This window comes from Colias croceus, chromosome 19, assembly GCF_905220415.1.
Source record: "Colias croceus chromosome 19, ilColCroc2.1".
In the NCBI taxonomy this organism is placed as follows: Eukaryota; Metazoa; Arthropoda; class Insecta; order Lepidoptera; family Pieridae; genus Colias; species Colias croceus.
The window spans coordinates 7,193,779-7,437,571 of NC_059555.1; the positions used below are offsets into that span (position 1 = coordinate 7,193,779).

Consider the following 243,793-nt stretch of genomic DNA (forward strand, 5'->3'; position numbering starts at 1 on the left):
CCCCTTACAGAAAAATCTGCTGAAAATCCTTATGATTTTGAAAAGGACGTAGATTTCATAAATCTGATGAAATCATTCAAATAGGTGCGATACTGATTATAACAAATTTTCTGAACATACTACTTACCTAAATAATCTTTATTTTCATCTCCAAAATACACCATCTTCAAACACGTACATAAGACATGGTTAGTATAAAATGGAAAAACAAGCCAAATAATTTAACATTAAATACTTATTACTAATAATTAGTAATTAATAAGTATTTAATGTTAAATCGCTGCCTTAATTACGTACCCACATGGAAATTTACACATACAATTACGTACGTTGTATGGTTTCACCGTTAAGGCCGTGTACGCGGTCCGTGCGCTGTTTGGCTCAAATATGTGATTTTTCAAACCAGATTGTCCATCAACCACTTATCTTACAAACATATGAATTACTAATAATTTTAGGAAACTTTATCGTCTATATAGTTAGTTAAGAGTTTTTTTTCAATTAATACAGTATTTGTGAATACCATCAAGATAACTGAGCCGATTATTACTTGATTTCACTTTTAGTGTCAACTTCGAAGTTAAAAATATCTGAAATTGCTGACAGATCTAACACACAATTTTTTTTAACTAACTGCAAAAATCCTTATTAAAATAGTTAGTTAAAAGATTTTTTTATTTTGGACTCCTAACTTACGAAATTAAAATCCGAACAATGTGAATTTTTTTAGAAATTATAGTCGACAAAATGATTATTTTTACCAAGATATTTGACTTAGTTTAATATAATTTATACATATTGCAATAAAAGAACGTCTTACTTATAAGATAACATTTAAAAAATCAACTAAGGTACCTCTATTATTTTTCTACAATTTTTTTTAAAGTACTATAAAACACTGCGCGCGACCCGATTAAAATCAGTCGGCAGCGAGCCTTTGCAGAGAGAGGACATGTTGCTCGGCGCTCTCCTGTGGACTTATGCTGTTCATAGTAAAATGATAGCGCAAGCCGCGATCTATCGTAATAGATCGCGGAGATTTTGACTTGCGTTAGATTGAATAAGCACTCTTAACTCATTGGGCCATTTACACAATGGGCAGCGTTGGCCCAACAAATAATCGTCGATATTTGCCGCCATTACAGGGTTTATAAATAAACATTTGCAACGTAGCGCCGGCCTATCTACATTATAAGTCGTAGAATCCCTACGTGAGATATGAGCATCTCATTGTTTTATATTTGTTAAGAGCAGCTACGGAATACTGAAAAAGTTCTGAAATATTGTATTCATTCTTTCTGTAAGTTGAATGTTGTATAATAAAAGGCTACCTTTATGCAATTATGTAGGTACCTACAAAAAAGTTGTCTTCTTTCTACAGACAGTTATATGTGGTTATATTTTCTATATGAAACATTTTTGCATAGTAGGTACTTGTAGTAGAATCGGGCATATTGTGATATATGTGTAACTTTATATAGCCTATATAGCTATATTACATAGCCTATAGTCTATACCTATAGTTTTCCACTCGCAGCTTCGCCCGCGCAGTCAAAGAAAAACCCGCATAGTTCCCGTTCCCATGGGATTTTCGGGATAAAACCTTTCCCTGGGTAAGAAGTAGCTTATGTCCTTTCTCGGGTATCAAAATATCTCTATACCATATGCAATTATGCAGTTACATAAAAGTTGTCTTCTTTCTAAATATCGTTGACAGTTATATCCATTATCCATACTATACTATAATATTATAAATGCGAAAGTAACTCTGTCTGTCTGTCTGTTACTCAATCACGCCTAAACTAAAGAACCAATTTTCATGAAATTTGGTTTGGAGATATTTTGATACCCGAGAAAGGACATAGGCTACTTTTTATCCCGGGAAAATGACGCAATCCCGGAAATCCCATGGAAACGGGAACTATGCGGCTTTTTCTTTGACTGCGCGGGCGAAGCCGCGGGCGAAAACCTAGTTTTCTATATGAAACATTTTTGTATAGTACTTGTAAGTTGTAGAAGAATGGTAGAGTATCGGGCATAATGTGATATTGTGTATTACGATGTGTATGGGCAATTAAGCTGTCAATAGTTATTGATGAGGTTTTAAATAACGAGAAAACTATATACATAAGCAACAAAGAATAATGAAGTAAATTTATTTTTGTAAAGGAAATACATCTACTTACATTTTCTGATTTCTCAGCGATTTTTTACCAAGCTCACAAAATATAATTTAAATATTTTGGTTCACAAGGATAACATAATATGCATATTAAAAATGTGAGATAGTGGGCTATGAATAGCTTTTTAATTAAAATATATTATGGCTTTTTATGAAACAAAAATGCAATAAAATTATGCTTATTACTTATTCATAAATAAACAGACATTGTTAACTAATATAATATTATGAAATACAGAACAATAAGAATTAGCATATTTCCTTCTAGAAGCATCTAAAAGGAAAAAACATGAAATTCGACTACATCGTAATGCTGATGATACATTAAAATTTATACAGGATGTCCCACTATTTTGCATAGACTGATCACGTAAAAAATACTTAAACAACAAAATTACTAAATTTTTCCTGAAAATCTTCTTTAGCTTCGCGCAGCCGGCATATACCGCTTCGCTAATGTGAGCATTTCGTCTATGAAAACATAATCTTAAACGATAGGTCGTAAATCGTAGGATGATTCCTGTGATGGAGGTCGTCGTAGGTAGGATTGCTGGTAGCAAAGCTGGGATTGCTTGTTATGGTTGTACACATAGAGTTTTAAGAATTCATCTATTTGAAAAAAAAAACTGCGTCTGGAATTTTATAAGTATTTTTTACGTACTCAGCGTATGGAAAACTATAACCTCTTTTGATCTTAGTATACCAACAGTGGGACACCCTGTATAATTGATTTTATAATATGCATTATTCGTGTTTGCTTTCTTTAGCGGAATGAGCGGCCGTGTAAGGACTAATCGCACGTGATAGACCGCATGAAAGAGGCGCGTGTTGGAGTGTGTGCAATGCACACGGTTTTATCGACAACCGCGGGAGATAGAAGTGAAAAAATGGAGACAAGATATCGGGTGGCGCAAGTTATCATGTTTGCTGGTTTAATTGAACTCAAAAAGAAAAAGAAACGTTCAGTGTGGGTTAAAAAATATAGACAGCAATATTGTGACGTGCCTTTGATTAAAGAATTAAGAGAAAACTATCCAGACGATTTCAAGAATTATTTGCGTATGAATAATGAGTTATTTAATATACTGTTAAATAAAATCAAATTTAAAATAATCAAACAAGATACAGTTACGAGAGAAAAAATAAATGCAGAAGCACGTTTAGCCGCAACCCTTCGATATCTAGCAACAGGACGTTCATTTGAAGACTTAAAATTCAGTATCGGTATATCTGCTCCATCTCTTTCTAAAATAATACCAGAAGCGTGTCAAGCTATTTGTGAAAGTTTAAAGCTGGAATATGTAAAGGTAAACAAAAGTCTATTGCAAAGTTTGTTAATATTTATTATCAACATAAATTGCATATTAAAAATCAACATAAAGGAGATTGCCCAAGTGACTATGGCACTTGGTATCGCAATCAAACTTATAGATTATATACTAGCTCTTAAAGCTTGATGTACTTTTAGAAACGATTAAAGATTTTATGTAATTAAGCCGCAGTTCGCGGAAATAAAAATGAAACAATAGTGTTATTTAACACTTTAAAAACTTACTTTATTGAGTTTAAACTACCGATGAACGTTAAGTTTTACGTTTATTACATAGTAATATTTTAATTTACACGACAAATGTGAAAAGTAAATCGTAATAAACATTATTTCAAGTGAAAAAGTTGTTAATACAAAAGTTGTAGATCTTTTTGTTCATAAAATTTTATTAATTAAGCTAAATTTATATTTTCTTCTGTGTCCCTTGTTTCACTAGAGGTAGAAGGAAGGTACTGAGTTACCAAGGATGGTGATTCATAAGAACTTCTCGAGTGTGAGGATGTTGCAGTTGCAGTTGCTCTTTGAATATTCTTGTTACAAAAATTGTCACATATATCAGTATCATCTGTTAGTTTTTTTAATAACCCTCTGCGTAAAACATTATTTATTATAGATTCCGCATAAATGGCCTGTAACGGATTCATTTTGGCTAATTTTTTGGCCATATTTATTCCAGCAACATCAAACTCCGAAAGTTCCTTGTAACTGGATTTAATTGTATGAGAGCAGACTTTATGGAACTCTGCCTGGTAGTTGGTTGTAGCCTTCCTTTTATTTCTTTGAGGTTTCGCCGCTTCAATCGGAGTAGCTTCAGCCTAAAAAAATATAAAATTTAATTGTTTCACTTTTTAGATGCCGTCTACCAAGGAAGAATGGATTAAAGTAGCAAAGGAATTTGAAACGAAATGGCAATTTATCAATTGCGGGGGAGCCATGGATGGCAAACACATACGCATTGTGCCGTTACCGAAATCCGGAGCCGTTTACTAGAATTAGTAATTACAAAAACTTTTATAGCATCGTATTGCTGGCCTTAGTTGGTCGTAATTATGAGTTCATTTATGACGATGTGGGTAAAAATGGAAGAAAATCCGATTTTGGGGGTATTAGAGTGTACAGATTTTTATCGTAAATTGAAATCAGGTGAACTTAATTTTCCAGAAAATAATGAAACTATTAACAACTTAAACTTCGTCGTTTTGGGCGATGAAGCGTTTGTAATAGAATCAAATTTTCACCATATTCCCAGAGAACTTGATTACGAAAAAAGGATTTATAATTACAGACTATTAAGAGCTCGTAATGTAGTTGAAAATGCCTGCGATTATTTCAGCAAAGTTTAGATTATTACAAACGGCTATCGCTATAAATATAAAAAGCCACAACAATATATGTTATGTCGTCCTTGCTATTTGCACTTTACATAATTATTTGTGCAAACACAGTAACTCATATTCAATTTCTAGCCTCACAATGGACGATGCTATAACAGACACAATTCAACATGGCGAGACAGTTGAAAATTCTACTTCATTAATTAATCTTCAAACACGTTCCAACGAGTGATATAGTTTAGAAGCCAAACGAACAGAGATCAATACAAAACTTATTTTAATACAGATGGAAGTGTTGAGTGGCAAGATCGTATGGTCTCAAATGGAAGAGCTTAAGAGTATCTAGATTAAAAAATACAAAACTGTAATAATAAAACTAAATTAGGTAAGTTGTTTCCCTGCTTCGATGGGACTGAATATATCTTTAGCAATACGCGGGTGTACCTATTATTATTACACCTCTGCCCACTCCTGCGGGCTATAACGGGCGTGGTGATAAAAAAAGTAAGATGTTTGACTTGTAATGTTACTAGACTGTACTATACATACTTTACTATAAAAAATATAATAAAGTTCACTTACGATTTTATTTTGTTGCTCATTTCCGCCAACAGTATTTTCTTCTTCCTGAGGCGAAAGAACATCGTGATGAAGATGTTCGTTACTTATAATCTCATTCTTTAGATCTTCATCAATATTTGATATGCTATTGGTAGGTATTTCTTGGTCCTTAGTAAAAAGCATATAGTCAAAGTACCAGAGGGAAGATTTGTATAAGCCCTCTGTTCCTCTTCCACTACGCTGGCTGTCTATAACTTTTTTCAATTCCTTTCGGAACGAGCCCCTTAAACTTTGCATTTTTTTTTACAACAAAATCACGATTGGCGTCAATAAAACCTTTTTCTTTACAAAACTCGACAAGTTTTTTATATGCTTGGTCTTCTAAATTCTTGTTTTTGTACTCCACCGATTTAATTTTCCAGAGACATGGGAAAGATCTGTATAAAGTAATAAGCTCCAATACTAATTCCTTGCTCCACGTGCGTATGTCCGCCATCTTATTCGTGCGCGAAAGAATTTATGTGTAAAGGCAACCACAGTACAACCGTGAGTGCGATTGCGCGCACGACTGACGAGCGCGGCATGTGGTCTATCCTTCTCTTTATACGCGCGCTCTTTCACGCACGATTGCTGATTCATGCGCGATAGAGTGTGCGTATAAAGGCCGCTATTGCCACGGTACCAGCCACTCTACTCTACTAAATTTTAGTACTCTACTCTAACAATGGTGTCTACAGTAAGTAGGATAGTTAGTAGGTACTCTATCGCTCTACTCTACCGTTTACTCTACCTGTGTACAGCGGCCATAAGAAACAGGGGCAAGGGGTTAAAATTCAATTTGATTTCGTTATTAATTATAATTTTTGTGTGTGTATATAGATTATGTATTTGCTATAAAATTTTACTTCCTTAAATAGTGTTTTACGTTCTCAATTAATTAAAATTTATTATATAACTAATGTTTGATTCGTTTATAGGTAGGTATCTTAATACTAGCTGTGCCCCGCGGTTTCACCCGCATTGCTCCGCTCCTGTTGGTCTTAGCGTGATATTTATTTATTTTTTATTTTATTTATTTTATTTATTTATATATTTTATTTATATAGCCTATATAGCCTTCCTCGATAAATGGGCTATCTAACACCGAAATCCTTTTTCAAATCGGACCAGTAGTTCCCGAGATTAGCGCGTTCAAACAAATAAACAAACAAACTCTTCAGCTTTATAATATTAGTATAGATTATAATTTATAAATGCTAAAGTTTGATGATAGAGGTATGTATGTTTGCTACTCTATCACGGGAAAACTACTGAACCGATTTTGAAAATATTTGGCAATGACGTAGTTTATGTATCAGAATAACACATGAGGTATAGAAATATTAGATTTTTCACGCGGGTTCGTTGGCACAGTAGTAATAATAACTTTCTAAGAAAAAAATTGTTATTTCTTGCTTAAAGTTCAATAACCTCTTATTTAATTACGTTGAATTTACATTGTGCAAAGAAACTCCGTAAATTGTGTTGACTTTGTAGAATTTCAGATTTACCTATCCTGAATACCAAACATCTCGATTATTCGATGGAAGGAACTTTTATATTAGCATCAAAAATAAAAATTTAATGATCGTTATAACATCAAAAATAACAAAATATACAATTGATACAGATAAAGCTTTACATCAAAGTATTTTTTTATTCAAATCGTCTTTCTTTGAAGCTACTTTAAACCATGCAAACATGACAGCTTTACTAGCCACTTAATATATTAAATAATTGATATATTATTATGTTTTATATAGCCACTGTCTATATTTTTAACTAATTAGTCTGAAGTATAAAATATATATTCTACTAGCTTTCCGCCCGAGGCTTCGCCCTCTTTGTATAAAACATATAATAAATTATATACTAAAACCTTCCCCTTGAATCACTCTATCTATTAAAAAAAACCGCATCAAATCCGTTGGGTGCAGGTTTTAAAGATTTAAGCATACAAAGGGACATAGATAGGGACAGAGAAAGCGACTTTGTTTTTTACTATGTAGTGATGTTGTTACTTACTATAGAGATACTATGTATTAGAATATGGAATGATATAATGGTCCATTGCCAGCGTTAGATGACAGTATTATAGTTTATTGAATACACAAATACATTAAACACACTGGTTTATATGAATTTCAAAACATGTCTTTCATTTTCACACAGAAACTGTTTAATTATTCGCAAAACAAATTGTTTTTCATTACTTATTATACTCATTTGTCCATATTTCTTTTTAAGGTTAAAAGTTATTACAGTCTTATTATAGTGCATATAATTTAGCATATTTTCATTGTTGTTTTGGAAGATGACAAAGCAGTAATTTTCAATAAGGATATTAGTAACAGCGACCAGCAAAAACTTAATAACATGCATAAAGTTAAACATAGGTACCTACTTTTTGTAAGTTCATTAGTCAATCATATTTTTTTTATTAAGGTACCTACGTGTCTGGCTTAATTCAAAATTAATTTAAATAGACATTAGTAAAATACAAGTCTTATTGACTTGCTTTGCGCCCATGGCTTCACTCACGTCAGGGGACTACAAAATTTCGGACGAAGATTTTTGAATCTGGGGCAGTATTAGTTTTGAATTTTGATACGACTGCGTATATCTCGTCAGCTGTTTGTTTAAATAAAAAATTATTTTATACATTTATTAGGTAATTATTACTTTTATTATTAACTATCTACACTAATATTATAAAGAGGAAAACTTTGTTTGTTTGTTTGATTGTAATGAATAGGCTCATAAACTACTGGGCCGATTTTAAAAATTCTTTCACCATTCGAAAACTACATTATCAACGAGTAACATAGGCTAGGTTATATCCCGGAAATCCCACGGGAACGGGAACTATGCGGGTTTTTCTTGGAAAACGCGGGCGAAGCCGCAGGCGGAATGCTAGTTTCTTATATTTAAAAGATAGACGTAGTGGTAAACACTTAAATACTAAGCTTAAATATCAAAACTAGGCATTATTGTTATAATTGACGTATATATATTTCTATTTGAATGGCTTTATTTTATATTATTAAAATTTTGTCTAATTATAATTTGAATCTGACACCTGACATTACGCGCTTACTTTTGGAGCGTTTAGCTTCTATTATGTATTCTGTGCTTTTGGTTCTTATTATCATAAAACGTGTTATTTGACTCTTAACATAATATTTTATGAATAATGTTTAGAATCTTATTGCAATTTATTTTAACTTAAATGCTATTGAAATAATTTTCTAAATTCTGCATTTATCTCCAAGGTTTCTGCAGGGAGACATTAATCATCAAAATAAACTGTCATAGATTATAATTCAACAGACGTGACTAACTATTACTAACTACTATTACGAACTATTATTAATATAGTATTTTTTTAATCCTTCCTAATACTTAATAACATTCAAAATAAATTGCATTGATTTTTAAATGACTTTCAAAAAGAAATTGGTAATTTTGTAGTTTGTTATTATTTATTAAGTGAAAATGATAGATGATTAGGCTATACGGCCTAAATATTTTTGTGAGAAGTAAATTCGTAAGTAGTTGCTTTTATTTCTCGAATTTTTTTATAGAGGCATTATCCGCGACCCCGCCATTGATTGCAGCTCTACCGAACATAGTAGAGTTTAGTGAGTAGTCATTATCAATGAGAGAATGACTGTATGATATCAGCCATCCTATTCAGGGAACATAGACTTCCTCGAAACCACCTCGAAACATATAGTCTACAATTATTATAGCACCTTATTTGAAATTTTCTATTCGAACAAATGATTTCTTTGATTAGCTCATTCAAATAATCCATAATCAAAGAAATGCTCTTCAGTTTGACAATCTTAGTTCAGATGATTATTTCTCCATAAATTGCATTTTTAATATGGACAACAACCTTGGTCGATATATTTTTTAGACTGCTTGAAATAAAGCCTCCACGTTTGATCGTAAGATAACAATTTAACGAGAATACAATACTCGCACACGAAAATAGACAGTAAAAAATATACGAATTGACAGATAGAATGTGAAAGTTTATTATATTATCTATATGTTATCTATAAATAGGCGGGAATCAGCTGTCACTTGTCAATTTGTCAATAGCACAGATAAAACAGACGCGCGTTTAGCATAGTCTGTGCTCGCCACACCCACCTGTGACTCACAATGTCAGTGACCTTAGTATTTACGATTTTTCCAAATGACCCACTCGCTCTGATTCTTAATTGTTAGTGAAACCTAATGAGGGTTTGGGGTAATAATAGGCCTTTGTTATGGGGGCTAGTATATTTCCTTATTATGAACTAGCTTCCGCCCGCGACTCCGTCCGCGCGGATGTCGGTCTTCGCGTGGATGGTTTATTTCTCCATTTTGAGTAGGTACTGACAATAAAATCATATAAATATCTATTGGACCCAATTCCCAAATACGGCTAGGCCTATAATAATACGCAACGTGTGTTCGCGGTTCTACGGAACAACGTCTATGGATAAAACTGAAAAATTAAGATTAATTTTTTTCTACGTATTTTTCCAGGATAAAAAGTATCCTATTTTACGCCCAGGATAATAAGGTATATGGTATACCTATACCAAGTTTCATCGAAATCGAACCGCTAGTTTTCACGTGATGCCTTCACAGTTCACATACAGACAGACAGACAGACAGACAAAATTTTTTTTAATCACATAAGTATTTGGGTTTGGTATCGATCCAGTAACACCCCCTGCTATTTATTTTTTCAATATTTTCAATGTACAGAATTGACCCTTCTACAGATTTATTATATGTATAGATATGATAATGTATTGTTAGAAGGGGCTTTCAATTATTTATTATGAATAGGTTTTCCGGGCTGAAGGATATTATTTACCAGTAAATAATAAGCATTTATGTTCGTTTAAGTTTTTGGTGTAGATTTTGAAGGGATTTTTCAATGCCACTTTTTGTTATTGGTTTAATTAATAAGAGCTATTTTGTTTAAAGGTACAACGACTAATTTCATCGTAGATGATAACTATATCTAATATCACTACTATACCTATTTATTGTATTTCATTTAAAAAAGTGCATTTTTTCCTCAAATCAGTATTATGTAGAGGCCATTGTTATTTTAATAATACATCGTTTTAATAAAACACAAATTTATTATTATCTAGTAATGAATAACAATTTTATATATTGTACGATTCTAGTACATATCTAGTAAATAGTAAGGGTTTATAGATATGTAGATACAAAATCACATCTATACATATAATAAATCTGTAGAAGGGTCAATTCTGTACATTGAAAATATTGAAAAAATAAATAGCAGGGGGTGTTACTGGATCGATACCAAGCCCAAATATGTGATTAAAAAAATTTTTGTCTGTCTGTCTGTCTGTCTGTCTGTATGTTCAGACATCACGTGAAAACTAATGGTTCGATTTCGATGAAACTTGGTATAATTATACCTTATTATCCTAGGCGTAAAATAGGATACTTTTTATCCCGGAAAAATACGTAGAACAAAAATAAATCTTAATTTTTCCGCGCGGACGGAGTCGCGGGCGGAAGCTAGTTCTAAATATAAATTAATTTAATATTAAAAAAGTATAGATCAAAGTACAATTCCTAATTAATGCAATAAGCTAAAAACTATTGTATGTAAAAATATATACGGAAATAAAGTGTTATAATGTTATGTATGTCCGGTGCATTAGTTGACCTCATTGCATAGTTCTTAGACTATTCATTAGCTATTATTATCACTATTACAAATAAACTTTTTTAAAGTTGTTAATCGTATGTACATTACTAGCATACAATTTATTATGAGCAAGAGCAGTGGCTCAGTAGACAAATTCTACGAGTTCTATATCATAAATACTGTGCTACGAGACTAGAAAAAAAAAATATTTTATACAATATTTCACATAATCTGTACCTTATTGATATCACCAATCGGAAAAACATAGGGAATAATATTTTCTTGCATTGTGCGTTATACTAAGAAAGACTTCTTAACGGATTCTGAACGCGATTCATTCATTGTATTCGAAGACTTTACAGCGAGCCTAGTTAGGGAGACTTTAATTTCTAATCGTGAGGGATTTTGGAGTACTTACATCATCAATCTGCTACATAGTGGCCCGTAGAGAGTAGCATAGTAGTGTCCTATCTATACTTAATCTATAGGTACTAATATTAAAAGCTGAAGCTAATAACTCAGCGAATTCAAAATCCTGTATTTATGAAGCCTTGTGCGCGGTTCTTTGCACTCAATTTGTTGGAATAGGTATAAATTATTATGCATCATTTCGCAGTATCACAATATGTTTTCGCTTATGAATACTAGGAATATTCCGATCTCAAACCACGTCTCAGTTGATAAACCTCATTAATGCTAACTTCGATAAACAACTTGACATTCTGTTAGTAATTTGATTTTAAACATTTTACGATGTAAAGCTATTAATTTATGGTTTTATTGTTTATTGAGGTTGTTTTTTATTGTTCCCGTTCTATTCCATCCATACTAATATTATAAATGCGAAAGTAACTCTGTCTGTCTGTCTGTTACTCAATCACGCCTAAACTACTGAACCAATTTTCATGAGATTTGGTATGAATATATTTTGATACCCGAGAAAGGACGCTTTTATCCCGGGAAAATGACGCAATCCCGGAAATCCCACGGGAACGGGAACTATGCGGGTTTTTCTGTGACTGCGTGGACGAAGCCGCGGGCGGAAACCTAGTTATTTATAATTCAATCATAAACTAAATTATTGAGTCATTACTCAATTAGAATGGACAATCTGTCTATGCATCTATTTGAAGGACTACATTATTTGCACTATTTACCTAAAGCGTAGAAAAATATTTTCATGATATAAATCAACTAGACACTAGAAAATATTAAACACAATATTCTTCCTTATCTGGAGACCGTACCACCCTCCGACCCAAATTATAATTCACACCTACATCTGTTTTGCCATTATAATTCACATAGTAATAATACAACATATTACATATAAGTTATAAAGACCCGTTTTTAGCGTATGAACTTATTATTACGTTCTTTGACCGATCATAAACAATAAAATACATAAAGTGTAAACATGCATGCATACGTTTACATATTGTCAATGAAATGACGCGGGACCGCGCCTCCGGTTATCGCAAGCAATGTAGGTCTGAGATAAGTGCTACCATGTGCTTAGTGTTAAAAATACATTTATCAAAACGTATAATTATAAACAATTTAATTGAGAATAATAATTGTGATTGTGTGCTCTTATCGGAATTTTAAAGACGCGTCATACTTACTTGCTTGTGCGGAAAGTTCCTTGCGAATTGATTTAAACGCAGATTTTTATGTTTACGTTATGTTTCGATGACCGTTTTATACTATTTAGTATCTTATTTATTTACTATTAGTTATTTATGTTAAGGAATCAACGTCTTTATGTATATTTTTTTCTTAATTATAATTTTTTAAGCAAGGAACTATATTATTCTTATCATTAAAATTCCCGTGTCACAATGTTAATTACCATACTCCTCCCAAACGGCTGGATCGATTCCCATGAAATTTTCTGTGCATATCGGGTAGGTTTGAAAATCAGCCAACATTTATTTTTCATACCCCTAAGTGATAAGAGTAAGGCAACGTTTGCCGCGACAGCTAGTCATAATATAAAACTAAAGTTTTTATAAAAGTTTATTTTGTTAAACCAAACAATGTTCATTTTATTTTAGGATGTAGTTAAATAATCTTATGAAGCAAATACGATTACGATAAAGAAACTTCAAAAATAAGACATACAGCATACAGTTGCTCAAGAAAGGGATCAGTTAGGTCAATGTCGTAAAGGTGAAGCCCCGGGCACCGTAGTTCAAATGGTTTAACTATTTGTGTTTATTTATTTTTTCCCTTATATTACAGCATGCAGTTTGTAATACCCATAGTAACCGTTAAGTAGTGTTATTGTAATAAATAATGTGACAAATGTGTTATAATAAGAATCAGTCAATTTAATTTTTGAGTTTGAGTTTAAGGGAAAGTACTGTCTTCTGAGTAGGTACACCTAGTTCAGAAGGATAGAGATACAGAAAATAGAAAATTCAGAAAAAAAAACTCGCTAGCTTGTATATATTTTTTTAATGTAATTTTCCTCCCTCCTGGATTCTCGATGTTTGCTGAATCTTCTTCATGAGTCCTGATGTATACGATATCATTTTGAAATCTTGTCCAACGTCAAATACCTAGAGCTTCCGATGTCGTGCTCTGAAACATAAAAATAACAAAACACTTTCATTCGGCTTCTATAATTTTTCTGTGCTGTATTTAAATTTCTCCAAACGAACTTGTGTGACCGAGCGTGGTGGAAAACCCTGAGGAAGGCCTTTCTCTAGGAGTGGACGTCCCACGGCTGATACGAGAAACGAACTTTTAATATCACAGAAACAGAAATATTACAATGTAATGTAATACCTAGATATTTATTGGGTCCATGGTAATACTCTTAATTGACGTTATAATATGACTCATTCAAACAAAGCCTCCATTAAAGTAAGGTGTTTATTTATATCATTTTCCCATAATTATTACAGTTATTATGCGGGAAAAACCTCAGTGTTCAGATTAAAACTCAATAGTAGAGATGGTGATAATCCTTAGTTTAAACAATCTAAGGCCCATTTTTCTTCGCACATAATGCGTGGAAAAAATATTTAAAGATCTAACGAATATTATAATGATTGTTAATTTTACCTCATATATTGTTCTACCTTGATTCAAAGTTATCAAAGATTGCTCTATTGTAAAAAAAGCTTATTATCACTGTTTTAGGACGTGGAATTTACGCTTATTCTGTAAACTACATAGGATTATCCTACGAATATTATAAATGCGAAAGTTTGTATGGATGTATGGATGTTTGTTACTCTTTCACGTAAAAACTACTGAACCGATTGCAATGAAATTTAGCACACATATAGAGGGTAACTTGGATTAACACATAGGATAGTTTTTATCCCGGAAATCCCAAGGGAACGGGAACTATGCGGGTTTTCCTTTGCAAACGCAGGCGAAGCCGCGGGCGGAAATCTCGTAATTTATAATGTAGACTCTACGTTATAATTGTAAATTGTGTGATAAGGATCTTTGTATTAAGTACTGGCGGTCCGCCCCGGCTTTACCCTGACGTGGTTTTGTGGTACATGTCTACGTTTTCTCTTCATAAGAACCGTCCTGGTACTTTAATCAATATAATAAAAAAAGAATTAACGAATACGGTTCAGCCGTTCTCGAGTTTTGCGCATACCAACACATTTGGTGATTCATTTTTATTATATAAGATAATGGAATTGACAAAGTAAAAGATCGTTGTATGTATGTGACCCCTATTCATGTAAAATTATGTCAATCCGTGCATGCGTGCACGATTGTTAAAGACTCCCACGTAAAGTTGACAAAACTATTGTACCTCTATTACATCCCACTGAACCGATTTGGATGAAATTTGGTACAGAGATAACTTGAGAACTGAGAAACGACGTAGGATAAGTTAGTCGCGGAAATGTCACGGGAACGGGGGATTTTGCAGGCCTTTCTTTGTATGGCAAAGCCATTGTAAGTTATAAGTTAAAATATTGTAGCACGATTTTTTGTACTAAAAACGAACATATCTGGACAATACTCATTGTTTATCTTATTTTGACTGTAAAGTAAGTAACGTCTTTTTAAAATTTACAGCTGAAAAATGCATGACAATTAAATTTTAATTGAATCACGTAATGTATTAATTGATAAGATAAGCTATTTTTATGTGAATAACGCCCACGCTTTATCAATAAAAACATAATATTATGAAAGGTCTGTGTGAGTTCATTGAACTTTCAGGTAAGTTAATATGAACTTCGTATATATCAAAACATTTTCCCAAAACAAGATAATCAGTGAAGCCTTAAGACAAATACAGATTATTTGCTTAAACTATTTACCAACTACCTCTATTTATAACCATACTAGCTTTCCGCCTGCGGCTTTGCCTGTGAAGTCAAAGAAAAACCGGCATTGTTCCCGTTCCAGTGAGATTTACGGGATAAAATCTATCCTGTGTCCTTCCTCAGGTCTCAAGCTATCTCTGTACCAAATTTAAAGTAAATTTATGCAGTACTTTTTGAGATTAGCCCGGACATACATACAGGCAGACAGACAAACATACAACAATAATTATTCTAATAACTATATTTTTGGCTGCGGTATCTTTGTACATAACGCCCCAAGTATTCTTTAAAAAAATATTAGCAGTTTTGACCTTCCTACGATTTTATTATATATGTATAAATGTATAAATATGGTATAAATAGATAAACTTACGCAATGATAATTAATTTTAAACGTCCTACTATTCATGGCGCCCTGATAACTTATAGCTCCTGTTTAATTTATCTGTCCCATTTATTAATACCGATGTAGGAATTTTTCCGTTTAAAGAAGTTATTTACAGATAGAAATTATCTGTTTGTCTGTAGCTTTCATACGCATGTTATTTATAGCCTATACGACTAGAAGTTAGGCTTAGAAATAGCTTAATATCTAGATTACTAGCTTTTTTTTAATCATTATCATTTTTTTTGTCGAGCGAAGGGCCTATCAAGATACCACTGATACGTAATAAGGAAATAATTTAGGACGATAAATTTAGCTTGTAACTTAGTACAAGTTTTGACAACAAGTTTGGTCAATAATGTTATTTCTATTTTGTATAGTTTTCTTGCCAATAAAATCTATACTAATATTATAAAGCTGAAGAGTGTGTTTGTTTGTTTGAACGCACTAATCTCGGGAACTACTGGTCCGATTTGAAAAATTTTTTCGGTGTTAGATAGCTCATTTATCGAGGAAGGCTATAGGTTATATATCATCACGCTACGACCTACAGAAGTGGAGCCACGGGGGTGAAACCGCGCGGAGCAGCTAGTTAAAAATATAAAGAAATAGCTCTACCATGCATAACCTATTGTGAGAGTCTTATTATTTGTCATCATACAATACAAATTCAACGGGTTCTCGATTCAATAGGTAACTAAGTATTTGATCTATAATATAAAAATGAATCCCAAAATGTGTTGGTAAGCGCATAACTTAAGAACGGCTTAACCGATTTCGTTAATTCTTTTTTTATAATATTCCTTGAAGTTCGAGGATGGTTGTTATGTAGAGAAAACGTGAATATGTCCACGGGCGAAGCCGGGGCGCACCGCTAGTTGTAAATAAATACAATAGAAAAATTATATTATTTGCATTGTAATAATTGACCTCCTCATAACATATTATGAACTTAGATTATGAACTGTATATTTGATGCGATTGAACGTTTACTATTAAAGTTATCACAACGCATTATTTACAGTTAATAGTAAAATATAATAAACATTTAGAATTAAGACGTATATTGATTAAATATATATTGCATTAAAGTTATTATTAGCTTCATTCCATACATATTCAAGCACCTATTTTATTTCCTTGTCTTTTTAATTAATTTTGGTTCAGTCGCCTGGAAATCGTCATTCATAGAAATGAACCTCTTGCACTTTCTTTATTTAATTCTATATCACTTTATTTAATAATCTTATTAATTCTAATACAAACTTTAGTGGTAAAACTAAATTTGGGACACCTTTTTAAACCAGACTAAGACTCTACGTTATCTATAAAAATGTTTTCGCCTATTCATGTATACTTTTATATTAGAAAAAATATCTATAAAGGTCCAATTTCAAGTTGTACTCAAGGCAATATTGCTGTATCATTTTCCCGCCAATGCAAAGTGATAAAAGAAAAACATTCACGATTCACGATTCACGCCACAATTGCAAAAAATATTCTTGATTTATTCAATGATGATATTTTCAAGGAGTTTTCATACATATTGTAATGCAAAAATATGACATAAAATAATATGGTGTTCATTTCTATTACTGAATGTTACCATGCAATAATTATGTTTCAAATTAAATGAAGATGAAATTTGATATCAAAGGGTTCTTTCCTTTCATTTCGTAACACGGCTTACAGTATCGTTCTACTTTCTTGGTATTATTATAATAAAACACAGCCAACTGATAAGTTCCTACCAACACTAGGTTATTCACTGTATTGACATAATATTTAAACCAAGCTTTATTAAAAAACAGGTTTTATACGTGTGTAAAATTACTAATTAGATGTTTGTTAATTACAATCACAATTTACTAAACTTAAGGCGGATACAGTCAACTTTTTTGAACGTGTTCTTTAGATAATAATATTTAACCGGTCCTTAAAAATCACGTTATTTGTGAAAAACCTTATTTTACATACCTATTAAAAACAATAACTAATGACTCGTTTTATAAGATGGTACCTAAAAGGTATTTGATAGATAATTAACTAACAAATAAAGTTGCCAGTATTTTACGCGGAAACAAAACTTGATCATGATAAATCAAAATGTTTAAAATAAATAATTATATATTTGTTATCACTACCGCATACTAGAATAAATCTTTGATAACTCTTCTTCTTATAAAAGAGTAATTAAACGAAATCTAGTTGACTATCTGATTTAAATCAAAATAAATAAGCAATGAGGATGGGAAATATACCTTAGATAGTATGTACTATGTAATGTACTTGTAGTTGTACACATACCTACAAATGAATAAATGCGTGTTTGCAATGTCAAAGTAAATGTTTTTTTAATATGAATGTTTTCACTCTATTCATACTAAATTTGTTCAACTGTTTTATTCGTTTCCATTGAACGACGAAAACGATGCACCTATTTTACACAAGCAATCGTGTAGGTAAGTTTCACCAAAATCAGTCAGTCATTATAATTTTTTATAATTGCTTTGTAATATATAAATTCCCAGGAGCTAGAGCCATTGTTATTTTACTTATGTATTTGTTTGTTTTCTTACACCACTAAATAATATTAAATGTATGTAAACACGGAACCTGGATAGCAAATGCTCAAAATTTCTTATTCACACCAGTCAGATAGTGTCGTAAGCGCCACAATAAGTCCCATAATAATTATAATGTGATTAGTTATTATATTCGCGTGCACCATTAATAATATTTTCGCACGCATCCAATCCAAGCGTATTACCGTGAGTGTGGCCAACAACAATGAGCATTGTTCTTCGTTTTGAGTCCGATGTTTACATAATACCACGAAAGTGTTCTAATTGTATAATTGAGCGTCTCGTAATCATATACATTTGTATATGGTGTGTAAAAACCGCCCTAACTGCCTTCTGTTTCTGAAGCAAATTAAAAACCAGATTATACAGATCTGCCTTTGTTAGATAGTGCAGACGCAGCAAAGACCAAGATGTATAGAATAAAAAATGTTGGTAGATATCGTCATCTTTAATTCTTTAATTCTTTAATTCTTTATTTTTCAACACAAGTAATTTACAGGTATGTATACCCAAAACATTACAAGGCAGTTACTTAACTAGAATTACATCATTTTTTATGACTAAGAAAGAACAAAATAATATTTTTAAATTTATATAAACTTAAATAAAATAAATCGCATTCATTGCTGTGAGCGAGCATGTCATTGAGCAGCTTTATTCCTCGTATAAGGGGAGCATTCCTACCACTCTTCGTTCGCCCTCCCGACTGGACGGTGAACAAATCGCGAAGGCGTCGCAGGCCCACGTCCAGAGGACCCGCCACGCTGTACATGATCTTAGGCGGAACGTTTAAACAGATCTGCTCTAGTGCGTCTGGGTTGTCCACGCCCCCGTGTAACAGTTGGTACATATGTATTAGCATATAATATTTGCGTCGCGACTCCAGTGACATAAAGCCTGTCATGCCATAAACAAATAAGGAGGGATAAATGTATGGATAGTATCCGTACATCTTTTTATAAATAAATCTGCAAAATTTCTTTTGTACTTTTTCGAGCTTTAAAATATATTTATGTTCATAGGGGTCCCATATAGTACAATTATACTCGAGGCTGCTTCTTACATATGCGGTATAAAGAGAGATGGCACATTTTATATTATCAAAATTATGACTAGTACGGATTATAAATCCTAGCGTTTTTAGGGATTTGTTACACAAGTTAATTATATGCTCTTTAAAATCTAAACGAGATGTAAAGGTGACACCTAAATCTTTTATATTTGAAACGCGCTGCAAATTTAAATTATTTAGTTTGTAATTGAAGTTTTGTTGCACTAGAGAGCGCGAAAAGCTCATTATTTTGCACTTTTCAGTGTTGAAAAGCAAACTATTTTCTACACCCCACCGGGCAACAGAATTTATATCGTTTTGAAGCAACTGGTGATCAGTAAAGTTATTAACTGTCAAGTACAACTTGAGGTCATCAGCAAACATCAGACATCTAGCGGTGCTGACTACATTTGGCAAATCGTTTATTAAAATTAAAAACTGGGTTGGCCCTAAATTCGAGCCTTGACTTATACCCGATCTCGTGTAATACATATATGATTTATAATTTCCTAACTGTACATACTGTTTCCTATCTTTTAGGTAATTAGCGAAAAATTGTAAAAGCTTCGGATTGAAGCCAAATAGAGCAAATTTATGTAATAGTATGTCGTTGTCTATTTTATCAAAAGCTTTTTGATAATCAAAATAGGCGACGTCAACTTGTTTCTTTTCATCCATACGTGCGTTTACATAGCTTACAAAATTTGTGAGATTAGTTGTTGTCGATCGCTTGGATCTAAACCCATGTTGACAATCACTCAAATGAGGTTCAATTTGTCGTTTAATTCGATTATTAAGTAGCATCTCAAATAACTTACCAAATGTCGACAACACGGCTATGGGTCTATAGTTAGTTATATCACAGTTATCACTATTTTTTTGTATGGGAGTCACACGGGAAATTTTCCATACAGCGGGGTATAATGACTGCTCTATGGATAAATTATATATGTGTAACAAGGGACTCAGAAAAACCGATATACAATCCTTAACTACGAAGGGCGGGATACCGTCCGGTCCGGCGGCAGAATGCGACTTTAATTTTTTACTGACCTGTTTTAACTCAGAAGGTTTAAATTTATCAATTTGTACATATAAAGAATCATTAAAGTTTGAATCAGAAATTTGTAAAGCTTCTTCGACGTTTAAGCGGGGAGAATTTTGCAAAAATACAGAACTAAAATATTCAGCGAACGAATTTACAGCATCTTGTCCAACTAAGGTTTTATTGTTATAATTATATGAACCCGTAGCGCATCTGCTTTTACGAAGTTCCTTGACAAATTTCCAAAAATTTGCAGGATTATTACAAATCTCACTACCAATCCTATTAGTGTAATCTTGGTACGCTTTGTTAATCAATTTCTTGACTAAGGCACGATAATATTTAAAAAGTTCAAAGTTAACTAAATTACCACTTGTTTTGTATGTTTTGTGGTGATAATATTTATTTTTAATATTATAAATAATCTCCGCCGTATACCAAGTAGGATAAATGTAACGACTAGCAGGCTTGTTAACATTTTTTAAAGGTACGCAATAGCTTAAACTTTTGCAAATTTTAGAATAAAGAAAGTCGACGGCTTCATTTGCATCTTTTATAGCATAAAGATCAGACCAATCTATATTCTCAAAAATAGAATATAACAAACTAAAATCAGCTTTCCGAAAATTCCAGTCACAAAAATATTGATAAGATTTATTTATAGATTCCTGGGATGAAGGGGGTTCCTCATCCTTACTAACGAGGGCTGTACCTCGCCTACACTTTATTGTTATTTCGAGTGGTGGATGGTGTGCATCCATGGGTACGAGAGGTGGTATATCACCGCTCACAGATACGCATTGCAATGACATGCTGCTCAAAACAAGATCTAACATTCTATCCGATTTATTTAGAACAGTATTACGTTGATTTAGTTTGCAAAAGGCTGTAAAACAATTAAATATCTCGTTTGAGTGCCTGCTCATGGAATACAAATTAAAATCTCCTAAAATGAGTACATCTATAGGTGAAAATTTACATACTGCATTTTCTAACACATATAAAATATTGGAAAATTGGTTATCATTATAACTCGGGGGAATATACACAACAGCACACAAATACCTAATATTTTTATATGATAACAAAGCGAGGATTATTTCTTTATCATTTGAAAGACCATCTACATCGTATATACGTTTCACTGAATACTCACTGCGTACCGCTAATAAAACACCACCATAACCCGTGTCATTTGCACGATCCTTCCTTATAACTGTATAATTATTGGGAAATAACTCCGAATCACACATAGAATCGTTCAAAAATGTTTCTGTCAATGCGAAGATATGTGATGAAGAATTTAACACCGACTTTCTAAACTCCGTTGTTTTACTGCGTAAACCTCTGCAATTTTGATAGGTAATAGTCAGATAACAAAACTTATTGATCACTACTTTGTTTACGAAAGTTATTGCGCCACGGCTTTATACAAACATCCTCCGGCCAATTGTTGACATCCATAATCAGCTGAGATACTTTTGCAAGTACGCCAATCTTAAACGACGAATAATTACCTCGCGATTTTAATACTTCAACGGTGCAGTTATCGATTTTACAAGTTTTCATTATATGTTCAGTAATTTTTTCGGCAGCGGTTCCCGCCTTTACGTAAAACAAATGATAGTATTTCCATCTTTCAGAAGCTTCGATCATAGAATTGCCGGGGGCTGCACTCCCGCGCATTACATTTTTTGGTCGTTTATGTTTAGCTTGAATCCAGTTATTATTGTCCGTTGATTGTACGGCGTTTGCGTCGATGACAGTGTTCGCGTTCTGCATAGGTGCAAGGGAGTTAGCACAGTCGTCCTCGCTCGCACTCATCGCGGAAGCGGCGTCGCTCGCTGACGCAGCGCCCTGCAGCACATCACGTTTCTTGCGCACGTCGTTGGCGACCAATGGTACACGAAGTCTAGCGGCTCGGATTGGTCTATTTCTTAATGACACCTCATTGTTTTCTTGCAACTTGGAGGTACTTGAATCCGTTGCTTGCTGCTTTGTTAACTTCGATATTGAATCCGCCTGAGATTTAATTAAAGTATTTTGCTCGTTTATTATAGTTTCCAACGATTCCACCTTTTTCGTGAGCTCGACGATGGATTTGTGCAGCTCAGAAACCACTTTTTCGAGCTTAGACTGCGACATTTTGCGAAAATTGGATTAAAATTTACGGAGCGCAATGACTCGCGTTCAACAGACTTGACAGAACCCAAAACCCACCCAACATCTAGTGTTAAAAATATTAAATATGTATTTTTCTTATTTTATATTCTGAATGCGAAAGTCCGTAGGTATGTTTGTTTGTCTTTCTTTCACATGACAACGGAGTGATGCTATGAAGTGATTTTTGGATGTGGACATATTTAGGAGGCTAAAGAATGACAAAGGCTATTTACTGTGTTGAAACTTGAAACATGTCATTCCAATGGGAATTTCCCTTACCGTCTAGGGTAAAGGCGCGGGTAGAAAGCTTCTATGAAACGTCTATAATACATTATAATATTTCCTCACTTTTATTTAAACTATAATTTTACTGGGAATAGAACCCTCTGAAGCAAACCATGTTCAGTTCCACTCCGCCAATCGGGGCAATGTTGACATTAACCTGACATTTAAATGATGTTATTATAATTCGTCCCGTTTTGCTTAAATCTTTTATGTATTAAAAACATCAAAACAGGATATATCAGTCCCATGAATTATTCAATATTTTCAAAATCGAGCAGTCTGGCAAACGCTTTTTGTTTTATTTTACTTTTTATAGAGTTGGGAAAATACAATAATATAGGTACCTATTTTGTTCTATAAATCTATATTATATAATTGAATAAATTAAAGTTGATTCTCAAACTAAATGTACATTTTTGAGCAACTAGAATATGATAGATGAGATATTAATAAATTTTGTTCTACACATAGTTCTCAAAGAAATACATCCTTAATCTATATATGTTTATGAAATGTTTAAATCCATAATATCTATTGTCGAAAATATCCACAGACAAGTGATAACTGCGTTAAAAACAACCGACTTCAAACTTGCAACATTTACAAATACTGTCTGTATTTGTAAAATGCTCATAAAATAAAAACTATTGGGCCTATCCGAATAAAATTTTTATGGGACCAATTCGACACCATCCCGCATCGAACAAAAAAAGAATCACGTAAATCGGTTCAGAAACCTCGGAGTAATCGGTGTACATACATAAAAAAAATAAAAAAAAACATACCGGCCGAATTGATAACCTCCTCCTTTTTTTGAAGTCGGTTAAAAATATCATACAAAGAACTACATTTAAATATTGTGAACGATAAAGTAATCGATATTTTCTACTATTTAAATTTTGTAAACGATAAAGTAATCGATATTTTCTACTATTTAAAGATTGTAAACGATAAAGTAATCGATATTTACTACAATGTTTCGATCAACTGAAAATAATCGATTTTATGTTCCTTGTTATCAGTTGCGTAACAGCTTACATAACATCTGATAATCTTCACAAAATTGTATAAATTATGAATGGACACGTTCGTTTTGTAATTACAGCTTCCTTGTGTAAATAATTGATAAAATATATATTGTTTGTTTTATTGTCAAATCATTTTGTAATATTTTATGTAACTGTTTTTTTATTGTTTAGGTATGTTAATATTTTTATTACATTGTTACTTCAGGAAGCGTGACATTCTTTTACAATTAATTTTTTTATATTAGACATAAAAGAGGTTTGTTCTAGTTTCACCCAGTTTGACAGCAAGAAAAAATAATAAATAATAATAGTCCTTCTTAGTCAGTAAAGATTCAGCTTTCTAGTGCTAATCATTTTGCAAGTAGTCGATTATTTTTAAGATCTATCCAACCAACAAAATACCTATTGATATAAATAAAAATCATAATTCTTCTTCTTCATTAGTTTTTCTTTTTAAGGGGGGTTAGGCGGTCAGCGAAAATTCAGCTATTCGGGCCTGAGGTAAGCGGTGAGGGGGTCCGCGTTTAGTATGGAATCAACGTGCTCGAAACTAAAAATCGTAAGCGCCATTCACATTTTTATCAAAAAGTGAATGAAAATATTTAGTATTTTCAAAATCTAAAACAGTCACGAAATCGACAAGGTAAATACCTATATATTTGTGATTTTATACGAATTATTATCGTAAAATACGGTTGTAATGAGCATTTATATGATATTTTAGAGATAACTTCAGGAATTTTTTTATCGAGCAAAATTTTTCCAATCGTGTTTTGGAAACAGTCATCCCATCACACATACGTTCTGTAATACATATTAGAAATTCCAGTGCGAAAAAACTTCAATATTTTCAATTATAGCTCATAGAAAACAGTCCATTTTGCCGTGTTCACCTACTAAGGGCCCTTAACCCTTAAATTGTCACCCCTAGATAACTTGTGTTTATAATGTCCAAATTTGGAGGATGTATTGGAATTAGGATAGAAAAGAGGAAAATGAAAAAAAAATTAAAAATTTTAATTTTTTTCTATTTTTTTCGCTATGTCACATAAAACGGACATTGCCAATTATATGTACATGTTCGAACCGTCACATATAACGGACATTGCACATTATTCCTGCAACCGTGGTACATGAATACAATGGACATTTTCAACTCTGTAATTCAAAATTATTATCAAATTATAATTATGGACGATCTAGAATAAGCTTTTCAAACATCTGTCTTAAAATGTTGCTTAAAACTTTAACGATATCGTTAAAAATAATGGATTTTAAAAAACGACACTACCAAAAATCACAGCCTAAGAATATGCTAAGAATTAGAATAGAAATAGTATTACATATCCTGCGAACTCATCTAATACACCAAGATAGCCCTCTTCCCATTTCTTATATTGTACAGATTGAAATGTGTTTGCTTCATCGTATGCAAAGGAGTGGTATACCATGCCTGAAGTACCAAAACGAACAGGAAATTTAAATCACTTTTTTTGGATTCTTTGGCATATAATATATCCATTTTCTGCCAGTTTTTTTTTAATTTGTAAGGTGTTATTATTTAAATTTTCAAACATTGGGTGGTATTTCTGGTAAGTAACATGATGCTGTGACTGAAGAACTACTGAGAAGTAGGGAAGATTCATCTCGCACCTCATGTTAGGCTGTAATTCTGCAGCAATAATATTTTGTTGGTGGTAAAAATTCTGACTTTTTGGGTCTTCATTGTGTCTCAAATCAATATGTCGTATAATTCCGAAGGTATGTTGCTGGGGGTAAATGATTGACACTATTATCATATCCTGTAGGTCTACATTTCCTTCGAAATCGACATCTCAACTCAACGCCAGACTCTTCAACTTCCGCCAGATGTAGTTAGGGGATTTTTTATTGATTGCCAAGTCATGCTCCTGTAAAATATAATAAAAATAGAGAAAAATATATCAAAATGATTCCGTTGCAAATGGAGGGCCTTATTGGCAACGTCCGTTACATAGGACATGTGAAGAATACCCTAGTATATACTCCAAGTTGTCAACGTCCGTTTTATGGGACATCGTATATAAACTAATATTTTTATACCAAATATTGTAAAATATGTAAAAATTATGTCAAAATACTGTACTTACAATCGTATTCTAACTAATAATATAACATTATAAGCAAAATAGCCAAAATACTTACAGTTATTATCAATTTTATCAGAAGAGTCAAGAGATCCGTTTTTTGCAATTTTCAAATGGTCACCATCCGCGACTGTACATGGTTTTGGTAAAAAAACCTGCATGTACGCGAAGGACATAGCTAGTCCCTTCCCAATATACCAATTAGCGAAGCTTAGGTCTGCCATAACAGCGCCAGCATGTGTGTAAATACTATGTCCTTTAAAACGGACGAAATCAATTTAAGGGTTAAGTAGGTAAGTAACCATGCGATCATGTGATTCTTGCTGTGTTGATATGTAAATCTTTAATTATATTGTTTCTCCTCGATATAACTGCAACATCCTTCCACAATTTGTTACAAAATGTTCGCTAGTACTTCTTACTGTTGTGAAATGGAAATCTATACTAATATTATAAAGCTGAAGAGTTTGTTTGTTTGTTTGAACGCGCTAATCTCGGGAACTACTTATCCGATTTGAAAAATTCTTTCGGTGTTAGATAGCCCATTTATCGAGGAAGGCTATAGGCTATATTATATGATCACGCTAAGACCAACAGGAGCGGAGCAATGCATGTGAAACCGCGGGGAGCAGCTAGTAAAGTATAATACACAAGATTCAGCCAGCTTCAATCGCGTCACGCGTGATACCCAGACCACATCCAGACTGAGTAAGCCTAATTATACGCTAATCCAGACTTTAATCTATCTAAGCATTGATAAAATATTAATTAATGTATCTTTGAGTTATTAGTATCTACCTAGGTGTTTAAGTTACAGAAATATAGAGTTAGCCTTATTTTGAAAAATTTACAGAAATACTGCTGAAATTTATAATGTAGAATGTAGGTATCTTATCTATATGTATAGAAACCCGTTTCGCGTTGTCACGGCATCACGACGTGTGAACGGCTGAACCGATTTCGAAAATTCTTTTTTTATTATATTACTTGAAGTACGAGGATGGTTCTTATGTAGAGAAAACGTAAATATGTACCAAGGGCGAAGCCGGGGCTGACAGCTAGTTATATATGAATGCGTTTTTTAATTGCATGTTTGTTCTTAGTATTATTTCAGGTTCATAACTTAGAGTGAAAATGAAGTAAAGTTCCAATAACACTTCCATTGTAAAAAAGCAGACATAAAAACAATGAATTTAACCTATAAGTCCTCTAAGCAACTGGCTTTAATGTATTTAATGTATTATTCAATACACAATACAATTCTGAAAATTTTCCTTCAATTATGTAATCGATTAAGACATAAAATATCTGATATGGATATCAAGCTCACGATCATCATGACCAGACTCAAGTAACGTCAAATATCTTAGTTATGTTGAATACCTAGGTACTATGTACTATTTATCATTATTATAAAATTATAGTAAGGCTTATAATAATTTGTGATTAATACACATAGAGATTACTATATATTAAGATAATTTAATTACTATAGATTTGTATACTCTACTACTATTCTGGAATTATTCTTTATATGTACTTATGACTGAAAAGCTTTGACATAAAAAATACTAGCTTTAAACCAAGACTTCACTTGAAAGTCATTCTCTATATTTTTATTTCATTTCATAATTTTTACCTCTTCTTAGAGATGAGCAGAAATCGGTTTAGGAGTTTCAGACACATTTTATATTTATATTATATCCTTAAGTTTGATTTTAAATTTAAATACTAATATTTATGTAATATGTATAGCAAAATATCTTAATTTGCTATCATGATTATAGTTCATATTATATCATTATGGTTGTGTCTGTGTATTATTAGTTAGGATTAGTACTCTATTATAATAGGTGGGTAATATGTATTTTGTGTCATTACTGTAAATGCTATAACGAGTATTGAATAAAATAACTAAATTTCTACCATTAAAACATTGTGTTGCTTTAGTCTGGCATTATTGAAACTCAGATTATGTAGTAGAGCGATAAGAGCTGCGTAAGATGCATACATTAAACTATCAGGTGGCAAGTATTTAACTGGATTATATAATATTGATATATATACAAACTTGAGCGCAATCCAGTAACATTAGGAAAACTGTGTGCAACAAACGTGAAATAGCAATTTTCGCAACACAATGTTTTACTGACAACCTTCACTATTTCTGGTTTATGAATATATGTAATTTTGCGGTTATACGCAGTGTACTGGGTTGGTGAAATCAAACAGGGCATCATTTCAAATCGAATTTAATATTTTCTATTACATTTATCAGTATCAGGTAGAAATGCTCCGCTCAGCGGAAAGGTACATGGACACATTAATAAATTAACTTATACTAAATCAGTCTAACGGTCGCGCCGAGCGCGGGGCGTCTTAACCTAGTATCACAGATGAGTAGAGCGGTGGGGCGCAAAGAGAAGCGGACCCGCGGGGCGCGCGGGTCGGGGGGCGGCGGTCACTCGTCCGACGCCGACGACAGCTGCGTGCTGCCGCCGGAGCTGAAGGAGCTGCGGCACGCGCCAGCCTCCGAGCCGTTTCCCGAAACCGACGTGCGGTTCTCTCCATTGTCTCTCCCGTCGCTGCTCGGGGTCAGCGTCCGCAGCAGCTCGAGAGCGGCCCGCGCCCGCTGGCCGTCCGCCGCCGCCGCCGAGGCAGCCCCAGACGCTCTATCCCACGCGCTCTTCTCGGGAAGCAAAAGCCGCCGCGCTTCACGCTGCACACGGCGCGATCGCAACGCAAATAGGAATGGCGATAACGCTGAAGCTAGTAACAGTAACGCTAACGCAGGAGTCCGTACACAAGCTGCGAGGCCCGGCGCGGCGGCCGATACGACCGCAGCCGCCGCGTGCGGCACATGCAACATCACTAATGCACCCGTTAATAGTCCAACTCGGGCTGCACGAGATTCTTCTCTATATCTAAACAAAGAAGCGTTCGATATTCGACACCGGATAGACGTTATTCTCGATCCATTGTTAGAAGGAGCGGGCATCCGCGGTTGCACAGACAATAGAGGTGCGGCAAGAGATGGCGCCGAGCTAACCGCAGGCAAGCCTTTCCTTAAATCTTCATTCGATTTTCCCTCTCTTCGCGCGTTTCTGAGACTCGCGACAGAAGGGCAGCGGACGGGCCGCTCCGGCGGTAATAGGAACGGACCGAACTTGCGATCGGTCTCTCCATTTTCTGGCACATCAATTTTCAAAGTTAATCCTTCACCTTCTTCGATCAAGTCTGGCAAGTTGATTTGAGGTTCATGCAACTGCAGAGCGCTGGCTCCGTGAGCGCGCGCTCGGAGACCGGACGATCTCGCCGCGCGGTATATTCTCGCATACATGATGCAGACCACGGCTACCGGAACGACGACTCCAGCTATTAAGTACACGACGTAATACGCTAGCTCGACTGCCTGAACGGCCGGTTTGAGGGGGTAGTAGTGTCTGAAGACGGCGATGGCTGCACGAGTGGAGGCCGCTCCGGCTGCGATGAGCCACGTGGCCGCACAGAGGGCGGCAGGGCGGCGCTGGAGGAGCCTTGTGTGACAACGGAGCGGGTCGGTGACTGCGTGGTGCTGGTCCACGGCGATGAGCATAACGGCTAGCAATGCCGCCAAGCTGCACGCCGAGGCGGCGGCGTCTCCTGCCTCCACCCAACCCGCTGCCTCCCTCGCCGAGTGCTCGCCGAACAGCGCGGGCGCGAGCAGGGAGGTAGTCACCAGATTCGTCGCCAGAAGATTGATGACAAATCTGTAACAATAAGAGACCTCATTGAGCACATGATTCATATACAACAGTTTGAAAACAATGGAATAAAGAACACGCATGTTTTCATTTGTTTGACGCAAACCAAAACTATTCGTGTTTAAAAACATGTCCCTACATCATATGGCAATATACCGAAATAGAGTGTGAGCACGTAGAACAGACCAGAATGCACTTGTCCTTCCACAATTGCGGGCCTGAGGTTTTTACCGAGATTAAGATCTAGTTACGTAAGCGTTTTCATTGTCCTGTTGATACGTTTCGAAACAACAAATGTATCTACTTGACGCTAGAACCGAGTACTATTTCGTAAAGCGTCTAACGTGATTTAATCTGTTGCACGTTGTTATGATTGAATTAGTCATTAAAACGTATTAATTTCGATAGCTATTAGACTTTAGAGGCTTAGGTAATGACCGTACTCATTTTGTAAGCTTGAGATATAAAACATAGTCGTTGTTAATTATACAACGTCCATATTTATGTTTTAGCATACCTATTTGGTTTTTAAGAATTAACATTTAGCGTAAATTCAAGGGCGTGTGTAAAATATTTGACAATATTGCGACACGTTTGTAAATAAGATAAACCTGTTCACATAAATAATTAAAATTTTATCGTGATTTGTGCGATATACGTATAACAACGTCTATTAAATAACATTTATTTGATAAACCTGAGCGTTTATTTTTGTTGACTTTCTATAACACGCTCCAAGGAAAGGTTGTTTCTCGAATTAAATAACCTTAGGAGATGTAGATAGACACATAACATGTGAATAAAGTTATTTAGACAAGCAATTTATTGTTTTATTTTAATTTAGATAACATTTCAACAAATTTAAAATATTTTAACGTTTAAGATGTTCTTGAAATAAGAAATTATGAATCATAAAGTTTTATTACCTGCTTTTTATTTTAATTAATGGTATATATTCAATTTAAAGGGTTCTTAAAACTTCGAAGACGATTTTTTATCCAGATTCATAATCTTTAATGTTGATCAATGCAATTAGTAATAATATTATTATTCTCAGTCAAGGTGACTATTAAGTGACTTAACAAAATTAAAAAATATATACGTAATTAGGTAAGTATACAATAATGCTAGTTCTTTTAGGTGGATTTGTAGATTATTAAAGTATGTTTTTATACAAACACGTAATATTATATTAAGATAAATAGGTACATAGTATTAAATAATAATATAAGTACAAACAAATATAATTGCAAAACATATTATTTTACCGCGATTGTTTCTTCAGTCGTTCCCATTAGAAGTTGAATTACCATAGACACAAGCCACATGGCAACATAATAATGTTAATAAACATCCAGAAAGTTCCTTATTACATATGCAGGAGTGCCCTTGCTGCAATGACATTGGGCCCTGGACCTTCTACCATGGTTTATTTGAAAAACAAATGTATGCATTATGAATATATCAGGGATGTAGGCGGAATCATTTTTTAGAATTAATGTATCTGGCATCACTGACTGGACATGAACCAATATTGTTTATGCCCATTGAGCAGTCGATGGTTTTAGAATGACCTTTTATAAAATTATTGTGTGAATTAATCACGTTAAAAGCTTGTCGAGTCACAGGTCGAGTTTAGACAAATGTATCGTCGATAAGAATCGTTTTAAAAATAAAACTAACAATGTGGAATTAATGTTACAATATTTTTCTAAATTAATTGTCAGACATTATAGAAAAAAACATAACTCACAAAATAAGAGTTGATGAACTTCCTACGTTTAAGCAACATAAATAGATTTATAAAAATTTAGTATTTTAGTATTTAATTAACTAGGAGAATAGCCAAAAGTTAATCAAACAAGGCCATCACACCAGTCATACATCAGATGATAATATTTTCCTGAGCTGATATAATTATTAAAATAGAAATCACTTATCTCTATCTGAACTTGTCATATATTTTATATAACACACTAGGTAGCTGCACCCTGCGGTTTAACCCGCATTGCTCCGCTCCTCTAGGTCTTGACGTGATAATATACAAGCCTATAGTCTTCCTCGATAAAATTGGCTATCTAACACCGAAAGAATTTTTCAAATCGGACCAGTAGTTTCTAAGATTAGCGCGTTCAAATAAACAAACAAACTCAGCATTATAATATTAACATTAAAATACTTCTAAAAGTAAAAACTATTCGGTTTTGCGTAATTGTTAAAATAATATATATTACCTATTAGACATAGAAATAAAGGAAATGGTACGATTCATATTGCAAGACGGTAAATTATGCCGAGGTCGGCAAATACGTGATTTTATATACAGTATTATATTATGTTTTGTTTTACGTGATATTAACAAAATTAATAATGGACAAGTTAATGCTAGAGTTGGATATTTAATATTATCATGTCAAGGTACAGAAACTAGACACAATGAGTTAAGTAAGGAATTTATTAATTATACTATGTAACAATCCATACAAATATTATAAAGCTGAAGAGTTTGTTTGTTTGAACGCGCTAATCTCAAGAACTACTAGTGCGATTTGAAAAATTATTTCGGTGTTGGATAGCCTATTTATCGAGGAAGTCTATATATTATCACGCTAAGACCAACAGAAGCAGAGCCACGCGGGTGAAACCACGTAGCGCAGCTAGTAAATGATAATTTAATAATTTTTATATTGGAATCTTTAAAATTGTTCCTTGCCACTAGTTTTTTGAATCAGTGATAATACAATCAGTGACAATATATGCGTTTCTTTTCTAAAGAGACTGCATTTTAAACCGACAGTTAATTGTTACATAACAACGATTTAAAAGCTCATCTAAAAGCTTTTATGGGAAAAGTTTATAGCAGTCATTAAAACTGTAATCCCTGAAGAAAACATTTTCTTCTATCTCTACGTAAATATGTGTTTTGTTGTGGAAGAGAAACATACCTTCCTATATAATATAAATTCTAAGAAAAACTTCTGAAGGAAAAAAAAATATTTTTTCATGTTTACAACTAGAGGTAATTTATAAAGTGTGTCAAAAAATCATCATTTGATCGAGTCGTTCCGCTTCTTAGCAATAAATTTCTTTTACGATCGCCAAAATCATCAAAATATTCCACCAATGCCAAATTAATTGCAGTTTTAATATAAATAAAACTGTGACGTCTGTTTTTTCAAGTTTTTTAGTTTATTTTTTGATACGATTATAGCCACAGAACAGTGAGATTATAGACTATTGAATAAAAAATCTCTTTGAATGAAACTTACGTTAATGACAGATAAGAATAATAGAAACAAATTTATTGTTATTTCTTAACCTAACCATATATTAAATTTAGAGACGTCTTTGAATTTTGGCATTGAGATCGCTTATACGATTAATAGCATATAATATTTACTATATACGTATACATTTTAAAAAGTAGAGAACGGGGACAAATCTCGAAAAAATAAATCAACGAGCCAATATAATAAAATTTACTTAAATGCAACTACAAATCAAAGTAATAAATAACACAGAAGTAAGATCAAACTTGTAAACAACATTTTTAAAAATAATCAAGAGATTTTTATCGCATTCGCTAAAAACAGATTATATTAAATCGAGTTTATTTAAGTGTTACAAGGCCGGGGAAACCCTGGCGCGAATACATCTAAAAACGTATGTTTGTATTGGGTTAACATTTTGAAAATGGTCTCTAAAGTTCATTATGCCTATTGCGTTGGTCCGATTTAAGGCAATATTTAAATATGTTTTAATATTTAATACTGATTGATGTTCTAATTTTATCATTTGAGTTATTTGTTATTTATTCATATTGTATTAACGTTTTGAGTACTACCGATTGACGAATCATACTATTTTTCTGCTTGAACATATATTTAGAAGAGAATACGAGCTACATGGATATAATAAAATATCGCATTTTTTCGTTATTTCTTTCGTATAAATTACAAAATATGTTTTCTAATAATAATTTGTTTCAACCTGACTTCGCTCCTGTATTAATATATCATAATTATGTCGTTTGTTATTTCCTGACCTCCTATGCAAAAACTTACCTACGTCAATCGGTCTCTGACGTGATAAACAGACAAACCCACTTTCATATTATATTAGAGATTTATAACATATAAAAATTCTAATGAATTAAACTAATATGTATTTAATGACCAGGATGTGGAAAATCCGTTTTTATCTAGAAGTTACTCCTAATTAATTCAATTGTTATAGATATTATCACTTAATATAACACGCAATGAATAAATACCGTAATATAAATCCAAGTAACTAGTGTACATTATAATATATAATTACTAAGACTACGTTATGTTACTACGTAAGTATAAGTATAATTAAAAGTTTTAGCAATTTCTAAGGTCCATACATAATACATTACACCCTTTTCCTTCCCTTGTTTTATGGAGTAGGTAACTCCAAACATTCTTTTTTATGTGAAAATTTTATACAAAATCGTAGCCTCTCGCACTACATTGATAAGAAACATAAATATGTACTAGCAAAACTAATTATAATCAACAATAAGCATATCGAATTGAATATTTCCCATTTTTATCGATACGCTATAAGTTTTTACTGTAGTTTTCTATACATTACGATTACATTAATAAAATAAATAACATTTTATGTGGATTGATTTTAGAACTCTTCCATAAAAATAAACACTAATATACAAACCACACAGATAACAAATATCATTACACGAATTGCATTTTAAAAGCATTAAAATGGACAAAACCATAATGTTTAGTAACACGATGCATCGTAAAAATTCTTTGTCGATAACGAATAAGCTGTAATTTTGTATGTACATTAGTATGTAATATAAATAAATCTATACTATTATACAGCTGAAGTGTTTGTGTGTTTGAACGCGCTAATCTCGGAAACTGGTCCGATTTGAAAAATTCTTTGGTGTTAGATAGCCCATTTATAGAGTAAGACTATAGGCTATACCTATATCATCTTGCTAAGACTAACAGGAGCGGAGCACTGCAAGTAATACCGCGGAGCACAGCTAGTTTAGAATATTATATGAATGTTGCCATAGATAACTTCCTTTGCCATCAAGGCGAAAACATAACCTCTAAAAAATTAGTGGCCATGACCAAAGTGTCCAAATTTGCGCGGAGATGGATGTCCGTTAATATCCTCTGGTTAAGGCACTAATGACTCATTTAATAATACTTTGTGAATTTGGGCCGTGGAAATGAGAGGCCATTGTTTCGTTATAATCTAAACTCTTGACAGCTAATAAGTGTTGCCAGTGTTAACTAACTTTTTGTTGAGTTATACAGTATTATATATTATTATCTGTGCTTGTAAATAGAATAAAAATATAATGCAGCTATTCACGTGCTGTACGGATGGCATGAAAATATTTTCGTTTATAATTAATACGTTTTAAACCATAGCAGAAATTCCTTATCGATAATAGCGATGTCGCCTGATAACTTCTTTTTGTTTTCCTTGTCTTAGACAATAGTTTATATTCCGATATTATTTCTCTATTTATTTGATTGAACATGCATGTTACTTTCGCTTAGTATTACGATTACCAACTATTTGCCAAACGTTTGGTCCATGTTGGAGGCAAATAGTAAAAGTTATCAAACCAGTTCTAATCCTAAAACGAGAAAGGACGTACTCTCTATGTTTGCCAGTTCCCTGTAAGGATATATTTACTATTACTTACACGAGTGTTTGTAAATATTTATTTGATGTATAAAAAAGGGTTAAGGCGATTTCTAGAGCCTAAATAATATGTTTGTTGATTTTTTATGCCCATAGCGCGTAGTTTCGTTTAGGATCGAACCAGCTGGCGTTGTATGGACCGAGAATTTTTACGTATCAATTTTATATAAAAAAAATTATAGTAGAATGTAAGTCAATAACATGCAAGGGATTTTCCAGAGGTTAAAAGGCTTTAAAAGCGAAAAATGCAGCATATTTATTATTTAATATAGCGAAAACGATAAACTTGAATTTATTATAAATATCCTAAGATCATACTCCGCTGCTTATAATACAATATTTAACATTTGTTTGCACAGGTGAAAGGTGACGAGCAAAATTTACGATTTTTTGTAAACATCGTTTGATCATAGTTTAATATAAACTACGTTTTCAGTGTTAAGAGCATATTATTTAGAATTGATGAAGTATCGTTTATTTTTAAAATTACAAATATAAGAAACAATGTAGAGATAAAGAAACGTAAAAACTGCGAAAATGGAATATTATATTTTACTTATCAATAACATTTCTAACTTGTGTATGCCTTCAATCTATCCTTTTTTCTATTAAGATATACAAATACCTACTGAAATATCATGGACATGTTCTTCATTTCAATTAATGGATACCTACAGATTGACAAACATACAAAACTATAGGACGCTATCTATCAAATGAAAAACAATGGCGGTAATAAATTTGACAGGAACTGACGTAAATAAAAGGTTAAGGCAATATTGGGAAAGGCTTGTAGGAAGTGCAATGACAAAAGACTGTGTGAGTGATTATTTCTTCGTTGTTTCCGGATGAATTTCCGCGTGAATGTCTAGCTTTTTGTGTTAGTATCTGTCATGTTTACATTTACATGTCAATGCGTTATCTGTATTACGATTCTCTTTTTAATCTATGGTAGCATAATTTAGAAGAATAAAGAAAATATATAGATTCTTAAGTCTCTCAAAAAATTATTGTAAGCATTTATAAAGGTTATTTTAAAAGAAAATTAGACCAATATGTTTAAAATGAAAAGATAAGAAAAAATTTTCCAATAATAAGGTTCTTTCTTCACATTTTCATTGTAGATAAATTCTTATAATATTTTTGTTTAAATACGTCCATTATATACTACTTAGGTACATAATATTATAACGTAATTATATTCATGCAATTTTAAAGGAAATTAACATCCTTCTTACTATTTGTAACCAAGCAGTTTGTTTTTAACGCAAAATATTGAGTCACCTCGAATTCGCAAAAAACATAACATAATATTTTGCTAGATGTAAAAATAAATATTATTTAATCATTTTTATAGTTACCTAACCTACCTGTGAATTCTTTTATTAGTGGTATTTGTTTAGTTTCTTGCTTATCTGTTTGTATTTCAAACATTATTTAAGTACTACTGAACTATGTTTTACAGACAATAATATATTATCTAATGGTTTTTTCTATCAATGAGATTTAAGTATGCGAAAACTTTGTACTGATTAACAATATTTATTTCCAAGAAACATGAGCCGCCTTAATTATTATTATGCTAAACTGTTACTTGTTAAAATAACGTATCAAATATCAAGTAACGGTTATCAATAAAAAATTGTTTGATGTTACATATTCTACATGACTATATTCTCTACGTCTACGGTACCGTTTCCATTGTTAGCCATGATTTCCTAACCCAATTTGCCGCCTAAAAATATGAAAAAGTTCCTCTATTTTTAGAAAAGTATTGACGCAAGTCAACGAACTTAAACATCGAGATCGTAAAAACAAAATCGTATTTCATAAAAGCTTCAAGGATCTAAACTATGTAATGAGTCCTTTCACCTTTGCCCCAATGTAAGTTCTCCTAATTAACATTTTCTTCTCTTTCATTTATAAGCGAATAAATAAAGACAGACTGTTTACGAAATCTTAAAATTAATCTAACTCTAATTATAATTACGTTTCGTGTCATACCGTTATTAATAACTGTTGTGAACTTATCCAAAACGCCATTTAAGTTCTTTTGTCCGTTTCATATAAGGAATCTATTTAGAATACAAAACCATCGCATACGAAGCGACGGCCTTCCTCGATGATGATTGTTGAATAATGTATCGAATGCAACCCGGCTGGTTTCAATGTCCACTTATTTACAATCCAGCCCTTGTTTAAAACGAATATTAATTTTTATTGTGTTACACATCTACGGGAGACCCCGAACCAAAATGAACCCAACATCACACACCTGTATAATTAAATAATAATAAACAGTACAATATATCCTTGGGCTATCAAATGACAAGTTTATGGACTCGTAAAATTTAACGAATGTGATTCACACACACCTATCGTATTTTTGACAATCACGTTTTGCCGTGTGACCATTACGAAATTTAGAATCTGTATCGTATCGTACATGTTATTATTATTAAAACCTTAGTGGAAAAACAAGATAGTGTTTATACGAGTACATTGCATTGTTACCAATGCTATTGTCTTTCTGGTAGACAGTGGATACTAGGATCGGATGAAACAAAAGAGGTTTAAACTATAGTTTATGTATATGTGACGGACTCGACTGGGAATCCATGTTCCACACATATAAAGCACATAAGTCATAACCGCACACATGGACTACCACACTCCTAAGAAACACGTATTCAAGGTTTTACCGTGTTAGAATATTCCATCCATATTAAGCGTTATGAGAAATGTTTCTCAGTTCCTAAAATGAACAGCTCTAGAAGCTTCTCGGGCAATAATTAATATCAATACAAATACATTGTCCAAATTAAACAAATGACATTGGGCAAAAGCTACTTAGCCAAAAGTTTAGTCTTACGTCAATGGCAGGCAATTAGTAACAAGCGATGGCTGCCCGCCAATAATGATCCTCAATCGATTTGCAACTGTTTTTATGAATAATAATTCAATGTCTAGTGGGCAAAACGAACAAAACGTTTTTAATACAAACATTAATCAGTGTTTGTTCCATTCATGTATCATAAAAGAATATTTAAGTATAAATTATAGATATGGGAATCGCTGAAAACCATGAGACAGATAATAAATTTCAGAAAAACCGCGCAATATTTTTCCGCAAAAAAAAAGCGAGCAACGTTTCGTCGAAATGATCAATGGTTACAATTTATTTAGCCAATTAACAGCACGATAATGAATGAACATTTCACGGCCAAGGTTTGAAAACTGTGAAATGAAGATTTATAGCGTTCAACACCATTACTCTCAATTATTTACGTCAAGATTAACATTAACAATGAAATAGCGCGCGAATTTCGAATTTAGAATCGATAAACGTTTAGTGACGTCATCACAATTAATTGTATGCTGAAAAAAGATGTAGATAAAAAAATAAAATAATTTAGCTTGCAGCGGCCTTAGGGCTACCTTCACACAGTAAATCCAATGTGAGACAGATTATATTTGAATAGTTAACTTCCAATTTGCAGTTAATTGCTGTTTTAAAGCATGGGCGGCCATGAAGTGTTATTACTGCTAGGAAGTAGTGGAGCAATTATTGCAAAAGTAATATGATATTGCATGTTCGGCTTATGGCAACAAATGCAATCTTTGTGAAAAGCAATGCCCGATTATTAGGTATCTATGGTCAAAATTCAATGTGATAAGATATAAAATAATTATTATCTATTTGCGTCAAACGCAGACTTAAATATTTAGTGTGCAATAAAATTCGATTGTTTTTACAGATGTCAGACGTAAAGGCTTAAACTACAGAAGAACAATAAGTCATAATATTGGTGCATTAATTTATGCTAAATATTCAACCGCGTAAATTAAATACAAAACAATTATATTGCTATGGTGATTATAATTGTATCCATAATGCACATAGTATATAATTATACAGTTTACCTACATATTAAAATTTACAATCAAAGAGTGTAAATAATTAGTTTGGTCTCAATTTGAAATGAGAACACATTTTTTATCTGTATAACACTAATCAAAATTTAGAAAGACATTTTAAACACAGATTTTAAATTATTTCAAAGAAATAGTTGAAAATTTATTGGCAACATCGTGAATACTGGTAAAAAACATTTGTCAATCAACAAATTAACTTTTTTATATGAATGTCATATTAATCATAATTTATGAAGCAAATATAAAAGCTACGTTGCTGTTAAGTGTTTATACATCTATAAATACCACTAAGAAAACATCAAATCAAGAATATTTTAAATTATCTATTAATTCTTGTCTTATGGATAATATCTGTGTATTATATATTATTGTTATCCATCTTGTAATCCATATTATTATAATCCACGTTAGATATTACAATTATAATTTTTTGTTACGATCGTTCATCCAAAACTGTCTAACAGTTTTTATTAATTTTATCAATTAAACAATTTAATCTTCTCAAAGTTTATCTTTAATCTTATAATAATTATATAATGTAACAACTACAGATCATTCTATTTTTATATTATTTCAATGTTTTGTTGTGCGCGCTTTAAATGGATGTTGAATAAATTAAATATGGTCGATTCATTATTGATTGGACCAGTTTCCTATTTAGATAATGACTCACTCTCAAAATAATATTGTTGCTAACCAAATCCTTATTATATCGAGAATAATAACATATTATTTTTTGCATTGACTAAGGCTGCCAGCATTGTAACTAATTAGGAATAATTTGAAAAACAAAACTATTAAGTGTCAAAAAGAAAAGTGTAGGTAGTGAATTGAAGTGAACAGGTACATTCTAGGGAAGCGCGCTCCATCTTAGGCCACATCTCAGCTAACCATCAGGCGAGATTGTGGCGCTCCCCTATATTAAAATAAAAAAAAAATGTTATACCTAATGTATAACATGTAGTTACCTAGTCTGCAAAATACATATGCTAAATAAGTCTAAAATATGAAAGCTGACAACCCTAGCCATGGAAAATATAATGAGAATATCCATTGATAAGTTATCTATAAAATTATTTTCTAAAGGTTGTAAAACTTCTGTCTACCATTCATGAGTAGGTTAGTTTTAAGGTGACGGCGTATTATCATTGAAAATGAAAAGTTACATCATGTTCTAACATTGTACTCATACAAGTTACTTATTTTAATTTCCTTTTTAACCCATTGAGCCCCAAGCGGCCCGATCGGTCCACGACACAATAGATTTTCTATTGTGTCTGTGGTTCCGGGGCCTGCGTTATTAAATTATCTGAACAATGTTAATAAATTTTTTTCAAAGTTTTCTTCGCCATGCCAATGTTTGACCTTGGATTGAAGATTATTGATATTTGGCAGTTCGTTGTTACTTGATCCTTTTTGTTCCTCAATGCTAAAGAACTCACCAATCGGGCGCATGATTCGACATACTACGGTGTTCAATGGAACATCGTCTAACCAGTTTCCGGTGACATTCATGTGCAAATTAGCCAAAAATACCCGCCAAAACTGTCGGGAACAGATAACCTTCGCGAACTCGATGAGACAATTTCTGTCACAGATTACATATACGGAGAACATGCTTATTGCATATGCATGGCATAATACTTTCTGCGATTTATTCTACAAAATAAATATAATAATACTGAATAAAATGGAGCGTTAAATAAAAATATAATTAGAATTTTAGCGCATTAAAATTTATTATCTCCCACGTTTCTGTCATGAGCTCCACGCGTGAATATCTATGACACGCATAAGACATGGCTTAACTTTAAAATTATACAGCGATCGCCTAAATCTCGTTTTTTTGCGAATAATTAATGCCCTGTAACTTTAGAAGTTGGTTTTGTGCCTTATTTTCGTTAGTACGTGTACGTTATTCTGCGCTCCGTTGCGGTGGTAAATAGTACAACTATGTTATGACGGTTCAAAAGTGCTTCTAGAAGTATAAATAAATTGAATAAATAAATGTTTGATTTAGAGCTGTTTTAGGTATTTAAAAACGATTGGTTGTTATTTAACGATTGTATTTGAGGCGCTTCGAAAGTTGTAGCGTTCGATTCATAAAGAAAGTTATATCAGTCATTTGTCAAACTGTGAGCTGAATACAACCGGATCCGTCCGAGTTAAATATTTTAGTTTTCCATCGATATTTTACTATGATATTTACAGAACTAATATTCTGATATTTTACGTGTTCATTAAAGCTCTGATAGAGCAATTAAAAATGTTTTATTCCTCTCTTTTCATCGCAGTCATCTAAAAAACCAACTGAATAATAAACGTTTTAATACTTAGAAAAACCTATTCAAATTTTGAGTCGTAGCCAGTATAAATTACAATAACTTTAACCCGGATCGAAAAATCTATCCATTGAAAAAGAACAATAGTACAGTAAATTTTGTAACAAGGAACATAATGTTACGTGATTTTATATTCTTATTCAATCACCATTGTTTACGAAATCGCTACAATTATTACAAGGTATTGATTGTTTAGAAGACCTTGTTACCTTTGACAACTACGGAATTACATTCCTATCAAGGTACCTCTCATACATTGTTGGTATTGCAACTTTTTTTAATATTGAAATACCAGAAAACAAACTTTGTTAGATACAAAATACGATAATGACCTAAAACGTTTAATTATTTTGCAATAAAAATATTAAGTCCTTACTCTACGGTGTAAATATCTTTATTTTTTAACGTTATCTAGTACATATTTTTACTTACTTTTTATCTGTTTGGTATTATAATAAATGTCTTCAATATTTATGAATACACACTTAATGTTAGAAAATAAATTTAACGATCATGTATGGGTGTAACATCCGCACTACGTACAACAATTGACGTGTGTAATCAGCTGCTTTCATAATTTTACATTGTATTCTTTATCTTGCCACTGCTCTTTACTTTCAATGCCGTTATTTTATCCAACACTATAAAGGAAACAAGGAATATCTTAATGTCACTGAACACCAACAATTAATGCAAGCCGACTGTAGTTGTTCCAATTTTCACGGTTGATTTAACATTTGCGCCTAAACACGGTCTGTGAAAATGGTACACTGGCTTTTAAAAACGAATTCGAAATTTCTTTTTGACTTTCCCGCGAGATTCTGTGTTGCCATTAAAAAAAAGTAAAATAAAATGCTTTTTAATTGTAAATACATTAGGGTAATTGAATAATAATCATCTAGTTACTACAGAAATGCTCTTAGAAAGTCAAATTGGTAAGTTGATACCATCATTAGCACGGGCACTTAATGTTCTCGGCATTTGTTGGCATTTAACATGGATTCAATTATTTGTGGAAAATTCCATAGACAATCAGCTTTTGATTAGCGTACAAATACACAAACATGATTAATAATAGATTGTTTAAAGTACAAGTGAGAGTTTCGGGTTTATTGTCCCAATCATTGATACGTATCCAGTTAGGTGTACAAAGAAAAAAAACGAGTAGGTGCGTCAGGTCCAAGCGATGACGTTATAATCGTGCTAAATTATTGTTTACAGCGAAGTGTCCCTTTAACAAACGATGATCTTTAAAATCACGCTATACGTCATTAGTCAGTACTGACGCTCGTGATTCCTTTTCGCCATTTGTTTCAATGTATTTAAATTAACATACAATACATTAGAAGCTCGAGCTTATAAAATTTATTGAATTATCATTGCTTGCACGCGTGCTTTGCACCAAAACACGTCAAAACAGCATTATGTAACTTTGAAATAACAATACAACATAGTAGATATTTGGAGGCGAAAATAACTAAAAGTTAAAACCGACAGCGAAAGTAATTATAGTGAATCTAGTTTCAAGTGTTCTAGCCCCGAGTTAATTCAGTTCTTGACACACTTCAAATCAATGGGCAAGTTGAGTCGATCGTCTGTACAATGTCTCTGTCAAGGAGTTTAAAAATTATCTTTATTTATACTCTGTTATGATTGCTGTATAATCTGTTGACCCAATTTCGACGCGACCTTTAGTTGCAACCAAAACATTGAATGTTTTCGATTTACTACATTGAGTAGGTATTTACTATCGGTATGAATATTTGTGTTAAATTTTTAGGGATATAAATTTATTTATTCTGTATTTTACAAGGCGATTCTGTGTTCGCGGATGTTTAGATACCAAAACCAATAAACGAATAATTTCATTCCATTTATTGAATGAGGTCGCTTTATATGTAGTAAAGATAATTCCTATAACTGGTCGTTTTAATTTATAATGGATTAGAATTTAGACCCGTAGAGTTAATATTAGTAAGGATAACTATATTCTCGGAATATTCTAGGCTTAATGAATAATCAAAGAATCATACGTGTCTCGTAAATCTCAACTTATCTACCTGGGATAAGCTTTACCAAGAAACAATGACGGAATGATACTCCGGTTTATTCCATGACAGACACTGGTTAATCGTGACAATTTTTGTAAATTTTATTTACAAACATCAATTATTGGTTAATGTTACTTTTATTATTATTTGAAAAGTTGTTCTTCTATTAAAGGTATTAATTTACTATAAACATATTATATGTAGTATCTTCTAATTGAATAGGCTCGTAGCCTTTGTGCAAAGCATTTGTCGCCTTTGAATTCTAATTTTTATGAACATAGTGTATTATCTTTAGTCTCTTTATTCATAAATAATGAAGCAACCCATAATCAATAATGAAGTCCATATATTACCGACTTCCGTGCAAATACTTGCAACTGTTCATAAAGTTAAGGACTGTTGTTTTCCACGCCACAGATTAGATATTCCAAATGACATGTTAGGTATAAGAGAATTAATCGTAAGAAAATACCGCGAACTCTGACGTCACGTTTAGATAATTATAATGATACAATCAGTATTAAAAACAAAAGCGTATTTTTAATTTGTGTGGTTTGGTAATTATTGAAACTGTATTGATTGTTTTTGGAACCGTTTACATTAGTACAGTCGAGCTATTTCATTACATTTTCAACTTTCATTGCATTAATCTTATGCATTCCGTTAATTTCATCATATTATATTGGTTAATGGCCGGGTACTAGAGTAACCTATTTCAAAATCGATATTAATTAATTCGATAGAACCTAATCGATTTGTTGCTTCATTAGAAATGTATTCGAGTGACTTGGACATGTTAGTGTTAGTTACTGAACTAAATGTTGCGTGTAATTAAAAACCTTAGCCTTGGCCTTTTGTAAATTATTTTATTGTAATTAATGAAGGCAAGATCTGATTACAATGTTTGATGAGATAGAAAATGTCAATAGGAAGCGGGATTCCCTTGTGAGTGAGGAGAGACGCACATTATTTTGTTGATTAATTAGTTTAAGATACGTAGTATATTATTATTAGTCTGTGGTTTAAGTTTGATTTAAATATTACATTGAAGTTGTTATCTGTATAGGTCAACTTTTATGCTTTATCTAGGAAAAAAATACATTTACTATGGGAAATAAACAAGAAGTTTCAAAGTTAAAGGTAGCATGCATACAAACTTTTTTAGGTTAAACGGTTACATTAAATTCATCTTTTATAGAAGATACGCGTCATTGTATCAAATCGACGATCATTTTTATGTGGAATATATTACTTCCACTAAAAATTAACGCTAAGATGAATCTGGGAGGAAATACATCCATTTAGTGATACTAAGCAGACTTCTAAGGTCATTTCATGAATTTATGTCCAATTTGTTTTAAAAATACTTAATATACGCAATAGTGACGTCAAGCTGGATGTGTATCAATGAATTGATAAGTCGTGACTTTACAATAAGTGACGAACGAAATTTCGCACTTTGCCGAAAATTGGATTATGATTGACTGTTTATTATGGTATAAATAGATTTCTTAAGAACTAACTGTGCTTCAAGGTTTACATTATTTATTGCGCTTTATTATTTGGCGCTATCGTAGCACTCTCTCCATTTAACTATCAATAAAATAAACGTTTAAGATATGTCGAAAGTAAAATTAAATTTAAATTATTGCGCTGTAACCGCAAAATTATCCAACAAGGCATTAACACACTTAGCAAAGAGAAGTAGACAGATAATATTCAACCTTACTTCAATTTCAAAGACGCGTTCATTACGAACACTTCATGATCTAGTTTGACGGATATTTATCGGTATTAAATACATTATTAAAGTAAAATGGTGTAGGAATTTAGCTCTCCGGGATAACGACGAAATGTTGCTAATTGGCCACAATTTACATAAGTTGTCTCTTTACTTTGACATCTAATCGTGTGCGTTTTTCAAACATCGAACGCTGTTTTGGTAACCTATATGTACATATTTTTACTTTTTATATAATAATTATTGTATTGGTTTTATATTTATTGCCTAAACAGCGGATGCTAGCTGACTAGCTGAATCCGAACCCACAACAATTGAGCTACAATTACTCCTATCTTGGGGTCAGAACATGACTCAATACCATGTGGAGCTTTATCAAAGTTCAAAGACCGGATAGAAAGCGTGTAAATACAAACATTTATTTATATTACGATAATTATTATGTCACTGGAGCCGGTATTGAGGACGTTTGTTTCTTTATCAAACGTGTCAAGCATATTTTCTGGTTGTGGTCGCTACGTAATTTTCCACTGCCTTTCGGTATCAGGGTTGCCAGTTTTGTTGCTATACGCATCCCGGAATTTCTGGAGATTTTTTAAAGTACTGCAGATTTAGGTTTATTTGCTGACGATATTTTTTTTCATATAGGTATATAGATAGTTTTGAAGAGTTGTTTTCGGAGAATTGAAATAATCAAATGTTGTTTATTTGTGAATATAAAGAATTTGCAATTCTTTCAGTAAAATTCTACAATAAAATAGCAATGAAATACTTATGATTTGAACACTATGTCTCATAACGACGGCTCGTATTCGCCAACCCTAAATGTATATCTTAATGTTAAAAGCATTTAATGTTCTGCATCATTTCTCATTTGCTCAATAGATTTGCAATAGGCATTACGATGTAGATAACGAGGTATTGACTTAAGTGTAAACAGTTTAGCAACACTCGAAACAATTGCTTGATAGTCGTCTCAATTTTAACGACCGAGAAACTTTGTTTGCTCGTAATGTTGGTGGATTATAAGATTTTTATACCTTTTTGGCTATTTTCTATGATCTTCACCGGCAAATACGTCAAAACAGAAATACGTAAGTGTGTGAGCGTCGGTCAATGTTTTCGCACTCATTCTCATCAAGCAATTAGGTTAATTTATGGGTAAATATTTTAAGTCTTTGATATTCGCGTACTCATAGGGAACGCGCGTCGAAAACTTTATTCGCGCTAACCACGGTTTATCTCTTTGAAAGATTGGCTTGAATTAATTATAGATTGAACGAATGGAATATTCTGATATTGGTATGTACCTATTAAACGATGGAATAAAATTATTGTTCCGGAGCGTCTACGTGATAGAATTTTATATTCTCGAATATCAAAATCGCATTAATATCAGTGAAATGCTATAGATTTCACAAGTGAAGAAACTTTATTATTACCTAATAAGTATTTTGCGTGTTTTAGCGGAATAGTTTCAAGTGCAATAACTTCGCTTTGTTATTAATAACTATCTCACACAATGCACGTTATAAATAAGAGTTTAATGATTTATCTGATTTCTTTATTCCAAGAGGCATTAGACGTTAATGACTTGCGGTTTTGAAATAAATAACTGGTCACATCGCAGTTACTGTTACTAATTTTTTATTTTCAACGATGATACGCGACCTTCTCAGCTCTGATGAAATACATTGCAGATACCTTTGTACATACTCTTTTATGTTCCTCACTTACTCAAATTACTAACACTGGCTTTGTTATCGATAGCGAGCCTCAGGTAGACGACGACCGGTACTAATGATCTAATAATAATATGGGGCTTGGCAAAGCCCCAACTACTATGGTTCGGCTTGACAAAAAATCCAAAATTCAAAATAGATTTACATTAATCAAGTTTTGTAAACGTTCATGTTCTGTGAGGACATTGATTTGTTTTATTTTGTAACATTTACTGCCACATCTACCTGTTGAAAGTTACTTTTAAAGTCGTTTTTAAGTTATAGTTATGTAGAGCTTAATGTCATTGAACGTTGCAAGTTGCGACTCTACATTTGTAGAGTTTAACTTATAGCTAACAAGTGAGACCTACTTAAGTAATACAGTCCGTTCTAATCTACGTGGGTAAAGCGTGGAGGATCTTAAAATTTCGCATTGAATTTTAGAAACCAGTCAGCCTTGATTCTCGATTGTATTACGTCCTGTGAACCTACTTTTAAAAGTTTTTCAGAAATCGTGGAAAAAAAGTTGTGACTGGAAACTTACCGATTTGAAATCGTCCTCAATCCAGGTCGTCGACAGAAGACCAACAGGGCCAACGAGTTGCCCGCGGTCGAGACCAGAAACAGAGCAAGGAGCAGCACCTCCTCGACGAGCCGGTCTTTCGTTTCCATCCCCTCAGTCAACGCTCGTCCAAAAGACAAGTCAGTTGATCGTTCCATGCAAAAGTCATCACTACCACTAGCACTGCACGCAACACTCTCAGTTCGTTCAAGTCACTGCAGTAATCGCGTTAAGTTTTGGAGAACACGCTGTACGTTGGCAGCGTCTTTCTCGCGTGGCTGTCGGCTGACAACTGATCGCGGGCCACGGTACGGCTCTGAGTGGTCGGCACTCGGCACTCGCCACTTGCTCGCTCGCGTCCCGCGCCTCGCACCGCTTGTAGAATTTTAACATGCATTCCATGATGCACATGGTCTCTGTCGGCCGTTAAATTTTAAATTGAGCGTTTTACAAAAACTCTACAACTGCCTTATAATTGTTATGTAGAGTTCGGAATGTAGAGTTTGGACTCTACCGTATTCAATTTGCTATTATATTGCATTACATTGCGAGATATTAAATAGTTAAATAGATAAGGCATCTTTGCTCAAGTCTCTTTAAAAAAATCTAATAAGAATAATTTCTATAAAATATTTTATAAATAAAAACTTCCGTCGTTTTGTGAGTCCTATATTTAATAACAGCTGCCTGACAACTGGCAAATAACTATTATGTAGAGTTCTATATTATGTAGAGTTTGGGCTCTACTCTACCATTTCAACTTATTATCCTTATGGATAACAGTGCAGGATATTGTGTATTTGTGTAGTTAGGTATAGGATAGGTCTTTACGCATGTCCAATCTTTGTTGAAATCTCTATTAAAAGTGGTTTCTATTAAATAATTACCTAACCTATAATAGAACTTTGTTTAATAATGAAATATTTTAGCAACGAATAATTAGGTAAATAATTTTAAGCTGATAGATTTGAGAGAATGTCATAAAGATTTTTTTCCGGCTCTATGATAATAAATGAAAAACTAGTGTGTTCTTTGTTTCCATATAGCGTCGTCAAGTGATTGTACAATTAAACAATTTTATCTCAAATTCCTGTTAAATGGTGTTTTATTGTTTTGCAGATCTAATCGTATTGACATTAATTATAATCGTTATTAAGATTATCTTGTTGTGTTGGTATGTTGTTTGTAAATAGAGTACCTAAGTAAGTACATATTATTTCTAGATAGACATATTTAAGAAATAAAATATCTATTCCCTTAACTAGGTATTTAGTATTTATATTATAAAGTTATATTTTTAATCTTTCGCAAATTCTAGTTTTTTCTAAAGTAATTTGATAACAATACCTAAATAAAAATGTATGGAACGTGCTGATTGTCCGTAGTAAATAAACATTATGCTATCCGGGAACATACAAAAGTTCGTTTAAAAATAATAAATATCGTACATATAATTAAAGTTTTAGGAAGAAAAACAATTAAAGAAAGAACTTTCCGAACGATAATCTAGCGAATTCTATTGAATCGATACCCGTTTCCATAATTCCCTAGCAACGCCCTTCGACTTTCTATGCGATACATATTCGTAATTACAATATATATTAGTAGATAGATATTATTATTTACTCCAGTGATGTTAACTTTTTAATTAAATAGACTTAAAATTATAAGACATTTCAAACTTGCTATACTTACACAATACTGAAGAATTTTGTATTATTATTTTAAATGTAAAACCGCATAAAGTATATAATATAAAAGTAACAAATATAAAGTACCTAATGTTAAAGTGAAACTTCTTTAGGCGAGTTGAGAGTAAAATTTCAAGGTCGCGTCATGGCAATACCGACACATCATCGAGTAAGGCGACGACTTTGGTATCTTTGAATCTTGCCAAAAAAGTCTCACTTCTGACACGTGTGCTCGGCACACATGCTTTTTTTATGTACAAAAGAACCTTTCGAGCTGTATCCTTGTAGCACTCTAGCGTATTAACTCTATTGGATTAATTCAGATATTTTATCAGAATAGAGAATCTATTACCGCAACCCTGTAGAAAATAATTGGCGACAGAATGGAGTTACATCGTGGGAAATTAAATAATTACAATGACCGTGTTTAATTGCTTTTAACAAATAAAAATTTTAATTGATTTCTCTTTCCTTTTCCTTGATCACAAGGATACAAATTCATTGAGAAAGTAAAATGAATTATTTATCAATGGATTTTCTTTAGTGTTAAGACAGTAATTAAGACCGGCTACTCACGTACTTGCCGCAGAGGCAATATTGGAACAATCACGCGCGGCGGTCGGAGCAATTTCAGCTGTTCTCTAAATTGCCCCTGCTTGCCTAAACACATCACAATTAAGGAGCCAATTAAGAGTGCAATTCCAATATTGCCCCTGCTGCAGGTACATGAGTAGCCGGCTTGACTCAGTCGGCATTTGATAACAAATGTGTAATCCGTGAGTAATGTCTATAGGTTGTTTGTTCAAAATCACAAAATTTTCCTTCAGTCAGGCTTGAAGTTGCGTTACCGCAGGATTCAGATTTGATATATGGGGAATTTCCTTTGCCCTTGATGAGATAAGATAAATTAATAAATACGTAGGAATTTACTATTTGCAATAATATTTAATACCCAATGAATTCATAAAAAAAGAACTGGAAATCATCAGACAATGTTAAACCAAAGTGAAACTTTAGTCGATCTACTACTTCTACGATTTAATGAATATGAATTTAAATATATTTAAGTTCTTCTGAGTCATAAATTCACCCTCGACCAATACTTCGAATATAATTTGGATCATCAAGGTGCAGTTCAAGATAAGCAGCATCTTATATTGCCAATATCTATTTACATTTACCGGCCAAGTGCGAGTCGGTATTATACGAACGATTTTAACTTATTATATTGTTCCGTTCTGGTATGGCTCACAGCTCAGTTGAGCTCACCCAAAATCATTTTTTTTTTCAATTTACATTTTTTAACAAATGTTTTTAAAGAAATCAACTTTCACCAGTGCTGATTACGATTCTTATCATTCTATCAAACTAAGAGCCTAAAACACTTTCCTTTTAATTACACCAAGCTAGAGTAAATACTAACTTTCATTATACAAAGGTATAAGTAAAGACTTAGACGAATAAAAGATCACTAGCAATTTTAAAGGTAATTTCAGGGAGAAAGAAATACAGATTGGGCATACCCTAGAGCCCATTTAGGGACTTGGCAATGACCCAGGATTTCGGTCATTACACTATGCGAGTGATTATTTTGCAAGCCAAATTTGAATGGGCAAAAATACAGATGGTACATGACTAACAACCTCAGGCATGGCATATGCAATACAAATACAAAGCCAACTTGTTGAATAAGTTTTTATTTTCGTTAAGGTGAATGCTTGAAACCAGAGACTGATGATGTATAGACGAAACGTCACAAGTCAGTGATGTTTCGGCAAAGTTTAATGGCTCTGACGTTTGAACTCAATAATCTACACTTTAAGGGAGATTGAAATATCACCCTTTCACAGCTCAACCCTTTGAAAGGGTTATGTAGGCTATTTTATATCGTGATATGACTAGAGGCGATAAAAATATAGTAAGAAACAATCTTCTTATCCTTTGAAGTGCGGATGAGTCAAACTACGGGATTAGTGTACAAGTAGATTGTGTTAAGAAAAAAGTATGCATCATATTTTACAATCTTATACTATAATACTACCTAGCATAATTATAATGGTTCCGGTAAGATCAAACGTCCAGATGGCCGTTTTCTAAAACAGTCGCGAATCAAAATATAGTACAAAATAGATGACACTATAAAGCTGAAGTGTTTGTTTGTTTGCTTGAACGCGCTAATCTCAGGATCCACTACTGGTCAGATTTGAAAAATTATTTCGGTGTTAGATAGCCTATTTATCGAGGAAAGCTATATTATATCATCACGCTGATACCAATAGGAGCGGAGCAATGCGGGTGAAACCGCGGGGCACAGCTAGTTTAAAATAGCTATCAAATTTTTGATGCCTGAAATATCGTTTAAGTTCAAATAAATAAGGCTATAATTTATTTATGATACTGCATTACACACAAACAATGGACATTCTATCCTTTTCAAGACGGTACATTATTTGTGTGACATCCAATAGTCATTGATTTACGAACTGAATAGAAAGCTTACGTATTCCCTACAATTTGCTATTATTACGACTTCTATAAATAACTGATGACTTTACGGCCATAGTGGTCGACTTACATACCCACTCGATAGACTATTTAAGTCGCCTTGTGGATATAAATCTTCTATTGTGACAGAACCACCTCCTTGTTATGTGCATATAAAGTATGAAAATACCATTGAGATATACATATGGAGACGACACCGCCTACATCACTTATGTTCCGCTCACCTTAAGCCATATGGCTTAACTGCACGCTCATTTTTTATTTGTTTAAAGGTACAAGTCCGAGACGGGCCGCAGACCGCAAACTGCAACAGCAAACTGCAAGCGACAGCACTTGTTTCTATGAACATCTATGAATCGCTGCGCGTTGCGTCTGCAGGCAGCAGTGTCGCCGCGCTTCACTCTACGAATACGAACACAACACTACGAATCAATTTCATAGATGTTCATAGAAACAAGTGGTGTCGCTTGCAGTTTGCTGTTGCAGTGTGCGGTCTGCGGCCCGTCTCGGACTTGTACCTTTAAAGTGAAACACATCAAATATGCCTTCGTGTGTGTTACGATATTGCACAAATAATACGGAAAAGTGCAAAGGAATAACTTTCATCGGTAAATACCTAACTAGATAATAATTTTTAAAACTTAGTTAGAGCAAAAAAATGGCGCACAGAATTTGTTCGTGGTGTCTTCTCCATACGTAGTAATATTATTATCTCAATGGAAAATACCGAAGTTTCGCTTTGCATCTTAGTGAAAACATATAATAAATCTCAATCTAGAAGGACGCATAAGATTGCTCGTTTTGATCGATCCGAAATTGATTAAATAATCAAAAATACAGATACTTATTATGATAAGTTTTCTCTATATTATGTTCCACAGTAATAAAAATACTTAGACTTATAAGTAGAAAAGAAATAAACGGTAACAACAATAATATGGTGGATTTCGCAGAAAGTTTTTAATAGATTGTTAACTTTTATTTAATTCGACGCTTCGTTCAAAGCTTCAACAATATTTATGCACAGGCACTATTCTCTTTGCATAAATAATCCTTTATATTAAGACGCGCATCTACAATATTAGCTACAATACACTGTTTTAAGACAAAGGAACTACTTAAGTATATAAAATTGAAAGTAAACGGTGAAAATCGACTAAAAATTATCATACCCTCGAACGAGAATATTCCTTGCAAGAAGCTTATTAAATATAACCTTTATTTATCTTCTAAAAAATATGATAGGTTTACTTTTAAGGTGAAGAAACGACCTTTCCAGCAACCCAAATATACACCTATTTTTAAGTTTTTTTCCATAGGTACCTACGTGTTTGCTGAAGAAAAGCCGAAGCTCAGTGGGAGTAACTGCGACAGCTATTGACCTGCTTTTAGGCCACGTACTACTATGATTAATTGCTGTAAATTTACACAGAGTAACAAACTATAATAGAAAAACACTTTAAAGACTTCTTGTTTAAAATTTCCTTACGTTTTTATTTTTTTATACTCATCATTACTACAGATAATATAATGCCATTACTATAAACTTATTAACGCAAATTTAAATTGATACGATAAAATGTAAAAGTTTCATAAATAAATAAAAATTATGCATACAGTTTAAAAGTTTCCTTATTTATAATATTATTGAAGGAAAAACTGCAATCGTAATTCGTAACAACCTTAAACAAAACTTGATTTAATTTCTACACGTTTTTCCGCCTCTATCGTGATGTCCCATCTTATCCCATAGGTCAACGAACCCACACCTAGAAGATCTGTATCGACGGTGTATTCAACAAGTGGTTTTTTTGAATCCCCTTGAACTGTATGGAGAAAAATGTAGAGATTTAAAATTTACCACTGTGCAAGACAGTGTATGAACGATAAATAGCGACTTTTAAAGTCCTCGAAATAATTATATTAAAAATTACGCTTTAACAAAATAAACACATGAAATTATTATATTGTCACCGAGATAATAAGTGTACAATTTTATTCAAATCTGTCTAAAATGAGTCAAAATCGAGTCTGAAGGAGTTGGCTGCAATCATACAAGCTTACAAACATAGAGGTGAAACTAATAAAGGCGTGATAAAAAGAGCATTGGCTTGATAATTGCATATCCTTAATAAATAAAGACAACCAAAACAAATTGAATTTACCTGCAGTTTACAATCCGTTCTTGTTAGTTGTTAGTAAGAACGGCCGTGTGACGGTTGCCAAGAAGTAACGTCTCATTCATATCATATTATGTAATTTCACGCAAACATGTTCAATGCAATATTTTCATTCATGTTTTTGTGGGATAAATTTAATTCACACTACCAACTGATTGTGAATTTTGCGTGTTTGAGTTGATAATATGATGTTATTTGTGAAATGTTTTATAAAAATAACACCGGCCAAGTGCGAGTCGGGCTCGCGCACAAAGGGTTCCGTAGCAGCAAATATAATAAATTACAGTTAAATCAACCTATCTCAAAAACTATAAGAGATACTTTGATCAAACCAAAAATCGTTGAAAGAGTTAATTAGCATGCATCACCTCTATTTTTTTTAGAATTTTATACCCCGTAGTTATAAAAATAGAGGGGGGGGGACATACTTTTTACGACTTTGAGAGCTGATATCTCAAAAACCGTTCACTTTAAGAAAAATGTTTTTTAGAAAACTTTATATCATTTTAAAAGACCTTTCCATTGATACCCCACACGGGTATGTACATCGAAAAAAAAAATTTCATCCCTCAGTTACATGTATGGGGGGCCCCACCCCCAATTCTTTTTTTTACTATTTAGTGTCATATTTTTGTAGCGGTTCATACAACACATATTCCCATCAAATTTCATCACTGTAGTACTTATAGTTTCCGAGTAAATCGGCTGTGACAGACGGACAGACGGACAGACGGACAGACGGACATGACGAAACTATAAGGGTTCCGTTTTTGCCATTTTGGCTACGGAACCCTAAAAATATTATTAAAATTATTTGCAGTATATGCTATAGTGTTTTAAGTGAATTTTCCTGGCATTTTGGATCTTAAGACTAGTGTAATTTATGTCTAACTTAATTTTAAACTGTAATTACACTATTTATTTCCATTGTCAAATAATTTTAATATGATTCTTACCGTTTCTATTTATTTATTATGCTCATAATTTATAAAATCCACATGCGTAGTATGTCACTCATAGTTTGGTTGAGACCTAACTCTATCTATACAAAAACTATACTTCCTTACCTACAAGAAATTAAAACTATATTATAAAGGGAAACAACTAATAACCGACCTCAACGTAATCATAGATTTACATTTAATACCGGTTATAGTAATCTCATGGACGTGTCCACTTCTGACGTTGTACTAGATTAGATAAGTAAGAATTCTCAACTAATCTTGCCTTATTCGCGCTTCTGGTTCATTATAACCACAGATTATAACCTAATAATAAATAAATAAACCTACATACGGAAATCTTAAATACCAGGGTACGTTCGTCATAAAGATGATATATATTCGTCATAAAGATCGCTGACCTCGCTCTGCTTCGGAGGAAAAGCTTCAGATGAAAAGTGGCTTGTATTTTTAACTGGATTAGGAGGATCTCCTTCAAACACTTTTCTTCGTTATAAAGTATGGATTGACATAAAGGTTATGTGTTTCATTTTGAATGAGAAATTTATTGGCTTGACCAAAAAAATAAATTAAACAAAGATAGGCTGTGTGCTGTATGAGCCAGTTATATAATATCATAACTCATAAGTGATAACTAATATGTAACTACATCACGTTTTTTTTATTTCAAAATTAATGAAAAAATCTACAAAAATATATTTGGTCGCAAAAACTGATAAACTCATGAATACTCGAAACCCTTTGAACGTCGCAACTTTCGTCTAAAAATAACCAAGTAACGCCTTTATAATAAGAATTCAGAAAAACATGCGAAAACGATGTCTTTGAAAGGATTATTGAAACTTATTATCATTATTGATTTCCTATAAAAAAGACATAAGCTATTATAATAAGAAAACTTTTATTTTCTTAGCATAAGCGAAAATAACTCGGTAATCTTCCTAAAAATATTATATTAATGGAAAAGTTTATGTTATAAAGTGAATAATAAATTCACATATAGACAATTTATTTTGCTGTTCCTTCAAACAAAAAGCTGCTGAAGTCTGGAATGCAGATAGATCATACTTAAAATATCATGTAAAATAATCCAGAGTCTAATAAACATTTCATGAGTATTCTTTTTCTTTTAGGAGGATAACAAATGTTTACAACTAGCTTTTCGCCCTTGTAGTTCCCGTTCTCGTCGTCTTTCTCATGTCTCAAACTATCGCACCAAATTTCATCTAAATCAGTTCAGATATTTAGGTGTGAAAAAGACAGATAGACAGAAAAAAATGTTATGTGGTTTTATGAAACCACGGTAAAAGTGAAACTTTTTTTCACACAATTATCGTATTTGTACGATAATTATCGTACGTATCGTGCGTCACGCGACATGCGCTACACAGACCAAAAAGTTTGAGACGATGTAATAAAAGTTTCACTTTAAAAACCGACAGTAAAAAAAAATTAGATTAAGTAAAAATAACAGACAATTTTCCCAAACCTGTAGAAAAAGACCTAAAACTACAATATTACTGTGGCTTATCTTGTAATATTATAGTGAGATGTTGGATGTTGCAATCCTGTATATCGTATAACCAAACCACAATCTTAAAACAATAAAACAAATAAAGTAAGGTCACGAAACGAGTTTTGAATTTCTAGAATGTGCAATATCAATTTCCAAATGCAGACAATATATGAATATATTATTTAAATGCATAAGAATGTTATACATTCAATACTGAAAGCGCAGTTCGAGGATTTTCACTAGCGCTTTTAAAATTCAGAATTCTTTAACAAAAAAAAATATTTAATAGAATTATAAGTATGCAGGGAATATTTAAAAGCTTATAAAAAGGGAAGTTATTAAAAAAGAGTCAACTTATACAATTACTTATTGAAGTGAAAACTTCTTTAGCGGCGTTGGGTATAAAATCTTGAACTCACGTAAGGACACGTGGCCTGATCGAAAAAGCGTAAGACGGATTTTTTTTTTAGCCCTTATATTCCATGCGTAAGACGGATACCATTCCAAAATATCAAACATGCTGAACGTTAATAATCAAGTTTTCACTTCTGCCGGCACTCCCGGAGTGCAACCCGTCTTTTTTTAAAATATATAAAACGTTTATGATAATTAACATCACCTTGTTTCCAAACCAATATCTTTAAAACATTTGTCTATAGTATATACATATTTTGTAGTAAAACAAAACAAAGGTGGGTCATTAATGTTCCTATATTTGATTTTATACAAGTATTATATTAGACATTAAAAGTTAAAGACTGGGCAGTCTGCCCGTTGCGTTGGTAAAGGTTAGTAATGTCTTTACGAGTAGAAACGACGATTCGGATTATAATGAATTAATCATGCATTCATTTCTTGCATCGACATGATTTCTTGACTGTATTAAATTTCCTAATTTATATATTACTAGCTTTCCCCGCGTGGTTTCGGCTGCTTTGTAGTAAACTAAACAAAACATAATATACTAAAGAACCTTTTACAAGAACCACTCTTATTATAATAAAAATCGCATCAAAATCCGTTGCGTAATTTTAAAGCATACATAAGGACGGACAGACAGCGACTTCGTTTTATACTAGGTATGTAGAGATGAAATAATCATTCTTCATATTCATTAGCTGCATTTCCTAATTTATATAACTATTATACAAAATTAATGGGATTTTATGTCTGTGTATATAAAACGTATAGTGAGTGATAAGGTTTAATTTAGCTCACACAGTAGCAAATAATCTGAAGAACACACAATTAAAATACCGCACGTTTCTTTTCCTACTTCATAAAATAATCTTCATATCTCAGCAGTGTAATTGTAGTAATAATGGTATATTGCGCAAGAAATCACGAGATTCTAACATAATTATTATTTACACGTGTTAAAGGAATGCAGCCATCTTAGCCATCTTGTATCATTTAATTTTGATTGATTAGCATTTTTTTGATTAGCATAAAAAATAGACAGATAGGTAGTAAGAATAAATAAAATGTAATCGCTTGGCATTGTGAATTTTGTACTAATTAATTCATTTTCTTATTTATACTATTTTATTCGGCATATAAATTATATAATCCAAGGAATTTCACTGTTTTTATCTTCTTTTGTGTCTTTGAAAATAATACTTACTTTAATTATAAACACTATAACCTACTACGAATCCTACTACCAAATCTAAACTATTATTATAAAGCTGAAGAGTTTACATAATATAATAACAAAAAATAAACAATAAAATTATACAAGACAGCTATATTCCGATAACACGTGTAAATAATACACTCTCGTGATTTCTTGCGCAATAGAACGTGGAATTACCATAAGATTAGCATAATTACTTAATAATTAGACTCTACGAAGAAAACTATAAACTCTAACGAGCGACTTTACCACAATGTCTGTGGACTTTACACACGTAGTTTAACAGAACTTTCGGCTGGATGGAAATTGTGGTCGTAGTCGTAGTCGTCGTTGGTAGTGTGACCAAACCATTACCAAAATGTCATGAGCATCCATACTAATATTATAAATGCGAAAGTAACTCTGTCTGTCTGTCTGTTACTCAATCAGGCCTAAACTACTGAACCAATTTTCATGAAATTTGGTATGGAGATATTTTGATACCCGAGAAAGGACATAGAAGAAATCCCACGGGAACGGGAACTATGTGGGTTTTTCTTTGACTGCGCGGGCGAAGCCGCGAGCGGAAACCTAGTATTTCAATAATTGGCGATAGCAGTTTCTATTCCTTGGCTATTCTGAGGCCGAGTAGACAATAATTAATTGACGTGAAATTAGTAGCATACGAATGCTTACGTGGTGTGTATGTGAACTGGAGGCCCGTATCCCTTCCGTCGTCGTCAATCCTTTTTCATATTACCTACGTATTTTCAGAGGCCATAAGTGATAAGTCCTTAGCAGTGCAAATTTTTCGGTAGCCTAACAAAAAAAAATTTGATTGAAATTAGAACAATCATACTGTTCAACATATACATATTATAGGCTAACATAAAGAAAAGCAAGCACACTAAAATTAAATTTAACTCAGTGTAAGACTAGCCCAATGTAAACTTATGCTGTGTACATAACGGTATCTCTCATGTTCCGTTTAACCATTATCATAATATATTGTCATAATATTATTACATAATTTATGTAAAGCTTATACAATAACCGTAATAATTACGGTTATGTCATTACAATTACATACATCGATTCCATAAATACACAACATATTGAAATCGACATAATATTATTATAGACTTAATTGAATTCCATAAATGCTTTAAAAATTAACTTGATAACATTAATTAAAATATAGCTATATGTATCGTCTTCTCTTTTTCCTCTGATTTATAAAAATGTCAACAATAACATTCACAATCTCAAGTTCATTGAATTGAGGACTTCTAAATTCCTGAATATAGGTACAAAAATCCCAAATTTACAAAACTTTTAAAAGGACACAACTAAAAACTACATAACCGCAATATAAATAAAATAAGGCCTAGAATTTGAAAATAGCATAAATAAAAAACTAGAACTATCCGGTAAATAAACATCAATTGAACCTTTAGAATATAGCCTTAGACCTTAGACTCTAGACCTAGAGGCATCGATGAACATAGTCAATAGTCATGTAAGTGTAACGTATCATAATATGATATAGACCATAAGCAAAACCTACCTTGAACCTTGGTCATATAATCACAACAATCGCTCGATAAACATATGTACATAATAGGCATTATTTATTCTGAAGCAATACCATGAAACACGATCAAGTTTCCAATTACCTTTTTAAATAATGGAAAAATAAATATTTAACAAAAGCACAGATCATATTATAATACTATACTTATACTATACAAAAGGAAGTTTTTCCGAATATTAAGAATGTGGAAAGATGGATATAACACCTCACAATATTATAGCCTTATTCCACCTTAAAGCCGGCAATACGTTCGCAGTGTTCCCTAGTGCTGTGAATTGTCATGGACGGCGACCATCATCTACCATCAAGTGGGTCGCCTCACGCCTGCTCCATGATTGTCGGAGTTGTTATAAAAAAAATGTTTATCCAACAAATGAACTCAATATACAGTCATACAGATTGTGATTATCTGCCAAACTACATAATACATCTGCCTGTCTGGACGCGATAACCCCGAAAACTGAAACAAAGATTAAAGAGAAACTTAAACAATGGAAATGGAAATTTATCATCGAAATATTTTCTTAAGTGTTTCCTACCTGTGTTTCCTACCAACCGCACTTTATTAAACAAGTAACCCTTTCGTGCCGTTCTTGTCTGCCTAAAACTGTCTGTATGACAGAAAAAAATGGAATAGAAAAGTTCCTCCAATTCAAATTAACCATAGACGTTGAATCAATTGGCTGAAATATCAGCAAGCTTATAAACAGTATTCAATACTAATACAGGTACTGAACAAATAAATTGTTTATCAAAATCAAGTGCGTAGATAACAGGTATTTGGCTTCGACACGCGGTGTTGATTTTGATCGAATTAGATACTCACAGTTATCAGGGAAACCACCGTTCTTTGTTAATGCTATCTATAATCTAGTATCATTGGCATTCCAGTCCAAACTGATAAGGAATAACCGTTAGATTGATATTGGGTTTTCAGTCATTTTCTTTACTATGAACTATCTAAATGAGATTATGACGCGGCCCAGTTTCACCAAGCTCTGTTAGTTAGTTTAACACGTTGTTAACTCTTTTAACGGGACATCAATGTAAGAGAGTGTCCCACCATGACCTAATCGAGGTTTAGTTTCCTTAACACGGCATCATATTTAATTACTGGCATAGAGGCTCTTTAAATTTTTAACAAGCGATTAGAAAAAATGATTTGATGTTTTCTTGCTGTCAAGATGGACTCTGCATACTATTTTATTTTTGAAAATGAAGATGTGTTGGATGATTTGTATAATTTGGATTATATAGTACGCGACGGCCCAGAATTTATAAAGAGGTCGTCATTGTTTCGTAGAATATGATGATGTTGATTTTAGTACAAGATTTCGTTTATCAAAACAATCGGTTTTGGAAGTATTGCAATTAATTGAAGATAAACTCGAATAACCGTCGGATCTGTAAGTAAAACTATCTCGTGAGGTAATATTTATATTTATGTGCATAAAAGGTTCCTTCATGTTTCGGTTTAATTGAAAATAATACAGTATGTATACTGTATTATTTTCAATTAAACCATAATAATCCTGTGAGTCATGTCAAATCTAGTATTGAATTCAATATAGGTACTTCAAATGTAAACTTCACCACTACTCAGGTAAGGCTCAGGCCTCCTCATGATTATGAAATGTACCTACTTAATATCTTAATTTTAAATTCTGTTTTAGGAATCAATCAGTTTCACCTACAGACCAACTGCTTATTGCAGTGCAGTGCAGTGATGGCTCAGTGGTGAAAAACATTGTGAGGAAACCGACATATCATAAGATAGCGTGGTGGATAATGACCTGATCCCTTACCGTGTTTAAGTTTAAGTTAGCACTACCAATCCCATGTAAGTAGTGCAGTGAGAACGTATATGGGCTGACGATGATGATGATCCTAATTTAATTTAAATGTGACATTGTTATAGAAATATGTAATTTTTCATGTTAGTTACCTAAATAAATAAAACTTGTGTTTTTATAAAACATTTTTATTGTACCCTTAGATTGTACCTATCAACATCATTCAATAAATTGGTTATAACAAGTACAACTAGATACTAGGTTATTACGAACAAGAATTTACTATTAATTTACTGCTTTCTTTTATCTTTGTCTTTATTTTTCTTGTTAATTGCTCTTCTAGTATGAGATATCTCTCCACTTTCCTTCGGACTCCGAATTTTTTTTCGTAATTTCAACCAGATCCAGTTTACCTTCTACCAAGTGAAATTGAACCGCGATTTTTCTTCAACATTATTGTATTTATTCAACTCAAAATAAAATTAAAATAACACAAGAAAAATCACAACAAAACAATCTCCAAATAACATCAAACATTTGTAACCATGGTAACGACCAAATCGTTTGACATATAAACCAGTAAACGTAAAAGTTACTACATGATTATTAAATTTTATACTGTATCAGAACATCTCGATTTAGTCGAATTATCAAACATGACAGTTATTATACAACTAGAACAAATAGCCCTAATGTGCGAAACTATGGCATTGTCAACTATGACATTTTGTTTCGGGCGGTTTAAAATACGAATGAATGATTCGTGAGTCGCTCAGGTAAAGGTCGATTTGATAAACGGCTGTTAGATTTCCTTCTTGGGACCTGAAGAGTTGACAACGATGTTAAAATACATGTTTATTTTGAAGCTCGATTAATAAATCTCTGATTTAGAAAATATTGGTGAAATCGGGTCTTATTATTCACGCGTATTTGGTGTTCACTGAGAAGTTAAAAGTTTTTCACACAATTGTAGCGTGACTCGTGATCAAGCACGCTGTAAGTGTTCGAAACGACCGAATGTAATATATTATTATGAATAATTCACCTTGAAAATTTGTTAAAAATGTTTTATTTGTTAAAGTATACGACTCATGTAAATCATAGGTATATTTTAAACTGATCAATAATTTTCTTTATTGCCAACTGAGACACGCGTTGACCACCATTCGATAGAGACGTTTACATGTTATGTAAACAATAAACATAATTATTACACTGAAATTCTTTACAACACAATTTTTAATCAAATTATCCGGTCTGATCCCGGTTTTAAATGCAGATTTTATCATACATTTAGTGCAAATTTACGATTATTATCCTATAAGGTACCTATAAGGTAGGGTAATTACCGGAATTTGCAACTGATGAATGTTTGTAGCGATATAATTAAAGGGATTAATTATATTTTAAGATACGAAAAATATGTCGACAGTAATTAGAGTTATAGGATTATAAAATAAACTTATGGATTACACATGTACATAATAATATTCTTTTAATAGTTACCTTTACTAAGTTCATGATATGAGATGCTATTTTAGAAATCTATACTAGCAAATGTCAATAAGTTCAAGTTAATATTAAAACCAATCCTATATATAAAAATGAATCGCAAAATGTGTTGGTAAGCGCATAACTCGAGAACGGCTGAACCGATTTCGATAATTCTTTTTTTATTATATTCCTTGAAGTACGAGGATAGATCTTATGGAGAGAAAACGTAAACATGTACCACGGGCGAAGCCGGGGCGGACCGCTAGTAAAGTATAAAAATGCCAATTATTTGCTCAACATAATATTAAAGCGTCTAAAATCCCTTGGCATCACTCGCATCTCCCTATAAACTAATAATATCAATGTGCTAATCTATCTCTCCTTCCAAATATTCAGTTTTAATCAGGTTTCCGGTTAAAAATCCTCACAAACTTTCTCATATATTATAAAATGTAGGTATATATTTTTTGTTTCTGATTTTAATAGTGCTCTTTCTATGGCATATGGCCTCGAGAGTATACAAACGGGGATCCATTGACAAACAAATATTTTCAATAAAAATCAACGCAATACAGTCACGAACATGATGACTCACATGCAATTCAAATAAATTTCATAAACGAGATAATATTGAACAAGTCGTAAGTCATTACCGTTATTTACAGTAAGTCTGGTTTTATTGCTTACGTAACTTTACAATAGGCGCCAATAAATAATTAATTATTGATTTATGTAAGGTTTAGGGTTCTGGGCAATATTTGTGTGGAAATTTTCTACAATACAACTAGGTATTTGCTGAACAAATATAATATGATTGCAATTTATTTACTGCTGGGTGATGTAGAAATCATTCCTTGATAAATGGACCATCCAACACAACAAGACGTTCCCGAGATTAGCGCATTCAAACAAACAAACAAACTTATTTACCGTTTCCAAGCAGATAAAAATACAGACGCACCAGTAAGTCACTGACATGAATGCCAGTCGGGTCAATTTATCTGCAAACCAGCTAATCCTTTACTAATGCAGTACAAGAGTGACTGATATCATGAGTCAGTATTGCATACTAGCTTTCCAACCAGGCTTTACACGGTTCTGTTTAATTTGTTGCGATCATCAATAATCACAATACAACAACCATAAATTGTTATATTCGTCAAGTTTTCAGAGTACTTATTTTGGAATTTTATGACAAACTACATAATTGAAATTGTGCAGTATATAGGGAAATTTATCTGAAAACCTACAAGTTATGAACCTCAAATTTATATTCTAGGTACTGATTGAAACTGAAAAAAAAATGTGTGCGTGTACTGCCTACGTAGTTACACACGTAAGAAGTGAAACTTCTTTATGACCTTATTTTTCAAAAGAATAATTTACTATATATGCAACTTAACAGAAATACATGGAATCACGCGTGGTAGGGATAAGAAAAAGATGGCGCGTAACGGAAAAATGTTACACAAAATTTTTTTCCAACCCCCATAAAGAAGTTTCACTTCAAAAACAACAATATTTTCAGTAGCTTTTAGATAAGTGTTAGGTTTATTGCAAACAAACAGACAGATAAATCGGTTAGGGCTTTTACAATATGTCCAGATTCGTTTAAACCACTATCTTAAAAATCTTGTGCCAATAATTTACTCCTAAACAATTTACTATTAACCACAAACATCCTCCCGCGTATTCTATTAAGTAATAAATAAGCCAATTATGGAATACTTTATAAATAGCATATGTTTAGTCACGGGCGAGTTTGTATAATGTGCTAATAACTATTATTACAGGCTTTACAATCTGCATAGCCGCGGTTTGTAAAAGACGGATGATTCACGAATTCCTAAAAGATTACTCTTAGGCTGAATACACACTATCGAGATTTTTTTGGAGTTTTTATTCATGGGGTTATCCTGCTATGACATAACCTCGCTCGAGTGAACAACGTGCCGTTAATAACACCGCTCTCTATTTTAAACAAGTGATGACTGCGTTAAAAACAACCGACTTCAAACTTGCACTTGCAACATTTACAAATAAATACATACAAAAATGCTCATAAAATTAAAACTACTGTCTATCCGAATAACATTTTTATGGGACCAATTCGACACCATCCCGCATCGAACAAAAAAAGAATCATGTAAATCGGTTCAGAAACCTCGGAGTAATCGGTGTACATACATAAAAAAAACATACCGGCCGAATTGATAACCTCCTCCTTTTTTTGAAGTCGGTTAAAAATAATGTTATTCAAATGTCTTCATATAATAACTTACATAATTATTACAGCAGCAAATATAGTTGTAACATGTATATTTGTATAATACTAAAATACAAAAATTATCAAGTTGAATGAATACTTGAAACTAAAAGAAAACGTTGAATTAAAAATACACTTTTATAGGCTGTTATATAAGTATAACATACCTAAGTACGTATATCAACTTGCAAATTAATTCTTTCACCAGCATGTGGTATGCGATAATTTATTTGCCAGTTACATTACAATTATTCCACACCATTATAAGTGAAATATAGTAGTTTTAAAACGGTGAAGATAAACCTACCATTAATCACTATGACTTATTTATAGTACACAAACGATCTCTTTCTTAAAAATCCATTTTATTATTATTCAACAGTACATTAATCATATTACTGTGCATTCCATGTTGCCACAATCATACCAAGGTCAGAACACTCGCAAATTTTCAGCAATTTATGCCATGACATCTACATCTTGTGGTCTATAAAAATTTCATCTTCTATTGCTATAAACATATCTATTATTTTTAAATATCTCAATCATTTTCTCTACATATTCCAATGTCTATTTCCAATAATAATTCATTGAATACCATCATCTGTTTTAACCAAACAATTGTTTAAAAATGAATGATATCTAGGCTACTTGAAATAAACTTTAAAACCATCATTTAACATAGAAATGATTTCCTTCTCTGCGAAAGCACTATTATGCACCTTATGCTGCTCTTGCAGATAATTACATATAATTACTTACCTTATAACTATTGGAGAACTTAAGAAAAACTAAACCGCTACACAAAATCCATACAATTTTGTTACACCGGGGTCTTACCGTCCAGTAATCAAGTATACTGGTCGAATATCTTCAATTTATTAGTTAGAAGTATACCGTCTTCCTTACGGCCGCAATATCCAAGTTAAAGATTAAGATAGAGTATATATAGATTAATAAATAAAACATTGTACAGCTCTATAATTGTCGTATTACTTCCTCATTAGGATTCCCTTTATTTTGGACGGCAAACCTATAAAATATCCATCAAGATATTATGTGCATGATGATTGTTCCTTTAACTCCTCGAGGAGCATAGGGCCTCAGTAAACTTTCTCCAGTCACGTCGATTTTGGGCTTTTGCTTTGGCCTCTTGCCACGACAGGCCGGTTTTATTTAGTTCAGCAACCACGGATCTCTTCCACGTTGCAGGGGGACGACCTTTTCTTCTACGACCATTCGGGGGCGTCCAGTCTTAAGCTGTTTTATATAATTTCTTATATCTATGTGCATAGATATAAGAAATTATATTTAAGAACCCATAATATAATCCCTCGTCTGAATGGAGCCTACAATGCAGTGATTATTAAGATAATTTTTACTTCTAACACATGATAAATATTGACTGTGATATTTTTCAGAAGTACGAATGTACCTACTGCCATGCGCAGTGCTGTTTATCCTTTAATTCATAAGAGTACAAATATTTTCTACTTTGAAACATCTGTACCTATGTTTACTTATTCAGACATATTATGATTACTATAATCAGATCTTCAAAGGAGTTTGGTAACAATGGATTGCTTTTAATAATTTCAATTAATTTTACATAATTAAATTTATATTCTAATTTATATTGTATATAATTTTAAATACTTGTGGCTTTTCTTATCTTACTTTTCTGATTGTGTTTAAGCCTTTTATTAATAAAAATATTTAAGTAATACATTTTATTTATTTAGCTAAAAAAAAGTTCAAATAAACTACAAAGATGCAGATAAAAGTGATAAATTTAGTTCAATAATTAATTATAGTGCCTATTGTTCTTTACCTCATAAATTATTTGTTGTAGAATCAAACTGAAACTCATCCAGTAGCCAATATACATGATAAACTATAAAATACCAACTCTTTTCAATCATCGTACCCTGATACATTGTTATGAATTTCAGGCTTGTTTATAAACAATCTTTCCAAAGGCCACGCCCACATCGTACATCTCTCTCAGTGAAATCATCCCTTTCAGCACACAAGCAAAGCTGTTTAAACGCACACAGTTACAAAACCACCCCTGCGAGAATTTCGCAACTCTCCTATAGTCATGTTATCCTGGTACCGAATGTTTTGGTTTAGCAGATCATCCCTATTCAGAAAATGATACCCTTGCAATATACAAGATAATCCTTACTTTTAGACAGCCAAAAGATACCTATTCAAATTAGAAGGTTTAATCCATACTAATATTATAAATGCGAAAGTAACTCTGTCTGTCTGTCTGTTACTCATTCACGCCTAAACTACTGAACCAATTGGCATGAAATTTAGTATGGAGATATTTTGATACCCTTTTATTGCGAAATATGTACCACGGGCGAAGCCGGGGTGGACCTCTAGTTTTTAATAAAATGTAATATAATATAAATAACCGAATTTACTTTATTTTTATAGAAAAAAATTGATGGCAATAAAATGGATAAGACATACCAGTTGGTTAGTATGAAAAATATTCATCGAGTGCTCGTTTGAAAGAGGCATGGGTTCATTCCTTCAATAAAAAAACTACTCAAGTCATGCTAAGTTATTTTCGTAGTAAAATGACAATTATGAAGCTTATTCATGTCCTAATGATTATTTAATTTCAAAGCAGCATTCAAGCTTGGAATTTAGTCAATTTTTTTATAGAATTGCATTTAAAAATTTCCAAATATCATTGATTACGATTATCGGTTAGGTACTTAAATCAATGAAATTAAAACACACGATGCACGAATAATTATCAAATACAATGTAAATTCCACGTGTAACCTTAGCTGTAGTTGTTAAAAACCGAATTAAATATAAATAAGCCACAAACAAAGAAGATCGTGACGTGCATTGAATGTTTTAATAACTTATTAACTCTTTATGGAAGGGCGTTGCTATGTGTAAGGTATGTAACATAATAAATAGGTTTACCATATTTATATTTAATTTACCTTTATTATATAGTTTTATTATGCATGTGTCGCAATAAAATGCATGTTAGTAGTACAGGGTATATAATATAATATACTGATGTAAGTAGTACTTAATTTGTTCAAACTCTTCTATGTGAGAAACTTCAGAATAGATTTGGAAAACTAATAAGTACCTGAAACAGCCATGAACTACATTTTTGCGTATCCGTGTAGAATCAATTTCAATCAATTTAATCTGTTGAATTTAAAGCACAAGTGAATATTGATTTACTTTCGTAGGTAATAAAATACATATTATACTTAACTGTTTGCTTGTAGCGCCATCTGTATGTAAACTGTAACACTACAGATGAAAAACATAACTTACCTGTTACATAAAATATATTATGTACCTACTACGTTTTAAACACCATTCATGCGTATCATTTACATTTCATAAACCGTCAAAGGGTTTACGTGCATGGCTCCTGACACCCATTTTTCATAATAAAACATACCAAGATAGTTTACATAAAAGCACAATTGTTAGGTAATAATTATATTATTTGTCGCAGATAACAAGGGTTATTATTATTATTTATTATCTCATTTTCGAATAACTCCGTATTAGGAAAATGCGGAACATCGTTGTGATTGGTTCGTAACGCGACATGATTCACAGTATGGCTAACAATATTATTATGTACTTTATACATATTTGGCATTAGTATGTATTGGATAACCGTCTTATATACGTAGACAGTATAAATATTTATTAAAACAGTTAGGTATTTCATTTAATAAATAGTTATTAAATTAATAGTAGAAACTAATAAAGATGGTTTTACATGAGTATGTATTTTAAGCTATTGCATAGCTTCTATCGCGGGCCTTGAGCGCGGGGACCGAATCCAGAAATTCCGTAACGAAAAAACCTCACGCTCCCCACTCCGACGGGCACGGAGGTGTGGCTTGAAGGCATGCTATGCAATAGCTTCACCGAGGCAGTCCCCGAGTGCCATACGTCTTTTTTTTTTGAGATTGAGTATTATGTAAAGTTTAAATCTTTAATTAAGAATAAATACAACACTAACGTTAATTTACCTAATTTCCCTTCTCTTATACGTTAACAGTTAACACAAATCATGACATGCCAAAAGATTTATAATACCTATACGTACAAAAACGGGTAATAAAAAAAAATAATATATTTTATATCTACAGGGTTTCTAGACGAACAAAATTAATAAATTAGCCTCTTATAAAACACTACGTATGACCCGCGGTCTTACCCGCATTCCTATTGTTTTTATTTTTTTTAAATACCCTATAGCCTCGTCGATAAAGACTATATAATTCTGACATTGAAATAATTTTCCAAATCGGAAAAGTAGTTCCTGAGATTAGCAAGTTGAAGCAAACAAACAAACAAGCTTAATATATTAGTGAAGATTAGTATGACATTGTACTCGTGAATCTATATGATTAAAGGGACAGATTATGTAGATATGTCGCGGAAATAATGTTTAAACTATAACTCTAAGACTCTAGAATATGCAATTTATTTAATTGATGGGTCCTCAACTAAGGCAGTGTTGGTCCAACAAATGATCGTCGAAGTTTGCCACCATTACAGCGTTTCTTCATCTACGATGACGCCCGATGTGCATTTAGGATCATATTTTTACCACTATCTTGATTGCCTCTACCCGCCCAACGCTGCCCATTGTGAAGAGGGCCCATAGACTACTTTAAAAATCTAGAATATGCTATGAAAGTCATTTGAATGAAATAACTTGTCTTTTTAATTTCCATTTCACGTATAACCTACTGGTATATATGATATTCTAATATATTATTATTAATTATATTATCTGTGACGTGAGTGTCAGAAGTTTAATTTTTTTAGAGCTGAATATCTTTTTTATAATTACCTACTATCTATTTAAAATGTGCCAATTATTTTTCCTCACACAATAGCATTGCCCAATAAACGCAAAAACGCGTGTAGATCACGTTTTTTATAGTTTATTGCAATTTGCAATTTTTCACATAATATATTAAAGGTGTGTGTGTTTTATCATGATCCTAAATGCAATATTAGGTTATTTAAACTTTATTTTTATACGATTTATTAATACTTTTTTGTAAATATTTTATTTATTGCACTAAATCTGTGTAATCTTCAATCTTCTAAATGAATATTTATTTTAATTAATTTAAATAGATTTACGCAAACGACTTGGTAGATATTAAATGGTTCATTATACTTATTGGTAACGCCAATATAATTAAAATAGTAAATGTAGAAATTAAATGTTTATTATTTGTGGTGTACTCCTTCATCCTTCCCTACATACGAGCACAACCAATCACCGCGCGCTATTTAGCGCTCGTCACGTGACCTACCTATGTCACGAACGACAGCCAGTAGTTCTCTCCGATCTTTAGCGAGGATCGGGACTCACCGCCGGAGAGCTTCCACGAGGCTCTCTAGATCATCAGGCATTGTGCTTTTGTAACACCACCGGGGTATCCTGTGCCCCGGCCCTTGGTCGCGCTCACCGCCGCGTGTGTGTTTGTGTGGAGTGTTGGACTGGACCCGTTCTTGCCCGCCGCGAGCTGGAGGACCCTGACCGCGTGGCAGCGGCGCGTGTTCTGGACGCTACTCCCTCCGACGAGGTATGTGCCGTGTGTTCCCGTCTTTCTCCTCTTTGCTAACACCACGTTGATCAAAATACAGTCCACTTTATATCGAGAATATATTTACTTATATTTTTTATATTGGCGCGACCATTGATTGGTCCTTCGAGCCGGATAGTAACCAGAGTGGTCCATTACGAACCGGATAAAACCTGATGATTCCACCGCCCTTATTAGGATACTCATTGTGTAGGCCCTAATAAGCGTATTAGTAGTATCTTCAATGCGAAATACTATTTAATTTACCGCGTAGAACGACAATGCGTCTTCTACTATTCATATAAAATATATTTTAAACCCGCCCTTATTAGGATACTCATTGTAGGCCCTAATAAGTGATTTGATAGTACATTCATTGTGAAATAACTATAACCGCATAGATCGACATTGCGTCATCTATTATTTTCCGCTTAAAATATATTTTATTCCGCCCGTGACATTAAGTTACGCGTATATTATTATTGAAATAGTTAATTAAAACTATATTCATATCGTTTATCCGCAGTTATAACGCTAAAATCATTATAAATCGAACATATTACATCATATTTATCTACGGTCTACCCGCACTCGAAATTTATCGAGTACCTACATTCCGCGATCCGCTGTTATAATCCGACCATATTGTAATTGCATAGGCATACTCGGTTCTTATTACGCTTGCGTCACTGACCTACTTTATTTGGTCGTATTACTTGTTATTGTAACATTCTCTGTTTGAATATTTACTTTTGTTATTAAAAATGCCGCCTAAGAAAATGACTAAGTTACCTGATAGTGACGCTTCGGATGTTAATGATTCGGAAGATATAAATGATTCGCAGTTATCCATGTTATTAGCTAAACGCGAAGTTATATTCGAAATGGTGCAACAAATGTATGATTTGTCTTTAAACGTTCATAACAACGCCTCGCTTATGGAAAGTTTCCTTGAAGAGTGCGCGCAGATAGAATCACTACCCTACACCTATTTATATTATACCGCATCACGCTGTTCTGCGCGAGGATAAATCGTCGACTAAGCTGCGCATGGTTTTAGATGCTAGCATGCCAACTTCTGGAAGCCAGCGTTCATTGAATGACCTTCTGCATGTTGGGCCGAATTTACAAGGCAATTTGTTTACAATAATTTTAGGTTTTCGTCTCCACGCGATTGCCATGACCGCCGATTGCCGCCAACAATTTCTGCAGATTTTCGTGCGTGAGTTTGATCGTCGTTTTCAATGTTTTTTATATCGTTTCAGCCCGCAGGATCCGCTGCTTCTTTATCAATTTAATCGAGTTTGCTTTGGCATCAAGTCTAGTCCTTATCATGCACTGCGCACGGTAAGACAGCTCGTAGAAGATGACGGCGCGAAATATCCGCTCGCGAGTAGCATTGCGTCTTCCTCGTTGTATATGGATGATATCGCCTTCTCTATTCCCACGGAATGTGAAGCAGTTTCCGCGTCGCAGCAGCTCATCGATTTGTTTAAGGGAGCTCAGTGGGATCTAGTTAAATGGAATAGTAATAGTAAAAATGTGTTAGATAATCTTCCCGCTTCGCACAAACTTTTACCCTCCGCGGTGGAGTTTGATAAGACCGTGCAACATAAATTACTTGGTCTGCATTGGTCTTCTGTTGATGATTGTTTTTATTTTAAAATTACTGCACCCGCTGATGTGACGTGCATTAAGCGCTCCATCTTGTCAACTGCCGCCCGTCTGTGGGACATGATGGGCTTCGTTGCTCCCACAGTCGTGTATAACATCCCATCAGATAATTACTACCATGTTTCTGGTATTGAAAATCCCGCTGACGTACTTTCGCGTGGCATTACGCCACAAAATCTCGTCTCGCACCCTCTGTGGTTCCAAGGACCCCAGTGGGCTTGTAACACCACCGGGGTATCCTGTGCCCCGGCCCTTGGTCGCGCTCACCGCCGCGTGTGTGTTTGTGTGGAGTGTTGGACTGGACCCGTTCTTGCCCGCCGCGAGCTGGAGGACCCTGACCGCGTGGCAGCGGCGCGTGTTCTGGACGCTACTCCCTCCGACGAGGTATGTGCCGTGTGTTCCCGTCTTTCCCCTCTTTGCTAACACCACGTTGATCAAAATACAGTCCACTTTATATCGAGAATATATTTACTTATATTTTTTATATTGGCGCGACCACTTATGATATATTATTATTACCTAATATATCGTCACAACCGCGAAGGTATTGGATTGATTCATTATTGTAAGAAATTATGAATGATATAATCAAAACATAATTAAGATCATGCAAAACACAATCGGCTAATACTTCTAGAAAACATCAGGAAAAATCTGATATAGCAACTACAAAGAAAAAGATAAAGCTGCCAGTAATCCTACTAATATTATTAACTAGCTTACCGCCCGCGGCTTCGTCCGCTTTGTCTAAAACCTATATACTAAAACCTTCCTCTTCAATCACTCTACCTATTAAAAAAAACCGCATCAAAATCCGTTGCGTAGTTTTAAAGATTTAAGCATACAAAGGGACATAGGGACAGAGAAAGCTACTTTGTTTTATACTATGTAGTGATAGTGATGTCAAAGTTTGTGAGGATGTGTGTGTGTGTGTTTGTTACTCTTTCACGCAAATACTACAGAACCGATTATAATGAAATTTAGCACACATATAGAGGGTAACTTGGATTAACACATAGGATAGTTTTTATCCCGGAAATCCCACGGGAACGGGAACTATGCGGGTTTTCCTTTGCAAACGCGGGCGAAGCCGCGGGAGGAAATCTAGTATAATATAATTAGTAAATCGATATTAAATGTCTTAAAAATCTACATAATTACGAATTGAGAAATCCAGTTTTCAGTTTGCAAAAATAGTTTACAATAATTGGAGATTTAGAAAAATAAAGATAAGATACTACATATAAAACTCCGAAATGAATCATCTTGTCATATGTTAATAATAATACATTACTCATGAGGGTTTATTTAATCTTGTTTTTTTAAACTGCACTATACTCATACAGAATTTCGATCACTTGATACGTTGATAAGCTTTTATCGTGAATTCATTGAAATTTTTTGGTCTGGTCCGGATGACTTATATTCATAACAATAACAAACAGTCACGTTACTTTAAAAAGGTTGGTACCATAAATCATTGATATTAATAAGCACTCAGATTAGGTAAGAATAGTAAAGGCTTCGCAAGTAAGAGTATTATATTTTTATTTGTAAAGTATGAAATTAAATATGTAATAAATATTTATTAACTCATTTCACATAATTATACTCCTTTCGTCAATTTTGGGGATTTTTACATCTTCGTAATTCTTTGTATAAGTCACTACTAGTTGTTTAAAAATCGGACTGACGTCACACTAAAAAAGAACAAAGTTTTGTACAAATTGTACATGATACACGCACCGCAACCCGTATAACATATCCATACAAATCACCCAAATCCGCAGATATTTAATCGAGATTAACATTAGGAAATAACGCGTTATCAGTAAAAAAACCCGACACCACAAACATCAACAAACAACGCATTTATCAATGGGGCGTCTCTTGAAACAGAATCAGAAAATTTAAAAATATTATCGTGACGTCATACACGCGTCATTCGGATGACCATACGAGAACCACTTTGAAGTTCACGACCACATTAATTGATGCTACAATACACCTTAATACGTAACGATAGAGTTTATTTTTAATGTTATTCAATAAAACAAAAGATTTACAGTGCACAGTTATAATAAATAGTTGACCGTATACAATTAACGCTCGAGAAATTAATTTTGATGACAGCTCATCATTTAGTGATGGAGGAACAAGGAAGAACACGGCAATTACTTCTTTACAAGTTGTTATCGTGATGTACGATGTTATGGAATTATCTTAAGAGAATAATTAAATGCTTTCTACTTTATGATGATGTGGAGATCATTTTTTACCATGTTCCTCATAGCACTTTATAAATAAATAAATAAAATTGTTTTATTTCAGGACATATTGTGTTCCCATGTGGAAGTTACAATAATAACTAACTATTAAATAACTTTATACTACAGACAAAAAATAAGTTGAGAAACAGTGATGAAGTTTTGTTTTTGAATGCATTTGTCTTGAGTAGTAACTACTTGTTTTCCATCCTTTTTAAGGTATAACTATAACACAATATAAATGTAAAATAAATTTTAAAAGAAAATTAATACTATATTAATTATAGTTTATAGTAAATATCTGCTTGTATAGAGTTCAAATTACCGTTTCAACTTACCGTCTCTATGAATTTTCTTCCACAATTTTTGTCAAAATCGTAAAAAGAATATTGGAAAATTTGAACATCCTATTTATCCAATGTATTTGTATTATTTTCATGAGAATTAGGAGTTCATATATTATGTCTTCTATGTAGGACGGGAAAATACATAACCTCATAATCATAACCGCACATCTCACACACAACCGTCAAATCTACGAACAAATATAGAAAAATCACATTACGTGTATCAATCTTAGCTTTGCAATTTTTCATTGAAAGTAATGCTATAAAATATGTGCTTGTTTACATTTTGAACATTCGAACAAAATCTTACACAATTCTTTAATTTGAATACACAAATTTCGTCTATTTTATTATATTTAATTATGAGCATTATGAAAACTACAGAATTGTTTATTAAAATACCATAAAAAAATTAAAGTCATCATGAAAAGCCTTCCAACCTAGTTTTAATATATCAAGTATGTTTATTGCAAAAGTTAAATTATTTTTTATCAAGCCTGTATATATCACAGAAAATTTATTTTAATTACCTTTAGGTACTGTAACCATAGATAAACATAATTAACTGTCACGGATGTACAAGATATATATGTAATAGCATAAAAGCTTAAAAAATATGAGCCTTCTTTAAATGACTATCGTAAAAAAAAGAAAAAATAACTATCGCATGAAATGATATAAATCTCAACTTTACTTATCGACGAATATTTTTACAAGAAATGCAATTTAAAAGTTGAAAATATCGTCAATATATTGCTGTTTACACAAGCTAACATTTACTGACTGACTGACTGAACTGTAACCATAAATGGGCGTATATGAATATATTACAATAAATAATAATATACGTATGATTAACATCAATACAAATATTTTTAATAATGTTATTGTTATGCTAATTTAAGAGTAATAAACTAATAACCTAAATTATAAATAAGTAGGTAAGTCAATCTAATTGTATGTTTCCTCTCATTAAAAATTAGTATATATTTTACTGAATTTTTTAATACATTTTAGGTAAAAATGGGTAAATTAAATATTTTTTGAATAACGATGCTAAATATCAATAATTATAAATAGATATATGTATTATATTTTGAAACTACACTTTCCAAGTAACTATTGCCCGGTTCCTATATTTGAAAAACGATCCGTTTTAGTTACGAATAGTAGTATAATTAACCAAGCGTAAGCGAAAATCGTTCCTATAAAAAACGTCTCGTCAAGCAACTTACCGACGGCTTCCTACTGACGGATGGGAGGGTTACTATTAACGAACGGTAAGCATATTGTATGAAGAAGACAGTTTATCGCGTTCCTATAAATATTTTTAATGTCATTATGCTGTCAAAGTTACTATTCGTATAGCATTTTGTTTACCCGTCGATTTCGGGCGGTTAAATTCTTACTATTTCATTGTTTCCGCTTCAATATCGAAATGTGGAGTTCAGATAGTGATAGAGAAGTGTTTAATATTATATCGAATTTCGGAAGAAGATAGTGGGCATGAAAGAGTATATATTATAGAGAAGGAGTGGATTTTTTTGCGACCCTGGATTCTCACGAATTTCAATTGAGATTTCGACTTGATAAAGAATCTGTTGAACAATTACTTCTTGAAATTTATCCAGACGTACGAATAAAAGGAGCCAGGTTAGTTTAATGGAGGCATTAATATTATACCAAACAACTGTCTAACCTTATTACATACCTAATTTATGTTGTCATTTCAGGAATCATGGGGTATCTCCATAACATCAATTACTGTTGACGCTGAGGTTCTATGCTTTAGGCACAATATCGATATCAGTGGCAGACCTATTTCCCTTGGTCACGGCATCACGCGTGAACGGGTGGACCGATTTCGATAATTTTTTTTTTATAATGTTCCTTGAACTACGAGGATGGTTATTATGGAAAGAAAACATAAACATGTACCAAGGGCGAAGCCGGGGCGGACCACTAGTATATATATGTGTCTATGTTTGCAATGTAGAAATCAATTTTTTAAACATTGTATTGTAAATAATAAAAAATAAATAAAAGTACATAATAAAATGGAATAAAAGTTTTATTTCTTTATAACTATGTTTAATTTTACATAGTAATATGTAACTACATAATATATGCCAAAGAACTGTCCTGTGATTCTTACGCGACAACCCTCCATCGATTATCATCTTCTATATTATATTCCTTAACGCTGTAATAGGCTCTCTGAACTAAATACATTTTTTACATAAGATTTACATTTAGCACTACCTAACAAATTCTTTTTCTACCGTGTGTCTAGATATATTGCTTAATAATATACAAAAATTAATTAGTTATTGTGTGTTCAGTATTTCAAGGGCGAAGCCGGGGCGGACCACTAGTATATTTATATGTATGTCTATGTTTGCAATGTAGAAATCAATTTTTTAAACATTGTATTGTAAATAATAAAAAATAAATAAAAGTACATAATAAAATGGAATAAAAGTTTTATTTCTTTATTACAGTTTAATTTTACATAGTAATATGTAACTACATAATATATGCCAAAGAACTGTCCTGTGATTCTTACGCGACAACCCTCCATCGATTATCATCTTCTATATTATATTCCTTAACGCTGTAATAGGCTCTCTGAACTAAATACATTTTTTACATAAGATTTACATTTAGCACTACCTAACAAATTCTTTTTCTACCGTGTGTCTAGATATATTGCTTAATAATATACAAAAATTAATTAGTTATTGTGTGTTCAGTATTTCAAGGGCGAAGCCGGGGCGGACCACTAGTATATTTATATGTATGTCTATGTTTGCAATGTAGAAATCAATTTTTTAAACATTGTATTGTAAATAATAAAAAATAAATAAAAGTACATAATAAAATGGAATAAAAGTTTTATTTCTTTATTACAGTTTAATTTTACATAGTAATATGTAACTACATAATATATGCCAAAGAACTGTCCTGTGATTCTTACACGACAACCCTCCATCGATTATCATCTTCTATATTATATTCCTTAACGCTGTAATAGGCTCTCTGAACTAAATACATTTTTTACATAAAATTAATTAGTTATTGTGTGTTCAGTATTTCAATTATTTCTTCATAATATTTGTCCATCATCCTTGTTATGGTTGAATTTTTTGGCTGAAAATAAAAAGTTTTCCTGGTAGGTATTTGACCAATTTTTGCATTAAATGTGTTGGTCAACGAAGTCCAACATTCATCCTTTAATTTATTCGTAGAAGCATTAGTCTCCTTACTGGTTATAATAATTGAGCAATCTCGTCTTTACTCATAGCCTTCTTCGATTTCTGTAACAGAAATATATGTTTGACTTTAAAAGTGTCCGAAGCAAAAAGTAAGCGCCAGACGATTTTAAAGAAGAAATATAAAGGCGTACTTACCGGCGTAATATCCATTTTTAATAAATATATAAACAGTGATCGTTGTATTGTTATTCTTTAATTATAAAACTTGACAATTAATCATCAATCAACAATGAATGACAATAATTTGACAACTGACAAGCAATGCACGCGTGCGCGAGAAAAACGTTCCGTTTTTGCTTTCTGTGTAACGCATTAGGTTGTTTAGAAGGAAAATTATCACGCAGATGTCTACAAATATATAATTCTTTAGTATTAGTTCTTTATTAATAAGAAACTTTATTCTTAAAGTTTATAATTCGGCTGTATATTTAACTTATTTTGTCCTGAATTTTGTGTTATTTTAATTTCAATTTGGCTTATAACGAAACGCACATCTGTGAGTGAAGAGGGCTCGGTATTTTTATGACCAACGGATGTCCGTCGATAGCACGTCAAGAAATAAAATTGTGGAACGGTAATAACGACTCGTAGTTAGTTCTAGAAAAACGGATAGTAGCTTTGATACTATGACGTTCCGTTGAATATAGGAACCGGGCATATATCAAATCGTATTTCTTGTTTCCGCATATTCAAGGCCAATGAATAATAGACATTTGGGAGTCACGTGATTGAGACAAAAATAAAACACAATAATTATTGTATTGCATTACTTCTCTTCGTTAAATAACAATGATATTTTATACAAAGACTTATGCCCGGTTCCTATATTCAACGGATCGTCATAGTATCAAAGCTACTATCCGTTTTTCTAGAACTAACTACGAGTCGTTAATACCGTTCCACAATTTTATTTCTTGACGTGCTATCGACGGACATCCGTTGGTCATAAAAATACCGAGCCCTCTTCACTCACAGATGTGCGTTTCGTTATAAGCCAAATTGAAATTAAAATTACACAAAATTCAGGACAAAATAAGTTAAATATACTGCCGAATTATAAACTTTAAGAATAAAGTTTCTTATTAAGTAAGAACTAATACTAAAGAACTATATATTTGTAGACATCTGCGTGATAATTTTCCTTCTAAACAACCTAATGCGTTACACAGAAAGCAAAAACGGAACGTTTTTCTCGCGCACGCGTGCATTGCTTGTCAGTTGTCAAATTATTGTCAAATGTCATTCATTGTTGATCTTGATTCATTATCAAGTTTTATAATTAAAGAATAACAATACAACGACGACTGTTTATATATTTATTAAAAATGGATATTACGCCGGTAAGTAGGTACGCCTTTATATTTCTTCTTTAAAATCGTCTGCCGCTTACTTTTTGCTTCGGACACTCTTAAGTCAAACAGGTATTTCTGTTACAGAAATCGAAGAAGGCTATGAGTAAAGACGAGGTTGCTCAATTATAACCAGTAAGGAGACTAATGCTTCTACTAATAAATTAAAGGATGAATGTTGGACTTCGTTGACTAACACATTTAATGCAAAAAGTGGTCAAATACCAGGAAAACTTTTTATTTTCAGCCAAAAAATTCAATCATAATAAGGATGATGGACAAATATTATGAATTAAATATTTTTAAAATACTGAACACACAATAATTGAAATACTGAACACACAAAAACTACATAATTAATTTTTGTATATTATTAAGCAATATATCTAGACACACGGTAGAAAAAGAATTTGTTAGTGCTAAATGTAAATCTTATGTAAAAAATGTATTTAGTTCAGAGAGCCTATTACAGCGTTAAGGAATATAATATAGAAGATGATAATTGATGGAGGGTTGTCGCGTAAGAATCACAGGACAGTTCTTTAGCATATATTATGTAGTTACATACATTATTATGTAAAATTAAACTGTAATAAAGAAATAAAACTTTTATTCCATTTTATTATGTACTTTTATTTATTTTTTATTATTTACAATACAATGTTTATAAAATTGATTTCTATATTGCAAACATAGACATATATATTATATATATACTAGTGGTCCGCCCCGGCTTCGCCCTTGGTACATGTTTATGTTCTTTCCATAATAACCATCCTCGTACTTCAAGGAATATTATAAAAAAATAATTATCGAAATCGGTCCACCCGTTCACGCGTGATGCCGTGACCAAGGGAAATAGGTCTGCCACTGATATCGATATTGTGCCTAAAGCATAGAACCTCAGCGTCAACAGTAATTGATGTTATGGAGATACCCCATGATTCCTGAAATGACAACATAAATTAGGTATGTAATAAGGTTAGACGTGTTTGGTATAATATTAATGCCTCCATTAAACTAACCTGGCTCCTTTTATTCGTACGTCTGGATAAATTTCAAGAAGTAGGTAATTGTTCAACAGATTCTTTATCAAGTCGAAATCTCAATTGAAATTCGTGAGAATCCAGGGTCGCAAAAAAATCCACTCCTTCTCTATAATATCTTTCACGCCCACTATCTTCTTCCGAAATTCGATATAATATTAAACACTTCTCTATCACTATCTGAACTCCACATTTCGATATTGAAGCGGAAACAATGAAATAGTAAGAATTTAACCGCCCGAAATCGACGGGTAAACAAAATGCTATACGAATAGTAACTTTGACAGCATAGTGACGTTAAAAATATTTATAGGAACGCGATAAACTGTCTTCTCCATACAATATGCTTACCGTTCGTTAATAGTAACCCTCCCATCCGTCAGTAGGAAGCCGTCGGTAAGTTGCTTGACGAGACGTTTTTTATAGGAACGATTTTCGCTTACGCTTGGTTAATTATACTACTATTCGTAACTAAAACGGATCGTTTTTCAAATATAGGAACCGGGCATTAATAATAACAAAGGCACAGAAAATTTATCAATAATCAGTATGGAGACATAGCAAGAGACATAGAGATTTTTGTCTTTGGTTTACAGGAACCGTGACCTATATCTATGACATGGATCCCATCTGTGACATATTATGGCGCAACTAAACTGTTCACATTTGTATTTTTTACAAACTATAAATATAAACTTTAAAACGAGTTTAAAACAATGTTCAGCATGGTGGATTGGAAAAATTATTAAACTTTCACAGGTACTTATACATAAAAATTAAAAGAGGTTATCCATACTAATTAGTAATTACTAATATTATAAATGCGGAAGTACCTCTGTCTGTCTGTCTGTTACTCAATCACGCCTTAACTACTGAACCGATTGGCATGAAATTTGGTATAGAGATATTTTGATAACCGAGAAAGGCTACTTTTTACCCCGGGAAATAGGATAGGTTTTTCCGGAAATCCCGCGGGAACGGGAACAATGCGGGTTTTTCGCTAAACTGCGGGTAGAAATCTAGTATACTATAATAACATTATTTAAGCAGAGAACTCGATTAATTGACTCGGTTACAAGATCGGTCCAAAAAGTTACTGACACTCTTTATCTTCATTATACTTACAAGTACCTACATACCTAATCTCATAAAATTCTCGAAATGTGTTCCTAATTGGTAATAGTTCCACATATTATATGTTAGACACGTATGGACTATTTAGCTGTCCTTGTCGCACGGAAAACAAGGCTATTTATGTGCTCTCCTTATTGTCATAAATTGTATTTCTATTGTATTTGGACACACTTTAAATTGAATTAGGTTAATAGATTGTATTTTAGTTAAACTAAATTTTATGATGAGCAAATTTTTATGAATATTTTACCATCACGCTGTATATAATAAAAGCTCTTTTAATAATACATTTTATAATGATATCTGCCTTCATTAAAATTTAAAAGTAATAAAAATCCTAAAGCTGCAACCATTGAAAAAAATTCCTTTTTCATTTTCTAAGATGCAAGATCGTAATGACTGAATGAAAATGAAAGACTTTTTTATAAAGTTATAATGAAAACAAGATATTGCTGTCTAGATTTATGCATACACTATTGTATTGTATTATTTATAAAAACAAAAAATAATAAAGGAATGACTGGAAGAGAAATTAAAAATACTATGATAATTAAATTTAAGAAACTATTGGTAAATATGTATAAGTTATTGTTTTTCAGAAATTACATAGTGTACCTTTAATCTAAACCAAATTGAGCTGTAGGCATAGATACTAAACATAAAAATTTTATATCAATCAAGCACAAGTGATAACTGCGTTAAAAACAACCGACTTCAAACTTGCACTTGCAACATATTTTACAAATACAGACAAAAATGCTCATAAAATAAAAACTACTGGGCCTATCCGAATAAAATTTTTATGGGATCAATTCCTAAGATCCCGCATCGAACAAAAAAAGAATCACAGAAACCTCGGAGTAATCGGTGTACATACATAAAAAAACATACCGACCGAATTGATAACCTCCTCCTTTTTTTTAAGTCGGTTAAATGATAACCTCCTCCTTTTTTGAAGTCGGTTAAAAAATATACACTTAGCTAATCATATTTCTAAGCACTGATGGCATCAGAAAACCAACAAAATAGTAATTAACATTTACCTGTTACGATATTCTGAGAAGCCTGATTACATACCAACGAGATCATATACCTAGACGTGGCTTAGCATACTAATAAACCTCATACATACGCATTTTCTTATTTAGGTAAAAAAATTCCGAGAAACATTCGGAAAGTAACTAAGCATGAAGTAAATAAGGATCTAAAGTATACCTTATTTGCTTTATGAAGTCCTGGGAAAAGTACGACATTTATTTGATTTTTTGGTATGAAATTAAGAGCACAGTCAGAATCTATACTAATATTATAAATCTGAAGAGTTTGTTTGAACGCGCTAATCTCATGAACTAATGGTCCGATTTGAACAATTCTTTCGGTGTTAGATAGCTCATTTATCGAAGAAGGCTATAGGCTATATATCATGACGCTAATATCAACAGGAGCCGAGCAATGCGTGTAAAACCGTGGAGCACAGCTAGTAACTAATAAAAGTTGTACTTTTCCCAAGGCTGTACTTTTTTGTATCACACATACATAGCCTTGGGAAAAGTACTAATTTTATGTGACTTATATTAGATATTCTGACAAGAAACAAATTAGAGCACTCACTCGTTAATACTGCAATTGTCATTTGTCAAGTTCAGGAATTAATAATTTCATCATCATTAACGTCATCACCATTGACCCACTTTTCTTCCCTTATGTCGTAGTTAATTTGTCCCAATTCATTAGCTATCGTCACAGCAGGACGATAATAAAACGTTGTCTTCTACGAAATTATGTAAATTATCTATACCTATATCTACTATCATTATTTATAAGGATACAATCTAATGCGTATTTCGTAGTTTACTTCTAAGTATAATAATGTATAAGAAATCATCATAATAATATTATAAGATCAATCTTATACCTTCCTCCTCTCGCCTCCCTCCGCTATTTTAATTATAGCTTTCCACGCGCGCCTTCGCACGTTTTGTAGAAAACTCTGCAAAACATATACTAAAACCATAATTTTCTTTTTTTTTTCAATACATTGCTTGGAAGCTCGGGTTGCTTGGAAGAAATTGCTTGAAGCAATAAAGCCGCCCTTTGCATCAAATGTCCTGTCTTTCATGTAAAATTTGTATTTTACGTTTTGTATGCAATAAATATTATAAATAAATATATAATAAATAAAAAAACCTTCCTCTTGAGTTATTCTATCTATTAAAAAAACGCCTCAAAATTCGTTGCGTAGTTTTAAATATTTAAACACTCTTAGGGACGGTCAGCGACAGCGACTTTACTCTAGATACTCTATTAAGTAGTGATCATATTAATATATTAGATAATAGATATCATTCGTTCCAACTCTAGCTAGACATATAGTCTACGCTAATTACACTGCTAAAAGCGTAACAGGAAAGTTCGAAATATAGCTGCGGGGCAAACATCTAATCATAATATATAAGGGAAGTAAGCCGTTGTCAAGGAAGTGTTTGCCTCTCGAGGTCAGAAATCATAATAAGTATCCTTTTATTCGTTTCTTGGGACCGCTTTGCTGTTGCCAATTTATTCCAAAGTACACTTTTACAAAGGATAAGAAGCGCCATGTAAGCCGTTTTAATGATACGAAAATTGTATGCAAAAGGTCCTTTATTGTGTGCAAAAGACTCACTAATTGGGCTCACGACTTGTATCAACCAGATTTTATCGCTACCTATTTATAATTTTCAAAAGCAACTGCTTATACCCACATGAAAATGAGAAATAATTAGACAAATTATACCAAAACTACCCAGGAGATAAATGAGACCAAAAAAAGGTTACAACATAACTATATTTAACACAATAGGTATATTTAAAGGACTCTTCTAGCAAAAATATACGCAGGCACGAAAAAAAAACAAACATAAATGTTGAATTACATCCACTAATGTAAAGTTGTTTGAATGCATTTTCTTATTCAGATCAAGTCAGATCGCTACGAAATTGCATACGTATGTTCATAAGTTGTCACGCGTAATTTATATGATCGGCCATGATTTTCAACAAGTTTGGGTTTTATTCATGATCATTGTAACAATCGAGAAATGGACACGACCGAAAAAATAGGAAACAAATGTTTCGCGTGTAAATAATATGAAAAAACCAAAATACGACTAAAATTTATTTAAGCCTTGACTTGTATGTGCATATGAAATTTATTTTTTATTGTGTAACGAACACCTGGGTGAATAATACTAGTATACAAGAGAATTGTCGGTGAGCCTTATCTTAGGCTATTATTTGGAAGTTTATCGTACAATAGTATAATATAATACTAATCTATAAAGTATCAGAATTTAGATATTTACGTGCTTTTTGATAACAAATTTACACATAATAGAAATTAACCACAACACGCCTTTTCCCAGAATAGAGATAAAAAACATACCATTCCGAGGTGTATAATTCCGAGATATAATGTCAATATCATAATTATAGGTAAACCAGAATCTGATGGCAATTGGGGAAATCAAAATTTTGAGTGTGCAACCCTAGGGAAAATGGACTGACCGATCTTGATACTGCTTATTTTTTATTTTGTCCTCAACATCATTAGTCACATTACATAAGTGAACAATACTGTACCAAATAATGAGATATCCACTTAATATTTTGTAGGTACTATACTTACATGTATAATATACATATTACTTTTATCTATGTAATACATATTATTATTTACACATACCTATATTTGTATATTCATTATCATTAAGCCATGTAAAAATATGGATGTAATGATAATGCAGATCAAAACTAGATAATGCTAATATTTTTTTTTTTATAAAATAAAATAACAATAAAATAAAATAAAACTATGTTTATTTTCGTAAGTATTAACAAATACACAAATAATTATAAAATTGACTTTGACAGCTTGGACTTGACGCATAGCCGTATTGGAAACTCCTGTAATAAGTTTTCATAAAATTATATTGTAATCAAAAAACAATATTATATTTAGTTACCTACTTATAATATTTTTAATTTTAAGTATCAAAACGGGTAAGTCCAATTTACCAATAAAATATTCAAAATTGAAAATTGTGATGTGTTTGACCCTTCTACATCGAATGTTTTTCTATACACATTATAAACAATACCTCTTGCTTGTGATCGCAGCAGCTTTTTCGACATCTTCGAAGATTTTTTAGACAAAATCCTAAAAATTATTCAAGAATTGCAAAGAAGACAAATAATTTGACAACCATTTTGATAGTTGTCAAATAAAATTGCCATATGAAAATCTTTTATTTCTTAAATATAAATATGCCATCAGATTCTGGTAGACCTATATCTACATCGTAATGACAATTGGAAATAATAACAACCTTTCATTTTCACATTTATAATACCTTTATACTGATTACTGTACAATAGTTATTCATAAAAATTGTATGTTAAAGATTTACCTATATAAATAATGCCTACCTTTAAAGCGTACCTAAAATAATAAGGCACTGCAAGTATTTTTTCGACAATTTAAAACGACGCGCTGTGAACAATTTTTGTCTTCTATTATTATTTATCTTCGAGCATACCATACGACAGAAAAATACAATCGAATACAAAAGACAAACCATACATTTCCATACATAAAGCTGCGCTTCGCGGTTTCACCCGCGTGGCTTCGCTCCTGTTGGTCTTAGCGTGATGATATATCATAGCCTCGATAAGTTAGATATCTAACACGGAAAGAATTTTCAAATCGAACCAGTAGTTCCTGAGATTAGCACGTTCAAACAAACAACAAACTCTTCAGCTTTACAATATTATATATAGTATAGATATATCCCCAGACATATCCGCATGTGTACCGGACACATATTATCATTAATATTAACCACTTCATGTTAATCCCCTCCGTGACCGTGACCATGGGTTGATATTTTAAACACTTTCGTTTGTTATGCTAAACAATTTATGATGTGAATTTGATTTCAATACCATTGTTTCTATAGAACCTCTCGAGGTAGCAACTAGTAACGATATTCACAAATTGTGAATAATTCTTATCCAGTCTCTATAGATTTTTTATTTGATCGAAAAATTATAATTTCTAGTGTAAAATTTTAATATATTATGCCGGTATAACTGTGATGCATTTTAAAATTTATTTATTTATTTTGACTGGTGATTCTTATGCCTTGTCTGAACTCACTAATATTCTACAAAACTATATCTACATTTTAGTACATAATTTTTTTATATAAAAGCTAAAGGCTTTCTTATCTCCTAAATCTAATCAGTACATAGTATAAAACAAAGTCGCTTTCTCTGTCTATATATGCTTAAATCTTTAAAACTACTGAACTAATTTTGATCCATTTTTTTAATAGATAAAGTGGTTCACGAGGAAGGTTTTAGACAAAGCGGGCAAAGCCGCGGGCGGACGCTAGTCTCATAATATTATATCGAAGAAATATTGGCGCAAATCAAGTCCAAAAAGAAATGTCATTAAATTATTAATTAATGTTATATTAGAATCCGGTTGCTAACTATGAAAAATCATAAATTTTAGTGCAAAAACTTAATTTGATTTCATGAATTAAGTAAGTAATTAATAAAACTTTTTTATTCGCATTGTAAGTATTGGTTTTTAAACGTTTTTGTAGTTAGATCCGGGAATAGGTGTCTCTTTATAAAAATTTATTGTATTAATTTTAATAACATATTGGGCTAACGACTTATCTACTAGTAAAATACGATTTGTTGGGGAGATTTTTATCATTAGTTAATTATTGAAAGATCCCGCCTCGAGTAAGAATCTTTTTTATAAAATTCAATCATTTAAATATAAAGTAAAATTCACGATATTTATAAAATATCGAAGTAGACTATTTTTGTATTATTTTATTCATACTCTAGCCACTTGCCCCGGCTCCACTCGAATATTTCGCAAAATTATCAAAATATGTAACATCACTACATAGTATAAAACAAAGTCGCTTTCTCTGTCCCTATGTCCCTTTGTATGCATAAATCTTTAAAACTACGCAACGGATTTTTATACGGTAATTTTAATAGATAGAGTGATTTAAGAGGAAGGTTTTAGTATATAATTTATTAGGTTTTAGACAAAGCGGGCGAAGTCGCGGGCGGTAAGCTAGTAATATATAAGCGTAGAAACTATAACTATTCTGCGTGATGCGTAAATACCGTCATAATGAAAACGATGTAGTAATAATACGATCACAATTACCATTTAGCAACTTTAAATGATATGCTTTTGATAATAATGCGAAAAAGTTTCAGCTTCCAAAATTATCTGAGTGAAATATGATAATATATGTATATTATTTTCATTTTTCAAACACTTCATCCACATCCAAAGTTTTTCATAATATTATGTCTAGCAAAATGTTAGGCAATTAATTCTATATTTGTGTTATAAGTTATTCTTAGAACAATATTTTGACTCATCTTTAAGAACTTATCTCTTGATAAATATTCCAATATGAATAAAAGCGCAGTTAGAAAAAACCCGAGAATGAGATGACAGTTTAGATAAAAATAAGATTTTTCAAAAATACTTATTCTTCAAAACTCGACTCTCGGTTTCAACTATGTGTGGTTTCCTATAGTTTTTTTTTTTTTTTTTTTTTTTTTTTTTTTTTTATTATGGCACCCGTCATCACAGGGTGTTCGCGCCACCTCTGGATTATAGTCCAGAGACATTTTTTGCTTAATTTTTTTTTTTTTTTTTTTTTTTTTTTTATACGAATAACATTAAAATACAATAAAAATACAATATAAACTTTAAAACACAATAAAAAATACTGGTATAAGTTACTAATAAAATACAATAATTACTTAAAAATTCAGAAAAAACACGGCACAAAAACATTCAACTCCTAATCCTATATCACAGTAAAGAGCTAAACTAATATCACACACTATTCCTTTGGTTCACTACGACTACAATATTTCTACAATATTGTAGGAACGCATCCCTACACTTGTCCCCCAGGGCGGAAGGCAGATTCTCACCCGTCATCGCCATGCCCAATTTTTGCTCAATAGCATATCTATTTTTGGCAAAAATTGGACACTCGAGTAACAGGTGAGGAACCGTCTCCTCAACTCCAGGCTGACATAGACACGACGGATTATCCTTCAGCTTGAATCTGTTCAAGTAGAAGGCGAATCCGCCGTGACCGGTCAGTACTTGTGTGGTGTGGTGTGTGATGTCTATTTTCCTGACTACCTTGTATGCAGCAGCAGCGCTTGGAAAAAAGAGCTTCGTGACTCCGGCCGTTCCTCCTACATCGTATCTCCTATCCCATTCGCTGATCGTATCCTGTCTCAAAATACGCTTGACGAATGAAACAGGACACAGATCGTAATCCGGTTTCCTCCTCAACCCCAGGGCGGCCTCCTTGGCTAACTCGTCTGCCCGTTCGTTCCCCTTAAGCCCTGCGTGCGCCTTAATCCAAAACAGGGAGACCTCCCGCCTCTGCAATGCAGCTTTTCGGAGGGCCGCCCGTGTTTGCACAGCCAGTGGATGAGGGGAACTCAGGGTAACCGCCTGGAGTGCCGATCTGGAGTCGCTGAGGACACCGACCTTTGCCGCTCCGCTCTTGCAGGCTATGTCTACTGCTCTTTTGAGCGCTAGGAGCTCAGCCTGATAGACGGTACAATACGGTGGCAACGCAAGCTTAATGGCCTTTGTCTCGGCCTCACCTTTCCATACGGAAAGGGCGGCTCCAACGCGACCCTCAATCTTGCTGCCGTCCGTATAGACCCTGTGGACGTGGCTGTCAACCACGTCGGCATAGGTGTCCTCATCTACCAAGCCGAACCCCAGCTCTACCTGCTCTGCCGGATGTGGGTCCTCAATCGCGGGTGCCATTCGTTCCTATAGTTTGCGGGCGAAGCCGCGGGCGAAAACCTAGTAATTAAATAAAACCATTTAAATATAATATGTATTAAATATAATGAAAAATCAACAAAAGATATTGAAGTCGCCAATTTCTAAAACGATGCATAACAAGCGAACCAGAAAACATGAAATTAAAATGCGTTAACTGTTTAAATTTCCGTACTCTACTGCCATATACTCATAAGTGATACTCTGAATACATAATATAACGATTCATCTACTTCAAATATTCTAAAACACAAGATATACAAAACGCAATAATCCACTGAAAATCCCCAGTCCACGAGTAACCCTTAAAACCGTAAGCAACAGAGCCACAGTATAAACAAAGCAGTACATCCGCTCGTAAATAGGTCTCAAGTCTCAACCCAAGGCTTAAACACTCAAACAACGATCATTTTAACACGGGTTTACTGCATTATTGCACCACGTGTATCTTGACCACGTGTAGGTCTTCGACCCTTCGTGTCTTTGTAATTTAAAGGGAAATTCCAGTTTCAATGAAGACACAGGGCCGGATTGAGAGGGAATTAGGAGCAACATGTTTAGTTCTCATATCTAGGTATTCGAATATGCTTGGAATGTTTAGCACCGTATAAAAAATACATTCGCAGTGACAGTTTGGATATTTTAAAAATATAACAGTTAAATAAATGTGTTTACAAACTGTCATTTGTGCGGAATTAAAACCATTATTTTACCAGGTTGTAGGATATGATAAGGGGTATGGTAAACAACGTAAATTCTTGGGTATTCTCAACATATTATCTCTCAATTCAATAGATTTAAGAAAACACATAATCTCTTACTCGAAAAACCACATGATTTTGGAAAATGTGATCCCCAAAATATCGATAGCCTTCAATAAAAACTACCTTTGCTAAAACAAAATATTCGCGCTGACCACCTTTTTTAAAACAAAAAACATCATGATACAGTACATATTATGTACACTAACGAGGGCCCCGTTGTTTTAGACAACATTGCAAGCCTGCACTATAGAAAATGACTTTTCCTTTTAATTATTATAGTCGCCTCGCGGGAACAAATATCTGTTAGCTGTGCAATATTTTTATAATATCGAGATCAGGGAGTGTTCGATTACTTTGTAGGAAATTTCTTATAAAAATATTTTTCCATCATTTATAGATATGCTTATATCTTAGTACTAATAGTAAATTTTAAATTGAATGCTACAGAGATGATAATATTATTATGTCATTAATAAATATGTACATATATATTGAGAAAAAAAATAATGTTAATTGCTACACTACTTGGTATGGTAATACGTCGCCTTGAGTTAATAAACTTAATCTTTTAAAAAATACATCTTTAAATAAATAGGCTTAATTCTAACATTTATAATAATTATCGATTACGTTAATGAATAAATTTTCTTTACGTGAATTATTTATATAATGAATAAACCCATCTATATTTTGTGTTGATGTATGGGTATTATTAAGACTTAATATAGGTACATATTATGTATAAAACGAATTAGCTTTTGAATGTGACGTCATTGCATACGGATTGCGATACAGAAAAAAAACTAATTGACATCAATGTTGCTAATTTATGCTATATTCTTTTTACGAGTACTATATGAACTCAGGCCCCGGAACCACAGACACAATAGAAAATCTGTTGTGTCTGGGACCGATCGGGCCGCTTGGGGCTCACCGTAATTACCTGCGTAAGATTCTCAAGAAAGCTTTTTTTTCACGAGCTTCTGTAATTAAATAATCTAAAATAAAAAAAAACATCGAATCTTCAAAAGGTAGTACTTAGTCCATATTATTATTTCAACTAAGACAAATTTAACGATACCACATACATTCAAACATAACTCTTAACATTATTTTTGGACAATTTCATAACGACACTGTCTCTTAAGATGAAATCTTGATAAAACCATTTATAAGGAAAAATAAAGAAAGTAGGACATGAAGAAAGATATGCTTTTTCATAAAGTATTTCCACAACTGGAGATGCGAGTCATAAATAATATAGGTAGTATTTAAGAAGATATCTTTCTTTTTTAGGAAAGTCACGTTTATTAAAAATTTAAACCTTTTATCGCCTTTTAACTTTTTAAAGAGAATTTAAAATCGACACGTACTAGTTTCAACCACGTTAATATATAATTGCCTCCATTAGTCTACAAATACCTACATATATGCCCTTATCACTCACTTAACCTACTGCGATAAAGGGAAAAGCGACATATTTTAAACGAAACTACTTACATTAAAGAGTGTTAATGAGCTGGCACTATTTGTTTGAATTATTTGTTAGTATCATAGTATTTAGTATGTTTGTATCTTGAGATTCTTACGGCAGCATTTCTTTACAAATAACTAACTATTGTAGAAACAATTAGAAGTTTTAAAAGTTTCTTAAATTAATCAATATCATCTACGTTTTAAGTACAGCCATTTTGATAAATTGTAGAAATTAAACTGGTGAAGCATTATTCCACTGTTTATCGAAATATGTCCAAACAAAACGCTGCGACTTTTCCTTGCAAAAACATAAATTCAAGCAATTAAAAACATGACGTATTCAAGCAAAAATTTACAATTTTAGAATATTCCTTCGATGTTTATGGGAAATAACATTTTTATTTTCAATCCCCTGTAAAACTACCTACTCTTATGGAAAACAGATATTGGCTTACCAATATTTCTCTCTCCTTTATAATTATAAGTACTCTATACTATTATATAATGCACCACAGTCTGGTGTCCACCTATGACGCAGGTGGAAACTACCGCGCCTCAGATTATGAAGGCATTTTCCGACCTAGGCCGTTGCCGTTTGAATTGAACACGTGACAGAAAGATTATTTGTTATCTGTTCTATTCTGGTGGGTTTAATTTAGCCTGTTTATACGAAATGAAGCGATCTTTCCCGATAATGCTATATTTATCTTGCATTGTTTGATTTGAGAGGAAGTAAGTAGGTTTATCTAAACACAGTTTTATGAAACAACAAAAACACTAAAAAAGTTTTATGGTATTGAAAATTCGTGTAAAATATTTTACGCAATTTTAAGCTGCCTATAGAAAACTGTATCTATGTACTTAAGTTAATACATTTTTAATTAAATTTTGTGTTCTGCGAAAACCAATTTCAAATATTTCTAGGAACTATTTCCGCTTTAGCACAGGAATGTCGCCCAAAACACCAATCATCGTTAATCAAATATTTGACTGTCCGCCATTTTCATTTACTGTCAAACGTGTTGCGCGAAATGCAAGCACGTGACGCTAAAGCGGTCATCGGTATTTTGGATCTGTGACGATCATAGACAAACGAATATAGCCTTTTGCTCGGAATAATAGCTTACAAATCTACTAGAAACTGTTCCTAGATACGCCTTATTAAGTAAAGTAAAATTAATAGATATTTTGTTTTCATTAGGATTTGCTATAAAATTAAAAAAAAGCTTTTATTTGTTATTCTTCTACGTAATTAAAATTATGCAAATTTATTTCTAAGATTCCACCTTAAATTTATAATTTAGACAAAATCCTTTTCTTGTTTTTTTCTTTAAGAATTCATTATTATTAATCAGATTAATGTTAATTTTCTAGGAACCTTACATTAACTAATGCAAGTATACAAGAGAAATTGAGTTTAACAATAGATGTTACTTGTTATTAACTCTAATAAATAAGTAACGCATTGAGTATTACAAAATGAATGTTAAAAAAAAAAGAAAATAACTGTCAACAACAATCAAACAAGGATTTTTCATTATAATTATCTAATGATAGTAACAAATGATTGTCATTATATCATTATGATTAAATTGTGAATAGATTCTATTGTTTCTTCATATTATGAACTGTTAAATAATTTCCCAGTTTCCAAGTAAAGTGACTAAAAGATTTTTATAATTAATTTTCTGAAAGTATAATCAAATTATTAACTTAGATTACAAAATAAAAGACAGATGGAGCGTTGCCGAACTAAACCGAATGATTTATCGTCATTTTCAATAAAGCTATGTGTGCTGTCATTTCGCCGCTGCACTGTACGTACACGGTGCTTCTGTGTGCGTGTGATGTTACCGGATATTGAAAAATTTCCCAAATTTTTCCCCGACTACGGAAAAAAGAGGGTTATGTTTTTCGAGTTTATGTATGTATGTATGATATTTCTTTGACACGCACTGCAGTATAAACCGTTGGACCGATTTTGAGATGTGAGGTTTCATTGCAATCATCTGAATTATTATGTTAGTGGCGATATTGACGTAGGCTATACACATAAATTAGCAGTCAAGTTTTAATTTTTATTTTAATATAATTTCGGGTTTATGATATTTTTTTTATAATATTGTAAAAATTCTTTTATTATATAAAGTACCTGCCTACTAAAGTTATATTATATGGACAAAATAATTATATTCAATTTTTAATTAAATAAATCACATAAAAAAAGTTTCAATATTAACTATAATATCTAATTAAATTATTTTTTATTTTTCAAATATAATTATGAATGCAAATAGCGGTAGTTTTTAGTCGAGAATACGGGACATTTTATTTTCATCATGGAGTTCACATAAATTAAATCGCTAGCGAAAATGACTATGACGTTTTTAAGCTTTATAAAAGTAACAAAATAATGTATTATGCTTATTAAAATAATCTAATAATGATCATGAACCTTTAGTGCACTATACAAATAATCACATTCACGATCGAAAAATCCAACAGCATTACCCTGAAGATCTTTTAACCATTTTACCGTTTTACCAATAAAAATGGCAAATTCATTTTCAAAATACTGGCAACATACGTTGAAGTTTTGTATTCCTTCATATCTGTAAAATTATTATTCGTTTATAGAAATAAATCAGCCAAATAATCTACAGAAAACCTGTGAAACGATGTTTCATCTTTTTTTTTGTTTTCGGGAACAAATTTTACAGCGTTTAATTATCACAAGACAGCATTTTTTTACTAAAATTGCAAACCCTTTTTGACGTATTTCACTATATGCGCTATAGCACTGGTGCAGCGACGTATTTGTTTTTGATTTCGTATTTTCTTTGACAAGGGCGACGGGCGGTTGTCATGCTCCATCTGTACTTTATTTTGTAATCTAAGATTATTAAGTATATTTTTTTAAAGTAATATTATAATTTTATACTGGCCAGCAACACAATATTATGTCAATTTTAAAAATAGAATGCAAAACCGAACCCACGTTCGAAAAACAATAGAAACTTTTTATTGCTGACGCAAATTTTCGCGCGTCATTCAACCTTTTTGGTCAAAACAAATTATTATTAAAAAGTAAAAATAGAACGCCAGTTCAAATTGAAACGATTGAAAGACATGTTTCAATTATCACTCGGTCATAATCGTTCGTTCGTGGTAGGTCAGTTTAGTCTGCAGTTTGCTAACAAACACATTTGGAGACCTCGGGAGCAGCAGGCGTCGAAAGTGCAGGCATTCGTAACGGATGCAATTCCATATTATCGCCGTAGCGAGGGCTTATTCTGGATGACATTTTGAGTGAATATGGTATTGAATACTATTTTGAATATATCAATAGTTATTATTTACGTAGGTGTGACACTTTACCTTGACATTGAATATCCTTTCTTATGGAAAAAGTTGTTCGGATATATTCCAATAAGTAATATGTTTTACTTCAAATTCTGAGAATCGAGGTAAATGGTGAAATCATACGAAATCCAATTATTCATGATAAAAAATATATAAAATAGCAAACAACAATAGTTTCATATTGAGATAAATTGTATAATATTATCTCATAACATTTTCCTTTAAAATCTATTGCCTCTTTTATAAATAAATATGTATTTCTATTATGTAGCTACTTTTATGCTTTCATTTCAATATAAAAATTGAATTCCAAAGAAGTGACAAAATGAACGTAATACGAAGTATTTTTCCATGTAATATTAATAAATACTCCTTACTAGTTCTTCACATTTCGCCATCTTTCAAGTAAATAATTTCTACTAAAAAGGAATTGTAGAAATACAAAATTCATACCTTTAACCTTATTAATTCAGCCTCTAATATATTCGTGAAAATTAAAACAAATAATTTGATTGTTTCCAGAATAAGTCTATATTTAATCTGGATCGCTTGGAGCACTCGAACGGTAGGGCCACGATATCGTCTTCGGTAATGGTGCTTTTATCGTTATAGTGATGTACAAGGTTGGTATCGATGAAGTAAGTAAATTGATTATTATGGTAGGAGGATTTGTGCACAGATTATGCCGATTCTAAAGACAGATATGTGGGTTAAATACCTTGTCTTTGCTTAAGACTTCTTTAAAGCGGTGCTTGTTAACAAATAAAATTTAATTTAATTTTAATTTCTAGATGATAAAATTGCATATGAAATATTCAATAACTCCATTATGTTTAAATATGTACACAAGCTTTTTATTGACTTGCAATGTATGTAAGAAATATGTTCTGGTGAAATCTTACAACTCAATTGAAGCAGAATATTAGTAACTTTAAGCTTTCTAGTTGTGTTTTGGTGGAAAATTGTGACACGATATTATATTGAACTTACCTATTTACCTAGTTACGTGCACTAGTCATGTTATTGACTAAGTATTTCAAGTGTATTATTATATCGATAATTCCATCGACATTTCCCAGCACTACAAATCCCACAGCACTCGTAGCGAGGTTGGGCTCGCAAGGCTGCTTGTTTAACATCAATCCCAACAATTATCCAGTGTTTCCTTACATTTCAAGATCTTCATAGACATTCATTTACTAGGAAATAGGTCATAACTGGTTTATATCAGGCGTTAGTTTCATATAAATTTCGGTGTATTTAGCACTCGGAGTTGCAGGTTATATTTAGATATAGCTCAACTAGATTATTGTTTGTGTTAATTAAAATTCGTATTTATCTGTGAAATTTATATTTTAATTTATAATTAGAAAAATTGTTCACGATTGAAATAATTTCTATTTTGAAGTCTTTTAATATTCTATACTTAGACTAGGTCCTATTAAAATAGAGTGTAATTATTATTTATATATTATAACAGTACACATAAGGTAAGTCAAAAGGTAATTAACAAATTACAACGAAGTTAAACGGCCAACCAACAAAGATACATGAAAAAACAACTTCTATTGTTAATTGTTATGTATCTATATATTTGCATTCAAAGTTTAAATATGAACCAAATGACATCAATATACATAATATATTCTACATCAGTTTTAACAAGGAATTTATGATTAAGAATCAAAACACTTAAAAGAGTACCTATACTTAATATTTATCTCTGTTTACTCATGAAATTCCTAGCTCTTGGAGTCCTAGTGACTGACCTTATATCTTTCTACTACTTAACAATTTATGCCATCTTCATTATATATTTCATCGCCAAAAAGACTGTTTAGTTTACGAATGCGTTGTTACTATATTTTAATAATATGTGCCAATAAACTTAAATGCTAATCAACTATAAATAATATGGCGTTATTGCACCAAGGAAGAAAAAATATAGGTATATATAATAGCAAACGTCTTTATACCGTGTAACTTAAAAATGTAAAAAAAATCATAAATTCAATACATACCTAATTTTTTTGTTAAAACTAAAAACTATACTACATTTTACAAGCCATTTCTTTTGAATATTCTCAGAATTCTTCTTTATGAAATATGACGCCTCTTTTTATGATAATTTCTTTGCGCATAAAATAGAAGAAATTTTCCATACATGTGCACGTGTTTGCACATGTGGTAAAATATATTCAATAGGTACATTGCCATTTTTATATCAAGAGTTTTTTGTACAGCAAGAAATAAACTGACCTTCCACTCGAACTTTGTATTATTGCTAAATGATATACTTTATTTTTGGCAATTTTAAATAAAACCCTTTTACATAATTATATAGAGATATTATATTGTATAGAATTCATTACATATTACACATAAACAAAGTCCCCGGGAAAAGAGCTTGAGTTATGTCAAACTCAAAACCAAACTTAGCCAATTGCATCTCAAATGATCAATTACCTATCCATAATCAGTCGCCTAAATCTCAAAATCTTAACCATGAAGCTATAAATAATTTGGAGGTTGCATCTACAGCTAGCTTATATTAAATAAATATGGAAACAGATCACGGCATACTCAAATGAATGTAAAACCCCACAAACAATACAGCATTGACATAATTTTACTAATCGTATCGTAGATGTTAGTGCCCTGTTAAATAGAATCGCACTGGTGAGTGCAAAAGTCAATACAATGCACGGGATATTTTTAAATGCACTTTTTGAACTTCTTTAGGCGCGTAAAATTTGAAAGTCGCGTCATGGCACTACCGTCACGTCATGGAGTACCTTTGATTCTTGCCAAAGAAGTTTCACTTCTGTCACGTGTGCTCGGCATACTCGCTCATTCTATTTTAAACTGTTTGAATACTTTCTGTCATTGCATAAAACCATCCTGCTGTATGTTATTAAATAATTGAACAAACAAACGCATTATAATTAATAATTTTACAGATATTAATTACATGAATTCTGTGACAGAGAATAAAATATAATTTATTTTACATATTCTTTCATGCTCATATATAATAATCACATACGTCATTTTTATTTATGTGTAATCTATGTAACGTAAAAACAAATCCCTATATATTATAAAATAATATTTAAAGCAATTTATAATACCAATTTAAAATGTTGAGTACCGCCCATACAAATGACTAAACTGCCTACAATAAAACGCAAGTGTTCATCACATTAAAAACTTAATTAGCCGTTAGCGATTTCAGAGGGCAATTTCCCGCGCGAATGTACACGAACTCTGTCAATCCTGAAGAGGTCGGCGGTCTCGTGTCACTCCCGAGGTTGATGTATAAAATTCAGACTACACGTGACTACACAATGCGTGATATACACTGCTGTTTTGTAAACGATTTCGAAGTTTTCATCCACCAATGTTGATATGTTAGGAGTAATGGATCGTACTATTTTGGTTTTCGGATATTACGTTGTTTAAAACGTAGCGGTATTTGATACAGAGTGTTTTGGTACATGAATAGAAATGTTAGATGAGGAAAGTCGGTTGGAGTGTTGTTTGTATGAGTTTCCGCGAATATAAGAAAATAGATTTAGTTGTTTTTATCGTAGTGAAGCATCGATTATAATAATAATCTGTTTTAAATCTGTTGTAACATCTTAATTTACTTGATGTAAATATTATGTGTTTAATTTTAATTTGTTATGATACACATTATTTATTGATACTCACTTTACTTCCATTTCTCATTTTTAAATGTTTATTATAATTGATTTATGGCAAACGCGTATATATTGCGTCAAAGTGTTATTATACAAAATTTAAATTCCTGTTCATCTATTATTGTAAAATTTAATATCTAGTTATAATAAATCAAAAAGTAATTTCAAATCTCTCAGATGATCATGACGACATCAATATTTATAATATGAAAATTGCCTTTAAAATAAATATTAAATACATGCAAAAACGTGATGTTAATTTGCACACTTTAATCAAATGCTCAATTTGATACCAAATGATTCATAGTTATTCCCAAGTAATTTATCATTTATTAAAATTAGAAAATATAATAGTAAAATTAAATTGATCTTTTAGCAAGAAAGATCAAGGCTGCAGAATCAGCAATGTCTATCATTAGCTGCATTATATATTATCTGCAATTTTTAATAATTATATCAGATACATTAATATAAAAACTTACATATATTATTATTGTTCTTGTTTATAAAGAAATATTTTAATTAAGAAACTACTAGTACATTTTAATTTGTAACATTTAAAAGAAGTTTGTAATTGCCAAAACGAATTAAAAGATCATTAAATACCTCCCAATCTCTCTCACTATCTTAAAGATTTAATACCTAACTCTGAAACTCAAGGTTGAGATGAAAAGAGTAACAAAAATAAAACGGAATGTAAAAAGTTATATACTACGGTTAATGACGGTAATAATTGTTTTCTACACTTGATTATTTTGTTCAACACACAATAAATTAACTTTCTAATTGTGATTATTTAATTAAATTCAATTAATTGTATATTAATTAGCTCTTATGCCTACGAACGATAATATTGTATACAAATAACAGCTACATTACTTACCGATACATTTTAATATATAATGGCGTGTTCGTTACGTGCGTTTTATTCGATTTACGCGATTCTTTTTAGACGAAAATAGGAAATCAAAGAATTCCCATATCAAAACACATCACTTGATATTAATTATACTTAAAAAAAAAAAAAAAAAAAATCTCAATTTATCTCAAGTTCACAACATATAATTTCTTCATAAGTCTACAATTATTAATCTCGAGCTCATGAAAACAAATTATCTTCATTAGTCGCTAAAGTAATTCATTTCATTTCTAATACTCTAATAAGTCTAATATAAAAAAAAGAAAAAAAAAAAAAAATCTACAATATTCTTGTCTAGTGTATAAATAAACTCACGTTCTAAGTAATCCTAGGCCACGTGAATCGGGATGAAAACAGTGTATTGCGTCATACGTATTATGAAAATTTTTATGTGCATCGGGCATCGGCCGGTATCCATTTATGCAAAGGGTCTGAAGGCGATTATCGTGGTCCTTTCTGTACTTTTCGCGATTTTACTGTAATGTTTTCACCTTGAATTGTTTGTCGAACAGTTTCTGTGTTTTGTGATATTCTAAAATACTTTCTGATGAATACATAATGAGTACTTAAAGGAGTTTAGAGTACCTATACATAATTGACAGTACAGAATAATTGCGATTTAAATTGTAGTTACAATGTATTTAGATAATCTTATTAGAGCTTTAATATTGTTAAGCTATTGCAAAGCTTCTATCGCGGGCCTTGAGCGCGGGGACCGAATCGAGAAATTCCGTAACGAAAAAACCTCACGCTCCCCGTCCCCACTCCGACGGGCTTGAAGGCATAGCAATTAGCATGCAATAGCATTACCGCGGCAGTCCCCGAGTGCCACACGTCGTTTTTTATTTACATTTCTTTTGCTGAATCTTAAGGGTCCAAATTGTATCACGAAGGTTATTTTTGAATGATTTCCTCCGATTTTTTAATAATATGAATCATTCATTCTTGTCGTTTCAGTCGAGTGATTATCCCATTATCCTGTAATCAATTGTAATCTAATCCGATAATTCCTGAATGTTGCCTTATAATTATTAATTCCAAATGGTGCAACACCTTAACTGTAATATTAATAATTTCCCTCTGTTCTTTACAATGTTACTAGAATAATCGCAATGTAATAATATCGATAATTGTACTCGATATAGTTCTGTGATTGTACCTACCACAACAAAGCCTATTTAATTGAATTATTGTCAACTGCTGCTTTTTATTCATTGTTATAATAACCAGACTATTAACCTTTAGAAATAATGTAAAATATATCAAAACTAACATTAAAATAAATTAAACGTCCCTGCACATTTTTTTTTATGCTGCGATAGGCGCTTGGCCACGATCTCGCCTGATGGTAAGATGGAGCGTGCTTCCTTAGAATGTACCTGTTCACTCTCCTCTTGAAGAGTATGTAAAAATAAATACATATATGTTTAAAAACGTAATGCTATTCCTGATTAACCATTAGTTGTCTTTGACCTACTGATCTGATAAACCTTTAGGATCAAGGGCTTTGTAAAGGTACGATCTAGCTAAAAGCAATTTTAAATGCACTTTATTATACAGGAAGTAGTTTCTTATTAACGAGGTTACATAATTACTTCATATGTATAATTATATAGATTATTATATTATCTATGGTATAGATAAATGCAAATTTATATACACAAAATATAAGCAAGCTTTTCTGTTAGAAATAAGTATAAATCGTAAGAATAATTTTTAAATGTCATACTAATGCAAAGAAGCAAATTATTCATAAGTATAGGCTAAACGTACATATGATGATGTTTATTTAGAAAAAAAAGTATTTTTCTTTCCTAGACTATGGAATATATTATGTAATATGCAAATGCATACGAATGGATAATAACACAATAATAATTGAGAATGATATTGTTTGTATTTGGCAAATGTTTGTTCACCTATTAGTGAATTTAACATACATTAACACACACAAGTCACAAGTTTACAAAAGATGTTAAATATAATATAATCCTGCTTCATATTATTAGCGAGGTTTAAAGTTCATTTCACTGTTTGGGGGTTAAAGAACGATCTGAAATCTTAGTAATTGAGCCACTTGATGTTGGAATATTTGTACAATTTGAGTATTTCTTTAATCTATTTCACTTGTACGCAGTTTTTTAATATACATACTTACTTATTTAAAATTATATTTCAAAATAAGTTTTACAAAAAAAGAATAGTAAACTTTATGATAAGGAAAATCCGCATGTTAAAAATAATCGATTTGTGCATATAGCGAGCACAGCGCAAGTTTACTCAGATGCGAATTAAACTTGACCATCATCAACCTTGTTCCAGAATGATCGATAGACAACCTGACATTAGAGGCCCTTCAGACACGCACAAATAGCACGGCCTCTGGTAACACACAAGACGCCAACAAAAACAAACAGTATGAAACAGCCCTTCGCTTACAATGCCTAATAATAGAATCAAAGATATTCCTTGATTATTCCTTCACATTCAAACTTCCAAATGCAATTAGGTCGTCATACAAATAGTTTTAGGTTGGCACCATACTGCATTCGCTTTGCTATATTGGTTACGATCTTATTCGTGGTTCAATACAAATAATATTGACATGAATAATTTTTTTTGTATATTAATAAATAAAATGAAAAAATAAATGTCTCAGCCGATAATGTAACAAATTACACCTACTTAGCATCGTCGTATACTTTTTTATTAAGTTGCTTGATAAAGAATATAATATTATTATAATAATGAACATATTATGTATGTATTGTGTTCTAATCATACGTAAAGAGCTGACAAAAATTGTATAGTCGTTTATATATTATGTACTTTTTGAGGTGGTATTTTTTCCTTGACTGTAATGAACCTTTTACTATTTTAAGTTTAAAATATTGCTGATTTTAAATTTGTGATATTGTATTTTACAGTGGTAAAGATACGTAGCACACATCGCTCTTAATGATTTAATATATTATGTGTTAGCTACGCTGTATCGTGGAAACCAACCCTAAGACTGTTTCATAACATGCATCCATAGATTACAAAACCATATTTTTGTCAAAAAATAGTGCCAATGTTAACACTCAAATGTCGAACATTCTAGAACAAATAATTACATTCTAAAGTGGAATGTATAGAAATTGCGATACTCCATTGTTCTAATCTAATAAAATTGCGAATTAAAAATTAATTGATTGCTTCGTAACTTTTCCTGTTGTACTACAATGTCGGATTATATAAATTACTATTGTCCTAGGTCATTTCTATTGTCTGAATTAAAATTACAAAATTAGTTTCATTATTTAATACCTATCTAATAAACAGATCAATAATGAAAGCAGGATGATTCACACATTGTTAAATTAAATAAATTACAATATTAAAAATTATTTCAATTATAATAAATCAACAATAAATTATATTATACATCGTACTTGAAATGAGAACAATGTTTCAGAAGCTTTAATTCCAAACATTCTACTATGTAATGGAGATTATTTTATTAATTTGAGAAATTTTAAATACAATGACAAATAAAAAACCATATTCATTATACAGCTACTTTCCTCGTACTAAAGGAAAAAGACATAATATATTTGACTAGCTGCTCCGCGTAGTTTTAGCCTCGTGGCTCCATTCTGGTCGTAGCTTGATGATATAATATAGCCTTCCTCGATAAATGGGCTATCTAACACCGAAAGAATTTTTCAAATCGGACCAGTAGTTCCTGAGATTAGCGCGTTCAAACATACAAACAAACAAACTCGAAGCTTTATAATATTAGTATAGATTGAAATAAAAACAAACGCAGATAATTTTCCGGCCACGAACTCAAAATACAGAGTATACAGACTACAGTTGTGAAATATCGAAATCGGGTCAGGAAGTGAGGAGCGCGCCAACTGCGTTCAAATATACTGTGTTTATATGCTACGGTCACCTTTACGATTTGTATTACATTTCCACTTTGTTAAATCATTTCTGGATTATGTCTCCTTGGACACATGTAATAAAGGTTCAGTAGAATTTACCTGGATTCAGTCTCGTAATCAATTAAAATAAAGAAAAGTACCTAATATCTAAATCTTAATTATAATTAAAATGGATCGATAAATTTTGTAGGAAAAATAATTTTCGTTTTTCCTTGTTCTTGAACTATAGTACAAATTTATAAAGCATTAAAAGATAACGATATGTTATATGTGTCAAAGCTATAATAATACGATAATAATACAAATTTAAATGTTTTGACTCTGTACTCTGTAGATTTACGTTTTTTATATACTTACTTTTTTTCTGTAATTTTGTATCTTCAGAAACAATGTATTCCTTTTTTTATTTCAATAAATTGTATTCTATTTCTATGAATCATATTATATTACAACGATAAATAAAATCCTCAAAAAGCATTAAATATTCAATGAAAACAATTAACTGAGATTATGATTAATATAACCTTGCTTGTAACAATGAGTTTCCTTAACCTTTTTTCATCAAACTCATTTATTCAAAACTAATTTACAACTAATAATACAATCAAATAACAAAAAAAATATGTTTATCCAATCTTCGTAGCAGCGGGGTGCTACGATGCTACAGACAAATAATAAACATACCAATACATAATATTATATTCCGTGATTATTCATTAACAATATATTTCATCAAGATCCAAATAATACATATGCTAAGATACATTTTAATAAGTTTTTCAGAAAACCAGGTGACGAAGAAAATTCAACACTTAAAATTTTGAAACACATGCCAATGGAAAATAAACTGTTTAAATGTTACCGTGATAACTCCATCAAAGAAACAAGAACTAAGATTTTTTTTCAAATTCAAATTGCCTTTGCCAAAGCCAAAGCCAAAGCTGAGATTACGATATTAATTTATTCTAGAACTTTTATTATTTTGACATGCCCAGTGTCACTCGTAACTAAGACATACTCGGCTAACTACATCTATTAGATGCAGCGAGCCGTTCAGGCTAGATATTGTGCCAAAGAAATATAATTAAACGCATATTATGACAATTCTAATATATTATACTAGTATCGCTCCGTGTTTACCTGCATCGTGAATTATGGCCTATAGCTTTTACTAGATAAATGGGTTATCTATAACTGAGAGGATTTTTCAAATCGAACCCCTATAGTTCCTAAAAGCGCGTTCAACCAACTAAATAAACAAATTCTTCAGCTTTCTAATATTAGTATACCTAGATACATTTATTATCTACATTCTCATAAAAACAGTAAATAAACAGAAAAGTCAACACCACTTCCTATCGTGATATCTTTCTAGGTGTTCACAAGCCTAGAACAATCATTTTGTTTGTACACAAACACTACAAAAACTCAAGGCAGTTTCGGTTCAGTAATTTGATTAACAGATGATCAAGGAAGAAAGAAAAAAATCAATTTGTCAACCAATTTTTTTGTCTTTAGGTTCCATCAATGAAAAAAATAGGACAAAAACAACGGTTGTGTAATAAAACAAGGAAACTGTAAAAATACGACGTTTACGAACAATATCCAGATCGGGTCAATATTATTGAATATATGTCAGTATAATTTAATTTTGCCCTCACTTATATTTGTCAGACCCATACATTGTAACGGAGTTATTGACACACTTCTTATAGCAAATAGACATGATTCGGTTAAACTTTGTACATACCGATTAAAATTTGTTTAGTATGTAAATATCTTGATTGAATTATAAGATAAAAGTATTTTTAAACACTCAGTAATAACGATTGCAATAGATTCAGAACGAATTCCCAACTTTATTGTGGCAGAAACTTTTACCATACTATGGCGGAACAAAATATGCAATACAAAATTGGAATAGACACTATAATACAAACGACACTGGACACATGCGGGTATAAGCGTGTACGGTGTATTAGATCATGATCTACAATAAGTCACAACAATTGCAGCTTCTGAAATTGTAAGTAATAAATCTTCAAATGTTCTCCAGTCTGCAATGTCACGGACACTTATCATACACCTGCGAATAAAATAACAATAGATTCTAAACTACGCATATTTTCCCGCCATAAACATAACCTTATTTACGTCACTACCTGTCTGCTTCAGATTTTATTGCAAGATTCCTCTTCAAATAACTATACCGTATATTAACGGAATAATTTAATGACGAATTGCCAGGTTTTATTTCTAGTTTCCCTGGACTGTATTGAATTGTAGGTATCTAGTAAACTTATCATTATCGTAAGAAATGGGTCTCGAAAAACACTTACTCCATCATTATGAAAAATGCATGTATCTTCAAAACTCTTTAATGTAAAAAGAAAGGTGATAACATTAATGCCATTACAATTTTTTTCGTTTCAGAATAAATAAGAGTGAAGTCTAATTAATAAAATCATTTCCTCATTTTCCAATCAAAAAGTATATATTTTGCAGGTAACCCTTTATTTTTTTATTCCCGATAAAAAGGTATATTTTTTGCAGGTAACCCTTTATTTACGTCACTGCTCTGTACGTGGCATTGATGGGAAATAATTCAATGTTATATTCTTACAGTCTCATTACTATTTGCGAATAGGAGCTTATTCTAAAGTGTATAAACTATATTACACTTGCGTACTAGTCCATAATTGCGGTAATACATAAAGGTAACATTGTGTTTTTCACACAATTATAAATCCAGTTTATGATTGTCTTTGCGTCAGTTGTCGTTGATGTAACTAAGGTTAGGTCATTAATAAGACGTCATAACAATATGAAGTGACGACTCGAGCAGTTTTCTATGAAGTTGTCGAGTTAAAAGGATATTCTACATATATACCTATAGAAGATATTCATAGAAAAAATCTAGAGTTCTCCACTCTACGTTTCGACTCTGCTTCTAATAAAATACCTATACTATTTTATGTTGTTATATTTTTTCCTACGCAACATTAATTAGTCGAATGAAAACTTAACTAGCTTTTGCAAAACTCATATTCTCAATCCCCATTTCAATAATCATCAGGGCCTTCGAGATTCCAAAATGGTCACGTATCATTTGTCACCGACGAAAAGATAACAATTTAGTATGACGAATTTTGCACGTTTGACCTCTCGCTCCTGAGATAAGCGGTACTACACCACAAATTTTCCAATGGAACAATCGATTATTTAAAAAGTGAACGAATTGATTGTTCCGTTGTATATGTAACCATGTTCCTGTATAAAGTTACTCCAACAATGGGGACTTATACGTTGACGTATATCTCTTTTTTAATTTAATAAATTTAGTATATACTTACTATATCTTACTAAATGCGATATTTACAAAAATGAATGAACGTTGGCTACTCGTTAAAGCTAAAAAAGCCCATCGGCTCTGTATGAAAGTTGGTAAGAATTTGTTATTTTTGTTGTCGTGTTTGTTATTTTTTGTTTTTACTTTTACGCAAAAAAATCGGAACAGTGAAGTTTGGTACAGATTAAACTGTATAATCTGGATAGCACATAGGCTACTTTTTATCCGGGTACACCAGTTACCACGAGAATGAAGCCGCGGGATCGAGGTAGTTATACATAAGTGTTTTTGCGTATTGTCATATGATGCAAGCTATAATAATATCACGTCTATCTTGTTCTAGATTAGCCTATAATTCCATGACAGAACCTTGGCCCCACGTGCACTTACGTGGATTTTCCATAACCATCTGGATCTTTTCAAGTCCAATGTTTGTTTGCTGTTTAAAGGTTAAATTGTGATGTTTTATGAACTGATGACTAATGTTAGTAATTTCAACACGCAATATAAATTAGTGAAGATGTCTATAATTAGTTAATTACATAATCACATGAATTGCTATTAAACATATCTCGTGGAAATGTACTAAGTCGTACATTATTGACAAATATTTGGGTAAAATAGGGGAATAGAATTTGATTTCATCTACACAATCATTAACTAAAACATTCCTGTATGTTATAAACATTTAACAAATTAAAAAAATACACAAATTCTAAAGCTAATGAGCTTATTAATGATCTTTAAAATACATTTTAAAATAAAAAGCTATTGTTCAACAAGCGACAAAGGGCAATTTCAGACAGGGTAATTTTTTAAATGCCCAGATAAAACAATGAGGCATCTCGGAAGTGTTTTAATTGTTATGGCATGTTTGTGCGTTCTTGAACTGGTGTTTAATTGCCTGTTGTTTGATGACTGCTCACCTCGACACTGACCAGTGGACAGGGGTCGTCGTACTGTATTCTGTTTGTGGGTTTATTTTATGCAAATCTGTGGCAGTTGTACTAGATAGCTATAAGGAATTTTTCCCCTAGAACTTACCGTTCACTAAATCATGACTTTTTGAAAGAATAATTGCTTACTTATCTCGCAAAGTTGGTTTCTGAATTGAAAATGTATTGATTAAGGTTTGATAAAGCATACTCACATACGATAAAAAAATATGCAGCATTTAAGCATGATTTGAGATGTACTTAAGTCTTAATCTTAACGTCAAAGACTCAATTTAGAAACAGGCTGCAAAATCTTATTCTAAACTAAATTTCGACGCAAGTATCATTCAAAATATTTTATTTAAAGGCAGTTGTTATTTCAAATATGTATAACGGATATCTTTAAATATGTATTGCTAATCGGTCGATCCACTTTTAACCAGATTGTATAAAAAATTTAAGACTACCGGTCATGTTTGACTTTAACTTGAACAAAAGGGTTCCATACGTTTTGTATAATATCTCATTCAGTTTCTGCAAGATAACGTTTTAATAGTGAAATAAATAGTAACGGTTTAAATAATAAAAAAACACATCTGAAACATTTATATAAATATACATTCAAATCTGACTCCATACATATAGTCAGACGAGCAAACACACATTACCTAATATATCGACAACACTTCCTTTTGATCTTCGAGCCTTACTATGCGGAACCCTGAAAACAACAAACAAAAAATTCGTGGATTTATGAAACATAACTAAATTCTCATTTATAAATTAATAATCACAATAATTAATGAGGCGAGATCATTGCACTTTTGAATTTTGAGAACAAAAAATACATTTTCCAATGCAAAAACATTTTGTTCCGTCATCGGCTCTTTAGAAAAATAAACTCAGATTGCATTCATCATACTTACGGGACTTCCTCAAACTGCTGTTTATTTTTGTAAGTAATTTATAAATCAAATGCTGTTATGATTATAAAATAATTTCTCCATTGAAAGTAACGGCACACTGACGATATTTGTATGCATTTAATTAATTATTTCATACTTTTACCGCTGATGAACTTGTATTGCTCATCGCTGTGTTATTTATTAGTTTGGATTAATAAAGTTTAATTCCTAACTAGTATTATAAACGTGAAAGTAGCTCTATCTGTCTGTCTGATACGCGTTAGCGCCTAAATCAGTTATAACTTATTACTGATTTTGTTGAAATTTTGGACAAAGATAGGTTCCCAAGGTCTACACTAAACGAACATGGGTATTTTGCCAAGGATGACAAACATGGTGCGAGTAAAATAGGCGATGTGTGTGTGCGTAGAGTTGTCACGCAATAACGTTAAATGCACGCAAGCAAAGCTGCGGGCGAAAAGCTAGTGTTATATAAAGGTTAACCAAATCCTGTATCCTTTAAATAGAAACATGTTGTGCAAATTGCTGACACCTCCGGGCCATGATACCACGCAACCAACACGTTGCATAGTTCCTACTAGCGGTCCGCCCCGGCTTCGCCCGTGGTACATATTCACATTTTCTCTACATAAGAACCATCCTCGAACTTCAAGGAATATTATAAAAAAAAGAATTAACGAAATCGGTTAAACCGTTCTCAAGTTATGCGCTTACCAATACACATTTTGGGATTCATTTTTATATTATAGATTACAGACAAAAGCTTTGGTCTTGAGATAACAAAAACAAAACACTTCACTTGACTAGTTCTACTTATTATTATTTGACTTCATTGCCGGCAATTATCGTCATTGCTTAACCTCCTTATAAATAAGACATCATGATGAATACCTATCTTGGTATGTAGGTACTTTTATAACAAACAAAATTGAGCTCTTCGAATAATCGAATACCTTCATCGATAATTTAACATGGATAAGCAAATTGTGTGATTTTTTTAGATTTTATTTTACTAATACGTAATTGATAATTTTTATACGTATAAATTGTTTCGCTGAGGTTAAGCGAAAAATGTAAGTCAAAATTTTAAAGTCACGTTTTGAGCGAATCCTAATACAAAAGTGATAAGATATCTTGCATGTCATCATGGCTTAACTTTTTAATTAAATTTCACGTTGTACACAAAACAATAGTTCTTCAATAATGAACTCAAATCTTCCTCTTACTAGACACATACCAACTTTACAAATTTACCCATTGCCCTTTTCCTTTACACTTCCTCAAATTATATGTATTTACATAAAAAAAAAAACAAAACAAGCACCAGCTCTACTTACCCAGGGAACTATGTTTGCGTGATACAATCGCGTGGTATGCCGTCATTACATTCATACTTTTAAAATATGTAATGGAGGTGCCATTCTACCCTGAGCAATTTGAAACTTAACAACATCAGTAAAAAGTTGGGATTTTCTCATGTGATTATTAGGTAACGATTTGAACTTAAAACACTGTAGATAGATATTTCGAAACCATCATTCTAAATATTTCAACTTGTCAAATCAAATTTTCTCTTGCAATCGCTACAAATCTGAAAATTTTCTGTAAGTTGTATTGATAAAAGTCCCAACTTAATAGTACTGACTAAAAGTCATGCTTCCAGCTCAAAAACTATTCCTAAAAGCCTAAAGCATTGTAACGAAATGATAAAAATAATTTATACCCATTGGACTGTACTACAATAAACATTTATCAACATAGGTCACTGAAGCCATAATATATTATCACTGTGATCTGGTGCAAATATTGCACAACATAATACCAAAAACTGAACCTGTCAGCTGATACGGACATCTCCATAAACCACTAAACGGACGCAGCTGCATTTTTCAGCATAATTTCAGCAGTTACACAAATAGCAAGTGACTCAGACGAGCGGCTCGTGAATCTGTTATTGGAATATTCAGTTTAATTTATTTATCACCGGCAACATTGTCCGCGATTGCGTACAAAGAGCTAATTTTTAGATGGCAATGTACTATTTACTATGCAGCGTCTGGGGGCACTTTTAGTCAGTTTTTTCGTATATTTGTTACACAAGTGAGAATTTTTCATGGCATAATTTTTTGTTTACAATTTTTATGACAATACACGTAAAAGAGTGTAAACATGCAGATCAACCAGTGGAAAAACGACGAAAGTTCTCACATCTCAATTCTTAGCATAGATTGTTATAAATGTTTTGTTAGATTGTCTACATCTAAGTCAAGCAGATCAGCAAAAGTATCGCATTTTGCACAATATTTCATATATTTTTTTCATATCAAAATGATATACTGACATATTTAGATACAGATTCAAAATATGTTACTGGGGTTTTCCTGTCAATAAATTTCAATTAGAGTGTTTGCGCACGCGCTTGTGCATGGCAATAATTTCTGCTTTACATCATTATGTATCTACAGTGTGTTATACTTAAGATTTGCTAATAACTTTTCTTCCAAACAGACAAATGTATTGTGTTCTAATGCTATCGTAGTCTATCCATCATTTATCTTCTTTATAACAATAAAAAAAAACAAATAACTTTTATAAACACAAATTATATTCAAACAATAATCAATAAACATTCAAATGTAATCTGTTCATTTATGCTCCAAAATTCTTAACTATGTTGAAACCATTGATCTGAAACACGAGTCAAGCCGATACATCTATGTTGTATCATGTTTATGCACATTTATCTTGATAAATTTGATTGCTCTCAAATACGTTTAAAAGCTCTATTGATGCCATTTTCATGATAGCAATCCCATATTAAAGTTTACACGTGTACAACATTGTTAGTGCTCGATGAAATTGAATTACATTGACACTATAAAAGCCAATAAAACATTTTACATGGATAGGTGCTAAAACAATTGTTAATGGAAATATTTGAGAAGAAGAAACAGAATCTCCTACAAGCACATTTATATCTACTATTTACAATTAATCTGAACAAGTAACATTATTTGAATACTACGTTATGCTTTCAATTACATAATATATCCCTCAAATTATTATTGTCAAAGTGGTGCCTACCTATAATTTAGATACATAAGTACAATACTCCCAAACTAATGCGCATAGAAAAATTCGTCACTGTTCGGCAACTGTCATATTCCGCGAGCCTCCGAAGATGATATGTATATAGAGTGGTTAAAAGTATTTTCTTCATGCATAGTTTATTAGAATTATGAGTTTTATTGTGATTTTATGGTAAAAGAGATAAGTAACGAAATTTGTTTCGATAATTTAATGTAAGTTAATAGCGAGGATAAGCCACACGATTGCGAATATATATTTGTTGTATTGATTTACTTGGAAAATTCTATACTTTAGAACTATTAAAGTGACTTTCTGAAGCTGGTGTAATGATGGATGTATGGAAGATTAAAATAAGACAAAGTTTATATTTAAAAAAATGATTTTCAAACACTGGTTTACATTTAAATTGTGAAATCTAATCATTAAAATCTCAGTCCAAAGGATTTACAGAATCAGGGATTATCTCTATTTCTGTTATCGTAGAATGATCAGAACTTTCATTATGCTCTTATTAATTTTCACTTTCCCCATTGCTATCTGCTACCTACCTGTGTAAATAATCATTTTACCGGAACATTCAACTTTGAAACAAAACTAAGAAGGGTATGTAACAGCAGCTCTATATAATTCCATACTAGTTGTTAAGCCTTTTAGAAATAAATAAATAAATAAATTGCTACGTACAACGTATAGCAGTTTCAGCGCGATCCATTTGCGTCTATGTCGCAGTAACATAGATGAAGTCGCAATATAAATAGCAGATACTTACTTAATGTAAAGTATTAGCTCTACTATATATCTAACACAATTTAATTATCTATATCTTTATAGTGTCTGAATGAATCGCTTTCGTATAACTATGGTATTACGGTATCCCTAAGGAATAAGGATATAATAAATATCTATATTGCGGCTTCATCTATCTAGACGCAAATGGATCGCGCTGAAACTGCTACGTACAATTTGTGGGATATAACTATTCCTTTTATAACGAATAAAAACCCAGTTACACCGTACTATCAGTGACGCTATTATCCATACTAATATTATAAATGCGAAAGTAACTCTGTCTGTCTGTCTGTCTGTTACTCAATCACGCCTAAACTACTGAACCAATTTGCATGAAATTTGGTATAGAGATATTTTGATACCCGAGAAAGGACATAGGATAGGTTTTATCCTGGAAATCCCACGGGAACGGGAACTTTGTGAGTTTTTCTTTGACTGCGCGGGCGATGCCGCGGGTGGAAAGCTAGTATTACAATAAAAGAGACACACCCGGACATAATCAAGCTAGAAAAGAAAATCATCTATTGACATAATCTGTATTATCCCATTTCCCAGTAGCGTTTAATTCATTGATTAGTTTCGACCGTGACCAAGGTTAAAGCTATATTATCCGTTGTTAAAGTAATTGGTTCAAATTGTCATTGTTTAACGATTCCGCCTGTGAATCTTGAAAAAAATATATTAGATAAGTCAATTGTGAATTCGCTTGTAACTACTTGTTATGGACTATTTCGGGAATGAACTTTGGAAAATGGACTTCACGTTGCTAGGATATTTCATTACATCTTCCTTTATAATCTATTTCACAATTAAACTATTTTCTACTAGGTAGGTAGGTACCAGTAGGTACACTATTATTTTAGATTAAGAACAACGATTTGTTTGTATTAATTTCAAGTCTAATGGAAACCTAATTCAGATAAGATCTTAATGGCAGAACTAAATCGTAAAATATCCGAATATTATTGAGCGTCTGATTTATAAAAAGTATAAAGTACATAAACGTTCTTCTTGAGTCATAATAATATCAGGTTCATTACAGTCTGTTTGTTTGTAAACTGTTAGATTGTTTATTCAATATGCCCACTTCGCAGCGTTGAACTTCAAAATAAATTCAGTTTAAATTTCAAGGATGCAATAAAATAAGTGCATTTAATAAAAGCACTCGTATGTAGGTACCAAAATAAAATGTTTCAAGATTTATTGCCTTGCTCTGGTTACTGAGCAAATAATTTAATACAAAAATCTTTATTTAGGTTGCAAATGACAATGTTTAGTATTTAATAAGATTTTTAGACTAAAGTTAGTTAGGTACCTTATACAACAAACAGTATCAATCAGGGTAATAGATGCAACATTTATTCAACTAGGGGTATAATATTGTTCCATATCTCACAAGGGTAGAAAACCATAATTATATTAATCAAAGGAGAATGCCCATGAAAGTATGGACCACAGTATAGTATTGCGTCAATGCCAGAGTGGTTTTGGAGGGTTCTTCGATATTCAAAAGATTTTTACCAATTGATTTTTTTGTGATAATAACAGGGGTTTTCAAGATATTGATAAAAATGTGAATTAACCTCAAAACTTAAATAAACCCGATTTAGTTAGGTTTATGTGTGATTTAGGTAGTATTTTATCGTCTGAAGGTTATTTTTCGTTTAACATATTTAATCTATGCGTAGAGCTTATGCTTTCAGACAAAGTCTATCTGTTCATCGGCTAGTGTAGGTAGGCACCAGAAATCTTCCGGGACGGATTTCAAGAACACCTAAATATATATTTAAAAAATGCCAATAGAGTTTCTATTCGGTTTACATATTGTTGTTGTTGTTTGAATCATTTTTTCACTACATATTCGAAGAAAGAAACAAATAAGAAATAACTGGTTACCTACCAAGCTATGTCATAATAACATTTTTTATAATATACTTATATTTATATTATTTTACTTCACTATCTATGTTAAAACAACCTACAGTGTATAAACAATACCTTACAGAGTGATTTTATGTTAATTGATTTTTTGTAATTCAATAAAAACAATAATCGATATTAATACATTTAGCTATTTACCATAGTAAATGTCATAATAGTTACCGCTTGGTTACCGTGGTAACCGGTAATGGATACTAAATCTATGGTAACGGATCTAAACAATTACATGTCTTATTAGATTTTACAAAACATTCCCTGATCAAAATATATTTTCCGATAGTAAGAAGGCCTCTAAATTGCCGAGATTTTTTTAAATAGTATTTTTATCTTGATGCATGAGAAAAACCTGTACCAAAAATGTAAACGGTAATGGACACTAAATCTGTATAATAACGGATCTAAACAATTACATGTCTTATTAGATTTTACAAAACATTCCCTGTTCAAAATATATTTTCCGGTGGTAAGAAGGCCTCTAAATTGCCGAGATTTTTTTTAATTGTATTGTTGTCTTGATGCATGAGAAAAACCAGTACCAAAAATGGGCATTCTCCTTTATTCTCTATGAATCAAAATTAAAAACAGTGTGAGATTTCCTTATACATTGATAAGCTTGTAGGTATACGCTTTGAATAAATCTTTGCATATTTTTTTATCCAAAACACAAAGCTGGTATTGTAAATATTAAATACCCACAGCGCACAGACAAACAATAGCCACAGACTAACAAAACACAGATAACTCAATCAACAAGATCCAGCCACAGAGTATGTATGTATTTAATTTAAACATCATGTGTTGAAAACGTTATATAGCGGTGCCAGGCGACACCGACGACGGAGAAGACCTATTTCGTCTGCAATCTGAATTTCCAATTTCGCTCGAAAACCGTTTTTGTGCTAAATATGCAATGCCCAGAATCCATTTGGATTTTGTTTTATGCAAAAGATGCTAAATGGTCCTGATGTTTTTCAAATATGAGTTACATAAATGGTGATAGTGAGCTACTGCATTAATGTGGTACATGAAAATTAAATGGTTTATTTATTAAAATTGTTACTTTGGGCTAAGCAAATTTCTGTTATTGTTTCCATAATGTGATCATTGAATTAGTTGTTATGTTACTGCTTATTATAATAATCTTAACTAATCGTCCGCTGCATTGCTATGATAGAAATTAAGTCATGTTTCGATGTATTTATTTTAAAGCTCAGTTTTCTTAACTCCAAGATAATCGGGAACGTACAAGTGGTAGGTACGTCAGTGAGGATCAGGATTGAGGCAAGATAGAGTATCAAATATTAGCAATTTCAGTAGCCGTTAAGTACACATCTTTGAATTTGGCAGTATAGAAATGCCTCTTTTTAACCGACTTCAAAAAAAGGAGGAGGTTATCAATTCGGCCGGTATGTATTTTTTTTTATGTATGTACACCGATTACTCCGAGGTTTCTGAACCGATTTACGTGATACTTTTTTGTTCGATGCGGGATGTTGTCGAATTGGTCCCATAAAAAATTTATTCGGATAGGCAGAGTAGTTTTTATTTTATGAGCATTTTTGTCTGTATTTGTAAATATGGCAAGTGCAAGTTTGAAGTCGGTTGTTGTTAACGCAATTACCTATCACTTCTAAAAAATAGGCCCATTAATCATGTATTCACCAATTCAATGTTCACAGTGTATCCCAAGTCTAAGGCGCCATCAAAAACAAAATCGATGATGTATTCAGGCCGTTACAACTCGAACGCAACCGAACTCGAAACGTTTCACGGACTTTTAAAATTAGAATAATGGAACGTTGACATGTTTGCCTGAAAAAGTCGAATTTGAAATTCTATGGACCGTTATCCAAGTGGAAAATATGCCGACGTAAATGTAACCAGCAGCAGCTTACATAATTGCAACGTTTCGAGTAATTTCTTTTCTTAGAAGGCGAATCTTCCATTGCTGACCCATTATTTTTTTATTTGACGTTGCTGTCTCTATTTCAATATAGTACGCAAATACGAGATGTTTTTTCTCTAATTAGGTATTATAATGGTATTATATCTCAACATTCGGTGGGATTGTATTTTTTTTAATGTAGTTAACAATTTCAATAAAAGCAGTGTACTTGTCCGTGTGTATGATCATAACTTAAAATCATTGTGATCATGACGTCATCAAACGATTGTAACAGTTTAAAATTTCCTTTCTCATCCTTATGAAAATTCTAGGTAATCTCTTTGTTTATTCTACATCCTGTTATACATTTCGATACACAGCCGATTAATTAAATATTCTACGAATGGGATAACCTACATTCGCACAAAGGATTAAACTATTCCACTTTCCGAAAATAAGCCTCGTGTCGCAAATATGATTTCAATTGCTATAGAAATCGGATTCCACGTGGATTGGAATATAATCATTATGATGTGGTAATAGGGCAGATCTCCATTCAATCTTAAAGGTTATACCCACAGGTTAAATTGGTTTAAGTGGACTGCCTCCTGCGATAATGTGTCAGACAAATAATTCTTGAACCACGTGTATACTTTGTGGATATTTCAATTTATCGATGTTCGGTCGGTTTGCGCGTGTACGCCTCCGCATTGTATGCAATTATGGTTTGCTTTTTTTCATTAGCTTTTTATTGAATTTGATATCTCACCGTGTAATAGATAATTCTTTATTTGATAGACAATTATCAAACAAAGTTAACGATGAATAATGTTACTCCTTATCGTAATATACTTGTTATTTTGTTTTATTGTTTGACTGGAGTGTGAAGCATTAACATACAAAAAATCATACTTGATAAATTTATGTAGATACCTATTGTTTCTATAACATGGAATATAATTATTAACTTAGATGAGACATTCTAGAATTTAATCATAATTTATTTTTTCTTATTTATAACATAACTTAAAACACAAATTTAAAATTAATTATGTACAATCTAAATAACAACAACATAAAATATATTTGCATATACAGTTTGCCTTACAATTACTATCACATTTAATATTATATATAGAAAATACACACTAATACTCTACAGAAGAAACGTAATCATTAACATTATTATTAAAGTCCTTAGACTGTTCATCATTTGTCTGACTATCATCTTTTTCAGAATGGTCTATAAAGACCCTGTCTTGTGGCAGTGCGACCTGTGGGTACAGCATTACATCACCATAGTATGGTGGCTTAAATGCAACGAATTTGCTATAACCACTAACCAATTTAATGGGAATCACTGAGTAACCTCTCTCTGAATTTGCATCATCGTTTTGCAAATTGTATACTTTTTCTTTTACCTCATCATTATCATCATCATCGTCATCATCATCATCATCGCCTTCTTCTTGGCTATTTATTAACCCACTATCTTTTTGTTCATAACTGCTTATTGAATTATCAGAATCATCGATAGCATCAGAATTTGAATGAGAATTAATAAGTTGATCAATACCATCGCTCATATTATTATTTTCCTCATTGTCATCGTCTTCTTCGTCTGCAGTATTATCTTGCTCATCCACCTCAACATTTTCATTTTTCACGATCCTATAGGTATTGGAACTTGACTGCATTAATTCGGCATTCATTCTCTCACTATAAACCAATTTTTGTTCAGGCTCATCATCAGTTTCTTCTGCACTGTTGTTAAGATCATCTTCTTGTTCCTTTACTTCATAGCTCCCAGTCTCAACACTCATGCTTTGACTTTCTCCTTCTTTTGTATCAAATTTATCATCACTGAGGGTCTGTATAGTTACAACAGTATCGTATTGTACTCCTGAATTACCCGTGAATACTAGTACAACGTATCTATATCCAGGTCCACCCTCGACAATATTAGCTTTAAGGTCCGTCCCGTAGTCTATCCCTGTAACTCTTATGTGGCCAATGATATCACCTTCACCTGTAGCTGGATATTTTATAGCCATCGAGCCTCCTGGCACGGAGACCTTGATTTGTTCAGCGTTATCCGTACCGAGTTCTTCATTTCCGACGTCCAGTAGAAAAACGAATGGATACTTATGAAAGGGACTGGCTGTACAGGTAAGAGTAAATGCAGTTATTAGAAATACTAGTAACATTGCGTCGGTTCGCGTTAACGGTAATAGGTCATGATACAATAATCAGATCTTATATAAGCGATTGCTTCATGGTTGAAGCACTCCAGTTTTTTGTTTGCCCTTGATAGATCAATGTCGGTTATCTTTGATGTAAGACAGATCGAGAATCGATGAGTTCCTTGTTTTTAGGGAATGAGTGAAATGAAATGGAAAGAGGCTTTGTTTATTGATCTTTATTCAATGTTACAACCTGTCCTTATACATCATATCAACACTCCGAGCTAATATCACAATTCCCTTCAATCTAGCGAATATTCCATACTAGGAGGTACCTATAGGTAGAGAATATAATTGATAACATTCAAAATGTCCAATCAAAGCCATATTTGACTATAAATAGATACACAAAGGAAGCTCTGTTTTTATTGCCATAAATGATTCTGTTTAATATTTTTTGCCTTTATAATTTAGAAAAACATTTATTTTTTATAGGTAGTTTAATCAATAATTATCGAAAATCACGACATTTTAGATTTCACTTACTCATAAATAATTTATAAATCAAATGAAAAAACTTCATACTTAGTTGTTCTATAAAAATGAGTTAACAATAATAAATGGAATAGAGATTTAAGCAATATACAAAGCTATATTCAATTACGGCAAGAATATACAATGAAATAACATATTTGAGATTAAAAAATAAAATATGAATTTTTCAATAATTATAACAAATTTACAAATTAATTCAGGTGGTTAAAATGTGCTTCTAATAGAGCATTGAGAGAATTAACAAAAAAGATAATTGCTTCCATTTCTTCTGGTACTGACTAAAAACAATGAATTATATTCATAATAATAAGAAGAAATTATGCAGTTTTACTGCTACTTAATATCTTAATACATGAAAATATTACAAATTATTATTCACTATGTTAAGACGTGTTAACATTGTTTCATAAACCTAAAATATCACAAGCTAATCAATCAAAAATATAATAAACTAGCGGTCCGCCCCGGCTTCGCCCGTGGTACATATTCACGTTTTCTCTACATAAGAACCATCCTCGAACTTCAAGGAATATTATAAAAAAAGAATTAAGGAAATCGGTTAAGCCGTTCTCGAGTTATGCGCTTACCAACACATTTTGGGATTCATTTTTATATATAAAATTGCTAAGCAATTGTTTTATAATATAACTACAAAATATTATAGGTAGGTATTACGTAAAGTAATTTAATTATACTATCGCTATGGGAGGTTAGGCCGGAATGTTTAATAAGTAACTAGGTACCTACTATAAAACCAAATATTTATAGTTAGGTATGAACTATGAGTAGCGTTAGTTACTCGAAGTTCGAATCCCGCCTCGTGATCGAATTGTTTCTATTGTCCATAAATTTATATTGATATAATAATTAATTAAATTTCACTTAACTATTGGAAAAGCAGTACTAGCTAGCTACGTAATATTAGGCAGGAAATGACTGAATATCGTTTACATAATAATATCATAAGTAAATATTTTATAAATGTTAACACATCTAAAAAATTGCAAAGTTGTAATCGCTTAAAGCTATTATCATTTTTTTCTTACATTTTTCTTACATTAAAGGATCACAGCTTTCATTGTACAAACTATAAACGGAAATAATATTGTACTTAAACATTTTAACGCCTCTACTAAAAATTTAAATTGGGTACCTTTCATCGTGAAATTATAATAATAATATACTTAGTTGTATTACTATTCAAATAAAAAATACAATCCAATTTTATAAAGCTTGGATTGATACATAATAGTACAATTAATTATTTGGTAAATTAATTTTTACGGTAATAAATTGAAACTGTTGCCCATATTTAAAATCCCAAAAGTTCGCAAAGCTTCCAACAATTTTTTTTTCAAGCTACAAAATGTAGGTACCTACTATTGCAGTAATCCTCCAAAAGAAAAACTATTTTCAGCTTTCTGCATAGTTTTTAAATCTTCTATTGCGGAATTTATGTCGCCGCCATGTTGCCTTTTTCCCGCGCTTGCAGTCATTTCATTGTCTCTGGGCCCAAGGCCGGTGTTGACAGATGAAAATTCTGAATTACCTGGTGGTACGTAATCTTTGTCGTAATTAGTTTGTCCGATGTAGCTCGGTTCACTTGAATAAGATAAATCTTTAGATGCTAATTTAACTCGAAAGAAATTCGTGACTGTTCCACACACGCCCTGGAATTACAGTATAAATTTTGTGTTACATAGAGTAAATAATTTGTGATTAAGAAATCCATACTAATACTAATATACTAATATAATATTATAAATGCGAAAGTAACTCTGTCTGTCTGTCTGTTACTCAATCACGCCTTAACTACTTAACCAATTTGCATGAAATTTGGTATAGAGATATTTTGATACCCGAGAAAGGAAATAGGATAGGTTTTATCCCGGAAATCCCACGGGAACGGGAACTATGCGGGTTTTTCTTTGACTGCGCGGGCGATGCCGCGGGCGAAAAGCCTGATTGATCTATAGATGCTGTAGGGATCTATTCTAACCACAATTCTAACTATAAGATTTTTCATAGGTACACAATATTATATCCATGCAAAAGAGTGCGAAAATTCCTAGCCAAGAAAACACTATGATAATTAGGTATATTTGCAATTTCGTTACTTTAATTAAATATAACAAAGAGGTATTATTTTTATTACATCGAGTATCGAGCACAATTAGTTACAACTTACAACACAAGCAATTAGATTAATAAAATATATAAACACTATTTCAGGGAGTTTATGACTTCCAATTTAAATTTACATACCTTCAGACGATTTATCTTGCTATGCGTAGACGTAAGGATGTTATTTAATTCTCCTAGGCCACTGGGTGTATCTCTATTTTCATCATTTAACATAGCTGTGTCCTAGAAGTGAATTTTTTTATCTTATTATCATAAATTAATTTAATCTATAGAGGTAACATAAACTATTGTATTAAATTAAAATTAATGCTTAATTTTCTGCAACATACCTCAAAAGTTTTGATATCGACGTCTTCAAATTCATTTACATCTAAATATTTATGTTTTTCTATAAAATCTTCCTTATCAGGCTTAGGCTGACCAAATAATTCCGCACGCATACATGCGTCTTCATAAGCTTTTTGTGACATATTTAAATCTACGCACAGTAGTACTGTTTACTTTCTAGATCACTAAGTAAATTGAATTCCTTTCATAGCGTAATTTTTAACACGATGAAAATAGTGTTACCTACTTCATGCTATGTGATATTGATTTTTCGTTTTGAAACACATTCATAAGATTATTACATTTCTAGAGTAAGTACTTGTGTGTTAAAATTTATAAGATAAAAATATATGATATTTAAGTGTATAAATATTCGATACGCTACGATAATTACTTATTTTAACTCTGCAGTCTGCATTATATTTAGTACTACGACGTCCTTCTGCATTGCCTCAGTTCAAAAATGCCGCTCAAATCATGTGTCTTGCCACTTTAAAAAAAATGATTTTAAAGTGTTAAAATTCGAACAGCAAACATTAAAAATAATTCATATTGAAATATGCTATTTTGTTAGGGAAATTGGAATTTTACTTAATTTAAATTATTAATTACTGTCTAATGTGTATTAATTGCTATTGTTAAACAGCTGTTTGCCAGCTGTGCGCACTTGCAAAGTTCATCAACCGACCTCTTATTCTATAGTCTATAGAAGTATGGAACTGAGTAAGTGAAAAGGATATAATAATAAGATTCTAATACAAAGAAAAATAATCTTTATTTTTTTCGAAATAAAAATTACATTTGTTTGTACTTTTAATACTGCAGCTGTTATTTTTTGCCTATTCATTGTATATCTGTCTCATAATTCGTATTTCGTAGTAGTAATTTTTGTAGCAGTAAGCAGATAAAACAATTGGAATTTGGATTGCATTGTTGGCATTGGTTTATGTATATTTGCCGGTGAGTATTTGTTTAACCGGTGAATACACTACACTACAACAAATGATAATTAAGTCTATTGTTTCATTCAAGACAAGTGCATTTCAACTTTACAGAGGTTGTACAAGAAAAGTGTATCGAACAATGTCATCACGTAAGGTTTTTATTAAATTTTAACTAATAATTCACGATAACATACTTCAGCTATTTCCATTTACTTTGCCCGCTTATCATGAATATAAATACTTATGCGTTAAATCATTCGTAACATAGGCAATGTCAAAAAAAATCGCAGTAGAATCTCTTTTTTTAACCTTTTTATAGAAACAATACTTGAAAACTGAAGGTCCCATTAAATGAATTGTACGAAATTATTTAATTACAAAGATTGTTTCACATATTTTAAACGACTGAAACAAACTTTAAATAAAAGTGAGTTTGTAAAAAGATTATTAATATTTAAGATATTCTATAGGTATTTGTTTGAAATAAATATTCAAGCTGGATCATTTTAATAATGGAGATATTTCAAAAAATAAGATGCATGGTTTGTATTATTGTGTATGTGTTGTAGATAAATTCTACTAATTATTAAACTATATTCATACCAATTTATTTATAATTAATATTTTAACATGAAACACAGAAAGATTTCAGCGAAGCGTAGTATAGTTTAGTCAATACATATCATTTAGTACATATTATATCAATTTTAGTTTGTATTGAACTCACAAAAACATTAAGACTACTAATTCTTCTACTATTAAGTGTATAGAACAATAAAAAAGTAATTTATATTTGATTTTGTTCCAGAACCCCTCACTTTGGATACATTGAACAAACTGCGAGATGATTTCTATAAGTGTCCAAAAAATGAGCTCGCTCAGAATGTGTGCACTCGCTTTGATCCCTTCGAAGTGGCCATCAGCAAGCGGAAGACTGATGCTGCCTTACATGTCTATAACATCAAGGTAAAGCTCATTGAGAATCAGAGATTTATTTCTTCTTCATTCTATGAACGTCAATACAGAACATCTTAGTCTTTCCACAAGCTTTAATCAGTTATTTTCATTATTTCAGGTTGAAAGTGAAGGCAAGCCAGTGACAAATCAAGAGAACTCTGGCCGTTGTTGGTTATTTGCCGCACTCAATGTTATGCGCTTGCCGTTTATGAAGAAATATGGCATTGAAGAGTTTGAGTTCTCGCAGACGTCAGTAATTCATACATTATATTCAAAAAGCATTCAATATCATCATCATCATCATTATCAGCCCATGTTTGTCCACTGATGACTGAAGCCTATGTCCAGATAGGCCTCAGTCATGGCACGCCATTTAGCCAGATCATTCGCTCGTTGTCGCCAGTTTTGCCCAGCAACCCTGCGGATGTCGTCATTAGATATAAATGATTTTAAATTATAGATGTAGAATCCAAATACATATAACTCAAAGGTGACTGACTGACTGCCATAGTGATCAACACACAGCCCAAACCACTGGACGTATTGAGCTGAAATTTGGCATGCAGGTAGATGTTAGGACGTAGGCATCCACTAAGCAAGCATTTATCAATTCTACCCCCAAGGGGTTGAAAGTTTGCAAATTTATCTTTTCTAAGCAGGCATAGCTGTAGGCAACAGATAGTAATTAATATAAGGTTACAGTGTTGGCCAGGATGGAATTGATAAACTATTTATTATTATTCATTTATTTTATCTCTAATGTGTTTCAAATTCCCTTTACAAATTGGCCTTTAATAATAATCAGTTCAAAAAGGAACTTATGTACATAAAAATAGTGAGTTATGAATAATATAAAGTTGTGATATATTTATCAACTAGCTGCTCCGCGCGGTTTCACCCCCGTGGCTCCACTCCTGTTGGTCGTAGCGTGATGATATATTATAGTCTATAGCCTTCCTCGATAAATGGGCTATCTAACACCGAAAGAATTTTAGAAATCGGACCAGTAGCTCCCGAGATAAGCGCGTTCAAACAAACAAACTCTTCAGCTTTATAATATTAGTATAGATAAAGCTGAAACAGTTGTGCAATGGTATAAAATTATCTTTGCTTTGAAGTCATATGATAAGCTATGATCTAAATATGATAAACAAATATTCAGTATTGCATATTTGCATTGCAATTCATACCGTCTTTTACCATCATTTTGTACAGATTTCAACTATGTTGTAGACTAAGGACTAGTTTCTTATCTCTTATTTGCATACTATGTATTTTTTCACCTCTGCCTCCTTGGTACAGTTGACGTGTGAGCGTAGAAACGAGGGGTCTTTGGTTCGATTCCCGGAGGAGACGAAGAAAATAAAATGTCTCGGTCTGGCATGACACAGAAGGCTGATCACCAACTTGTCCCTAAAGAAAATCGACCAGTGAAACAGATGTATGCATAATGCATCTGCCCCTTACCCCACTTGGGGACATGGGACTTCCCTTTATGTGTTTTTTATTTCACGAATTTTCATGCTAAACCTTCAAATGTAATGTTTTATGCAAAATTGGTAGTCAATATTAACTATAAATTGTCAACCATTAATTTAAATTATCCTTTTTATATTATTTTAGTTATCTGTTCTTCTGGGATAAAATAGAACGGTCCCATTACTGGTTGAACAACATCGTTAATACGGCGAAGCAGGGTGAGAAACTTGAGGGGAGATTGGTTAACTTCTTGTTGAAGGTACATTTTTTGTTTTTTATTACCTGACTTATAGTGTTTCTTGACAACCAAATGAAAATAGTTACATTCACCCTTAAGTTGATTTTACCGCACTTAGGAATATACTAACTAGTTTAATATGAGAGGAAATGTTTATAATATAAGAAATATATTATGTACAAGGCGGAAAGACTTGCTTATATTATGTACAATTCGAAAATACATAAGCAACTAACCGATATACCCAAACAAGAAAATTACAGTTAAATAGCTCCATTTGGTTTCATCTTAGTCAGACAAAAATATCAAGAAATTTTATCAACTTACAGTAAAAAAAACGTAATTTTTTTTTTAACAAGTGCTTTATTCACTAGGATCCAATAAACGACGGTGGTCAATGGGACATGATAGTGAACCTCGTTAACAAGTATGGTGTGATGCCCAAAAAGTGCTTCCCGGAGTCTTTCAGCTCAAGACGGAGCTTGCACATGAACGCTATTATTAAAACTAAGGTATATTTGTATTTTATTATAATTAATTACTAGCTGTGCCCTGCGGTTTTACCCGCATTGCTCCGCTCCTGTTGGTCTTAGCGTGATGATAATATATAGCCTATAGCCTTCCTCGATAAATGGGCTTACTAACACCAAAAGAATTTTTCAAATCGGACCAGCAGTTCCTGAGATAAGCACGTTCAAACAAACAAACAAACTCTTCAGCTTTATAATATTAGTATAGACTACAGATTATAAATATTTTTTGGATACTTTGGGGTTGTTTGTTGATTGGAAATAATGTCGATAAAAAGATTCATTCATTCATTAAATATTATTTATTAATGGTATGGAATATAATTTTGTAATTATACTATGGTAGTATACATTTTTATAGCACTGACAATGTATAAAATATTTTTACATTAAAGATATTAGATATCAAGAAAAAATGTTGTCTAAAATATCAATTCTGTTAAAAATTTCAGCTGCGGGAATTCGCGAAAGAGCTACGTGAACTAGTTGCCAACAAAGCGAGTGACGATGAAATACAAGCCACCATTAACAAGCAGATTGGAGTCATCTACCACATTGTAGCTACTTGCTTGGGTAACATTTATTTCATTCTTTTTACTTATACAGGGTGTCCCACTATCGGTATACTAAGCGCGAAGGGACTTGTAGTTTTGCATACACTGATCACATAAAAACTACTTATAACAACAAAATTACGTTAAAAAATGTTTGCTTCATAATTATTCCTGAAAATCCATGTTTTCTTCTCTAGCTTCGCGCAGCCGGCATATACCGCTTCTCTTATGTGAGCATTTTGTCTATGAAAACATAATCTTAAACGATAGCTCACGTGCTGCTGGCAAGTTGGGCGGGTTGCTTGTTATGGGTGTACAGTGTACACATAGAGTATTAAGAATTGAAAAAAACTGCGTCGGGAATTTATGCGTATTTTTTACGTACTCAGCGTATGCAAAACTAACCTCCTTTGAGCTTAGTATACCGACGGCGGGACACCCTGTATATTCGAAATTCATATTACATATTATTTGTATAAATGAAAGTTTGAACAGATGAATGTACAAATAATATTTCAGCAGCAATAAAGAAAAACAAGTCAAAACGTACGTTTACAGCAGCAGAGTAAAATCGCTTTCTCTGTCCCTATGTCCCTTTGTATGCATAAATATCCAAAACTACGCAACCGATTGATGCGGTTTTTTTAATAAATGGAGTGATTCAAGAGGAAGGTTTTAGTATAAAACTTACTAGCTTCCGCCCACGACTTTGTACGTGCATCCCCGTTTTTCCCCGTTCCCGCAAGAATTTCAGGAAATCCTTTCTTAGCGGATGCCTACGTCCTAACATCTACCTGTATGCCTTCAGCCCGATACGTCCAGTGGTTTGGGCTGTGCGTTGATAGATTACTACATCAGTCACCTTTGAGTTTTATATATATAGATTAGGTTTTAGATAAAGCGGGCGAAGCCGCGGGCGGAAAGCTAGTCTAATAATAACTTGATCATTTCCACAGGTACCCCGCCAGAACAATTCACATTCGAGTACTACAACAAGGAGAAGGCATACAACAAGATTGGTCCGATCTCTCCGCTGCAGTTTTACAATGAACATGTTCGCCCGTTGTTCAATGTTGATGATAAGGTAATTTTTTCATTTTTGTATCGGTCTTGAGATATTGTATTTGCTTGCTTGGCTTTGACTAAAATATGAGTAACAATAAAAAATAATTTGATTATTACAGTACTTGTAAATGAGATTGAAGATAATATATTTATTACCAATTTTGTATTTTGATTGATTTTTCATCATGTAAAATCATGTTAATAATATCAAATAATTTAAATATATTTTTTATTTCTTCATGTTTAAATATTATGTAACCTAATAATTGTATCATTATTTTTCAAATATGTTCATTTCCAAAAAAAAAACATTATATTTCAATTGTAGTTATTTCCCAACTATTTTTATTTTTCACCCCAGGTGTGTCTAGTAAGCGACCCCCGGGAATCGAACCCGTTCGGCGCGCTATACACGCTGCAGTGTCTCGGCAACGTGGTGGGGGGGAGACAAACGGCATACAACAATCAGCCTATTGAGACGCTTATTAAGTGAGTTTTATTTTTTTGCACTTATTGTGTTATTACAAAACATCATTGTGTTTTATGAATATTGTAGATTGAATAGGATTTAAGATTTTTTTAGTATCTAGATACTAAAAAAATCTTAATCTTAATTTAAGATTTTTTTAGTATCTAGATACTAAAAAAATCTTAAATCCTATTAGTCTAGTAATAGACTAGTCTAGAAATTTTATTTTTTTAGGTGCTTTCTTTGTTTAAAATAAGCAGGGATATAGAGCGACGCTTTTTTAGAGTGTCAGGCTGTCTTTTTCGTTTTATTTTCATTGTTAAGGCCGTGTACGCGGTCCGTGCGCTGTTTGGCTCAAATATGTGATTTTTCAAACCAGATTGTCCATCAACCACTTATCTTACAAACATATGAATTACTAATAATTTTAGGAAATTTTACTGTCTATATAGTTAGTTAAGAGTTTTTTTCAATTAATACAGTATTTGTGAATACCATCAAGATAACTGAGCCGATGATTACTTGATTTCACTTTTAGTGTCAATTTCGAAGCTAAAAATATCTGAAATTGCTGACAGATCTAACACACATTTTTTTAACTAACTGCAAAAATCCTTATTAAAATAGTTAGTTAAAAGATTTTTTTATTTTGGACTCCTAACTTACGAAATTAAAACCCGAACAATGTGAATTTTTTTAGAAATTATAGTCGACAAAATGATTATTTTCACCAAGATATTTGACTTAGTTGAATATAATTTATACATATTGCAATAAAAGAACGTCTTACTTATAAGATAAAATTTTAAAAATCAACTAAGGTAGCTCTATTATTTTTCTACAATTTTTTTTAAAGTACGATAAAACACTGCGCGCGACCCGATTAAAATCAGTCGGCAGCAGGGGGGGCACACTCAAAACTGTCATGTAAACGCATAGACGACAGCGACGCGGGCGGTGAGTGGTATAACTAGGGTATAACTAAAATTAAAAAAAAGCCGCCATCTTGTAATGATGTGCGACTGTCATTGTCAACCATAGTTTTCAACTTTCGGACGGACGTTGATGCGATTTCGAGGTTATCTCATTAATTATTGTTTTTGTTAAATATATCTGGTTATCTTTTAAGTTTTTGTTTTGGTTAAGTTTTGTTTTGTTATTTTGTTACTTGTTTTATTGTTGTTAACTGTTGTGAACGTTGTGATCATGAGTTTTCAACGGAGGAGAAAACACGCTAGAAGCTTAGAACTTTTTAAAAACTTGAGAATCCGGCCTCTTGCATGTATTTATATCAAAGAAATTTGTATTTTCATAAAAAAAACATCCTCAATATTTTAAAACTAATAAAGAAATTGGAAAATTAACAAGATATCCAAACAATTTGTTTTTACCGAGGCTTAAATTAACTTTGTACAAAAAAAATGTTCCTTATATAGGTATTCAGATATTTAATAAAATCCCAAAAGACTTGCAAGGGGTTCCTCTTCCAGGATTTAAAAATAAATTAAATAAATACTTATTAGAGAATTGTTTTACAACCTAAATGAATTTCTGTATGATATGAAAAATGTCTAAATAATATAAAATAATGATATTGATATTAATTGATTGACTGTATGACTAATGATTTATGTATAACCTAATTTTAAGTGACAATACTCCTGACTCGTATTTTTACTATAAATATCTAATCATTTTCATTCATTATGTCAATTAATAATAATTATTGTATGCTATGTAGTTATAGTAAAAACATGAATGTTCCTTAATTCTGATCTTAATATCTTTGTATGTACCATGTTTTTATGCAATAAATGATTTATTTATTTATTTATTTAGAACAAAAGCTTTAGTTATTTCAGTGACTGCACTGAAATAACTAAAGCTTTTGGTTTTAGCAGATTTTAGAGGTTTTAGCAAGTGTATAGTATATAAATCTCAATTTCAATTTAATAAACGTGAATACCGCTAAAGAAATTGTTTTTTATTCTCACCCCTGGTTGCCCTCATTACTTATTTATTATTTACTCAACTTACAAGGCAACTTATGGAGTGAGAGTATGTTTACAAAAATATTACTAACGCCACAAAAAGAGTGTTGTCACGAAAACGACGCTTTTCTTGGTGTTAGTAATATTTTTGTAAATATACTTTCGCTCCTTAGCTGGTGCTAAATGTCGATATGCATACTGCATAGCTATATATATATATACCCCTTTAAAGCATTAGTTATCCTACAAAGTTGCAGATGGCAGCACGTTCCATACATGCACTTATTACCACAGAGTAGCCACTCTATCTCAGTTATACATCCTTCCTCTATGGTCGGCAGCGAGCCTTTCCAGAGAGAGGACATGTTGCTCGGCGCTCTCCTGTGGACCTATGCTGTTCATAGTAAAAGGATAGCGCAAGCCGCGATCTATCGTAATAGATCGCGGAGATTTTGACTTGCGTTAAATTGAATAAGCCCTCTTAAAATAAATTGATTATAATAATGAACTCTGTGTTATATTACATTTTTCATTTATTAACTAATTACATTTAATGGAAATGACACTGTTAAAAGCGTGTGTTCTTTATATTTAAATGTTTCTAGTCTGCGTCCTTTATTTCAAAGTTTCTTTTATTATAATTTTTTTATTGAAATAATTAAACATCCCACTTACAGAGTGGTGAAGGACAGTATAACGGGCGGGGAGGCGGTGTGGTTCGGCTGCGAAGTGTCCAAACGTTTTGAGAGGAAAAATGGATTAGAAGACTTGGATGCGTAAGTTTTATTTACTCCAGAAAAGATTCTCTTTCTCGAGCATCACTTGCATTCTTTTGATTTGCAATCTAGTCTATCCTTTGTCCAACTTGTATCTACTTGATAATTGAAGATTGATTCGACACAGTAAACAGATACAAACAGTAGCGTAACTCTCTGTAAAACGTTCGAAACGGTTCAATTACTGTTCGAATCTGTTTACTGTGATTTTTACATGCAATATATAGTTATTATTTTTCTGTCTTTGACTTGTAAACTAAGCCTAGTTGAATGAATAAATGTTTGATTTTCTATAATATACTCTATCACCAGACAAGACTACAAGCTGGTATTCAACACGGAGGTGCAAGTGGGCCTGTGCAAGGCGGAGCGGCTGCTGTACGGCGACTCGTGCATGACGCACGCCATGGTGTTCACCGCCGTCGGCACTGACGTGAGACACTGGCACTTACACTTACACTAATACATGTGACACTTACACTAATATGTGTGACACTTGACTCGGTACTCACTAGCACTTACACTAGTATATGTGACACTTGACTCAGTACTCACTAGCACTTACACTAGTATATGTGACACTTACACTAACAGATGTGGCACTTGACACTAATATGTGAACTAAATTAAAAATGCCCCCTTCAAACGATTTTGGATTTATAGAATTTATATTTTGTGATTAGTCATAAACTGCTAAGTATCATAATTTACAACGAGTTCGCTCAAAATAAGTTTTTTGTTTATTGGTAAAAATATTTTTATAAGTCTCATTTCATTTATAAAGTTTTTTAAATTTTAACTATTCGACTACTTAGCGACTTCCTGCAATGCAATTCGTTGTCAATAAAAATCCACATTTAGGTATCTACTATATTTTTGCCTCTAGTTACAGAACTTACAGTGTTATTAATATTTCATATAAAAACATGTATTTTTAAATGAAATAACCATGTTGTATTATAATTAATGTTTTAAAATAAAATAATTTTGCCAGGACGAAGGCAACGTGCGCAAGTTCCGCGTGGAGAACTCGTACAGCGACAAGGAGTTCGACAAGGGATACTTGCTGCTCACCGAGCCCTGGTTCCGAGAGTTTGTGTTTGAGGTACGATTTTATTTTAGTGAAATTAATGTAATAAAAAAAAATGTAGATTTTAATGTATTTTTAATTCCGTGGAAAATTGATAACTGTCAATAAAAATATACATTCAATAAAAATACAATGGCCATGGAAAAACATGACTACTCAATAAAATTATTCAAATATTATGTGTGAAATTCATCTTTCATGTTCAGCATAGTGCTTTTTCTGTATTTCTTTTATGTTTTCAATTTGGTTATTTTATTTTTTAAAACCACTACACTATTGACACGATAAGATATTATATAAGACTAGGTTTCCGCCCGCGGCTTCTCCCGCGCAGTTAAAGAAAAAGAAATTGCGTCATTTTCCCGGGATAAAAAGTAGCCTATGTACTTTCTCGGGTATCAAAATATCTCCATACCAAATTTCATGAAAATTGGTTCAGTAGTTTAGGCGTGATTGAGTAACAGACAGACAGAGTTACTTTCGCATCTATAATATAATATAGTATGGATATATAATTATCATAATCAAGCCATAAAAAAGGATTACATGAATAAATGTAAAAATAAAAAAGTGAACATGCCGGTCCTCATATGAGGACTGAATGCGACAAGTGGCTGCGTGGAGAAGCGCCTCAGTGCATTAATTGCACGAAGGCCAAGAAGGGTAGCGTGAAGCACAGTGCCTTTGATCGCGAATGTGTGGAACGAAAGAGGTGGGACGCTCTAGCCAGGTCGGCGGTAGCGTATTGCTGAGGTTGTCCAAGGTGAGTACTTCCAGTACCGAATATTGCAGGCCAACCTCCAGCGGAGCCAAATCGCCACTAAGGAGCTATTGCTCGAGGTCACCAAGCGTAAGGCTTGCGTAGCGTTACTTCAAGAGCCCTACGTAGGTGGGGCACGGAGTGTGAGGACATACAATGGAGTGAGGGTCTTCCAGAGCGATGGGGAAGGGGGCGGTGTAGTTAAGGCGTGTATTGTAGTACTCGACGACTCACTGGACGTCGAGCTACACGCACGCCTTAGCAACAACAACATTGTTGTGGCCACCCTCAGAACCAAAGCATGGGAGATGATTGTAGTGTCCTTCTACTTTGAGCCCGATAAGCCAGTAGGGCCCTACCTGGACAATCTTATGCGGATAGGAAGAAAGTTAGGTTCCAATAGGATGGTCCTGGGAGGTGATGCGAATGCAAAGAGCCCGTGGTGGGGTGGTGACAAGGAAGACCAGCGAGGTAGGGATGTGTCTGCTGTACTGGAAGCAATGGGTATGCACATACTCAACACCGGGGACATCCCGACATTCGATACCATCAGAGGGGGGAAAAGATACTCCAGCTACGTGGATGTGACAGCATGCTCCGACGATCTGCTGAACCGAGTGGGCGACTGGAGAGTACAGGAGGGTCTCACGAGCTCTGACCACAACGGCATATCATTCGGCATCAGACAACAGAAATCCACAGGCACGAACATAATACGAACCACACGCATATTTAACACACACAAGGCAAACTGGACTCAGTTTCATGAGAAACTGACCCAGCTGATGTCAGACGGACAATTGACTTCACACGACATAGACACAATACACAGCACACAACAAATAGACGAGGTATTAGACAGATACACACGAGCAATCACACACACATGCAGAGACACTATGCCGACCAAAAAACACACACAGAAATTCACCTTGTCGTGGTGGAATGATGAGCTCGCGCAGATGAAAAAGGAAGTTGCCACGAGGAGACGCAGGATCCGCAACGCAGCACCTGTACGCAGAGACCGCGTTGTTGGATTGTATTTGGAACAAAAGGAGAAGTATGAAAAGGCGGTGAAAGATGCGCAATGTGAGAGCTGGAAGGAGTTTTGCCGGAAACAGGATAGGGAGGGGGTCTGGGAGGGCATCTACAGGGTGCTGAACAGGGCCACAGGGAGAGTGGAGGATCTGCCCCTTACGAGGGGTGGTGAAACCCTCAATGCCCGAAGCTCTGCGGAACTGTTGGCGGAGACCTTCTACCCCGTGGACCTGGAGAGTGGTGAAAGCGAGGAGCATCGTTTGACACGTTGTCGGGCGAAGTCCTTGGACACCGAACCGCCGACGGGTCCGGATGATCCTCCTTTCATCATGGAGGAGTTGAAGAGAGCCGTAAGGTCCTTCAACCCCAAGAAGGCCCCCGGGGCGGACGGTCTCACTGCCGACATCTGCCAGCACGCTGTGGATTGTAACCCGGAGTGGTTCCTTGCGCTGCTGAACAGGTGCCTCGCTGTCGCTTACTTCCCCAAACAGTGGAAGTGGGCGACCGTTGTGATCCTGAGAAAGCCGGGCAGGGAATCATACCGGGTACCGAAAGCCTATCGACCGATTGGCCTCTTGCCTGTTCTCGGCAAAATCTTCGAAAAGATGCTGGTCGTCCGACTCAGGTTCTACCTGCTGCCCAAAATAAGCCCCCATCAGTATGGCTTCATGCCACAGAGGAGCACCGAGGACGCCCTCTATAGACTAGTGAGCCACATCAGAAATAGGAGGGAGGAGAAGAAGATTTCTGTTGTGGTATCTCTGGACATAGAGGGAGCCTTCGACAGCGCCTGGTGGCCAGCCATAAAGGTGCGGTTGGCCGAAGTTGGGTGTCCGGGGAACGTGAGGCGGGTGATCAGCAGCTATCTGAGTAGAAGAGGTGTGAAAGTTAGGTATGCGGGTGTGGAAGTGAGTAGAGAGACCAGCAAGGGGTGCGTGCAGGGTTCCATAGGTGGGCCTCTCCTGTGGGACCTCTTGCTGGATCCTCTGCTGTGGATGTTAGAGGAGATGGATGTGTTTTGTCAGGCCTTCGACGACGACATTGTGCTAGTGTTTGACGGAGATACTGCTTTAGAAGTAGAGACGAAGGCAAACCGCACATTGACGAAAATTGACGAATGGGGTGTCAGAAATAAACTAAAATTCGCGCCACACAAGACATGTGCCCTGCTCTCGACACGCAAATTAAAATTTGACAGGCCACGACTTGTAATGGGGAGTGTGGACATCCAATTTTTCGAAAGTATTAAGATACTGGGCCTTACTATTGATGGCGGCCTGACATTCAACGCCCATGTCGGGAGCGTCTGCAAAAAAGCAATCGCCCGTTATAAGCTATTAGCGAGAGCAGCTAGAGTAGGATGGGGGCTTAACCCCCAAGTAGTTAAGACTATATATATCGCAGTTATAGAACCGACTATCTTGTATGCATCAGCAGCGTGGGCGCCCACAGCAGAAAAGATGGGGGTCCAAAAGAGGCTTAACACCGTTCAACGGGGTTTTGCCCAGAAGATCTGCAGAGCATATCGGACTGTTTCCCTGAACTCGGCGATGCTGTTGGCTGGGATTCTGCCTCTTGATCTCAGGATACTCGAAGCTTCGAGGCTTTATGAGATCAAGAGGGGTGTGTCGCACCCAGCGGTGTTGAGGGACAGGGAGGTGGAACGAATGGCACCCGCGATTGAGGACCCACATCCGGCAGAGCAGGTAGAGCTGGCGTTCGGCTTGGTAGATGAGGACACCTATGCCGACGTGGTTGACAGCCACGTCCACAGGGTCTATACGGACGGCAGCAAGATTGAGAGTCGAGTCGGAGCCGCCCTTTCCGTATGGAAAGGTGAGACCGAGACAAAGGCCATTAAGCTTGCGTTGCCACCGTATTGTACCGTCTATCAGGCTGAGCTCCTAGCGCTCAAAAGAGCAGTAGACATAGCCTGCAAGAGCGGAGCGGCAAAGGTCGGTGTCCTCAGCGACTCCAGATCGGCACTCCAGGCGGTTACCCTGAGTTCCCCTCATCCCCTGGCTGTGCAAACACGGGCGGCCCTCCGAAAAGCTGCATTGCAGAGGCGGGAGGTCTCCCTGTTTTGGATTAAGGCGCACGCAGGACTTAAGGGGAACGAACGGGCAGACGAGTTAGCCAAGGAGGCCGCTCTGGGGTTGAGGAGGAAACCGGATTACGATCTGTGTCCTGTTTCATTCGTCAAGCGTATTTTGAGACAGGATACGATCAGCGAATGGGATAGGAGATACGATGTAGGAGGAACGGCTGGAGTCACGAAGCTCTTTTTCCCAAGCGCTGCTGCTGCATACAAGGTAGTCGGGAAAATCGACATCACACACCACACCACACAAGTACTGACTGGTCACGGTGGATTCGCCTTCTACTTGAACAGATTCAAGCTGAAGGAGGATCCGTCGTGTCTATGTCAGCCTGGAGTTGAGGAGACGGTTCCTCACCTGTTACTCGAGTGCCCAATTTTTGCAAGCAATAGATATGCTGTTGAGCAAAAATTGGGAATGGCGATGACGGGTGAGAATCTACCTTCCGCCCTGGGGGATAAGTGTAGGGATGCGTTCCTACAATATTGTAGACATATTGTAGTCGTAGTCAAAAAAAGAAATAGTGTGTGATATTAGTTTTAGCTCTTTTACTGCGATATAGGATTAAGTTGAGTGTTTTGTGCCGTCTTTTATTGAACTGGTTATAATAATTTTGATTTAAATTTTATAGTATTTTTAAGCAATTATTTAGTCATTTTATTGTAATTTATACCAGTATTTTTTTATTTTATTTTGTATTTTACCAGTAAGTATTTTATATTGTATTTTAAAATTATTTGTGCAAAAAAAATAAAAATAATAGCAAAAAATGTCTCTGGACTATAATCCAGAGGTGGCGCGAACACCCTGTGATGACGGGTGCCAATTAAAAAAAAAAAAAAAAATACTTTCTAAAATCCCGTTTGATTACAGGTGGTAGTAGATAAGAAGTATGTTCCCAGCGAAGTGCTAGATGTGTTCAAGCAAGAAGCCGTGGTGTTGCCAGCGTGGGACCCGATGGGCACACTCGCATGTCCCGTGTGTAACAAGGAGTAGTGTTGCCAGCATGCCTTAGATTTGTAGGGAAAGTGCAGTTTATTGTCTACTAGCTTACCGCCCGCGGCTTCGCCCGCTTTGTCTAAAACCTAATAAATTATATACTAAAACCTTCCTCTTGAATCACTCTATCTATTAAAAAAATCCGTTGCGTAGTTTTAAAGATGTAAGCATACAAAGGGACATCGGGACAGAGAAAGCGACTTTGTTTTATACTTTGTAGTGATTATGGTCTCTTGTTTTTCTGCAAAATTTAGAGGATACGTCATGTGTTATAGAAATAATTTGTATTTGTGAATTTCTGGAAAATTTTGGGGCTGTTTTGTAATGGTACAGTTAAGATTAGTGAAATAGTCAAATAAATATCTTTGTCATTTCATCTTAAGTATTCTAAATTTTTATTAGAAAATGTTCAATTATATTCAGTCACAATTTTATATTTTTATGAATTTTTTGGTGCTGTATTCAATTTACCATAATAGAATAATAACCTTACCTGTCTTCTAATGAAATCAATAGTGTACAATTTTACCAGATAATGCACTTTACCGATGATTATGGCCATTTTACTTATTCATTTAATTCATATAAAAATGTTTGTTACAATGTGTTCATAAATAGTTACCGTTTACTAACAAATGGTGTCACAAGGCCCAGAAAATACTAATTTAAATACTACTATAGTCGTAGTTATCTATGATTAATGTTACTGGTTCTTATGTTCAAAGGCGTTTTAAAAAACAGAAGAGATAGATTTAATAAAGCTATCATAGCTTTTTATTATATCCTAGATTCCTTATCTATACATATAATAAATCTGTAGAAGGGTCAATTCTGTACATTGAAAATATTGAAAAAATAAATAGCACTGTGTTACTGGATCGATACCAAGCCCAAATATGTGATTAAAAAAATTTTTGTCTGTCTGTCTGTATGTTCAGGCATCACGTGAAAACTAACGGTTCGATTTCGATGAAACTTGGTATAATTATCAATTAACCTTATTATCCTGGGCATAAAATAGGATACTTTTTATCCCGGAAAAATACGTAGAAAAAAAAATCGTAATTTTTCTTAATTTTTCCGCGCGGACGGAGTCGCGGGCGGAAGCTAGTTGACAATAAAACAAGTAGGAAAACCAATTTTGATTTGTATGTAATCGAAGTATAATATTTTTACTTCACATTATTAATAGTAGAAGGTTCCAGGAATGTGCCTTTAAATGGGTGCTTTGAGTGTAATATACCATCTTGGGCTGCAATGGTGCCTTTATAATGTCGAAATAACACCTGTATACAAATTTTTAGATAAATAAAAGTTAAGGAATACGCCCTTTGCTTTTAAAATACCTACGTAAAAACTTGTCTGAGAATGTGTGGTTCATATTTACTTCCGTTTGCAATAATGTTCGTAGATTTATGTTAAAAACTTGCAATAAAATATTTTCTTTATATTATGTTTATGTGTTTTATTTGTTTACCTGGTTTGAAAATAAAACAACATTTTAAATGAAACGTGTTTATTTAATATAAATGATACATGAAGAATGATTTCAACATAACGCAAAAAAGCGATGCTGTGAATAATCAAATAAATGAACACAACCCAAAACCTTGTTAGTGAAGCGCCGAAAAGAAACAACTAATGTAATAATTACTTAATATTATTATTGAATATTAAGATACAAAAGTTATACAAAGTACATAATCGTGTTTTACTAATGATTAACAATGTTGGTCGAACTTGGATAAACAACTAAGCTTTATGGTGCTTATAATATATTATGAACGATTATAGTAAGTCTGATTTCATAGTATATACAGGAGATTATTTAATTGGGTATCGTTATATCTATGTAACATATTGATGAATGATATCGTCTATATAGAAAGATACTTCAAAATCAGTCTATATGGATCGACAACGTACATGCTACTCATTGAAATAGTATATCTTACGGCCGGTTTCTGAATTGAGTAAATCACGTTTAGAGCGTCTCAAAATATGCTTATATTCTGCTTAAAATATTTTTGAAGTGAAACTTCTTTTGCGCGTTGAGAGTAAAATCTCAAGGTCGCATCATTGCAATACCGTCATGTCATGGAGTAACGCAACGATTTTGGAATCTTTGAATCTTGCCAAAAAAGTTTCACTTCTGACAACGTGTGCCCGGCCCACACGGTCTTTTTTTGTATGTGACAAGCTTTCTCAAACTTTAAATCAATTCTCAATACAGAAACCGGCCTATAGTGTACCTAGGTGCTTTAAATTTAATATCATAACTCTTAAAAATGCCCTGTTATGAGTAGCCTGCCTTATTTATTAAAAATTATATTCTCTATGATCATTAACATTGCTTGTCCATTATATTTAGCCAATTTGCTAATCCTTCACTTGCTATTAAAATTACCTATTTCTATGAAATGTGTTAAAAAGTAGTAAGTCACAAATGGTTAGTGTGTAAATGGGGTTGTTGTATAAGAGCTTAATGTATAGAATTATTAATAATAATTGTTAATGCATGTAATAACTAATAATCCTTATTCTCCTCACTTTTCACATTTCGTGGCTTTTTAATAAAGGCTATTAAAGTTAAAAATGTATTTTAGTACTATAATATTATGGTATTATTGGCTTTTGTAGTGTTTTATCTAGATATTAGGGTAAGATCATACCATGTTTTTATTTCGTGACAGAATAACAAATAGAATAATAATTTATATTCATAGACAACGACGTAATAGTAAGTTATTATTAAGAATGCAATCGAACATTTCGAATTCACTCCAATACAGCATAATATTTAGATTTCAATAGTGATTAGTAAGTATTGATAAATCATTTTTCAATTGCCTATAGATGAATAAACTAAACTTTTATTTTATGTTACCTATCTACAAATACAATTAATGTAATACAAGTAAAAACGAATTGTCACATGGAGAGTGTATGTCAAAGAATAAAAATCAGAAACATCAAAATGCTAATTCTAAATAGAAATAAAATAAAAAACAAAAGTAAAATAAGCATACATTTTAATCCCTCTAATGTATAATGAATACATTACAATATAATGATGGCTACAGGATGATGACAATACTTAAGTATGAAAAATAGTATTAGACTAAGACAGTAGCTTGGATACACATAAAAAAAATTGGCGTAAAACATTTGAGAAATATAGTGTCCTAGATGTTAAAAGCTTACTGTCACAGTCTTAACAAAATCAGTTTGATAATATTATAATTACAAATTAATGAAAAATGGCATCACTTCAGTGGTATATAGAACTCTTTTGTCATTTAAAAACAAAACATTACATTTTGCCAATAAGTCTCAAGATATAAGGCCTGTTGATATATTTAGGCATCTTCAAAACATAGCATTTATACTGAGAATTTTCACAAAGAAATACCTCCATACCAATATACCAAATTCCAGGTATCCTATATAGTTGTAAACGAATTTGTAAGAGTACAACCACTGAAGTGAGTTCCATTACTTTCAGATTATAATAAGGCAAGTGGAATAGAGAAAGTCGAATTTAATGTCAAAAATTTTTGTCCATTACTTCAACAAATTATTCGATCGCTATTTCCTTAAATGCGGACCTGCCCAAATAACATTCTTTGTCCTGATGAAAATTTGTGATTTATCTATATTTCTGTTGTTTATCCTATAGTATGATAAAAATGTTGTTATATCGACTTTCCCTACCCCACAGCAAACGCTATCATATGCACACTTATATTGTATAATGTATAATATTAGATATAAACGGTAGTATGTTGCGCTCCGCTCCGTCCACTTCAGCGCTTTGTGACGTGTTGCCATTTGTCGTCGTCGCCGCGTGCTGGATACAGAAAAAATATATTGTATTCTATGTAGAATGTATGTCAAAAACTCTTGTAGAGTAAAATAACTACATAGGCATTAGAATAATACAAATTGAATTCAATTTCAGTGTCCAATATAAAACAAATAATATAAGATCAATAAAGTGATATTTGAAACTACACAATGTCAGCTGATTTATGTAGGGTGGGCGCAAAAAGGTCCACTGGCCACAGCCACTGGTGGCCAGCGACCGCCACTAGGACAGTGAGAAACAACAAAATCTAAAGCCTCATCCACACGCTTGACAAACAATGGCAAACAGCCAACAGCAAACAGCAAACACGGACGTGTGGATGGGTGTCTGTCGTTAATTGCCTGTTTGTGTTTGTGTTGGGCAGTGTTCGGCATCGGTGTCGGTTTTCTTGCCAGATCAAAGGATGCATGTTTGCCGATTCGGAATGTTATGCTACATCCACACGCTGGCTGTTTGTCACAAACACCGCAAACAGCAAACGAAGTCCCAAACAACAACCACAATCACCCAACACAAACACAACACAACACAACACATGCTTGGCAAACGTTCATAAAGCCCCATCCACACGCTTGACAAACAATGGCAAACAACAAACAGCAAACACGGACATGTGGATGGGTGTCTGTCGTTGTTTGCCTGTTTGTGTCTGTGTTGGGCAGTGTTCGGCATCGGTGTCGGTTTTCTTGCTAGATCAAAGGATGCATGTTTGCCGATTCGGAATGTTATGAACGTTCGCCAAGCATGTGGATGGCTGTTTGTGTTGGGTGATTGTGGTTGGTGTTTGGGACTTCGTTTTCTGTTTGCGGTGTTTGTGCCAAACAGCCAACGTCCACCGCTGGCTGTTTGGCCAAAACAGGAATTAAAAACGATTTTGGCCAAAACAGGAATTAAAAAGGAATTAAAAAACGATTTTTCTCTTTATTATTAATAAATAATGCTAGTAATAGTAGTCATACTCACGTTTGTCATCCCTACGGGGCGGTGCCGGGCGACGGTCGCGGTCGTCACGCCGGGAACCGTCGCGGTCGTCGCGGCGAGGGCCATCGCTGTGAAAACGATTTTATTAAATCACATTTATAGGTTCACTTGTTAACTTCACTTCAAATGGTAAATATAAATGGTAAATAAAAAAATAGGTACAGCTTATATATGAATCCATAGGCTCCTGAATTAGTTAAATACAATAATATATAATACATATAATAAATTACATTTATAGGTTCATTTGTTAACTTCACTTCAAGTGATTAATGAAAATCACGTTATACAATTTTTATAACGTTTTTTCCAGAAGAATAAAGTAAGAAATACATTGCATTAGTATTTAAGAATACATATAACATCGGCGATATAAATAAATTATAACTGTAGAATACTATAGCTATTATATTTATTAAACCTGTTAAAAGTTATTTGTTAATTTTTTTAGCAAAAACGAACAAAAGAAAAAAAAAGAGCTTAATACAAATACCATTAAATAGTCAATACAGCATCAAGTAACTCACCGATCATCCCGCCTGGGCCCGTCACGGTCATCGCGGCGCGGCGGGAAGCGGTCACGGGCGCCGCCGTCACGGTCGCGGAATCCGTCACGGTCACGGCCGCCGTCACGCGGCGCGTCACGGTAGCGGTCGTCGCGGCCCGAGTCACGCGCAGAGTCCTTCGAGCGCCACATCGCTGTACGCTCCTGTGTATAGAACGAAGTACGAGTTGTTAACTGAGCGCTAGTTTTTTAATTACGTTTTTGTTTTGGAAGTGGAAGTACATACTACAAATTTACTAAAATAACAAAATTTGTATCAAACAACAAAAGCAACTCACAAAATATTTAATTTAACATAATATTATAATATTATTGATTGTTGTTTTCCCTTATCAACCTTTTCGTATGAACAATACCCTTTCTAACATTGCATTAATCATTTTTATAATGGTTTTTACAAACAAAGAGCGTGCGTGACAAACACATGTGTCAGAAGTGAAACTTCTTAATTCAAGATTCAAAGATACAAAAATCGTCACCTTACTCCATGATGTGACGGTATTGCCATGATGCGACCATGAAATTTTACGCTTAGCTTCACTTCAAAAACTTATAATTAAAAATAAATATCTTACAGCAGAGGACGGCGGCGGTTCGGCGGGTCCCCTCCTCCAGCTGCTGCCGTCGCCCGCGGGCGGACCGCTCGACCGACCCGTGTAACGGGGCCTGCAATACACATTGATAAATACATCGGAATTAATGTTAATAACTCAGGCCCCGGAACCACAGACACAATAGAATATCTATTGTCTGGGACCGATCGGGCCGCTTGGGGCTCAATGGAATAAGAGAAAATTAATTTTAGTCAAACAGCACCGAATCATCATATTACATCAGATTCATTACCTAATGCACATTACTAAAGAAGAAACAAATGCAAAGTTATAAAACCCTAATTCATTTAAAAATAACATCCGTTTTGGAATAACTAAAAAGCAAAATAATTCCAAAAAAAAATTGGTTGTCTGTAAAGTCGGTTTACTGACGATAGTTGAACGTGACAACGTCCGATTATGCTTCTTTGTCGCTCGTTCCGCGCTCTCGCTCGCACTTCAAGCCTTAGGTACATGGAACGCCTCAGATGAGTCAGAGCGAGGTAACGCCGCATGAGTCATGTTTTTTCGTGCGTGCAGCCGGCTTTATCGAATTATAAGAGGTTGTCACGTCAAAAACATCACCCATCATTGGTTAAATTAAAATGCTTATAGAATACTGTATATGGTTCCCATGGCGAAGAGATGCATGATTATTTTGTTATTTGGATGCCTATTGCAAACAAAATAAAAATTTTACAAATCAAATCTTTAAGTTTAAAAATCAACTTACCTTTCAGGCTCCGAGAGCGGAGCCTTGTTGGCGGACCTCCAGCCGCCTTCATCCTTGGGCCTATCGTCCCTGGGTCTTTCGTCCCTTGGCCTCTCATCCCTAGGTCTTTCATCCCTTGGTCTTTCATCGCGTGGTCTTTCCTCCCGTGGTCTTTCATCTCTTGGCCTGTCTTCTCTTGGTCTCTCAGCTGGAGGGCGAGCTTCGCGGGCTCTGTCATCGCGTCGGCTAGAAAACAAATATTATAAATCAGGAGTGGTAAAATTGCATTTTCAATTTGGTGATATGTGTTCTTGATATAAATGTATAGTTTTTTATGTTGAATTATAAAAATAAAAACATGAATTAGATAAACATAATTTGGTACATCAATACTTTGTCAAGATTAGACGCATATTTTATACTGTGGTTAAATTATATTGCAAAATACAATAATTTAAAAGTGAATCGTATATAAAAACGCATACCTGTCATCTCTCGGTGGACGGTCATCACCAGGCTGTCTCTCGGCGGGTCGCTCAGCCCTTTCGCCGGGAGCTCCGGCCGCACGAGCTGAAATATTTTGATTATTTTATTTTCTAAAGAGTTATTATGACGATAAAGTAGATTTATTGATAATATTTATTACTCGCTCCGAACATTATAAGTATTATAAGTTTTAATTAATTTTTGCCTCTTAAAAAATAACTACATTGTTTGGCACTGTCTGGAAATTATGTTGTGAAACTTGTTGTATGGTATGTTCGCTCGAACCCGTGGTATCGTGTCAGTATCAACATGAATTATACGAGTTTAGAAGCGCGTCAACGCGTATAAAACGCTAGTCAGTAATCAATAAAATAATAAATATAAAAATGAATCCCAAAATGTGTTGGTAAGCGCATAACTTTAGAACAGCTGAACCGATTTCTTTAATTCTTTTTTTATTATATTCCTTGAAGTACGAGGATGGTTCTTATGTAGACAAAACGTGAATATGTACCACGGGCGAAGCCGGGGCGGACCTCTAGTAATAAATATAAATAAACACTAACACGGTCGCCAGGGCTCCTTCTTCTCCTCCGGCTTGCCGGCCGGGCGCCGCCACAGCGACTGCGCGGCCGCCTTCTGCTCCTCCAGCTTGCGCGTGATCTCCTCCTCCTTGGCGCGGGCCTTGGCCTGAACACGCGCCAACATCTCCGCGTGCTCCCTGAAAAGTGAGTTATTTTATTTATTTATTCTTTATTGTACATTAGGTTTAATCTTATTTTAAAAGGCGGCCTTTTGGCTCTAAGCCATCTCTGATCATCTCATCTCCCATCTTTTAGTATAATTGTTACATTTTTTTCGTGAAAAAAAAGTGTTGATGAATAATTTGTACTGGTACTTTGCGATAGATTGGGGATTTTAGATGAAAAATGTATAAATCGATCTAAAAAAAATTATACAGCCACGTATTTTACAATTTAATGTTTTCGCAATACAAAACATGCGTTAAAAACGTTAAAAAAATGTCCTACACAAATAACAATTATATAAAAAACTTATTGGATTCAATTTTAAAAAGTCAGTGGCACAACTGAAAAAATACAATATCTATTCTTGATAGAAGCGACAGTTAAAGTTACATTTATTTTTTACCATTCAAACCGTCCATGTTTGAACTTTGAAGAATGGTAAATTGCATGTTCACCGTCGTAACACACATTCTTCAAAAGAATGCTGGTAAAAAGGAGGCTTGACACATTGAGATATACATATGGAGACGTCACCGCCTACATCACTTATGTTCCGCTCACCATAAGCCATATGGCTTAACTGCACGCACATTTTTTATTGTTTTAAAGTGAAACGCATCAAATATGCCGCCTTCGTGTTAGTTACGATATTGCACAAATAATACGGAAAAGTGCAAAGGAATAACTTTCATCGGTAAGTACCTAACTAGATAATAATTTATTAAACTTAGAGCAAAAAAATGGCGCACAGATTTTGTTCGTGGTGTCTTCTCCATACGTAGTAATATTATCTCAATGGCTGGACAGGGAGAAATTAAAGAAAAAATGGGGAGGTTGGTATACCTCTCCTCCTTCTCCTTCTTCTCGCGCAGCGCGGCGAGCTCCTCCTGGCGGCGCCGCTCGCGCTCCTCCCGCTCGCGCCGCTCCTCCTCCTCCTTCAGACGACGCGCCTCCTCTAGAGCTGCTTCCTCCAAACGCTTCTTTTCTGCTAGCCACTGTAGAAACGAGCAATCATAATATTATATACTAAGCATGAATGAAGTAATTTCGCGTTTGTGTACATTAATATCTGTTTGTAAATTAAATATAGGAAGTTAAAGAGCCGATCATCAAAAAAGTACTAAAATATCCTTGCATTAAATTTAAAAGAAGTGTTTTACGTAACTACATTTCTTTAAAATTAACACATCACATACAAAAATGTTCCTGTGTACGTGCATCTACACTAGACTCTGACTGGTGGTACGTATTTGCAATGTATCACTACTATTATATAATACACTAGCCGCTCGTCCAGGCACCGCCAGGACTGACACAGGATAAAAACGAAACAAATTAAAACCATATAGGTTTCCTATTTCCAAATAATGTAGCTTTCTATTAGTGATAAAAAATATTTCCTCTATACAACAGTTTACCACTAGTTCAAAGGGTCTGAACACAATGCTGTACCTGTTTCTTGAACACTACTATTATTTTATTAACAACTAGCGCTCCGCCCCGGCTTCGCCCGTGGTACATATTTACATTTTCTCTACATAAGAACCATCTTCGTCCTTCAAGGAATATAATAAAAAAAGAATTGTCGAAATCGGTTCAGCCGTTCTCGAGTTATGCGCTTACCAACACATTTTGCGATTCATTTTTATATTATAGATATTAATATTAGTGTACACACCTCTTGTCGTCGTGCCTCCACCCTAGCTTTACGCCGCTTCTCGAGCCGCACTTCACGCTGAGCAGCCAACTGCGCTTGGAAGTCAGCCAGCCGGCTTGTATACGCAGCTCCACGTTCAGAACGCAGGCGGGCCATGAACTCGTCGCGGTGTGAGTGCATGCGGACCAGACGCGCTTGGGTCGCCACGTCGCGGGTGCGCGCCTCTGTGGAACAAAAAAAAGTTAAATTTGAAATTGGAACATAAATTAGAAAGTTAATAAATTTTAGAGGATGAAAAGATGCATGTGGGCGGGAAAGAAAATTGAAATTGGAATCAAATTTGCATCTATGGACGACATAGAGCGTGACTCTTTTTTTATTATGTATAGAGAAAGCAGTTGTGTACTTGTGCGTGGATAAAAAAACCTTTTGAAATTGGAAATAATGTTCATGATTAGGCAGTAGGCACCCAATTTTAATAGCTGTTGTTCTTAATTATGATTAATTAGTTTTTTTATAACTTAAGAACATAATATGTTGCAAAGTATGTATAGGCAAAAAACATTTTTATCTAATTTTCATACAAAATTTAATGGATTCTATATTTATAAGCATTTTCTCAACCATATCTTACCCATAAGTTGTTGTATGCGTTCCTTCTCCTGTTGCTCCCAGAATGCCTTGTCCTGGACTTGTTTCTCTTCCAGGCTCTTCTGCAGCAGAGGGATTTCTTCCAAACGTTTAGCACGCTCAAAGTAATCCACCTAAACACAAAAATAATAATTGTTAAGAAGAATAATCAACATTTTTTTCAACGAACCAGTAAACGATATCAATAAACGTCAATAAACGAGAATATACTATAATATACAATATAATACATACATTATTACATATATTTACATGACTACTGTAAATCTGATTATTGATATTTATGGAAAAAGCCGAGCTACATTTTCTTTGATTTTTTTCTTAACTTCATTTTACACCCATTTTCACTAATAGTGCTTATTTCCGAGACATTTTTAGTGCGTTTCTCTTTATTAGTTTTTCTTGTAACCTACCTTCTTCTCCTGCGACTTGAGTCGTGCCTGCAGCTCGCGGCGCTCCTTCATCAATTCCTCAGCCTCGCGCTGGGCGATCGCTTCGGCGTCCATCTTCTTTAGATCCTGATAAATTGGACATAATTTTGGCTTTAATTAAATTTCTATGAATATAATGATTGATGTTGGTTTTTCTTAAAATGCAATAGTTAAAATGTAAAATTATTAATATAATTATGTTACTTTTTTCTGTTTTGTTTTGTAGCAGTACAACCAAATTTGTAACCAATACCTACTTCACAAGTATAAAATTATATACTTAGTATTCCTGAACAATAATATGAGCTTTGGGATTCATTTTTATCTGTCATTTTAGGCTCATTGTAGTCTTCACTTTTCAACAACAACAACATAAAAAAAAACAACGAAAAGCAAGATTCTAAGATACCCCAATCGTCGCCTTACTCCATGAATCATGATACGACCTTGAAATTTTACTCTAAACGAAGAAGTCTCAGTTCAAATATATTTCAGTTTTTATTTATAAAAAATAGCTCATAGTTTACAAACCTCTTCGTCCAGCTTCTGCAGCACCTTCTTGCCGTGCATGGTCTGCGAGATGTGCGCAATACGCTCCCGCAGGTGCCGCTCACGCATCGCAGCGAGTTCGGACGCGTGACGTTTCCGTTCACGCTCTTCCCGCTCTTGTTCTTGACGCTTCGCTTCGGCCGCTGCGGCAGCGCGGAGCTGCTCTTCTTGACGACTGTTGGAATAGTATTTGGCATGAGATAGATCAAAATTATAAATTTTATTGTGATTGTGTATCTAACATTCATAATTTATTAGGAAACATTATTGTTCAGATTACAGAAAACATTCTGTATTTCAAATCTATGTTTAATAACATTTTTATTTTTTTTTTTTTGACGTGATAACGTCTTTAAAATCGTTTTAGTCGGGTGACATGTTCAGAAACTTATGTCACACCAAAACCTCACGAGCGCGATCGCAGGTATAACGAGAGAGAGACGGACCGATCTCCCGTCTCATCTCGAGCGCTGCCACTGCATTATGTTATCACGTAAACATCTCGATCGTAAACCTACTTTACAAACAACCAATTTTTTTATCTTAACTTATAATATGCATTAACTATCTTATAATGAAATTGTGTAAAAGTACAACAGTTTAGAAGCCACTAGGCTAATGTGTGCGTCGCCTTAAATTACGTGCCGTAAAAGCAGGCGTAGAGCATTCTTTCGTTGTTCTTAATGTGTTCTATGCAATGTTATAATACTGAACAACTGAATACGAGTTTTCGTTTACACTAAAAGATCACGACAGAATGCTCTTGCTCTATCTCTAGTTCTATGTTCATTCGATCTAAATGTACGGTAAATGTCAAACTGTTGTGTACATACCGCAGCTCCTCCTCCTCGCGCACGGTGTTGAGCCGCTCGATGTACTCCTTGCGCTCCTCGATGATCTTGTGCCGCTGCAGCACGCGGTGGTGCTCGGCGTGCTTGTTCTCGTGGTAGTGCTGCACCATCGCCGCGCGGGCCCGCTCGCGCTCCGCACGGCGCCGCGCGGGGAACAGCGCCGCCACCGCGCGCGACAGCACCTCCGCCGCAAGCACCAGCTGCTCGCGCACCTGCACCATACAATAAACGAATACCATGTTTACTTGCCGCCTCCTTTGACCGCCTGTACTATTCTTGTTTGGGTATATGGGTTAGTTGCTTATGTATTTTCGAATTGTACATAATATAAGTAAGTTTTTCCGCCTTGTACATATATATATGACCGCTTCCTTGGTACAGTGGTTGACGCGTGAGCGTAGAACCGAGGGGTCCTGGGTTCGATTCCCGGTGGAGGCGAAGAAAAAAAAAATGTCTCGGTCCGGTAGGACACAGAAGGCTGATCACCTACTTGTCCCTAAAGAAAATCGATCAGTGAAACAGATGTATGCATAATGCATCTGCCCCTTACCCCACTACGGGGACACGGGACTTCACACTTTCTATGTTCACTTGCAAATAAACGATTTATTTATTCAATATACCGGGTGTAATCGTATCATACAGGCGAATATACATGCGATTATTTCGTAACTATTATAGATATAAAAAAAAAACTTTTAACTGATTTCGAATGTACATTACACCTAATGAGTAAAATGACAATAATAACTTTTTAAAAATAAAACGGGAATTATACAAAAAAGTTACATTAAACGCTCCCATCACGTGTGTATAAACGTGTTAATGCAGCGGTGGCTTAGTAGTGAGGCCGCGTAAAAATCGATAAGTGGTTCGAGACCAGGATAGCATGCAGGAAATAAATAAATAATTTTTCAATTATTTATCTGCACATGTGAATAACATCACCACTGTTCGGGATAGTGAAGGAAAATATCGTGAGGAAATAGACAAGGCAACGGAAAAGAGTAAAAAGTTGGACAACAATTATTTTTTTTATTATTACTTTACTTTTATTGGTATGAGCATATAATTATTATGATGATGCCAAGGTCGTTTAGAGTCATAATAAATACTTTGATACTTAATAAATATAATTTAACATAATATGTACATATTAAAAATCAAAAAGCAACTTAAACATAACATTATTTAAAAAAACTAAATAATTGAACTCACTTGTTCCGCAGGAGTGGCCTGCAAGATGGCCCCACCGCACGCCTCGTCAGCCGCAGAGCACCACTCGCCACCGCCCGCTTCTACGCCGAAGTGCACGCATCTAAACACATAGAAACATACATTTATAACAGATGAAACTTAAAACATTTTTTTTTTTTAATTTGGTAAAGACAGTCATAGTCACACATTAAATTTACAAGGTTATCTAAAAATTTCACAAAGTTACGGTATACTATAATTGATTACTACAAGAATACAGATTTCCAAAGCTAGAGAATTAATGTGGTTCAAAATAATACACAATAAAAAAACTTCTCAACGCAACAACAACAGGTAATTTACCGCCGCTTAGAAAAAAATAATTAGCTATGTGTAAAAATAACTCTTGCTACTTATCGACTCACTTGTTAGCGTGGTCCACCCGTATCTGCATGTCGTTATGCCTCACACAATCCACGAGCAGACGCTCCAGGTGGAACAGGTTGTCCGTGCCGGCCAGCTGCAGCAGGCGGGAGAACTCGATGCAGTCGTAGCACTGCGCTAGTTGGCGAATCAGACGCACTAGAGCCACGTCCGTTAGCGCCGTGGTGTATTGGGCCAGCGGAGAGTCTGTGAAAGTATTGTATATTTTATTAAAGCTATCCTGCTTTATAGTAGTGTGATTTGTGATTCTACAAACTTCATGAATAAGTAGATCACTCTATGTTATGCTTTCCTGGTTCCCACCTTAACTATTGAACATGACAAAAATGGCACAATAACAAAACTTCAAGAAAAATTTATTACATTAACAATATTGATGGAGTGTTGATATAGAATATGCACTGCTAAATAATTCCACAAACTATTTCCAACATTTATTTTACCAAACTTACAATATAAAAAAAGTTACTGATAAAGTCTATCATTTTACAGTAAATTATCGTACTCTTTAATATCTATACATATAATAAAATCGTAGGAAAGTCAAAACTGTACATTGAATATTTTTTTAAAAGAATACATAATCCATGATCTATAATCGATATAGAAGCCAAAAACATAGTTTTTAGAATTTTTGTCTGTTTGTCTGTTTGTCGGTTTGTCTGTTTGTCTGTTTGTCTGTATATTTGTCCGAGCTAATCTCGAAAAGTACTGCATAGATTGACTTCAAATTTTGCATGTATATTACTAACAGGTCGGGAAAGGCTATAGGCTACATATTATCATGCTATCACCTCCGGGGGAGGAGCTGTGAACCTTTATTTTTCTTACGTATTCCGTGTATTACACAGCGTACATTCTAAAGACTCATGTTTAAATGTTGTTTTTGGGTAAGCCACGCTATTTTCTAGCTTTACACTATAAAAACTACGTCATTTACGTAATTTTGGCAGAGAAACAGTTTAATGAATCTTAGTAGTATAAAGACAAATTTGAAACAGCGCCATCTATGAGACTTCATTAAAATCAAATCAATTTACATATTTAACGCTTCTTGCAAATTTATAATTTAAAATTAAATATTATGATGTTGGTGGGGTTTTTTATTTGTACTTATTTATTTAACTTTTTAACCCATGTCTTCCCAGAGTTCACTTCAGGTGCTTATATTTTATGTGAATATACTAAATAAAATTTTACAAGTGAGGGTAGATGTTTATTATTTGATGTCAAACAAGACACCATTAACAGTTAATATTGGTAATAGTAGATTGTGTTCATTGGTGACATTTTTAAAAATCCTTCTTGCGTTCCCACAAAAGGTAAGTTGAAGCTTTTATATTTATTCTTTATAATTATATAGTTAGACTCATGTTTTTAATTAGAATTGAAGTTATGACAAAATAAGAAAATGATGAAATTTTATTTTTATGTATAACTTTTACAAGACTATTAAACGCCCAAAGGTCACTTTAGTTCTTGATAGAATTTTATTTGTTAGTAGCTTTTTAATTAAATTAGGTAAAGTTATCTTTTGATTTTTTTTATTTACAGATTCAATGTTCATAAAAATTGACGATTTGCGTGAGGATGTAGTAGAAATTAGTATCCTTGCGCGTGGTCAATTGTTGACTAAAGTTTATGTCCAACGTATGGTACAATCATTGGAAGAATCTTGGGTAATTTTATAGGATATTTTTCGGGAGTGAGAGAAGGGGCAGCCAACCACGTATCAGCGTGAGAATCTACCTACGTTTTAGTACCATAAAAAAATGTTATTTTGAAACGTAAATATTGCACTCACAACTACTTTACAAGTATGATTTTTATTCGTGCTTTAGGTACTGTTATCTGAGTGTTTTATTATCGTTATGGCTATCGCGGTACAGATCGTACTGGGATCAGAGTACATATTATTTATCAATTTAATATACGTACCATACCAAGTAAAATATTTACAATCATACCAAATGGATTAACTCGGTATGTATAATAACATAAGGCGGTCTTATCCCTAGCTTACTAGCGATCTCTTCCAGACTGCCCAAGGTAAGAGATAAAGAATTATACTCATGATCCAGCAATTTTCAACCGAAAAAGAATTTTTTCTGTAATTGGTACATAGGTAGTTGTTTCATTTATTTATTTTAAATACCTACTTTTACTTTTAATATTTGCCCATTTGCATTACATTCAGCGTCCATAAAACTTATAAAAATTTAATGTTTATTTCTGTCTATTAAAAAAGCTCCACTTTAGATATAAATAACAAAAACAACTTTTTTATTAAAATTTAGTACCTTGGGAAGATATTATTATCTATGTGTTAATAGACCAATACATAAATGAAATTATGTTACGATTTTATACAATGAAAATATGTAAAAAAAATTAGCAGGTATTATTAAATTGATCCCGAACCCAAAAGTGTAGTTAATTTTTTTTTTGTCATTAAGTGTATATTTCATGTCAATTGTTTCATTTATAAAAAAAATTATGATCATTTAAATAATCACGGCGAACATTTGCTAAGGCATTCATATACAGGGTGGTAATCGTTAAGTGTGCACAGGCGATTATTTTTTGTAAGTATTACAGCTGATAACAAAAAACTTTAAACTGATATCGAAAGTACTTAACCTAATGAGTAAAATGGCCGTAATCATTTTTTTAAATAAATCGAAAAATATCTAAAAAAATTATCTTTAAACCCTCCCATATATTAAGTACATATGAAATATGAATATCCCATATACTATACATTTATTATGAAAGATTTTAGCTTTCTTTTTCTTTTTTTGGTTGTCTGCTTTAATTACTTCGCAAATTTGAAGTGGCATTTTCCACGCATTTTCCGGATATTTTCCGAGAATTTTCCGGACATTTTCCGGGAATTTTCCAGGCATTTTCCACGCTTTTTCCGGACATTTTCACGCATTTTTTTAATATTTTCCGGGAATTTTCCGGGCATCTCTCAGGCATTTTCCGGGCAATTTCCACGCTTTTTCCGGATATTTTCCAGACATTTCCCTGGCATTTTCCGGAGATTTTTCAGGCATTTTCCACGCTTTTCCCGAACATTTTCGCACATTTTCCGGATATTTTCCGGACATTTTCCGGGTATTTCCCGGACATTTTCACACATTTTCCGGGGGATTTTCCAGATATTTTACAGGCATTTTCCGGATATCCCCGGAGAATGCCCCGGATTTCCGGAAAGTAAGTAAGTTTTTTAGCTTAGATTAGTAATAAATTCTTTTAACAATTCTTTGAATTGTTTATGGTAGTACGTGTTTACTAAATAATTGTATGTAAAGTAGTAAATACTATGCAGTCGCTATTCCACGCGGACGAAGTCGCGGGCACAGCTAGTTGATATTATAAAATAGGTATATCATTTAACTCACTAGGGTCCTCCTGTAGCGACTTGATGACATTCTGCACATTGGCGCAAATGGTGAGCGGATCGAATTCGATTTCGAGCCAAGAGTAGAGTTGTTGTAGTTGCGGGGAAGCGAGAGCCACCACATTTAGGCGCACAACATCTGTGGAACAAAATGCGTGGTTAAACATAATATTAAAAATAATTCTTTCCAATATATACTACATAGTATAAAACAAAAGCACTATCGCCGTCCGTCCTTATGTATCTTTAAAACTACGCAACAGATTTTGATGCGCTTTTTTAATAGATAGTGATTTTATTAGGTTATAGACAAAGCGGGCGGAGCTGCGGCTGTAGTACATTATTCCATGTTATAATAATGGCAACTTTTATAATATTTAACATTAGTTTTTGATATGTTCTTATTAGATATTTTGTACAGGCATTAATTAACACAGACAAAGCAGTAAAACATTGTCTGTCGCGTCACACCTCCAATATGCTTTACCTCTGAGGCCTACCACTCCTTACTATTGATCAGTTAGAAATGGGATTTATTTCAGAGGTATAAAATGATGCAAATTCAGAAAAAAAGAACGAACGAATTAATTAGAATAAGCAGAGTAAAAAACCTACTATTCCCCATGTCTATTTTTGCTTATATATAAAAAAGTACACCAAATAAAAAAGTAGTGTGTGATTTTATGAAAACCACGCTAAAAGTGAATCATTTTTTCATCTACTATAGAGATTTAAGTAAAAAGCTCAAGCTCAGGAAAACTGCTCTGACAAGCAGCTTTCACTTTATCCGCAGCCCACCGTCACGCGACATACAACACACAGACGAATAAGTACATACAATATAATATTTCACTTTTTTTTTAATTGTAGATAGGGAAGCGCTTGACCACAATCTCGCCTTACGGAAAGCTAAGATGTGGTCAAAGATGGAACACGCTTCCCTAGAAGGTACCGGTTTACTCTTTGCTTGAAACTAGTAATTAAACAAAGAAACACATACCTTTCAACAAACTAGCCCTTGTGGGTGGCTGCGCTAAACCGAGCAGCACAGCGAGCCTCTGAGCCTTCTCCACTGGGCTCTTGTCAGTTTCGACAAAACGGTCAAACTCGGGGTGTAGCGAGGGAAGCGGTACGGAGAGCACTGCTACTAGCACTCGACAGGCCATCCTGAGGAGAAATATTATTTAGTGACATTGCCTATTTGTACTTGTGAATAATTATCTTTTAGTAGACGATTGTATTAATAAAATCAACCCTATAGTTCTTTCTCTGGAGATAATTATTTTTTTCTTGATCTTTCTTGATCTCTTTTTGCCTTGGTGATTTATATTTTATATACCACATAATTTTTTTTTATAACATAATAACTTAGTATACTCACTTAAAAATCCTACTAATCCTAATTCCTAATATAACAATTCAATGTTATGTAGATACATTTTTTTTCCTGTACAGGCATTAATTAACACAGACAAAGCAGTAGAACATTATCTGTCGCGTCACACCTCCAATATGCTTTACCTCTGAGGCCTACCACTCCTTACTATTGATCAGTTAGAAATGGGATTTATTTCAGAGGTATGTATGATTTTTTTCTTAGACTTTTAACTTTTTACATAGTATTATTTCACTTTAGTATACTTTTATTAAATAGAATTCACTAAGTGTGTCCAATAATACTTGGTGATTTCACATAGTGTACAGTCATAATAGGCTAGGTAATTCTACTCATTTGTTTAGATATCAAGAAAATAAGTAACAAATAATAGTTTAATTGAATTCAATCACTATATTTGCTTGAAATCACTATGCTATGACAACATTCTAAAAGTGTATCTTACATTTTAATTGCACCAATCTTTTTGATATTTGGTATACGATTTTGATTCAAAATGACTTTACAGTTCCATAACCCTTAACCAGGAATAAAATACATGACAAAAGCCTTACTTCTGCAATTCCTCCTGTGTGATATTCTTCTTCATCTCCCTTGACAGTTGGAACAGCTTCAAGAGAGCAGCAGCGTGGAACAGACAGTGGCCGGCTTTCCAGAAGACAAGAGCCAGCTTGCCATAATAGTTGGCCATTGTCTTGGCCACTGGAGTCTTCTTCGACATGTTCATTAGGTTGTGGATGTCCTCGATTGCTTTGTATGCTTCCTGTTACAAGTTACGTGTTTATTTTTACTTAAAAAATATTCTAGTATTGTTATATTTTGAGCTTCAAATAATATAAGAATGTTTATTGAAATAATCACACATTACATTATGAACCCACATGCTCCTTAACCTTAACTAGCTCCTAAACCTCCATATTGTTTATATGTATTTTTTCATTTTTCATCAAATTCAAAACATTTTACACAAATTGATAATTCTATTAGAAATTTGGTTTTTAAGAAAATGCGGGTAGATGCTAATAACTGGTACAAACCTGCCACAACTCCATCTGAATAGCACTGTCCAGCTGGAAGAGACGAGTCTCCAGGTTGAGCTGCTGGGTTTCAGGCTTGGAAATGCTCACATTGCCTGTTTGTACCTGTGGATAATGAGTTTATGAGTACACTTAATATTGATGTTCTATAAGAAATATCTAATTGTTTTCATTTAAAATGTATTAAACAAAATAAATGTACACATCTCTAGATAATAAATTTTAACCCATTGAGCACCGAGCGGCCCCATCGGGCCACGACACAATAGATTTTCTATTGTGTCTGTGATTCCGGGGGCTGAGTTATTAACATTATTTTGACCAAGCCCTCAAGTTTCAATTTTTTATACACAAGTTTCTGTTGTATTCTTATCCATGTTACTTCTAATACATCACAACTAAGAATACAATCTTGGAAATTCTACCCATAAAACAGTCAAAAATTATAAATGTGTGTACAAACAAATTAATTTCAATTTTATATTTTATTTATTAATTGTACAGGCATTAATCAACACAGACAAAGCAGTAGAACATTATCTGTTGCATCACACCTCCAATATGCTTTACCTCTGAGGCCTACCACTCCTTACTATTGATCAGTTAGAAATGGGATTTATTTCAGAGGAATTTATATATTTTTTTGCACAATATTATTTAACTTCAACATTTGTTGTATTCTACTTTATATAATGCTTTTAAATATGTATAAAGCAACAACTATAAAAACCATGACTATCATAATATTTTTAGAGACTTACATTAGGCTTGCAAATGTCTTCAAGATGTTTACGCAGCTTGTCGCAGAGCTTTCTAAACTCAGTCTTACGGGAGTACTTCAGGCAGAACTGGAACGCCATGCGTGCAATGTCGTGGTACAGAGTCTCCACGTGGGCGTTGGTACGCAGCAGTTCTAAGCACTGGCAGTAGGACTCCCAGAGGAATTTCACCTGTTAAAAAAAGCAAATATCCATAAATTATCATATTGTATTATAATATAATATTTATATTAGTATATAATTGTTGTTAATTTGTTTATAAGTTTGTTATATAATGTATTATAACACCTTTGTATACCATGTTTATTGCAAATAAATAATTTATTTATTTATGTTTGTAATCAAAATGTTAAGGTCTTAATTACACCAATGAGCCTTTAATTCATGCTTAGTTCACACATGCTGCCTTTGCACAAAAAAATGATTTTGACTTGTTCAATGATTTCACAAGTTTTCTTAATCAATTCAGGGCCGATTTTTCAATGCCCAGATAAAGAGCTAGATAGACTTTATTCTTCAGTTAACAAAATATTCAATTTTTCAATAGACGAATAGGACTTATCTATCAAATAACTACGTTATTTGACGAATAAATCTATTTGCCGCTCCAACGGCCAGATAGCGCGCTATTCGACGAATAGGCGTTTGATTTGACAACTGACGCGTCAAATTTGGGATATTTTCGTATGTAATAACATAGAGCATAGAATTATTAACAATTAAGCCTCTTTCTATATAATTATTATCAACTAAAATCATATTGAAATTGATGTTTTTGGTAGTATTGACGACCATGCAATTGAAAATTTGCCGAACGCTGCCTTTATGTCGTTTCCATCGTAAAATATATAAATTTAAACACAAATTTAATCAAAACTCTTTACTCGAATCAAAACAATAATCAACAATCATAGAACACAAGATAAACTTAAAATGCACTCCTGATGTGAGTCATAATGACGGTTGTTGACAAATTGCAAGAGTTATCCTATCCCGCTCTAACCTGACTAATTTAATATGTTTGTTTCGCCACTCCGAGAGCAGAGCTGCCAATATGGAAATATTTGGTCAGATAGTTATTCATCAACTAAATCACGATTGAAAAATAGGCGAGCCGTTATGAGTTAGATAAACAATTGAATAAATCTATTCGAGGGGTAGTTATTAGACTATTTATCTCGGGATTGAAAAATCGGCCCTTAAAGGAAAAGAATGATGTACTTTGTTTTAAGAATGTGTTATTATTTATTTTGTGCAGGCATTAAATAACATAAACAATGCATTTGAACACTATTTGTCGCGTCACACCTCCAGTATAATTTACCTCTGAGGCCTACCACTTCATAATTATTGAGAAATTAGAAATGGGATTTATTTCAGAGGCCATAAAAATTATTCTACAATTATACATGATAAAATAAAATACAACGCTATATTTATGAATTATTGTAAGAAATGAAATTTGCTACTTCATCAGAATTACTAGATTAAAAAGAGAATTATAATTGTATGCATAATAGCTCCATTATTCAGTATAAAAAAACAAACAGATTGAAAAATTCCAAGTAATTAATAATCAATTGACTTACCCATGGAGTAAGAATAGTTCTATCTGACCGATCCTGTGCATCTTCTCCAGACACAGCACTCAGCAGAATGCTCTCAGGTGTTGCCAGATTGTCCAGGTCATCGGTGTCGATGACAGCTTGCGTCGACTGCTGCCTGGCCGCCTCCGTCCGCTCTTCAGCCATACGCAAGTACCCTCTGGTGATATACACCAATTACTTATATGAGTAGCTCATGAAGAATTATTAAATATTATTTTATATATCAAATAAAAAATTTATATTAGCAGTGTTTACAAACATTTGAATGATGGAAAAAATTACAATATTCACTTACTAACAATAACAAGTTTGTAAGTTATTTTCCTATTTTTAACACAAAATATTGTGGATGCCATTAACTAGTTTTTTAAGACAAATATAGGTAAATTACAGTGTCTAAATTAAAATAGATAACACTAACCTTATGACCTGTTCCAATGACCCAACATTCACCGATTGAAACATATTCCTGTACTGGAACAGACCTTCCTTCGCAATATGCGACTTGCGAAGGTCTACGCATAGTTCCAAATACTTGAACATGATCGGCTCCAGGACCGATTCGGACCAGTTGTAGGCCCATTTTTTATTCCTGAACACCTCTTGCAAGGTGTCAAGGGCCCTAGCAGGCTTATCCAAGTCCATGAACTCTGAAATTTTTCATAATAATTATTTTGTTATCACAAGCCCGTAACTTGGTTATAAATTTCATTTCGATATCTTTTGGTAATTCGCTTCGCCTTATCTAAAGAAACATATGCCTAACGAATATACTAATAAGGTAGTCTGAAAAGATAGCATTCCTCAAGGAAGTTGTTACGAAAGAGAGGTCATTTAATATGCGTGCAACGTGGTATGATAAGATGAAATATGTACCAACCATTTGCCCGTTTGAGAGCATTCTCCGGTCTCTGACCGTATCTAGCCATGTTTAACAATGCACTGATTACTTCATTAACGCAATTTTAACACGGAATTTGGTCTCCAACGGGAATAATAAAAAATTATTCCTCCGACCACCGGCCTGTCAAGCGGTAGCAGACCAAAATGGCCGATGCCACAGAGCAAGTAATATATGCTTATTTTTTTTTTTTAAAGAAAACTTCAATGATTTTAGATACAAGGCTTTACATAAATCGTCTTTATCTGTGGTCCTTATAAATCAAAGCAATGACACAAATTTTAATTATATTTAACATCTGATACTATATTATAACTTTATGTTTCATTTGCCCTCGAATAAATTGCCATATTTTTCTGAAGTCTGAACCACTTCATTCCGAGACTTCATTTAATATAATAAATTCTAAATTACACACCTGTGATCACAGAACATAAAATTATTATATATCTGTGTACTCAGGGGAGCCTGTTAGGCCGCCTATCCATTTGCAAGAAAACTTGCGCAAGAAATGTCCGAGAAAGTGAAAGTGGAAACGTGGAATTAGACTTGCAAGCTACTGTCAGACAGACTGTTGGACATTTCTTGCAGAAGTTTTCTTGCAGATGATTCTTGCAATTCCGCGTTTCCACTCGCAAGTAGACTTGCAAGCTGCTGTCATGTCAGACAGACTGTCGGACACAAGAAGCTTATATCTAATACACTGGAGATTTCGGTATGAACATTGACGTGTAACAAGAAAATATTGCCCAGTTCATGTTTTTTATCACTTTCACACCTAACTTGGTATTGCCACTGTTAATACGAAGTTTTCCCAAGGCTACTATGTATGCTGTAATATTCTGTGCAAAAGGTTAGTTTTTGTACATGAGTTTGTTGATAAATTGCCAACAACGTCATTCAGAAGCATTGTTGGATGAGACAATTATTATTTATGCTAAATAAACTAAGTATCTGAACCAATTATTAAAAAGCGATACTCCCTGATTATGGGTAGTCACCATAATAAAATTGTAGCAACTCTCACTTTGTCAATATGGCATGTGTGTCAAAAAAAATGCGTCGCTTCGAATATTTAAGTTAATATTGTTGCTTATTTAATGAATATTTTCCGAATATAAAGAATGCATTGTATTGTGCAAAATTGCAGAAGTGTTTGGACACCAAATTCTGGCATAGAATTTCACAGGCAAGTGTATATTTACGTTATTTACAATATTCCTCAATACTCCTGCATTTACCTGTTTAGAATCATTTCAATGGCAAAAATTGTAAAATTTTGCATCATTTTAGTAAGCATTCATGTTAAATTTGTTATTTTCCTAATACTTTATCATTTTTCAACAAGTTTTCAATAAACAAAATTAACAAGTAAGGTAACCATGATGACGAGTTTTTATGGATAGTGAAGAGAATATATTGTAATAACAATATTATGATGAAATTTAGAACACCATTTTCAAGATTTTTACTAGTAATGAAACAACACTCGACATCGGTATTGCACTCACATGTAGTTATAAGATTGTTCGTTTTTACATTGAAATTTATACTTTTTTAACTTACCTCATATTTTTTGTTTTAGGTATTTCAGCTTTCCAAAAAGTAAAATAAAAAGAAATATATGTGCCCATCAAGGGTAAAATTACTGAGGATTACGACCCAGAAAAAAATACCTTTTGAAAAATAAACTTTGTAAAGAAAATTTGTGCAAGGCTGCTATAAACAGTTTTTCTTTGATGATTCTGGCTTGAAATTGACCCGTCGAAGCAACGCGTTTAAAAAGAAGATCTGAGTAGCTAACAATTTGGTAAACAGCATCTGATGCAAAACACAACTTTCCTCTATTTACAAAGGATGTTAATGCTATATATCGGTTCATATCCAAGCTTTGTAGCCAAAAGTTATTTATAACTATCATTCTATACCAATTAAAATTGTATGTACCTACCTACATAGTATGACCATAATATTATAATATAAATACTGTTAAAAATATATGTCGTTATTATTTATAGACTATGATTTTTAGTTTTTTCTATTTTGAAAAATCCTGAATTTACAAACCAGCGTGGTCACTCGACAGAAAGAGACAAAAAACATGACTGACGTCATTGAATGTCATAGTTTCTTGTTTCAAGTTAATGGTCATAGTGCAATCTCCAGTGTATTAGAGGATATAAGCTTCTTGGTCGGACATTTCTTGCGTAAGTTTTCTTGCAGATGGACAGGCGGCCTTACGCACATTGTCATCAATGATATATTTTGACTGTTGACATAATTTGTTATTAACACATGATGAAATTGACAGCAATGAAATGTGACTTTTTCAGTTTTTCAATTTAAAGTTTTCACCATACTGAATCTTGAAATTTTTCAAAATAAAATGCAACTTATTGTAAAAATCCATCTTTTTAGAAGTCCTTATACAATTTGCCATATAACTGAACACAACGTTGTTTTACCCGGTGAATATTTCAAATGTATTGGAATAAATTTTGCCTCTGGAGATCGAAATGATGAATACTTAGATGAAGACAATAAAATTCCAATAGAAAATGAGAACAAATTAAACCGAAAAACCTTAGGATTCAAAACGACTGCTTTATTTTTACAACCTTTCATAAGAGAATGTATGAATTCTGAAGTATACAGAAGAAATGTAATAAGATATTTAAATGAAGTAAGCGGTAATAGTGGGACAGTCTTCTTAAAATTAATTCTAGAACCACCGGATATGGAAGTAATTGATTATGTATGGTGAGTTTAATACATTTTTATAACATTGATTCATATGTAATCACACTTAAGGTTAATTTTGGATGAGTAACATGGTAAATTATTATGGCTAGGCTTTCTTGATAACTATACTCTGTCCACTATAAGAATTGCTTTTTGACAGCTCGACGGTTTATAGCTTTAGTGATGTTCAAAAGATTCTCGATTGTGATATCATTCCGATTATGAATTTTTAACATAATCATTAATCGAATAAATAAATTAAATTAATTAAATTATTACGTAAATGTAATAATAAGTACATATTATAAAGATACATTTTATGTTGCATTTTTGTTTTGTTTATATGTTATTTTATATATAATTTATTAATATAAATACATATATTTTAATTGCTAAAATCTCCAAACGGTTTGACATTATATTACCTATATGTATACTGGTAACATCAACCGACCATCCACCGGCCACAATTTTGACGTCATCCGTCACTCGCAGCAAAACGCCCGTGCCAGTCACACGCATTTATGTTCGCTGAGTGTTCTCTCGCATTTGTTAGTCGCCTTGAGTTGAGTAGTTTTATTCCTCGGTGCATCTTTTGTGAGTGTTTAGATCCATTGATCTTGAAAATGCCGAAAGGACAAGTTTTGAAAGGACAATCCAGACAGTTAGTGCTAAAACTTTGTGATTTCTTTGAGAAAGAAAATCAAAATGGCGGTCCTCTCATACCTTTCTCGCAAGTGCGAAACCGTGTTTCGGTTGCATTGGGTATCAGTCTACCAACTGTGACTAAAATTACGAATGATGCCTACGGTAGGAGCGGCTTGGAAAGAAACAAACCTTCTACACCAAAAAGAAAGCGTCGGCCTCGTAAGGTGACAGTTGTTGATGATTTTGACGCTGATGCCATTCGTCGTCATGTATATGACTACTATTTAAAAAAAGAAATTCCAACTTTAAGAAAACTTATTGTTTCCTTGCAAAGAAGTGGTTTATTTCATGGTCAAAAATCTTCATTGGCCAAAGTTTTAAAAACAATTGGCTTTTCATTTAAAAAATCTGATAAAAGAAAAGTGTTAATGGAACGAACTGATGTTGCTTTGTCACGATGTGACTTTTTAAGAAAGGCAAAAAGAATACAAGATTGGACAAATATTGTTTTTACAGATGAAACATGGCTCAACGCTAACCACACAATATCCCGTTCCTGGACTGACGGTACTGCTGCATCAACCTCCGCAGTACCAATGGGAAAAGGTGAACGCCTCATCATATGTCACGCTGGTACGGCAAAAGGTTTTGTACGAAATGCACTGCTGGCATTCAAATCTAAGAAATCAGGCGATTACCACGAAGAAATGAATGCAGAGGTCTATGAAGAGTGGTTCAAAAACATGCTCCTATCATTGGAAGAACCATCTACAATTTTAATTGATAACGCACCTTACCACTCTCGCCAAATTGATAAAATGCCAACACAAGCTAATAAAAAACATGAAATTATTAATTGGCTTCGCGATAATGGAGAAAATGTGGACGATTCTATGTTAAAAATAGAATTATTACAAATATTAAAAACAAAAAAAAAACCTAAACGCTATGTAATAGATGAAATGGCAGCAGAATATGGCCATATCGTCCTTAGAATTCCTCCTTATCACTGCCAATACAACGCTATAGAGCTCATCTGGGCTCAAGTAAAAGGGCATGCTGCGAGAAGCAATACGAGCCCGCCATTCACAGCGAATAAAATGTTGGCATTACTAAAAGACGCTTGCACCCACGTGACGGCCGAGAACTGGGCAAGAGTGGTGGAGAGAACTAAACGTATCATATTATCTGATTGGGACCGTGATATTGCATTCGACAATATATGCACACAAGACCTTATCCTACATATTACTGAAGACTCCTCATCGGACGAATCCAGTGAAGATTGTAATTCTGACGACTTAGGCTAATAAAATAGATTAAACTACTCTCGTTGTTTTATTTGTTTTTCAAACTAAAAAAAAAGTAAAACTTTATATTATATTAATATTTTATTTGGTTTCTATCTTACAATTTGGTTGTTTTTATGTTTAAATAACATTAACTTAGTAGAAGAATTTTTTATCGGATATATTCACATTTCGATTATTTATAATCTGTGGCACAATAATATTGAATCGTTCTGTGAAGCACATCTCTAAGTGGGCGGTACCTGTCCATAAAGAACAGTATTTTATTGTATGACATTTTTACATAATAAATACAAAATTTCATAGTTGTGAGCTGTCAAAAAGCAAATAATATAATGGACAGAGTTTAGTCCTAAGACTGTCAATTTCAGTATGTATGTTTTATCTGGATGAGAAAAGGAGTAGGGTATTTTCAATCACATATTCTTATATCCCACGACTGACAATTTAAATCTAAATAGAATCTTTATTAGCTTGCAGTTTTATATTTTTAGAAAATAATTAAATATTAACATTTAAATTACATTTATATTCACACTTTACTCTAAAGTCTAAACAGGTATTAACAACTGTATAATTTTCGTAATTTTTAGGAATGATCATTTACAACATTTGCTACGGACAAGGATAGAAATAGAAAATGCATTCGCTTGGTTGTCCACATTAGGTGGGGCATATTCAGCCCTGGGTGATTACTTTGAACACTGTGTAAGTTTCAATCATTTATCAATAAATGTGTGAGGGGTTCAATTTTTTGCTATAACTTGATATCCATTATATCGTCGGCTTACTGCAAAAACGTGATAAATGCAATTTTTTGCGAAATCGAGTTAAAGATACAGATAAATGTAATTTTTCATGCTCTATCTACTAGTAAAACCGAATAAATGCAATACCCAATGGCTGCCGAGATAACGAGATTGAAAAAGTGATAAATAACTAGTTTTCTAAAAAAGTTTACCAGTACAATATATTAAATAACCTTATAACTTAAATCTGTTTCAATTTATACAGTCAAACAACAATAAATACGTTTATTGCTTTTTACATTTTATAATTGAAGAAGTGGAATACTAAAAATTATTCGGAGAAAATATCATAAACGCATTTATTCCATTTAACTAGTTAAATATTTAAATTTTTCTCTTACTTCTACTTACAACAAAAACGAAATAAATGTCATTTATGCTTTTTTACGTGTAACGAATGAGAGAGTAACTCCGCAGTTGTCACTGTGGTTGTCACATTGCCTGCTCCTGCTCTACGTGTTGTGTGAAGAAAATTGATATCCCACCAAAAACATTTTCATGTAAAATGTTGCCAAGACGAGCCCATATGACTCGCACTGTGAAAAAGTTATCAGATCTCAAGTAGAGCCAAGCTTCTAACACTACACGCCCTAACTCTACAAGGCCTAACTTCACAAACTCTACACCTTAGTCAAAATATGTAGCTTGGCCATTTCGCTACATTCACATCGGCGTAAGGTGAAAAATTAATTAATTCACTGTTCATTACTTTTGTGTTATACAATAGTTCTTGTAGTAACGAACGGCCAAGCCACATATTTTGACTAAGGTGTAGAGTTTGTGAAGTTAGGCCTTGTAGAGTTAGGGCGTGTAGTGTTAGAAGCTTGGCTCTACTTGAGATCTGATAACTTTTTCACAGTGCGAGTCATATGGGCTCGTCTTGGCAACATTTTACATGAAAATGTTTTTGGTGGGATTTCATTTCTTTTTGTAAGTTGTTTGTAACAAAATTTTATATGTCGATTAAATTTTTAATTTTTTTTAACAAGGAGTACCTATGCATATATAATATATATATCTAGCGGAACCAAGTTTTAGATTATTAGATTAGACCTCTCTAGCGTCATCAAAATTTAATTTAAAATTACAGGTCTCATACAAACTCCCATCCCCTAGTTTAAGGGGTTGGGGGATGAAAGTTACAAGTTTTATAATTTTTTTGTTGTTTGTGTGCTAATACTAGCTTACATACAAAATACCAGCTTTCTAGGACATTAGGAAATACCTTAAGAATTTTGATGATCATCAGTGAGTCAGTGACGAAATTAGCGTTTTTTAGATATAAATAAAATCTGAAGTATAAAAGCTAATGTAATTAAAACTTAATATTTTCAATAAATCCGCTATTGGCAATATATCCCGAAAATTTTGTTGATCTAGCATAATCCAAACCCAAGTTATGAGGGTTCAAAAAAACGTCGAAGCGCTTCGAGAAAAGGTAGGTAGTGCCCGTGCGCTTCGCTTGTTCGCTTGGCTCGTCTTGGCGGGGGCACTACCGTGCCCCCAGATAACTAACTAACGTGTAACTGTTTGTTGTGATAAATATGGAATCTCGAGGAAGAAGATTAGTGTCTATGATAAATAATGTTTACTTGTTATTTTAGTATGTATATAGCTTAACTAAAATTCATGTAAGTAGTTACATACAAAGTTTCAAATTCAAGCGCGCGATTTACTTTTCACTGTTTTTTTACCTATTTTATTAATGTTGTAGGTACCTACAGATGATTTTATTCGGTGAACAGTGGGCTAATAACAACGATGAGAATTTGGAAAATTTTTTTTTTTTTTTTTTTTTTTTTTGTTCTTCATCATCGCAATCTATCAATTTTCAGATATTCAGCGATTTTGTTAAGAATTTTAAGGTTGTTTCGTACGGAAGTCGTCCAGTGACTACTCCGTTTATTGGTGATTATATCTTGTTTAATTTATTGACTTTTTATTTATTTTTTTTATATCAAATCCTGAGGTATCCTTCTTTTGAGTCTCCTGGTGGTTGTCTGGGCGTTCATAAGGTTTACAGCCAGCTGGTTTGGGTGGTGTTTAATACGCTCTTTATATGATTTAGTTCTCTCAACTATTTCTTCCTTAACCGTGCTTATGCAGAGGTCGTGGTGCAATCTATCATTGGACACATACCAAGGTGCACCTGTTACTAATCTTAGCATTTTTGACTGAAATCTTTGAACTATATCCACATTAGACTTTGCTGCCGATCCCCATAGCTGCAGGCCATATGTCCATATAGGCTTTATAATACATTTGTAAAGTAACAGTTTATTATCTAAGGAAAGGGACGATTTTCTGTTTAGGAGCCAGAACAATGTGCGTAGTTTTTGACTCATTGCCAATCGTTTTGTGAAGATGTGCTTCTTCCACGTTAGACGTCTGTCCAGATATTATATTCCAAGATACCTTACATGGTCGTGTTGTGGAAGTTCTCTACCGTTAAGAGTGACAGGTGGGCATGTCTCTTTTTTATAGGTGAAAGTTACCTGAACGGATTTACTCTCATTTGCTCTAATACGCCAGTCTTTGAGCCATTGAGATATTTGGTCGAGGCTGGATTGGAGCTTGTGTGAAGCAACAGCTGGTGAGTTATCTGATACTAAGATTGCTGTATCGTCTGCAAATGTTCCAGTGATTACTCCATCGATCGAAGGGAGGTCCGCAGTAAATAGAAGGTAAAGAGTAGGACCCATAACACTACCTTGTGGAACTCCGGCTTGGATGCTTTTTAGTTCCGTTGTTTCTTCCGCCTGTTTTACAAAAAAGTATCTATCACTCAAGTATGACTTTATGAGGCTGTAGAAGTTAGAAGAAAGATTTTTTTTTACTTTAAATAGTAATCCATCATGCCACACGCGGTCAAAGGCTTGGGATATGTCTAGGAAGGCAGCAGTACAGAACTTTTTTTTTTCGTAGGTTTCGTTTATATGTTCCACTAATCGGTGTACTTGTTCTATAGTCCCATGTCTTTGGCGAAATCCGAACTGATGATCAGGCAGAAGTTTCTTCTCAGAGATAATTGGGGTCAATCTACGAAGGATAAGAATTTCCAATATCTTGGATGGTATAGGAAGTAGGCTTATAGGTCTGTATGATTGGGCCTCAACGGGATTTTTCCCTGGTTTGGCAATCATGATAACCTGGGCTACTTTCCACTGAGGTGGAAACGCACTACTTTGTATGATAGCATTGTACAGGAATGTTAGAAATTTGATGCCTTCCTTTGGAAGTTCCTTAAGGATTTTTCCTGTTATTAGATCGTATCCTGGGGCTTTATTAGAATCTAGGTTTTTTATGACTGTTCTTACTTCATTTATAGTGACCTTTTTCATGGGAGGACTAGAGACTTTGATACTTTGATTTAATAATAGGGCCACTTCTTGGGTTTTTAAAGAGCCCATATCTGGATTGGGTGTGAAGACTTGTTCAAGATGTTCAGCAAATGTATCCGCTTTTTGTGCGTCACTAGAAGCCCATTCAGTGTTACCTTTTCGTATCGGGGGATTGCTTGAAACAGGTTGTTTAAGTTTCTTTGAGGCTTTCCATAGAGAAAAGTTTGTTTCTGCTGTAGCGTCCATTCTTTCTAGCGATGTCTGGATGTTTTGGTTATCTATATTATGAAGAAGTGTTTTGAGTTTCATTTGTAGGTAATTCAAGTGCTTTTTATCCACAGGGAAACCCGTACTTTGCCATCGTTTCCGGGCTTTACGTTTTTCTGCCAATAACTCTCGAACAGATTTAGGGCAAGTCTCTTTACGAAGAGGTACTCCGACAGATGGAGTAGCGTACCAAGCAGACTGTTGGATACAGTTATTGAAGTGTTCAACAGCTTCTACTATGTCAGGGTCAGATTTTAATCGAATATTTAATTCCAGCTTTTCTGCTACGAGCTGCCTAAATAGTTCCCAATTAGTTCTATTTGAGTGTAATCTGCATGGCTTCGGTGTTTCTGCTATTGACCTTCTTAGTGTTATTTCCACAGGAGAGTGATCAGAGGATAAATCTGTGCTTGTTTTACAGGTAATAAACTTAGGTGATAACCCTCTTCTTCTTCTTCTAATATATAAAAATCAATGCCACTTTTCGTTGTAATTCCATAACTCGAGAACGGCTGAACCGATTTCGATAATTCTTTTTTTATTATATTCCTTGAAGTACGAGGATGGTTCTTATGTAGAGAAAACGTTAATATGTACCACGGGCGAAGCCGGGGCGGACCGCTAGTATTACATAAAAGTCTAGCAGATCTGGTATTTTACTACTATCCGTAGGCCAGTAGGTTGGCTTACCAGCTGAAACAACGCCGAGTTTTAATTTATCTATAGCCATTAATAGTTGCCTGCCTTTAGTTGTTATTGTACGCGAACCCCAATATTGATGCTTGGCATTATAATCGCCACCAGCGATAAATCTGGTATCAAAAGAGGAGAAGAACTTTTCGTAGTCTTCACATTTTAATTGATGTTTAGGTGGACTATAAACTGCAGATATTGTGAATGGTTCAACCCAATCTTCAATAACGACATTAGTTGCTTGAATTTGTTCACTGCAGTAATGAATTATTTCATGGTGTTTAATATTCTGTCTTATGAGCACCGCACTTCCTCCATGTGCGGTACCGTCAGGGTGCATTGTATGGTATATTTTGTAATTTGGGATGCTGAAATGACTTTTCTTCGTAAAGTGTGTTTCTGTGATCAATAATATGTCTATCTTTTGTGTCTCGAGATATGCCTTAACCTCAAGGGTATGTTGTGACAGCCCATTGGCATTCCATAGGGCGATTTTCAAGCAGTCGAAGGTGACAGCTTGGTTGTTAGGGCTATTATAAGGTTTGTCAGTGTAGTAAGTTGTTGCATCATTTGTTTCATCAGACTCATTACTTCATGAATATCGTTTTGATTACTGAGTGTTGTAGCTTCTGTTGTTGAGTTCGCCGATTGCGGTTTATTGGTTACAGCATCTTTGTATGAATATGGGTGATTTAGCTTTTCTTTATTTAAAGAGTTGTGACTTTCTCTAGTAGCATTCGAATCTTTGGTAGATAAGTAGGTTTTCCTGCGTTCTGCGGTCTTAGGAAACTTGAGGTTTTGGAGTTCACGATAAATTTTACAGCCTTTGTAATTTGCTGGATGGTTACCATCACAAAGGACACATTTGACACTGTCTGATCTTGTTTTCCTTAAACAATCGCTGGAGAGGTGATCACCAGCGCATTTAATACATTTAGGGCTACGGCGACAGTAGGTTTTGGTGTGTCCGTATTGTTGGCATTTTGCGCATTGTGGAAGCTCGCGTTTCGGCCGGGGAGGTTCAAAAGATACGATGCAGTTCATTAGGGTTTTTACTTCGTAAATGTGCTTGTTGTTTGGTTTAGTTTTTAGTTCAATTATGAACAGTGGTAATGGTTTCTTTGTCACTTTTTGCTTGATATTCCATATGTTTGTGCTGGTGTGCCCTATGTCTTCGAGAGCCTCTTTAATATCCTCTGGGTCTGCTGAAGGATGCATCTTCTTAAGTACCACTTTAAAACCCCGTTCGTTCTTAGGTTTGTATGTGAAAAACTCTGTATTTCTAAGTTCTAATTGGTGAACAATAGTTCTATAAGTCTCAGAGTCTTTCGGTTGTATTTTAACTTGATTGTTAGTGAGAACTTTTAGGGTGAACATATCGTGCACATGTTCATTAAGAGTCTTTAAAAGGGGTTGAATATTTTCAACTTTGTCAACAAATATTGGTGGTGGTTTATTGGTCTTATTAGAAGTAGTATTATTATTTTCTGCCTGTTCGTTATCAACTTCTAAGCTGGAGAATCTGTTTGTTGTAGGTGTTTGATGGCTATGAGATAGCCAATATGAGTCTAATTTGGTTTGCTTTTGGGCCCCATTGTTTTCAGGACTTGAGTTTGGCCTCTTTTTTCTTGTAACTTCTTTCCAGTTGTCATGTTCACTTCCATCACTTGGTTCAGTAAGTATGATTTGCGAACTTTGATTAGGATCCGTGATTGGATAGTCTCCAAGAGATAATGTTCTGGATCTAGTTTCAAACATACCTTTGTGGAATATTTGTTGTGTTAGAGTCTTATTGTTAGTATCGTTCATCATATCTCTTTGGTTTGTAACTATGCATGGTCTCTGAATAAAGAGGCTCGGATGGAAAGCCTGCTGCACGAGTTTTTTGTTACCAGTAGCATTTGCTGTCGCAGGAACCTGGTGACCCGTTCCTGTGCAGTTTTCAGTCAAAGGTGCTGGCAAAATGTTGCCCCCCCCAGAATACGAGGGGCTGCCCGAGGGTTGCTCGGGGAGGGATTCTCCGGAAATACCGGTACCCTCCTGGGGTAGTTTGTTTTTTAATTTTGCCTCCATCTTTCTTCTCTCCTCTCCACTAAGTTTGCAGAATGCCTGCCGGTTAATCCCGCCAACCACTATCTTGTACTGGGCCCTTTTGGCGCACGTCGTCCTCATCGTCCCCAGCCAAGTACTGAGAGCACTGCTCACATACCACTCCCAGGAGTATTGATTTCGGCTCTCCAACCTAGGTTTTTATAACGGAGTTAACCTTCTCCGGCCTTGTGGTCCGCGGAGGATTCACCTCTACCCTATGGATGAACACAGGGCGTTCCCCTATCCGCCACCTGGGGACGCGGCCTCTAGGGAATTAGGCTACCCCGAGGCTTTGGAAAATGTGGAATTCTATGGAAATTATGAAGTAGTTCAACCTAAAGCCGGCGATCTTATGATTGCACAGATGCTGCCAACATTTGATGCACATCAAGTTACAACTTGATGTACGATTTGGGGGCTCTTATTGGAATACGTATGCAATGCTACTCGAAAAAGGAAACGTTGGATGAAACCGGAACCCGGAAACTGGAAGGTAAATGTCGCAAAGAATAGAAGAGCTGATGGTTTAACTTATTCTACAAAAAAAAGAAAGATTTGCTAAAATATCTACCAAAAGAGATTGACTGTGATAAATGATTTATAAATGTAGTGTTGTATCTCAAGAAGAATGAAATAAATTATGTCGTCACTGCTGGAACTTAAATTATACCGAGAAAAAGAATTTCATTCTAGGTAATGTGGAAATAGATACTCCGAAGAGTTCTTGCTATACGTGGACCAAAAAAACAGCGTCAATACACAAAACGGTGCTTTTTTTTTCATAACGGAGAGAAAAAGCAAGTATGTCGAAAGTTTTTTTGCTTCACGCTAGCTATTTCTCCAACTGTAGTGAATGATGCTATTCGAAAGCGGAATGATATTGGGGTGTACAACGATTTAGACAAGAGAGGTAAACATGAACCTCCCAATAAGACTATAAAGAAGTTGATTTGAACATTGTGAAAAATCACAGAGTCCTTCCCTGTCATGGAGCCAGTGTGGCTCGATAAAGACGCTTCGAAGATTGCCTAATATAGATTAGGCAATCTTCGGAGCGTGACTACTAGTCACAATCAATTATTATTAAAATTGATTATAAATTAAAAATCGTTTCATTTCATTAAACTTATTTCATTTAGCACTTACCTTATTTTATAAATCTCTTTTGTATCAAGTTTAGAGTATCAAGTAAGTGACATACCCTAAATTTCTACAGGTAAAATAAGTTAAATGTATTACAAATATCATTATTTTGGACAATTTAATCTATAAACTTATTTCCTGTAAAGTGATTGGTGTCAAATACAATACACTGTTATTGAAAACTAAAGTGAGCTTCTGATAACAAATAATTCAGAAAATACAACATGTTTCTTAAATACAGGTAAAACATGTTAAATGCTGCACCCTTTCTATCTAAGTTAAATTTTAAAAGGTTTCTAATCAATACAAATACTATGTAAAAGTAAATATTAAAATAAGGGTAGTTAGTGCAACATTCTGCATTAAAATATTTTTAAATAATGAGTGGTAAGTAGAACAAATTAAAACCTAAACTTTAAAAAGCCATTTACTCGAAATGTCAAAAACTGCATTTATTATTTTTTACCAGTAAGCAGACGATATTATATTCCACTTGTTTCATTCATTCTAAACGTTATATGGCTATTACATAAAAAATTGTACAGTTTAATTAGGTTCATTATCTAACATACAGTACATAGGTAATTAAAATTTAAGAAAATTTTATTTCTATTCATGTAGATAGGATAGAGGAAAAGTTTTTATAAATTAATATAAAAACTTTTAAGCTGAAATAAAACAAAAATTGAATATAAAATGATTATCCATATAAATAAAAAATAAATACATATTACATTCTTACTTCATACAGTATTTAATACGAATTTCAATGTCAGTATCAGTTTATAGTACAAAGTATTTTCTGCACTGTTTTCTAAATAATGTAAAGTATTAACTATTTTATACAGGCGGAAGAAGCAGGCAGAATATCAGTAAAACAATACAGGCTGTCAAAAATGCTGGGCGATGAAAGTTTGTGTGCTCGAAGTAGGCTGTATACAGCTCTTGCTTTCTCACAGAAAGGAGATCTCAAACTATCCAGACATATTGTTAGATCAGTCAATGATTTTGCTAAAACAACTAACGACAAACGTCTAAATAGAATGTGCCAAGGTGTGTGGGCCAAGTTGAAGTATCTGAGGCAATTGAAGAAGAATCCTGACCTATATAAAATGAATGGGACTATGGAAAGTGTGGGGTGTGGAGGTAGCGTGTAAATAAATGTTTATTTATTGTTTTGTTAATTATGTGTTTTATTGTTATATTCAATGAAGCTGTGACGTGTGTATTTACATCAAATGAGCTTATTCTAACCGTTGTTCTAACTATGTCAAATTCTTTTAGTGTAAACAGGCATAGACTGTAGAGCATTCTTTCGTTGTTTTTAGAGATTACATAGAAAAGATTCTATGCAATGTTCTAATACTGAACAACACTTAATACGAGTTCATTTAGTAGTTCATTTACACTAAAAGATCATGAAAGAATGTTCTTGCTTTAGCTCTAGCTCTATGTTCGTTTGATGTTAATTCACCGTAAGATGGTCTTTAAAATTAGCTTTTTTATGACTTTAAATGATTATGTAAGGAGTTCTGTAAGTGATTATAAATTTATTTTTACCCGCGGTGGCGCACGTGTGGTGTAAGGATATAATAGCTTAGAGCGCCATCTATTAGAAATTATCACGGGTAGTGGGCCGCGGCTGCGTCGGCGCCCGTTCGAATAATTATGGCAATACGAAATTGATTTTGTTGCGCATTACATATTTTGATTTTGGTATATGTCTTAACTCAAGCCACCAAATGTATTTAAAATAATTAGGAAAAATAACGGAAAACCCATGCAGTAAGTAGTCTTTGAAGTTTGAGCTTATCGCCGTGTGGTCAAAGTAAAAGATACACCAAAATAGTGTCGTGGCTAACATACTATTCAACCTATTCGACCTCGACGCGTTGTGGCAATGAAGAAAAGCATGATGCGTTAACCTTAATTGGTTAACTAAGTATAAAACGATGGACAGGCTTAAAAAAATTCTCTAGACATTACTACTACTACACACGTTCCAATGAACGTTTATAAAAATTCGTTGCCAGAAGTAAAGTCCCATGGGTTATGGGCAGGGCTTTAATAAAATCATCCATAATACAGTACGATTCAAACTTAATGGCGGCTTGGAACATCGTACGATCAAATGCTCAGAATAAAATTTTTAGATATTAGCGGGATGATAAGGGACCTGTGCGCACCCGCACTCGCACCTGCACCTAACTTCCGAACCGCCATTAAGTTTGAATCGAACTGTACCAGTCCATTTTTATCAGATAAATGCAAAAAAAATAAGATAAAAATGTATGCAAATCAATAAATTTAAAGTTTAAAATAAACGAAGGAAGAGGTAGTTAAGTAGGAATTGAGTATCACGTTCACACGTTGATACGTGAACTACATAACAACTCGACAATAGGAAGAAGCGTCAAGGAAAAGATCAATAAAATGGCAAACTGCTTGTATGTTTATCAGAAAATTATTTCGAAAGTCTTGCATTTCAAAATTAATTATTATTAAATTTTTAATTATTAAATTAATTATAATTAAATGAAATTTAAGAAGCAACTAGGTATTAAAGCTGTTACAGACATACAGTGTATTTCTAGGTTCTTGTCTTGAAACTTATTTAAGCTGTCCAGATGTAATAAAGTTAAGTTTCAAAACGATAAGCAAAAAAAAAATGTGTTGTAAGTTATTATTATTAAAGTTTTGGACAATTTATTATAAATATACGCGAAATACTCTAAAGTCTACCTAGGTACCTACCTATCATTTATATATTTTAATTGCTTATAATCTAGGTATCCGTGTGAACGTCTGCTCGAGGGACACCTGTCGGTCGAAGGACATCTGGTTTCTACCCCACATAAAATTGATACCTTAGCAATTAATAAAATATTCGGTTATGTTTTACAATAATATGCTCTGCCTAGGAACATAAACGATAAATAATAAAGGCATTACATTCGTAAATAGTACTAAAATGTAATCAGACCGAAATCTTAATAGGTGCTGTACTCTTAAAATGGACAATTATAGTGTTGACCCTTTGCTCCTTTTTGGAAAGTTAGGTGAAAGTCTCTATGATTTATAAGGTAAACAACACTCCAGTTTACATATTACGCACCACCTTGAAAAGCAAATCGTTGACGTGCCCTAGATTTGTAATTGTCATTTTATCACCTCGGATAGTTATGCATCGATAGACCTACAGAACGGCAAAAACATTTGTGACAGGAGTCGACAGGGGAGCAGAATTTACTGGCTCGAAGTGCCCACACAGCAGCGCGGTCAAAACGCGGCCAAGAGAAAGTATTTTGTTTATTTAGTTATTTACGTTTTTTCACCAGTTGAACGCTGGCTGTCGAGGTGGATCGACGTATTCGTGTTACAAGGACTAGCAAAACCAGTTCCGTGTTGTGATTAAGTTAAATTCTTAAAAAGAAAGTGATTTGTGGCCATTTTTATAATAGTCGTGGATACGAAAGCGAAGAAAGCCTTAATATGAAAGTAAGTAACCCGTTTATTGTTTCTCAGTTTTTTTCAGCAGAAAAGTGCATTGACGCTAAAAATAAATCATGTCGTGGCATTGAAATAAATTAGCTATTGGCAAAATAGCTTGTTTTGTAATCGTTTCGTGGAGTTCGAACTAAAAACCAAAATTTCAGGTAAACTGAATAACTCAACTGAAAATAAATAATAACTGTGGCAACATTTAAATTAACGTATTTTTTCATAATTTCTAATTACATAAGTATAACTATTGGTTATTCATTTTAGCAGTTTTTAAACATTAATATAGATTTTCTAATGAGGTAATTATCTTTCTATTATGCCTACTTAACTCTATAGTAAAAAGTAGAGAGATAAATATTGATTTCAACCGTATTTTGATTAATAGTAAATAAAATTATACATAAAAAGATGCCTTCATAACATAAAATATGACTAAGGTCAGCCTAAACAATGCTCGAAATATATTCAATGATCAATAGAGAAAGTAGAAAAGCGACTGTGTCGTTTCACATTTGAATATTAAAGAAAAAACTATAAAAGTGGCGATAAGTTCTCGTGCGAAACTTGTTACCTACCTACCTACTCATTGTATGAAACAATAGTGAAGAAAGCGTTACTTGATCTTTAAGTGGTTTATCTAAATTCTAAAGCTATAGGTAACCTACATATACCTTAGGGCTTGCAACATTATCTCCGAGACCTGCATTCTCAGTTCGTAAACTACATTTTAAGCAATCGCCTTTATTACCTACTTGCAGATTTACAAGCTTTTGTTCGCTTTGGTCTCACAGATACATAACTATTGTTCTTTTGGTTTCCTTATTTGATATTTGATATTTCTTGTTATTTGATATTTCCATTTTCCTTACATAAGAATTAGAGGTTAGTTCAAATAGAGAAGAAATACGAAAATAACCTGTAAAGGAATTTAATAAAACAATCATATTTATTTAGAACATAATCTATGGACATAAAAACGTTTACATGAATTTCTCACACGATACTGTCCATGTCGCAAACACGAAAACTGACTGGAAAGATCTTCGTCACATTCTTGACGATAAAGATTAGCAATCCTTTGTACATGACTGCCCAAAAGCGTAAATGTTTTTAAGGTTTACTTATGTAGATATTTAATACTAGCTGTGCCCCGCGGTTTCACCCGCATTGCTCTTCTCCTGTTGGTCTTAGCATGATGATATAAGTATAGCCTGTAGCCATCCTCGATATGGCTATCTAACTCCGAAAGAATTTTTAAAATCGGAGCAGTAGTAGCTGAGATTAGCGCGTTCAAACAAACAAACTCTTCAGCATTATAATATTATAGTACCTATAGATATTATACTTATACCTATGTTTGAGCTCTTTATTCTTGTCGCTCTATTATAATATTATGATCTCTTATTAGTTAATTGTTTTGCATCCTTGAAACGTTCACACGGTCTTAGAATTTAGGCTATTTGTATCTTGGCAGAATATTAAAAAAAAACTAATCACTTTATGTAAAGCAATTACACAAACATACCTACGTAGGTACCTAGTTTTTGTACATGTTAGGAAGTCAGGCAGATAAAGCTAATTTTTTCTTAATATGAATTAGGAAGGACAAAATAGAATTATAATAAATATTTGAAATTATAATATACCTACCTATAATTTTAATTGTGATGAGCATTGATATTTGATGCACTCATAAACTTAAATTTAAATTCAATAAGAGATAGGTAATTAGTTACCTAGTTACCTAACTATTTAATGATTTTATTAAATAATCGATACGATTAATTTGTAATTGCTCTATAGAAGCTATGAATTAATAATCTAATTAATCTTTTAATGATTAAGCCTTATCATAAATGTGATACAAAAACGTATTTTGGAAATGAGAGTTTTGGTTGAGTTTTGTACTCTACCTACGTATTTTTTCTCAGTCTATAATGGGTAGGTTACCTCTATGAAATTAAACTGACTATACCAGCCAAATTTCAATAAACAAACAGGTAGTTAATAATTTTCATTAAAAAAAATTATGAAAGCATTTTGTAGAGAATTCCGAAAATTCGGAATTCCTAGTTCCTACACTTTATGCGTAGGTACCCTAAAATTGTCTAATAGGTAAAATTTTACCCTAAAATTGTTTAAATCAGCGAATCATGCGATTGGCATTCACAGTTTCACGGTAAATGCTTGATGACGAATCAATCTGCTCTCCGGGCAAGTTTGATATAAAAAATATATAGTATTAATATCGATAAAGTGAACGGAGGTCAGTGTTCGCTTCAGTGTGATATGCCCTTATTCTATATAACCGTATTTAGAAAATCTGATACCAATATTCAATATTAAATGAACATTCAGAGCATTGATTATATTATGTTACGAGAAAGACAACTAAAACTTTGTATAATATTGAAACGAACAAAATTTATACAAGAATTGATTGGTTTATTTCAATTTATAGAAATACAATTTTAAATAAAAGCAGTGGTGGCTCAGTGGTGAGACCTTGGACTTCGAATCGATAAGTCCGGCGTTCGAGACCAGGCGAGCGCGCAGGAAACAAATTGATTTTTCAATTTATCTGCGCATGTTGTAACATCACCACTGCTCGAACGGTGAAGGAAAACATCGTGAGGAAACCGACATGTCGAAGAATCAAAAGTTCGATGACATGTGACATCTGCCAACCCGCACTTGGCCAGCGTGGTGGATTATGGCCTGTACCCTCATAGGAGGCCCGTGTCCCAGCAGTGGGAACGTATATGGGCTGGTGATGATGATGATGATGATAGAAATACAAATTACACGAGTATTTTGTAAAAAAAAAATTGGTGCCAGTCGAAAACTCGCATTGAGGGTAGAGCCGAAATTAAACGCCCCTTAGAAAAATGTACCATAATAGTATATTTCAACGTCTTTTCCGAATTCCGAGTACCTATCTTACTAGATAGGTACGAAGCACGAATTTTTTGCTATTTACCAACAAGATGAACATCTATGATCAAAATCTTGTTAACTCAAACGGCTACTTAGGTTTTATATGTTCGTTATGCGATCGCTCTAAATCTGCAGCCACTCGCTCTACTCAAATGTGATTTACCTGAAACATAACATTTCATATTTTACACTTCGCTAAATCGAAAATATTACTCTTCCTGAAAAAAATATAATTATAATACATAGAGATCTTTGCTTAAAATATTGAATGGCAATATTTGCACTCAGCATTAACTCTGCGTGAATAAAAAATGTCCTAACTTCTAAATAATATTTAAATTTAAGATAAATATGATACCTACATAGTACATAGGTAATTGTGTTTTTGTAACTATGCACAGATGATGAGGTACATTTCAATTATAATTTTAAATCTTTGATTTCGTGTAAGCAGTACCTACTACCTAGATATGCGTAGATGTCCCATGACTTAATTTCCGTGATAATCATCTCTCGAAAAAATATTTATTAACGCTTCAACTTATTTCCTAAATAGGAATAATTGTATAATTAACAAAAACACGCAAGGTTGAATCTTAATAGCAAACGCTTATAGATAATTATTTGAGTTCGTAAAATGTAGAGTCTGGCTAGTTAGGTTTTAAATAAATTTCTATTTTTATCTTTATGTACTCAAAATTCTTTGATGTATTGGATAAGGATATATTTTGCGCAAGATTTTGCGTATAAAAACTAGTTTTCAGAAGAACTCCTCTAGGCTTATTAACCGCTCATATGCTTCAGAAAAAAAAAATGACCCCTTGCTTTGTTCCGTGCATCCACAGTTGCAATAACACGATCGCAAATCTTGTTTTGTGCAACTGTGGTTGCAAAGCGACTTTCTTATTTCAATTGATTATAAACCTTATTTCATACTCTCAGAGTCTAATTTTTACGTATTTAAACCAAAGACAACTAATTGATTCATCTATTTCTACCCAATACTACCAACCTTTCAAACAGAATTTTGAGAATATCTTAGTTTGTATCTTACGTGTCTTAGAAGGAAGTGTTAAAATATGCCGTAATTGTTGTATTTTATTGATTTCTACTCGTGTTTACTTACCAAATTATTCTCTAACATGTGTTTTATTGTTATAAAGCCATATTTTATGTGACCGTTGTAATAAATATGTAATTAAGACGACTTTAAAAGTTAGTAGACTTTAGACGATTTCATAACTTTTAAAGGTATACGGTAATCATATATTGTTAAAATAACACAGATTTGTATAGTATTATTTCAATAGCAATCGATTACAGTCAATATATTTGAAGTACTCCTCTTGCGGAACTCATAAATTAAGTTTTAATAGCGGTGGGTCGAACGCGCGGCGCACGTTCCAGAGCACTAGCAAAGTAGGCTACCTTTATTTTTTTCGGAAGCAATTTAGCGTATTTCATTTTTGCAACTGTGGTTGCACAAAGCATATGAGCGGTTAATTAAAAATATTTTTTTTATATTGAATCTCCGCTTCCGGAATCGACGTCAAATTTTATTCAAATAACTCGTTTTTATTATTTTAATGACTGTCTTTGGCATTATATCTTAAACATATTTTTTATCATTGCGATCCATCATTAGATTTTCGTAGAATAACTGCTTTTTGTCTCTGACGAATACCTACTTAGAAAAATATATACTTGGAATGTTTATTTTATACTAGCACTTTGTACCGGCTTCGTCCGGGTCACACACTTTTACACAGTGAAGATAAAATCGATACCTAAATACTGGCTTATGGTCAAATAATTTTGTAAAAAAAAGAAGAGCAAAGAGCGCTATTTTAAATAAAGTTAAATAACTTATATATAAGCATATTATTATCAATTATAATATATTTACATCTATGCAATATTATTTAACTGCATTACTTGAAAAGATTACGTGGGCTAGTTAATAAATAAATCAATTATATTTAACCGGAAACGGACAAGTATAACTGGGCCATGAAATTTACACAGTTACTGTAACATAATCAGTTCTTTCGTATTTTGCTCGTCTCCATTTTAGATTAGAATATATACAATAAAATATGCAGCTTATGTAGTACTTACATTGCATAGCATATGTAGTAAAATGTTAAATTTTGAAGGTGTTTGTGTGCGTTTATCAGAGAATGGTGTTTTATTTGATGAATGCTTAGGAAGGAAGGAAGGAAGCTCTTATTGTCGGAGGTCAAGACTGAAGACTCACTTTGGGTCCCTGGCCGCGGCCGTCATCATGAAAAAAGGGTTTTGCGCTTTTAAAGTGAAACTTTTATTACATCGTCTCAAACTTTTTGGTCTGTGTAGCGCATGTCGCATGACGCACGATACGTACGATAATTACCGTACAAATTCGATAATTTTTAGTTAAATGTCTATAGTGTGAAAAAAAGTTTCACTTTTACCGTGGTTTCATAAAACCACACAACATTTTTTTCCAGATGTTTTTAGGATAAAACTTTTTATGTCCAATGGATCTATAATTTTCTCTTGAGCATTTTGAATTCATAACGGATAAGGAATATAAGTAACTTAAGCATGTTTTTTTCATAAAATGCTTATGTGAACTATTTAAATCATAAGCAATATTGTAATTTACAAGTGACTCATAAAATGACTCAGTGTGGACTTCAATTGATATTTGGAAGTAATTCCTGTGGTTTTTGTCACCATTGTTATAACTTATTAACTTTCTGATTGTTCGAATTAACATTTACCTGTAGTGTGTTACTTTCTGTGTGTTTATTGAGTTAGTTGTTAAGAATTAGGTTAAAGAGTCAGATTATATAAGTAGCAATACAATATATATAACAGTAAATTTAAACAATTCATCCAAATTAAATAATGTGCAGTGTAAATGTTAATGCATTTTCTGATGTAATGGAAGTAAAATATACTTTTTGTTCTTAGAAAATATAGAAGGAATAAATATTTAAAGAAAGTAATTTATGTGATTTATATATTATGAACATTTAACGTGTTACGACAACATTACTCAACATAGTTCGAAGTCAACAATACCCAACAAAACGAATAGTTTATTACATGTAAATTGTTTTTAAACTCCGATATGAATATAGATTACTTTTACGGTTATATAATATGTATAAAAACGTCTGAAAGAAAGCTGCAGAGCATTCGTGGAAGCGGATTGTTCACGCTCAATGGTTCGTGCGTTCGCTAACACGATCACACGCAATATCCTCGTCACTTATTTACGGGATGCGGTGTTATTGAAAATATAGATGTTAGCTAATAACGACAAGGAGTATTAATTTGCCACGTAATAAAATAAATTAACTACGCGGACCGCGGTCCCCGCCCGCTAAGCGTAGCGATAGCGGCTGCAACTTGCAACGGTACTTCGTATGTTTACATTGAAGTTGTATATATACAGGGTTTGTATATAATTAATTCCTAAGTAGAAATTAAAGACTTTTTAAATACAATTTATTCAGTAGGTACTAGGTATATTACGTTAGTACGACCCGACGCGGACGTCCGCGTCGTCGTTGACGTAAAATCAAGCACAAGCAAAATATTAAAATATTAATCTGATCGACAATGGGGTCTGAGATGTAAATAACAAACCTCTCTACCACTATTCTATTCTATTTATTTTGGTAATTGACTCGTTTCTAAAGGCAAACATAATAATTTGATACTGCGTAGAAGGCTAATCGCCAAATTAAACTAACGAAACAATCGATTACAGCAATAAAGATATTAATTATTATCTACGATACATAATTAGGTTTAAATAACTTTGTTATAAAATAGGAACGGCTTATTGAATGTACAATGTTATTTAAACTTAATCTAGGTAATGGAAGTAAGCTATGTCCTAGGAGAGTTCAAAGTCTTTACTGGCATTCCTCATGCACTATGCTGTCGTAGAATTGTATGTTACGTATGTATGTACGTTTGTATGTAGGGTCATACAAATTATAGGTATCTCCTATCTACATTCACAATATAAATAGGTTGAATATAGAAAGTTGAAAATTTGTATCCCTATAAGAATCTTACCGCTGGAAAGACGAAATCGCCAAAGACCTGCGCACCCTCCAAATCGAAAACTGGCAAGAGATGGCGCAGGATAGAGTAAAATGGAGGCTCTTATTGTCGGAGGCCAAGACTCACTTTGGGTCCCTGCGCCACTCCAGTAAGTAAGTAAGTATAAGAATCTTTGAACTTCATACCCCAAAATATAAGCTTTTCGGAAGGGATAACCCTTAATTAAATATTTTATGTTAAATATATTTTATATTGGGCAAATATTTTATGTACCGTATGTTTTACCTCAACTTACGATCAATCCTAGAACTTCTAATCGTTATCACATTAAGTTCTCTGAAAAGCATTTCCTTCTACTCCATTTATCAGTCAATCATAGTGTTATTTAAGTTGTGAGTTGTCTGTTAATGTCGAAATTACATCGATACATGTACACTTGCGTGTGTATAAATATACACAGTAATATAGACGATACAGTCTACAAATTGTAACAATACTTTCTTTCTAGTGGGTTATCTAACCACGTGGTACAATGTTAACATTGGCTATTATTTATACAGTACGTATAAGTACATTGCTTCAGCCGTCAGCTGCAGCGTGACCACACTTTTCTTGCGTGTAAGTTTACTGCAATGGATAAAATAGGTATATTTATATTTTACTGGATATGATAATGTATTTGCATACAACATTTGTCCAAAATTGTTTTAGTTTTAGTTGCGTGAAAGAGCTTCTGAAATTTTCAAATTGTTTATCTCTTTATTTTTTGATTATTAATTATGGTAGAGCATCTCATATCTCCCTAACTGATGAAAGAGCTTTCGGAAAAAGAAGATTCCATTTACGTTTCCAATCAATCCAGCATAATTTGAGTTTCGTAAGTAGTAAATAAATATTAACTCAAAACTTTGATGTAAATAAACTCTGTTTAGCGCCAGAGTTGGCAGAATTCAACCGTCTTTGTTACACCTAATGGTAAGCAATAAATAACAATTTACTTTGTTATACATTAGACATAAGTAGATATAGTATAAAACGTATTACGTTATTAAGTTAATCACTTCGTTAAAAACCTTAACAGTTCCGATAAGTTGTGCAACTTAATTACGTATTTAATCATTATATAATGTTTAAACATTCGTTAGCTAAATATTTAACTGATAATGTAGGTATTCATTGTATCATTACAATATCGGATAACAGATCTTTTTACTGAAACTGAAGTATATTTTAGGTGTCAGCAATACCCTACTAATGTTATGAATGCGAAAGTTTGAAAGTATGAATGGATGTAGGTAGGGACATGTATGTTTGTGACTCTTTCACGAAAGAACTACTAAACAGATTTAGATGTTACTTTACAGTAGGTAATATAAATTACCTACACATCAAAATAACACCTAGAAACACTTGATTTTGCCCGCAGTTTCGTCCGCGCGGCACTGCTAGTATGTGTACTAGGTACTAGAATTTCTATATTTTGAAGAGTTTAAATATATTAATCGTAGAATTATTTTTGGAAAAATTTAACAATAATTGTTACCAATAGTAAATAACCAACCAGCATTACGATAACAAACAAGCATAACAACTCCACCTCTGTTTCCTTTCATTGACATAGCGTTTCCCTCGAAGGTGTTCATTAGCAATTTCTACAGAACTGGATTGTCGTTTAATGAGATACTTGAACGTTGTTTCTGTTACATTCACTTAGCGTTATGTTACCTTGCACTTAGTGCAACGAAATCATTTGTTTGTTTTATTGGCTATTAGGAATTGAATCAAAATATTGTATCTATTTATGAAGTTTTGTAAGGGAATGGCTTGGATAAATGTAATAATCTAGTTCAAGAAACAGCAAGAATTAATATGAACTATGAATATATATTGATAACTTTGACTTCAATAAATGTGCCCACATCAGAGATTATGCTTCGTTAAGTTACTAAAAGCATGGACGAATATAATCTAAAAGGACTGATAATGGTCATACTAGAGATCGATCGATCTTTTTTTTAGAAGCGACATCTAGTTGAGACAAGAACCATTCAATTATAAAAAAATGCCAAATGATACTGCGAGTGACATCTATCGACTAAATTGGGAACTGAGAAACGAATTACGCTGTTTACTATGGCTATGATTAGGCTTGCCAGGTGTCCGGCTTTAGCCGGACATGTTAGGCTTTTTGCAGTCGCGTCCGGCCAAATATGTACGTGTTTGGCCTGTCCGGCTTTTGTCAGGCTTTTTGTCAGAGTGGCGATTCGTACGACGATGGGCGGACGAGCGCCCGACCCGAACGGACAAGGGCGAGCGGAGAGCAAACTATCTTCCGGCCAGCAAATATAACTAGATTTTGTTATTTTTTAAAGATTTTAAATTGTTCTATAAATACCTACTATAAAGTAAATTCTTACCTAGCCGTAAAATTAATATTATCTTTTTGTTACTTTCCAGAAGAATGATTATTTTTATTTGTTTTATTATATTTTTTAGTTTATAGTATTAAGAATGCCAAAAGAGAGCTATATTCATTTGTTTTTTAGTTTTAATAATATTTAATTATCTACAAAAGACTGATGATCCATTTGTAAGTAAAACTGTAATAGTGTAACTTAATAAACATTTCAAATTCGTAAACGAGTTTTTTTATTATAAATATTATGTCCATCTTTTAATAAATATCGAATATCCTCACTTTTCACCACGTATAAATACTTTTTTCAACAGCCCAGCTGTAAAAACATTATGTTTGGCAATAAAAAAAACATGTCCGGCTTTTAGGCTAAAATGTCCGGCCTTATATAGTGCGCAGTCCGGCCTTTGCATTTTATGGCCTGGCAACCCTAGCTATGATAAGTCCTCTAGATATTTATTGGGTCCATGCTAAAAGTCAATATTTAGTATGTCATCTGTGGTAATAGGTACTTCTAATAATAGGTAAATTCAAAGAGATTTAAAATAAACGTGTGAAGTGTGATATAACATGGACATAACCATCATCAAGCCTAATGTTTAAACCACGTTTAAACTTTCTTCTCAAACCTCCGTTGATTAACCATTGTTATCCAACATGATAATTTAAACAAACATTCACAGGAAGTAAGATCAGCAACTATTGCAGTAATTATTTGTGCGTAGTAATGTTATTTTCTCACAATTAAAATTATTCAATACCAAATTTGAACTTAGCTTTCACTTTTCGGATGTCTGTATGATGCTTTATTTAGTTTGTGGGGTTGCCATATAGAGATAAGAGTCCTATAATAACATCCCTATTGTAATACCTATGCACCCTACTTGGTATCTTATTATCGTTTCACATGTCAATTAAATTTGAATTAAAACCAAATTCTGATCAAATCATAGGGACCTTAGATTACAAAATAAAGTAGATAGGGACTAACGATTTCTATTACTATTATTCAATCAATTAGTAAAAAATTGTCAATAGGTTATGGTCCTCAGTTTCATCATGAGTTATTTTTACAATTTTATTTATGTTGCTTGTTTATGTATTTCAAATTCAAGTTAAACAATCAATTGAACAATTGCCGGTTACACCTATTTCATAACGATATGTTCACGTTCGTTATTATATTAATTTGCATACATTAGCGCTGCGATTTTATCACAATTTTACGCTACCGGCCACCTAGACATCTACTTAGCAGCTCTTTAAAACTGTGAGGTAAATAATTCATGCATAACTTTTCGAGTGTAGGACTAATAATCGCGTTCTACCTTATGACGACTTACAATATTGTTTTCGGCTCTCCTAAATCCTTTCACTTCCACGAGAGTAAAGACATATGGGTATAAAATTAATAAGATGTCTTGCTAAATTTTAATCCTACGATAGCTTGTTTCTTGTGACAATAATTAATTATTATTATATAAGATATACCGACGTTTATTACGTACATTATGCAGATCGCGCAACTTCTCACAGTTTTAAGGAATTACCATTTATTTCTACCATATCATTACTTCACCCCATAACTTGCTGAAATAACTATCACTATCCCTTTCTAATGGCGGCAATTTGCGTGTAACCAAATTGCTGGCTTTCTTTAGGAGAAACTTAAACGACATGTTTGTAGTTTACATATTATTATAGTATTTAGTTTTTTTTTAATAACAAAAGGAGGGTATTTTGTATCGTATTCTCTTACATAACTCTTTTGAAGATTACTTTTGAATAAAACGAATCTTTAATTTTTACTAATAAAATACACGGCGCCGTTTTGATTCTATGAGCAGTCTATCAACTTTTTTGTGCGTAGTATACCTCCTTATATTATACCCATCCTGGTCGCCGTATCAATTAACATTTTAAACTTGAAAACCGGTCAAATTGGACGCAAATGTAAGATAATGAGGTTAGATTTGTGAAAAATATGTGGGTTGATTGATACGATTTTGCGTGGTTCTATTATCATTATAAGTCATATGTCATGGTTAACATTAAAATGCGGAAGATGTGAATAAAACAAGTTATATTTAATAATAATTAAGGAAACTAGAACAATTTAGGTAGGTATGGTATCTATATCATTTACGTATTTACTAAGTACCAATTTATTCCCAAATCCTGTTATATATCAAAAATATCTGAAATATTTTAATTTCTGAATTTACTTTAAAGTGTTTTTATGTTTTAGAAATAGTTACATGTATAAATTTACACATAGCAAAGCCAAACAGAGAAAATGCACGTACCTAGTAACCCTCTATGTGCATACAATATACCTACATACGCATGTGGTGTACATAATGTAGCATAATAAGAAGCAATCTGCATAAGAAAAAAAGTAATGAATAATAATGTCACATAACACATACCTACATTGCACCCTTGAAATTATCGATAACCAATTACAATTTCCACAAAGATGCACAAATACCCGTAGGTATATAATTAGAACGAATGAAATGCACATTGACAAATATCAACTTCTGTGAAATTTACAATTATAAAACAATGGTTAAACCTGTGGTTAAACTACAGTTGGTTAAACTCTATCTCCTTGAAAATGTTGAAAATATAGGTTGTTTTGTTATATAATATTTAATATCTTAAGGTAAAAACCATGAAATCGAACGAGTCATTAAAAATATGAAATTGATAAATACCCATAAAACATTCGTATTCATTTTCACACAAATATTATAAATTTAAGTTTTAATCCGGCGAAAGTTGTGAAAGTTTAATTGATGAAATATTTCGATTGCAATATCAATGAAAGGAGGCTTAAAACGAACAAAACTATAGTTCGAAAGTTTTGTTCAACTGATCAATTAGTTTAATAAAATGGATTATTCTAAAAAAAATATCTATTTTCGAACTGGAGGAAAAAGAGAGCTGATTCAATGGGTAATGCATGATCATTGATCGATCAGTATTTGTTCATACACCTATAGGAAACAGCTCTGTCATATCTATGCAACACTCTATACTCTATCCTTTCGAACTCATACGGCATACCAATTTATAAACAAAAATATACCTACCGGCCGAATTGATAACCTCCTCCTTTTTTTGAAGTCGGTTAAAAACAAGGTTTTTAACAGCAATTGATATCATTATTTAATGTACAATTTGATAGATTAGATTCTTACTTGTTTTCTACCGACAATTGACCATGTTATATCTTAAGTGTAAAATTACAAACATGATACCAAGGCTCAGTTTCACTTTCCTTCACGATTCTCACCGCGAAAACGATATGATCGCACGCATACAAATCAATTTCTGTCATCCAATACGTGACAATATTTGTTACAGATCACCAAATACTTCCTTGTGACCTTAACTCAACTTTAATGCTAATAAAACTAGCCCACATTAAGTTAATGACAAGCTGACCGCACAAATAAAAAAAAAAACTGAATCGTTAATTTAAAAATTTTATTGTTTCTAATGAAGATTTATGAGAGATGTCTTGTAAAGTTGTTTACAAGAATAATCATAAAGTAGGTTCGTTTCTCAAATTTAATAAGATAAACTTATTATATTTATTTATTACTAGCTTCCGCCCGCGACTCCGTCCGCGCGGAAAAATTAAGAAAAGTTAAGTTTTTTTTTCTACGTATTTTTCCGGGATAAAAAGTATCCTATTTTATGCCCAGGATAATAAAGTATAATTATACCAAGTTTCATCGAAATCGAACCGTTAGTTTTCACGTGATGCCTGAACATACAGACAGACAGACAGACAAAAATTTTTTTAATCACATATTTGGGTTTGGTATCGATCCAGTAACACCCCCTGCTATTTATTTTTTCAATATTTTCAATGTACAGAATTGACCCTTCTACAGATTTATTATATGTATCTATGTATAGATATCTACTTAAATAACTCCTATTCAACAAAATAAAAAAATGGTGGTCGAATATAACCATTAAGTATTATATTTTCCTGGATTCAGTAGAAAATTGTGAATCTCAAAAGAAATCCATTTTATGCATCCATGCATCCACCATGCTGGATGGGATGGACAAACAAACAAATAAACAAACAAAAATACTTTATTGTGCACCAATAAATAAAAAAATTACAAGAGTAAATATATAAAATAAATAGACACAGTTGAGCACAACAGGCGGTCTTATCGCTAAGACAGCGATCTCTTCCAGACAACCTGGTGGTCAAGGAAAAACAGTGTAAGTATTCGTTTATGGGCAAGAGGTGCATTTATAAAGTTTAATATATTATATACGTCCATAATATATCTACATACATATACATACATACATAAACCTACATACACATACATACATATACATACCTACATAAAAGTAGTATACGTAGATAAAATATGGATGGACGTTTCCCAATAAAATATAGCACATCACTAGCCACATCGAAATTGGTCTGATGATACGCTAAATTTTAACACGCAAATAAAGTCGTTGGCTGCATCTAATTGCTACTTGCCTAATAGAGCAATGCAATGTCTAATTGAAATATTTTATAAATAAAGTACACGTACTTTTAACCAATATTACATCACATGTAAAATAATTCGTTTTGCATTGCAGGTATTCCCTGTCAGACCTTACCCAACATATAGCACGAAGGCAATTTTATCGCAAAATCAAAGTACATATACTTGCCATGTGCGTCACGTATTGACCAATTGCCACACAACACCAATTGTTTGAAGTGTGGCAACACTGTCTGGCGGCAAATGAAAACAATAAATTTTTAAATTTGATTTTTTTTCTTCATAAGTAAGTAGTTCATTGTCACAATTTTTAGGAAGTACCTAAAACAGTTACGTTTTTTCTATTGGTTTTTTCCAAGTTTTTTCCGCTTCGCTTTTCTTTCTCAAGATCAGCTGCCAATTTCATCTATCTTTTAACTTGAATCTGAAAAAAAAAATTGCGTAAGTACAATTAAAAGATATAAAATAACTACCTATCAATACTTAATATACCCAAAACTCAAAAGGATGCATTTCATTGAATAAACTATGGTAGCAATTGCATTGCAATGTGACGAAACAATAACAGAATTGTATCTGTTTGTGAAAGGATGTTGGTATTGTGGATGGTGATAGCAACAATGGCATTTCGGCCCTTTGCTTGTGAAACAAAACAATACACAGTCGACCTCAGCTACGGTTTTGGCGCGCTGGCGCTGGTCACGGTTTGATATTTTTAGTCATACGGAATAGTTTGCGACTTTTACGGAAATGGTAAACATACAATTATAATATTACCAAAAATCTTTAACATCTAGGTAACTAAGTTCAACAACCTCTTGATCTACCCACTGAAATAAAAAATTGTGTAGGTAGGTCGATTTAGGAAATACGATTTATGAGTCGATAAAAGAAATCATATCAAATAGATGACTCCACGTTTTTACGATAGCTCAATTAATTTAGATTCTTACTTATTTTAACGTTTTTTTCTCAAATAACTTGAAAGAGAATACCAATTGGTGTTATAAATGTTAACATTAGTTTATCCAAATAGGAAGTTATTAATTCCGTCTAGTATTATGAAAGAATGTACAAAAACGTATTCACCAATTATCTATAATATAAAAATGAATCCCAAAATGTGTTGGTAAGCGCATAACTTGAGAACGGCTGAACCGATTTCGTTAATTCTTTTTTTATTATATTCCTTGAAGTACGAGGATGGTTCTTATGTAGAGAAAACGTAAATATGTACCACGGGCGAAGCCGGGGCGGACTGCTAGTATTTACATAAATATGTAACATTTGAAATTAATTAATTCGTATTTAATTTTGTTCCACAAACATAGACACTAGTTAGGCAGTCAAGGAGAAGGTGTTTACCTTGAGAAACTGCAACCAGCCTGAACTCCCCTTTATAAATAATATAAATATAAATAAAATAGTTATAGGGCCACATTGCACAAAAATACATCTTATACTCATAAAGGAATCGTGACGAAGTAATTCTTTGTTTGATATCGAGTATTGTGACTTTGGTCACTGGGAAGTCGGAACTCGGAAGTTAGGTACTTCAATTTCAAACGACTGTAGGTATAGCTCAAAGAAGGTTAAATGATTTTTGCTGACTATCCCGACTTTGTATGGGTTTAACAATTTTATACTTTACTAGTTTACCGCCCGCGGCTTCGCCCGCTTTGTCTAAAACCTGATAAATTATTATACTAAAACCTACCTCTTGAATCACTCTATCTATCAAAATCCGTTGCGTAGTTTTAAAGATTTAAGCATACAAAGGGACATACGGACAGAAAAAGCGACTTTGTTTTATACTATGTAGTGATTTTAAATTAACTCGGAGACAACATGTTATCCATCAACTACATACAAATTTTGTTTGCTTGTCACCTCCAAAGTTTCAATACTGGATTCCATGTAAGTGTAGGTACTTACTGCGATTTTCAAATGAACATTCACTTATTTGTCATTGATAGGTACCTATAACTACTTACCTACCTACCTTACTTATTTTATTTAACACTTTACAAATCGTAGTTGGTGTTTAATTTGATTGTGATGTGATACATAATAGATCATGCCTTTCTTTTTAACAAGAAATAGTAATTATACATATTTACATCAAAGACAAGGCGATCCTTGTTCTATGTAGATTTAAGATGACACACAAAAACTAAAATTACGATGACTCATATGCTTAGCCAGTTAGCCACAGACGCAAAACGAGTGCTGAGAATCATGTTTTTTTGAAATAGCTATCCTCAAAAATATTTGCATCGTCAAAACTATTAAATCATTGAAATGTATATCAGACGGACATATTTCTGATAGTGGATAAGTCGCGACTATCCTAATTGTCCAAACAAATCAAACTCGAATAAGAAATTAAAAGTAATTAACTAATAAGTCATGTTCAGCCAGCATCAATCACATGCACAGCATTGCATGTGCAATCGTCTGGACAATTGGAAAAAGAAATGTCAATGACATCGACTATAAGCACGAGTAACGTATTCCACGATCTTTCGTTTCACCGTGTTCTCTGCAAATTAGTATTCTCAGTTAAAACAATGATCTCTTGATAATCTTGCTTACATCACGACTCGTTACACGTAGTCACTGACCCCGGTTGTAATGATGATTAAATACATAATCGCCAATGTAGAAACTTCTAGCCTTGCCCTTTTTCAACTCGCGAAGGTATACCTATCGATAAGAGCGGGTGATTCGGATTGTCTTTCAGGAACCTTCCAGACATTTCTTTATTAAGGAAAGATTAAGGAACATTATTAGATAGGTATGATGTTGTGGTTGTAGTCTCACTGATTTCACTATCTTTAGTTTTCTGTAACTGTAACTAAACTGATTAATTAACGGGTTGAATCTATGTATGAACCATGTCGCGGCCCATAAAAGTTGCTACAAGAGTCTCCCATAATTCAACTAAGCATAACAATTAGTTTCACTGAGAGATTATGAAGCATGAGAAAATGTATTTATTGTAATAGTGAAAGTTACCTAATAAAAACTATTACATCACAAATAAAAACCGTGATAACTGTGTCAAAATTTAAAACGCTTCATTTTCAGAGGTCTATTTAGCAATTTCGTCGGGGTTCATTTTTAAGTAGTCCATTTCTGTGAACTGTTGAATGCAAATCGCATTTAATAGTTCCTAGATCACTATACATTAACAAACGTAAGATGGATAATTATTTAAGAATATGACATACGTATGCTACGTTTTGTGGCATAAATTTGTTTCAAATTGATCGTGCAACGTAGAGAAAAACGCTAATAAGTCGTGACTCGTGAGAAAACGTTGCAAAAACTCTAAAACGACATATAAATAAAACACGTAACTACTATTCTTATTCCATTAAGTTAAATCTTTTTTTTTTTTTTTTTTTTTTTTTTTTTTTTTTTTTATAGTGGGGAAATCTTCTTAGATACCCCCGGCTCCCGGGGATGGAGCCGTGGTTATGTCGGATTTTTACCGACTAAAACCCCACTCTGTTCCATCGCGCTGCTTTGGACGGAACTGCGGGAACGGTTACGACTCTACCGCGTGTCCCGCCCAGCAGATGCCCGTTTCCAGGCCCACCACTAGAACCCCCCACGCTGGCGGCTGCTGGAACGAAGGCTTACGCCACCAACGCGCAGACAATGGATTTTTCCCCGCTCCATCATCCGCGTTCCCTCGATCCCCCGACCTCAACACCGTCCGGCCGGAGGGTGCACGCCGGAAGGTCCTCCGATGTGTGAAATACACGTCGGGGGACCCTCCGGCGCACTTTTATAGAGATAACCTCGCAGCCCCCACCTCACCAGAGGTGGCGGCCCTCGGTCCGGCCCCACGGACCGGATTACGAGTTGGCAGACGGCCGTTTTACAGCGGCCGCCGCCCCACATCTCTCTGCAGAAGTCTCCGCGCGTCATCACAATGAAGCGTCGGGATCCCGCCCTCCGCTGCACGGCGTGGCTTGCTAAAGCAGCGAGCCCACCGCGCCGCGACCTCTGGCCGCCATCCACCGTCGCATAAAAGCCGGCTCCTCTCTGGTCCACAAACAGGACCTCTGCCGTCGGGTCAGTCGAGGCTTCCCAACCCCGACTGCCGTTCAGCGCCACCTTTGCCTAGTGCACACGGGGTCCACCAAGCCACGACCTCTGGTCGCCATCCCACGCCGCATACAGCGGCCGCTGGGCCACACCTAGCCCTGGCCGTCGGGCCGGTCGAATCTCCCCGACTCTAAACCAGCCGTTCAGCCCCTCGCTGGTCCAATTTCGCTTCACTCAGAGGGCCATAACTCTGAGCTACTGAGCCCCTCCGCCGCGACAAGGCCTGGACCGTTGGGGGGATTAAGTTAAATCTGTTGTAATTGAAGCCAAGGCTGTTTAAATTCACGAAGTTAAAAGTGCAAAATGTTATTTTATTAACATGTCATTTTTCTCGTTACAGATACTATGGACTGGACTGGCTCTAGTTTTCATCCTGACTATAATAGAAGTGGAAGGGCACGGCAGACTCATTGAACCACCCTCACGAGCGTCGGCGTGGCGGTACGGCTTCGACACCCCGCACAATTATAACGACCACGAACTTTATTGCGGAGGATTTTCCAGACAATGGAATAAGAATAATGGAAAATGCGGTGTCTGCGGTGACGCCTGGGACTCGCCGCAGCCCAGAGCGCACGAGCTAGGCGGTCGCTTTGGCCAAGGAGTCATCGTCCGCAAATATGCTCCTAAAGATGTTATCGTCATTAAAGTCGAGTTAACGGCAAACCATAACGGTTTCTTCGAATTCCGTGTGTGCGAAGAGGCAAAAGGCACCACACAAGACTGTCTCGACAAACATCTATTACTGCTAGATGGTAAAGATACCTCTAAATTTTATCCCAATCAAGGAAATAGAGTGTATGAAATGAAATATCAGTTGCCCGAAGGCTTGGAATGTTCGCATTGCGTGCTGCAATGGAGGTATATTGCTGGGAATAACTGGGGCACTTGTGAAAACGGGACAGGGGCTGTCGGATGTGGGCCGCAAGAGGAATTCAGGGCATGCGCAGATATAGCTATTGGAGATCGCTTCACCACCACCACGAAGAGACCGAGACCGACGTACGTGCCACCGAGCAGACGTCCAACTGTGCCAACACCCGAGGAGACTTCGGGAAGCGCATGGTACGGTGTCGTGGTCGCCATCGTCACTCTCCTCGTTGCGCTTGCGCTGCTGGCGGGATTGTACCTGTACTACTACAGAGGTGGCATGAGGATAAAGAATCTATTGAAATCCAAGGCGGCGCCTCCTGCGCCTGTTCCTCCGCCCAGGCACAAGAAGGTCTCTCTGTCTAGAGAGACACCACCTGTGATATCGTCACCGAAAATAATATCCGACTCAGGATTTGAAACAGTCGATTTAAGATCTAATTAATTAAAGGCTGATTTGCAACCACCACTGCCGTTACTAGTGATATTGTGTTGTTATTGTGTGATTAATGTGATTTATCTCTGAATGTGTATATTTTTAAAACCTTTCCTTTATTAGATAATAATAAATCCGTACCGATGCGATATACTGTAGAAAGCATGATAAATTATTGACCTAGGTTGCCATTTCACATAAAACTTGTTATTTATTTCTGTTGATTAAATTATTTTAAAGGACTTAAAAATATACAGCAGGGTTACGCGTGAAAGGAACGTTTTAGAATTAAGTTGTAATGTGACTCGTTTGTAAAATATTTATGTAAATTAAATATTAAAAGTAATGCTGAGTTTTTTCATTTATCTCTTCCAAAACTAGGTATATAAATAACTAGTCCTATCCTATCCCATCCTACTTAATAATATAAATGCGAAAGTTTGTGAGGATGGATGTGTATGTGTATTGTGTAGGTATGTTTGTTACTCTTTCAAGCAAATACTACTGAACCGATCACAATGAAATTAAGCACACATATTGAGAGTAACTTGGATTAACATATAGGATAGGTTTTATCCCGGAAATCCCATTTGATCGGGAACTATGCGGGATTTTCTTTGAAAACGCGGGCGAAGCCGTGGGCGGAAAGCGGGTATATATTATAGCATACAGGGTGTCCCAAAAAGTAGTGATGAACGGAAGCTGGGAGGTAGAGGACCTAGAGGGCTATCCGAATCACCCCCATGTACGTTATGCGATTTTTCGTATTTTCGGAGTTATGATATTTTTTTCAATTTTTCATCCATGACTGAGTACGATGAGATTTTTATTTAGGGTGACTTGAATTATTGCGCTAGATGCTTGATTTTTTTTGTGTGCTAAGCTGAAAGATATGCCTATTTAGTATGGTAACATTTACTATCTTTAGATCTTCGAATGAAATAAAAAAATAATTAAATGCTAAGAAAGATAAAATTACCCAGTATATTCACAATTTCAAGGGCCTATTTAGTTACCATAGAATTGGCCTATCTTTCAGCATAGCAAAAAAAAATCAAGCATCTAGCGCAATACTCATGGACCATGGTGATGTCAATTATTGACATCACCATGAGTGAAAATATCATCGTACTCGGCGATAGGTGAAAAATTGAAAAAAAAACGTTATAACTCCGAAAATACGAAAAATCGCATAACATACATGGGGGTGATTTGGATAGCCCTCTTGGCCTTCTACCTCCCAGCTTTCGTTCATCACTACTTTTTGGAACACCCTGTATAAATAGTTGGTATATGTATATTATAGTAACAATAATTTAAGTGTAGTAAATAAATCGTTTAATAAATTATACAATTGTTAATATAATAAGTTATTTAATAATCTAATGTATCGAAGTAGAATAACGTAGGTACCTACCTATTTATGATGTGAATGAATGAATTGAAGCATGGTTTTAGTTTGTTTTTTTAATGCGTACTAATTATAATTAGGCTCGAAAAGTAGTGCACCTTTTGGTGCAGTCTGAAAATAATTACTCAAATGTAGCTTTTCGTTACGGTAAAAGTACTTGAGTAGAACTTCATCAACCGGCAGCCCATAGACTGCTGGTTCAACACGCTGGTCTTGAACTAGAACTGCAAATATAGAGATTATTTAAAATTAATTAATTGATACTATATAGTAATATTTAGACACAAAACTGAAATTCTTTCCAATCTCGTGGAATAGATTCCCACTAGATTGTAAGGCTTCGAAATATTGTTTTATCATAAATCGTAACAGGTAATGTTTGATATTATTTTGAAGCATAATTATTCTAACGCATTATTTTCAAGATAATAGACGATTTTAAACCGTTAAATTGTGAAATGGCATTGGATATAATGGTTTACATTAGGTTCGGTTTATTTAAAATCTTTACAAAATTATGAACAAGTTCTTATTTTTGTAAGGGCAAGCAAATTACTATTAATATTACACTATTTCGACGGATTACATTCTCGTGAGTCGCGAGTAATATTATATATTTCTACCCTGTGAATCTTTACGAATTTTACGTGAATATTACAATCTCACGGAGACATCCTGAGACATCTCGTCTTTTTTTATGTATATCTATGAGTCATGAATATTGTCTGTCTAACTTTATATGGCAACCAGTCGGAAAACGTCAATGTCATCAGTCATTTAGGAATTAGGTACCGTAGACAATCTCAAAACAAACGTGCCACAAAAAATTAAAGTATTCGACTTAGACTAGTATTTATTAATAAAAAACAGACTTTTATAAATGAAAAATGGCTGTACGGCCTCAGCGCATACATGACGGTGGAATTGTGGAACGTAGATTGCGGCCGATTTACGGTAATGAACAAAAATAACCTCCTATGCATTTGTATACTTCACCCGTAGGTACCCCGGCAACAATAATTCAATTTGTGATTTTAGATTGGTTGGACAATGGAAATAATAAAAAAGCGTTGCAAGAAGCGGAAAAAGTGCTCAAGAAGAGCCCTACGCTGCAGGCGGCTAGAGCTTTGAAGGCACTTGCTCTATTAAGGTTAGGAAAGGCTTCCGAATGCCATGCAGTTCTTGACGCTCTGGTTGAAGAGAAACCTAGTGACGATACTACATTACAAGCGATGACTATATCTTATAGGGAGTCACACCAATGTAAGTTATATTCTTGATTTACCTGGAGTCTGATAATTCTGAAAATAAGCCATATTTACACACATTAATGTTGGTAGGTATTACATTTTTACATACATACATTAGTTTCATAATCTCAATTATCAAATATCTAATATTGATGTTATAAAGATAACTCACTTGTTTTTACATTGCTATGATGTTTAAGAATAATATTAGATTCATGAAGAGAGTATAATTATGATCAATATTCTTTACCTTGGACGGTTACAAAATATATTTATGTTTGTTTCTAAAATTTTAATTTACTTTTAAAGTCTACTACACATCTGGCTTAAAAAGGGAGCACAAAAAATGCTGTAAAATACTTCATAAGTTCAACATTCACATACAATAAAAAATAAAAAATACAAGTATATTTATTTTTATATCTGGTTCTTTGAGCCCCAAGCGGCCCGATCGGTCCACGACACGATTTTCTATTGTGTCTGTGATTCCGGGGCCTGAGGTATTAATACAGTAATATATATTTATTTACTCCATTGACAATCTGGTTCTTCATATTCCAGTACCCAAGGTATGTGAGATCTACGAAGCAGCAGTGAAGGTGGACCCAACAAATGAGGAGCTGTTCTCCCATCTGTTCATGTCTTATGTTCGAATCGGAGACCACAGGTCACAGCAGAGGACTGCTATGGCGCTGTATAAGTTTGCTCCAAAGAATCCATACTATTTTTGGGCTGTTATGAGCATTGTTTTGCAGGTTTGTTTCTTAATTAAATAAATAAGATGACTTAAAAGTGTTTTTGTATAATACTAGTTTAATTTAGCTATACAATAGGTAGTAGATATAATAATTTATTTTTTGCACATTTTTTTTATATTGAAATAAAAGTAATATTACAAAAATTGGATTGTGGATTTGAATTTTTTTGCTTACTATTATTCTTATTTTAAAATAATAAATCTTTTACAGGCAAAAACAGCTGATGATAGCACAAAAAGAAATATTCTTCTGGCCCTTGCTCAACGAATGATAGAAAACTTTATAACTGAGAACAAAATGGAGGCAGAACAGGAGGCCCGTTTGTATATTATGATTCTAGAACTGCAAGAAAAATGGGGAGATATTCTGAAGTTCATTGAGAGCCCTCTCTACTCCCAACTAGTGCCTGGCTCAACGTCTCAAGCTTGTATTCCTTATTTTAAGAAAATAGGAGAATGGAGAAGATTAAATTTACTCTGCAAAGACTTACTATGGGACAACCAAGATCGGTGGGACTTTTATATGCCATATTTCGATTCCGTCTTCCAATTAATGAAAAAACAGAGTGCGGAGAGTGAAAACTCCGTCGACGACACTCCGGAGAAGTGTCACGAATTTATTTGTTCGATAGTAGAAAGTATGTCGTCTGGCCGAATGCTACGGGGACCCTATTTAGCTAGGTTAGAATTGTGGAAACGTTTGGCGCAAGGTGGTGACCCTACGTCGTTACTGGGCAGCGGGGTAGCGTTATGCCTTCAATATTTAAGAGTATTTGCTAATAAAACGTGTGCTGTGCCTGATCTAAAACCGTATCTGTCCATGTTACCGCAGAAAGAGAGGGAGGATCATAGTCGAGACTTTTTGACTTGTTTAGGATATGATGAAAATAGTGAGCCTGATAATGTGAGTAAATCTTTATTTATACACATATATAATCACTACCTGAGAATTAATGCACTTTCATTATCAAATTCAATTCAAAGCAATTTTAAATATGCACCGCAACAATGAGTGTTTTAAAATAAATTGTCATTCAACATATTTTTCAATTTTTATTCTCCCAATTTCTTTTTCATGTCTTTCAAGATTTCTTAGTAGTTTGATCACATCAAAAATGCACTAGAGATATTCTTAAAAGCGTATATATACAAATTTTTACACTCCATCATATACTTTTAGATTAATGACATTCAACGTCATGTATCCTGCCTCTCCGCATGGAGGCTGACAGCTCCTAGTGGTACACCAGAAGAAAACGTAAACATTGCGAACCTATTAAGACGTCATTACCTGCGGTGCTTAGAAAAGGGGCTTGTTACGGCCACTCTGACTGAATTCTGTGCTGCCGATACGTATGGGACGTTGGCTGCACATCATTATTTCTATGCTGGTATGAAAATTCAGCTATTGTAATATAATTCGCTATTTTAATTTATCTCTCTCTCTTCTACTTTAGTATATCAATAAAAACGACGTGTGTCACTCGGGGACTGCCGCGGTTGCGCTATTGCATGCTATGCCTTCAAGCCACACCTCCGCCCGTCGGAGTGGGGAGCGTGAGGTTTTTTCGTTACGGAATATCTCGATTCGGTCCCCGCGCTCAAGGCCCGCGATAGAAGCTATGCAATAGCTTAATATATTTCTAGAATCTCATTCAATAAATGTAGGATAACAAAAAACTCAAGGTTTATATACATTTTCGGTTGATACACCTCATTTGTAGAAGCTTTTCCTATTTCGAACTAGATGGCGTTGTGTGCAAATTCAGTAATTCTACTACAAAGTATACAGAATGAAATTTATACTTATGAAAAGGATAAATAAAATCATATTAACAATTTATATATTTTATTTGAATAAATTTATTGATGTGCTATGAGTAAAAGTACATCATGTCAATTCTTGCTTCTAATTTTTTCTTTAGCCACTGTATTTACAATTAGACTAAGCGAAACATATAGTTTATGTTTCACAGTTTAGTTTGTTATTTTGTTTCAGCCGTTGAACAAGAGAATCCAGCTCCCATAATAGAAGCGTTAAATCTTTTGGAATTAGTGCTTCACCACTCTCCGGCCAACTTCCATGCTAAATTGCTGCTTATATCCTTATACCATATATTAGGTAAGAGTTAAATTTTATAATTTTTTTTTAAATAGGATTATTTAGTAGTATTTTAAAAGTATTTTACATCTAGATTTACAATAACTTGCATTGTTTAAAAAGATGTTTTGCGTTACATCAAAGATTTTCTAAAATTTTTTTTCTTAATGATGGGCGTATCGAGAGCCGCGTTATCTCTTTTCGTTTCAAATGTAATTCACCAGCAACTCTGTATAAATGATCTACAGTTATTGCATAAAAACTGTTATAACATTGTAGGTATTGATTCAAAATACGTAAATGACGGATTTAAATACTCAGATAAGTTCTATTTGCTTTCGTTTGTACCAGGTAACGCGTTAGCAGCGGATACCATATACAACAAGCTAGAAGTGAAGCACATACAGCTGGTGTCGTTAGGCTGGTTACACGCGGCGCGGCTCGCCCCCGCGCTGGCGCCGGCGCGCGCGCTGCGCCTGCTCGCTGACACGTGCGCCTTCCACAAGCACCACGCTAAGGACGTGAGTACACACACATAGCTGGTGTCGTTAGGCTGGCTGCACGCGGCGCGGCTCGCCCGCGCACCTTCCACATGCGCCAATTCCACTAAGCTTAAAAACGACTATGGAATGGAACTCTCTTCCTAGCTCCATATTCCGTGCACAATACAATCTGGACCTTTTCAAAGCGAAGTTGGACAGGCTTCTTCTAGGTAGACGTGCATCCAAGTAGACCACATCGCCGTATACCATCAGGTGGGATTGTGGTCAAACGTCTGCCTATTCATTAAAAAAAAAGTTCTTGTGCGGTGCTGGTACGTATGGATGTGTGCGTGAGTATACGCACATATACACACGCGTCTACGCACGCAAACACACCTACACACCTATACATCGACACATTTCTCTGAATCGCAAGTGCAACGTTTCGCTACACCCACACCCGTACACAAACATACACACATAGTAACACTCACACACGCAAAAATATTTGAATGAATTTTATTATGTCGTGACGAAAAAAGAAAAGCGATGGAAATTTAAATAAAAAAATGATTCTTATGCAAGTTAAATGATTGTGAACAAAGCTACAGTTAACCAGTCCACATGAACACATAATTATTTTGGTGCCAAAATGTTCATCAGCGTAAGCTACAAAGAAAGTTTCTATGTCGCTGATTTTCAGGGACGAACGACGACGACGACTTGAATCAATTTTACTATTTAGCTAGTCATTGAGTTAACCAATTTTAGTTCCATTTATAAGTCACCGTATCGAAGGTACTAACAAGTTTGTCCAAAAGGTAAGAAAATCATCATAATATACATGTTATGACTTGTGTGAGCTAACCAAAAGAAAGACAAGGAAAATGAAAAACTGCATCCATCCCATCTTCCTTTGCCTTTGCCCCATTATCTTTGGATATGCACCATTAATCTTACCTTTTTTTATTATACACCTAGTTAAATAAGGCATTAAGAAATTGCGAACGTTTTTTTTAAATAAAATGATCATTTAATTTATCTTAAATCGTGCCAATGAGCCACTTTGTCAACTGAATCCGACTCGAAGGACCACCGAATATACAAGCCCTTACTGGCTACATACATTTATAATTTTGATGCTGAGCAGAAAAACAGTGAAACATTTTTAGTTTTTGTACATTACAAGTCGAACAACAAGCTATTTAAAAAATGTATAATATGTAACATTTACATCGAGTTATGCTTACTCAAATGTCTTGGCTCTTGATAATAAACGTGTCTATAAAACTTACAAAGTTTATTTTCTATTTACTGCAAATAATTATGTTTTCTTATTCTTTCTTTTTGGTTAGGTGGAGTAACAATAAAAAAAAATATAAATTTGAAATGTAGGGGGTCTTACCAGAGGTCTTACCAGGACTTTATCGATAAAACTGATATATCTAAAAGCCCACCGCACCGCGCACTATTCAATTATTATAATCAACAGGTGTTTCGGCAACATACGATAGAAATATTCTTGATTATTAAGCTATTGCATAGCTTCTATCGCGGGCCTTGAGCGCGGGGACCGAATCGAGAAATTCCGTAGGTAACGAAAAAACCTCACGCTCCCCACTCCGACGGGCTCGGAGGTGTGGCTTGTAGGCATGCTATGCAATAGCTTTACCGCGGCAGTCCCCGAGTGACACACGCCTTTTTTTATTTTCAAAAATTTACCCTCCTCCTTAGTCCTGATTCCTTCCGTAAAACGGAAATCAGGTGGGTTGATATATTTATGTATGGTCTTGTCAATTATTGTCATAACTGTATCGTATCAAAGGGCATACTAAAATTTAGTACCGATTCTGTCGACTGGTTGAGCAGTTGGCTCGCGCGGTTATTTATTATTTTTATTACATTATAATTGGAAGCAGTTACAATATAAAAAACGTATTTCATTAAAAATGATATAAGATTGAGCTGAAAAGTGTAATAAATAAAATCATTAAAATGTATGTTAAAAGTAAAATACAACAAATATTTAGGATAATAAATTATCATAAAAATCGGTAATAAGTATTTTTTTTTGTTTTCGGAACTCGTCAGGGTTTAAGTATAGGTAAGCATTTTTATTTACTATATAAAAAGTGAAGTCCCATGTCCCCGTAGTGGGGTAAGGGGCAGATGCATTATGCATACATCTGTTTCACTGATCGATTTTTCTTTAGGGACAAGTAGGTGATCAGCCTTCTGTGTCCTACCAGACCGAGACATTTTTTTTTTCTTCGTCTCCACCGGGAATCGAACCCAGGACCCCTCGGTTCTACGCTCAAGCGTCAACCACTGTACCAAGGAGGCGGTCACTGCGGTATTTACTATATAGGATAGAAAAAATACATTTTCTGCGACAAAAAAGGTTGGAAACAACTGGATAAAGTATTGATTTTTATTGAATGGGCTATTTGAGGAAGATCCTTACGCCTCTCTACGACCTTCATTATTTGGTTGCTACGCAGAAATAATTGCCTACGTCTTCGTGTTCAAAAATATTTGATTAAGGGCCGATTTTTCAATCCTTGGTTAAAATTTATTCGTTCAATAAAGTAGTATTACGTGAACATTAGTGTAAGTGTCAAATTCGACCCAGTTGGTTAGGTTAGGTTTGAACTGCGACCCTAGACCGACCTTAGAACCGACTCGCTATTGTTTTACTTGCCCATTAGGTACAGAAAGATTTAAGTGTTAAAATCTATTCAAACCTATATTGACTGAATGTCTGCTAGTGCTCTTTAAATCAGTTAATAAGGTTATTGACTAAGGGTGCCGATATTGACTGATTTTATCAGATAAAATCAGTCAATAAGGATATTAACCGACGCCCTTAGTCAATAACCTTAATAACCGTCAATAAGGATATTGACTGGTTCAGGGTTTTGACTGTAACATATATAAATCTTGTGTCACAATGTTTGTCCTCAATGGTCTCCTAAACCACTTTAACCGATAATAAAATTCGCACACCATGTGCAGTTCGATCCAACTTGAGAGATAGTATAGTTTAAATCTCAAATCGTTTTAGAGAAAGCGGGCGAAGCCGCGGGCGGTAAGCTAGTATTATAGTATAGAATATAGATTATATATTTTTTTCAATCAAATGAGTATCTTTATAGTTATTTGACAGAGGCTATACAATTTACGTTATGTTCCCATTGCCCTTTTCATTTTTTCCTAATGTCCTATATTACAGAGTATCAATGAGTGTGTGCTATACCATACCACAGTATTATAATATGTGCCTATACGTGTCGTCTACACATTTGTAGGTAGGTACTAATTGCATGTCCGCTGCAAGCAGATAATAAATTAGGCATGATCAAATTAAACAGCGAGTGAGGGGACGGGATTTATATTATATAGGATGTTATGTCGTATTGTTGCCCGGGGGATAGATATTGATTTCTTGTTTATTCTGTCTAGACGTTTGATCTCTATGATATGATACCTGTATACGATTTCTGTTATGATTCGAATTATATTCGTTGATTTGAGTCGCGTTTGGAATTTATTGAGATTTAAATATAGATTTTAGAGACGATGTTTACAGAAAAATGAATTGTTGTTGTTTCTTGTATTTAATTATTCCCATAGCAAGGGAAGGGCCCTTCGCCCGCGGTCAAAAACGTTATCCCCTATTTCTTATTCTAAGATGTAGATTTTTTCAAGTAGCATATATTTAATCCTTTTTCTTCAATTATGTTCATTTCATCATCATAAATGGTGATGGGGCTTAGCTTAGCTACTTTGCTACAAGCGTGACAAACAGACTGAAAGTTTTTTCGTTATTAGAAAATACTTCGCCCGCGTTTTCAAAGAAAAACCTGCATAGTTCCCGTTCCCGTAAGATTTCCGGGATAAAACCTATCCTATATTATGTTAATCCAAGCTTCCCTCTATATGTGTGCTAAATTTCATTCGGTTTAGTATTTTTTTCGTGCAAGAGTAACAAACATACACACATACATCCATCCTCACAAACTTTCGCATTTATAATATTAGTAGGATAATAATTGGGATAGTAAAGAGTTATAGCCTTACAACTAAGATTCAAGATACCTTTTCTGAAATAATTTCATTATCTCGATACTTGACGAAATCAGACTGCTTATAAACAAACATATGTATCTTGGCGTAATAAACTATCTCTGCATTGCGAATGCATGTAAGCTAGCGTTTTATCACACAATATTTCGACCTGATACTCTCACATATAAAGAACAACAAAGACCCAGCCATCAAGGTTCCACTTTTTTTAAAGACTGATCTCAACCCACAGAGCGTGGAGCAAGTGACGTACGCATACAAGTTCGGAACATTCGAGAAGGTCGCCGAAGTGTGGGAGTGGGGTGCGCGCATTGAAGCGTGCGCGTGGTGCGCGGCGTGCGGGCGGGACCGCGCGCTGCTCGCGCTGTTGGCGGGCCCGCAGCCGCTGCAGCCGCTGCACCGCTTGCCGCACGCGCCGACGTGAGTGTACTGGCTAGGGGGAGGGTGCTGAAGCGCTTTTGGTTGCAAATATATTCCATAGAGTATAATACAGAGTTAGCGCTGTAGCGCTTCAAGTGGACATTTTACTATAATCTCTGTGTTATACGGTGTTTTAGGGAAAGCGCTGAAGTGCTTAAGATGTGCTTATACTAATAGTATTTCTGAGGTTTTAATATATTGTAGAGGGCGCTTAAGTGCACAAAGAAGGTAGTTAATATATTCACTACATGGGTATATGATATATTATATTTTTAGGCATTACACGGGAGGCCGAGTTAAATATTAGTTTTAATGTAATAAGAATGTACTTCGATTCTACACAACTGCCTAATTGATGTCCAGTTGTTAACAAATCACAATAAGTCACCGACTATTAACAAAGTGAGGGTAGTTGGTATAATTAATATAGTCTGAGCCTCTAAGCACGATTCTTACGAATGCGCCACGATTCAAAGGATAACGGCATTTTATAGTTTTCGACAGCTAATAAGCATATAAGCTTAGATTACAAAATAAAAGACAGATGGAGCGTTGCCGAACTAAACCGAATGATTTATCGTCATTTTCAATAAAGCTATGTGTGCTGTCATTTCGCCGCTGCACTGTACGTACACGGTGCTTCTGAGTGCGTGTAATGTTACCGAATATAGAAAAATTTCCCAAATTTTTCCACGACTACGGAAAAAAGAGGGTTATGTTTTTCGAGTTTATGTATGTATTTGTATGTATAATATTTCTTTGACACGCCCTGCAGTATAAACCGTTGGACCGATTTTGAGACGTGAGGTTTCATTGCAATCGTCTGAATTATTATGTTAGTGGCGGTAGTGACGTAGGCTATATACATAAATTAGCAGTCAAGTTTTAATTTTTATTTTAATATAATTTCGGGTTTATGATATTTTTTTTGTAATATTGTAAAAATTCTTTTATTATATAAAGTACCTGCCTACTAAAGTTATATACAGGGTTACTTGTAAAACACCGGCAACCTTGCAGGACAAGATAGCTAACATCATAAGCAACAACATTTGTTCTACGACTTTTGATAATTTGTTAGATTTTATTTTCATACAAAAATAAATATACATTTAATTTTCCGTTTGAATATTATAAACTCTACGCCTCCCAAAAATTACGTAAACAAGAAGCGAACGAGAGGGGGAAGGGGGTGTCGCGTCGTCCATCCGATAATGAATAGAACATAGACTTACAAATGTTAGGAAAGTACAATAAAAGTTTAAAAAATCATTTAAAAATAATTTATTGCGTTATGCCAAAAGTCGTAGAACAAATGTTGTTACTTATGATGTTAGCTATCTTGTCCTGCGAGGTTGTTGGTGTTTTACAAGTAACCCTGTAGGACAAAATAATCACATAAAAAAAAGTTTCAATATTAACTATAATACTTAATTATATTATTTTTTATTTTTCAAAATATATGAAAGCGAATAGCGATAGTTTTTAGTCGAGAATACGGGACATTTTATTTTCATCATGGAGTTCACATAAATTAAATCGCTAGCGAAAACGACTATGACGTTTTTAAGCTTTATAAAAGTAAGGGCGGCCGTACACGGACCGCTCGAGCAGTTAACGGCTGAGCGCCGTACACGGACGGCTCGAGCGGTCGGCGTCAACTGCTCGAGCCGTCGTTTGTTGACCGCTCGAGCCGTCGCTATCAACCGCTCGAGCGGTTGATTTTTTTGACTAGTCAAGTCATTGATTTTCAGGGGAGGAGAGAGCCGACGACGGCTCTAGCGCAGTCAACGGCTCGAGCAGTCAGTGTATGCCTCACGACCGCTCGCAAGCCGTCAACGGCACGGTGGAATTTCATCATGCAGTTGACGGCTTGAAGCGGTCGCGATGGCTCGAGCCGTCACGTGTACGGCGGTGAATGAATGCCTATAGTTCACCGCGCGGTCGCGGCTTCAAGCGGTCGGTCTCAACTGCTTGAAGCGGTCCGTGTACGGCCGCCCTAACAAAATAATGTATTATGCTTATTAAAATAATCTAATAATGATCATGAACCTTTAGTGGCCTATACAAATAATCACATTCACGATCGAAAAATCCAACAGCATTACCCTGAAGATCTTTTAACCAATTTACCGTTTTACCAATAAAAATGGCAAATACATTTTCAAAATACTGGCAACATACGTTGAAGTTTTGTATTCCTTCATATCTGTAAAATTATTATTCGTATAAAGAAATAAATCAGCCAAATAATCTACAGAAAACCTGTGAAACGATGTTTCATCTTTTTTTTTTTGTTTTCGGGAACAAATTTTACAGCGTTTTATTATCACAAGACTGCATTTTTTTACTAAAATTGCAAACCCTTTTTGACGTATTGCATGACAGTATATTTTTTTTTTTTTTTTTTATATTTAAGCGGGCAAGCGAGCAGGCGGGTCACCTGATGGAAAGTGAAGCCCGCCGCCCATTGGCATTCGCGTTGTCAGGGGCACCGCGAATGTGTTGCCGGCCTTTAAGATGTTTATATGCCCTTTTTTTGAAGATTTCCTTGTCGAAGACGCTTGGAAACACCTCAGATGGTAGTTCGTTCCACAACGATGTTGTTCTTGGCAAAAAATGCCGATGCAAAAAATGCGGTATATGCGATATAGCACTGGTGCAGCGACGTATTTGCTTTTGATTTCGTATTTTCTTTGACAAGGGCGACGGGCGGTTGTCATGCTCCATCTGTACTTTATTTTGTAATCTAAGCATAAAAGCATATTATGACAGGAAATAGTGACAACTCTATTGACAAAATAATATTCATCGACAAAAATATTAAATCAAAAGTTACGTCTAGCAATATAGGTAGCGATTATTCCCCTCCCAATTCCTTTCTTTATCCTTAAAAGATGAGCAACGTCTCATGAACGGCATCACGCGATCCATCAGCTCAGATACACGCCATGATATAAAAAAACGAAGTAAAACATAAATCTTATTTAAGTAAAAGTCAACAGAAACAGAAAATTACATTGATATTTGTTGGTCTAGAATTAGTAACACAAAATTTTATCTCGTGAAAATATGTATTCCAATAAAGAATATTACCTAGCCAGAACCATTTTGTCTCGACCTACGCCCATGTCCAATATGAATAGATGATCGATAAATATTTGGACGCAGGCGTGATATGCGATGCAGGTACCTAGGTAATATTCTAGAATTTTCGAATCGGTCCTTCGAATCCCCGGGGGTCTGATATCAATCATTTGCGCATGTGTCATATTTCTTGTACTGTACTGCAACTGCACATGTGCAAAGTTTTCGATTGCCATCAATAATTAAATAGCGGACGTGATTTGTAGTCAGTTTCCGTCGGTAAATTAATATTGATGGACATGTCATGTTGGTCGTCCGGTCTGGACCAACAATGGCAGTGTCTTGCTTTTGCTATCGCGTTTAATTCGGTTTCCGTGTGTGTTTTTTTTAAATTCGTTATAGGTTTTAGTGAAATAAATTAGCTTCTCACATAATGGTGGTGAGTAAATTTATGATTTGTAGTGAAAATGTCCTTTGTTCTAGGTAGGTTTCCATTGTTCAGTGGTTCTCTAATATTTTAACTGTTTTTCAGTAAATATACTTATTTCCATATTTTATAGCTGTGGTTTTGGATATTAAATATTATTTATTCATTTTAATTCAAACCATAAAAATTAAAATCAAATATGGTTGCGGAAGTATGTTCGAATTTTCAAAATCTACCCTCCGTTTCGTTTACTCGTTTGACATTTGATTAAATAAATTAATCATAGTTTTTTTTTGCGAATTTATATAAGCATGTATATACGTCTATATTATTGCGCTATAGCGAAATCGATTATTGCATCTGTGTGTAACTTATACGGTTATAAAATAAATTCAACTTCAACTCGTTATACTTTATGTCAGCCATTTTGTGTGCATTCCTTTTGTCGGCGGCCATTTTGTCGGAGGCTGAAGTGACATTTAGGCAGCTGTTACTTAAAGAACAATATAATAATATCATATTATATCTATGTCTTTTATCTTAGCAGTCTTTATATAGGAAACGATTATCTGTTCTTTTTTGCCTTATGTCAGAAAAATAATATCCATAGAATTCATGTCCTTTGCGTCTACTGCGCATGCACGTCCGCCATTTTAATTTCGTCCTTTGCAACTGCACATGTGCAAAGCTCGGCATCGATTGCAATGCTAGATAAGTACATGCAGACGTGATTTACAGCCAGTTTATCGCGACCCATGAATATTGATGGACATGTAATAGTGGTCACCCGGGTTGGACCATTTTGAACTTTAGTGTTGTGACTATAGTGACTATAGTTTGTGAATCAAGTGCTTTAGTGGTTTAAATTGGGACCAGTCTTAAGTTGAGTTGATATTTGATAAATGATTTTAATTTATTAAGCAACCATAGGTGATTTCAGCCCATTTATATCTAGTCTTTGATAGTTTCATTTTCATGAGTGAGTTTTAAAGCCCTTTAAGAAGATTTCTATAAAATTTTATCTATCTTCATCAATTGATTCATTGTATTAGTTTGAAGTAGGTATTTCTTCCGGACGCAATAGTAATACACCCTAGTAGAATATGGGCTTGCTATCGTATTTTTTACCAAATTTAAAAATACAATCACATATAATACATCGTCTTGTTGTTGAACTACTGCAGTTATGCAAAACTACAATCGATCGCTATTTCCTAAATTTATAATCCTAAAGTGATGAAAAAAATCCATAAAAAATATCCGCCATTTTGAAAAATTTTCGATCGATAATAACCTGACCGCAAGCGCAGAAGCCAACTGTCTGCTCCAAAAACATTTCCTTTGTGGCTATTTTTATTATATTATGCTGTCAGCGATGACAATGGCGAACGAAGCATTTTTAATAATACACAATATTTATTTTTTTACACTTTCGACTTTCCCGCTCCTTTGTCTTCAAACCTGTTCTTCAATTTTCTCGGGTTTCTGAAATTAGACTCCGCCCATATTGTAAAATTCGGAATTGAGTCAGTTTCATAAAAGCATTCGTAAACGGATTTTGACTTTTTTAAAATCATATTGAATTTTAAACATTTGGATTTCCTGGGCCATTACCACTGCGCATGTCCGTCTGTTAGACCCACAATGCAACTGCACATGTGCAGAATTTGCGATCGATTACAGTCTCCATGAGATGTAGGCAGATATTGCGTGATAACATTTTCAATTCGAAACGCATACAAAACGTGTCCTTATTATTTTATTCAAGTTATATTTACACGTTTTGATATTGAACACTTTGAACAAATTAAAAATGATTATTCGTTTTTAATTTTCAATCTCTAAGCTAAACATGTTACACTTTGCGAGGTCACCACAAGACTGCCGTGACTGTCGCCATTATGCTGAATTTATACATGGCTAAGGAGACTCATGTTCATTTTCTCCAAGACGTTTTTTTGGTGTAATATTTTGTATTGCAATATTGATTATGTATTTCTTTTCAAAAACGTAACGTTATTAATTTTTTATGATTACATATTAAGAATAATTTTTCCTTTTGAATTTATTTTTAAAATTCGTTTTTCTCTGAAAACTTTAGGTACGCAGAGAAAAATGCTAGTTTCGGGATAAAATATTCATTGACACGTAGTCGTGATCGTTTTCGATGTCAAAAACAATATACAAAAGATTCCAATTGGGCATTATGTTTTGTCCTAAATCGCCCTTGGTGTCCGCCATTTTGAATTTATGGATGCAACTGCACATGTGCAGGATTTCGAATCGATGGAAGAAAGCGCGCAAGCGTGTTGTAATCTAGTGCATTCACCTGTTGAGCAGTTAGTCATTCAAACGTCATGGGCTTAAGATGTTCTCTGCACACAAAAAATCTGAAATTTTGCTGAGCCTTTTCATTTTAATTCGGTTTTCGATAGTTGGAAATGCGCAGGCTTGTTTTAGTTTCATATTTAGTCGTTTCGAATGAGTTTTAGGTATAGTGCACTGTGCTAGTACAAAGGATTTTATAATGGCATTGGATTGCAATTGTGTATCTGCAAAGATCAGATATGCAGAATTAGTAGACATTACGTGATGATGTGAAGTGACAATAATGTGAAATCAGTGTCTCTTGGATATTTCCATGTAAGTGTTATTAAATATTTTCAAAATAGTCATTAAACTGTTAAATCTTTATTTTATGGAGTTGATAGATTCTTGAAATCCTCATTTGAATATTGATTTTTTTTTAGAAAATTTAGCAATGTTCACTTCAGTTAATCCTTCCATTGCAAATCCGATCCTTTTCAAATTGCATCGGTATAAAATTAGTTTTCTTTTCGGAGTAAACATGGCCACACCTGTATCCTGTCATATAGCAGGCTGCAAGCCAATGCAATCGATAAATTAGAACGCGCAGGCGCAGTAATTGATGCCTCCATTGCAATGTTGATAAATTAATAATATCTAGCGCACTTATTACCTCCACTGCGCAGGTATAGCCGCCATTTTGGCTTCACATGCGCAATATTATGCGCAAATGTATATCTCACATCACGTAAAAGAATATTTTCTAATACGCAGCTTTACTGCGCAGTTTTGTCCGCCATATTGCACTTCAATCGATAACAACTTTTTACTTGAACGCTCAAGATGTTCAACAATACCACTTCTGAAACGTTTATCTTTTCTCTTCCGAAAAGTTTTATTGAAACAAAGAATACTCCTATGTATAATAAAACATTAACGCAATGTCTCATAAATAATTCATTTCATTTTTGGGTAAAATACACAATTTATTAATAAATTAACATGATTTGAAACATTTATACAACGAGCGTGGTCGCCCCTCGCGCGTACACTGGCGCGCAGTGGCTACAAAAATGTGTCAAGTGGTCTGAATAAACGCGATTAGTCTGCGCAAATTCTGATTGGACACATTCGCGCGAATGCAGAGGCGAATAACGAACACGATTGAGTAAACGCGGTAAAATGGGGTAAAATTTGCATTTTCGTTACAATTTGACTCGCTATTTGCAATTGCACGAATGTGTAAACGCTATTCGCATGAATGAAATGATTTTTATGGTACACACACACGTATAATATAATCGTTTTAAATGAATTTAAAGAATAAAATTAAACGCTAGAGGCAAAAAAAATACTTGCCTATGCGTGTTGTAAAATTCAAGCATATGTATTCTCTCATGAACAATTTATGAAAACACCGGTCATACATTTTTTTAATGACGATGATGTGATGCCATGAGAAAAAATATCAAAATGTTAATGTGTTTTTCACTGTTAAAATTTTACAGACTTTCTTTCTCTTTGTAAATGCATCCGCCATGTTGCATAGTGCAACTGCACATGCGCAAAGTCCGAATCGATAGTCACTAACGCGCAGGCGTAATAGATCCACCTAAATAATATGGACGGGTATTTTAAATTCGATTTTCAAATTTCGTTGAATTATAACGTTTCTCTTTTGTATTCCGTTTTCCGCCATATTGTATTTTGAAATTTTACATTTACAAATCATAGAGGTAATATGGATAGAGTAGTCGTACAAGGTGGCCGAGACAAATGGCAATACGCTTTTCATCTATTCCAAATGTCCAAATTTCACATCTAGCTAAACATTGCTAAAATTGTTCAAAGCTTTACTGAAAATAAAATTATTGGCAATCTATACATATAATAAATCTGTAGAAGGGTCAATTCTGTACATTGAAAATATTGAAAAAATAAATAGCAGGGGGTGTTACTGGATCGATACCAAGCCCAAATATGTGATTAAAAAAATTTTTGTCTGTATGTCTGTCTGTCTGTATGTTCAGGCATCACGTGAAAACTAACGGTTCGATTTCGATGAAACTTGGTATAATTATACCTTATTATCCTGGGCATAAAATAGGATACTTTTTATCCCGGAAAAATACGTAGAAAAAAAATATCTTAATTTTTCTTAATTTTTCCGCGCGGATGGAGTCGCGGGCGGAAGCTAGTACTTGAATAATAAAATACATATGATTATGTGGGTATAAGTCAATGCTTTATCTAAAATAGATCAACTATTATTCTGCCACTGATCTTTTCATCTCTCTACTTACGCATGCACAGTTAGCGCGAAAAATCTGAAATAAAATATAATGACAAAGGTAGGAGATAGTTTACCAAAGTTTTTTGTGGCCATATGTTCCTGCACTTCTAAAACATTTTATATTTCTAGGTGAAAATAATGTATAAGGATCCCTATTTTTGAGACTTCGCTGTTTTTCTGTGCGTGTGTCTTAACTTATAGCCAATTCAATAAAAATATTTGGCCGTTTATGCTGCAAATTCTCGCAAAATTCGACATTATAAAAATATGTTTTTTTATGCGGCCTGATTCATCGGTTTTTTATTTTGGATTGATATTGATATCGACAACTCATACACACTTAAAATATTCACCGAATCATTAGAATTTTGAAAAGAAGATATTAAAACGTTACTTTATTGAAGTTTTTGCACGTTATAGAAAATAAACGACGGACATTTTTTTTTTTTGTTAATATAAGAAAAGAAAATGAAAACTATGTATGTATAAAGGGCAGCTTTCTCGAGTATAAAAGGGGCTATTCAAAGAAAAAAAAATTGAAAGGTGTCAAGGGACACCCGGATAGAACGAAGTTACTAAAATAACTGCCTTGCTTTCTATGTGAGAGACAGGCACGCGCAAGCCGCACAGCTTACAACTGCATATAGCAAAAACTAGCCCCCTTTCGATAAGGATAATTATAATTATATATATAATATATGTTATATGTAATATATATATATATATATATATATATATATATAGATATCTCCATGGGCACTATGTTGATCAAACGTGCCATATAGTTAGTAATTATTTGATCCGTTTTCACTTGTTGATCCGGTTGGTATTTGTGGATCCATTGCCAAACCACCGTCCGTATGTGGATCCGAACGGAGCCACAAGTGTCACCATCAGTAATAATAATAATTACGTGCTTTTTATACAAATCCACCTTTTTTGCGTTTTAGCTCTTGTTGATCCGATTCAAATGAGCCAATCAGAGCCCACCGAGCTCAGCCATTGGTCGCTTGCGGCCTTAGCCATTTGAAGGTTTAAAGACATTTATTCCCGTTATAGAAACGTATGTTGCCGTTCGCCTTACATAATTTGTTTGGATCTTCGGGAGGGCAAGATAGCTAGCTCGTTTATTAGGATAGTGGCGATTTGATGTTGAGAATATAATATTTGTATTTATGTTTTTATATAGCGCTTTGCGGATGAACATACACGTATTATAAAAGTATAATTGTTTTAAATTCATTATTTTAGTGTCGTCGTAGATTTTTTTAGTTAAAAGAGGATAGTAAAAGTATTTTTTATGATTTTATTTTGTAAAATTTGGAGTGGCGCTAATTTATTTTTGTAAGCACTCCCCCATACTTCTATTAAATACATTAGGTGCGGCTTTACTAACGTGTTGTAGATGGTGTGGCGTAATTTATGAGGAATGCAAGAAGTAATATTACGCAGAGATCTAAAAAGTGCTGATAATTTATTTTTTAGGTGGTCGATGTGATGATTCCATTTTAGAGAGCTGTCGATTCGCAAACCTAGTAGATCGGGAGTCATTGACACGAAATTTCGAGTCATTTGTAACAGGATGGCGGTTCTACAGGGGTCTTAGTACGCAATGACAGAAAGAAAAATGATGGTGTGAACGCTGGTACCGGCGGCTTAGTCGCGTGGGCGTTAGTCAAACTCGTCGGAAAAATAGCGAAAGTCAAACGATTTGTAACACAAAAATTTTAGAATTTACCGATAGCCCATAAAAAAGATGTAGACGGTAGTGTCATGCCATACTTTTCCGGTGTGACATAAAGCCCGCCATACCGACGCGAATGCGTTGATTTAAAAAAAAACAATTCAACCATTGTATTGTGCAATTCAAATCGTATACTTTTATTTTCTTAATCATTTACTTTGTATCCTTTATCATTAGTCACTAAAATTTATTTTGTTAACTTGCCAAATATAATGTAACATGGAATTTGCAAGGGAAGGCACTGCCTTCTGAGATATAGGAATTACCTAGTTCAGAAGGCAGAGCAATATTGTAATGTTATATTTGAAGTTACTAATAAATTTTATTTTATTTATTATTTTATTGGTACCAGGCTAACTTTTGCACAGGTAACCATCGTCGTGCAGCCATTTACGAAAATCGCCATGCATCGCCATACTTTTCAGACGATTCTAAATGGTCGCCATACCGCCGAAATGATTTTGTTTAATTGAATGAAATGTTGAAATGAATATTTAATTGAATGAATTTTGTTTACTATTTGTTCATTTGAGCATACATATTTTTCAAATAATGTACTAATACAGCTCAACTCCGACCGAATATCCTTCATATCATCATTACATCTGCAATCTTGTTCTAGCGGTTGTTTCCGTTTTCTGTAAGTAATTTAAGTATCAGTTGGCGTAGAACTCGTAGAAAACGAACTTAGCTTCGATAGATCGGGATGCGATCCACCGGCAGTACCCACTGCACCACTGCTAGTTAAACGTGTTGGCGATCTGCGTACACTCATATTTACTCCGCAATGGATAATTTGTGCAAGAATATGATCGTCATTTGTTTTTGACCTAAATCTAACATTTTAATTATTTTATCAGATTGATATCAGAATCAGGGCAAAGGCGAACGCTACACGTCAATAAATATTATGATAATTATCTTGATATTTACTGATGTATCTTGGGAGGGATCACAGCACACCCTACACCATCAATACGTATCGCGTCAGTACTGAAACGTTCTTTGTATGAGCCAGACGTGATGACGGCAAGATAAATATTGCGATGTAGGTCCTGGGATCAGATCACAAGGAGTTCCAGAAATCCAGCGATATACAGGGTTAGTTCTCAATGACCGGCCAAATTTTCAGAAATGGTTCAGAATCGATAACATTTTAGAACTAATGAAAAAAAAAACTTTTTTTTTTTTAATTAGATTTCATTCCTGTCCACCACTAAAAAGCGAACGTGTGGACATTACAAAAGCAACAATTCAGTTCAACAACCTAGATAGGTAGAAGTTAGCACACACATAAATTTGGCAATGCGCGCACGCACACAAGTGCATTGATTCTGTTTACGATTTAGGAAATTTTTAAGACATTTTCAAATGAATGCTATTATTTTTATTTAATTTTATTCGACAATAATGTTTCAAATGCACCTTTGGTTTAATATCTAGATCTTAATTTTAAGTTTTGGCTGGTCATTGAAAACTAACCCTGTATTGTGATCCGTCAATACACTACCCTAAACGTCAATAAATATCGTAATCCGATAGTAAATATTGACGGATCACAATATGGATCTTACGTGTAGCGTTCGCCAAAGAGTTGCCCTGATTCAAGAGGTAGGTTGTTATTTGTAGGCTGCATACTACTTGAGAATTATCACCGTCACTGTATGACGAAAGGTTCGTCCAAATCTATCTTTTGAGGGTTCCGTATTTTTAGTTTCACAACGTTTTCTATAAGTTTCAATTGAATTACGGTCGACTTCTTCAACTTCCATAAAACTCAGGAGATTTTTTGGTAGCCATAATTTCATATCCCCATGTCAATGTCATGCAAGTGCATATAAATGGAACAGATCAACATACGACTTATGATTTGGTATATAAAACGGAGTCAAGAAGTATTTGAGCATTTCAAAATTTGAACCGTTACGAAGTCGAGTTCGTCTAGTCTAGGCGGATTTAGCAATGTATGGAACATTAATTAACTATAATATGTTTGTGTACGGAGCCAACAAATACTGTAGAGTTTACGAAAAATTAATCTACGTTACTTAATATACAGTTTCGTTTTGTCGGAACAAATAAAGCTGTAATTTTGATAATATAAATGATAATGATCAACATATGACTTTGGATTTGGTATATAAAACGGAGCCAACAAGTGTTTATGGGTTTCTGAATTTCGGCCGTTACGGAGTCGATTCAGTTCAAGATCTTAGCAATGAAAATGTTGAGTATATCAATTTCTCCATGAATACGTTTGGCAACATCGCTCAAATATTTGCGCCGTTGCCACTCCGGGCAAGATCTATGCAACCGGAGTCGAGTAATATCGGGGAAAAGGTGGAGTCGGCAATGCACGGCAGTCAGGCTGGATCAACTTAGTGCCCAAGTTGGTATTTATATATATATATATCTTGAACTGAATCGACTCCGTAACGGCCGAAATTCAGAAACCCATAAACACTTGTTGACTCCGTTTTATATACCAAATCCAAAGTCGTATGTTGATCAGATCCATTTATATTATCAAAATTACAGCTTTATTTGATCCGACAAAACGAAACTGTATATTAAGAAACGTAGATTAATTTTTCGTAAACACTACAGTATTTGTTGGCTCCGTACACAAACATATTATAGTTAGTTAACGTTCCATACATTGCTGAATTCGCCTAGACTAGAAGAACTCGACTTCGTAACAGTTCAAATTTTGAAATGCTCAAACACTTCATGACTCCGTTTTATATACCAAATCATAAGTTGTATGTTGATCTGTTCCATTTATATGCACTTGCATGACATTGACATGGGCATATGAAATTAGGGCTAGCAAAAGATCTCCTGAGTTTTATGGAAGTTGAAGAAGTCAAAAACGTTGTGAAACTAAAAATACGGAACCCTAAAAAGATAGATATTTGGACGAACCTTTCGTCATAGAGCGTCGGTGATAATTCTCAAGTAGTATGCATCCTACAAATAACAACCTACCTCTTGAATCATCAGTAAATATCAAGATAATTATCATAATATTTATTGACGTATAGCGTTCGCCTTTGCCCTGATGCTGATATCAATCTGATAAAAAAATTAAAATGTTAGATTTAGGTCAAACAAATGAAGACTCATATTCCTGCACAAATTATCCATTGCGGAGTAAATATGAGTGTACGCAGATCGCCAACACGTTTAACCAGCAGTGGTGCAGTGGGTACTGCCGGTGGACCGCATCCCGATCTATCGAAGCTAAGTTCGTTTTCTACGAGTTCTATGCCAACTGATACTCAAATTACTTACAGAAAACGGAAACAACCGCTAGAACAAGATTGCAGATGTAGTGATGATATGAAGGATATTCGGTCGGAGTTGAGCCGTATTAGTACATTACTTGAAAAATATGTAGGTATGCTCAAATGAACAAATAGTAAACAAAATTCATGAAAACATTTCTGAGGTAAAAACACAAATTACCGAAATTAAATCGTCCAACGAACAATCCTTGAATTTAATTCGCCAAAATACGAATCAAATCAATGAAATTAAGTCGTCAGCATGTATGATAATTACTGAACAAAACATATGAAGAGTACTATTTCTCAATTAGAATCCCAGATTAACCAGGGTAAGAGTAAGATAAAATCACTGGAATTAAATCTTCAATCAATAAATCAGTCAGCCAATCCATCGGGTTTTACGTCTAAAAATTAACTTCATATAAATGAACACTTAATCAAGGAACTACGGGACAGAAAGAGCAGCGAAAAAAATGTAATTTTTACTGGTTTCCCAGAATCGACATCTTATAACTCAGAGGAGAGGAAATCTAAAGACAACTACGAAATTTTAAAAATTACCTCACTAATAAGTTCAGACCTACCGAAGCCAGTAAAAATATATAATTTTAAATAATTATAAATAACCTTAATTCAAACTGTAGTACAGGTCTTGATGGTATTACTACAAAAGCAATTAAATGCATCAAAGAAAAATTAAATCATACCTTAAGCGACTGTTTTAACCAAGCCATAAGTCAAAGACGTTTTCCGGACTCGTTAAAAATAGCGAAGGTAACTCCTATCTATAAGAGTGGCTCAAAATTTGAACCTGGTAACCATAGGCCAATTTCGGTTTTGCCAGTATTGTCAAAAATATTGGAGATGATTTTACACACGAGATTAGAAAAATATTTAGACTCATTTAATTTTATTTCAGTGCGTCAATACGGATTTAAGCCAAAAAGTAACACTCTGTCAGCGACTATGGACCTAACTATTAAAATAAAACAGAACATTGACGCAAACAATATAGTTTTGGGAGTGTTTATTGACCTACAAAAGGCTTTCGATACCGTTTCTCACGAACTTTTAATAAAGAAATTAACATCCATTAACATTTATGGTAAAGCACTAGATACATATGCTGAAATCATATTTAAAAAATCGATCACAAATAGTTAAAATAGATTACCACGATAGCATTCCCTTACCAATTACATATGGCATACCACACGGTGCGATTCTAGGCCCATTGCTTTTTTTAATTTATATTAATAATTTACAAGATTTAAAGCTAAATGGTCACCTAACACTTTATGCGGATGACACCTGTCTGTTTTATTTTGGTCCCTTTATACATGACATGATAGCGCAAGCACAAAATGAATTAAACAAGTCAATAACTGCGTTAAAAAACAACCGACTTCAAACTTGCACTTGCAACATTTACAAATACAGACAAAAATGCTCATAAAATAAAAACTATTGGTCCTATCCGAATAAAATTTTTATGGGACCAATACGACACCATCCCGCATTAAACAAAAAAAGAATCACGTAAATCGGTTCAAAAACCTCGGAGTAATCGGTGTACATACATAAATAAAAAAAAAAATAAAAAAAAACATACCAGCCGAATTGATAACCTCCTCCTTTTTTTTTGAAGTCTGTTAATAAATGGTTTCAATGCAATGTACTAAAAATAAATATATCTAAATTCAAAGCTCATAACAAAATTATTCCACCACACGCTCAACTTAAAATTAACGGTGTTGTATTAGAACATAAAACCCACGAGAAGTACCTAGGTTTGCGAATCGGCAGCTCTCCGAAATGGAATTATCACATCGACCACCTAAAAAATAAATTATCCGCACTTCTTAGATCTCTGCGTAATATTACTCCTTGCATTCCTCATAAATTACGCCACACCATCTACAACACGTTAGTAAAGCCGCGCAATGGGGGAGTGCTTACAAAAATAAATTAGCGCCACTCCAAATTTTACAAAAAATCATTAAAACTATCTTTAACTATCCTTTTTTAACTTCTACAAATAAAATCTACGACGACACTAAAATAATGAATTTAAAACAATTATACTTTTATAATACGTGTATGTTCATCCGCAAAGCGCTACATAAAACATAAATACAAATATTATAATCTCAACATCAAATCAACTCGTCAGTCGTCTATTAGGATAGTGGCATCCTAATAGACGACTGACGAGCTAGCTATCTTGCCCTCCCGAAGATCCGAACAAATTATGGAAGGCGAACGGCAACATACGTTTCTATAACGGGAATAAATGTCTTTAAACCTTCAAATGGCTAAGGCCGCAAGCAACCAATGGCTGAGCTCGGTGGGCTCTGATTGGCTCATTTGAATCGGATCAACAAGAGCTAAAACGCAAAAAAGGTGGATTTGTATAAAAAGCACGTAATTATTATTATTAATATATATATATATATATATATATATATATATATATGTATATGTTATATATAATATAATTATATGTTTTAATTTTATCCAAAAAATAGTTCCAGATTTGTAAATAGTTCTATACATTTAATCCAAAAAAAAAATAGAATATTCTAGAAGAATAATCTTTGCGCAGTGACAACCGCGACCTGAACGCGATAGTGAGCTGGTGCGGCGAGGAAGCGGAGCGGGAGCAGAGGAAGGCGCGCTCGTTCGAGCGGGACGTCGCGTATCTGAGGCTCAAGGATGGGCTGCTGTCTGCTATAGGTGAGGTTGTTTATTTATTTGGAGATTACATAGGAACAATTACAACACTTTGATTTATGGAATAGATTGTTTGGAGATTTCTTTTTTCTTTTTCAAAGTTGTTTGGAGTTTTTCTTTTTCAAATTTCAAGATATTACGTCTAAAATCGTATATATCGTATATATCGTTATATCGTATATATCGTATCGTTTTTTGGAAGTGCAGGTCTACGACAGCTTTCTTCGTTCGACAGCTTCGTTTGTTACCTTTACCGTAGTTCATTTTTATTTGAGTGGTTTTTTTGTAGAAATGAGATGCGTGATTTTTTATTATATTCATTTAAGACAAACAAAATATCGTTTTTAATTGAGGAATCCTATTAGCGAATTAACTTTTAAATCCACAATTCGGAATTATATTAATCTTATATGTATAACGAAGTAACAAAACGTAGTATATGCATAACATAATCTCCATTGTTACAGCGCTATGCATAGAGTGCGCGGACAACCGCAGCATGGAAGAGAAGAGCGCTCAGTTCGAAGAGCTGCGCGTTTGTATCGCGGCGTTCGGTGAAGCGCTCGACACGTGCCGCGGCGTGTACGGCGCGTGTGACCCGCTCAGTGTGTGCGCGCCCTTACCCTCGAGGATTATAGGTGGGTTCCATTTAGTATTTGGTGCTATCGCAAATATTGTTAATATGATTGCACTATACAATTTAAAGATTATTTTTCGTTACGAAATAAATGGGTAATAGGTGCCTGTAGATTATATTATTAAATTGCTTATGTGAAAGATAACATACTTCAAATTAAAATCTACTAGTGCTATTACTTTTTATACATATATTTTACAGCGGTAGGATTAATTGGACATTCAAAATTAAGTTTATTTATGGTATCATGTTAATTCATTACTATGATATTAATTTGCGAATTTCATCGTTATGAATTATGATTGACATCGTTATAATTGACAGTTAATTTATTTAGGCTCGTTCGCAGCTAGACATCGATGAATCAGCATAAAAAATCAACCAATAAAAAGAGCACTGCACCCACTATAAAAAATGTTTAACAACACAGAGTTATAACTACATCGTCCACACAGCGTTCGTGACGTCACCGGTGCCATACCGGGAGCTGTACACGAGCACACTGTGCGTGGTGTGCGAGGTGTGCGCCGGGTGTCACTCGCGCGCACACGTGGCGGCGGAACGCGCGGGCCGCGCGCTGGCCGCCTCGCGGGAACACCTCGCGGTGTACGCGCGCCCTAACCTCTGGCGGAACAGAGACGCGCTCGAGTTCTACTCCAACTATCTAGAAGTAAGACATATACATCTATTATTGAACATTGTTTCTTTTCTATTTTTACATTCGATTTATCTATGAAATTAACTGTTACTACATAGGTCTAAAATATACATTACAGCATGATTTTATTGCCCCAGCGAATTTTTAACTAATAATATTTGTATGATGTGTGCGTAATTTATATTTATAAGGTTTTATTGTGTGTGTTTTTTCACGGCATTTACACTAACATGCAATCACACCACATTATTTTTTGTTGTACAATGAGATCAATGACATTTACATGATTATGTTCGGAGCGGGAGGCCGTCGTGCGCCCACATTTTCGGTCTATCATCTCTTTTATATATGTTTGAACGCTATCTGGAAGAGATGATCGATTGGATGTTTGTGCGCCATCTCGTCGTGGAGGAGAAAGAAGAGACGCCATTTTGACTGTCCACATGTGCAAGACATGTAAGACAGGACAGTGCAAGCAAGTCTCAATTCACATTTTCACTTATGTGTACCCCTGAACCCTGTTGAGAGTTATTTTTTGTTTTTTGTATGTTTTTTTTTTTCAATTTTTGTATCACCCTATTGATGTCGTGTTGTCGTTTATGTTAGATATAAGTGCGCTGATTTGTTGCGAATTATCTGTCCTTTCTTCTTGAATGATGAAAACTTTCCAAAGAGCATATAACCAATAAAGAGAAATAATGGTCACTTGTCAACACACATTTTTTTTCAGTAATTATAATTGACATTTGTCCATGGCAACGTGACAGTATAGAACCATCAATAGATGCGTTTAATGTCTTAGATTATTCCCAAAATAAAAACCGGCCAAGTGCGAGTCGTACTCGCGAACCGAGGGTTCCGAACAAACCTATTTTTTATTATGTTTTTAGCAATTTTTCCTTTATCTGTGCCATAAGACCTTGCTTTTAACCAAATTCCAAGACTTCGTGTTCACGGGAGTGTTTTGAATTTTTGAATCCCTTGCGAATGTCGAAATTTGCGAAAACTTGCAGCATAATCAGCTGTATCTTTTGATTGTGTTGGCCTATAAATTTGATTTTTATACAGCTTCAAGAGACCGTAGACTTGTGTATTCAATATAAATTCAGCTTGATATCTCTTCGCGCTCCTGAGAAAAATTGCCTGTTTTAACAGACAAATAGACAGACAGATAGACGGACAAAAAAGTGATTTTTTTTCCTTTTGAGGTTCGGAACCCTAAAACATTATGTCTAACATTTCCTCTCTATTGGTTATATGCTTGATGCAAATTTATGATGCTTCTTGATGTTGTATAATATGTTATATTGTGTATAAAATGGAATTTGTATACAATTTATTTATTTTTTTTAATTACTCATACATCGATTGATATTTCTACATGGACAAGATTCGATAAAAGTTGTATGATTTTTAATTATAGTGTCTAGTTGAACAGAGTTTCTTTTTTATTTTTGAAGTTATACTTCTTCGCGATGGAGAAAAATGATGAGAGTGAATAATTACGATGACCACCGACACCTAAATTTAACAGCATGAAGTTAGTTCTAGGTGGTATGAAAATTGATAACTATGTTCAAGTATCTTTTTTCCATACGCCAAAGAAGTATAACTTCTAACGCGTGCACATAAGTACACACACTCTTTTTTGTATTCGATTTATCTATGAAATTAACTGTTACTCTCTGATTTATACAATTAATATAAATACAATTTGTTCTATAATATATTATGTTATTGTAAAAGTTCGTTCATTGATAAGGATTTACAGTAGTTTGGGTTTTTACAGTAACAAATACATTCGTAGACATGTATGCTGTAATAATACATTCTATTGTATATCTATAAATTTATTATGTAACGTATATAATAAATAGCCGCACATAATGTTGTAATCAAAACATTTTGTAACTACGTTCTTTCAAATAAATATAAATATAATTTGAATTTAAAATATACAAAATTAAAGTCTACATATGTACCTGCTATGCTACGATCACTTATTTTATTACTACTACTACGTACTTTTAATACACTTAATAAACATAATAAAAATTGTTATTATTTAAACTCTGTACACTAGCAATCATTTTTTGATGTAACTAAACATCATCACTACCTATTTATTTCTAGTTATAACATATTACGAACGAACTTTTTGTGTGGTGTCTCTCAATGTTAGCCAGAAGGGCTTCTACATTTTAACGCGGACGCGAACATATAGATCGAAATATTACCATACATACCATATATATTACCATACCAAAATATTACCATAATTATTATTAATATGATTATAGAATAGAACATAGAATGGCGTCATATTGGCAGCAATACATGATAAAAAACACCTAATATACCTATACTTTGTGGTAGTTTATAATAAGAAATGAGATACTCAAAATCATTGCTGCCAACATTACGCTATTTAATTGTATTTATTAGATGAAATTTACTTTATCTGCTAGGCAAATTATTTATTGCAACTGATGTCATCCATTATTTTTTCATAATGAATTTACTTTTGAAACCATAATTGTATTCAATTATTATTCGCGAATTTCTCATTATCACATTTGTATTTGCATCTTATTTTTGCATGTTTGTTTTTGTGCAAGTTATAACTTAAAAATGAAATATGTGAAATTGTATATGTTTACTCAAATCTATTATCGTTACAGTTCATAGGCGTCATCACGTTTCTATTGGGCGTATGCAACGAGTTCATTGCGCCCGCCAACGCGAAGAAAAGCAAGAAGAAAACTAGCCAGTCGCCAGAACAAATTAAAACTATCGAAGTACTGAACCAGCTCAACGATCAGGTCCAGGAAACGATCGCCCAACTTGAAGATATCTTCGAGAATTGGCCCAAATTCAACTACGACACTTCGCTAGAAGACGAATTTGCCAAACTAAACATAACCAACAAATACCAGAGCCCCGTCGAACAAAAATTAAACACTGGCATGGATGACGTTCTCATGGACGTGAAAAATATTTTAAAAAAGAAATCGAAATACCTAAAGAGTTTGCAATAGTGGCCTTACATGTTGTGCATAATGTTATTTTCATAATACATATCTCGTCAATACTCCGTTTGGGCTAGTGTCATAAAGGTTATTTTGCATCTCGCTCTGTTCCTACCCGTGGTAGCGTGTGCGAGCGAGACGAGTACATACGCTTTAACAATATGTTATCAACGAGTCATTAATATTGATGTTTGCATTTTTTTTTTAATGGAAATTTATTTATGTAAATTTATATATTATAGAGTATGATATTCATAGGTGTACTTATACAATTTAATAAAACTGGAACCTCAAAATGCATTTTTATTTCCCAGCCAACCACTATACATTATTTTAATCTAAAATATATTATTTGATATGTAATACAGCCGTTAATTTGATCTTTTTTAGATATAGAGGAACGTCTGCTAAATTTTTGAAACACTGTGTAGAAAAGTAGGTCATTTTGAGAACTAACCAAGTTACAAATCAATACTGTATTTTATGATAAGATAAAAATCGGATTGATGATTTTGAACTCCAATAAAAAAAGAAGATTTTATTTTATAGGTAAGTTTTTCGATATTTAAAAAAATATAAGTACCTATATGATTAAATACAATTTCAGTAATGGACGAGGAAAAATATATGAGAATTCACTTTTAATTTAAATATACATAATATTCGTTAAAATCGGTCGAAATATACATAACGCTCAATTTCTATAAAACAAAATGATTGGCAATTATTAGGACCCACGCTTTGGTTAACTAAATAAAGAAAAAAACTTCAGCTTTATAATATTACAATATTAGTATAGCTGATGGATTCCTACGCGTTCAATTGTTTAATCCAAGACCACCGCATTAAATTATAATCAGTAACGTATTTCTAATAAAACAATTTGGTGAGCAGACCTAAGGAGCAGGCAAATCGATGGATAAAAAAATATAATTTCTAACACCTAAGATTGCCACGAAAGAAGTCCCACAGTGAAGGTAGACAGTAAATTTTTCATGAATAAAGGCCTCCGCCTATTACTGTGACTTGATATTTGATACCGTGTTGATACCAGTTGATACCTATAGAAAAATATGAAATATGTGAATATGAAATGTAATAGGATTGCATTATTGCATATATACATTTATTTAAAGTATATATGCATTAATGTGTGTTCAATTCACATTTCAACTGATAGATGAATTGTACTCTGTCTTTTCGACACATTTGTATTTAATAAATAAATAACATTCATTCTCAACATAGCAATGAAGGTGCATTTTTATAACCCTTTTCAGTAGTTTTCACTTCTATTTTCCCGAACTATAGGGGAGCTTAAATTAAATAATACTGGCAACAACATTCTAGGTGCCGACAGCGCCGCATCTACGGGACTTGTTTTATGGCATGTTTTTCATGATGATATTATTTAAAAATCACAGATTAGCTTAGATCTAGACACGCGGCAGCGTGTCAAGCCGAGTTCAAGCGAAGAGAACTGGCGAGCAGCAGCCGTGTGTATATTTACACGAACCATTTCGAGCCACTTTTCACCCCCTTATAACTCGAAAACTATTTAAGTTATATAAACCAAATTTGGTACATATCAAGAGGACCTCAAGATAAACAAGAACCTTAAATTTCATAAATACAGATTAAACGGTTGCGTAGATATTAATATACAAAAATCGCAATTTTTAAGACTGACTGACTTATAGACATATACAAAACCTAACCCACTTCCAGATGACCTAGAAAGTTCAAATTTTGTAATCAACTAGGTAATAGTGAGTGTACAAAGGAAAAAATCAGAAAATACTGAATTTATTTGTATTTAATTTTTTTTTCAATGACATAAATTTTGTTTGTATGGAAAAATGGAAAAGTTTTAAAAAAAAGAAAATAGTATATTCACCTTACTAGTCTTAAAAAATAGATCAAAACTAATCAGTGGCCGAAAAAAATTTTGAAATCCATCAATAAATGACTGAGATATAGATTATTGAAGTTTACATATTTTAGGACGAAATATCTGTAGATTCGAAGCGCCTCTGACATCACACTCACTCGCGCTAGTATCGCTAGGGCGGATTACTTCGATTGCATGATTTTTTTATTCAAAACTGTTATTAAACGTAAAATAAAGGAAAATTGTAATAAAAATATTGCCTTTATTGCTCATACAGTTAAAAATAATATATAATTTTACTCACATTTATTTATTCTTTATTTATGAGTGTTTAGTTTAGTTTTAATTTCAGTGTAAATAAATAAATAAATAAATAAAATCTTTATTTTGCTTTAAACATGGTATTCAATGGTGATACAATTATATTAATAAAGCACAAACATGTTTAGCCAATACAAGCATGCAAAAATAATTACCATAAATGGTGTAATGGAAGAAGGCTTCGTCGAAGGTCGAAATGATTTAATTTGCGTAATATTAATATGAGTGAAACATCTTTACGCGCGTTTAGAGTAAAATTTCAAGATCGCGTCATGGCAATACCGTAACGTCATGGAGTAAGGCGACGATTCTTCTACAACGATCTTTACATCTTGGTAATAGTGTGTGTACAAATTCACGCTGGATGTTTAGAAAATCATGTAATCTTTTAAACAGAAAACGAGTTTAAAAAATTGCAGATAATGACGGGGCAATGTGCGCTGACATTCATAACATACAAGAAAATATAGAAAATAATACTAAACAAACCATACAGAGAAACCGCAAGAAAAAAAAAATCGTATATAAATATTTATAAAGTAGTTACTTAAATCAAATTTGCAGAGTAATTTTCTGTACAAAAAGTAATGATATCCCACCAAAAACATAAATGTAAAAATTGGAGCCGAGTTCAATCGTTGACTTACTTAATTTGCCAAAAAAAGAAATGAGATCTAAATGTGTGCCAAGTTCTGCAGACAGTCCAGAAATTTATTTACAAAGATGTATTAAGTTCTTAGGTTGACTGAAAACTCAATTGTTTTATTTTCCCTTAGAGAACAATGTTTATTCCAAAATATAACTTTGTTAATTTGAATAATATAATTATTTTCACAAAGCAAACAACCAATGACCTATTGAACCCCATAATTTGATGAGGCTAGTTTTTAGAACCTCACAAAATATAAACAGTATGTCAAACTAGCCTCATCAAATTATGGGGTTCAATAGGTCATTAGTTGTTTGCTTTGTGAAAATAATTATATTATTCAAATTAACAAAGTTATATTTTGGAATAAACATTGTTCTCTAAGGGAAAATAAAACAATTGAGTTTTCAGTCAACCTAAGAACTTAATACATCTTTGTAAATAAATTTTTGGACTGTCTGCAGAACTTGGCACACATTTAGATCTCATTTCTTTTTTTGGCAAATTAAGTCAACGATTGAACTCGGCTCCAATTTTTACATTTATGTTTTTGGTGGGATCATTATAGTCTAGAGTGCGTTTCACGAAAGAGATTACGAAAGAGATACCATAGATTACACACAAAAAAATAATTGAAGTGACGTTCGAATTATAAAAATATTTTTAGTAAGATCAGCGCCATCTGTCATTATCAAGCAGCATTTTTTTGTTCTACTCTCAGAATGAATTTGTGCGACGGTAGCGTTAATCAATGTAGATGGCGACACCGTCTATTACCGTATCGAAATTTAGGAAAATTATTGTAGATCTACACGAAGTTGAATGTATACTACCTACATAAAGACATATAGAATATAGAGCGTAGAATTCATACGGCATAATATGTATAATATGTGCCAAAAAGTAAAAACAGATTTTCATGTAGAAGTTCCTCTCGGTTTTGCTATAGTAATTTAAAATATGTTTGTATCCTATACGAGTATGACAGACCTTTAATTTAGCGCAAGAAAAGTATTAATGTCGAATTTCTAATAATCTTAATGTCTTTTTACACACACATAATTTCCTTCAGAAAGAAAAATATAATAATACTTGTAGCATATAATACCTAATATTAGACCGGGAGATACTGACACAAAATTTCGAGTCATTTGTAACAGGATGGCGGTTCTACAGGGGTCTTAGTACGCAATGACAAAAAGAAAAACGATGGTGTGAACGCTGGTACCGGCGTTAACCTAACCTGTTAACTGATTCACAGCACTTTTACTCAGTCTAAATCTATAAGCAAATTCGTAATCATTTAATTTTGTCATATAATTCACACGTGGTTTATATTCCTTCGGTAACGGTATGTTCTCGGTATCACTGTCACTGCTTTCATCACAATCTATTATAATTTGAAATAATTCCATATCGCTATCATCACTGCTAAAATATTCCATTATTTGAGCTAGTTATTTAATTACTTATTTTTGAAAGGCTATCTGTCCGCGTAACCGGCCGATGTTGACAGATAAACAAATGACGTTACCAGAGTTAGCTACGCCTATCGGCGAGTAACAAAAAACTTCTAATGAAATGTAAGTAAGATCGATTAGTATGGGAGTTCCTATCTCTAGTAGACTATCCGTCCTCCCAGCGATAGATAGATAACTTCGGTAGGAAATGCTATCTGTCGGTAGGTTATTGAAAAATAAGTAAGCGTAAAAGGATAGTTTTGCCTAACTGTAGTAACTAGAATTATGGATAGATAGGTTATTGAAAACGGCCGTTAGTCGCGTGGGCGTTAGTCGAACTCGTCGGAAAAATAGCGAAAGTCAAACGATTTGTAACAGTACCTATGGCACTTATTTTTCCTGTAAGTTTGAGGATCAACGAATATAAATACAAAATTTCAAAGATCTAGGTGTTGGAAATCTTCACTTATATAAATTAATACTAAATTAATTTTACTGTTACAAATGACTCGAAATTTTGTGTCAGTATTTCCCGGTCTATATATAAATAATATGATATCCTGTAAAGCCGTCTATGACATTACTACCTGTACCCGTAGGTACCGGTCGAGGTCTACGAATATTATCATACCACATACTAATATTGTAAATGCGAAAGTTTGTGAGGATGGATGGATAGATGGATGGATGTTTCTTATTCTTTCTCTCAAATACTACTGAACCGATTAGGTACAGTGAAAGTAGCTGTATACCCAAAATAAGACAGGCTACTTTTCATCCCAGAAACCCCACAAGAACGTGAACTATGCGGGTTTTTCTTTGAAAACGCGGGTGAATCCGCGGACGGAGACCTATTGTAGTCTATAAGCTTTCCGCCCACGGCTTTGCCTGCGTAATCAGAGGAAATTCCCATGGGAATGATAGCCGATCCCTCTGTAGCCCGTCCTCAGTTCCCATCTCCAGATACAAAAATCGCTCCGTTGCCTCATAAAGGTAAGCTAAACCTCTGCATTTATTATATATCTATGTATTAGTAAGGACCTAAAGCACAAACATATCTCCACAATTTAAAAAAACCGAAACGCTTAACTACGCTAGACTAGATAAGAAGGCAAATAAATTACGTTCGGGTGTACTTGCTGAAATAATCAATAATCATTTGACAGGAAATTATAAATTTATTAAATCGAAAATGTAAATCATATTCATATAACAATCATTAAATTATAGATACAGATTAAAATATAGGTACCTACATTACATTTAAAAAAAATATTTTGGCTGTCAATTATATTATTTTTACAGCTCTATACAACAAGATACAACTTATACCTACTAAGGTGGCTGCTAGGCACTCGCATATTCAGTCGCTCAGCTCTTCTACATATTGATTCTTATTATCTGGAAGGGATGATCGATTGGATATTCTTGTTGTCATTACAACATACGAGAACTACAGAAGATTATGAAGAAGTCATTAATACAATATAATATATTCAAAGAATTGCTTTCCATACAATAATTCCAGGATATCTCAATTGTTACTGCATCAGTTTTAATTTTAATGATATTCGAAATTGCGACAGATTTTGGCAAAGGAAGTTATTACGTTGAAAGCTGTTCTTCTAGGTATATTGTATTTTTTCTTGGCATTAGGTATGTAGGTATATACCTAAATGGTGTTTATGCTCTTATTTAATCAGGCGTTTGTCTCCTTTGGATAGCAATTACTGGATGAGGCGATCGGTTGGTTTTTTAAGCAGCAAATTACGACGGTTGAAGAATAAATGAAAAAATACTATAAAAAAATTTACCTGTTAATTATTGATAGAAATTAGAAGTAAAATACCTAATGATCATTTTTTGCAAACAGTTTTGTCCGATTTTGTTTGCTGGCGATCTATATTTAAATTTTTTACTCCAAAATGTACGAAGTGAGAAAATAAATAAATATTGTTATGTTCGAATGACAGTAAGAAAAACTTGTTAAGTATATCAAGTATATGGTATTAAGTTAAGATCAATACATACCTACACTTGTTTCTATACGATTTTTTTGGTGGATTAATTAGTCAAATAGGTATGTATTATAGGATAAGTTACCGTGGCTTCTCTCTCTCTCTTCTAAAATGATAGTACCCAGTAACTAGAAATCTACCTTATGAAAATCGTTTATTGTTGTTAATTAATAAAATTTATGAGGAGATAAACGATTTGTAGATATTAATAATAATAATCCTTTCAGAAAATCTTTTAATTATCATTAAGGGTTGATTTCTTAAATGTCGGTTAAAGATTATTATCAGTCAATAAAACTTTAAACAACAACTACCTGCGCTCCGCGGCTTCACCCGCGTGGCTCCGCTTCTGTTGGTCTTAGCGTAGGTAGGTACCTAATGATATATATAGCCTTCTTCGATAAATGGGCTATCGAACACAGAAACAATTTCTCAAATCGGACCAGTAGTTCTTGAGATTAGCGCGTTCAAACAAAATAACAAACAAACTCTTTAGCTTTATAATATTAGTATAGATTAACACATTTTCGAAATTGTTGTATATAAACCATATTCGAAGAATAAGTTTTAACCACATAACAGTTTTTTATTGTACTGTGGTTTTAACTTTTAACCAACCTTTGAAAAATCGGCCCTTCGTCTACATATTCGTCTACTTACATAATACGGTCCAGTCTATCTGCAGGAGTATTTGACTTGAAGTCGATCGAAAGGAAAAAGAAAAAAACCATGATTTTATAACGTTTCGTCTAAAATAAAATAGAGGATATTGAAGAAGATATAAAAGGTACGAGAAGAAAAAAAGCGTTATATTTTTTCCGATTTTAAAGGCATAGTTCTTCAGATTAAATCTGTTGTGCCTTCAGATTGGTTAGATTTTTTACGTTTCAACACGAGAAAATGTAAAACGATCAAGGCGGAAAAATAAATAAATGGTGTTAAATCTTTATATTATAAAGTATGTACCTAAGTACTCTTGAAGAATAATAAAATAATGCAAATTGGCTTGTGCGCTTAAATTTTCATTCGAACTTCTCTTCTAAATATTTATCTACTTATCTGGAAGAGAATGATCCATAAAATATTTGAGCAGCACTATTAAAATATTATAAGAAGATTTGTTATGTTAATTGAATCCACATAGAGATCGTCGATTGGATTCTTTGTAATTCATAATCAACGTCTTATTTCACTAAATATTCCTTTGTTATAAATATGCTTTTATTGATATAAGGTAGATAAATATCCCACCAAAAACATAAATGTAAAAATTGGAGCCGAGTTCAATCGTTGACTTAATTTGCCAAAAAAAGAAATGAGATCTAAATGAGGCTAGTTTTTAGAACCTCACAAAATATAAACAGTATGTAAAACTAGCCTCATCAAATTATGGGGTTCAATAGGTCATTAGTTGTTTGCTTTGTGAAAATAATTATATTATTCAAATTAAAAAAGGTATATTTTGGAATAAACATTGTTCTCTAAGGGAAAATAAAACAATTGAGTTTTGAGTCAACCTAAGAACTTAATACATCTTTGTAAATAAATTTCTGGACTGTCTGCAGAACTTGGCACACATTTAGATCTCATTTCTTTTTTTGGCAAATTAAGTCAACGATTGAACTCGGCTCCAATTTTTACATTTATGTTTTTGGTGGGATATCATTACTTTTTGTACAGAAAATTACTCTGCAAATTTGATTTACTTTATGAATATAATACTTTTTATACACGATTTTTTTTAATATATTTTTTCTTGCGGTTTCTTTGTATTATTTTCTATATTTTCTTGTATTATCTGCAATTTTTTAAACTCGTTTTCTGTTTAAAAGATTACATGATTTTCTAAACATCCAGCGTGAATTTGTACACACACTATTACAAAGATGCAAAGATCGTTGTAGAAGAATCGTCGCCTTACTCCATGACGTTACGGTATTGCCATGACGCGATTTTGAAATTTTACTCTAAACGCGCCTAAAGATGTTTCACTTATATTAATATTACGCAAATAAAATCATTCCGACCTTCGACGAAGCCTTCTTCCATTACACTGAAATTAAAACTAAACTAAACACTCATAAATGAAGAATAAATAAATGTGAATATGTAAAATTATATATTATTGTTACCTGTATGAGCAATATTTTTATTACAATTTTCTTTTATTTTACGTTTATTAACAGTTTTGAATAAAGAAATCATGCTATCGAAGCAATCCGCCCTAGCGATACTAGCGTGAGTGAGTGTGATGTCAGAGGCGCATCGAATCTACAGATGTTTCGCGCTAAAATATGTAAACTTCAATAATCTATATCTCAGTCATTTATTGATGGATTTCAAAATTTTTTTCGGCCACTGACTAGTTTTGATCTATTTTTTAAGACTAGTAAGGTGAATATAATATTTTCTATTTTTATAAACTTTTCCATTTTTCCATACAAACAAAATTAATGTCATTGAAAAAAAAATTAAATACAGATAAATTCAGTATTTTCTGATTTTTTCCTTTGTATACTCACTATTACCTAGTTGATTACAAAATTTGAACTTTCTAGGTCATCTGGAAGTGGGTTAGGTTTTGTATATGTCTATAAGTCAGTCAGTCTTAAAAATTGCGATTTTTGGATATTAATATCTACGCAACTGTTTAATCTGTATTTATGAAATTTAAGGTTCTTGTTTATCTTGAGGTCCTCTTGATATGTACCAAATTTGGTTTATTTAACTTAAATAGTTTTCGAGTTATAAGGGGGTGAAAAGTGGCTCGAAATGGTTCGTGTAAATATACACACGGCTGCTGCTCGCCAGTTCTCTTCGCTTGAACTCGGCTTGACACGCTGCCGCGTGTCTAGATAAAGCTATGCCATAGGTTCCCGATACACGTGTCCTAAGTTCCGAAGTCGATGAAATTTTTTTTTAGTATAAAATAGATACCAATAGAAAAATAATACTCTTTCAGTCTAATATAACTTTTTATTGTTTAACTACGTACCCATGTAATTAAGTACTTAGTATAGGTTTTATGTTTTAGACGCGCTTGCATGTTCAGTCGCTCATCTCTTCATTATGTGGTTCAGTATTATGAGGAAGAGATGATCGATTGGATATTTGAGTGCAATAACGACGATTTCAAGATCAAGAAGATTTGAAGAGAAATTTATCGAAAATATTACGTTTTTTAACATAAAGAAGAAAAGGAAGAATAGGAGAAGAGTAGGAGCAGCATCTATTCTTCTTTTTAAATTCATTATTGCAAGAAATATCCGACAGGCTGTCCGACAGCAGCTTGCAAGTTTAAACCAGCACTTGCTACATGTTTTAGACTTGCAAGCTGCTGTCGGACAGCCTATCGGACATTAATTCTTGCGGAAGTTTTCTTGCAGATGGAATCGCGGCCTTAGACCTACTATGATATGATTTAATTTTTAATTTTAAATTTTTTTTTTGGGTGCATTGTATAGTATAGTCTGTTTAGGTTAGCGTCTACTGCTGCTGCTGCTGCATGAGACACTCAAATTTTCAGTCGCTCATCTCTTCTTCATATGGATAACACTATCAGGAAGGGATGATCGGTTGGAAATTTGGGGGAATTACTACGCTTAGAGTACGAAGAGGTGACAAGAAGTTAATCGAAGAAAGTTGGTAAGAATTTTTGACTCATTTAAAAATTATGAAGCGCGCCACCTTAGAAAGTACTGCACTTTTTTCTTGTATTCGTCGGGGAACACAGACGAAGCATGTTCCCAGTTCCAGTCCCTTGCGATTCGAATGAAAAATATCGAGAATTTGAGAAATATCGAACCGCTTTGTCCTGGTACAAGGAACGTCCACCATATAGCGATACCTATAGAATCTGTGCGTCTCGACGATCGGTGTCTAGGTACCTACTTACTGTTCAATTACAGGGATTTGAAGTTTTCCTAGAAGATATCCTATGTAAGCTCTGTATGTGCTTATGTTTTCAGTGGCTCATCTCTTTTGTTATATATAACAGTATCATGAAGAGGTGATCTATTGAGAATGTAAGCATAATCACATGAAAACGTCGAATGCAACTGAATAGTGAAGACTCAAGCCAAGATAAGTGACATAAAGAAGAATGAAGTTTTATTACCTACTTCTTCAAAACTTTTTTTAACTAAATCAATTCCTTACAATGGACCACTTGACGATGATAGTGGTACTTATAAAGAATTGCTTTTGTTGAAATAGCAATTGCATCAGTTAATATTTGGCTTTAAATTATTAATTTTTGTGTTCTATAATTTCTGTGTCTTTTATGTGTAAGTATATAACTTGTTGAGATATAAGTCATAGATACTACATCCAATATACGTAGAATTGAAAAAAATATGAATGTTTAATTTAGTCTAGTTCTTATTATTAGTAATATTAAAATATTTGTATTTTTTTTCAGTTGATAGTAATTGACATCCTTTCGCAAGTAATGAAGTTATGAGCACGAGTTAGAGAGATAGAGTTAGTAGGAAATAAAGAGCGACAAAAAGCTAATAAGAATTAATGATGTTTTGAAGATCAACTAATGAAAATACTAAGAAATGAAAGAACTCAGAAAAGGAATTAATAATAATATACAGTTCTTATATTTTGAGTTTTGATTGCAATTAAGTGTGGGATGTTAAAATTTCAATTACTTAAATTTAATAAAGAAAATATTTAAATTTTATCACAACTCACAAGAAAAAAGGTACAATTCCGAAATATCGAAATTAAAAAGTCCAAGGTGTGATGTGCAGTGTCGTGGTTAATAAAGTGGTTCATGAATTTATTACAATTTAATGATGTAGCAATTAAAGCTGTAATAAGAAAGTGTATTTTATTGTTTGCCTTAAAGTAACCCAAGTGCAAACGTTTCAATTGTTCACAGAAAATGGCGCGAATTAACGAAGAAGTGCCAAAAACAACAGAGTTCCTATCGTTCCTATTGATCCAACCTTCCCCCATGAGATATTCGCACTCGTGTCTAGTTTTCTCGTTTTGTGATGCAAGTCGTAAACTTGTAGCCCTGAATTAAATTTTAAATCTAGGTCAACATTAAGCTGAGTGATTGAGTCGATTGAGTTATGATATTACGTGCAAATAGTGCGTGAAAGAAAATATTGTTAAGTTTTGTTTTTGAAGTGAAACTTCTTTAAGCGCATTTATTGTAAAATTTGAAGGTCGCGTCATGGCAATACCCTGGCGTCATGGCGCACTTAGTAAGGCGACAATTTTGGTAACTTTTAATTTTGCCAAAGAAGTTTCACTCATGTGCTCGGTACGCACACTGATTTTGTTGATTTTTTTTACATTAATTCTTCATATCTACCTATATATATAATATTATATATATATACATTTCATACAGGTGCATGCAGGCAGCATTAAGAAACGAGCAGGGCTAGCCGAGTTTTCTGATGCGATCGGGTCAGGATTTTACATTATTGTTTTTATTCACATATTTATTTATATTATTGAAGTGAAACTTCTTTAGGCATGTTGAGAGTATGAACGTCGCGAAGTCCCTTTTTATTGGGTGGAGCCATTAATTAAGAGAAGAAGAGTATGAACGTTGCGTGATGGCAATACCTTATACCGTCACGTCATGGAGTAAGGTGACAATTTTGGTATCTTTGAATGTTGTCAAAGAAGTTTCACTTCTGACACATGTTCTCGGTACATATGCTGATGTTGTTGATTTTTCCATATCTTATCTTATCTTTCTTATATATATATCTTTTAATATATATAAATCTCGTGTCACAATGTTTGTCCTCAATGGACTGCTAAACCACTTAACCGATTATAATAAAATTCGCACACCATGTGCAGTTCGATCCAACTTGAGAGATAGGATAGTTTAAATCTCAAATCGTTTTAGAGCAAGCAGGCGAAGCCGCGGGCGGTAAGCTAGTACATCTATATTTTATACAGGTGCATGCAGGCAGCATGAAGAAACCAGCAGAGCTGAGATCTCTGATGCGATCGGGGCAAGATTTTCCATTATTGTTTTTAAGCATGTTTCTGAAGTGAAACTTCTTTAAGCGCGTTGAGAGTATAATTTCAAGGTCACGTCATGGATGATGGAGTAAGGTGAAAATTTTGATATCTTTGAACCTTACCAAAGAAGTTTCACTTCTGACATGTATTGTGTGCTCGGCACACACGCCAATTTTTTATTTAAAATCCACCTTATATACATATTATATATTTTATATATACATATATAATATACTTACTATATCTATATATCTATATAAATCATCCATCAATTTCTCATTGTTGTTGTTTATTTTAATGAATACCTACTTTTCTGTTATGAGAGACGAATGGTAAATGATTTGTTATAAATTTTTAGTTCCGCGTAATACTTAATTAATTAATTATATTTTATTGTAATTTTTATGAGTTGAAGATTGTCGCAGTATACTTACGCGCAATATTGAAACTTGTAGTTTATGTCTCCGAAAGTGGTGTTTACCGGCTACCGGGTAGGTTTAATCGAGTTCAATTTCTCATATACAAAATTCCTATTTTAAACCGTGAACGTCGTGCAACTTGAATTATTATTATTAATTATTAAAACTTTAAGTTTCCGATAAGCTCTTTCACGTTTTCGATCGACGATTTTTAATGGGGGTGTTCAATTCATGGCAATATACGGGGAATTTTCGTGTAGGGAATGTTTACCGTACCATATTATGTTAGGCCCAAAGACCAAAATCGCTTATGGAGCGGGGAAAAGTATCGTTTTGCCTGAAAAAATGGCAACCTCGCGGGATTTGTGTAGTATTTTAAAACTTTGGGGTAGATGAGGTTTTAGGATTAAGCGCACCTACTCCTTTATACACCGCTCTATGAATTCTTTAAATTACACTGCTATTTATTGAGAATGCAATGAAGAATTTTACGTGGGGTTTTATACAAATTACCTATCCATGGGAAGTAACGGTTTTCATAGAAATAGCAAGCTTTCTCGGTTTGAATGACGAATTTGTTTACTTAATGATCTAAGAGTTGTTGTGATCACATATGACATAGCTCCCTATTTACTTAAATGAGCGAACTTTGTTACAGCCTTAAATTTTCTGCATCGAGTGATTTTAAACTAACTTGATTTTTTCTGGTGCTTTCGGGTTCGATTCTAGAGAAGGATTATGACGTTCTTGTTCGTTTTTTTTTCTCCGGTAAAAAGTAGCTTATCTATATATGTATTATATTCACTCGTATTTCCTCGTAATTTTACCCTCTGTGTAGTGTAAAGATAGACGCATGTCGCACATAACGCAACGCGTATCTATACATATAATAAATCTGTAGAAGGGTCATTTCTGTACATTGAAAATATTGAAAACATAAATAGCAGGGGGTGTTACTGAATCGATACCAAACCCAAATATGTGATTCAAAATATTTTTGTCTGTCTGTCTGTCTGTATGTGAAGACATCACGTGAAAACTAACGGTTCGATTTCGATGAATCTTGGTATAATTATACCTTATTATCCTGGGCGTAAAATAGGATACTTTTTATCCTGGAAAAATACGTAGAAAAAATATTAATCTTAATTTTTTCAGTTTTATCCATAGACGTTGTCCTGTAGAAGCGCGAACACACGTTGCGTATTATTATAGGCCTAGCCGTATTTGGTTCCAATAGATATTTATAAGATATCATTTAATTGAAATAAATCATCCACGCGAAGACCGACATCCGCGCGAACGGAGTCGCGGGCGGAAGCTAGTTTATAATTTATAATAAAATTATAAGGTACTATTACGGTTACGAAACTAATAGTAAGGAAGAGTAAGAATTATTCTATACCTAGTACCTAACGATAAAGATACCTATAGTACAAAAATACTGCACTGACTTTTTTCCGTTGTTTAGGGTTCCGAACCTAAAGAGGAAAAATCGGAGCCCTTATAGGATCACTTTGTTGTCTGTCTGTCAAGTTGTCAACACCCTTTTTCTCAGGAACGTGGTGAATTCGGTCTAGGGTCCCTTGAAGCTGAACAAAATCATAAGATACAGCCGTTTATGCTGCAAATTTTCGCAAATTTTGACATTCGCAAGGTAACTAGTTAAATTCTTATTTCTTCCATAATTCGCAAAATTTACGGGGTAGGTACTTCCCGTGAACACAGTCTTTAAATTTGGTTAAAATCTAGGTACCTAGTAGGTAGGTACTACCTACATCACAGATAAAGGAAAAATTTCTTAAGACATAAATTTATAAATTTCCCAACCTAATAAAAATAGTAAGTTTTTTCGGAGCCCTAATAGACTACAAGCCCGCATAGGAAAAAAATATGGGTCAAATGAACCACCAGGGGACATATCTAGAACGATAGCAGAGCAAAAAATAATAAGATTCATCACTATGCCGTCACTTGTAAGCTGTCCAACTGAGTGCAGATGAGAATTGAAAAGTACAGGTAGACTCGGTAAATTTTGGTCATTTGACCATGTACGGCATTCTTAACCATCGATAGATCCATTAAAAATAATAAGAAACCGCTCAGTGCCGTACAAAAATGGTGGTCCACAAAGTCGGAATTTTTATTTAATTTCCGAGAGTTCCCGGGGGTAAATTTGGTCATTTGACCATGTACGGCATCTGTGTCATACTATGCCTATACTGCTTTTAATCCATTATTCCGCAACGCCGTACAAAAATCATGGGGACAAGGAGAAAAAATCGAGAGTTGCAATCCCCTCTCTTTCCCCACTCCAGGGGGTCATTTGACTAAGTACGGCTTCGGTTCCAAAACATTATCTAGCACTCAAAAGTACTATTAAAAGCAATGCCGTCAAAAAATAATTGTTCTTTTAAATGTATACCAATAATCATCTTAATTTCATCGAATTCTTGATATAAAGAGCTGTAAGGTCATTTGACCCTGTACGGGAACTTTTTTTTTAAACATGATATTGTAAAATTCAATTGTTGTATAGTATTGCCGTTCAAAAGAAACCGTTCTAAAAAAAGTTATAGAGAAATGCAAAAACAGAAATTTTGTAAAAGTTTAAACATCGTAGATTAATGAAATATAATAGTTTTCTACACTTTATTCGTTGTTTTAAATAGTATTAACATAGATAAATTAGGAAAAAACGATGCCGTACATTTTTGTGCAGACCACATCTTTTAGGCTGATGAAAGCGACGAAAGCTACAATTTTAAGGGTGCTTTATGGCCATTTGATACAGTACGGCATTAACATATTGTTACCCAACTACGGCAAAGCAAAAGGAGGGTTATGATTTTGACAGGTCATGTATGTATGTTCATCTATTCCCTCGTAACTTCTAAACTACTTATCAGAATTCGACAAATGACATATCATTAGAAGCGTCTGAATTGTTCACTGGATAACCAGCGACCAGCTAGCTAAAGGCTATATGGGGTTTCACAAAATCTAATGTGGCGCCCTCTAGCGGACAAAACATACAGAGTAAAAAAATAAAGTTAAGATAAATATGCCGTGTTTGGTATCATTTGAAAGCGCTTTACTTGTACATTTTGAATATGTATATATTACTAGCATTTGCTTGTGACTTTACCTGTATTCATGGGCTGATTGCATATAATTCACATCTTTTCGTTCATAGCTTCTTTATTAGTTCATCAATTTAACGGAGTCCATTCCACCTGACTCCGACTTTCCAAGGTGATAATTAACCACCTCGAGCTTCTTAATATTAATGTATATTTATATTTTATTATCAAAATATAAAGCAAACATTTCGTTATATGGATTTTTTCTTTTTCAGATTTTTCCCCTTTGAACCAACGAAAATGTACGGCACATGAAAAAATATTATCTATGCATAAAATACTTTAAAAATAAATTTATTTCGTGTTGTGTCAAATGACCCCCTGGAGTGGGGAAAGAGAGGGGATTGCAACTCTCGATTTTTTCCCCTTGTCCCCATGATTTTTGTACGGCGTTGCGGAATAATGGATTAAAAGCAGTATAGGCATAGTATGACACAGATGCCGTACATGGTCAAATGACCAAATTTACCCCCGGGAACTCTCGGAAATTAAATAAAAATTCCGACTTTGTGGACCACCATTTTTGTACGGCACTGAGCGGTTTCTTATTATTTTTAATGGATCTATCGATGGTTAAGAATGCCGTACATGGTCAAATGACCAAAATTTACCGAGTCTACCTGTACTTTTCAATTCTCATCTGCACTCAGTTGGACAGCTTACAAGTGACGGCATAGTGATGAATCTTATTATTTTTTGCTCTGCTATCGTTCTAGATATGTCCCCTGGTGGTTCATTTGACCCATATTTTTTTCCTATGCGGGCTTGTAGTCTATAATCAATAATGAGCGAATTTGGTCTTTTAGCCTTACATTTTTAACAATAAGTCTTTATTAAAGTATGGACTTAAAAGGTTACGGGAATTTTTTGGGCTCTTATTTAAAGAATTCAAAAGTAATTATGATCCGTTTGAAAAAATTATGTGTATTTATTATATTTATCGGCCGTTAG

At 33.6% G+C, this 243,793-nt stretch overlaps 9 protein-coding genes across 13 annotated transcripts; 4 read left to right on the forward strand and 5 right to left on the reverse strand.

Moving 5' to 3' along the window:
* Window positions 1-3,904: 3,904 nt before the first annotated feature.
* On the reverse strand, window positions 3,905-5,901 carry LOC123700432. The gene is made up of 2 exons (XM_045647643.1): window positions 5,429-5,901; window positions 3,905-4,327 (listed from the first exon to the last, which is right to left on the reverse strand). Exons 1-2 carry the CDS (start codon window positions 5,702-5,704, stop codon window positions 3,905-3,907), a joined length of 699 nt encoding a protein of 232 aa, XP_045503599.1. The 5' UTR covers window positions 5,705-5,901.
* A 22,457-nt stretch (window positions 5,902-28,358) lies between these two features.
* Window positions 28,359-48,280, reverse strand: LOC123700362 (tyramine receptor 1). Its single transcript, XM_045647556.1, has 2 exons — window positions 47,919-48,280; window positions 28,359-29,871 (listed from the first exon to the last, which is right to left on the reverse strand). Exons 1-2 carry the CDS (start codon window positions 48,092-48,094, stop codon window positions 28,584-28,586), a joined length of 1,464 nt encoding a protein of 487 aa, XP_045503512.1. The 5' UTR covers window positions 48,095-48,280; the 3' UTR covers window positions 28,359-28,583.
* Window positions 48,281-89,074: 40,794 nt separating this feature from the next.
* Window positions 89,075-90,147, reverse strand: LOC123700284. The gene is made up of 2 exons (XM_045647458.1): window positions 89,654-90,147; window positions 89,075-89,596 (listed from the first exon to the last, which is right to left on the reverse strand). The coding sequence occupies exons 1-2, from the start codon at window positions 90,145-90,147 to the stop codon at window positions 89,185-89,187; spliced, it is 906 nt and encodes a 301-aa protein (XP_045503414.1). The 3' UTR covers window positions 89,075-89,184.
* Window positions 90,148-120,546: 30,399 nt separating this feature from the next.
* On the reverse strand, window positions 120,547-122,679 carry LOC123700286. The gene is made up of 3 exons (XM_045647462.1): window positions 122,451-122,679; window positions 122,242-122,343; window positions 120,547-121,646 (listed from the first exon to the last, which is right to left on the reverse strand). The coding sequence occupies exons 1-3, from the start codon at window positions 122,589-122,591 to the stop codon at window positions 121,356-121,358; spliced, it is 534 nt and encodes a 177-aa protein (XP_045503418.1). The 5' UTR covers window positions 122,592-122,679; the 3' UTR covers window positions 120,547-121,355.
* A 470-nt stretch (window positions 122,680-123,149) lies between these two features.
* Window positions 123,150-137,935, forward strand: LOC123700194 (bleomycin hydrolase). Of its 5 annotated transcripts, none has more exons than XM_045647337.1 (13): window positions 123,261-123,408; window positions 123,504-123,541; window positions 124,201-124,358; window positions 124,468-124,598; window positions 125,973-126,087; window positions 126,441-126,578; window positions 127,049-127,169; window positions 128,107-128,234; window positions 128,577-128,704; window positions 131,353-131,451; window positions 131,764-131,884; window positions 132,446-132,556; window positions 137,312-137,935. In XM_045647337.1, the coding sequence occupies exons 1-13, from the start codon at window positions 123,395-123,397 to the stop codon at window positions 137,432-137,434; spliced, it is 1,425 nt and encodes a 474-aa protein (XP_045503293.1). In that variant the 5' UTR covers window positions 123,261-123,394; the 3' UTR covers window positions 137,435-137,935. The 5 variants fall into 5 exon arrangements, with proteins under 5 accessions (XP_045503295.1, XP_045503293.1, XP_045503294.1 ...); XM_045647338.1 differs by having other exon boundaries at window positions 123,262-123,408; window positions 123,481-123,541; XM_045647339.1 differs by lacking the exons at window positions 123,261-123,408; window positions 123,504-123,541 and adding an exon at window positions 123,150-123,171.
* Window positions 137,936-141,120: 3,185 nt separating this feature from the next.
* On the reverse strand, window positions 141,121-160,443 carry LOC123700086 (eukaryotic translation initiation factor 3 subunit A). Its single transcript, XM_045647208.1, has 23 exons — window positions 160,277-160,443; window positions 159,818-160,046; window positions 159,379-159,553; window positions 157,772-157,960; window positions 157,011-157,115; window positions 156,528-156,736; window positions 155,578-155,744; window positions 154,579-154,716; window positions 151,153-151,357; window positions 150,749-150,848; window positions 149,513-149,742; window positions 148,662-148,854; window positions 148,113-148,217; window positions 147,683-147,812; window positions 147,070-147,272; window positions 146,235-146,386; window positions 145,209-145,363; window positions 144,642-144,726; window positions 144,178-144,402; window positions 143,427-143,517; window positions 142,814-142,995; window positions 142,269-142,354; window positions 141,121-141,287 (listed from the first exon to the last, which is right to left on the reverse strand). The coding sequence occupies exons 1-23, from the start codon at window positions 160,323-160,325 to the stop codon at window positions 141,244-141,246; spliced, it is 3,447 nt and encodes a 1,148-aa protein (XP_045503164.1). The 5' UTR covers window positions 160,326-160,443; the 3' UTR covers window positions 141,121-141,243.
* A 2,201-nt stretch (window positions 160,444-162,644) lies between these two features.
* Window positions 162,645-174,525, forward strand: LOC123700103. The gene is made up of 3 exons (XM_045647228.1): window positions 162,645-163,057; window positions 165,591-165,705; window positions 174,190-174,525. Exons 1-3 carry the CDS (start codon window positions 162,684-162,686, stop codon window positions 174,496-174,498), a joined length of 798 nt encoding a protein of 265 aa, XP_045503184.1. The 5' UTR covers window positions 162,645-162,683; the 3' UTR covers window positions 174,499-174,525.
* A 2,025-nt stretch (window positions 174,526-176,550) lies between these two features.
* On the forward strand, window positions 176,551-196,572 carry LOC123700339. The gene is made up of 2 exons (XM_045647523.1): window positions 176,551-176,839; window positions 195,261-196,572. The coding sequence occupies exons 1-2, from the start codon at window positions 176,834-176,836 to the stop codon at window positions 196,233-196,235; spliced, it is 981 nt and encodes a 326-aa protein (XP_045503479.1). The 5' UTR covers window positions 176,551-176,833; the 3' UTR covers window positions 196,236-196,572.
* Window positions 196,573-198,399: 1,827 nt separating this feature from the next.
* On the forward strand, window positions 198,400-227,234 carry LOC123700191 (phagocyte signaling-impaired protein). The gene is made up of 12 exons (XM_045647332.1): window positions 198,400-198,591; window positions 198,676-198,900; window positions 199,449-199,642; window positions 199,856-200,548; window positions 200,825-201,035; window positions 201,644-201,766; window positions 202,097-202,266; window positions 206,546-206,733; window positions 222,487-222,617; window positions 223,082-223,252; window positions 223,707-223,921; window positions 226,591-227,234. Exons 1-12 carry the CDS (start codon window positions 198,525-198,527, stop codon window positions 226,945-226,947), a joined length of 2,745 nt encoding a protein of 914 aa, XP_045503288.1. The 5' UTR covers window positions 198,400-198,524; the 3' UTR covers window positions 226,948-227,234.
* The last annotated feature ends 16,559 nt before the right edge of the window (window positions 227,235-243,793 follow it).

Bases quoted from the DNA above. Each gene is read 5' to 3' on its own strand.
- LOC123700086 (XM_045647208.1), bottom strand. From the start codon at position 160,325: ATGGCTAGATACGGTCAGAGACCGGAGAATGCTCTCAAACGGGCAAAT. The intron at 147,273-147,682 runs GTAAGATATGGT...TTTGTTCCACAG, and splicing joins ACGCATACAACAACTTATGG to AGGCGCGCACCCGCGACGTG. The intron at 146,387-147,069 runs GTGTGTACACTA...TCGTTTCTACAG, and splicing joins TGGAGGCACGACGACAAGAG to TGGCTAGCAGAAAAGAAGCG.
- LOC123700191 (XM_045647332.1), top strand. From the start codon at position 198,525: ATGGCTGTACGGCCTCAGCGCATACATGACGGTGGAATTGTGGAACGT. The intron at 198,592-198,675 runs GTAATGAACAAA...TTGTGATTTTAG, and splicing joins TAGATTGCGGCCGATTTACG to ATTGGTTGGACAATGGAAAT. The intron at 223,253-223,706 runs GTGGGTTCCATT...TCGTCCACACAG, and splicing joins CTTACCCTCGAGGATTATAG to CGTTCGTGACGTCACCGGTG.
- LOC123700286 (XM_045647462.1), bottom strand. From the start codon at position 122,591: ATGTCACAAAAAGCTTATGAAGACGCATGTATGCGTGCGGAATTATTT. The intron at 122,344-122,450 runs GTATGTTGCAGA...ATTCACTTCTAG, and splicing joins TCGATATCAAAACTTTTGAG to GACACAGCTATGTTAAATGA. The intron at 121,647-122,241 runs GTATGTAAATTT...CTGTAATTCCAG, and splicing joins GCAAGATAAATCGTCTGAAG to GGCGTGTGTGGAACAGTCAC.
- LOC123700103 (XM_045647228.1), top strand. From the start codon at position 162,684: ATGCAACTTATTGTAAAAATCCATCTTTTTAGAAGTCCTTATACAATT. The intron at 163,058-165,590 runs GTGAGTTTAATA...CGTAATTTTTAG, and splicing joins GAAGTAATTGATTATGTATG to GAATGATCATTTACAACATT. The intron at 165,706-174,189 runs GTAAGTTTCAAT...TATTTTATACAG, and splicing joins GTGATTACTTTGAACACTGT to GCGGAAGAAGCAGGCAGAAT.
- LOC123700194 (XM_045647336.1), top strand. From the start codon at position 123,451: ATGATAATTAAGTCTATTGTTTCATTCAAGACAAGTGCATTTCAACTT. The intron at 123,542-124,200 runs GTAAGGTTTTTA...ATTTTGTTCCAG, and splicing joins GTATCGAACAATGTCATCAC to AACCCCTCACTTTGGATACA. The intron at 128,235-128,576 runs GTAATTTTTTCA...TTTTCACCCCAG, and splicing joins TGTTCAATGTTGATGATAAG to GTGTGTCTAGTAAGCGACCC.
- LOC123700432 (XM_045647643.1), bottom strand. From the start codon at position 5,704: ATGCAAAGTTTAAGGGGCTCGTTCCGAAAGGAATTGAAAAAAGTTATA. The intron at 4,328-5,428 runs GTAAGTGAACTT...ATATTTTTTTAG, and splicing joins ATGAGCAACAAAATAAAATC to GCTGAAGCTACTCCGATTGA.
- LOC123700284 (XM_045647458.1), bottom strand. From the start codon at position 90,147: ATGGCACCCGCGATTGAGGACCCACATCCGGCAGAGCAGGTAGAGCTG. The intron at 89,597-89,653 runs GAGGAAACCGGA...TATTTTGAGACA, and splicing joins GAGGCCGCCCTGGGGTTGAG to GGATACGATCAGCGAATGGG.
- LOC123700362 (XM_045647556.1), bottom strand. From the start codon at position 48,094: ATGGAACGATCAACTGACTTGTCTTTTGGACGAGCGTTGACTGAGGGG. The intron at 29,872-47,918 runs GTAAGTTTCCAG...TTATTGTTACAG, and splicing joins TTGAGGACGATTTCAAATCG to ATTTGTCATCAATCTTCTGG.